This window comes from Bos taurus, chromosome 25 (genome assembly GCF_002263795.3).
Source record: "Bos taurus isolate L1 Dominette 01449 registration number 42190680 breed Hereford chromosome 25, ARS-UCD2.0, whole genome shotgun sequence".
In the NCBI taxonomy this organism is placed as follows: Eukaryota; Metazoa; Chordata; class Mammalia; order Artiodactyla; family Bovidae; genus Bos; species Bos taurus.
Genome location: NC_037352.1, coordinates 36,576,664 through 36,806,806, shown reverse-complemented (window position 1 = coordinate 36,806,806; position 230,143 = coordinate 36,576,664). Strand labels below are relative to the sequence as shown.

At 41.7% G+C, this 230,143-nt stretch overlaps 3 protein-coding genes, 1 long non-coding RNA gene and 1 pseudogene across 6 annotated transcripts; 3 read left to right on the top strand and 2 right to left on the bottom strand.

The window, feature by feature from the left end:
• OR1F15P (olfactory receptor family 1 subfamily F member 15, pseudogene) lies at positions 15,810-16,752 on the bottom strand (annotated as a pseudogene).
• CYP3A24 (cytochrome P450 family 3 subfamily A member 24) lies at positions 18,424-97,429 on the top strand. 2 transcript variants are annotated; one of them, XM_059881703.1, is made up of 13 exons: positions 18,424-18,498; positions 51,185-51,278; positions 60,071-60,123; positions 62,434-62,533; positions 71,925-72,038; positions 72,289-72,377; positions 75,972-76,120; positions 82,823-82,950; positions 84,036-84,102; positions 87,638-87,798; positions 91,041-91,267; positions 93,532-93,694; positions 95,971-97,429. In XM_059881703.1, exons 3-13 carry the CDS (start codon positions 60,116-60,118, stop codon positions 96,064-96,066), a joined length of 1,302 nt encoding a protein of 433 aa, XP_059737686.1. In that variant the 5' UTR covers positions 18,424-18,498; positions 51,185-51,278; positions 60,071-60,115; the 3' UTR covers positions 96,067-97,429. The 2 variants fall into 2 exon arrangements, with proteins under 2 accessions (XP_059737686.1, XP_024840865.1); XM_024985097.2 differs by lacking the exon at positions 18,424-18,498 and adding an exon at positions 46,789-46,957.
• Positions 97,430-98,298: 869 nt separating this feature from the next.
• LOC132343904 (uncharacterized) lies at positions 98,299-118,510 on the bottom strand. The gene is made up of 3 exons (XR_009492934.1): positions 118,262-118,510; positions 117,150-117,362; positions 98,299-98,594 (listed from the first exon to the last, which is right to left on the bottom strand). It is a non-coding gene; the product is annotated as an uncharacterized lncRNA (long non-coding RNA).
• CYP3A76 (cytochrome P450 family 3 subfamily A member 76) lies at positions 115,232-158,759 on the top strand. Of its 2 annotated transcripts, NM_001075888.2 has the most exon segments (13): positions 115,232-115,401; positions 119,614-119,707; positions 121,552-121,604; positions 125,227-125,326; positions 128,919-129,032; positions 129,275-129,363; positions 132,388-132,536; positions 146,219-146,346; positions 147,391-147,457; positions 150,800-150,960; positions 153,627-153,853; positions 156,094-156,256; positions 158,548-158,759. In NM_001075888.2, coding segments are annotated over 13 exon segments (1,512 nt in total). In that variant the 5' UTR covers positions 115,232-115,330; the 3' UTR covers positions 158,644-158,759.
• Positions 158,760-173,162: 14,403 nt separating this feature from the next.
• CYP3A74 (cytochrome P450 family 3 subfamily A member 74) lies at positions 173,163-222,395 on the top strand. Its single transcript, NM_001099367.1, is given in 13 exon segments — positions 173,163-173,320; positions 179,397-179,490; positions 181,700-181,752; positions 190,674-190,773; positions 194,020-194,133; positions 194,381-194,469; positions 197,559-197,707; positions 205,345-205,472; positions 206,566-206,632; positions 213,158-213,318; positions 216,892-217,118; positions 219,629-219,791; positions 222,182-222,395. Coding segments are annotated over 13 exon segments (1,512 nt in total). The 5' UTR covers positions 173,163-173,249; the 3' UTR covers positions 222,278-222,395.
• Positions 222,396-230,143: the final 7,748 nt, after the last annotated feature.

Genomic DNA, 230,143 nt, shown 5'->3' with positions numbered 1-230,143 from the left:
CATGGAATTTTCCAGACAAGACTACTGAATACTGGAGTGGGTTGCCACACCCTCCTCCAGGGGATCTTCCCAACCCAGGGATCGAACTCACGTCTCCTGCATTGGCAGGCAGATTCTTTACCTCTCAGCCACAAGGGAAGCCCAGTTGTGAGGAGGAAGCCATTATTGGTGGAAACCCCACAGGCATGATTTAGGCTGTGGTGGGCGGCCAGGAGATCAGTAGCCCTCTGTGGATAGCTTTTATGGATCTGTCTGTGGCTGCTCTTCCTGTGGACCCCTTCCTCCCCACCGAGTCAGCAGGAGTGTTGCTGACTCAGAGGTGGGGGTGCCCAGCAGTGCCAAGTGGAATGGTCTCTCTGGCCCCTCCAAAGGCTGCACCAGGAGTTTTGGCCTTGTTAGCACTTCTTAGCCTGCCACAGATGGGGGTCCCTAGAGCACAGGTGGGCAGTCCTGTCATGGTGTGAGTGTCTCCCATGGCATGCCCAGTGTTCCCAGGGAGGTGGGGGGTTTCTAGTGTGACAGCTTTCTGAAAGGGACATCAAGTCTTAAAGTGAAGAGTTCCTTGTAGAAGGAAAGTTATCATTTGGCAGAAAAAAAAGAAGTGACTCAAGTTTGATCTCATTAAAGCAGTATTTAGGCAAGGTTTGGTGCCTGTGCTGTTTCCTGCTTCTGTTGACCAAGGACATTTAGGGGAGAGGAAGAAAGACATCAGCACTTTTTTTTTCAGTTAAGTTAGACTCTCTCCTCCTGCCACAAATGTTCTTTACTGTGTCATGACAGCAGCACATTCATTTTAACGTGGCCCTGTTCTTAAGACAGGGCCTGCCCAAGTGTTTGCTTATCTCTGAGGGAAAATTGATTCTACATGAGGGGATAAATAGCAGCCCCCATCTCCCTCCAATATGAGGATGTAGTGGAGGTGATTGAGTAGTGGAAGTTGGAGGCTGTGGTTATTGGGTACCAGCAAAGTCGCTGCAGCAAAGACTCAAAACAGTGCCTCCTACAAGTCCATCACTTCTCTGTCATTAAACTGTCTAGAGGGAGGCACTTCCAGTCCCCTTTTGGAGCCATCTGGGACCCTGGTTCCTGTGCTGTTTCCTGCTTCTGTTTTCCAAGGACATTTAGAGTAGAGGAAGAAAGACATCAGCATTTTTTTTTTTTTTCAATTAAGTTAGACTCTCTCCTCCTGCCACAAGTGTTCTTCTTTGGGGAGAAGTGATCTTCTCTCTCTGTTCTCCCCTGGAGTGTGGCTCCCTGTGTGTCTGCTCTTTAGCTGTTCCTGCCTTGGGATTATTTCTTTATCCTTAGCCATCTCCTGTGCTGTTTCAGGGGTTGGGCCCATTTAAAGACATGGCCCTGGCTTTCCCTGAGGAGGAGTGGAGGCACGTAACCCCAGCCCAGATAGACTGCTTTGGGGAGTATGTGGAACCCCAGGACTGCGGGGTCTCACCTCCAGGTAAGACATCAGAAATGCTGGCTGTCTCCTCTGTATTTTGTCAAATCAGGAAGCATTAAGTGTCCTTTTTCCTTTTCTCTTTTAATGGCCTTGCCTGAAAGGACTTTCCCGTTGAAGCGTGACTTGTCATTTTCCTCTTTTCTTGGCTTCTTTGCTCCCTAGTATCTCTCTCCTCTCTTCTTTTCCTTTTCTTCTTGATCTTATGTAACCAATTATTCTGTTAATTTAGAGAGAGTAAAAGAGGAAACAAAGGAAGGACCTGTGGAAGAGCGTTTCATTCCTAATAAATGTGCTGATGTCGAGGTGGCTTGGTACAGACAGCTGCGTTCACTGGCCCATCCAGGAGTCATGAAGCATCTGTCCTGAGTCAGTCCCTGTGCCAGGCTCCCAGAGACCCAGGGCAATAAACCAGGCTGAGGTGGAGGGCACAGTGTGAGCAGGGACAGTGACCTGAGGGAGGATGTGGAAACATTGCTGGAACAGGTTCATGATCCTAGGGAAGCTGAACATCTCGACGACTGTAGAATAGCATGTGTAACAAGGTCATGTGTAAGTAAGTGTGGAATAAACAGTGCTAATTGAATGCATGTGCTGTAGAGACCCACAGCGGGGGAGAAATCAAGGTGTGTTCCTTAGAGGATGGCATTGAGTCAGATTTTGAAGGAAAGCACAGGGTGACTTAGTAGGAAATTAAGAGGGAAGGCATTGTAATTTAGCAGATGGTTCCGTGAGAAGGCAGGAAGATGGTCTGAGCTTGGGCTGCTGTCACAAAATACCACCAAGTGGGTGGCTTTAACAACAGACACTTAATATCTCCCAGTTCCGGAGGCTGGGAAGTCCCGGATCCAGTTGCTGGCACATTTGTTGTCTGGTGAGGGCCTCTCTTCCTGGTTCACGGGCAGTTGCCTTCTTGCCAGTCCTCATGTGGCAGAGGGAGGGAGAGAGAGATCTCATGTTTCTTCCTCCTTTTTTGTAAGGCCGTTAATCCATCACGAGGGCTCCCACTCACATGACCCCTGTGTGCAGAGAGCCAGCCCTGGCTTCTGCTCTTCTGGGACGTGGTCCCATCCTGGGGGCTCCACCCCCAGACCCTCACCTAATTAGGGTCCAAAGGCCCCACCTCCTAACAGCAGCCCCAGGGGCCTGAGAGCTTCAGCCTGTGAATTTTGGAGGGAACCCAAACATTCAGTCCATAACAGGTGGAAAGAAGTAAAGGAATGTCTGGTTTTAGAGTCAGAGCAAGTGAAATGCACAGAGGTCATTGGTAGTTGTTAATGGGACACGTTAGAAGCCAGGTTCTGGCTAGAAGTTTCCCTTCAGATCTCTTCAGCGTTGGTCTGTATCTCCTTTGTCCTGTAGGCCTGGGGAGCAAGGACAAGGAGGCAAAGACCCAGCTGGCAGACCCCAAGGGGCAGCTCGCTTGCGGGCGGGCAGAGAGGTGTGGGGAGGCCGCTCTCCAGGGCCCGGAGTCGGGAAGACCAAGCGAGCAGCAGGCCGGGAGCTCGGTGGGAAACGCGCCCGGGCCGCTCCTGCCCCAGCACAGCGTTGCCCCGCTGCCCGATGACCTCCAGACCCACAGCTCCTTCTGGAAGCCTTTCCAGTGCCCTGAGTGTGGGAAAGGCTTCAGTCGGAGCTCCAACCTGGTCCGACACCAGCGGACGCACGAGGAGGAGAAGTCGTACAGCTGCGGGGAGTGCGGCAAGGGCTTTGCGCTGCGCGAGTACCTGCTGAAGCACCAGCGGACGCACCTGGGCCGGCGGCCGCACGTGTGCAGTGAGTGCTGGAAGACCTTCAGCCAGCGCCACCACCTCGCGGTCCACCAGCGCAGCCACACAGGCGAGAAGCCCTTCCAGTGCGCGGACTGCTGGAGGAGCTTCAGCCGCCGGCAGCACCTGCAGGTGCACCGCCGGACACACACCGGCGAGAAGCCGTACACCTGCGAGTGTGGCAAGCGCTTCAGCAGGAACGCCAACCTGGCGGTGCACCGGCGGACCCACACGGGCGAGAAGCCCTATGGCTGCCAGGTGTGCGGGAAGCGCTTCAGCAAGGGGGAGCGGCTGGTCCGGCACCAGAGGATCCACACCGGGGAGAAGCCGTATCGCTGCCCGGCCTGCGGCCGCAGCTTCAACCAGCGCTCCATCCTCAACCGGCACCAGAAGACGCAGCACCGCCAGGAGCCCCCGGGTCAGTGAGGGTGCCTGGCCTGGATGCACCTGTTTGGCTCACGGGACCTTCCGGGAGCACCAGTGGAGGGAGACCTCGTGGGAGGAAGTACCTACTGTTACTTCCTGAAGGGCTGCCGGTGTCAGGAGTGTTGTGTGTGGAGAGGCGCTTTGACCCCTTTTATTTCCCCTCGTTTCAGACGCTGGGTAAGGGAGAGGCCTGCTTTAGTTGAGGTGCCACGTCTCTCACCCAACTGGTGCTAGCACTTCATAACCTTTCCAGGAATTGATGGTCCAAGGTTTCAGTTCATGTCAACATTTTTCTCCTTCCATGTATGTTCACATCCACCTCCTGAGCAAATCTGGGCCTCCTAGTGAAATCTTCTCACCTGTCAGCAGTTGGAACCTCATTTTCCTGAGGGCTGTGTCCCTGCAAGATCATTAGCTCAGACTCTGATTCCCTCTCTCTCCCCAGTTCTCTTCCATTTAACAAATATTTATTGAACACCTACTGCCCCAGTGACCAGACAGCTGAGACCTCATTGCCCCAGAGTGTGGGATCAGGCTCTGGAAGCAGATTTGTTAATAAAGCAGAGCGTCCTGAGTTACATTCCTGGTGAGTGCTGAGTGAGAGGAAGTTCTTTGCTCCAACTGCCCAGTTCCTGATCTTTCCCTCCCCAGCTGGGTCGCTTAGGCATCCGCCTTGATTTTACTCTCCCTATGGCCCCTTCCTCTCTGTGACCTACTCTCAGTAGTAGTTTCTCCCATTCCATTGTTCCTTGAACAAAAACAGCTGTCCACACATCTGTTAGGAAATTAATATTTTGCTTTTGGTCACTGTCTAAACATGAGAGTATTTTTTTTTAAAAATCCAGTTTGGAATGAAGTTCTAATTAAATGAGTCTGAAAGATGAACTGGTATTAATACATTTGATGGCACTTTACAGCATATAAAATGCACTTCCCTGTTTTCTCACTTGACTCATTCCACAAATATTTATTGAGGCCTGACAGTGTGCCAGGGACTCTTCTGGGTGCTTGAGGTAGGTTAGTAAATAAAATGGGGGGAGTCCCTGTCCTTGGGGAGCTTACCTGTTAGTGAATGTGTTTGATCTTCAGAATCACCCGAGGTGGAACCTGTGGATACTCCCAGATACTGTCCGGACCTGGGCATCTGGGCCTGTGCCTCCGTCCTGTCTGCTCTGGCCCCGCAGTGCATTCGCGACCACCTGCCTCTTGTTTCTGAATCATCTCTGTCCTCGGTGCATCTCGGTCCTTGTCATCTGAGAGGTGCTTGGAATCCTCAGGCCACCTGGAGATGATGAGACGGTAGCTGGCTGTTTTTATATGAATGCTAATTTAGGAAAAACAAAGATGTTTTTAGGAATTAAATACATTTTTTTAAAAATGAGAAGATGCATTATCTGTAACTGTGTTTAAGCTCTCATATTATTTTGCCATCATTAAAGGGTTTCCTTTTTCTTGGACTTTCTGGAAACTGCCTAACTAGCCCAGACCATGCTGCAGTGCCTTTGGATGCCGCTGCTGAGTGAGTTAGTCTTCTGATGGGACTGTAAGTTAGTTGTCTTTGGACTGTGTCCTGTGTTTGCAAGATGTGATTTGTTTCATGGTGCCTCTTAATACTATCTTCTTTCACTGGGGTTTCCCCCCCCCGCCATTTTCCATTGTAAATGGGATATTGATAAATGGTAATGACTTTAATACAGAGAGTTGCATTACTCACTCCGATTTGAAACACATTATTTTATCACTTATTTGGCAGGTAACCATGGTGTTTACATTTGACTCAGCAGAAGACGTCCTGGCCCTTCAGTTGTCCCCGTGAGGCTGTGAGTACTGTGAGACGTCCACTTTCTGAGATGCTGGACTGCCATTTCCCAGCACTGTTGAGTCCAGGTGCAGAGTCAGCTCTTTTCTGCCTCACGCCTCAGACAAGCCAGGCAAGGCTCATAGCCACCTGAAGTCCAAACCCAATGACAGGCTTCCCTCAGCCTCTGGCTCTAGTCTGTAGGACATAGGGGCTGACCTGACCCGAGTTTGGTCTTTTCTGAGAGGTGTGTAGGGGGCATGGGCCAGCATGGGTTTGGCGTTGCTCATCAGTGGCCTTCTGTTTACCTGAATTAAATGGCAGATTCTCTGAGCATACACTGGGTTTTCAGCCAGTTGGGATCTCAGAAGGGAGCTTCTGTAAGAGTAAGAACTTGCTGTCTTCCCGTGTGGACTCCCTTATTTGCTTTGAGACCAAAGCTTACTGACGGTTCCTCCAAAGAGTCCCAAAAGGAACATTTTCCCATAGAGCTGTAGTAACCTTATTTTTGATAGCTATTCAAATGTCAAATATTGTTTTCTGTATTTTTCTATTTAGGAATTTTTTTAGAATAGAGAATTTCAAACATACATAAATGAATCCTCATGTATTCATCATTTAGCTTTAACCATTTGTTTATGCATAGCCAATCTTGTTTCATTTCTGCCCCGTCCTCCTCTTCATCTTCCTCCCCAGCTGAAGTATTTTGAAGCAAATCTCAAATGTTTATAGATATTTCAGTGTATACTGCTAAATGTTAAGGATTCTTAAAAAAATTATAATAATAACTACATTGCTATTATCATACCTAAAAAATTAAATAGTTCCTTAATTCCCAATTAATGTACTTAAAAAAGAAACCACATGATTTTTAAAAAGCTCCTTTAAGATCAAAGTAAGATCCATAAATTGTAATTTGTTGCTTGTCTTCTAAGTCTGATATATCTTTTCCCCCTTGATATATGCTTTTCTTTTTTATTTGGCCATGCTGCATGGCTTGTGCGATCTTAATTCCCCAACTAGAGATTGAACCCATGCCCCCTACAGTGGAAGCACAGAGCCCTCACCACTGGACCACCAGGGAAGTCCCTTCCCTTGAAAATTTATTTGTTAAAACAACTGGATTATTTTTCCTGTGGACTTTCTCACATTCTGAATTTTATTGCTTGCATACTCATGGCATAGTTAAATATAGTTCTCTGCCATCTGATTAACTAAAAACTGCAGGTGTAGAGGGCTAGTCAGGTTCATGTTTCACATTTTGGCAAGAACATACTACAGATGGTGGCTTGTCTGGGTTGTTTCTCATTATATAATGTTAAGAGCCTAAATGTGAAGTCAAGTGGGCCTTAGGAAGCATCACTATGAACAAAGCTAGTGGAGGTAATAGAATTTCAGTTAAGCTATTTCAAATCCTAAAACACGATGCTGTGAAAGTGCAACACTCAGTATGCCAGCAAATTTGGAAAAAGCAGCAGTGGCCATAGGACTGGAAAAGGTCAGTTTTCATTCCAATCCCAAAGAAAGGCAATGCCAAAGAATGCTCAAACTACCGCACAGTTGCACTCATCTCACATGCTGGTAAAGTAATATTCAAAATTCTCCAAGCCAGGCTTCAGCAATACGTGAACCGTGAACTTCCAGATGTTCAAGCTGGTTTTAGAAAAGGCAGAGGAACCAGAGATCAAATTGCCAACATCCACTGGACCATGGAAGAAGCAAGAGAGTCCCAGAAAAACATCTATTTCTGCTTTATTAACTATGCCAAAGCCTTTGACTGTGTGGATCACCATGAACTGTGGAAAATTCTGAAAGAGATGGGAATACAAGACCACCTGACCTGCCTCTTGATAAAATTGTATGCAGGTCAGGAAGCAACAGTTAGAACTGGACATGGAACAACAGACTGGTTCCAAATAGGAAAAGGAGTATGTCAAGGCTGTATATTGTCACCCTGCTTATTTAACTTCTATGCAGAGTACATCATGAGAAACGCTGGGCTGGAGGAAGCACAAGCTGGAATCAAGATTGCCAGGAGAAATATCAATAACCTCAGATATGCAGATGATATCACCCTTATGGCAGAAAGTGAAAGAAGAACTAAAGAGCCTCTTGATGAAAGTGACAGAGGAGAGTGAAAAAGTTGGCTTAAAGCTCAACATTCAGAAAACTAAAATCAAGGCATCTGGTTCCATCACTTCATGGCAAATAGATGGAGAAACAGTGGCTGACTTTATTTTTTTGGGCTCCAAAATCACTGCAGATGGTGACTGCAGCCATGAAATTAAAAGACGCTTACTCCTTGGAAGAAAAGTTATGACCAACCTAGACAGCCTATTAAAAAGCAGAGACATTACCAACAAAGGTCCGTCTAGTCAAGGCTATGGTTTTTCCAGTAGTCTTGTATGGATGTGAGAGTTGGACTATAAAGAAAGCTGAGCGCCGAAGAATTGATGCTTTTGAACTGTGGTGTTGGAGAAGATTCTTGAGAGTCCCTTGGAGAGCAGAGAGATCCAACCAGTCAATCCTAAAGGAAATCAGTCCTGAATATTCATTGGAAGGACTGATGTTGAAGTTGAAACTCCAATACTTTGGCCACCTGATTCGAAGAGCTGACTCATTTGCAAAGACCCTGATGCTGGGAAATATTAAAGGCAGGAGGAGAAGGGGAGGATGAGGTGGTTGGATGGCGTCACCAACTCAATGGACATGGGTTTGGGTAAACTCCGGGAGTTGGTGATGGACAGGGAGGCCTGGTGTGCTGCAGTCCATGGAGTCACAAAGAGTTGGACATGGCTGACTGACTGAACTGAACTGAAGAGCCTAAATGCATTTATTTCACTAATTCTATAAAAGAATCTTCATTTATTAGCTGGGATGCCTCACAGCTGTATCTGTGCACTCATACAGTTCACAGAGGAAAGGAAATACTGGATTCTTCGTTCCCTTATTTACCCATCTTCACAATAATGATCTCGTGGCTTTTCTCCTAAACTAATCACCATGAAAGTGGTCAGTGATTATTATTTTTTAATAAAAAATGGATTCTTGAATTTAACCAATCCATCACAGTTGTTGATGCTCAAATAATTTCAGTTCTGACCAGTGGGAGCCTCTTCACATTGGCTCCTGATTCTGTATAACCCTAATCACCTTTGATGGCTTCTTTGCTCTCATGTGACAGGGTATTATAAGCTCATCTTGTTCATTTCAAGCCCCCCTTGAGAGTAAAGGGAAGTGCTGTTATGTTAGGACAGTGGTGTAAACTGGGACTCCAGGGCAAACAGGGACAGTTGGTCACTTTATATTTAGCCCTCACTGTGTGTGACAGGGTGTCTGCAGTTCCCTCACGCTGGGCTAAGGCTGTGCACTTTCAGGGCCTAGCTGTGTGTGCCATGCCGGCTGTGGTGGTGAGAAAGGCTGCTGCTCCCAAGGGGTATGACCTTTGGAAGAGAAACCCCTTTTTATTTCTTGGGCATTAACAGACCAGATAACTTTCTGCCTAAGGTCTGTCCTGGGGAGCAAATGGATTAAAAAAAATGCTTCTCAAAATGTATGCCAGGGTGAATGTTGTCTGCAGACTGATTAAGTATGCTAGGGAGAAGTAGGAATACCTTTGTTGCTTAAAAAATAAGCTGGTTTCTTATCCCATCACCTTCACCCTGCAACACAAGTTGTCTGGATCCACTTTTGAGATGGGGAAAGGAGCTGTCAAAACATGTCTCCTTGCTCTTGTAAACTTTGCCTGAGTTTCTCAACCTTGACACTGTTCTCACTGTGTGCCAGGCACTTCTTTGTCTTGGAGGCTGCCCTGGCTTTTTTGTGGGTCATAGGCTGTTGAGCAGGATCCTTGTTCTCAGTCTATTTGATGACAGTTGTGACAACTAAAGTTGTTTCCAGGCCTTCCCAAATGTCCCCTGGGGCAAAATTGATCTTGGCTGAGAACCTCTGCCCTTAGGGTTCAGGGTAAGTGCTGGGGCGAATTAGATAGCTTAGCTATTAGAAGAAAAGACTGGGTTTCTAAGGCCTGGACCTTAAAGACCCCTGGCCTAATTTCTAGAAAACAAAGGAGCTACTAGAGCTCATGGGTGTTAAGTGCAGTGTTGCCAGGCAGAGCCAAGAGCTACTGAAGCTGAGTCTCAGGGTGGGTGCTGGGATCTGTCACAGGCAGCCTGGCATGTGGCTTTGGGTTCTCTTCAGGCAGGCACTTGCTGTGAAGCCTCCACACAGCAGTGAGCTGGGCCTGGACTCACCATCCCCAGTGAAAGCAGGTGCATGTTGGGGGCCATGCAAGCATGGTGCAGCCACTGCCAACATTTTTGCCTCCATAATAAGGTCTTCAGGGCCCACAGTAGACATAAATATTTGAATGGATGAAAGCCCTGGATTTCTACCTTTTTCATGGCTAGAAGTCTCTCAAGTGTGCCTTAGGAAGGAAGAGCACTGAAGCACGGTGCCCCTTGGTGGCCCCCCAACCTGGCAGTCATCTGTAACTGCTGCACGCCATCTGCAGGGACATCAGTTCACTTAGCAGTTCTACAAGTCAGAGCAGCTCACTTGGGCTTCTTAAAATTTCATATCCCTTTCTTGCCTTTTTTTTTTTTTCTTTATTGTCTCAGTGAAGGGCATATTTCTAGAGACTGGTCTTGTGCAACCCATTCCCAGGGTTGATACCTTTCAATAAAAAACTACATAAACATTTGTAATGAAGTGGGGAGGGTAGGCTGTCATCTTCTTTGTGTTTGTCTCCGGGAACTTAAACTGCTGGGAGAGTGAGGGTGGAAGGGGTGGGTGATGCTGGTGTTGCACCCTGAGAAGCAGAGGGACTGAGGAGATGGAAGAGCACAGAGGGGCCAGTAAAAGGGCTGTCTTCACTGCTGTGTGCACTAGTCACAGCTCATGGTTTCCATGGCCAGAGACCAGGAAACACAGCAAATGCAAGAGCTGGCTTCATATTTCCCCTTCCTACTTAAAAAATGTATTTATTGAGAAGGTGGTGTATGAGCTTTTAGACAAAGACTGGGAAAAGGGATGGTAGAAGTCTATATTTGTCTTCTTGAGTCCCACCCCTGGGAGCTATTTGAGTCTTAGACCATCTCCATGTCTGTGAAAAATTTGAGAAAACCCAATCTCTATCATCTGGATGTATCATGGACTTCTGTGGAAGGGCTTAGCAGATTCTCTGAACAGGAAGAAGTAGAATGGATGATGAACAGTTAATTGTTGAGAACCAGTCTTCCTGTAGGTTTTCCCAGCTTTCAGTTTTAGGAATTCCAGCCACCTGGACTAAGGTGCTGATGAAAAGAATGGAAAATAAGAGATGGAAAAACCAAGAGTTAAAACAGTGTGGTGGTAGCACAGATACACCAATGGAGTGGAATACAGGTTCAGAAACAGACCCATCTTTGTATGGAAATCTAGCATATAATAAAGATGATATTGCATGGAAAAATTAACAAATTTGAATTCACAAAAAAGATAAAAGTGACTCTTGAACATATGAAAAGATGTTCACCTTCACTCATGAAATAAATGCCAAGTAAAGCTACACTGAGATATTATTTCTTATCCTATAGATTGGTCATACTTCAAAAGCCTGACTACATGTGTTTGATGGGTTTGTGGGGAAAAAAGGAATTCTTAGGCACCTCTGACAGAACGCAAAATGGTACAACTTTATGTGAGGGGAATTTAGCAGTGCTATATCTAACAAAATTACATGTGAATTTATTCTAAAGACACGCCTCTAACAATAAGAAGAGACATGCACAAGACAATTCATTGCAGCGTTCTTTGTAGCTCCCTGGTAAATCCCACCGGGTACTGGTCACATCTCTGTTGAAGTGCTTTATATTTCAGGAAGTTCCTGGAGCAGTGGGGCAGGTAACTTGATCATGTGGTATTTGACTGTAGAAGATCACTTTCTCATGGAATAATGGCATCTGATTAAAAAAATTCAATGTAGGGGATCTAGAGGTGACCAGGTCCACTGTCTTAGAACATCCCTTGCCTTCCATGGTTCCACAGGGGATACTGCTCCCCTAGGAGGCACTCAGCTCTCAATCAGATTAGCTTGCTCAGCTTGCTATTTTCAGCTTGGGTAGTGGAAGGGTGGGCATGTTCCTGCCACACTCAGTGCTCAAGGTGAAAGCTATCCTAGGATATTCAGGATAGAGATTTTTATCCTTCATGGTCTTAAACTAGTTAAACAAGGAGGCAGTTAGAGGTAATTCTAATGCCTTGGCAGCTTATATGAGCAAACCCAAACCTTGAGCCTGTGAATGCCTCAAGGTTAAAAGAAATTGAAAAGGATGACCAATCACAAACAGCCAGATTGACTTCCTGTATAAGGCAGCCTTAAACTACAGCCTTTCAGTTTATTCACTTCTTTTCCTTCTCTGTAGACGTCTTGCTCCTGCCTCCTGTGTGCAGAATGAGTTTTGCTCAAATAAACTGAAAACTTTTACTATGCCTCCTTTTTTATTGTTTAACAATGCTTTTCAGCAGAGACTCTCCAAATGTCCTCTGAAAATCCCTGACATCAAAGACACCAGGGAACTTGTTTGAAATGTACTTGGGGATGGAGGAATTTTCCACTGGTACCTTCCTTTTACCCGACTCCTCAGGTGGTAACATGCATGTCTTTTGAGAGCGCTTGCTCCATCATCATGTGGGACACGGTCGCACCAGAGCACTTGTTGAAACATTTGAATAAATCCCAAAGTTTCCCCCCACCAGCCCAAAGCAGATACAAGATGGTCATACAAATGAACAGTAAGTCATGATCTTAGCAAAGTGCTGTTATGACTCTCAGCTCGTAGCCATAATGCAGGAACCTCTTAAACAACAAGGATAGTTACATCCTAATTTCACACTAGAAGATTTTGGTGGGGAGGAGGGAATCAGAAATTCATTTATTGCTATGTCTCAGCACAGTGCCCAGCTTAATAAAAGTGCTTCACAAAGATGTCTTCAATGCATCCATTTCTCTTGGTGCAGTCACCTAGTATCTGCTTCTCTGCCTGCTGCTGCTTCTCTCGTTTTCTCAGTTGCCATCACTCTCCTTCACTTTCACCTCCCACGATGGGGGAGGCAGGTGAAGCACTTTGCATAGGGCATCTTGGGAGCGCAGCTCTACAGGAAATGCTTGAGTTCTGTTATAACAGAAGGAGGTTGTGCTCATCTGTAACCACGTGCCGGGTTGGGTGTGGAGAGTCCAGCAAAGCCGGTGTGGTTCTGGGAGAGGTGAGTGTTGCAGAGGATCCACCAGGAACTCTGACAAAACCCTATCTGTACATTATTCTGAGGGCCCAGTCACCACCAGAAATATGAGAGAACAAATAAATGAGTATTTTAAGCCACTGAATTGGAGTTGTTGGTTATGAAACAACAGTAACTGAAGCACAGCCTGCCCACAGGAGCACTCCTAGTTAACGTCTGGTGCCTGAACCGCGTTTATTTTTCTTACAGCGCTCACAACTCTGGCATGTTGAATGCTTTTTTTCTTAATTTTTTTTCTGCCTCCCTAATCCCTGGAACATCAGCTGCTGCAAGAAAGAGGAAACTTTGTTTTGTTTGCTGATACCTCTCTGGGATAAGGTATCTGGGACATAATTTCCCTTGAGCTCAAATTACCTTTGTTGAACAGATGCAGTACCTGTGGCCCCTGGTGTGGGGAAGGCACCCACTGTGAGCAGAGGGAGTGTTGTATGACTTGGAAAATGATGTAAGAGATATTTTTTATTCTAATTATTCTTGGAGATGCTTCCACTTTCCCTCATAACACTTTTAAAAATGTAGATAACAACTCTTTTTTTTTTTCCCCTTAAATATTTTATTTTAAAAATATAAACGGACATTCTGGTATCTTCACAGGATTGGGTTTATGCTACCAAGTCTGTAAGGGTGGCTGAGCTTCTGAACATCTTATAGTTGACCTGTGTGCAGGTGGTTCCTTCCCATTTCCCCCTCAGCAAGCAGTCTCCTGGCCAGGACGTGAGCCAGGCTGACAAGGTGACAAGGAGAGGCCTCAGGGCAGGAAGCATCCTCACGGCCCACTGATGAGCAAGGTCAGTTTAAGCTCTTTCAAAGGTATTCACTGCCTGCCCCCTTTTAAAATCTTTTTCTTGTTCCTTTTTTTTTTTTTTTTAACTTTGAGACCAAACCGTTGTATTATTCACCATTATAGCAATGCACACGAAGACCTCTTCTCCATGCTGACGTCAGCTTTTCATGACGTCACAAAGTGATGGTGAGATTTTGTTGCTGTTATTGTGGTTCTATGATCAGAGACCCAGGAAAGCTGAAATCCAATCATCCCAACTCCTAAGGCTCAGGATCCCATGGAAACTATGTTCAAGGAACAATAGCAAACTTTGAGCCAAAGTTCAACTGTTGGTATGTGAGTTATACCCAGTAACCTCTGTCGTGGGCTCAGTGGTTAAAGGTGAGCTGGGAAGTAGCTTTGGCCTACTTTGCTTTCCCACTCAGCCCCAGATCAGAATTAAGGACCTATGTGCTCAGTCATGGTGTTGGGGGCAGGGAGAGGGAGGGAGGGAGGAAGAGGTGACTGGACCCAAGTGAGGACTCCAGCCAGACACGGATAGAAGAGGACTAATCAAGGGGCCAGGCTGGGAGGAAGGGAGCTTCACCCCTAAATGATGACCCATAAGGGCACACTGCCCCTCATAAAATATGCACCAGTGAACTTCTTGGACTCTGGCCAACCAGGTTGCTAACTTTTTCCTTGTCTGGGGTTGGGGAAATGTATTGGTTAAGGCAAAATCATGGGGAGAAAGGCCATAAGTGTTCTTTCTGCATATCTGCTGTCAATTTAAAATGTTGAGATTTAAGAAAATAAGACTTCAACAATTCTGTTTGTAGTAGAGTTGAGGTGAGCCCTGAGAAGTTGAAGTATGCAAAACAGAGCATGAAAGAAGCTGTAGTAGAATTCAAATTATATTGCGATTCAGAGGAGAAAAAAGTTTCCTTTTGACTGGGGAGACTTGAGGTGGCTTCATGAAGGGCATGGTATTTTATCTGAACCTTGAGGGACAACTGGAATTTTGATGGATAGAAATGGGCAAATGGCAGCTGGAGAAGAATGAGGAGGGACAAAAAGAGCATGGTGTGTTGGCTGGAATGATGCTTGTCAGATGAACCAGAGTCAAATAGCTGGTAATCAGAGGGCCCAGGACCAGATGTCAGTTGTGATTACTTGCCGTGTAATGCTCTCCCCAGCTCTGCCACACCCATCGCAGCCTAGGATATTATCCTACTGGACAGAAAGCCATATACACCTTCTTCAGCCATGAACTAATTACATGAGGCTTTTTCCCTTTGTCTCTTTGTCCAGTTCAGCTTGTAGAGAAGCATCTTCAGCAGGATTATCTTGGCCCCTTCCTTTTACATGCTTCACACCCAGAGAACCAACTCTAAGTCCAGCCTCCTCTCTTTCCTAAGAGACAAGAAAGCACATAAGTAGGACAGTATAGGGCCTTCATAGGTGTTCAGCTGAGACAGTCACTCTAGGCATTCCCAATACAAGTAGGTAGAGCTATGGAGCTCCAGCCAGCAGGACCTAGCCTGAGAGTGGACAGACTGAAGCCTGTCTCCAAAGCCAGGTTCAGCCCAGAGTGTGGGGGTGGTTGTTGGGAAGTGGGGGGTCCAGCAGAGGAGTTTGGAAGCTGGGATGGTTGAGGATTAAAGATCTGAGCCTCTGTAGGGGTGCATGGGGGCTCTCAAAGGGCATCTCCTTGGCACAGGCTGTCGGCACAGGCTGTCAGCACATGTTGTGTGTGGTGTGTGTGTGTGTGTGTGTGTGAGTGAGTGAGTCACTCAGTTGTGTCCGATTCTTTGCGACCCCATGGACTGTAACCCTCCAGCAGAGGAGGGTTATAGTCTATGAGATTCTCCAGACAAGAAAACTGGGAGTGGGTTGCCATTCCCTTCTTCAGGGGATCTTCCCAACCCAGGGATTGAACCTGGATTTTCCACATCACTGGCAGATTCCTTACTGACTGAGCCATGAGGGAAGCCCACCAGCACAGGTCATAGACTCCTATGAACTCACCGTTCTCACATGAACCCTCTCCAGAAGGTCTGCAGATAGAGCTACTTTATACCTGTTTATATGGTTTTGTCTTTATGGGAGAGTTTATTCCCCTCTTGGTAGTCTAGGCAGTCAGCACAGGGGTCAAGATATTTTGGACCTGCAGATTACTTATGGAGCAATGAAAGGCTTTGCTGGCCACAGTGACAACACAGGACAGTGAGGTCTGCTCCTCCCGCCTTCTGTGTGTTGAGCCTGTCCCTGGGGTTCATCCTCTTTCCAGCACAGAGGCCCCGAAGGGGAGCTCTGCTATCATAGCCCATGGAATGCAACCTTCACACCGACCAGTTTCCACAGAGCTCCCTGCATGTCCTTATTCCTCAGGCAGTAGATAAAGGGATTCAGCGTGGGGGTGACCACCATGTACATTACTGAAGCTAGTGAATCCTTGTCAGCTGAGTGGGAGGGTGAGGGACTCAGGTAGACCCCTGTGATGGTCCCATAGAAGAGGATGACCACAGCAAGGTGGGAGCCACAGGTAGAGAAGGCCTTCTGTTTTCCCCGGGCAGATGGGACCTTGAGCACAGCAGACACAATGTGGACGTAGGAGATGAGGATGCTGAGGAAGGGGATGAGGACGATCAGGCCCCCCACCAGCAGAATCATGAGTTGATTGGGTAGGGTGTTGGAGCAAGAGAGCTGAAGCAGGGGAATGAGGTCACAGAAGAAGTAAGGGATGACGTTGCTGGCACAGAAGTCCAGCCAGGCCATGAGGAGGGTGTGCAGCAGGGAGTGGAGGTTGGCAAGGAGCCAGGCGCTCCCAAGCATCAGGGCACAGGCTGCTAAACTCATCGTTGTGGAGTAGTGCAGGGGCCGGCAGATCGCCACGTAGCGGTCGTAAGCCATGGCCATCAGGAGGAAGTTGTCCATGTTCGCAAGCAAAATGCAGAAGTAGATCTGGGCTAGGCAGCCACTGTAGGAAATGGACCGGCTGTGTCTGGATGTTCGTGAGCATCTTGGGGACTGTGGTGGAGATGAAGCAGAAATCCACCAGGGAGAGGTTGCTGAGAAAGAAGTACATGGGAGTGTGGAGATGGGAGTCTGAGCCAATAGCCAGAATGATGAGCAGGTTCCCAGCTGCCCCAACCAGGTACATGAGAAGGAAGAGCCCAAAGATCAGCTCCTGCTTCTCGGGTTGGCTGGAGAGACTGAGGAGGATGAACTGGGAGGTGCTCGTGCGGTTTCCCGTCTCCATGGTCGACTGGTCCTGCTGGGAGATCCAGACCAGGCGTGGGCTTTAGAGGATGGTGGTGTCTCCCTCCTTCCCCCACACACCCCCTCAGCTCACATCTTTGTGTTCATCTGGTAGAAACCTAAAAGAAGGCGGTCTACCCATCAAAGGAGAAGCTTCAACCAGGAAGTCCTATGGCCCCGGCAGATCACAAAGTCAGGGTTTTAATTATTTTGCCACCAAAATGCTACTGACCTTGGGCCCCACAAAGCTCCATATGCCATCTCTCCAAGAAGAAGCCTTGTGTGGTGGCAACAACAATGGGGATACTTTAGGTGTGTTAGCCCCCCAAATTTCCATCATACTCTAGTTCTTTGTTGTGATGATGTCTCAGTATTAAGTAAAGAGCTATAGAAATGTAATTTCCTCCTAATCCCAATAGGATTGCCACCTGAAGGCCCTTTCTATGCAGAATTCTAGAACCGCAATGGCACATACATGGAACTTCAGGATATTTGTAAACATTCTCCTTCCCCATAAACCTTCTTCCCCACCAGTAGTTTATCTTCCCTTGCTCCTCCACCCACATGGAGCCCAGGACTCGGGTGCCCTGGCTGCCACTCATCACTGGCTCTGGGCCACCTTGGTCCTGGTGATGATGCTGGGGATGGAGTTGGCCAGGGCACGCCTGGACAGAAGAGCCTGCTGACTGAGACAGCTCAGCCCGCCCTTCTGTCAGGGCTGACCCAGGAAGGGCCTTGCCTCTGGAGGGTGAGAGCCGCCCCTGCAGATAACAAAGAGGAACTGCGAGTGTGATGTTGCCCAAAGTAACAGAGTGGGCAGCAGGGCAGCAACTCAGAGTTGGAGTTCTTTGCAAGCATAGCTGAAGTTTCATTAGTTACAAATGAATTTTCAGTGCTTCACAATACATAGTTGGGATTTGTGTCCTATAGAAGGTACGGCCTAAAGAGGGAGGGTGGGAAAGAAGCAACCGAAGTTACTGCGCTGCTTGGGGATGAATAGCCGACAGGGGAAATCAGTCTGGAAAAGCTATGGGAATGGGTATGGCCCACCTGGGACCTGGGCAGGGAATGAAAAGGGGCTCACGGTCTTGGGAGGCTTTTTCTGTGCCACCATTTTGTTGGAGCAAAGGGGCTTCCCCGCTCCACTGGGCAGCATCCAGCGAGGATGGAGATTTCAGCTCACGCAGGACCCAGCCCACAGATTCTTGGCCTGTGTTGAGAGCTATGCCTTAGTATAGAAAAGAAATGGCTCCTTTGGAAGTAATATTTTACTGATGCATTTTTTTTTTAAGGATTCAAGTATTTGACAACCCACAGGCAAGAATCTTTGGTAAAGGACAGCCATAAGATAGAGGCCTAAGAGGCTAAGAGAAAAATCTGTTCAGTGAAAAGTAAAAATGAAAGGAAGCATGTATTTCATATGGTTTAGATCTTCATTTGACCAGTGCTGATTAAAACAGCTCTTTACTGGGCAATGTGAACAATGTGAAAACAATGAAGGACATTGTTCTTGCTCCCAAGAAGCTTCTAGTCAAATGGAAAGGTGACAGCCCTTAGACTAGGGAGCTGACACTTATTGAGCACCTACTGTGTGTCATACACAGGACTAGGCATGTATGTAGGTGCATGTATTTAATCCTCACAATGTGTATAAAGGAGGCATTATTATTCTTATTTTACAGATGAGTAAACTGAGACTGAGAGGGCTTGAGTAATTTCCCCCAAAGACATCAGGATTTGATTCCAGGTCAGTCTGATTTCAAATTAGTGCTTTGATTTTCTCAAAAAGACTGAAGAAGTGCTACCGGGTAACCTTAAACTTGGAGCATTCTCGTCAGTGGATCAGGGAATCCTGCAGTGGCCAGCCCGGGGACAGGAGAAGGGAGTGTGGGGCAGGATGGACAGAATAGGGACATGGGAAAGAAGGTCGTCTGTACTGGGAAGAGGCGGCTTGTTCATATAGCTGCAACAGAGGTGCCAAGACACGCTTGAGTGTGAACGGGAGCTGTGGCGCAGGGACCAATGCTCTGTCCTTTCCTGACTAACATTCTTTTCAAACCAAGGAGTCTCCATCCTGTCTTTTCCTTCCCATCCTCCCACTGCCCAAGAGATATGGGAGAAGAACATTTTCCTGTTACTGTTTCCCACTGGTTGGGAACATGGTCTTTCCAAGTGCTCCTATTTTAAGAATTGTTTTCGCTGTTTAGTCGCTAAGTGTGTCCGACTCTTCTGTGACCCTGTGGACTGTGTAGTCCACTAGACTCCTCAGTCCATGAGACTTTTCCAGAGTACTGGAAAAGACTACTGGAGTGGGTTGCCATTTCCTGCTCCAGGGGATCTTCCCAACCCAGGGACCAAACCCACATCCCCTGCATTGGCAGGCGGGTTCTTTACCACTGGGCCACCAGGGGAGTCATTTTAAGAATACCAAAACTCAAAAAGTCTAACTCAAAACAGAAAAGATTCCTCCCTTCCCCTCGTTGCTTCTGGACTATTCCTGCAGACATCCCCCAGTTTGAAAATCCACGCTGACCTCACATTCCCCCCCAGCCATCAACTCATTTCTCTATCCATCCTTTTCCACAAAAGTTCTCAGAATGTGATCAGTACTCATTCTCCAGTTCCCCCTTCCCGTTCTCTAGCAAAGCCCCCATCCAAGGCCTCCCCACCAATCCCTGAAGTGTCTCTTGTCAAGGCCGCCATCGCTCCGTCTGTGGTTAGCTCTCAGGCTCTGTCTCCTGAGACCCAACAAGCTGGAGCTGGCACTGTTGGTCACGTCCTCCTCTGGGAAGCACGTTTTTCACTTGGCTTTGAAGCGGTTTCATCTGGGCATCCCTCCTCCCTCACTGGCTGCGCACTTGCTCCTCCTTTTCTGACCTCCAGCTGGCCTCCTTCAATCTGTGGTCTCATTAGCCCCAAAGCTTTACATACCAGCCAGATTTCTCTCCAGTTTGGGATTTTCCTCTTGAACTTACTTAGGTTCAACTTCTTGCATTCCATATTCATTTAGATCTGTCAGGTGTCTCAGACTTGACTTGTCTAAAACCGTGTTGCTGATCTTCTCCTCAAAACTGCTGCTTCCTCGGTTGCATCTTATTCTTCTAACTGCTCAAGCCAAAACCTTAGTACCATCCTTAACTCCTCTTATTAAGTAATCAGTTACTGTCCTCATCCCGTAGAGTATATTGTCATCTCTACCTTTGAACTGTAACCAGGTGGGACCACTTTTTTTCTGTGACCACTGCTGCCTCTGTGGCCCAAACTGTCTTTTTTTTCAATCCAGTTTATTCCCAAACTATCTTTTTTTTCAATCCAGTTTATTCAGTAGTCTCTTAACCAGGCTCACTGTTTCTATCCTCATCCGATCCTCAGCAGTCTGTTTCTACATGGCATCGGGGGTGAATGGTAAGAAATATAAGTCAGATGTTACTCCTCTGCTCAAAGTCCTCCAGTGGCTCTGCATCTCGTTTAAAACTCAAAGTTCTTGCCACGTCCTTTTCAACTGTGGGCTAATACATCTTGTATAGAAGGCTACTTACATATGTTTGAAATATCCCCAAAGGTGCAAAATGAATTAGAGAACATGAATATGAGGCTAATAGAGAAAGAAACATAAAGTTATTAAATAGTTTCTAAGGGGGCACCTGATTCCAGTGTCTTCAAAATCTTCTAAGCACCAATAATTAATGCAGTAGTAAAAAATTTAAAAATAGAGAAAATTGTAGCATGTTAATAATCTGAAATATTTGCTAAAAGAGGTTATTGTGAGGATTAAATGAGAAAATACCTATAATTTGTTGAGAATAGTGCACTGTACATGTAAGCAGTTAACCTGGCTATTACTATTATCGTTATTATTATTCAGTTCACTTTTAGAGGCAAGTATTTTAAATTCAAGATAAATAATGACAATGAAAGAAATATTTTAGACCAATTTTGTTCATGTGTTAGTTGCTCAGTCGTGTCCGATTCTTTGCGACCCCATGGATTGTAGCCCACCAGGCTCCTCTGTCCATGGGATTCTCCAGGCAAGAATACTAGAGTGGATTGCCATTCCCTTCTCCAGAGGATCTTCCCAACTCGGGGATCGAACCCTGATCTCCTTCATTGCAGGCAGATTCTTTACCATTTGAGCTACAGGGAAGTCCTTAATTTTTTGTTCATAGATATAAATACCCCAAATAAAATATCTGAGAATTACGAAAATGACACATTGAGTTAACTGTTAAACTCAAGGAAATCCATTAACCTAATTCATCATGAACCAAATATCAAAATAATGTAATTAGACTTCAATAAAGTATTTATCATTATCATTGCTTTATAGATTAAAACTCTGAAAACATTAGGAGTGTTTGTCTTAATATGTAAACTGCCTGTTCAACATCTTGTTTATGGAAGACTTAAACCTTTTCCCTCAAAAGAACAAGATATGAATGTTCTCTGTTATCATTCCTTATGTAATATTTCACTAGAAATGCTGGTATTGGTTATTTTAGAAGAAAAAAAGATTAAAAACATAACTTTTTTGCATATCGTCTCATAACTAAAGTCTTAAAAATAAAACACACCAAAAAAAAAAAAAAAACACAATGAAAAAGGTGATTTCATTCCCACCAATGATAAAATTGATATTTTAGGTTTTTAATTCAACTTGAAAAATAAAATATTTGCTCAAAGAAAGTTGTAATGGATAAAGTAAAGATATATATATGATACAAATAGGTTTTAATGGAAAAGTTTAGGTATATTTAGGTGATCATGCTTTCCAAGTAAGTATATAGATATATTATTATTAGTAATAAATTAATAATAAATATATACTATAGAGCAGGCACTGTACTAACTACTTAAATTTTAGCTTTTAAATTGTACCCCAAACTATAGATTGGTACTATTATCTGTCTTATAGAGGTTTACACAAACTAAGTAAATGTAGTAAATGTAGGCATTTTACATTTGGAACTATATAGCAGGAAACAAATCCTATGGAAAAAGAAGGTAATTTGCTCAGATATTTGTTGAAACATTCCTATATTTAAAAAAAAAGGTTAAGACAATCAAATCCCAATAAGAGAATAGCTTTGCAGCTATGATTTATCAATGCAGTGGAATATTATACAGATATTAAAAGTGGAAGCATGTGTTCATTTCTGGATATTTGTCTATGATATAGACTTTGAAAGCAGAACATAAGATAGCATGTACATACAGATAACATCTGTGTCAGAATATTTGTACATCTGCCAGCAAAAATAAGATGTTAATTTAGAGGGTTATAGGAATGGTTTGAGATTTAATTTCTACTAGTTTCTTCCTTGCTAAGTTGCCTACATTCAATGTGATGTGAAATAGGTTATCCTGCTCTGCTCCTGAGCCTGTCTTAACGCCTGCAAATGTTTTCAGATGTCTCTGTCAAGGATAAGCTTTAGAAACAGATGGAATTAATAGACAGGCCTCCACAATCGGGAATCAGGGAAGGTGCTGAGTGAGGATGTCTAGGAATCGAATCCTGTGTGGTTTTAGAAATTCTGTACTCTGATTGCTTCTCTGTAAAGTGATGGGGTTGGATTCCTAGATGGTTTCCAAGGCATCCTACAGGTCTCCTGTCCTGCTTATCTTTGAGAAGTGGAAGAGATGTCTTTGGGCTTATACATTTTGGAGCACTGAGAGAGGAGTTTCTCCTCTTGTGCCCACATTGGCACTGACCTGTCCAGTTGTTCTAATTTCTGCCAACCCAACCTGAGGAATGAGCCTCTTCCTGACTTGCTTCTCTTCCTTAAGGAGGGACAGACAGCTCAGAAGCAACCTAAAGCCAGAGACACAACCCTGAGCCCCATGGAAAGCAGGGTGAGGAGTACATCTGTGCCTGGAAGGCACGGTGAGCAAGGAGGCTTCATTCCCTGATTCTTGGGCTTCAAAGAGATGTGTGGGCCTCACACTCAGATTATTTGCCGAGCTACTCTTGGCCTCCAGAGAGCAGTACCCAGTGGGCATTGTTAAAGACAAATGTGCAGTAATTACCTTGGGTCTGGCTGGGCCCAGTTCTCCTGGGCTCCACATCATCTCCTTAGGGCTTTTCTACTGGAAAGTTATTGCTTTAAGTGGTTTAATTTGTAACTTTTGTCTACAGGGGATATCTTAATATTTTCTTACTTTTTGTGTTTAACCCAGGAAATTGATCTTCAGTCAGATCAGAACTCCAGTGTTCATGTAATGGTCAATTTTTTAAAAACTATGATTTAAAAAAATTGAAGTATAGTTAATTGACAATGCTGTTAGTTTCAGGTATACAGTTGTGTTAGTTTCAGGAGTATATAAATTTATATGTATAAACATAATGCTATTGCATACTTCATAGATAATAGTTTAATATAAAATCACTTTTATGTGCACTGGAAAATAAAAAAATTCATGTGACTTGCTTTGTTGTGGTGATCTGATACTGAACACGCAATATTTCTGAGGTATACTTGTGTCTGTGTGTGTGTGTATTTAACAATAGCCATCCTAATGAATGTGAGGTGGCATCTCATTATGGTTTTTATTTGCACTTCCTTAATGATTAGTGCTGTTGAGCATTTTTTTTTCATATTTGAATAAACAAATGGTTTGTTGGCCATTTGTATATCTTTGGAGAAATGCCTATCCAAATCCTTTGCCAATTTTTAAATAAAAAATATATATTTTAATTGTTAAGTTGTAGGAGTTCTTTATGTATTCTGGATATTAACCCCTTATAAGATATGATGTGTAAGTATTTTCTCCCATTTCATATGTTGCTTTTTCTCTCTGTTGATTGTGTCCTCTGATGCATAGACATTTTTAATTTTGATGATCAGATTATCTAGTTTTTGTTTTGTTTCCTGTGCTTTTGGTGTCATATCCAAGAAATTATTCCCGAATCCAGTGTTTGAGGTTTTCCTTCTATTTTTTCTTCTAAGTGTTTTATAGTTTTAGGTCTTACATTTTTAGGGCTTACACTTCATGCATTTTTAGGTAATTTTTGTATGTGGTGTAAGATAAGGGCCCCACTCCATTCTTTTGCATGCAGCTATTCACATTTCCCAGCACAGTCCGTTGAAAAGACTGTTCTTTCCCCATTGAATGGTCTTGGCACTCTTGTCAGAAATCACCTACCTCTCTTTATGAGAGTGTGCCTCTGGGCTGTCTATGCTGCTCCATTAGTGCCTATGTCTGTCTTTATGCCAGTGGCACACTGTCTTGATTACTGTAGCTGTGTGATGTTTCAAAATCAGGAAGTGTGAGACCTTCAGCTGTGTTCTTCAAGATTGTCTTGGCTACTCAGAGTCCTCCGGATTCCATGTAAATTTAAGGATGGATTTTTCTATTTCTAGGAAAAAAAAACATGCTGTTTGGAATTTGACAGAAATTGCATTAAATCTATAGATTCCTTTGAGTAGTATTGACATCTTAACAATATTAATTCTTCCAATCATGACCACGGGGTACCTTTACATTATTGGTATCTTTAATTTCTTTCAGCAAATTGTTATAGCTTTCAGGCCACAAGTCTTTTGCCTCCTTGGTTCAATTTATTTCTAGATATTTTATTATTTTTGATGCTATTGTAAATTGAATTGTTTTAAAGATTTCCTTTTCATACTCTTCCTTGTTAATTTATAGAAACACAGCTAATTCTCGTATGTTGATTTTTATATCCTTCAACTTTGCTGAATTTTATTAAACATTTTTGGGTTTGGAATCTTTAGGATTTACAACATATAAAATCCTTTTATCTGTGAACAGAGATAATTTTACTTTGTTCTTTTCAATTTAAATGCCTTTTTTTTTTTCTTGACTAATTTTCTGGCTTGGACTTCTAGTATTATGTTGAACAGAAGTGGTGAAGGCCCTTGTCTTGTTTCTGATCTTAGAGGTAAAGCATTTAGCTTTTGATCATTAAGTATAATGTTAGCTGTGGGCTTTTCATATGTGGCCTTTATTACGTTGAGTTAGTTTCCTTCTATTTCTACTTTGTTAAGTTTTTTTTTTTTAATATCATGAATAGGTGTTGAATTTTGTAAAAATAATTCTTCTGCATCAATTGAGATGATCAAGTCGTTTTTTCCCTTTTCATCCTGTTTGTGTTTATTGCATCGATTGATGTTTGTATGTTGAACTAGACTTGCATTCCAGGAATAAATCCTACTTGGTCATAGTATATGATCCTTATAATGTTCTTTTGAATTCTGTTTATAAGTATTTTGTTGAGAGTTTTTGCATCATTGTTCATTAGGTACATTGATCTATAGTTTTCTTTTTGTAGTGTCTTTGTCTGGTTTTGGTATCAGGATAATGCTGACATCATAAAAATGAATTTGAAAGTCTTCTTTCTTCTTTGATTTTTTGGACGAGTTTGAAGACGATTGCCGTTAATTTCTTTAAATGCTCACCAGTGAAGCCATCTGGCTCTGGAGTTATCATTTCTGAGAGATTTTTGATTACTGATTCAATCTCTTTACTAGTTATAGATATATGTTCAGATTTTCAACTTCTTCATGATTCAGGCTTGTTGTATGTTGTACTACTTGTACCTTCAGTAGGTTGTATGTTTCCAGGATTTAAGTCGCCATCCCTATTTTCTTTTGTTTATAATTTACATTGAATATCTTTTTCTAACCTTTCACTTTCAGCCCATGCATGTCATCAGATCTAAAACAAATCTCTTATAGATACAATATCATTGGATTCTATTTGTTTTACCCATTCTGACAATATTTGTCCTTTGATTGGGTAGTTAATCCATTTATATTCATATTTAAAGTAATTACTAATAGGGAAGGACTTGTTATTACCATTTTGTTATTTGTCTTCTGTATGTCTTATATCTGTTTTGCTCCTCATTTCCTCCCTTACTGCCTGCCTTTGTGTTTCATTGATTTTTTTTTTTTTTTGTAGTGACATGTTTTGATTTCCTTCCCATTTCCTATTGTGTGTATACTGTAGATATTTTCTTTGTGTTTACCATGGGGATTACATAAAGCATCCTAAAGTTATAATGACCTATTTTAAACTTAATTTTACTTGCATAGAAACTCTACTTCTTTACAACTCTACACTCTCCCACTTTGTGTTATAATTGTCATAAATTACGTCTTTATGTACTGTGTACCCATTAATATAGAGGTATAGTTATTTTTATGCATTTGTCTTTTATTATTACTTTTTTATTTTTTTAAATTTATTTTAATTGGAGGCTAATTACTTTACAATATTAAGAAAAACACCAATACAGTATACTAATGTGTTTGTCTTTTAAATTCTATAGTAGAATAAAAAGTGAAGTTAGAAACTGGTTATAGCAATGCAGGTTTTTATATTTGTATATTTACCTTTACTATAGAACTATTTATTTTTGTCTGGTTTTGTATTACTGTATAGGGGAAAAAAAGCGAATTTCCATTTCTACTAACCTATCAGAGACTCAGAGTTCTAGCCTCTCTGCTTTCTCAGTATACATGTTTTCTGCTTTATTTTACTAACTCTGCAGTGTGCCTGTGTGTGTGTGATTGAAAGCCTATGGATGAAGCGTATGGACCAAACTTTCCTTCCTCAGTCAGCTTTTCCTGGTCTCTATGACCATTCCATAACTGCTTGGGGAATTAGAATTACTAACCTAATCTGTCGGATCATAGACTTTAGAGGGACTTGTGATCTACCCACCAGGCTTCCCTGGTGTCTCAGAAGGTAAAGTGTTTGCCTGCAATGTGGGAGACCTGGGTTCGATCCCTGGGTCAGGAAGATCCCCTAGAAGAGGAAATGGCAATCCACTCCAGTATTCTTGCCTGGAGAGTCCCATGGACGGAGGAGCCTGGCAGGGCTACAGTCCATGGGGTTGCAAAGAGTCGGACACGACTGAGCAACTAACACTATCAGAGACTAAGGGTCTCCTTTTCGAGAGGTACTTTAAAATCTCTGGCTTCTGTTACTTCTAAAGTAACTTCATAAGCCCTAAATTGTTGATTAAAGTCCCCCAAATAAATTAATAAGTATGAGCCTATTACATTTTAGTCAATATACAGATTTTTTGTGTGTGTGAATATACTTTCTGGGCAGGCAGGTAACAAACTTTTAGATTGTCTTTCAATGTATATATTCTGAGAGAATTGAAACTATAAAAGAAGTCTTGACTTCTAGTGTCAGGTACTAGAGTTGTCCCATAATGGTGTGTTCCTGGGGTAAGCTGAGTTCATATTCTCATTTTCCTGAACTGGTCTGATTATCATCTGAACTTTATAAGGTTCATGTGCCACACTGAGTTTGTTGTTTAATATTCAACAAGGATTATGCCATCAAAGTAGTGCTGTAGGGAAATAACAGTTGTCTGTTGTCATTGGTGTGACTTAATTGGTGTTGCAACACATTCCATCTGCCTTACTGATCTCGTCCCCACTCCTGCCTTCTATCTTGGTCTTCTAGATCTGCAACCTTGAAAGTTTTGAAATTTAGCTCATGGAACCCTATTACCTGGACACTGAGAGTGTATAGTACCACCTCCATATGTTACAGGAAGTGGATTACAGATTGGAGTGGGACCTTGGGGTCTGGACTCTCATGATGACTTCCTCCCAGCAACACGTTCTAATCATTCCTTCATTTCTTCTGTAATCTCATGTCTGGTCAGATTCAGCTGATTCCTGTTTTCCACTTGTTGCCTTCTCCAGTTCTCCCTTCCATAGGTCACCCTATGCTTCAGAGACCCTCTGTGGCCCTTGACTACATTCTTAGAAGGAATGCTTAGCTTCAGTTTACAAAGTTGTTCTTGGTGAAGCTGATGGAAGGCCTGGGTCTTGTCCACTTGGTATCATCATCCTCTGACATCTGTTTTCCATCTTTATAGGCGGTCCTTGCTTGAAAAGAGCTGATCCAGAAGGTCAGATGATCTTGCAATGCTTACTAAGCTGCTGGCCTGGTTCTTTTCTGCTCCATTTTTTTAATCCCTAAGACATGTCCTCAGTCCCAACCCAGCAATCCTATGTCTTGTCTCCATGCAGAGAATTTGTCTTCCAGGGCTGTGCTGAACTCCATAATGGAAGCTGCAGGCACTTGAGAGTGGCTCGTGGAAGGCTCAAGCAGGCGGTGAGGCCAGCATCAGTGTTTGGAGGGTAGGAGGGAATGGCTGAGCATTAGAAGGCCCTCATTATTGTTCAGTTGGATCAGCATGTCTTCCTAAGGTCTCTTGTCAGGCATGGCACTTGATGATGAAGAAATAAAAACAGACTTACTTCCGTGTGTGGAGCAAATCTGTCAGCACCATTTTTCCAACAGCATTTGCTCACTGTGTGTCTCTGTGTGTCACATCTCGGTAATTCTTGCAATATTTCAAACCCTCCAACAGCAAAAAGATTATAACATGCCAAGAGCTCAGATGGTGGTTAGCAATTTTAGTAATAAAATGTTTAAAAATTAAGGTATGCATACTGTTTTTTAAAGATATAATGCTATTACACACTTAGCTGATTACAGAAGAGTGTAAGCATAACTTATATGCCCTGGGAAGCCAAACCATTTGTGTGACTTGCTTTATTGCAATACCTACTTATGGCAGTGGTCAGACACTGAACCTGTAGTATCTCCGAAGTATGACTATTTTATACTTGCATTCCTACTTTTCTTGAGTCATTCCTTTATCCTCTCAAAATGCTTCTTGGGATCACCCTTTAAATTAACTATTTACATCCAAATATTTACCCCAGGTATCTTTTTTGGGGGGGGGGGAATTAAAACTAAGAGCCTTATTATGTCCCTGAGGTTTTTACATCCATTTGCTTAAAACCTTTCTTACTTTTCACACAAGCTGTGGAATATGCATCGAATCCTTTTTAGAGATGAGGATGCTGAGCAGCTCCCAGCCAGCCCCCCATTCCACTCATTCCATTCCACTCCCTGCATGTTCCAAAGAAAGATCTGATCCTGTCCAGTTCCAGGGGGATAACCTGGTTAAATATGCAAATAAGATTTAGACCAATAAGAATTCTATTGGCCTAGATTCTCCAGGCCCACATAGTTAATAAGGGTAGAACCAGGGTTTGAAACTATGTCTGTGTGACTCCAAAGCCTGTCTCATTGTTACCATTTCTGCTGCTTCAGGGGAACACCCCTGCATCAGGGTCAACAGACCTAAAGACCCAACAGACCTGGGTTCAGTTCTTCCTCCACGTCAGTGTGTGATCTTGGGCAGACCCCTAGATTCTTATTGGTCTAAATCTTATTTGCATATTTAACCAGGTTATCCCCCTGGAATTGGACAGGATCAGACCTTTCTTTGGAATATGCAGCAAGTGGGCAGAGTGGAATAGGGGGCTGGCTGGGAGCTGCCCAAGTATTCAGGCAAAAGATTCAGAAAGTGGAGGTGGTTCAGAGCAGACACAGCACAAATGTATTTTGTGGGAGGATTGGACAGGCCTTGAGGATGGACTGGAGTGGAGATGAGTGAGAGAGAAACCTCAGGTCCTGGCCTGAGCAGCCTGTCTTCACACAGTGGCTTTCCTCCTGGCCTGTGCCGCACATACTTGCTGTATGTTCAGGGACTCAGGTCTGACCTCTTTGGGGCTCCATTTTGAGAGGTAAAAGCTCAGAAAAGCTGAACTAGAGGCTAGCAATGGAAACTGAATTGGCTGCTTCATGCCTTGAAGTGCTTAGTCAGTGGCTTCTCAGTCTTGGTCAGGTGTCTCAAGGTCTTTAAGTTCGGTCTTGGTGATTTTGTCACCCTTTCCAGGATCCTCCAAGATGATATGTGGTGTATAGGGAGTGGTTGGGATTAATAAGAATAAGAAAGTGGGCCTTGCAGGCCTCTGTGGTCAGGGGTGAGGTTTACTCAAGCTCTGCCCTGTGGCTTCCATCCTGGTTGGAGAGCCCTACAGGGAAGGCGGGACATCTCAGTAGGGGAGAAGGCTGCTGTGCAGTGTGAGCCCCAGCTGCATCCAGATGTCTGGAGTGTGACCCTGCACACACAGCCTAATCTGCAGAAAACCCAGGGGACTCCCTCCCTTGCTTGCCACCAGGAACCTTTTGCTCCAAGTGGGTGACAGGGGCCCAGAAATCCTCCTGTGAGGGAAGGAGAAGGGACTGTGTTAGCTCCCCAGGGCTGCCACAATGATTCACGGCAGACTGGGCAGCTTAAACCACTGAAATGTATCCTGTCACAATTCTGGAGGCTGGAAGTGCAAGACTAAGGGGTCAGCAGGGTTGGTTCCTTCAGTCTTCTCGCTGTGTCTTCACATGGTCTCCCCTTTGTGCTCATCTGTCCTGGTTTTCTCATCTTGTAAAGACACCAGTCATATCGAGTTAGTACTCACCTGTATGAGCTGGTTAAGCCTTAATTTCCTCTTTAAAGCTTCCCAGTTCTGAGGTTCTGGGGTTAGAACCTCAACCTATACATTTGTAGGAGACAGTCAGCCCATAACAGGATCCCAGGAGATATCCCGTAAGCCTGCACATGGCTGTCTCAGGAGGGTGAAGGGGACCTGCAGCAGTGGACAGGCACTGTCATGAAGGCTGAGTGGGTGGAACATGGAGTTGGGATGCAGGTGCCAGTGGAAAGGGCCCAGAGGTCAGCAGACGTGACTCCCAGACCTGACAGAACCAGACCTGTGACCTTAATCATTAAGCTGTGCTGGTTCCAAGCAACCTCAGTAGGCTCCCTGCTGGGATGGGCCACCCCAGGTCAGGGGGGCTTGGAGGCTAATGTCGGCCCCATTTATGTCCTCTTAGCGCCCAGCTCACTGCTGAACATGTTGCGGGCCCTCTGCTGAAACATCTCCTGGTTGTTTGTGAAACACCCAGTGGGTGCCCATGGGCACTGCTTTGGGGATTTCCCAATGTCTCCTATCAGGAGGTTCATCTGAACCTCAAATATGCCTGGGAGGTCAGCAGAGGGCTCTTGACTCGGCTTGTTTGGATTTACAAAGATTTCCTGGGCCTGCTCTGGGTCAGACATGAGATGCTCCCAGTCTGGTGGGGAAACCTCAGACCCATAGACAGACTGAATTAATATGGTGGGAGGTTGGACTTGGTGCTGTGGGAGCAAGAGACGAGGTGCTTAGTCCCCAAGGCGTTTGGAAGGAGGTGACACCTGAGCTGAAGCTTTTAAAATTTATTTATTTTTTATTGAAGGATAATTGCTTTACAGAATTTTGCTGTTTTTTGCCAAACCTCAACATGAATCAGCCATAGGTATACCTATATCATCTCCTTTTTGAAACTCCCTCCCATCTCCCTCCCCATCCCACCCCTCTAGGTTGATACAGAGCCCCTGTTTGAGTTTCCTGAGCCATACAGCAAATTCCCGTTGGCTATAGTGGAAACAGTGTCAGACTTTATTTTTCTGGGCTTCAAAATCACTACAGATGGTGACTGCAGCCATGAAATTAAAAGATGCTTACTCCTTGGAAGGAAAGTTATGACCAACCTAGATAGCATATTCAAAAGCAGAGACATTACTTTGCCAACAAAGGTCCGTCTAGTCAAGGCTATGGTTTTTCCTGTGGTCATGTATGGATGTGAGAGTTGGACTGTGAAGAAGGCTGAGCGCCGAAGAATTGATGCTTTTGAACTGTGGTGTTGGAGAAGACTCTTGAGAGTCCCTTGGACTGCAAGGAGATCCAACCAGTCCATTCTGAAGGAGATCAGCCCTGGGATTTCTTTGGAAGGAATGATGCTAAAGCTGAAACTCCAGTACTTTGGCCACCTGATGCGAAGAGTTGACTCATTGGAAAAGACTCTGATGCTGGGAGGGATTGGAGGCAGGAGGAGAAGGGGATGACAGAGGATGAGATGGCTGGATGGCATCGCTGACTCTATGGACGTGAGTCTGAGTGAACTCCGGGAGTTGGTGATGGACAGGGAGGCCTGGCGTGCTGCGATTCATGGGGTCGCAAAGAGTCGGACACGACTGAGTGACTGATCTGATCTGATCTATTTTACAGATGGTAATGTAAGTTTCCATGTTACTCTTTCCATACATCTCACCCTCTCCTCCCCTCTCCCCATGTCCATAAGTCTATTCTCTATGTCTGTTTCTCCACTGTTGCCCTGTAAATAAATTTTTCAGTACCATTTTTCTAGATTCCGTATATATGTGTTAGAATACGGTATTTCTCTTTCTGACTCACTTCACTCTGTATAATAGGTTCTAGGTTCATCCACCTCATTAGAACTGACTCAAATGCGAACGCTTTTAATGGCTGAGTAATATTCCATTGTGTATATGTATCACAGCTTCTTTATCCATTCATCGGTCCATGGATGTCTAGGTTGCTTCCATGTTCTAGCTATTGTTAATAGTGCTTCAATGAACAATGGGATACATGTTTCTCTTTCACTTTTGGTTTCCTCAGGGTATATGTCTAGGAGTGGGATTGCTGGGTCATATGGTGGTTTTATTTCTAGTTTTTTAAGGAATCTCCGTACTGTCTTCCATAGTGGCTGTATCAATTTACATTCCCACCAACAGTGCAAAAGCATTCCCTTTTCTCCACACCCTCTCCAGCATTTATTGTTTGTAGACTTTTTGATGAGGGCCATTCTGACTGGTGTGAGGTGATATCTCATTGTAGTTTTGATTTGCATTTCTGTAATAATGAGTGATGTTGAGCATCTTTTCATGTATTTGTTAGCCATCTGTATGTCTTCTTTGGAGGAATGTCTGTTTAGGTCTTTTCCCCACTTTTTTTTTTTTTAATTAGGTAGCTATTGTTTTTTTTTTAATTTATTTTAATTGGAGGCTAATTACTTTATAATATTGTATTGGTTTTGCCATACATGAACATGAATCCGCCACAGGTGTACATGTGTTCCCCATCCTGATCCCCCCTCCCACCTCCTTCCCTGTACCATCCCTCTGGGTCATCCAGTGCACCAGCCCCAAGCATCCTGTATCCTGCATCGAACCTGGACTGGCAATTTGTTTCTTATATGATATTATACATGTTTCAATGCCATTCTCCCAAATCATCCCACCCTCTCCCTCTCCCACAGAGTCCAAAAGACTGTTCTATACATCTGTGTCTCTCTTGCTGTCTCATATACAGGGTTATTGTTACTGTCTTTCTAAATTCCATATGTATGCGTTAGTATTCTGTATTGGTGTTTTTCTTTCTGGCTTACTTCACTCTGTATAATAGGCTCCAGTTTCATCCACCTCATTGGAACTGATTCAAATGTATTCTTTTTAATGGCTGAGTAATACTCCTTTCCCCCACTTTTTGATTGGGTTGTTTATTTTTCTGGTATTGAGTTGTATGAGCTGCTTGTATATTTTGGAAATTAATCCTCTGACAGTTGTTTCATTTGCTATTATATTCTCCCATTCTGAGGGTTGTCTTTTCACCTTGCTTATAGTTTCCTTTGTTGTGCAAAAGCTTTTAAGTTTAATCAGGTCTCACTTGTTTACTTTTGTTTTTATTTCTGTTACTCTAAGAGGTGGGTCATAGAGGATCTTGCTTTGATTTATGTCATCGAGTGTTCTGCCTATGTTTTCCTCTAAAAGTTTTGTAGTTTCTGGTCTTACATTTAGGTCTTTAATCCATTTTGAGTTTATCTTTGTGTATGGTGTTGGAAAGTATACTAATTTCTTTCTTTTACATGTAGCTGTTGAGTTTTCCCAGCACCATTTATTGAAGAGGCTGTCTTTGCCCCATTGTATATTCTTGCCTCCTTTGTCAAAAATAAGGTATCCATAGGTGCATGGGTTTATTTCTGTGCTTTCTATCTTGTTCCATTGGTCTGTATTTCTGTTTTTGTGCTGGTACCATGCTGTCAGTACCATACATGACTGTAGCTTTGTAGTACAATCTGAAGTCAGAAAGGTTGATTCCTCCAGCTCCATTTTTCTTTCTCAAGACTGCTTTGGCTATTCGGGGTCTTTTGTGTTTCCATATGAACTGTGAAATTTTTTGTTCTAGTTCTGTGAAAAATCCCATTGGTAATTTGATAGGGATCACATTAAATCTGTAGATTGCATTTGGTAGTATAGTCATTTTCACAGTATTGATTCTTCCTACCCAGGAGCATGGAATATCTCTCCATCTGTTTATGTCGTTTTTTGTTTCTTTCATTAGTGTATTATAATTTTCGGTGTACAGTTCTTTTGCCTCCTTCAGTTCAGTTCAGTTCAGTCGCTCAGTCATGTCTGACTCTTTGCAACCCCATGAACCACAGCAAGCCAGGCCTCCCTGTCCATCACCAACTGCTGGAGTTCACTCAAACTCACATCCATCGAGTTGGTGATGCCATCCAGCCATCTCATCCTCTGTCATCCCCTTCTCCTCCTGCCCCCAATCCCTCCCAGCATCAGGGTCTTTTCCAATGAGTCAACTCTTCGCATCAGGTGGCCAAAGTACTGGAGTTTCAGCTTTAGTATCATTCCTTCCAAAGAAATCCCAGGGCTGATCTCCTTCAGAATGGACTGGTTGGATCTCCTTGCAGTCCAAGGGACTCCTAAGAGTCTTCTCCAACACCACAGTTCAAAGGCATCAATTCTTTGGTGCTCAGCTTTCTTTATAGTCCAACTCTCACATCTATACATGACTACTGGAAAAACCATGGCCTTGACTAGATGGACCTTTGTTGGCAAAATAATGTCTCTGCTTTTGAATATGCTATCTAGGTTGGTCATAACTTTCCTTCCAAGGAGTAAGTGTCTTTTAATTCCATGGCTGCAGTCACCATCTGCAGTGATTTTGGAGCCCCAAAAAATAAAGTCAGCCACTGTTTCCACTGTTTCCCCATCTGTTTGCCATGAAGTGGTGGGACCAGATGCCATAATCTTTGTTTTCTGAATGTTGAGCTTTAAGCCAAACTTTTCACTCTCCTCTTTCACTTTCACCAGGAGGCTCTTTAGCTCTTCTTCACTTTCTGCCATAAGGGTGGTGTCATCTTCATATCTGAGGTTATTGATATTTCTCCCGGCAGTCTTGATTCCAGCTTGTGTTTCTTCCAGCCCAGCATTTCTCATGATGTACTCTGCATAGAAGTTAAATAAGCAGGGTGACAATATACTGCCTTGATGTACTCCTTTTCCTATTTGGAACCAGTCTGTTGTTCCATGTCCAGTTCTAACTGTTGCTTCCTGACCTGCATACAGATTTCTCAAGAGGCAGATCAGGTGGTCTGGTATTCCCATCTCTTTCAGAATTTTCCACAGTTTATTGTGATCCACACAGTCAAAGGCTTTGCCATAGTCAACAAAGCAGAAATAGATGTTTTTCTGGAAGTCTCTTGTTTTTTCAATGATCCAGCAGATGTTGGCAGTTTGATCTCTGGTTCCTCTGCCTTTTCTAAAACCAGCTTGAACATCTGGAAGTTCATGGTTCATGTATTGCTGAAGCCTGGCTTGGAGAATTTTGAGCATTACTTTACTAGCATGTGAGATGAGTGCAATTGTGCGGTAGTTTGAGCATTCTTTGGCATTGCCTTTCTTTGGGATTGGAATGAAAACTGACCTTTTCCAGTCCTGTGGCCACTGCTGAGTTTTCCAAATTTTCTGGTATATTGAGTGCAGCACTTTCACAGCATCATCTTTTAGTATTTGAAATAGCTCAACTGAAATTTCATCACCTCCACTAGCTTTGTTCATAGTGATGCTTTCTAAGGCCCACTTGACTTCACATTCCAGGATGTCTGGCTCTAGGTGAGTGTGAGTGATCACACCATCGTGATTATCTGAAGATAATTACGTGATATCATGAAGATCTTTTTTGTACAGTTCTTCTGTATATTCTTTTTTTTTTTCTTCTGTATATTCTTGCCACCTCTTCTTAATATCTTCTGCTTCTGTTAGGTCCATACTATTTCCGTCCTTTATTGAGCCCATCTTTGCATGAAATGTTCCTTGGTATGTCTAATTTTCTTGGAGAGATCTCTAGTATTTCCCATTCTGTTGTTTTCCTCTATTTCTTTGCATTGATTGCTGAGGAAGGCTTTCTTATCTCTCCTGGCTATTCTTTGGAACTCTGCATTCAAATGGGTATATCTTTCCTTTTCTCCTTTGCTTTTCACTTCTCTTCTTTTCATAGCTATTTGTAAAGCCTCGTCCAACAGCCATTTTGTTTTTTTGCATTTCTTTTTCATGGGGATGGTCTTGATTCCTGTCTCCTGTACAATGTCACAAACCTCCGTCATAGTTCATCAGGCACTCTGTCTATCAGAGTGCAATGGTGAATGAGATTGATTCCTAAATTTCTCTTTTTGATTTTTCATTGTTAGTATGTGGAAGTGCAAGTGATTTCTGTGTATTGATTTTGTATCCTGCAACTTTGCTAAGTTTACTAATTAGCTCTAATAATTTTCTGATACTATCTTTAGGGTTTTCTGTGTATAGTATCATGTCATCTGCAAACAGTGAGCGCTTACTTATTCTTTTCTAATCTGGATTCCTTTTATTTCTTTTTCATCTCTGATTGCTGTAGCTTGGACTTCCAGAACTATGTTGAATAATAGTGGTGAAAGTGGACACCCTTGTCTTGTTCGTGATCTTTGGGGGAATGCTTTCAGTTTTTCACCATCAAGAATAATGTTTGCTGAAGGCTTGTCATATATGGCCTTTACTATGCTGAGGTAGGTTCCTTCTATGTCCATTTTTAAAAGAGTTTTAATCATAAATCGGTGCTGAATTTTGTCAAAGGCTTTTTCTGTATCTATTGAGATTGTCATATGGTTTTTATCTTTCTATTTATTAATATGGTGTATCACATTGATTATTTTCCATATATTGTAGAATCCTTGGATCCCTGGAATAAACCCAAGTTGATCATGGTGTATGAACTTCTTGATGTGTTGCTGAATTCTGTTTGCTAAAATTTTGTTGAAGGTTTTTGCATCTATGTTCATCAGTGATATTGGCCTGTAGTTTTCTTCTTGTGTGTTGTCTTTGTCTGGTTTTGGTATCAGGGTGATTGTGGCCTCATAGAATGAATTTGGAAGTGTTCCTTCCTCTGCAATTTTTTGAAAGAGTTTTAGAGGGATAGGAATTAGCCCTTCTCTACATGATTGATAGAATTCTCCTGGGAAGCCATCTGGTCCTGGGCTTTTGTATTTGAGGAGATTTTTGATCACAGCTTCAATTTCAGTGCTTGTAATTGGGTTTCTATTTCTATCTTCATAATTTCTATTTCTTCCTGGTTCAGTCTTGGAAGACTGAACTTTTCTAAGAATCTGTCCATTTCTTCCAGGGTATCTATTTTATTGCCATATAGTTGTTCATAATAGTCTCATAATCCTTTGTATTTCTGCATTGTTTGTTGTAACCTCTCCTTTTTGATTTCTAATTTTGTTGATTTGATTCTTCTCTCTTTTTTAAAAATTTATTTATTTAAATTAGAAGCTAATTACTTTACAATATTGTATTGGTTTTGCCATACATCAACATGAATCTTGATGAATCTGGCTAAGGGTTTGTCAATTTTATCTTCTCAAAGAATCAGCTTTTAGTTTTATTAATCTTTACTATTGTTTCTTTCACTTTTTCATTTATTTCTGCTCATATCTTTATGATTTCTTTCCTTCTACTAATTTTTTTTTCTTCTTTTTCCAGTTGTTTTAGGTATAAAGTTAGGTTGTCTATTTGATGTTTTTCTTGTTTCTTGAGGTAGGATTGTATTGCTATAAACTTCCCTCTTAGAACTGCTTTTGGTGCATCCCATAGGTTTTGAGTTGTCATGTTTTCATTGTCATTTGTTTCTAGAAATTTTTTGATTTCCCTTTTGATTTCTTCAGTAACCTGTTGGTTATTTAGAAACGTGTTGTTTAATCTCCACATGTTTGTGTTTCTTACAGTTTTTTTCTTGTAATTGATATCTAGTCTTATAGCATTGTGGTCAGAGAAGATGGCTTCTTCACAAAGCTAGTGGAGGTGATAAAATTCCAGTTGAGCTATTTCAAATCCTGAAAGATGATGCTGTGAAAGTGCTGCACTCAACATGCCAGCAAATTTGGAAAACTCAGCAGTGGCCACAGGACTGGAAAAGGTCAGTTTTCATTCCAGTCCCAAAGAAAGGCAATGCCAAAGAATGCTCAAACTACCGCATAATTGCACTCATCTCAAACGCTAGTAGAGTAATGCTCAAAATTCTCCAAGCCAGGCTTCAGCAATACGTGAACCGTGAACTTCCGGTTCATGTTCAAGCTGGTTTTAGAAAAGACAGAGGAACCAGAGACCAAATTGCCCACATCTGCTGGATCATGGAAAAAGCAAGAGAGTTCCAGAAAAACATCTATTTCTGCTTTATTGACTATGCCAAAGCCTTTGACTGTGTGGATCACAATAAACTGTGGAAAATCTTGAAAGAGATGGGAATACCAGACCACCTGACCTACCTCTTGAGAAATCTGTATGCAGGTCAGGAAGCAACAGTTAGAACTGGACATGGAACAACAGACTGGTTCCAAATAGGAAAAGGAATACATCAAGGCTGTATATTGTCATCGTGCTTATTTAACTTATATGCCGAATACATCATGAGAAACGCTAGGCTGGAGGAAGCACAAGCTGGAATCAAGATTGCTGGGAGAAATATCAATAACCTCAGATATGCAGATGACACCACTCTTATGGCAGAAAGTGAAGAGGAACTAAAAAGCCTCTTGATGAAAGTGAAAGAGGAGAGTGAAAAAATTGGCTTAAAACTCAACATTCATTAGAACTGATTCAAATGTATTCTTTTTAATGGCTGAGTAATACTCCATTGTGTATATGTACCACAGCTTTCTTATCCATTCATCTGCTGATGGGCATCTAGGTTGCGGCTGGTGCACTGGGACGACCCAGAGGGAGGGTATGGGGAGGGAGGAGGGAGGAGGGTTCAGGATGGGGAACACAGGTATACCTGTGGTGGATTCATTTCGATATTTGGCAAAACTAATACAATATTGTAAAGTTAAAAAAAAAAACAAACTCAACATTCAGAAAACTAAGATCATGGCATCTGGTCCCATCACTTCATGGGAAAAGATGGGGAAACAGTGGAAACAGTGTCAGACTTTATTTTGGGGGGCTCCAAAATCACTGCAGATTGTGACTGCAACCATGAAATTAAAAGACGCTTACCCCTTGAAGAAAAGTTATGACCAACCTAGATAGCATATTCAAAAGCAGAGACATTACTTTGCCAACAAAGGTCCGTCTAGTCAAGGCTATGGTTTTTCCTGTGGTCATGTATGGATGTGAGAGTTGGACTGTGAAGAAGGCTGAGCGCCAAAGAATTGATGCTTTTGAACTGTGGTGTTGGAGAAGACTCTTGAGAGTCCCTTGGACTGCAAGGAGATCCAACCAGTCCATTCTGAAGGAGATCAGCCCTGGGATTTCTTTGGAAGGAATGATGCTAAAGCTGAAACTCCAGTACTTTGGCCACCTCATGCGAAGGAAGAGTTGACTCATTGGAAAAGACTCTGCTGCTGGGAGGGATTGGGGGCAGGAGGAGAAGGGGACGACAGAGGATGAGATGGCTGGATGGCATCACTGGCTCGATGAATGTAAGTCTGAGTGAACTCCGGGAGTTGGTGATGGACAGGGAGGCCTGGGGTGCTGCGATTCATGGGGTCACAAGGAGTCGGACACGACTGAGCGACTGAACTGACTGAACTGAATACTCCATTGTGTATATTTACCACAGCTTTCTTACGCATTCATCTGCTGATGGATATCTAGGTTGCTTCCATGTTCTGGCTATTATAAACAGTGCTGTGATGAACACTGGGGTACATGTGTCTCTTTCATTTCTGGTTTCCTTGGTGTGTATGCCCAGCAGTGGGATTGCTGGGTCATATGGCAGTTCTATTTCCAGTTTTTTAAGGAATCTCCACACTGTTCTTCATAGTCGCTGTACTAGTTTGCATTCCCACCAACAGTGTAAGAGGATTCCCTTTTCTCCACACTCTCTCCAGCATGTATTGGTTGTAGACTTTTGGATAGCAGCCATTCTGACTGGCATGAGATGATATCTCATTCTGGGTTTGATTTGCATTTATCTAATAATGAGTGATGTTGAGCATCTTTTCATGTGTTTTTTAGCCATCTGTATGTCTTCTTTGGAGAAATGTCTGTTTAGTTCTTTGGCCCATTTTTTGATTGGGTCATTTATTTTTCTGGAATTGAGCTTCAGGTGCTGCTTGTATATTTTTGAAATTAATTCTTTGTCAGTTGCTTCATTTGCTATTATTTTATCCCATTCTGAAGGCTTTTTCACCTTGCTTACAGTTTCCTTAGTTGTGCAAAAGCTTTTAAGTTTAATTAGGTCCCATTTGTTTATTTTTGCTTTTAGTTCCATTACTCTGGGAGGTGGGTCATAGAGGGTCCTGTTATGATTTACATCGGAGAGTGTTTTGCCTGTGTTTTCCTCTAGGAATTTTATAGTTTCTGGTCTTACATTTAGATCTCTAATCCATTTTGAGTTTATTTTTGTGTATGGTGTTAGAAAGTGTTCTAATTTCATTCTTTTACAAGGGGTTGACCAGTTTTCCAAGCACCACTTGTTAAAGAGATTGTATTTTCTCCCTTGTATATTCTTGCCTCCTTTGTCAAAGGTAAGGTGTCCATAGGTGTGTGGATTTATCTTTGTGCTTTCTATTTTGCTCCATTGATCTATATTTCTGTCTTTGTGCCAGCACCATACTGTCTTGATGACTGTATCTTTGTAGTATAGTCTGAGGTCAGGCAGGTTGATTCCTCCAGTTCCATTCTTCTTCCTAAGATTGCTTTGGCTATTCAAAGTTTTCTGTATTTCCATACAGATTGTGAAATTATTTGTTCTAGTTCTCTGAAAAATACCATTGGTAGATTTATAGGGGGAGAAGGCAATGGCAACCCACTCCAGTACTCTTGCCTGGGAAATCTCATGGATGGAGGACCCTGGTAGGCTGCAGTCCGTGGGGTTGCAAAGAGTTGGACATGACTGAACGACTTCACTTTCACTTTTCACTTTCATGCACTGGAGAAGGAAATGGCAACCCACTCCAGTGTTCTTGCCTGGAGAATCCAAGGGACAGAGGAGCCTGGTGGGCTGCCGTCTATGGGGTCGCACAGAGTCGGACATGACTGACACAGTTTAGCAGCAGCAGCAGCTTTATAGGGATTGCATTAAATCTATAGATCACTTTGGGTAGTATACTCCTTTTTCACTATATTGATTCTTCCGATCCAGGAACATGGTATATTTCTCCATCTATTTGTGTCATCTTTGATTTCTTTCATTAGTGTTTTATAGTTATCTATATCGAAGAAGGCAATGGCACCCCACTCCAGTACTCTTGCCTGGAAAATTCCATGGACTGAGGAGCCTGGTGGGCTGCAGTCCATGGGGTCGCTAAGAGTAGGACACGACTGAGCAACTTCACTTTCACTTTTCACTTTCATGCATTGGAGAAGGCAGTGGCAACCCACTCCAGTGTTCTTGCTTGGAGAATTCCACGGATGGTGGAGCCTGGTGGGCTTCCGTCTATGGGGTCACACAGAGTTGGACACGACTGAGGTGACTTAGCAGCAGCAGTTATCTATATATAGGTCTTTTGTTTCTTTAGTTAGATTTATTCCTAAATATTTTATTCTTTTTGTTGCAATGGTGAATGGAATTGTTTCCTTAATTTCTCTTTCTGTTTTCTCATTGTTAGTGTATAGGAATGCAAAGGATTTCTCTGTGTTAATTTTATATCCTGCAACTTTACTATAGTCATTGATTAGCTCTAGTAATTTTCTGGTGGAGTCTTTAGCGTTTTCTATGTAGAGGATCATGTCATCTGCAAACAGTGAGAGTTTTACTTCTTTCCAATCTGGATTCCTTTTATTTCTTTTTCTGCTCTGATTGCTGTGGCCAAAACTTCCAAAATTATGTTGAATAGTAGTGGTGAGAGTGGGCACCCTTGTCTTGTTCCTGATTTTAGGGGAAATGCTTTCAATTTTTCACCATTGAGGATAATGTTTGTTGTGAGTTTATCATATATGGCCTTTATTATGTTGAGGTATGTTCCTTCTATGCCTGCTTTCTGGAGGGTTTTTTTTTTTTTTATCATAAATGGATGTTGAATTTTGTCAACGGCTTTCTCTGCATCTATTGAGATAGTCATATGGTTTTTATCTTTCAATTTGTTAATGTGGTGTATCACATTGTTTGATTTGCAAATATTGAAGAATCCTTGCACCCCTGGGATAAAGCCCACTTGGTCATGATGTATGATCTAGCCAGGTTATTCCAGGAAGCCTCTTGGAATCCAGCCAAGCATGACACTGGCACAATTTAGAATTATGAGATCTAGCTCCATGCCCTGCATTCATGGTTTAATGTTTGGGCAAGATTCTTCCCCACTCTAAGCTTCTGTTTTTACATCTGTAAAGTGGGAATCAAACAACACCAGCACTGCTTATCTCACAGAATTTTCAGGGAAATCAGTTAAGAGAGACATGAAAGAACTTTCTTGGCTTCCCTGGTGGCTCAGACCGTAAAGAGACTGCCTACAATGTGGGAGACCTGAGTTTGGTCCCTGGGTTGGGAAGAAACCCTGGAGAAGGACATGGTAACCCACTCCAGTATTCTTGCCTGGAAAATCTCATGAATGGAGGAGCCTGGGAGGCTACAGTTCATGGGGTCTCAGAGTTGGACACAACAGAGCAACTTCACTTTTCTTTTCCTGAAAGAACTTTCTAAGGTGTACTGTGCAGTAGAGATATTAGTGATTCATTTATCAAGAAAGAGAAACTCAGGAATGGAGTCGAAAGTGAGCAGCCATGAGGTCCTTCTCATCCCTTTGCTGTGAAGTCCACGGAAGTGCACCTGCTTAAGGGCACGTGTGTGTTTCTTCATGGTGGGATATGTGTGGGTCAGAAAGAACATCCCTGTACCTCACCCCAGCCCCTACTGACTGGCTTGCTAGGGGCCTCACCTTGTCTCTGTTGGGGCAGTGCTCTGGTCACAGACCCGTGATCTGTGAAATTGGAATCTAGCACACACATCATTCCAGAGAAACACAGCCTTCCCATACTGTGAGCAGTTCTCTCAGCCAGTGGACAAGCTTCCCAGAAGAGGAGTCACCTCTAAAAGGAGAGGAATAGCAGACTGACAGGGCCTCTTACATCACTGAGTCCCTGGCACCCTGCTCACCTCTCCTGATATCTGAGCCTAATGCCCAATTCCATGAGTGTTCTTTGATTTCCATCTCTGACTGATTGCTGAAGTCTGAAAAGAGAAGCCACGTATTGTTGATGAGGACACTGTGTTTCTAAAACATGTATAATTAGTTTACCTTGGCAGTACTATAATTGTCTATTTCTATCTTCCACCTGAGTAATATCAGGATCTTAGTCACATCTGCATGTGAAGCACTTGGAATAGAGCTTTGACCATGCCAGGCCGTCAGTACACAAATGACCAGATGAGAGACGTGAGGTGTGGGGTGCTCTTCAGGCACACACGTCTTCCTTCACGGTCTTCGTAAGTGAGACTTTTCAAGTCAGGTGTGTCTGGCTGTGGAACGAAGAGCACAAAGACCATGCCTTCTGTTATTTCCCCTTGCAGAGCAAGCCATTTGCCTTTGCTAGGACGTGGCTCTGGCTACACATTTTTCCAGGACTTGACTAGACTATTGACACTAGACAGATTCCAACCAGCTGGACCAGGCCCTGAGGTGAATTGGGAAGGTGATGGCATGTAAGTGTTGGTGAGAAAACCATCATATTAGCATATGTTTTGGAGGAAGATGAAAGTATGTAGTTTCCACAAGGGTTTTGTTTTCAAGAAGAATAAGAAAGGCTGTGGGTTTAGCTGAGTGAATTAAGTTGTCAGTAGTTATCAGATGACACTGTAATCTCTTCATGGGGATGTATTTTGTGTTCCTCTCAGTGGAGAATACAGACAGGTGGGTCCTCATGACAAGCACCTGTCCTTGTTCCTGCTGAGGTGACATGAAGTCTGGGTTCTGCAGACCCATGGGGGAGCCCCTGGGCAGGGGTAGACATGGAGACAGAGCCAGAATTGTGACCAATGTGCTGCTTCAGCCTTGGGTCTCACTATTTCACACAGTGACTCTCATCATGAATCAGCAAATGTTGAATATCGGCATTTCAGAGCAGAAGACTTGCCATCTTTCTTCATATTACTTATAACATGTTTTGATCAATAGCTGTTGGGAAGCCACTTGCAGTCACTAAGGCTCACTTTCTATCTGTAAATGGAGGATTGTAGCATGACCCTCTTTAAAACTATGCCATGTGTGCGTGTGCTTAATCATTCAATCATGTCCCACTCTTTGCAACACCATGGTAGTAGTCCATCAGGCTCCTCTGGCCATGGGATTCTCCAGGCAGGAATGCTGGAGTGGGTAGCCATTCCCTTCTCCAGGGGGACCTTCCTGACCCAGGGATCGAGCCTGGGTCTCCTGCATTGCAGGCAGATTGTTTACAGTTGAGCCACCAGGGAAGCCCCAACAGTACCCAGGGAAGGTACCAAAAGGGGGCAGAAATGTATCAAAATTCCTTGGACTTTCTGACTTTCCCTGGGGATCATCGTCCAGTTTCCCAGGTCTGTGCTTTGTTGGTACTCAAGCTTCCGTTCATTTCTCTCCTTTGCTGCCTCTCTCTAGGGCTCCATTTCCCCAAGGATTCCAGAGGTATGCCCCATACTGAGCTTGGTTGTGTGTCTCACTCCCTCCACCGGAGGCTGCTCCCCAGGGAGGGGACTGGATGGCTTCTAGCCCACAGTCCAGCACAATACCAGCGCTGAATTAACCAGCTGAATTAACTCACTTGGATGACGCAATGGACAGATAAATGTGTTCAGACAATACAATTCTCATTGGATGTGGATTTTAACAGAGGCCTCCTGGAAGAAGTGAACCCTAAGATGACAAACTCTGATGGTAGAAATATCATGCTCCATGAGAAGCTCCCAAGGAAATAAAAAAGTGCAGGAGACATAGTTCAGACTTGCTGCATTTTACTAATGAGACTTCCACTCAGGCCAGTATGGAACAGCCCTGGGAACTCTCAGGCCAGAGTGAGGGAAAGAGTTACCAAGAGATGAGTATCACTTTCTGTAGGAGTAAAAGTGAGAAAGGATAAAGGGAGAAGGAAGTGCACAAACACAGCTTACATGTCTTATGTTTCTATCAAGTTTTGGGAACCTTTGAGGTTTTGTTTTTCATGTAATCCATGGTCATTCAGGCCTGGCAGATGCAGGACATGGTTCAAAGTACTGATAATGAGCCAGTGTAAATTCTCGATGCTCAGCCTTCATACTGCTCCCATCAGGAATTCAGCATGGATAGAAGGTGGCTCTAGTGGTAAAGAACTCGTCTGCCATTGCAGGAGACATAAGAGATGCTGATTCAATCCCTGGGTTAGGAAGATCCCCTGGAGGAGGGCATGGCAACCCATTCCAGTATCCTTGCCTAGAGAATCCCATGGACAGAGGAGCCTGGTGGGCTACAGCCCATGGGACACAGAGTCAGATATGACTGAAGCGAATTAACTGCACAGGGGAAGGCCTACCAGCTGGTAATACCAACGGCTACTCTAGGCCTCCTCAGTATCAGCTCCTTGTTACCCAGTAAACACTCCCTGTTTTGTGCATGCTAATTCGCTACAGTAGTGTCCAACTCTGTGTAACCCTGTGGACTGTAGCCCTCCAGGATCCTCTGCCATGGGATTCTCCAGGCAAGAATACTGGAGATGGTTGCCATTTCCTCCTCCAGGGGATCTTCCCATCCCAGGGATCTAACCTGTGTATCTTAGGTCTCCTGCATTAGCAAGTGGGTTTTTTTTTTTCTTTTACAACTGGTGCCACCTGGGAAGCCCCAAATGCCCTACGTGTCCACAAGTGGGAACCTGTCTGCTCTGACCCACCCACACCTCACATTCCCCAGAGATAACATGCCCTCGTGTGATCTTTTTGGAGTCCTGTTGCTGTACATGCCACATTACTGGTGGCTAAGGACGTTGGGGTCCTCTTGGCCATTGGGCTGCTTTTTTCTCTCTCTTTACACCCTTTGATTTTGGATTGCAGCCTTTCCAGAGAGAGGAGACCATTCTTTGATCTAGAATCTGACTTGCAGGATACTCTGAGGGTGGGACAGGAATGAGCCTGAATTGATACCATTGGTGCAGCCATCACCCTCTCCTCCATGTCCTGCCTTTCCTTCTGGGGCCCTCTTGTCAACAGGATTCTGATGGATTCTCCTGAAAATACAGAGACAGTGACCAAGGCCCAGCCAGGCCCTCTTGGTGTGTCAACAATTCAGGAAAGCACTTCTGAAAGCACTGTGCTAGGTACCTGGGACATGACTGTGGCTAGTATCCAGCATGTGCCCAAGCTCTTGATCCACTGAGGGGACTAGAAGTGGAAACTGACTGTGGTGTGGGAGATAGTAGGATTGTGTGCAAGGGACAGAAGTCCCCAGAGGATGAAATTGTTATATCTGCTCAAGGAGGTTTGTTTGGGAAATCTCTAACACAGATGTTCTGTCTGAACTTCATTTTGAAGCATAATTAAGAGCCTACAAGGGAAACAGGGGCATTCCTGGGCAGAAAAAAAAAATCATATAAGTAACAGTAACAATCAGTACAGCCATCTTGTTTGACCCCCTAGAGAAGGAGATAACACCTGACTCCAGTATTCTTGCCTGGGAAATCCCATGGACAGAGGAGCCTGTCGGGCCGCTGTGCATGGGGTCACAAAGAGTGGGACACGACTTGGCAACTACACTGCCACCATCATCTTGTTTGAACAATTTCAAACATTTTGGACTGCAGGCAACCCTAGAGACAGGGCAGTCGAGAGGAGAATTAAAGCCAGTGGCTTTATTTGAGTTTCTGTAACCTTTGGGCTTACTGTTAACACTGATTGAGTTGTTTATTGATTTCCTACAGAATATGAACTCAAGGGAGGTCAAACTGTAATGTGCATGATGCTCAGCCAACTACCAAGGCCGAGAGGGCTCCTACAGGTGGAGCCCAGGTGGCTCTTCTATTGGTTGCAGCTCCAGCTCCAACTCCTTTCTAAGCACATAAATCTCCCAACCACACTGAATCTCCACCTAATGTGAACAGAAGCTTCACACTGAGAGGTAGGCAGAGAGCAGCACACACAGCTGAAAGGAAACTCAGAGGAGGGAATCACCAAGAAAGTGGCCATGGAGCTAATCCCAAGCTTTTCCATGGAAACCTGGGTTCTCCTGTCTATCAGCCTGGTGCTCCTTTATCTGTGAGTAACTGTTAGGCTCATCTCTTCTAAAACCTAGGTCTTGGGGTGCTAATCAGGAAAGGGGGTTCCCTTAGTTTTTTAAAGTTCAAAGTAAATGGAGGGGAAGTTGCTCAAGCATCATGTGCTATGGGCACCAAATGGGTTATTATCATCGATCTTACCCACATCTGTTGAAGGAGTTAACTTTACTCCTGAGTTGCTGTTAGCATAGTTAGGAGGGTTTGTGACATTATTTGCTCCTGAGAATGACCCTCTGATTGACTGCCAGTTTGCGTGGACCTAGAGTAGTCAACCAGAGTCCATCAAGGGCAAATTAAAAACAACTGGCCCATGTACAGCATAGTCCTTACTGATTCCCATGGCTGGGAATCCTGGAGGCAAGGATCAACGTGGATTTTTGTTTCAGTCTCTCTGACTGTACCTGCTGCAAGAGACATGAGGAAGTATCGGCCCCTTTGTCACTCAGGAGTTCCTGCTCCGGACCCTTCTTCCAGGTGTTATTTACACAAGGCATGGGGTGCACCCCGACTTTGTTGGGAGGCCTGAGACTGAGCACCCTTTTTTTCATGGTCAGACCTTCCCCTTTTCTGTGCCCCTCCTCAGGGCATCCCTTCCTAAGACTCAATTCCCGCACCCTGTACTCTGCAGAAATTATCTAGTTTCCAAATGAGAAAGCTTAAGATCTGAGGAGACTTGGTAAAAATCTTGAAATTATATTCATTTCTTTCACCTTTTCTCTCAATCTCTGGAAGGGTTAGAATCAATGTACATATTTATTTTCCCTGTGATATGACATCTGCTAAGCCTACAAGAGGCACAAGCCCCAGAGTCCAATTTGGATTTTATTTTCCCTGTATAAGTGTGGCACAGGAGGTCGAATCAAAACCATCTAGCAGAAAAATTCCTTTCAATGTTGAGATTCTGGTATCATGGATTGGATTGGGAGAGGAGTTATTTCTAATGAGTGATTAGAGAGATACCCCTACAAATCACATTTAGGTTCTGTGTCAATTTCATTTTCACTAAGTGTAGTAAATCATGATGACATGTATATGGGTAATATTAACCTCATTTTAATTACTTGAAAGAAGTATTAGGAATTTAAGTTATTTCAGCAACATATTTTCTGTCTATTATTATAAAATTAATTGGTACAGTTTAATTTCATTCTATTTAGTACTGCTGCTGCTGCTGCTAAGTCGCGTCAGTCGTGTCTGACTCTTTGTGACCCCACAGAAGGCAGCCCAACAGGCTCCTCTGTCCCTGGGATTTTCCAGGCAAGAACACTGGAGTGGGTTGCCATTTCCTTCTCCAATGCATGAAAGTGAAAAGTGAAAGTGAAGTCGCTCAGTCGTGCCTGACTCTTAGCGACCCCATGGACTGTAGCCTACCAGGCTCCTCTGTCCATGGGATTCAAAATCAATATGAGTATTTCCAGCATGTGGTTTTTCCCTGAAGGACAAAAGAGGACTGTTTCTAGGTGTTCCAGCACCTAGAAAGGTATGTAAATAAATTCGCCCTCTAGAATAATGCCTGGAATATGAATCTAGTGTAGTAAAATATTCCTGTGATATACCCTTTTAAATATGCATGTCCAGCAAGCTATTTTAGTCTTCAGGGAAGATGAGTATACATGCCTGGGAGCTGGTGATGATATGAGAGGCATCCAGAGAGAGATCGGGATGGAGGGGAGAATATTCCTCTTTCCTCAGAGCAGACCCCCTAGAGTTATTCCTCAGACCTGGTCCCACAGAAGGTCAACAGGGTTGGCATCTCATCTGCTGGAAGCCTGGGGACAAGACACAACCTCAGTCACACTGTGTGTGGTCCGTCTGACAGTGGGGCTGGTACCAGCTAGTGTCCCACCAGGCAAACATCCCTGTAGCCTGAGAAGGTGCTGGTGCAGCCAGGAATCGGCCGCTGCAGGCAATGCTCTTGTTAGGCTGACAGGATGTAAAGACTATAAAAATGTTGGCTTTATCTTTAGCCCCTTCCTTTTTACCCAAAATAGCATTACTGTACCAACCAAAAAGTGAAGAGCTAGAAAGAAGCCAAATAATTCACTCAGTCCACCTGCTGCCTTGGTGGAACCATGTGAATTTAGACACTATACCAGAGCTCTCTGTGGGACCAGTGTTGCCAACATGTTCACTCAATTGCTTGGCATCACTTTTGAGTTTATGTAGCAACCCACTCCAGTATTCTTGCTTGGAGAATCCCAGTGATAGTGGAGCCTGTTGGGCTGCCATCTATGGCGTCGCACAGAGTCGGACACGACTAAAGCGACTTAGCAGCAGCAGCAGCAGCAGCAGCACACTGAAGGTTCAGAAGCAGACATTGACTTGCCCTGTTTGTGAAGACAGAGGAAGCAACTGGGGTTTGAATAGCCCAGGCCATCTCTTTTGTGGTGATTGGTGCCCACACCTCCTCCACTTGCTTTGGAGGAAAGAGAGATATAGCCGACTGCACTTGGCCAAGGTACCTCTGTGTGCACTTCCAACATAGGTACTTTCCTGAAATTTTTTGGGTTTCTCTTATCACATACTTTAAGACCGCTAGATTTCTACAGAGATTTGAACCTGTGCTACCTTAAAGGCTACCTTCCAAAGAAGGAGAGAGAGGAGCTTAGTCCAGTATTCTGGAGTTTTTTATGGTCACTCATTTTTGGTCACACAAAGTCTGTTGCTCTACACGGAAAGGTAACTGAAGACTGGGAACCGTGATATCTCTTTGTTGAAAGTGCCCATAGGGCATGATGAACCATTTACACATAGCATGCTTTTCAACCATACCTTACTAATTTGCCTCTAGAGAGTTAGCCTTGGAGGCCTAGCAAGTTCATGTTTAAACCATCGATGGCAGTTTCTTCCTTCAGCCTCTCTTTTCCTGCACTCTGTCATCTCTCAGGAACACCAGAGTGAGCAGGCTTGCAAAGATCCACAACTCGGAACTGTGAGCTTGCACACATAATACATGAAGAATAACCTGCAGGTAGGCCTGGCATAGGGAGCACCAGCTTGATTGGTTTTTAAGATAGTTGAAGTGCAGAGGAAGTAATCTAGCTGCTTTATGATTGAGAATCTTCAGAAAAATGAGTGTATTTCAGGCCCTGGGCTTAGCAGGTGGTTGGAGGACCAGATGCCATGAGGTGGGGAATGGTCTGGAGATGGATCCTTTAGTCATTGATTCATTTATACAGTTTCAGGGAACAAAAGGGTCAACCACCCTTTTTTGTAGTTCAAGTCAACCAAATTGCCTGGTGACAGAGTCATGGGTGTAGCTGAAAGGTACTCAATTTCTATGATGGCAGTGGAAGTCTTGAACACAGTTTTCATTATACAGACAAGAACACTGTGCTTGTTTTAATGCCAGCTTGTGAAGACAGAGTTAAGAAGAATCAGATCCAGTGTTCTTGCCTGGAGAATCCCAGGGACGGGGGGAGCCTGGTGGGCTGCTGTCTATGGGGTCGCACAGAGTCGGACATGACTGAAGAGACTTAGCAGCAGCATGGAGGGAGGTCTGATGGGAGGAGCTTACTCACTGGAGAAGACCCTGATGCTGGGAGTGATTGAAGGCAGGAAGAGAAGAGGGAGACAGAGGATAAGATGGTTGGATAGTATCACTGACTCAATGAACATGAGTTTGAGCAAACTCCAGGAGATAGTGAAGGACAGGGAAGCCTGGCATGTTGCAGTCCATAGAGTGACAAAGAATCAGACATGACTGAGTGACTAAACAACAAAACAATATAGAGGAAAGGAGAAAGATAAGAACAATGCCAAGGTAGACTCTAGTAACTCTGTCATTGGGCAGATGCAGTTAACCAAAGTCTCATGTTTGATACAGAAAAGAAAAGTTTCCCCTTTGTATCTAGAATGAGAATCTCTAAATCATGGAAGAGTTAACTTGCTGAATACATATGAATGAATTTTTTGGAGGAATTATAGCCTACACCTCTCAGGAGCTCTCAAATTTAAATATTTATCAAGCATCCAATCTAGGATTAGGACCTTCAAGATTTCACTTGATGGTGAAAGTGATATTATCTCACTGTGCAAGAGGGAAAGAAGATGATGAATGAAAGTAATTATTGCTTTTGGAATTGCTGTTATTATTTATCGCCTACATGTTACCTCTCTAGGCTGACAGTTCCAGTTCCAAGTCTGTGACTGGCCAGCTCCACACATTCCACAATCCCTGACCTGGATTTTCTCTTTCACTTTATAGATATGGAACTTATTCACACGGACTATTTAAGAAGCTGGGAGTTCCTGGGCCAAGACCTCTGCCTTATTTTGGAAATGTTCTGTCCTACCGAAAGGTGTGTGTTGTTTGATGTCCCTTTTTTGCTTCTTATTGCAAATCCCAGATGAGTTGCATAGTAAAAATTCTCCTCCTCAGGAGATAGTGGAGAGTTTTCTTACTTCCCAGAAATGGCATTGTAGGCCCCACCCACACATGCCCTCTTTACCCGAGGCCTCTGTTGTCAGCTGTCAGGAGCCTCAGGTTTGCCTCCTCAGACAGCTGAACTCTCTGGCTGAGTCAGCACAGGATTTGAAGTTCCATCTTGTAAGCTTTGTGAAGAGGGTCTTATCTCTGCCAGGTGCAGATTCCCAGCAAAGCACAGCCCTACTAATTGTCAGGAGAGAAGCATGAAGGGATGCCTGGTCGTGGCTCTTAAGCAGCGTACAGTACAGTCAGATGTATCCTGTTGGTAGCATAAGCTCTGGGTACCCTTTTTTCTCCTTTCTCCTGAATTGCTTGGATGCTTCACTTTTAATGTATCAGGTAATTTGCACATACTTGGATTCTCTCAAGAACTGCTAGTGCCTGCAGGTTGTTTTTTTTTTCCTCGCTTTTTCTGCTCTACCTCTTGCTACACATGACATCTTTTGGGATATGAAAAATGGAACAAAAGCTTTCTGCTTTTCTTCTGTGCTTTCAAAGTGGGCACCTCATGGATGAGTTTGAGCAGGGAATTAGTGTAACTGAGACAACATGGTGGTTGTCTATTTGCTTCAGATACTTAACTGCTAAATAAATTGTGGAGTTTTTAAAAATAAGGCAGAATTACATATACAAAAATCACTAGAAATGATATGATTTGACAAAATTATTAGAAGTTTAATTTAACTGAAAGGAATGTAGAAGGTGGCAGATGGACTGTGAATTCTGATATTCATTCAGCTCTGATGCCTCCCCAGGGCCTGGCCCCTGAACTGAAGGTCATGAACTGCATTCAGATGTGCAGAGGCAGAGCCCCGTGTGCAGGCTGCTCTCTGGCTTAGATTTCCTGTCCTGCAGACATGAGGCTTGTTTCTCAGATCCTGATTCTCCCAACTGAGGTCTTCACTGTCTTGTTACTGCCTCAGAGTTTCCTGAACATTTTTCCATCTGAAGAAGCAGTAATTTTCTCTCCACCTTTCCTAGGTGAACTCTTTAGTAGATGCACCCCAATTCACATTTCTGAGACTTTCATTTACTTGTTAAAGCATTAAATATCATGATAGAAACTTAGGGACAGGCTTTTTTTTAAGTTATAGAAGTAAAAACTCAGGCCAGGTCTTTTTGTCCTGTGTGTATGTGTGTGTAGCAGAGTTTTATTAAAGTATAAAAAGGGACAGAGAAAGCTTCTGAGACAGACATCAGAAGGGTGATGGAGAGTGCCCCCCTCACTAGTCTTAGCAAGGGAGCTGTATACTTTTTAAATTGGTTATTACAATACATCAAAAGAATGTCTCAAGTTTGTAAAGGTCCTACCAGACCCACTCCCACAATTTACAAGTTTCAAGATAACAAGATTAGTCAGAAGGTTCTTGCTAAGGAGAAACATGTCCTCAAGCAAGATACATTGTCATATTCACTAAGACAAAGTAATATAGAAAAAAATATTTGTCCTTTTCTCCTTGAGAGCCTCAGACCCCTTTCTCCTCCTTGGGGAATCTGGTCTTTTTATCAGCCTGCCTAGGAACTGACTCTCTCATCCCCCCCTCCCCAACCTTTTCTTTTAGGAGAATTATGTTGCAAGGGAAAGGGGCATCATTTTCATCCCATAACTACTTCCTGCTGTTGAGGGGCATAGTCCCTAAATTGTTGAGGCAACATATTCTCCTAACCCTCATGTTGAGGGTGTCTGATTCAGGGACCCCAAGTAATAGTTTGAGGAGCCTGTGGCATTCATAGGAGCTTGAACAACCATTTGTAACTTAAGAGGTTTCAGCCAGTTAGAAAAAAATCCAGTTACATAGTTATAGATATAAGGCAAAATGGTCATTAAACCAAGTTAAAACATAATCAAAATTAAAAGTTACATTATGTCCATAGTTACACCAGTCCATTTTAGGATTGTTAGATGTCATCAGATCAAGAAGAGGCATCACATACGATTGTTGTTCATGAAGATATTTGCAGAGTTGAAGAAAGTCCTTTCCTTGAAGTGGAGAAACCCACCATGGGAAGCCTTCAATTGATTAGGAGGGGGAGTGCTCCACAGACCCAGAAATTAGACCAATGTGGAGGCTGGGTCAGGGGTCACCTCCCAGAGTTCTAGTAATGTCTGTTGAAAAGCTGAGTCACATAGTTAGTTAATTCTAAGGCTTTAGGATCTATGACAGTATCTGTATGCAAAAACAGTCTGTCATAGAGAGAGTCCCTTTTTTGGGGGGCAGTTTGAGCCCTCATTAAAAGCTGGGCAAGTCCCCCATAACCCAGAATCCAAATTTGGCAATAGCCTGTAATGCCCAAGAATCCTCTCAATTGTCTTAAAATCATAGGTAGAGGATGATTTAATATAGGTTTAATGTTAGAAAGCATCATCCTTCAAATCAGTCACTGAAAATTATATGGCTTGTTTAGGAATTTCAGACAATAAAGTATAAGAATTAGGCACTTATTATTCATATATCTAGAACAAGTCTCCACTTATCATTTGAGCCTTTTCACACCCAAAATAGAAGTGTTACGTGGACTATTGTAGGGAATTAATAGCCCTTGTTACTTTAAATTTTCAATGATAGGCTTTAACCCTTTCTTAACCTCAGGTTTTAATGGATATTGCTTTTGATATGAAAATAGGTGAGGGTCATTGAGCTTGATAAGGAGAGGAACAACATTTTGTGCTCGACCACAGTTTTTCCATCAGTCCACACTTTAGGATTTACATTTTTTTCAGTTAAAAGAACGGGTTCCATATTCATGAAAACAGAGGCCTGGACTTTGTTCAGTATATCCCTCCCCAGAAGGGGTGAGGGAGACTCTGGCACGATTAGAAACTCATGAGAAAAACAGCTCAGAGTCCCAGTTGCAGCTTAAAGGATGACTGAAATAATAACGTTTGGCTCGTTCTGACAGAAGCAGACCAGGGGCTTCAGTGAGCAAAGAGAAAGCTGCCCCAGGGTCCAAAATAAAATCGACTGGTTGGCCCCCCACAGTTATTAATGCCCAGGGTTCCTCAGGTGTAATTAGGGTGGAAGCTTGTGTGGGCACCTTTGGTCCTGATTGTCCTGAGAGTCCGACCCCTGGGGCCTACACCTTAGAGGGCAGTCTCTTCTCCAGTATGGTCCTTTTCAGACCAGACATGGAGCTGGGGGTGGCATAGATGCCTGAGGGCAATCCCACTTGAGATGCCCCTTCTTTCCACAGTAATAACAAGCCCATCCCTTTTCACCTGGGTCCATCTGGGCATTTTTCTCAGGCTGTTTCAGAGCAGGTCTAACAGCCATTTTTGGGGCTTCAGTCTTTTGCCTGGTTCTTTTTTCCCCTCTTATTTTCTTTCTCATATTCTTTACCATAATATACTGTCTGAGCCAGCTGTAACAGTTTTTCTAAAGACTGATTTGGTCCAAATGCCAGTTTTTATAACTTATGGCAGATATCTGGAGCCGACTGAGTGAGAAATCTTTTTTTTATTTTTATTTTATTTTATTTAACTTTACAATATTGTATTGGTTTTGCCATATATCAAAATGAATCTGCCACAGGTATACATGTGTTCCCCATCCTGAACCCTCCTCCCTCCTCCCTCCCCATACCATCCCTCTGGGTCGTCCCAGTGCACCAGCCCCAACCATCCAGCATCGTGCATTGAACCTGGACTGGCGACTCATTTCATATATGATATTATACACGTTTCAATGCCATTCTCTCAAATCATCCCACCCTTGCCCTCTCCCACAGAGTCCAAAAGACTGTTCTATACATCAGTGTCTCTTTTGCTGTCTCGTATACAGGGTTATTGTTACCATCTTTCTAAATTCCATATATATGCATTAGTATACTGTATTGGTGTTTTTCTTTCTGGCATACTTCACTCTGTATAATAGGCTCCAGTTTCATCCACCTCATTAGAACTGATCCAAATGTATTCTTTTTAATGGCTGAGTAATACTCCATTGTGTATATGTACCACAGCTTTCTTATCCATTCATCTGCTGATGGACATCTAGGTTGCTTCCATGTCCTGGCTATTATAAACAGTCCTGCGATGGATATTGGGGTACACGTGTCTCTTTCCCTTCTGGTTTCCTCAGTGTGTATGCCCAGCAGTGGGATTGCTGCATCATAAGGCAGTTCTATTTCCAGTTTTTTAAGGAATCTCCACACTGTTCTCCATAGTGGCTGTACTAGTTTGCATTCCCACCAACAGTGTAAGAGGGTTCCCTTTTCTCCACACCCTCTCCAGCATTTATTGCTTGTAGACTTTTGGATCACAGCCATTCTGACTGGCGTGAAATGGTACCTCCTAGTGGTTTTGATTTGCATTTCTCTGATAATGAGTGACAAATTGAAAAATAAAAACATTTGATTATCTCAATAGATGCAGAGAAAGCCTTTGACAAAATTCAACATCCATTTATGATAAAAAACTCTCCAGAAAGCAGGAATAGAAGGAACATACCTCAACATAATAAAAGCTATATATGACAAACCCACAGCAAACATTATCCTCAATGGTGAAAAATTGAAAGCATTTCCTCTAAAGTCAGGAACAAGACAAGGGTGCCCACTTTCACCATTACTATTCAACATAGTTTTGGAAGTTTTGGCCACAGCAATCAGAGCAGAAAAAGAAATAAAAGGAATCCAAACTGGAAAAGAAGAAGTAAAACTCTCACTGTTTGCAGATGACAGGATCCTCTACATATAAAACCCTAAAGACTCCACCAGAAAATTACTAGAACTAATCAATGAATATAGTAAAGTTGCAGGATATAAAATCAACACACAGAAATCCCTTGCATTCCTATACACTAATAATGAGAAAACAGAAAGAGAAATTAAGGAAACAATTCCATTCACCATTGCAACGGAAAGAATAAAATACTTAGGAATATATCTACCTAAAGAAACTAAAGACCTATATATAGAAAACTATAAAACACTGGTGAAAGAAATCAAAGAGGACACTAATAGATGGAGAAATATACCATGTTCATGGATTGGAAGAATCAATATAGTGAAAATGAGTATACTACCCAAAGCAATTTATAGATTCAATGCAATCCCTATCAAGCTACCAACGGTATTCTTCACAGAGCCAGAACAAACAATTTCACAATTTGTATGGAGATACAAAAACCTCGAATAGCCAAAGCTATCTTGAGAAAGAAGAATGGAACTGGAGGAATCAACCTGCCTGACTTCAGGCTCTACTACAAAGCCACAGTCATCAAGACAGTATGGTACTGGCACAAAGACAGAAATATAGATCAATGGAACAAAATAGAAAGCCCAGAGATAAATCCATGCACATATGGACACCTTATCTTTGACAAAGGAGGCAAGAATATACAATGGATTAAAGACAATCTCTTTAACAAGTGGTGCTGGGAAAACTGGTCAACCATTTGTAAAAGAATGAAACTAGAGCACTTTCTAACACATACACAGAAATAAACTCATGGATTAAAGATCTAAACGTAAGACCAGAAACTATAAAACTCCTAGAGGAGAACATAGGCAAAACACTCTCCGAAATCTATCTTTTTTTTTTTTTTTATAAAGTTTTATTAAAGTATAAAGGAGATAGAGAAAGCATCTGACATAGGCATCAGAAGGGGGTAGAAAGAGTATCCCTGAAATCTATCTTTTAAGATCATTTCTCCCTCTGTAATTTCAGGATCAATGTCAGTAAACATGTGGAGAGCCTCCCATAATCTTTGTTAAGAGTTTACCAGGAGTTTCCTTCTCTCCCTATTCTATGTTAGTTAACTTAGCATAGTTTAAAGTCTTAGCATATGCTCTCTTGAGTCCTTCAAGAATACATCTGGCAAAGTGGCTTTGTTATGGGAACGACTTGGCTCCCAGTAGGGAGGAAGGCTATTTTGTGATCCCTCTTTCCCCTTGCCTCCAAGCCATTCATCTCCAAAAGTAATGGCTTCCCCCAAAACTCGAGCTCTCAAGTCAGGAATCAGCATCTGTCCCAAGACATATCCTCTAAATAGTCTACTGAGACTGAGGTAAGCTCTCCTGGAAGGGTGCCTTGATTCTCAGCCTGTTCAGTTGGCAGCCCCAGATACAGGGGCAAAGTAAGAGAACAGGAGGGAGCTGAAGGTTTCACACTCAAGTCTGTACCCTTAGGACACAAGTCTGGCATGTCTCACAGAGAGATAAAGAGCAACATATATGGCACTTCCACCCATTTCTTTGTTTTCTACAGAACTGATCTAATTGTAAACAATATTGTAATTAAGAGACTCTTCAACAGGCTAGTGTTCCCTGTCTTCCAAAGGATACTATGGCCATTTGGTATCACAGAAGAAGATCAGGCATGTCTTTTTAAACTCTAGGGATCAAACTTGTCCTAGTTTTTTGTTTTTGTTTTTTTTTTAATAGATTTTAAAGGAGTGGTTTTGGAAATGTTAGTTCCCATCTATAAGAGAGAAAAAAGAAGCATCCACAGCCATGGTTTCTTTCCACCGAAGGCGTCCCTCTCTGCTCTAGATGGGAGTGTAGACAGACTTTCCACCGAAGTTTTCCTTCCCTGGTCGGACTTAGTCTGTCCCTTACCAATGCAGAAGCCTGATTCACCTCTTCCGGTTCTACCACTGAGATGGGGTGGAGATGCACCAGGGGTAGATCTGATGGCATCCCAAATTGATTTCTAGTTCTATACCACCACAACCTTTGATTTGTCAGAGTAGTTTCCCAAAATGTTTACCAAGCTAGGACTACTAGGGGAAGCATCCGTCTTCCCTGTGCCTATGCACATTCCTGAGTACAGTCCTGACTGCAGTAGAAATGGTGAGTCATAAAGGGATAAACAACAACCAAGATGTCCTTTCTGAGTGTCACCACGCCAGTATATGTGATAGCAAAAGGGTCGGCCAGCGAGGAAAAAGTGATTTTTGTCCTCAAGCTACTAGAACCAATCCTTCCAGTCCATTTCCACAGATTCCACAGAAAGAATATCTAAGGAGTTGAGACAGAAGCCACCCGAGAGCCTCTTCTGGTCCACTACTAAAGGAAGAAACCCTTTGCATTTCCAATCTGACCAGATCCTGCAATTCCCAATCTGTGTCCTCAAAAACCTCATGGTCAGCAGCAGTGCTTCTCTCCACATAGATCAGAGGCACAGCCATGACAAAGACTCACTTTCAGATCGCTGGTCCCTGAGGCAGCCAAGAGAGTGACCTTTAGCCTGAGAGACATTCCTGGAGTTAAAGTTCTGTCTTGCTCCCAAATCTGCTCTTGTAGCTTTTGGCTCCTAGCAAGACCAGGCACTTCCATGACTACCAAGCTTGGGGTCTAAGTGAAAGTACATAGTAACGGCATGAATCTTAAGTCTACTCAAAGTCTATGACCCAACAGATTAGGTTAGTAGTTCTGATTCCCCATGCAATTACAAAGTGGTCAAAGGGACCAGGAAAAATGACCAAGAAAGGAAAGTTCTGTCCACACACTTTGCCATCCTCTGGCCACTCCCTTCACAGGGACATTGGGTGTCTCTTGGCATTGACAGGTGGTATAAACCCCTGACAAGGCTCCCCTTTTTGGATCTGCCTTCAGTCATTACGAGGCACCGTGAAACTGCAGAGCAGGGCTCATCACTTGCTTTGTGCAGGGCATGTCATTCATTCACACAAGCAAACCATAGAGTTAGTAAAAGTAAAGCAGAAAATATGTATACTGAGAAAGCAGAGAGACTAGAGCTCTTGAATGTTCTTACCCTGTCCTGAAGATCCTGGGCAAGCCCCAAGATGATAGCTTAATGTGAACAATGCAGATTCATGATCTCCGAAGAAGACTTAGCTTCTGGACCAGGGACCAAGCTTGATCACTCAAGAGCTTTTGCATAGCAGAGATTTATTTAAAGTACAGAAAGGGACAGAGTAAGCTTCTGACATAGACATCAGAAGGGGGATGGAGAGTGTCCCCCTCGCTAGTCTTAGCAAGGGAGCTATATCCTTTTTTTAATTGGTTATTCCTATCAAGCCAGGTGTTTAAAATGCACTGTTCCTTGTATAGTTGTGGCATCTCCCCATTTTTTTCTGTGTTGAGCTGGAAGACTAGGAGGTATGTCCAATTTGTCATTCATTCAGTCACTCACTCACTTTCTCATTGAACACACACCCCTTAGACTTCTTTAAATCTGTGAGATTAAAAGATGTTACTAGTGCTTTAACTTGCTTATTCTGCTAGAATTCTAGAAAGAGCCCATGAGATAAATGAAAAGGCTGCTTAACTAGGAGATGAAAGTGTGTGTAGGAATCTGTTACTTCCCTCAGCTTCAGTTTTGTCACATGTCCATGGAGGATTAGAGATGAAGAGATTTTAGACAACGCATGCACAAGGAAAAGCCTTCAGGAAGACAAAGAGTAATTAGTATTCACTGACAGGGTAAGTGTTTAGTGTCTATAATATTCAAAGAATATTCAAGAGTGATTTTAAATTGTCGGTTTCAAATATCTCCTCTATTTTCCCTCCTTCCCCTTAAGACATTTGTGAATAAGAACAAATACAATATTGTAAAGTAATTAGCCTCCAATTAAAATAAATAAATTTATATTAAAAAAAGAACTTCCCTCCAACTGCCAGTGAAAAATAGTAGTTTTGTGAATTAGAGATAGGGTTCAATACAGGATATTAATAATGTAATATTGTTTTTCCTTATAGGGTGTTTGTGAGTTTGATGAAGAATGTTTTAAAAAGTATGGGAAAATGTGGGGGTGAGTATTCTGAAAACTCCCATCGGACACACTTGTTATAATAATCCTGCCCTCCCCTGGTGGTGTGGAGGGCACTCTCAGTCCAGAGCTTCTTGGAATGAAGTCATTTGCTGTAAAGCTTGCAGGTTTTTTCTACCAGAGATCATGAAGGCCACCAGGTATCCAGGTCCACAGTCTGAATCAGGCCTGGAGGACCACAGGTCGTCACTTTTCTCCAGACTTTGAGGCCCAGAGACTCCTAGCATCACTTTCTCTCCAGGATCTCACTCTTCCTCCCCTTTTTCATTTTTCTCTCCTTAGGTTACCTTTAATTGCATAAAATGCATTATCCCAGAACATTCTAATATGTGCTCATAAATGTATCTTATGACCCTTTCCCACATGATTACCTTTTAATTTAAACCCAATATCCTTTATTTAAACTCTGGATTTAATATGTCCTTTTGGAAAAAGAGATGAGGGTTATAGATTAACATAATGGGAAATCATTTCTGCTCAGCTTTTTACTTTCTCTACATGTATGGAATTTGTTTAATTTTCAGGTAAGATTTTCCAATAGAATTGTATTCAATGATTGTTTTATCTACTGTTTTTCTCTGACCTTGAGGAGATGTAGGGTATATATATCTAACCCAGTCTGTCAGGTGGGCTTTAGGAGCTGTTGGAGGTTTGGTGAGAGCAGAGGGAGAGGTGTCTTGTGGTGCTTCTTTGCCAACAGCAAGTGGCAGAGGCTCTACCTGTCCGGACCTCTTCATCTTCTCTCATGAGGCCCTCAGAAACCATGGGAACCTGTGAGTTGCCATGGCCCCACATGTCAACCTGCTTGAGTGGAAAGAATACATAGCACTGGGACACTACTGGCCCAGCTTCAGCTGCCCCTCCAACGCTTAGTACCTGTGAGCTCGGGCTGGAGTCCGTTTTTCATGGTGGATCCCAGTTCTCTTTTAGAAAATGGTTCTCATGCATGGATGTATGAGGAGCACCTGGGAGAGCTTGTTATAAATACAGACTTTGACCCCACTCATCAGTACACTGAATCACTATGATCTGAGGTGGGTTCAAAGACCTGATTGTAACTGTTAGTGAGAGAAATTATTAAGGCTGGAGTGACATCATGAATATAAAGCAAACCACTATCTCTTCTCTACCCAAGTGTTGTTGCAAAACCATGGTGGGAAGAAGGGAATCATACAAATAATAACTCAGTCAGGTGGAAGAGCAGATTAAGTGCCTCCTCAATCCCTCCTGTCACTGCTTCAGCACTAAATGCTCTTGACACCCAATTACACCCTCTGAGTTTTAGAACAGCTTTTGGAAATGGGCAGAAGTAAGTGCAGTGTTTCTCTGCAATTTTTATATGTGATCATGAAACCATATGAGATTCATCTGTGAAATTAAAGGAGGAATAGGGAACATGTGGAAAATCTTCCAATTTGTTCTAGCCATTGCAAGTGATTGATAATGAAACCAAAATGTCAGAAGACAGTAAATAACCCAGAGTAAACCTCACTCCAGTGGCCAATTCCCATGAATGGGCATCCTGATAGTCAGGAGATCAGGTCAAACAGTGACATGTCACATCTGAGGAGTCAGCTTTGTGTGATAGGTGGGTCAAACGTGGGCCTGCCCTGCTGGTGATGGATGTCACCGACATGGAGCCTGAGGCCCACGGGACCCATGTAATGAAAAGAAAATATTTAAAAGATGAGTTATACATACTTCTCTGATCTTTTTCATTCTCTTTTTCCTTTTGTTCAAATTCTCCTGAACTTGATGCTACCAAAGATATCTCACTATTTAAAATATTTGCTTAAAAAATATTAACTAGTAAGCAAATTTTAGAAAATAGGACAAAAAAATCTTTCATATCCCACTGTCAGTTGTGGAGCATTCCAAATCTTCTTCCATTTGCAGATATATTGTTACATATTTATGATAGCTGTATCTACAGTTTTCATCTAATATTATATGCATTTTCATGCTTTGGGTATATCTTAAAAAATGACTGAGTAGATGGACTCCCCTTAATTATTTTTTAATTTTCAGATAATTTACTTCCTTCAATTATTTACTAACCTAACTTCCTTCTTGATAATGAAATATATTAAACCTATAAAAATTGTGGAAAATGATACAGGAAATACCCATATACTTACCACCTAGAATTAGCAGTGTTTTCATGGTATTTTTAATGATAACTTTAGAAGGATGGGTTATGTAATGTTAAGATAAACATCTGGACTTCCAGGTATGGCTCCAGCTGCAGAAAATGGCTTATTAAGTTTAATCAGCTTTGTTTTCCCCACACAGGATTTTTGAAGGTAAACATCCTCTGTTGGTTATCACAGATCCAGATGTGATCAAAACAGTACTAGTGAAAGAATGTTATTCTGTCTTCACAAACCGGAAGGTAGGCATCCATTTTTTTAATTTAAAATTTGTTTATTAGATATGCATTTTGAAATATATTACAGATTCACAGGATATTGTCAAAAGAGAAAAATACAGAAAGGCTGGATGTCAGGTACCTTTCATCCTGATTCCTCCAACGGCAATAAATTGATTAATTAGTCTACAATTTCAAAGCAGAAAGCTGACATTCATACTATCCACAGAGCATATTGTGGTTTCTTCAGTTTCATGCTCACTCATTGTGTATGTTTTGTTCTGTGAAATGTGTCCTAGATGTAGATTTGTGTAGCTACCACTACAATCAATGTACAGAACTATTCCATCCCTACAAGTCTCCTCCTTACTATTCTTATATAGTTGTAGCAGGTAGCTTGTTTTTTCCTCTTATCAGGGTCTTTAGCATAGCAAACACTGCTCTTTAAATTTTGATGAATGATTTATCAATTTTCCATTTTATGGATTTTGCCTTTGTTGTCAAGTCCAAAATATCTTGACCTAGCCCTAGGCCTTGAAGATTTTCTCCTATTTTGTCCCTAAACATTAAATCATTTTATGTTTTACATTTACGCCTATAACCCATTTTATGTTAGTTTCTCTGTAACGTGTGAGGTTAAGTTTTTTTTTTTTTTAATTTGGCTTCTAAATGTCTGAATTGCCCTAGCACCATTTATGGAAAGACTATCCATTTAAAATAATGTGTTTATTTAATATTTATTCATTTTTAGCTGTGCTGGGTCTTCACTGCTGTGCTCAGGCTTGAGCCTGGCTGTGTGCAGGTTTGTGGCTGTGGAGGTTAACTGCGGACAGGTGTGTCAGTGCAGTCGAGTGACAGTAGTGAGGACTGGCTTTAGGCATCTGAGCATCTGCAGGGGCCTGTCATAATGTTTTGCACATGCCCACCCAAAAAGATTGACTGCTGTTATCAATCCTGGGTCTTATAGCATCAACAGTGGCACTAGCTGGGCAGCTCTAGTGGGGTTGGAGGCAGTAGGGTAGGATTCATGAAACTCCCTGAACACCATGAACATGGAATAAAAGACGGCTGATTGTTCAGTTGACTGGGGAGAAAGGCTACACACACTGGTCAGTTTCCATTGGTATCAGAAGCTGCACATGGCTCTTCATTTCTCTTTTTTGCCCCTTCCTTCCCCTCTCCTTCCCTTGCCTGTCATGTCTTCTTGGACTATCCAGTCCTAAACCCATAGGTGGGCCACAGAATGTGGGCAGCCTCACACATCAGGGTGGGGCCAGAGAAGGAGGACAGTGGCTCCAAATCAGAGACTGAGTAGGGAGGGGATGGTGTTCACAGGGATGGCAGCTGGGCACTGGTAAAGTGAAAGTGAAAGTCACGAGAGGGGGAGGAGCCAAGATGGCGGAGGAGTAGGACGGGGAGAACACTTTCTCCCCCACAAATTCATCAAAAGAGCATTTAAACGTCGAGTAAATTCCACAAAACAACTTCTGAATGCCGGCAGAGGACATCAGGCACCCAGAAAAGCAATCCAACTCTTCGAAAGGAGCACGACTGAACAAAGAGAAGAAATACAGCTCCACCCATCAGAACACCGACACAAGCTTCCCTAACCAGGAAACCTTGACAAACCACCTGTACAAACCCACACACAGTGAGGAAAAGCCACAATAAAGAGAACTCCACAAACTGCCAGAATACAGAAAGGACACCCCAAACTCAGCAATTTAAACAAGATGAAGAGACAGAGGAATAGCCAGCAGATAAAGGAACAGGATAAATGCCCACCAAACCAAACAAAAGAGGAAGAGATAGGGAATCTACCTGATAAAGAATTCCGAATAATGATAGTGAAATTGATCCAAAATCTTGAAATTAAAATGGAATCACAGATAAATAGCGTGGAGACAAGGATTGAGAAGATGCAAGAAAGGTTTAACAAGGACCTAGAAGAAATAAAAAAGAGTCAATATATAATGAATAATGCAATAAATGAAATTAAAAACACTCTGGAGGCAACAAATAGTAGAATAACAGAGGCAGAAGATAGGATTAGTGAATTAGAAGATAGAATGGTAGAAATAAATGAATCAGAGAGAATAAAAGAAAAACGAATTAAAAGAAATGAGGAGAATCTCAGAGACCTCCAGGACAATATTAAACGCTACAACATTCGAATCATAGGGGTTCCAGAAGAAGAAGACAAAAAGAAAGACCATGAGAAAATACTGGAGGAGATAATAGTTGAAAACTTCCCTAAACTGGGGAAGGAAATAATCACCCAAGTCCAAGAAACCCAGAGAATCCCAAACAGGATAAACCCAAGGCGAAACACCCCAAGACACATATTAATCAAATTAACAAAGATCAAACACAAAGAACAAATATTAAAAGCAGCAAGGGAAAAACAACAAATAACACACAAGGGAATTCCCATAAGGATAACAGCTGATCTTTCAATAGAAACTCTTCAAGCCAGGAGGGAATGGCAAGACATACTTAAAATGATGAAAGAAAATAACCTACAGCCCAGATTATTGTACCCAGCAAGGATTTCATTCAAGTATGAAGGAGAAATCAAAAGCTTCTCAGACAAGCAAAAGCTGAGAGAATTCTGCACCACCAAACCAGCTCTCCAACAAATACTAAAGGATATTCTCTAGACAGGAAACACAAAAATGGTGTATAAATTCGAACCCAAAACAATAAAGTAAATGGCAACGGGATCATACTTATCAGTAATTACCTTAAACGTAAATGGGTTGAATGCCCCAACCAAAAGACAAAGACTGGCTGAATGGATACAAAAACAAGACCCCTACATATGTTGTCTACAAGAGACCCACCTCAAAACAGGGGACACATACAGACTGAAAGTGAAGGGCTGGAAAAAGATTTTCCATGCAAATAGGGACCAAAAGAAAGCAGGAGTAGCAATACTCATATCAGATAAAATAGACTTTAAAACAAAGGCTGTGAAAAGAGACAAAGAAGGTCACTACATAATGATCAAAGGATCAATCCAAGAAGAAGATATAACAATTATAAATATATATGCACCCAACACAGGAGCACCGCAGTATGTAAGACAAATGCTAACAAGTATGAAAGGAGAAATTAACAATAACACAATAATAGTGGGAGACTTTAATACCCCACTCACACCTATGGATAGATCAACTAAACAGAAAATTAACAAGGAAACACAAACTTTAAATGATACAATAGACCAGTTAGACCTAATTGATATCTATAGGACATTTCATCCCAAAACAATGAATTTCACCTTTTTCTCAAGCGCACATGGAACCTTCTCCAGGATAGATCACATCCTGGGCCATAAAGCTAGCCTTGGTAAATTCAAAAAAATAGAAATCATTCCAAGCATCTTTTCTGACCACAATGCAGTAAGATTAGATCTCAATTACAGGAGAAAAACTATTAAAAATTCCAACATATGGAGGCTGAACAACATGCTGCTGAATAACCAACAAATCACAGAAGAAATCAAAAAAGAAATCAAAATTTGCATAGAAACGAATGAAAATGAAAACACAACAACCCAAAACCTGTGGGACACAGTAAAAGCAGTCGTAAGGGGAAAGTTCATAGCAATACAGGCACACCTCAAGAAACAAGAAAAAAGTCAAATAAATAACCTAACTCTACACCTAAAGCAACTAGAAAAGGAAGAAATGAAGAACCCCAGGGTTAGTAGAAGGAAAGAAATCTTAAAAATTAGAGCAGAAATAAATGCAAAAGAAACAAAAGAGACCATAGCAAAAATCAACAAAGCCAAAAGCTGGTTCTTTGAAAGGATAAATAAAATCGACAAACCATTAGCCAGACTCATCAAGAAACAAAGGGAGAAAAATCAAATCAATAAAATTAGAAACGAAAATGGAGAGATCACAACAGACAACACAGAAATACAAAGGATCATAAGAGACTATTATCAACAATTATATGCCAATAAAATGGACAACGAGGAAGAAATGGACAAATTCTTAGAAAAGTACAACTTTCCAAAACTCGACCAGGAAGAAATAGAAAACCTTAACAGACCCATCACAAGCACGAAAATTGAAACTGTAATCAAAAATCTTCCAGCAAACAAAAGCCCAGGTCCAGATGGCTTCACAGCTGAATTCTACCAAAAATTTAGAGAAGAGCTAACACCTATCCTGCTCAAACTCTTCCAGAAAATTGCAGAGGAAGGTAAACTTCCAAACTCATTCTATGAGGCCACCATCACCCTAATACCAAAACCTGACAAAGATCCCACAAAAAAAGAAAACTACAGGCCAATATCACTAATGAACATAGATGCAAAAATCCTAAACAAAATTCTAGCAATCAGAATCCAACAACACATTAAAAAGATCATACACCATGACCAAGTGGGCTTTATCCCAGGGATGCAAGGATTCTTCAATATCCGCAAATCAATCAATGTAATACACCATATTAACAAACTGAAAAATAAAAACCATATGATTATTTCAATAGATGCAGAGAAAGCCTTTGACAAAATTCAACACCCATTTATGATAAAAACTCTCCAGAAAGCAGGAATAGAAGGAACATACCTCAACATAATAAAAGCTATATATGACAAACCCACAGCGAACATTATCCTCAATGGTGAAAAATTGAAAGCATTTCCTCTAAAGTCAGGAACAAGACAAGGGTGCCCACTTTCACCATTACTATTCAACATAGTTTTGGAAGTTTTGGCCACAGCAATCAGAGCAGAAAAAGAAATAAAAGGAATCCAAACTGGAAAAGAAGAAGTAAAACTCTCACTATTTGCAGATGACATGATCCTCTACATAGAAAACCCTAAAGACTCCACCAGAAAATTACTAGAACTAATCAATGATTATAGTAAAGTTGCAGGATATAAAATCAACACACAGAAATCCCTTGCATTCCTATACACTAATAATGAGAAAACAGAAAGAGAAATTAAGGAAACAATTCCATTCACCATTGCAACGAAAAGAATAAAATACTTAGGAATATATCTACCTAAAGAAACTAAAGACCTATATATAGAAAACTATAAAACACTGGTGAAAGAAATCAAAGAGGACACTAATAGATGGAGAAATATACCATGTTCATGGATTGGAAGAATCAATATAGTGAAAATGAGTATACTACCCAAAGCAATTTATAGATTCAACGCAATCCCTATCAAGCTACCAACAGTATTCTTCACAGAGCTAGAACAAATAATTTCACAATTTGTATGGAAATACAAAAAACCTTGAATAGCCAAAGCGATCTTGAGAAAGAAAAATGGAACTGGAGGAATCAACCTACCTGACTTCAGGCTCTACTACAAAGCCACAGTTATCAAGACAGTATGGTACTGGCACAAAGACAGAAATATAGATCAATGGAACAAAATAGAAAGCCCAGAGATAAATCCACGCACATATGGACACCTTATCTTTGACAAAGGAGGCAAGAATATACAATGGATTAAAGACAATCTCTTTAACAAGTGGTGCTGGGAAATCTGGTCAACCACTTGTAAAAGAATGAAACTAGAATACTTTCTAACACCATATACAAAAATAAACTCAAAATGGATTAAAGATCTCAACGTAAGACCAGAAACTATAAAACTCCTAGAGGAGAACATAGGCAAAACTCTCTCTGACATACATCACAGCAGGATCCTCTATGACCCACCTCCCAGAATATTGGAAATAAAAGCAAAAATAAACAAATGGGACCTAATTAAACTTAAAAGCTTCTGCACATCAAAGGAAACTATTAGCAAGGTGAAAAGACAGCCTTCAGAATGGGAGAAAATAATAGCAAATGAAGCAACCGACAAACAACTAATCTCAAAAATATACAAGCAACTCCTACAGCTCAACTCCAGAAAAATAAATGACCCAATCAAAAAATGGGCCAAAGATCTAAATAGACATTTCTCCAAAGAAGACATACAGATGGCTAACAAACACATGAAAAGATGCTCAACATCACTCATTATCAGAGAAATGCAAATCAAAACCACTAGGAGGTACCATTTCACACCAGTCAGAATGGCTGCAATCCAAAAGTCTACAAATAATAAATGCTGGAGAGGGTGTGGAGAAAAGGGAACCCTCTTACACTGTTGGTGGGAATGCAAACTAGTACAGCCACTATGGAGAACAGTGTGGAGATTCCTTAAAAAACTGGGAATAGAACTGCCTTATGATCCAGCAATCCCACTGCTGGGCATACACACTGAGGAAACCAGAAGGGAAAGAGACACGTGTACCCCAATGTTCATCGCAGCACTGTTTATAATAGCCAGGACATGGAAGCAACCTAGATGTCCATCAGCAGATGAATGGATAAGAAAGCTGTGGTACATATACACAATGGAGTATTACTCAGCCATTAAAAAGAATACATTTGAATCAGTTCTAATGAGGTGGATGAAACTGGAGCCTATTATACAGAGTGAAGTAAGCCAGAAGGAAAAACACCAATACAGTATACTAACGCATATATATGGAATTTAGAAAGATGGTAACGATAACCCTGTATACGAGACAGCAAAAGAGACACTGACGTATAAAACAGTCTTATGGACTTTGTGGGAGAGGGAGAGGGTGGGAAGAATTGGGAGAATGGCATTGAAACATGTAAAATATCATGTATGAAACGAGATGCCAGTCCAGGTTCAATGCACGATACTGGATGCTTGGGGCTAGTGCACTGGGACGACCCAGAGGGATGGTATGGGGAGGGAGGAGGGAGGAGGGAGGAGGGTTCAGGATGGGGAACACATGTATACCTGTGGTGGACTCATTTTGATGTTTGGCAAAGCTAATACAATTATGTGGAGTTTGAAAATAAAATAAAATTAATTAAAATTAAAAAAAAAAAGAAAGTGAAAGTCACTCAGTCATGTTCCCATGGACTATACAGTCCATGGAATTCTCGAGGCCAGAATACTGGAGTGGGTAGCCTTTCCCTTCTCCAGGGTATCTTCCCAACCCATGGATTGAACCCAGGTCTCCCACATTGCAGGAGGATTCTTTACCAGATGAGCCACAAGGGAAGCCCAAGAATCCTGGAGTGGGTAGCCTTTTCCTTCTCCAGGGGAATCTTCCTGATACAAAAATTGGACTGAGGTCTACTCCACTGCAGGTGGATTCTTTACCAACTAGCTATCAGGGGAGCCCCTTTCACTTTCCCTGGTAAGGTAACCCAGAATACTCACTTGTGGGGTTGGCCCATAAGGCGAGGGGGCATTGTGAGTGGAAAGGGATGCATTGTGGATTGGGTCCATAAAGGAAGATTGATCAAGTAATAATATAGAAAGGATGATGGAAGCTGGCATTCTCACTGTTGGAGAAGAAGTCACAGGTTCAAAGACTGAGAAACTAGTCTGTGGAGTCACCACCTGTATTATCAATGCAAATCCATGCTTTTCTGTGTAGATAGATGATAGCAGGCCAGATGATATAGACAGATGACAGATAAATACAGATAAAGACAGATAGGTGTGTGTGTGTGTGTGTTTGTGTAGCTACAAAAGCACATTATACCTACTGCTTTCTACTGATATAGTATAGACACCTGAGCAGCTGCAGGGGTCTGGGATGGGGTTTTACACATGCCCAGCCAAAAAGATTGGGGCTGGCAGCTGATATGGATTTTGGGTCTCACGGCATCACTGGCTGGAGCAGCTCTCTTGGGGTTGAGGGGGAAGACAGGACGCAAGAAATTGGAATCTGCCCATCACTGACTCGATGGACATGAGTTTGGGTAAACTCCGGGAGTTGGTGATGGACAGGGAGGCCTGGCATGCTGCGATTCATGGGGTCGCTAAGAGTCGGACACGACTGAGTGACTGAACTGAACTGAACTGAACTGAATATAGAACCCTGGGAGTGATCAGCACCAAAATTTTCAGAGGTTGCTCAATGACTATGCTGGCAGTTGGCTTCATCATAGCAAAGTTTCTGGGGTTTTCTGCAGAGCAGGATACAGAGAACCATAGTCACTCCTGCTGCGTGGTTGACACTGATAGTCCCTGCCCTTCTTCTTTGTTCCTAGTTGTCTCTAGTTGTCTCAGCTCTGCTCTTCTCTGGGAAGGGTGAAAGCAAAGCAGGTCATTTGTGCAATGTTCTGAAAGGCTGGAGAAACTGGTCACTGATCCTGTTGTCTCTTTTAGTCATTTTTAATGTTTCCAGCAAGGGAAAATGTCTCAGGCTGGGGAAATCCCTTTTGATGCTGAGCAGTTCAGGCCTAGAGGAAGGGATGATGCAAACATCAGCTATTCTCCTCTTTTTGTGAGTTATTTTCAAGTGTGCTCTGTTGTATTGCTGAGGCTTCTTAGACCTATTTTCATTTACTGTGAGCTACCTAATTATGAGACAACAAAGGCTGGAGTCTCCACTCTGGTGATGAGTCTCCTATCTTGAAGATGTCACTTTAGTATTTCATCATTAAAGTGCTATTAGCTGTAGGTCTTTTTGTAGATGCTCTTTATCAAGTTGAGGAAATTTTTTTGTCTTCCTGTTTTGTGAGTTTTATCATGAATGAGTGTTGGAGCAATCTATTTTAAAACAAAATATAAATTTGAAAGATTGAGGAGATTTTCAAACAAGTTTGCTTCATACACCTGTCCCAAGCTGAGAAGTAGAATTGTCTTCTTTCCCCTTCTATTCCTGGGGAAAATGAAGGGGGAAATGTTTTCCATATCATTGCATAATTTTTTTCAGAAGATCAGGTAGATTCATAATCTTTCGCGTAGTTAGTACTACTTAAAAAGTCCCCACCATGTCAACACATTCCTTTTTCCAGTTGGTCAGGCTGTAAAATATATGTAAAGACTGAAGTAACCTGAGGCAAAATGCAGTCGGCCAAGGCTATCTGGCTGGCTGTCACCAATGCCTTCTCTGCATGGCCCAGGAACATGAACTAGATCTTATTCCCTTCTATCCCCCTGGAAGAACCCTTTCCATACTACATGGGTCATTTGTGTTTAAAAGGAGATTGGAATATGAATGCTGGAAACCACATCAAGTGGCTGAATGTCTCTTCCACATTCACAGGAACCTAGACATTCAGGATAAATGTTTATTGTTCATCTAGCATAGGGCCTGGTACTACATAGATAGTCATTAAACATGAAGGGGACGACAGAGGATAGATGGCTGGATGGCATCACTGACTCAATGGACGTGAGTCTGAGTGAACTCCGGGAGTTGGTGATGGACAGGGAGGCCTGGCGTGCTGCGGTTCATGGGGTTGCAGAGTCGGACATGACTGAGCGACTGAACTGAACTGAAAGATTTGTTGGATACATTGTTCCCAAATTATTAACAAATTTTCCCCAACTGTTGAGACTTCCAACACTTAGGTAGGGTAAAATGTGTTTTGCTTTCAACTCTAGGTTTTTGGTCCAAGGGGAATTATGAAAAATGCTGTTTCTGTGGCTGAGGATGAACAATGGAAGAGAATACGGACATTGCTCTCTCCAGCCTTCACCAGTGGGAAGCTCAAGGAGGTAAGAAAAGAATACGGTTTTCCATGAGCAACTTAAAGAATAAGGTAGAAAATAAATTCATATCCCTGTCTAAGGCGTGTGCCAAATTTGAGTTTCCTAAAATGGTTTTTATCTTCACATCCTAAAAGAGACATCATCAGATTCATAATAAAATGTCATTTACGGCTCCATGCCCCTGAAAACCAGGTTCTTCTAAAACTTGAAAACTTCTCCACATTTAACTTCCTGTGCTGTTGTGTTTTGTGTCTAGATGTTCCCTATCATTGGGAAGTATGGAGATGTGTTGGTGAGGAACCTGAGGAAGGAAGCAGAAAAAGGCAAGTCCGTCAACATGAAAGAGTAAGTAGGAGTGGAGCTTCTGGTCCTCTGAGCTCCAGGGAGACCCTTGTGTTTCGTGCCTTGGAGCCAAATTCCTACTGCTGAGTTACTCTAGTGACCAAACAGAAGCAGGTGTATGGTTTACAATGCCAGCTGGCCGGCCACCCAAGAATGAGTGGTGGCTCATGAAAATATCAGAAGTTATCTTCTGTGTACATGAGCCAGGATTAACTTCTCTGCTTAAGTGTCACCTTGGATATTCTGGGAGACAAAAATACAGTTTGGTCTTAAGTCAGGGAGCGTGATGCCTCCATCTCTGTTGGTTTTCTCAAGATTGCTTTGGCTATTTATGGTCTTGTATGGTATTTTTTTGGGCTGCAAAATGGCTGCAGATGGTGATTGCAGCCATGAAATTAAAAGATGCTTACTCCTTGGAAGGAAAGTTATGGCCAACCTAGACAGCATATTCAGAAGCAGAGACATTACTTTGCCAACAAAGTCCATCTAGTCAAGGCTATGGTTTTTCCAGTGGTCATGTATGGATGTGAGAGTTGGACTGTGAAGAAAGCTGAGCGCTGAAGAATTGATGTTTTTGAACTGCGGTGTTGGAGAAGACTCTTGAGAGTCCCTTAGACTGCAAGGAGATCCAACCAGTCCATCCTAAAGGAGATCAGTTCTGGGTGTTCATTGGAAGGACTGATGCTGAAACTGAAACTACAATACTTTGGCCACTTCATGTGAAGAGTTGACTCATTGGAAGAGACTCTAATGCTGGGAGGGATTGGGGGCAGGAAGAGAAGGGGACGACAGAGGATGAGATGGCTGGATGGCATCACCGACTCGATGGACATGAGTTTGAGTGAACTCTGGGAGTTGGTGATGGACAGGGAGGCCTGGCATGCTGCGATTCATGGGGTTGCAAAGAGTCGGACATGACTGAGCGACTGAACTGAACTGATGGTTCCATATAAACTTGAGGATTATTTGTTCTAGTTCTGTGAAAAGTACCACAAGTATTTTGATAGGGATTGCGCTAGATCTACTTGGGTTGCTTTGGGTTGTATGGACATTTTGGAAACGTTAATTGTAGCTATCCATGTACATGCAGCATCTTTCTGTTTGTTTGGATTTCCTTCATCATTTTATCGTTTACATAGTATAGGTCTTTCACTTCCCTGATTAAGTTTATTCCTAAGTGTTTTATTCTTTTAATGTGATTTTAAACAGGATTGTTTTATTATTTTCTCTTTCTTATAGTTCTTTATTACTGTATAGAAAAGCACCAGATTTCTGCATATTAATCACCTATCTGCCACTTTACTGAATTAATTTATTCTAGTTTTTTGGTGGAACTTCAGGGTTGCCTATATAAAGTATTATTTCATCTGCAAATAGTGATAGTTTTACATGTACCCTTCCAATTTGGATGCATTTTACTTCTTTTTCTTGTATTATTATGGCTAGGACTTCTAATTCTATATTGAGTAGAAAGGGCAAGCATGGGCATCCTTGTCTTGTTCCTGATTCTAGAGACTACTTACTGGTACAAAACAGACACATATCAATTGAATAAATTTGAGAGCTCCAAAATAAACCCTTATACTTAGAGTCAATTAATCTATGATAAAGGAGGTAGGAATATACAGTGGAGAAAAGACAGTCTCTTCAATAAGTATGCTGGGAAAACTGGACAGCTACATGTAAAAGAATGAAATTAGAACATTTTCCTATACCCTATAGAAAAACAAAACTCAAAATGGATTAAAGATCTAAATGTAAGACTGGAAAATCATTAAAACATAGAAGAAACAATAGGCAGAATGCTCTTTGCCATAAATATCATAACAATATGTTTTTGGATTTAACTCTTAAGAAAACAAGAGTAAAAATAAGCAAATGACCTAATTTTTTATTTTTGCTTAATTGAACTTAAAAATCTTTTGCACAGTGAAGTAAAATATTGATAAAATGAAAAGACCACCTAGTTAATGGATGGGAGAATAATTTGCAAATGATATGATGATAAGAGGTTAGTATCCAAAAATATATAAATGTCTCATACAACCCAAAATCTAAATAACAAACAACCCAATGAAAAATGAGCAGAAGATCTTAATAGACATTTTTTTCAAGCGAAGATATACAATTGAAAAGATGTTCAACATTGCAAATCATCAGAGAAATGCAAATCAAAATCACAAAACCAGCCAACACCTGTAAGTTTGGGTGAGGATGTGGAGAAAAGGAAACCCTGGTACAAGGTTGGTGGACTGTAAACTGATGCAGACGCTGTGAGAAACCATATGGAGGTTTCTCCAAAAGCTTAAAGAGAACTATTGTCTGTGTTCCGTCATGTCCCACTCTCTGTGACCCCACAGACTGTAGCCCCCAGGCTCCTCTGTCCATGGGATTTCCCAGGCAAGAATACTGGATTGGGTAGCCATTTCCTTCTGCAGGGGATCTTCCTGACCCAGCGATCGAACCCAAATCTCCTGCCTTGCAGCCTGAGGACTGTGATATGATTCAGGAATTCCACCCTGAGTATACACCCAGTGAAAATGAATATACTAATTTGAAAAGATACATGCACCCCATTTCTTTTATCAGCTTTATTTACAGTAGCCAAGATATGGAAGAATGTAAGTATCTGTCAGTAGATGAATGTTGAAAGAAGATGTATCACATGTGTGTACACACACACACACACACACACACTCCACACAAGAAATATTACCAAGCCATATAAAAGAATGAAACTGTTCCATTTACAACAGCATGTATGGACGTAGAGGGTATCATGCTTAGTGAAATAAGTTAGAGAACGACAAACATTGCATGTTATCATTTGTATGTGGAATCTGAAAATAAAATGAATAAATATCAATATAACAAAACAGAAACAGACTCACAGTGTAGAAAACAAAGTGGTGGTTACCAGTGAGAAGTAGGAAGGGGAGTGCAAGATAGGACAGATGATTAAAAGGTACAAATTGCAATGTATAATGTAATTGTGCTACAGGGATAGACTGTACCTAACAAGGAATGTAGTCAATATTTAATAATAACTTTAAATGGAGTATTTAAAATCGTCCTTCTACACCTGAAACTAATGTGATATTGTATATCAACTCTGCTTTTGCGCTAAAGGGGCATCAGCTCTGAGCACAATTCTGTGGTAAGGTGAGACCCAGATCAATGTCCCCTTTCTTGACTCCCCAGGAAGAGTGAATTTGCTCCCTTTGCTCTGCTCAGACACAGTCCTTATACACCTTTTATTGCCATAGTCAAAGCACACTACTGTCCTCTGTCTGATTATGGGTTCTATCCTTCTGTGACTGAGCTCCTTGAGTTTGGGGGGTGGGGTCTAACTTGCCTTAGTGTCCCCATCCCCCCAGCACGGGGACAGTTGCATCATTCACACTCATACACACCTCAGGAGTGAGTGATAGTAGCAGACAGTCTTCCATGATCCAGCAGGTGGTTCTGAGAGAGTGTGGCTCTTGACCTGTCTTGCCTGGGCATCTGATTATATATGATTTTCTTGTTGACTCTGTTGGATATGGATAGTCAGCTGGTCCTGATTTTAACTGTCTGTGTCTGTCTTTCTCTACTCAGGGTCTTTGGGGCCTACAGCATGGATGTGATTACTAGCACATCATTTGGAGTGAATATTGATTCCCTTGGCAACCCGCAAGATCCCTTTGTGGAGAATGCCAAGAAGCTCTTAAGATTTGATATCCTCAATCCATTTCTTCTCTCAGTAGGTAAGTATCCTACTACATTTCTTTTTCTGTATTCTTCCTCCTGTCCCTCCTTCCCTCTCATTCTTTTTTCCTCTCTTCCTCCTTCCCTCCCTCCCTTTCTTCTTTTTCATAGGTTTATTGAGATATAATTCACCAATTTAAAATATACAATTCAATGGTTTTTATAACCTAAGTGCCCATTGATGGATAAATGGATAGGAAAAATGTGGTATTTATACACACAGACACAAACACAACAGAATACTCTTCAGCCATAAAAAGGAAGGAAATTCTTTCATTTGCAGCAATGTGGCTGGACCTCATGCTAAGTGAGATAAGTCAGACAGAAAGACAAATACTATATGTTGAATCAAAGGAAGAAATCCAAACTCATAGAAAAATGATGTCAGATTTTTGGTTACTAGAGACAGGGTTTGGGAGATAGAATTGGATGATGGTGGTCAAAAGGTACAAATTTCAGTTATTACTTAAATCAATAGTCCTGGTGCAATTTGCTTATAGGTATCCAGTTGTCTGAGCACCACTTACTGAAAAGCCTGTTTTGTCTCCATTGAATGGTCTTGGAAACATTTCCATTATTCAGTTGGCCATAGACACATGGGTTTATTTCTAGACTCAAAATTTTATTCCATGGATATATGTCCATCTTTAGGCCAGTGCCACATTGCCTTGATTAATGTAGCTTTATGGTAAGTCTTAAAATCAGGAAAGGTGAGTCTTATAACTTTATTATTTTTTTCAGTAATATTTTGTCTTCTCTGAGCCCCTTCCAATTTCATATGAATTTATGCTAAGTTAGTCAGTTTATTCAAAGAGCTCAGCTAGAGTTCTGATAGGGAATATCTTCTATCTGTCAACGTGCCATCTTGACAATGTGAATGTTCTGATTCATGATCATGGCATGTTTTTCATTTATTTACATCTTCTTTAATTTAGTTCAACAAGGTTTTGTGGTTTTCAGAGTGTAAATTTTACATCTTTTATTTTATTCCTACTTATTCTATTCTTTTTGATGTTATTGTAAGTGGAGTTATTTTCTTAATGTCACTTTATATTATTTATTGCAATATAGAAATACAATTGATTTTGTGTTGTGATCTTGTATCTTTTTTTTCTTTTTATTTTAGTTGGAGGCTAATTACTTTACAATATCATAGTGGTTTTTGCCTTGATCTTGTATCTTGAAACCCTGCTGAACTTATTTATTTTTTCTAATAGGTTTTTAGTGGTTTTCTTAGGATTCCCTGTATAAAATATCATGTTGTCTGATAGCAGAGGTTTAGTCTTCATTTCCTATATGGATATATTTTATTTAATTTTCTTGACTAATTCTTCTGGTTAGAATGTCAGGTACAGTTTTGGGTAGAAGTGGTGAAAAAGGCTTCCTTGTCTTATTCTTAATCTTAGAGAAAATCATCCAGTTTTTCACTATTAGGTATTAGTGTTAACTATGGGTTTACATAAGTTGTTAAATATGTGCTTTTCATAGATTCCTTTTATCAGGTTGATGAAAGTCCCTTCTGTTTCTGTTTGCTGAGAGTTGTTTTTTTTTTTTTTAATCACAAGCACGTATTGGATTTTTGTTACATGCTTCTTATGCATCTATTAGATAATTGTGTGGTCATTGTTTATTACTCTATTGAAATGGCATATTATACAACCTTGCCTTCCTGGGATAAAGCACACTTATACATGATGTATACATCTTTTTATATGTTAGTAGATTCAGTTTGCTAGTATTTTGTTGAGGATCTGTGTATCCATGGTCATAGATACATTGATCTATAGTTTTTTTCTTCCTCTACTATCTTATTGTTTCTCACACCAGGTTAATACTGATTCTGAAGAGTGACTTTCAGAGTATTCTGTCATCTTCTATTTGTTTGATGAATTAGTGGAAAATTGGCATTAATTCTTTAATTATTTGAGTAGTGTTCAGCATGGAAACCATCTGGACCTGAGCTTTTCATTTTCAAGTTGTGGGTGGTGTCTTGATTATCAAATCAAACTGTATTTCTTATAGGTCTATTCACATTGTTTCTTTCTTTTTGAGTAGTTTCTGTTTAATAATTTTTTACAGTATATTAATTTATTTTAATTGGAAGATAATTACATTACAATATTATGAGGTCTTTTGTCATCCATCAACATGAATCAGTCACAAGTATACATGTGTCTCCCCGTCCTGAAATCCCCTTCTCACCCCTCTCCACACCCTATCCCTCTGGGTTATCCCAGAGCACCAGCTTTGGTGCCCTGCTTCATATATCAAACTTCCACTGGTCATCTATTTTACATATGGTAATGTACATGTTTCAGTGCTATTCTCTCAAATCACCCCACCCTTGCCTTCTCCCACTGAGTCCAAAAGTCTGTTCTTTACATCTGTGTCTCTTTTACTGCCCTGCATGTAGGATTGTCAGTACCTTCTTTCCAAATTCCATATATGTGCATTAATATACAGTATTTTTTTCCTCTTTCTGACTTATTTCACTCTGTATAATAAGCCCCAGGTTCATCCACCTCATTAGAACTGACTCATAAGTGTTCCTTTTTATAGTGAGTAATATTCCATTATGTATATGTACCACAATTTCCATATCTATTCATGTGCTGAGGGACATCTAGGTTGCTTCCATGTCCTAGCTATTGTAAATAGTGCTGCCATGAACACTGGGGTACATGTGTCTCTTTCAGTTCTGGTTTTCTTGGGGTGTATGCCTAGCAGTGGGCTTGCTGGGTCATATGGCAGTTCTATTCCCAGTTTTTTAAGGAATCTCCACACTGTTCTTCATGTGGCTGGGTTGGTTTGCTTTCCCACCAACAGTGTAAGAGAGTTTCCTTTTCTCCAAACCCTCTCCAGCATTTATTGTTTGTAGACTTTTTGATCAGAGAAGGCAGTGGCACCCCACTCCAGTACTCTTGCCTGGAAAATCCCATGGGCGGAGGAGCCTGGTAGGCTGCAGTCCATGGGGTCACTAAAAGTCGGACACGACTGAGCGATTTCACTTTCACTTTTCACTTTCCTGCATTGGAGAAGGAAATGGCAACCCACTCCAGTGTTCTTGCCTGGAGAATCCCAGGGATGGGGGAGCCTGGTGGGCTGCCATCTATGGGGTCGCACAGAGTCGGACACGACTGAAGTGACTTAGCAGCAGAAGTAGCAGCAGACTTTTTGATAATGGCCATTCTGACTCATGTGAGATGATACCTCATTGTGGTTTTGATTTGCAGTTCTCTAATAATGAGTGAGATAGCATATTCAAAAGCACAGACATTACTTTGCCAACAAAAGTCTGTCTAGTCAAGGCTGTGGTTTTTCCAATAGTCATGTATGGATGTGAAAATTGGACTGTGAAGAAAGCTGAGCGCCGAAGACTTGATGCTTTTGAACTGTGGTGTTGGAGAAGACTCTTGAGAGTCCCTTGGACTGCAAGGAGATCCAACCAGTCCATCCTAAAGTCCTGGGTGTTCTTTGGAAGGACTGATGCTAAAGCTGAAACTCCAGTACTTTGGCCACCTCATGCAAAGGTTCGACTTATTGGAAAAGACTCTGATGCTGGGAGGGATTGAGGGCAGTAGGAGAAGGGGACAACAGAGGATGAGATGGCTGGATGGTATCACTGACTCGATGGACATGAGTCTGAATGAACTCCGGGAGTTGGTGATGGACAGGGAGGCCTGGTGTGCTGCAATTCATGGGGTTGCAAAGAGTCAGACATGACTGAGCGACTGAACTGAACTGAATAATGAGTGAAGTTGAACATCTTTTCACGTGTTTATTAGCCATCTTTATGTCTTCTTTGGAGAAATGTCTGTTTAGGTCTTTTGCCCAGTTTTTGACTGGGTTGTTCATTTTTCTGGTATCGAACTATATGAGGAGCTGCTTGTATATTTTGGAGATTAATTCTTTGTCAGTTTCTTCATTTGCTACTATATTCTCCCAGTCTGAGGGCTATCTTTTCACCTTGCTTATGGTTTCCTTCATTGTGGGAAAGCTTTTAAGTCCCATTTGTTTATTTTTGTTTTTATTTCCATTACTCTGGGAGGTCGGTCCTAGAGCATCTTGCTGTGATTTATGTCAGAGAGTGTTCTGCCTTTGTTTTCTTCTTTTTATAGTTTTTGGCCTTTCATCTATTTTGAGTTTATTTTTGTGTATGGTGTTAGAAGATATTCTAATTTCATTCTTTTACACATATTTGACCAGTTTTCCCAGCACAACATTTTGAAGAGACTGTCTTTTCTCTATTGTATATTTTTGCCTCCTTTGTCATAGATAAGGCATCTTTGGTGTGGGGATTTACCTCTGGACTTGCTATTTGTCCCATTGATCTATATTGATTTCTGTCTTTGTGCCATTACCATTCTGTCTTGATGACTGTAGCTTTGTAGTATACTCTTCTCTGGTGGCTTAGACAGTAAAGAATCTGGCTACAATGCAGGAGACCTGGGTTCAATTCCTGCGTTGGAAAGATCCCCTGGAGAAAGAAATGGAAACCTACTCCAGTACTCTTGCCTGGAGGATCCCATGGACAGAGGCACCTGGAGGACTATAGACCATGGGGTCACAAAAAGTCAGACAGGGCTGAGTGACTAACACTGTCACTTTCTTTCAGTATAGTCTGAAGTCAGGAAGATTGATTCCTCCAGTTCCATTCTTTCTCAATATTGCTTTGAAAGCATTCCCTCTAAAATCAGGAGCAAGACAAGGGTTCCCACTCTCACCACTACTATTCAACATAGTTTTGGAAGTTCTAGCCACAGCAATCAGAGATGAAAAGAAATAAAAGGAGTCCAGACTGAAAAGAATAAGTTAAACTCACAGTGTTTACAGATAACATCATCCTCTACATAGAAAACCCTAAAGATGCCATGAGAAAATTACTAGAGCTAATCAATGAATATAGTAAAGTTGCAGGATATAAAATTAATACACAGAAATCCCTTGCATTCCTATATAATAACAATGAAAAATCAGAAGGAGAAATTAAGGAAATAATGCCATTCATCATTGCACCAAAAAGAATAAAATAGTTAGGAACAAATTTACCTAAAGAAACAAAAGACCTCTATACAGGAAACTATAAAACACTGATGAAAGAAATCAGAGATAACACAAATAGATGGAGAAATATACCGTGTTCTTGGATTCAAAGAATCAATATAATGAAAATGAGTATACTACCCAAAGCAATCTATAGATTCAATGCAATCCCTATCAAACTACCAACGATATTTTTCACAGAACTAAAACAAATAATTTCACAATTTGTATGGAAACATAAAAGACCCTGAATAGCCAAAGCAGTCTTGAGAAAGAAGAATGAAGCTGGAGGAATCAACCTTCCTGTTTAATAATTTTTAATAGAAAAATTCAGATTGTCTCTTTCTTTTTGAGTTAGCTTCTGTACTTCATGTCTTTTAAGGAATTTGTCCACTTTGTCTAAGTTATCTAATTTATTGGTGAACCTTGTTCCTGGTATTCTTTTAATGTCAACAGTAATCACTCCTCTTTCATTGGGATGCTACATATTTGAGCTCTCTCTCTCTCTCTCTCTTTTTGGTCTATCTAGCTTCAAAGTGCTTCCCTGATAGCTCAGTTGGTAAAGAATCCACTTACAATGAAGGAGATCCCGAGTCAATTCCTGCATTGGGAAGATCTGCTGGAGAAGGAATAGGCTACCCACTCCTGTATTCTTGGGCTTCCCTTGTGGCTCAACTGGTAAATAATCCACCCGCAGTGCAGGAGACCTGGGATCGATCCCTGGGTTGGGAAGATCCCCTGGAGAAGGGGAAGATACCCAGTCCAGTATTCTGGCCTGGAGAATTCCATGAACTGTATAGTCCATGGGATCAAAAAGAGTTAGACAAAACTGAGTGACTTTCACTTTACTAGCTTAAAAGTTCTTTTCAAAGAATTAGCTTTTGGTTTTATTGATTTTCTCGATTGTTTTTATTCTATTTCATTAGTTTCTGCTCTTGTCTTTATTAATTTCTTCTTCTAGATTTAGGTTGAGTTTGCTCTTCTTTTTTCATTGAGTTAGGGTGGAAAGTTAGGTTCATGCCTTGAGGTATTTGTTCTTTTTAAAAGTAGATATTTATAGCCTTAAACTTTTCCATGAGCACTGTTTTTTCTATATCCCATTCGTTTTGGTAAGTAATAGTTTCATTTTTATTTATTTCAAAGTAATTCCTGGTCGTATATTTGATATAGTATACAGATCATTGTTTATTTAGGAGTGTATTGTTTAATTTCCATGTATTTGTGAATTTCCCAATTTTGGTTATTGATTTTTAATTTAATTCCATTGTAGTTAAAAGATATATACTGTTTTATTTCTATCTTGAATGGTTTTTTGCAGAAAATGGTTAATTAGAGTAGCATACTATAGTGTGATTTATCCAAAGAAATCCGAATCCAATAGATAAAAAACTAGGAAGTTAAGGAATATAATCCTGTTTTGTTTTTTTTTTAATCATTCCAAAAGGCCAAAACGACCACTGATTTCACTACTATAGTGACGGCCCCTATAAGTGGACTTGGCCTTGCTCAGTCATTGACTTGGAGGTCTGAGCAAAGGTCGTACAGGGAGTGATTCTGGTTGAGAAACCTGGTATCTTTCTCTGATAGATAGAGCAAATTATACTTGCTGTGTAAATTTTGAATTTTCACTGTGCTTTTCTGTTATCTCTTCTCTATAGTACTCTTTCCATTCCTTGTCCCAATCTTTGAAGTATTAAATATCACCATGTTTCCAAAAAGTGCTGTGAATTTTTTGGCAAAATCTGTAAAAAGAATAAAAGAAAGTCGCCTCAAAGATAATCAAAAGGTAAAATCTGGTGGTGGTTACATGAGGGTGTTCACGTTTTGAAAATTTGTTAACCTGTACACATATGATTTGTGAACTTCTCTGTATTTTTTAAAAGATATGTTGAGAAGTATAGATTTTAGAACTGGGGGATTATTAATATATCATTGTGAAGGGATGAGAAAGGTGGAGATTGGGGAAGAAATAAGAAAATGGGCCAGAGAGTGATGTTTTAATAGTAGGCATGCACATTAGTATGTCATTGCATAAATATTGTTGAGATGAAAGCTTTACCACTTCCATTCAATAAACTGTTAAAGGATAAGAATTACTGTTTAAAAATGATTTTACTGATATTATAGATGCCCGAGATGTTATACTGGTAAAGAATCACTTTGATTCCAAGACTCTTATATTATAGATTGTGTAGTGAAAAGCCCCATCAGGCAGCTGGTGGAGTGAATTCTGTGTTAAATTGGAGCTGTCTCCTAGTCTGGCATGGGCAGGAGTCTTCTCTGGGCCATGAGGCTGCAAGCTGGTTAACCCACCTTTACCTTCATGAAGCCTGGAGGCCAGCACAAGCATGTCTGCAGGTCAGGGGGACTGAGGGTTTTGTACCCAGGATGCCACTGAAGACTGTATAGAGTTCTGAAAGGGTCAAGGCCTTGAAGATGCTTCTATACAAGTTGCCAAAGTACTTTGCAAATGTGAGGGGATTAATTTGTGTGGTAATTCATTAAGAATTAAAATTGGAAGGAAAAAAAGGATCGAAGTCATGGATTTTCTCCTGAGCAAACAGGTGTGACAGGAGAGACAGCAGGCAACTCTTTGGCAAAGAAGCTGTTTCAAAAGCCAGAGAAACCAAAGATCAGAGAGAGTGAGGACCAGAAAGCAGTTGACATAATGGCAGGTTTCTCTCTGGGAAACGTCATGTTCTCCAAGGTCTGTAGGTGAATGTTAGTTCACTGAGGACTCAGGCAATACTAGTCAGACTTCTGCTCTATAAGGGGCCATACTCTCAGGAAAGAGGTTAAATACTGCACTCCTGATTTGTCTATGACTTCACAAGTAACTTTCTTTCATAGAAATTTTTTTTCTGCTTACAGCCACGTGTGGATTTTCTTCAGCTGATGATTAACTCCCAGAATTCCAAAGAAACAGACAATCATAAAGGTAACCAAGGAGAGCTTCAGAGGGGCCACAGTGGGGAGATGCAGAGGTAGGGGGCAGTTCTGAAAATGAGCAGAAAGTTTTCTAGGTAGATGAGAATTTCTGCCAAATTGAAGAAAGACACTTGTGCAGAAAGAGTAGACTGTGGTACTTCCTGGGAGTTTGCAGGCACAACTTTGTTCAGAGCTCGAAGGACAAGGATAACAAGGAAGTCATGCCCAGAAGCCAGTTATGATGTGGATTACTTACAGCTGAACCTCTGGGGAGCTTGGTTCCAATATCAGTTCTCAGGATCCTCCAGACCCACCAAGTCAGAACCTCTGCCTGGAAATTTGCATCAAGGCTTCATCCCTTCATTCATCAGGGGGCACATTGCCCCATTGTTGGTGACCTCCAGTTGGAACACTTTTTAACTTGTGTTCACCAGCTTACTCTACTGTAAAGTGTATTTTTCCCCCCTTTGTTATTAACACATAACTTCTGGGAGAAGCCTTAAATATTCTGTTCCTCCTCAAATTGTCACCCACTGGTTTTATCATTCATGGATAGTTTTTGACTGAAACCGTTGTTACTATGATGATTACAACATGATGCCTTTCTTTTTTTTTTTTCCTAAACCTGAGGCAGACTTTTTTAAAATTTAAATTTATTTATTTTAGTTGGAGGCTAATTACTTTACAATATTGTATTGGTTTTGCCATACATCAACACATGATGCCTTTCAAAACCCATCATTCTTCTGTGTTTATGAGCTGACATTCTTTCATAGGGAGAGCTCTCCATTCTCCCCCAATCATTTATTTATTTATATCAGTATAATCTCATGTATAACTAACTTACTCTCTCACATCACTCTTCAATTTAATTTTCAAATTGTCAGGTTTGTCTACTGGAGCCCTTTCAAGTGGGCTCCTATATATATTTTACTTTTTTTCTCCTTAGACATTTCTTTCAATAGTCTATTTTTTAGCAGAAATTAAAAAAGCATAATTGAGTGAAGAATAGTTTACCAAAATACATTTTGCCCCCACCTACATATAGCCTTCCTCAATATCAGAAGTCCATACTGGAGTGATACACTTGTTATAATCAATGAACCTCCACTGATACAGTATTATCACCCAAAGACAATAGTTCCCACCTGGGTTCAATCTTGATATTGTACATTCTATGGCTTTTGATAAATGTATAATGATGTGTGTCCACCACTGTGGTACACAAAGTATCCTGTGTCCTTTTCATTTATCATTTTCCAAGAACCTCACTTCCTAATGCAAGGCATTCCAGCTTTCTCTTCTATTTCCCCTGGAATAAGCCATTTCTCTAAGAAGTTCTGCTTCCATTTAGTGAAAAATGGTATTTAGAACCCAAAATTTGGGTTCTAGGAATGCTCATTGCTTCTAGGGTTTCTTTGCTTCCAGATCCTCTCAGTGGACAACTGTCAGAACATCAAATATTTTTACACTTATGTTAAATAAAAAAAGATTTCTGTATCTACCACAAATCACTGATATAAACATGCTCTCTCTCTCAAACAAAAAGACCCTGGTGTGTTTTAATTCTATGACATGAATACTCCTATAGGATTAATCTGAAGCTACAAATGGATTGATAACCATCTCACAAAATAATGAATTTTGTAAAATTGGGTCTTGAAAGCAGGGATAAACTGCATCCCATTCTCAATATGTCTATACCTGTTTATATACATACTTATATCTATCTTGGAGAAGGCAATGGCAACCCACTCCAGCACTCTTGCCTGGAAAATCCCATGGACGGAGGAGCCTGGTAGGCTGCAGTCCATGCGGTCACGAAGAGTCAGACACGACTGAGCGACTTCACTTTCACTTTTCACTTTCATGCATTGGAGAAGGAAATGGCAACCCGCTCCAGTGTTCTTGCCTGGAGAATCCCAGGGACGTTGGAGCCTGGTGGGCTGCCGTCTATGGGGTCGCGCTTGGTTGGACATGACTGAAGCAACTTAGCAGCAATAGCAGTAGCATATCTATCTATCTATTATTATCATCTAATATTTTTCTAAGTACATGATTCAATACAACTTTCTCTGATGAAGGAAATATTCTGTATCTGCTCTGTTCAATATAGTAATCACTAGGCATAAATGTCTGTTGAGGACTTGACATGTGACTAGTGCCACTGAAACCTGAATACTAAATTGTATTTAATTTTAATCAATTAAAATTTGAAGAATCATATATTAGCACAACTCTAAACTTTGAGTATTATGCAGTTTATGCTAACTGGAGAAAGAATTTGATGGTTGAATTTATTGACAATAGCATCACAGATATCATCACTAGGGAATTAGAACTTCATAGATCTTTATTGCACTCATTTTATATTGCTTTTTTTTGCTAATCGCTTGTTTGGGGCAGGTACTATGTTGAGTTGAGTGCTCTAAGTAACAAAGATCCTACTTCAGTCCCATCAAATAGCTGAGAGCCTGAGCATGTTTGGTCTCTCAGGAGAAAATAAAAATGGAGACTGGTGTATAATCACAGGACTGTTTGATAAGAATAAAGAAGAGCAGAAAGAGGAGGTGTATACTGAAAGGATGACCTTCAGGCCAGACTTGAATCAGCATTGCTAATTGTACTCCCTGGACCTAATTTTTCTATATTTCACGCTGGCCTAAGTCCTTATGTGCACACATTCTTTCTTCTGCTATTTTAATGTCACTGATTAGACTAGGATCATCACAACTCTTCAAGTTTTTTATTGATTTCTGCAGCTTCTATACATATCTCGATCCTCCCCTTGAAGACTTTATGTCCCAGGTCTTGTATTACCTGGTGCCTCTCAAGGGCATAATCCATGCTTCTCAGGCTACATTGTGCACATACATCTCCACATCTCATGAAAGTTCATGTGGGTTGTTTCCATAGTTCAGGGTTTTTGGGATTTGAGACACTGAATTTGTATTAGGCTTCTAGATCCTGCTCATGCTGCTGGTCCATGGACCACTCTTTGAGTAGCAAGAGTTTAACTGTAGCCCAATATTGTACTCTTATGTTCCTGGAAACAAGTTTTGATAAAATATAATTTAATTTCCCCTACCATATAGCCTTAGTACTGTAAATCTCTCAAAAAAAACAAAATCAAACTATACCTTAAGTGGAATAATTTAAAATATTCTAGAAGGGAATGCTACTCCATTTTACTTGGATCTAAAGTTCTTTTACAGTTCTCTAAGGGACACATTGATAACACTGTAGATTTTAGACACAAATGCCATCTCTTGAAATTACCCAGCTGTGTTGGTGGGGCTATGGTATTGCCAGGAACAGAGGGCCAAGAATAGTATAGACCTGGGAAAAACTCAATTAAAACAGTTCTTGGCTTTTTCTTGGCTCTGTGAGGCAGACACAGAGTGGAAATCGATCTCATTTTGATTCTGAATTACTTTTCCATGATTCCCCTAGGGCTTTGGGAATTACACTGGAATGTCTCATCATCTAAACTGTGATTTTTACATTGCCATGCTTTACCTAAAATATCTTGACTTTCTTTTTAGCTCTCTCTGACCAAGAACTCATGGCCCAAAGTGTTATCTTTATTTTTGCTGGCTATGAGACCACTAGCAATACTCTTTCCTTCCTTTTGTATATTTTGGCCACTCACCCTGATGTCCAGCAGAAGCTGCAGGAGGAAATTGATGTGACTTTCCCCAATAAGGTGAGTGATGATACCTGGAGAGAGAGGGAGAAGGTGAAGCCTTAGCATGATTGTCTTCTCTCTACTTCTTACAAGGTTTTTGCCCAAAGCATAAGCATCAAATCATTTACTTCCATTCCCAGATGGTGCAGTGGAGAAGAATCCAATCCTCCTGCCAGTGCAGGAGATGCAGGTTCAATAGGTGCGTTGGGAAGATCCCCTGGAGTAGGAAATGGCAGCCCACTCCAGTATTCTTGCCTGGGAAATCCATGGACAGAGGAGCCTGGTAGGCTACAGTTCATGGGATTGCAAAGAGTTGGAGAAGACTAAGCAGTTGAGCACTGCACATTTAGGAAGGATGTATAGCATACAAAACAAAGGAAGAAAACTTAAGTACTTCCTGCTACTCACAGCAATGTAAGTATTTTGAAAAAAGTGCTGGTCCAGCGGTATCAGTTATCAGAATAATCCCAACTAAATTCACTGAACTTCAGTGGCATCACTTATTACTCTGGTGTCTGCATTTGTTTTTGTTCAGTTGCTAAGTCATTTTGGACTCTTTGTGACTCCATGGACTGCAGCACACCAGGCCTCCCTGTCCGTCACTATCTCCTAGAGTCTGCCCAAGTTTATGGTGTCTGCACAGTTACCTATTGATGTTGGCTGGATTTGCTGTGGTCTGTGCATTGGCTGATCTTGGCTGCCCTTAGCTAAGTGTTTGGACTGACTCAACTCCACACATGCTCCTCACATGTCTCAATCTCCACATGTCTGCTTCTCAAGGCAGTTGTAGATGTCATGAGCAAGAGGCCTAATCCCATGGATGACTTTCACAACTCTGCTAGCATTACACTTAGTGAATATTCCACTGGTCAGGTTGAGCCACCTGACCAACCTGAGTCAGAATGGGAGGGCATCGCAGAGTTAGTGGCGAAGGGAATGGACAGAGGAAATGGTGGAGAATTGGGACCATTCATTTAGTCTACTGCCTGCTGTAAACTTTAGACTAGGTGAAGCCCGGTGTACAAGAAAGGATATATGGTAAGAAACAGAGGACATGAGTATGAGACCTGACTGGTTTTGGACAAGTCTTATGACCTTTCAAATCCTAGGTCCTTCAAATACTTTGTAGGGCCTGCATAAATTAGAGATGATATTTCTTCTCTGGTAAACCCCATATTGGGATTCTCTTGATAACAAGAAGATTGAATGGTCACTAACTGAGGTTACCTAAGGCATTACATTCTCTCCTTTTTATAAGAATACTTACAGTAACACTACTACTGGCTAATATGTACTTCTTACTATATATGTCTGTTCTAAATACTTTCTATTTATGAATGCATTTAGTTTTTGAGAAATTATTAGTCAGGAGAGGTAGGTTATTCCTCAGTAACGGACGAGCCCTGAAATCTCAGGGGCTTTTATAGTAGAGGTTTACTTCAATCTATGTCTACAGATTCAACATGGATTGTTAGTGGAGGATGGAGCGGACAGCTCTGCTTCACAGAGTCACTCAGGAAAACCGACTCAGAGCTTCCACCATCTTGTAGCTGCCTTATCTGGAACATGAGACCTTCTTGTCATCTGTGGAATATGGAACTCGAGAGTTGCTTTCCAGGGTTCAAATGATTTGTCTCTGAACTGACATAATCATCTCACAGCCTGTTGGCTGATTTGGCCTTAACTTCAAGTGGGATGGGGAAAATGGGGCTGACATGGATGCTGGGTGAGCAGTGAGTGTCTCTGCCACACAATCCTATGGAGGGTCAGCTCCATCTGTCTCCATGTAACATATGAGAAACCTGAGCTACAGGGAGATGAAATACTTCCAGACACTAGTCGTGTATGTGGTGGTGATCTAGTCAAGCTGTGATCCAGGGTGTTGGCTCCTGAGGCACTCTTACCCTCTACAAGGTTGCTCCTTAAATATAACCCCACTTGACAGCCATGTATCACCCCCAGTTCAGTTCAGTTCAGTCGCTCAGTCGTGTCCGACTCTTTACGACCCCATGAGTCGCAGCACGCCAGGCCTCCCTGTCCATCACCAACTCCCAGAGTTCACTCAGACTCACATCCATCGAGTCAGTGATGCCATCCAGCCATCTCATCCTCTGTCGTCCCCTTCTCCTCCTGCCCCCAATCCCTCCCCGCATCAAAGTCTTTTCCAATGAGTCAACTCTTCGCATGAGGTGGCCAAAGTACTGGACTTTCAGCTTTAGCATCATTCCTTCCAAAGAAATCCCAGGGCTGATCTCCTTCAGAATGGACTGGTTGGATCTCCTTGTAGTCCAAGGGACTCTCAAGAGTCTTCTCCAACACCACAGTTCAAAAGCATCAATTCTTCGACACTCAGCCTTCTTCACAATCCAACTCTCACATCCATATGTGACCACAGGAAAAACCATAGCCTTGACTAGATGGACCTTTGTTGGCAAAGTAATGTCTCTGCTTTTGACTATGCCATCTAGGTTGGTCATAACTTTCCTTCCAAGGAGTAAGTGTCTTTTAATTTCATGGCTGCAGTCTCACCCCCAGTGGTCTCAAATCTCAGCCAAAACTGGAGTTCTTTGTGGTGTGAGGAGAGCTGGCCCCTGGGGCTGGAGTGGCTTGTTTAGACCTTCAGACCTTAGGGTCACACCCACAGGGACAACAGGAGACCCTTCTAGCAGCAGAGGGTGGGGTTCTGATCCTCTTGTAACTTCCCTGCATCTGAAATTGTATTCTCATTCATTTGCGGATTTGGTTTAGAAAGGAACTCATTTCTCCCCAAGTTATTTATAGAGTTTTCATATATTATTTCTGGACTGTACATGTATAATAAAGAGAATGAGCAGTCAACAGTATTCATCTAAGAACCTTCATGTTGAATAGGGTATTTGCTCTGTTACACGTCTTTCCTTTGAACAGATGTATGGCCTCATTTCAAAAAGAAATGGTGACTTGGCCTTTTTCACTTAAAAGTAAGGGTCCTAGTCTGTTGGTCATGTTTGTTCTCATGAGAGAGAAAATACGTTCCCTGATCACCTCTGGTGTTTCACAGTTTAGATGATTGTCCCCATTTTCTTCTTTTGTTATAACTACTGTACAGTCAATGGGCATTGAGAGCTCAAAGGACATGATAGTAATGTCCATAAATACTAAGGTCCTTTACCAATTTAAATTATTCCCCAGAGCTCCTAACATTTCAATAGGACTATATAGATGGCGTTGAAGGGTGATCCAAATTCTTAATTTATCAAAATCTGTATTTCTCTTCCCAGGCCCCTCCGACCTATGATGTCCTGGCACAGATGGAGTATCTTGACATGGTGGTGAATGAGACTCTCAGAATGTTCCCAATTACTGTTAGACTTGATAGGCTCTGTAAGAAGGATGTGAAAATCCATGGAGTGTCCATTCCCAAAGGGACAACAGTGACGGTGCCAATCTCTGTGCTTCACAGAGACCCACAGCTCTGGCCAGAGCCTGAGGAGTTCCGTCCTGAAAGGTACAAGAGCCCAGGGAAGGGGACCCTCCTGATCCAGTTGCTCAGAGCGTATTCTGATGACTCTCATTATGGGTGACAAATATGTGACTATACAATCATTTTATTTTACATCTTTTTATTGTTAAATGTATTTCCTATTCCAAGAATGATATTATTTGATTAAAAGCTTTACCAACCATAAACAAAAAAAAAAAAAAAGAAAGAAAAATTTAGTTGTTCATTTCTAAAACATTAAGCTTTGTTGTTTAGTCACTAAGTCATTTCCGACTCTTTGTGACCTCATGAACTGTAGCCCACCAGTCTCCTCTGTCCATAGGATTTTCCAGGCAAGGAGACTGGAGTGGGTTGCTATTTTCTTCTCCAGGGGATATTCCCAACCCGGGGATCGAACCCACATCTCCTGCATTGGCAGGTGGATACTTGATCACTGAGCCACCAGGGAAGCCCAATACCTTAAGATAGGCCTCATTAATAGTGCAATGTAAGTCCTGAGGACATTTTTCTATGCATATACAGATTGTTAAAGCTTAGAATGGCATTACATATAGTGTGATTTTTTTCAGTTGCTTACTATATGTAACAGTAAACTATAAATGGCATTCTGTGTTTTTAATATATATATATATATATATATATATAATTGTTGCATCTGCTATAATTTATTTAACAGCTATATTATTTTAGGTGTATTGGTTTTTTTCCTTAAGTCTTTCTGTCTGTTCTCCTTAGCTCTTTGAATTCGTCACTAACGTTCCCACATTTCCATTTCTTTAAACACTGGCTGCTGTTTCCTCCATTATTATTGTGGGATGTAGGCTGAGGACCTAGCAGTCTCATCCCAGGTGGTTCCAGCAGCCTCAGTGAGGATGGAGGAGACACAGGTGGCCTGGTTCTGTCTGTGGCTGTAGACCTGGGCCAGCTCCCTTTTGCCTCCATGTTTTTTGACCTTCCAAAGAGAAGTCCTCTGCTCTCTAGACATCTAGACACCCCAGTTGGAGAGGTTAAGCATTGTCTTCTGGGAATTCAGAACCAGGTTCTGCTTTGGGCACAGATGGGATTCTGGAAATAATTGATGCTCTCCCTATATGGTGAACAAAATTTGGATTGAACATTTTAGGGCACTATCTGGGATCTAGACTTTTATGAGCTCCTGACTATAAGCTCCCTGGTGGCAGGGACTGTGTCTCGTTCACCTTTTTGCCCCTAGTACTAGCATAACCTGTACACGTAGCATTGTTGAAAGAAGAGTCAGAGTCCACCAAGTCCTCTGTTCTGGACCGGGGAAACTCTGTGTCACCCTCAAGCTCAGCAACTTCAGCTTCCCCTCCTGCAGCGTCAGGAACATAAAACCAGAGACCACTCACTGTACTTCCCTTTGATTCACTCAGCCCTCAAGCAGAGAGTTAGTGCTCACCTGTGTGTGTCAGGGTCTGGGCCAGCCGATTATAGAGTTTTTGACATATACACAGTACAGTTTATAGTTACAGGTTATATGAATCATTTTTAATGTATCAGTATGTGTCCATTCCCTGCTCAACAGCCTTTGACCCAGGTCTGCAGCACTCAGATGCTGCCCTTTGACTAATTTCCCATGTAGCTACAGTGACATTATCTGTATTCTTCCAGAATATTTTCCATAATAGGACTGTTTATAATATACACAACCGTAATGCCATTATCACTTCTCCAAATCCAAATTTGAGGAGTCAAATTTGAATAAAGCAGAGATCTAGCCATCATGGACTTTATCAGTTTGTGGAACAGATAGACAAAAAAATCAGTGATTGAACCAGAGTATAGTAGAGTCATATGCCCTCATGAATCTACTGACCTCAGCAACCTCTGAGTGTGGGAGAAAGAGACGTATCCACACAAGAGGAAGCCAAGGGAAAACAAAATAGAAAACTAACAACTTAAATATTCAAAGATGTTTCTACTGCTTCCTTCATCTCTGAGCACATGACCAATGTAAGTGTTCATGGAGGCAGGAACCCACTCTTCCTGCAATCAGTCTCATTTCCTAACTGCCTTTCAGAGCATGAGCATCTCACCACCCTGAATGTAAATTTCATATTTAAAGATACATTTTCTTTAAACAGCCTTCATCTTATTTTCTCACCCAGACTGAAACCTCCTGTAGGATCCAGGGAATGGGAGTCTCTCCCTTATGCTACTGGTTGAGGGTTTAAGTTAAAACTTCAGACCTGAAGCTTCTGTGATTTTTCTGTTTCATTCACTTGTTTCATCTACTGTTGTGGATTCAGGTTCAGTAAGAAGAACAAGGACACCATAAGTCCTTATGTATACCTGCCTTTTGGAACTGGACCCCGAAATTGCATTGGCATGAGGTTTGCCATCATGAATATGAAACTTGCTGTTGTCAGAGTCCTGCAGAACTTCTCCTTCAAATCTTGTAAAGAAACACAGGTTAGCAGTTAACTATCTGCATAAATAATGTTTTATTGGGAATTTTTTAACCAAGATGTATTTCTCTGTGTCTATAAGATTGTATCTATAAGACTTATCCCTGGAGGGCTAAGTCTGTGGCTTCATAAAGACCCAACTATAAAGGTCATCTAGAGTCAAGGCGTTAGCACGACATGATTACACAAAGTCAGTGAACTTGAGCAACTTATAAAATTTGGTTTCATGTTCACTAGAAGGAAGGAAAATGTTGTACAAAGTCGTGAGAGCAGTGATGACCATGTCATGACTTTTCAGTGATGCCCTTCTCCACGGGAACTTACAGAAACTCTCCTGACAGTGATTCTCAGCCACTATTTGTATAAAGAAATTACTGGGGAGCATTATCCCGATGCTGAGGTCACCTCAGACTCTCTAAAATAATTCCCCCATAGTGTGGTGTCGAGAGCACCCCCACTGATCCTCCTGTGCAGCCACAGTGATCCCTGAGTGAAAGCATTTCTGCTGGATGGGAAGGGCTCCCACAGCCCCTCACCTGCCAGGAATCCTGCTGCCATCTAGCTGGGCTCCCTTTACATTCTCAGAATGACTGTGTGTCCTTCCTGTCTACCCTTCCTGTCCTGTCCTTCCTGTCTACAGTCCATTCTCCCCCATAGAGTTCCAGTTCAGTCCCGAGCCCCTCCATGCAGCCTCCCCATCCAGGCCAGAGCCCACTCTCCCCTCTGCTGTGTTTACAGGTACCACAGGCTGGCATCAGTGGTCCTACCACCTAACAATACTTTGTCCCTGAACCAGCCAGTTTGATTCTTGTTTCCTTTGTACTTAAGAAGGTCTTTAACTCTGTCCCCTCATTTTATTCCTTCCATAAACTCCCAGTGGTGCCTTGACCTCATCGGGCAAATGTTTAAGGAGTGACTTGCAGTTGATTAGAGCTCTTGGACACAAATACGGAACAATTTGAACTTTAAAAATTTAACAGATGTCATCTGTGTGCTTGCTTGTTTTGTGTGTGTCTGTGTGTCTATCTGCAGGGAAAATGCTTACCATTTGAAAAAAAACAATTTGTTGCAGTTATAGAAAGACCTGGAATCACTCTCTGAGGAGCACACAGAACAGTTGGCATTGATTCATCTCAAGCATGGCCCTAAAATAAGGCTTATTTCTAGGAGTCATGCATTTAGTAAGCAGCTGCTCCCTTTGAGTAGCTTTCTCAGGGAAGAGGAGGATAGAGATGTTTCCATTTTACTTGCAGGCATCTGTGTGGGCGTCCTGTAAGTGTGCACACACAGCGGACTCAGCCCTGAGAGAAAGGGGGCCTCGGGCACGCCTGGGAAGGGCAGATGCCGCTGCAAGCTCCACCCAGTACCCCATGGGCTGGGGCTTCTCCCTCCACAGCTCCTTGCTTGTCCTTCAGTCAACTGAGGTTAGAAGGTCACTCTGTTGGTTCCCCCAACCCAGAAGGAGTGACTGGGTGAGAAAGGGGCTAAAAATCTCAGACAAACCACTGTAGGTCTTCAGAAGTTCACCATTTGCCCTGCACTTGGAACCAGGGCATGTTTAAAAAAACAGGCAAAATGCTTCATATAGGCATAGTGTTCAAATAATATTTTGTGCAAGAATGATGGGTGAATGCTTTCACTATCCAGTCTTGACAGAACTTACAGAATAAGTACAGAGAATCAAAGATAAAGAAAAGAAACTGGATGCAAGTGATCGAAAGGTACAAACTTCTGGTTATAGATAAATAAGTATTAGAACTATTGTGTAAAACATGATGATTATAGTTGACATTTTTATATAGTAGAAGAGAGTAGATCCTAAGAATTCTCATGAGAGGAAAACAGTATTTTTTCTTTTTCTATCTCTTATGAGTTGATGGATGTTAACTAAACTTATTGTGGTAGTAATTTCACATATATGTAAGTCAAGTGTTTATACTGTTGATCATTTATATCTCAGTAAAAGAGGAATTAAAACAATTTTTTTTAAGGTGAATAGTAAGGGGGTACTAGAAATGACTTTATGCCCATGTATTTTATAGCAAGTTAAATAGACCAATTTTCTGAAAGTCATGAAGTGTTAAAGTTTAATCAAGGAAATATTGACAGCCTGTCCATCCCTATAGCTATTAAACACATTGAATTTTAGTTAAAAAAATCAAAGACACACGATGTGTAGCTTGTATACGGTTGTAAAGCATTATTGTCTGTAATGTATCTTGTCTACTTTGCTTCTATTGTTGGCGGTGCCTCATTCATTGGTTCTCTTAACTGTTGCAGATCCCCTTGAAGATAAACAGTCAAGGACTTATAAGACCAGAAAAACCCATTTTTCTGAAGGTTGTGCTCAGAGATGAGACCATAAGTGGAGCTTGACTTCCCTTAAGGACCTGGGCTTTGTTCTTCAAGGAGCTGTGTCCCACAGTTTCAGGGGACTTGATTTACTTTGTGATAAAACTCAGAAATAAAGACGGGCTGCATCTATTGTACTTGCTGGATGACTAGGGTATCCACACATTTGTTTAGCTTTCTCAGTGTCTGTGTGGTGTTATATATTGTGTAATATGAAAGAGGTGACTAATGAGGGCCAGATACGTACATTCAGCTTATCTGATTCTCAAAGGACCATCTCCACCTACCCCCAGTTAGTAGCATCTACTCCTCCAGAGCAACGATCAAGAAAGAAAGTGTCTCAACAGTTTTATCAGCAAATTAATGAAAACAAGAATTATTGTGGTGACTAAAGTTCTGACATATTTTAATAAATCACTGGTTTTATTTTATATATTTCAAATCTAATATTCTATTGAGGAACTCTGTAAACCTCTCTTTACAAAAGTATTGTCTGATACCAACCTGCACTTTAGGGTAATATGTACATCTGAATCAGGGATAAGCAGTGACTAAATACTTGGCCATCACAATTCCTGGTGGGTGGGGCCTCTTTCAAAACTGCTGTTTGTTACATTACACAGGTAAGAATTAATCCACAGTGTTTTGCGCATTTCTTAGAAAGTATAAAAATGAAAGTCGCTCAGTCATATCCCACTCTTCGTGACCCCATGGACTATACAGTTCATGGAATTCTCCAGGCCAGAACACTGAAGTGGGTAGCCTTTCCCTTCTCTAGGGAATCTGCCCAAGCCAGGGATCAATCCCAGGTCTCCTGCATTGTAGGTGGAATCTTAACCAGCTGAGCCACAAGGAAGCCCAAGAATACTGGATTGGGTAGCCTATCTGTTCTCTAGTGGATCTTCCAGACTCAGGAATTGAACTGGGCTTCCCTCATAGCTCAGTCGGTAAAGAATCTGCCTGCAATGCAGGAGACCTGGGTTAGATTCCTGGGTTTGAAGATCCCCTGGAGAAGGAAATGGCAACCCACTCCAGTATTCTTGCCTGGAAAATCCCATGGACAGAGGAGGCTGGCAGGCTACAGACCATGGGATCACAAGATTTGGACACGACTCAATGACTAAACCACCACCTCCTGCATTGCAGTGGATTCTTTACCAACTGAACTATCTTTCATGGTTTAAATCTACTTTTTGGGGGTACACATTTTATATAACAGACACACATATAATTATGTTATTAGTTTTGATTAAAATTTTTCATCTCATCTCCTCTGATATTTCTTGAAGACAGGAAACAGGTTTTCTTGAAGTGTCTTTGTATTCCACCCTCAATTCCCAACTGTCTTAACATAATGAATATGGAATAAAAGATGGTTGATTGGTCAGTTGATTGGGAAGAAAGGCTACAACCACTGGTCAGTTTCAGTTGATATCAGAAGCTGCACACAGCCCTTCCTTTCCCTTTTCTGCCCCTCCCATCCACAACCCCTTCCTTGCTAGGCTTTTCCTAGATAGTCCAGTCCTAAAGCCATTGGGGGTGCACAGAAGGCGGACAGCCTTACCCTCCAGGGTGTGGGCAGAGAAGCGGGGCTCAGTGGCTCCAAGTTGGAGATTGAAGTGGGACAGTGTCCACAGGAACAGCAGCCCGGCATGGCTGTGGGTGTCCAGGCAGGGAGCAAGAGTGTCTGCTCAGAAGGGTGGCCTGGCCAGGGCATCCAGAGCCTAAATAGGGTGTGGAGAACCATGGAGGGTGAGGGGGATATCAGGAGTGGAAAAAGGCTGAGTGGTAGTAGCTACACAAAGGGAGATTGATTAAGCAAGTAAACATATTATGGATAATGGAAGATATGTTTTTTCCCTGTTAGAGAAGGGAGTCCCTGGTCCAGGAAAGGGGAAACTAGAAGAAACCCCATGGAGTCAGAGATTGGAACTGCATGTATCTGTGAACATCCTTGCTTTTCTTTGTAGACAGATGACAGCTAGTTAGTTGGATGATACACTACAGATAGATAGCTGATATAGAGAGATAGATGACAGATATAGATAGATAACGTGTGCCTGTATGGTGATTGGGGAATCTGCAGCTGGAGTCCTACTCAGGGCCCCAAGCTCATACAGCTGGAAAGACCCCTGCCCCAATTAGAATCCATGAAATAATGTCTTGAACATTTAAACTCAGTGGCTCCTCACATAATAAGTGGAAAAGGAGACATTTAAACATAATTAGAAGGAAAAAGGTAAAGATTCAAAGTTAGCAAACTCCCAGCCTTTTATTTATTTTTCAATGACAACTTGAACTCATGCCTCCTCTTGGTAACAAACAACACAGTCTATAACTTATGGTTTTTCTATTATACTTGCCCTTTTTGGCGACTACTTGAACTCATATGAGCTCACGTGAGTGAACATTTCTAGAGAGTTTCCTGAGGGTCAGGTGTGTGATGGGCAAGGTCACATGTTTTCTTTCCCCAGTGACACCAGGACTCTGATCGCAGGTTCAGGCCCCAAGAGCCTCAGGTCATGGATCAGGGTCTGGTCTGATCCAGGCTCCTATAGGAAGGGAAAGACATAATTATTATTTTTTAATTTATTTATTTTAATTGGAGGCTAATTACTTTACAATATTGTAGTGGTTTTTGCCATACATTGACATGAATCAGCCATGGGTGTACATGTGTTCCCCATCCTGAACCCTCCTCCCACCTGCCTCCCCATCCCATCCCTCAGGGTCATCCCAGTGCACCAGCCCTGAGCACCCTGCCTCATGCATCAAACCTGGACTGGTGATCTATTTCTCATATGATAATATACATGTTTCAATGCTATTCTCTCAAATCATCCTACCCTGCCTTCTCCCAGAGTCCAACAGTCTGTTCTTTACATCTGTCACTCTTTTGCTATCTTGCATATAGGGTCATCATTACCATCTTTCTAAATTCCGTATATATGTGTTAATATACTGTATTGGTGTTTTTCCTTTCTGACTTATTTCACTCTGTATAATAGGCTCCAGTTTCATCCACCTCATTAGAACTGATTCAAATACATTCTTTTTATTTTTTTTAAATTTTATTTTATTTTTAAACTTTACATAATTGTATTAGTTTTGCCAAATATCAAAATGAATCCACCACAGGTATACATGTGTTCCCCATCCTGAACCCTCCTCCCTCCTCCCTCCCCATACCATCCCTCTGGGTCATCCCAGTGCACTAGCCCCAAGCATCCAGTATCGTGCATCAAACCTGGACTGGCAACTCGTTTCATACATGATATTTTACATGTTTCAATGCCATTCTCCCAAATCTTCCCACCCTCTCCCTCTCCCACAGAGTCCATAAGACTGTCTATACATCAGTGTCTCTTTTGCTGTCTCGTACACAGGGTTATTGTTACCATCTTTCTAAATTCCATATATATGCATTAGTATACTGTATTGCTGTTTTTCTTTCTGGCTTACTTCACTCTGTATAATAGGCTCCAGTTTCATCTACCTCATTAGAACTGATTCAAATACATTCTTTTTAATAGCTGAGTAATATTCCATTCTGTATATGTACCACAGCTTGCTTTATCCATTCGTCTGCTGATGGGCATCTAGGTTGTTTCCATGTCCTGGCTATTGTAAGCAGTGCTGCGATGAACATTGGGGTACACGTGTCTCTTTCAATTCTGGTTCCCTTGGTGTCTATGCCCAGCAGTGGGATTGCTGGGTCATATGGCAGTTCTATTCCAGTTTTTAAAGGAATCTCCACACTGTTCTCCATAGTGGCTGTACTAGTTTGCATTCCCACCAACAGTATAAGAGGGTTCCCTTTTCTTTGCATCCTCTCCAGCACTTACTGTTTGTAGACTTTGTGATAGCAGACACTCTGACTAGCATGAATAGGTACCTCATTGTGGTTTTGATTTGCATTTCTCTAATAATGAGTGATGTTGAGTATCTGTTCATGTGTTTGTTAGCCATCTGTATGTCTTCTTTGGAGAAATGTCTGTTTAGGTCTTTGACCCATTTTTTGATTGGATCATTTATTTTTCTGGAATTGAGCTGCAGGAGCTGCTTGTATATTTTTGAGATTAATTCTTTGTCAGTTGCTTCATTTGCCATTATTTCCTCCCATTCTGTAGGCTATCTTTCACCTTGCCTATAGCTTCCTTTATTGTCCAAAAGCTTTTAAGTTTAAGTACGTCCCATTTGTTTGTTTTTCCTTTTATTACCATTACTCTGGGAGGTGGGTCATAGAGGATCCTGCTGTGATTTATGTCAGAGAGTGTTTTGCCTATGTTTTCCTCTAGGAGTTTTATAGTTTCTGGTCTTACTTTTAGATCTTTAATCCATTTTGAGTTTATTTTTGTGTATGGTGTTAGAAAATGTTCTAGTTTCATTCTTTTACAAGTGTTGACCAGTTTTCCCAGCACCACTTGTTAAAGAGATTGTCTTTCCTCCCTTGTATATTCTTGCCTCCTTTCGAAAGATAAGGTGTCCATAGGTGTGTGGATTTATCTCTGGGCTTTCTATTTTGTTCCATTGATCTATTTTTCTGTCTTTGCACCAGTACCATACTCTCTTGATGACTGTAGCTTTGTAGTATAGTCTGAAGTCAGGCAGGTTGATTCCTCCAGTTCCATTCTTCTTTCTCAAGATTGCTTTGTCTATTTGAGATTTTCTGAATTTCCATACAAATTGTGAAATTATTTATTCTAGTTCTCTGAAAAATACTGTTGGTAGCTTGATAGGGATTGCCTTGAATCTATAGATTGCTTTGGGTTTTTCACTATATTAATTCTTTTGATCCATGAACATGGTATATTTATCCATCTATTTGTGTCATCTTTGATTTCTTTCATCAGTGTTTTATAGTTTTCTATATATATCTTTTGTTTATTTTGGTAGATTTATTCCTAAGTATTTTATTCTTTTTGTTGCAATGGTTAATGAAATTGTTTCCTTAATTTCTCTTTCTGTTCTCTCATTGTTAGTGTATGCAAGGTATTTCTCTGTGTTAATTTTATATCCTGCAACTTTACTATATTCATTGACTAGCTCTAGTAATTTTCTGGTGGAGTCTTTAGGGTTTTCTATGTAGGGGATCATGTCATCTGCAAATAGTGAGAGTTCTACTTCCTCTTTTCCAATCTGGGTTCCTTTTATTTCTTTTTCTTTTCTGATTGCTGTGGCCAAAACTTCCAAAACTATGTTGAATAGTAGTGGTGAGAATGGGCACCTTTGTCTTGTTCCTGATTTTAGGGGAAATGCTTTCAATTTTTCACCATTGAGGATAATGTTTGCTGTTGGTTTATCATATATGGCTTTTATTATGTTGCGGTATGTTCCTTCTTTGCCTGCTTTCTGGAGGGTTGGTTTTTTTTTTTTTATCATAAGTGGATGTTGAATTTTGTCAAAGGCTTTCTCTGCATCTATTGAGAAAATCATATGGTTTTTATCTTTCAATTTGTTAATGTGGTGTATCACATTGATTGATTTGCAAATGTTGAAGAATACCTGCATCCCTGGGATAAAGCCTACTTGGTCATGATGTATGATCTTTTAAATATGTTGTTGGATTCTGTTTGCTAGAATTTTGTTAAGGATTTTTGCATCTATGTTCATCAGTGATATTGGCCTGTAGTTTTCTTTTTTTGTGGCATCTTTGTATGGTTTTGGTATTAGGTTGATGGTGGCCTCACAGAATGAGTTTGGAAGTTTACCTTCCTCTCTAACTTTCTGAAGAGTTTGAGTAGGATAGGTGTTGCTGCTGCTGCTAAGTCACTTCAGTCGTGTCCAACTCTGTGCGACCCCATAGACGGCAGCCCACCAGGCTCCCACGTCCCTGGGATTCTCCAGGCAAGAACACTGGAGTGGGTTGCCATTTCTTTCTCTAATGCATGAAAGTGAAAAGTGAAAGTGAAGTCGCTCAGTCGTGTCCAACTCTTCGCAGCCCCATGGACTGCAGCCTACCAGGCTCCTCCGTCCATGGGATTTTCCAGGCAAGAGTACTGGAGTGGGGTGCCATTGCCTTCTCTGAGGATAGGTGTTAGCTCTTCTCTAAATTTCTTGTAGAATTCAGCTGTGAAGCCATCTGGTCCTGGGCTTTTGTTTGTTGGAAGATTTCTGATTACAGTTTTGATTTCCATGCTTGTGATTGATCTGTTAAATTTTTCTATTTCTTCCTGGTTCAGTTTTGGAAAGTTATACTTTTCCAAGAATTTGTCCATTTCTTCCAAATTGGAAAGACATAATTAACCCTCATTCTACATATCAGGCAACTGAGGCTGAGCAGGTTTAAATAATCCACCTAGGGCCTGCACATCAGTCACATACTATGGATGCCTTCTAGGCAGCTGTGTACACACTGGAGAGAATAGGTATCCTGGAGCCCAGAGAAGCCTCCAGGACCTGGTGGACCAGGTTCCCAACCATACACTTTGCTTGCCCTCTCTGCTTCTGGCAAATTCTCACAGATTATTAACTAACAGTGGTAGCACAAAGTCAAAATCCCAGAAATGTTACTACATCACAACCACTGGGATGGTTATTTTTTAATAAAGTAAAACAAAAGAGGATGTAGAGGAACAGTTTGGCAGCTCTTCAGGTCATTGAGCATAGAATTACAAGTAATTGCACCCCTGGGTAGATGCCTAAGAGAACTGAACACAATTTGTCAAGCAAAGACATACACCTGCATGTTCATAACACCAGTATTCACAATAGCTAAAAGGTAGAAGTAAGACAAGCCATGGTTGAATGGATAAACAGATCGTGATGTATCCATAGAATAGTCGTTTCTTCAGTCATCAAAGATGTGAAATACTAATACATGGTACAAGAGAGATTAACTTTAAAAATGCATAAATGAAAGAATTCACACACAAGAGACCACACGTTACATGATTCCATTTATATGAAGCATTTGGAAGAGGCAAATCCATGAAGTCAGATGTACATGAGTGGTGGCCAGGGGCTGGGAGAGGACAGAGTGGGGAGGAGGGCTTATGGACTCAGGAGTGCACTCTGGTGGAATGGGAGTGTGCTGGAACTAGAGGAGGTGGTGGCACGACCCTGTGAATGTGCTAAATGGCCCTGAATGGTTGATGTTATGCTGTGTCAGTGTGACCTCAGTAAATGTTTTTAATCTCAGGACTGTACCCTAACAAATTCAAGACAGGTCACTGTAATACCACAAAGCCTTGTGGCTTTTTTTCCCAGATGTCCTGCACATCCTTCAGCTTCCTGCTGAGCTGTCCAGGGTGGAACATTGATCCTAGAATTACAGGATCCCTAACTTGGCCTGTGATCTGATCACTTCATTATTAGCAGTAATAAAATTTGGTTGATTTAGACACTGTGTTTTGCAACCAAAAAATAAACGTACTCAGCAATGATAATGATAAGATGAACCATTCTCACAGCCTAGAATGCCCTCTCTCCTTCTCTCCTTAGGCAAATTTTGCTCTGTCCCTGGTACTTCAAGCAATGTCACCTCCTCTGGGAAGCCCACCCATCCCTACAGAGGCTCTGGATCCCACTCCTCTCCACCTTTTCCATTCTCCTGATGCCTTTGGAGGTGTCTGCATGCATGGAGCACCCCACTTAGGTAAGTGCCCTTTGTGACAATCTTGTTCACACTTTGTCCCCATGGTGCATCATAGCTCCAGACACAGCAAAGACCAGTTCAGACTGACCCACAGGGCGTATGACCATGCAGATAACTGTGTGTCCAATCAGAATAGGATATCTTGTGTTGGAGTCCAGGGCTTGAATTGGCTGGGCCAGGCCCCTGGAAGAAGTCACTTGACTTGGCAGGCACATGGTGACATATCTACTTAGAAATCTCTTGGAAGTGCATGCAGTAATGAGGATTTGTTTATTTTCTGGGGATTTGGTTTATTTTTTCCATCTGATTATCACAGGAGCTGATGTTGTAACTAAAGGTGAAGAACTCAGCATTTGAACCTAGTTGATCTCAGTTGAATGAACCCACTGAATGAACCCATGTTGGTCAGTTCAAACAGCCTCAAATGGTCAAAGATATTTAATTTATTCAGTGATGTTTTCAATTCTTCACCTGGGATCCACAAGCTGGGTTTCTGACAAAAACAAGTAATGACATTCTTTTTGTTTCCAGCATAAAATTAATTGATGGGAGTTTACATACTTAAAGAGTGTTACAACTTTTGAAAAGGCTGTATGTGCATGTGGTAAAATAGCATAAGCAGACAGTGCTTTTATACTATGAATTATATTTGGTTAGGTGATTTTGGTAGATCCTTTTATCACATTAAGGAAATTCCTTGCTATTAGTAGTTTACACTCTTCTTCTATCATAAATGATATATTGAATATTAACAAATGCATTTTCTGAAGCTATTGGGATGCTAATACTTTTTTCTTTTAATTAATTAACCTGATAACTAATATTTATATTAATTCTCTGTTAACCACCCTTGAGTTCCAGGGTAAAATCCAACTTGGATATGGTGTATCATTGTTGCTGGATTTGACTGGCTTTATTTTGCTCAGGTGAGTGAATGAGACTGTCTCATAAGTGAGAGTGAAATGGAGTCTTTCTTTCTTGTCCCATTTTTATCCTATTTGGATCAAGTTCATACTGTCCTCATAGAGTGAGCTAGGCATGATTGAATTAATTTTATGTGACAACTCAGAATCTTAGCTTCACCTCTGTGATGGCATCCTCTCAGTTGGCCGCCAATGGCTCTGCCTGCTAGCACTTATGCCCCATTTAACCCCCTGCCACTGGTGCGGCTGGGATAGGTGACTTGCTTCTAATGAGTAGAATATTAATTGGGTGCCCCCTCTCACTCCCTCACTCTGGGGGAAGCGACTGCCATGTTGTGAGCTGCTCTGTGGAGAGACCCTGGTGGCAGAGATCTGAGGGGCTTCTGGGCCATAGCCAGTGAGGAACTGAATCCTCGAGCTTGTGAGGATCTGAACCCTGCCAGACCACCTGGAGGACCTGAAAGGGGGTCCTTCCCCAGTGAGACTTTGGATGAGAGGCAGCCCAGCCTGACAGCAGGAGAGAGCTTGAGCCAGAGATACCCAAGTAAGCCACGCCTGGACTCCCAGCCCAAGGAGTGTGACACAGTCAATGCTTGTTTCAAGGGGCTGTATTTGGGGATAATCTGCTGGACAGCATAGAGAACTAGTGTACCTGCCATGGTCTCTGTTCCCGCCACACTACAGGGACCATCTTCGCCCGGATTCCAACTGAATTCGTGCAGTGAAGCCTGACTGTGCCTCTCAGACTAGCAATTCTTCTGTAATACAGAAGTTTTAGAGAATTACTTTTCTGTGGGAGGAACATTTTCCCAAAGGGAGAGGGAAACCAGTGAGTACGCTCTTCCCCCTTCCTTTCCTTGGATGGGCTGCATCTTCTGAGTGGTTGTAAAGCCTCTCAGATGGTCAGTTGAGCAAAGATTTGGTTACTTTTGACACAAAGTGTTGACCAGGTTTGTTAATGAATCTGGTATTGATTCTCCTTCATTGCTTTGTTCCTGTTTTCCTTCATTCTTCCTCCCCTGGATCAAATTCCCCAGGAGATAGTAGCATGGAAGCCTGCATTTCAGGCTCTCCTTTCTTGGGAAAGCAGGCTAAGATATATGTGTTCCTTGAAGGTTACCGTAAAACTATCTGGATGTGATTTTTCTTTGTGGGAAGGTAACTTCCCCTTATTTTTAAAGGCGTTTTGGGACTATTTAACTTTATATTTCTGTTTGGCTGGTGTTGGTCAATTATGTTTCCCTAGGAGCCAGCCTATTGCTTTTAATGTTTCAACTAATGTGTTTTTTTTTTTTTTTTTACAATTCTTAGCAACAATTGAATTAATAGATAAGATTTTTCTTGAGTTTTACTTCAACCTGTCAATTTCAGGTATTCAGGTGGGCCCAGGCATATGTAGTTTTTAACAGTCCCCCTGCACTTGAATTATAATGAATGTCATGGTCTGAGAGTCACTAAGTTTCTACATGAGAACTGGGATCATGTAGAAGTGGTACCCTCCCCACCACCTACGTGTTAAGGACAAGGGTCAGTGGGGAAGATGGCACCCTGGCTAACTCCCAGAGGGAGTCCAGGAATTAACCAGATGGAAAATAGATTGGATCCATTCCAGATGGAAGAACAGTAGTGCAGACTCAAAAAATCCCAGTTGTCTGAGGAGCTTGGGTATGGCACATCATACCATTTTCTTAAAACATCATGTTTACACTGGATGTGGACTGAGACAAGACTGTAGAAGTCAGCTGTGGCCAGATGCACACGGGTCTTTTTTCACCTTTTATTTATTAATTTATTTTTAAATTATTTTAAGAAATTGAGTTCTAATTAACATTGTTCAGTCGCTCAGTCACATCTGACTCTTTACAACCTCATGAACTGCTGAACGCCAGACTTCCCTGTTCATCATGAACTCCCGGAGCTTGCTCAAACTCATGTCCATTTAGCCGGTGATGCCATTGAAACATCTCATCCTCTGTCACCCCCTTCTCCTACTGCCTCCAATCTTTCCCAGCATTAGGGTATTTTCTAATGAGTCAACTCTTCTTATCAGGTGGCCAAAGTATTGGGGCTTCAATTTCAGTGTCAGTCCTTCCAATGAATATTGAGGGTTGATTTCCTTTATTATTGACTGGTTTGATCTCCTTACAGTCCAAGGGACTCTCAGGAGTCTTCTCTAGCACCACAGTTGAAAAGGATCAATTCTTTGGTGCTCAGCCTTCTTCATGGTCCAACTCTCACAGTCACACATGATTACTGGAAAAACCATAGCTTTGATTATATGGACCTTTGTTGGCAAAGTAATGTCTATGCTTTTTAATACACTGTCTAGGTTTATCATAGCTCTTCTTCCAAGGAGCAAGCATCTTTTAATTTCATATCTGCAGTCACCATCGACAGTGATTTTGGAGCCCAAGAAAATAAAGTCTGTCACTATTTCCATTGTTTCCCTGTCTATTAACATATAATGTTGTGTTTGTTTCAGGCATACAGAAAACAAATAGGTGGTTGCCAAAGAAAATAGGGACAAAGAAAATAGGTGAAGGGAATTAAGAGGTACAAACTTCCATATATGTTATATTAGTTTCAGGTATACAACACAGTGATTCCATATTGTAATACATTACAATTTCATCACCTCAGTAAGACCAGCAAGCATCTGTCCCCATGTACATTTGTGACTGTATTATTGTCTATATTCCCTATGTGAACATTACATCCCAGTGACTTATGTATTTTTGATCTGGAAGTTTGTACCTCTAATTCTCTTTATATATTTGGTTTGTGAATATTCATTAGAAGGATTGATGCTGAAGCTGAAGCTCCAATAGTTTGTCCACCTGATTCAATGAGCCGACTCATTAGATAAGACCCTGATGCTGAGAAAGACTGTAGACAGGAGGAGATGGGGATGACAGAGGAGGAGATGGGGATGACAGAGGACGAGATGGTTGTACGGCATCACTGACTCAGTGGATATGAGTTTGACAAGCTCCAGGAGATGGTGAAGGACAGGGGAGCCTGGCGTGACACAGTCCCTGGGGTTGCAAAGCATCGGACATGACTGAGCGGCTTAATTAGTTAATTAATTCCCTTCCTTGTGGTCTTCTGAAACAATAAATAAATGATATTATACAGTAATTTTTTTTTCAATCGGACTTATTTCACTTAGCATAATGCCCCAGGTCAATGTTTAAAAACCAAACACTTGATTAAAAAGTGGGCAGAAAACCCGAATAGACATTTTAAAGATGGCATACAGATTGCAACAGGCACATGAAAATATGTTCAGAGTCACTCATCATCAAGAAATGCCAGTCAAACCCTTAATGAGATACCACCTCACACCCATCCAAGTGACAAATTATCAAGGAGACAAGAAACAACAAATGTGGGTGATGATGTGGAGAAAGGGGAACTTTCTTGCACTATTGCTGGGAATGTAACTTGGTGCAGCCACAGCAGAAGACAGCATGGAGATTCCTCAAAAAGCTGAAAGAGAGCTACCATAAAACCCAGCAGTTCTACCTCTGGCCGTTTATCTCAAGCAAGGGCTACTTTGAATATAGGCCCCTATGCTCAATGCAGCAATGTTTATAATAACCAAGAAATGAAAGTAACCTACATGTCCAACATGGGTCTTGAATTGCTGTCCCATGGCATTTGGGTTTAATTCTGTGGATGATGGAAGTTGTTGGAGAGATTTGAGCAACAGAGGAATGATGCATGACTCGTGTTTTACCAGGCTCTGTCCGGTGGCAGAGTAGGGAATTTCCTGGGTGAGGCCAGTCTAGGGTTGGATAAAACTCCTTAGCAGGTTGCTGCACTGATTAGGAGAGACAGCCAACACTTTGCTCCTCTTTTGCAGCTAATCTGTGATGCTCATCTATTCCCTAATTTTACACCTCCTGTGTCATTAATTCCCTCATTGTGGTCTTCTGAAACTTGTCCCCCTCCTCTGATTCCTCTTTCACTCCTTGGTTTCACTCATTGTTTACTTCCTACTTTCTTGGAAACCCAAATGATTCTGATTGTGACATGTCAGAACTATTTGCAGCATCCTTTATCTGCTGACACCATGAGTTCATGAATACATAAAATTTAGTCTGGTGCTCTATTTTTTGTGGCCACTAACAGCTTTAGCACTTACTACAAGAATAGTAGCATGATGGATAGTGTGGAAGGAGATATTTATCCCATAAGAGGTTGACACAACCTGCCAGGTTATTTCAGGAGGCCTCTTGGAATCCAGGCAAGCATGTCTCTGGCACAATTTAGAATTATGAAATCTAGCTCCATGCCCTGCATTCTTGGTTTAATGTTTGGGCAAGATTCTTCCCCACCCTGAGCTTCTGTTTTTACATTTGTAAAGTGGGAATCAAACAACCCCAGCACTGCTTATCTCAGAGTTTTAGGGAAATCAGTTCAGAGAGACATGAAAGAACTTTCTTGGCTTCCCTGGTGGCTCAGACCATAAAGAGTCTGCTTGCAGTGTGGGAGACCAGGGTTCAATTCCTGGTTTGGGAGGATCCCCTGGAGAAGGACATGGCACCCACTCCAGTATTCTTGCCTGGAAAATCCCATGGATGGAGGAGCCTGGCAGGCTACAGTCCATGAGGTCTCAAAGAGTCGAACACAACAGAGTGACTTCACTTTTCTCTTCCTGAAAGAACTTTCTAAGGTGTACTGTGCAGTAGAGATGTTAGTGATTCATTTATCGAGAAAGAGAAACTCAGGAATGGAGTCAAAAGTGAGCAGCCATGAGGTCCTTCTCATCCCTTTGCTGTGAAGTCCATGGAAGTGCACCTGCTTAAGGGCACATGTGTGTGTGTTTCTTCATGATGGGATGTGTATGGGTCAGAAAGAACATCCCCGTACCTCACCCCAGCCCCTACTGACTGGCTTGCTAGGGGCCCTCACCTTGTCTCTGTGTTGGGGCAGTGCTCTGGTCACAGACCTGTGATCAGTGAAATTGAAATCTAACACACACGTCATTCCAGAGCAACATGGCCTCCCCATACTGTGAGCAATTCTCTCAGCCAGTGGATAAGCTTCTCAGAAGAGGAGTCACCTCTAAAAGGAGAGGAATATCAGACTGACGGGGCCTCTTGCATCACTGAGTCCCTGACACCCTGCTCACCTCTCCTGATATCTGAGCCTAATGCCCAATTCCATGAGTGTTCTTTGATTGCAATCTCTGACTGATTGCTACAGTCTGAAAAGATAAGCCGTGTATCGTTGATGAGAACACTGTGTTTTCAAAACATGTATAATTAGTTTACTTTGGCTGTACTATAACTATTTCTCTCTATCTTCAACCTGAGTAATATCAGGATCTTAGTCACAACTGCACATGAAGCACTTGGAATAGAGCTTTGACCATGCCAGGCTGTTGGTACACAAATGACCAGATGAGAGACATGAGGTGTGGGGTGCTCTTCAGGCACACACGTCTTCCTTCATGGTCTTTGTATATGAGATTTTTCAAGTCAGGTGTGTCTGGGTGTGGAATGAAGGGTACAAAGATCATGCCTTTTGTTATTTCCCCTTGCAGAGCAGGCCATTTGCCTTTGCTAGGATGTGGCTCTGGAGAAGGAAATGGCAACCTGCTGGGAGCCGGTGAGGCATTCCACTCGTGACAAAGGTCATGAGGAAGGAGGCTCGGCATACGCAAAGGCGGGATCGAGCCTCAGGAGTCCCCCCGGATATTCTCGAGCATCTACCCCCAAAAAACCAGAGTCTGCCTACTTTATTGCTTTGTGCTCTCACCTCTGACTTTACTGAGGGCTGTCCCCCACCACCATCTCGCTCTCTCTGTCAGAGTTAACTTACAGCTCCAATTAATAAAGTTCCTGGGCAACTAGGAGTGTTTAAATCCAAACCCCTCAGATGGCTCTCTAACTCGCCTGACAAGTTTACCCGGACTCCTACAGCTATGCATACGATTGTTTACAGTCTCCCAGCCTCCAGAGGCATGGGAAGCTTAAGATATTCAAATAGCTTAGAGCCTCTCAGAGAGTTAGAAACTGTCAGAATAAAACTAGTAAAAGATTTCATTGATGAGCCAATGCTTGTTGCCAAGTTTTCACATCCCCTGTATTGTATCCTTGAATGTGTATTAATTAATATAGTTGGTATGTAGAAAAAATAAGTAGTGGCCTTGGTGTTAGTAACTTTAGACCCTTAAGGTAATAAATTCTTTCCTTTGTTGTAAACCCATTACACATCTGCCCTACAGGAATGCAATTTTATCTTCGGAAGATGGTGCCAAACCTTAAGATAATTACTCTTAGAGAAAATAAGTCTTTGTTGATAAGTCTTTGTCAAGAGTCATAAAATGTTAATAAGCCTTCTGGCCAGAAGATGATGTAAATCACCTAAACCATTTGTATACGATAAATTTGCAGGAAAGAAACCCTGGTTTTTGATAAGGATCAAAGACTGCTGACTTTGCATCCCCTATTATCCTCTATGTGTAACTTAGGGTATATAAGCCCCTGTTGAAAATAAAGCTACAGGCCTTGCTCGCCAAAGCTTGGTCTCCCCATGTCATTCTTCCCCTTAACTTCCAGCTGAGTCTCCATCTGGAGCGCGGATATCCTCTGTGACCATTTATATTTGCCTGGGCTTCTAAGACCCACTCGAGAAGGTGTCTAAGTGGGGCACCTTCCGCTATTCGAGAGGGCGCCTGCGGCCTCCGTGGTCAGAGCTAACCTGGTGTCACGGGTTATATTGATTTTCCACGTAAACCAAGCTACTCAGCTTCTTTTCTCCACTGAATTTTCCGACTGAGCTATCCTCATTCTATTACTCTTTATATCTTTGATAAATAAATAAATAGGTTGCCTAAGCCATCTCTCCTTCGAATACCCTGGATCAGCCGGAGCTGGACCCCTGCAGCAACCCACTCCAGTGTTCTTGCCTGGAGAATCCCAGGGATGGGGGAGCCTGATGGGCTGCCGTCTATGGGGTCGCACAGAGTCGGACACGACTGAAGCAACTTAGCAGCAGCAGCAGCAGCAGCAGCAGCAGGATGTGGCTCTGGCTACACATTTTTCCCAGGACTTGACTAGATTATTGACACTAGACAGATTCCAACCAGCTGGACCGGGCCCTGAGGTGAATTGGGAAGGTGATGGCGTGTAAGGCTTAGTGAGAAAACGATCATATTGGCATGTTTTGGAGGAAGGTAAAAGTATGTAGTTTCCACAAGGGTTTTGTTTTCAAGAAGAATAAGAAAGGCTGTGGGTTTAGCTGAGTGAATTAAGTTGTCAGTAGTTATCAGATGACACTGTAATCTCTTCATGGGGATGTATTTTGTGTTCCTCTCAGTGGAGAATACAGACAGGTGGGTCCTCATGACAAGCACCTGTCCTTGTTCCTGCTGAGGTGACATGAAGTCCGGGTTCTGCAGACCCATGGGGGAGCCTCTGGGCAGGGGTAGACATGGAGACAGAGCCAGAATTGTGACCAATGTGCTGCTTCAGCCTTGGGTCTCACTATTTCACACAGTGACTCTCATCATGAATCGGCAAATGTTGAATATCAGCATTTCAGAGCAGAATACTTGCCATCTTTCTTCATATTATTTATAACATGTTTTGATCAATAGCTGTTGGGAAGCCACTTGCAGTCACTAAGGCTCACTTTCTATATCTGTAAATGGAGGATTGTAGCATGACCCTCTTTAAAACTATGCCATGTGTGCGTGTGCTTAATCATTCAAATATGTCCCACTCTTTGCAACACCATGGTAGTAGTCCATCAGGCTCCTCTGGCCATGGGATTCTCCAGGCAGGAATGCTGGAGTGGGTAGCCATTCCCTTCTCCAGGGGGACCTTCCTGACCCAGGGATTGAGCCTGGGTCTCCTGCATTGCAGGCAGATTGTTTACAGTTGAGCCACCAGGGAAGCCCCAGCAGTACCCAGGGAAGATACCAAAAGGGGACAGAAATGTATCAAAATTCCTTGGACTTTCTGACTTTCCCTGAGGATTCTCTTCCAGCTTCCCAGGTCTGTCCTTTGTTGGTACTCAAGCTTCCGTTCATTTCTCTCCTTTGCTGCCTCTCTCTAGGGCTCCATTTCCCCAAGGATTCCAGAGGTATGCCCCATACTAAGCTTGGTTGTGTGTCTCACTCCCTCCACCGGAGGCTGCTCCCCAGGGAGGGGACTGGATGGCTTCTAGCCCACAGTCCAGCACAATACCAGCGCCTGAATTAACTCACTTGGATTGAAGCAATGGACAGATAAATGTGTTCAGACATTTCAATTCTCATTGGATGTGGATTTTAACAGAGGCCTCCTGGAAGAAGTGAACCCTAAGATGACAAACTCTGATGGTAGAAATATCATGCTCCATGAGAAGCTCCCAAGGAAATAAAAGAGTGCAGGAGAGATAGTTCGGACTTGCTGCATTTTACTAATGAGACTTCCACCCACTCTGGCCAGTATGGGACAGACAAGGAACTCTCAGGCCAGAGTGAGGGACATGTCTGTGTGTTTCTTCACGGTGAGATGTGTGTGGGTCAGAAACATCCCCCTACCTCACCCTAGAGATTGCAAGAGATGAGTATCACTTTCTGCAAAGGAGTGAAAGTGAGAAAGGATAAAGGGAGAAGGAAGTGCACAAACACATGTCTTATGTTTCTATTAAGTTTTAAGAACCTTTGAGGTTTTGTTTTTCACGTAATCCATGGTTATTCAGGTCTCGCAGACATAGGACATGGTTTAAAGTATTGATAATGAGCCAGTGTAATTTCCTGATGCTCAGCCCTCATCCTGCTCCCATCAGGAATTCAGCGAGGGTAGAGGGAGACCTGGGCTTCCCAGGTGGCCCTAGTAGTTAAGAACTTGTCTGTCATTGCAGAGACATAAGAGACGCTGGTTTGATCCCTGCATTGGGAAAATTCCCTGGAGGAGGGCATGGCAACCCACTCCAGTATCTTTGCCTGGAGAATCCCATGGACAGAGGAGCCTGGAAGGCTACAGCCCATGGGTCACAGAGGCAGATATGATTGAAGTGATTAAAGTGCACAGGGTTGGCCTACCAGCAGGTGATACCAACTGCTACTCTAGGCCTCCTCAGTATCAGCTCCTTGTTACCCAATAAAAATTCCCTGTCTGTGCATGCTAAATTCCCTCAGTAGTGTCCAACTCTTTGTGATGCTGTGGACTGTAGCCATCCAGGTTCCTCTGGCATGGATTTCTCCAGGCAAGAATACTGGAGTTGGTTGCCATTACCACCTCCAGGGGATCTTCCCATTCTAGGGATTGAACCTGTGTCTCTTAGGTATTCTACATTGGCAAGTGGGTTTTTTTTTTTTTCTTTTTCTTTTACCACTAGTGCCACTGGGGAAGCTCCCAAATTCTCTTTGTGTCCAGAAGTGGGAACCCATCTACTCTGACCCATCAACACCCCATGTACCCTAGATATAACATCCCCTTATGTGATCTGTTTGGAGTCCTGTTGCGGTACATGCCACATCACTGGTGGCTAAGCACGTTGGGGTCCTCTTGGCCATCAGGCTGCTTTTTTCTCTCTCTTTACACCCTTTGATCTTGGATTGCAGCCTTTCTAGAGAGAGGGGACCATTCTTTGATCTAGAATCTGACTTGCAGAATGCTCTGAGGGTGGGACAGGAATGAGCCTGAATTGATACCATTGGTGCAGCCATCACCCTCTCCTCCATGTTCTGCCTCTCCTTCTGGGGCCCTCTTGTCAACAGGATCCTGGTGGATTCTCCTGAAAATACAGAGACAGTGACCAAGGCCCAGCCAGGCCCTCTTGGTGTGTCAACAATTCAGGAAGATGGCATGGTCACCAAAGAGCCACAGGGAGAGGGCACACAGGTGCCCAGTGGTCTTACCTCTACCAATTCAGTCCATCTACCATTTGGGATGCACACTCTGCAGAACAGTCTGCTAGGTACCTGGGACATGACTGTGGCTAGTATCCAGCAGGTGCCCAAGCTCTTGATCCACTGAGGGAACTAGGTATGGAAACTGACTGTGGTGTGGGAGATAGTAGGATTGTGTGCAGGGGACAGTTCCTCAGAGGAGGAAATTGTTATATCTGTTGGAGGAGGTTGGTTTGGGAAATTTCTAACACAGATGTTCTGTCTGAGCTTTATCTGGAAAAGTTTAAGAGCCTACAAGGGACACAGGAGCATTTCTAGGCAGAAAAAAGAATTGTATGAGTAACAATCAGCACAGCTATCTTGTTTGACCCTGTGGAGGAGGAGATGGCACCTGACTCCAGTATTCTTGCCTGGAAATCCCATGGACAGAGGAGCCTGTTGGGCTGTTTCCATGGGGTCACAAAGAGTGGGACATGACTTAGCAACTAAACTACCACCACCATCTTGTTTGAAGGATTTCAAACATTTTGGACTGCAGGCAACAATAGACATGGGGCAGTTTAGAGGAAAATTAAAGCCAGTGGCTTTATTTGAGTTTCTACAACCTTTGGGCTTACTGATAACATTGAGTTGTTTATTGATTTCCTACAGAATATGAACTCAAGGGAGGTCAAACTGAAGTGTGTGTGATGCTCGGCCAACTACCAAGGCAGAGAGGGCTCCTGCAGGTGGAGACCAGGTGGCCCTTCTGTTGGTTGCAGCTCCAGCTCCACCTCCTTTCTAAGCACATAAATCTCCCAACCGCACTGAATCTCCACCTGAAGTGAACAGAAGCTTCACACTGAGAGGCAGGCAGAGAACATCACACACAGCTGAAAGGAAACTCAGAGGAGGGAATCGCCAAGAAAAGTGGCCATGGAGCTAATCCCAAACTTTTCCGTGGAAACCTGGGTTCTCCTGGCTATCAGCCTGGTGCTCCTCTATCTGTGAGTAACTGTTAGGCTCATCTTCTCTGTAACCTGGATCTTGGGGTGCTAAGCAGAAAAGGGGGTTCCCTTAGTTTTTTAAAGTTCAAAGTAAATGGAGGGGAAGTTGCTCAAGCATCATGTGCTATGGGCACCAAATGGGTTATTATCGATCTTACCCACTTCTGTTGAAGGAGTTAACTTTACTCCCAAGTTGCTGTTAGCATTGTTAGGAGGATTTGTGACATTATTTGCTCCTGAGAATGACCCTCTGATTGACTACCAGTTTGCATGGACCTAGAGTAGTCAACCAGAGTCCATCAAGGGAAAATTAAAAACAACTGGCCTGTGTACACTGATTCCCATGCTGGGAATCCTGGAGGCAAGCAGTAACCTGGGTTTTGTTTCATTCTCTGACTTCTGGATTCTGTACCTGCTGCAGGAATCCTGAGGAATGTTTGGCCCCTTTGTCACTTAGGAGCTCCTGCTCTGGACCCTCTTTCCAGGTGTCATTTACACAAGGCACCGGGTGCACCCCGACTTTGTTTGGAGGCCTGAGAACAAGCACCCTTTTTTTCATACTCATCCCTCCCCCTTTTCTGCACCCCTCCTCCTTTTCTGCACCCCTCCTCAGGGCATCCATTCCTAAAACTCAATTCCCCCACCCTGTACTCTGCAGAAATTATCTAGTTCCAAATGAGAAATCTTAAGATTTGAGGAGACTTTGTAGAAACTTTAAAATTATATTCATTTTTTTCACCTTTTCTTTCAATCTCTGGATGAGTTAGAATCAGTGTACAAATTTATTTTCCCTGTGATTTGAAATCTACTAAATCTACAAGAGGCACAAGCCCCAGAGTTCAGTTTGGATTTTAAGTGATTTTTCCCTAATAAGTATGGCACAGGAGGTTGAAGTAAGCCAGAAAGAAAAACACCAATACAGTATACTAACGCATATATAAGGAATTTAGAAAGATGGTAACAATAACCCTGTATACGAGACAGCAAAATAGAGACTGCTGTATAGAACAGTCTTTTGGACTCTGTAGGAGAGGGAGAGGGTGGGATGATTTGGGAGAATGGCATTGAAACATGTATAATATCATATACGAAACGAGTCACCAGTCCAGGTTCGATGCACGATACTGGATGGTTGGGGCTGGTGCACTGGGATGACCCAGAGGGATGGTATGGGGAGGGAGGAGGGAGGAGGGTTCAGGATGGGGAACACATGTATACCTGTGGCAGATTCATGTTGATATATGGCAAAACCAATACAATATTGTAAAGTTAAAAAATAAAATAATAATGAAAAAAACCATCTAGCAGAAAAATTCCTTTCAATGTTGAGATTCTGTTATCATGCATTAGGTTGGGACAGGAATTACTTCCAATGAGTGATTAGAGATACCCCTACGAATCACATTTGGGTTCTGTCAATTTCATTTTCACTAAGTGTAGGAAATCATGATGACACGTACGTGGGTAATATTAACCTCATTTTAATTACTTGAAAGAAATATTAGGAAATTAAGGTATTGCAGCAACATATTTTCTGTCTGATATTATAAAATTATGTGGTACAGTTTAACTTCATTCTATTTAGGACTAGATTTAAAAAATTGATGAGTATTTCCAGCATGTGGTTTTTCCCTGAAGGATAAAAGAGGACTGCTGTCCAGTACCTAGAAAGGTATGTAAATAAATTCGCCCTCTAGAATACTGCCTGGAATATGAATCTAGTGTAGTAAAATATTCCTGTGATATACCTTTTTAAATATACATGTCCAGCAAGCTATTTTAATCTTCAGGGCAGATGAGTATACATGCCTGGGAGCTGGTGATGATATGAGAGGCATCCAGAGAGAGATCGGGATGGAGGGGAGAATATTCCTCTTTCCTCAGAGCAGACCCCCTAGAGTTATTCCTCAGACCTGGTCCCACAGAAGGTCAACAGGGTTGGCATCTCATTTGCTGGAAGCCTGGGGACAAGACACAACCTCAGTCACACTGTGTGTGGTCCGTCTGACAGTGGGGCTGGGGCTAGCTAGTGTCCCCACCAGGCAAACATCCCTGTAGCCTGAGAAGGCGCTGGTGCAGCCAGGAATCAGCCGCTGCAGGCAATGCTCTTGTTAGGCCGACAGGATGTAAAGACTATAAAAATGTTGGCTTTATCTTTAGCCCCTTCCTTTTTACCCAAAATAGCATTACTGCACGAACCAAAAAGTGAAGAGCTAGAAAGAAGCCAAATAATTCACTCAGTCCACCTGCTGCCTTGGTGGAACCATGTGAGTTCAGACACTATACCAGAGCTCTCTGTGGGACCTGTGTTGCCAACATGGTTACTCAATTGCTTGGCCTCACTTTTTGAGTTCATGTAGCACACTGAAGGTTCAGAAGCAGAAACTGACTTGCCCTGTTTGTGAAGAGAAACAGGAAAGGAAGACAAACAAAAGGGGAAGCAACTGGGGTGGGAATAGCCCAGGCCACCCCTTTTGTGGCAGTTGGTGCCCACACCTCCACCACTTGCTCTGGAGGAGAGAGAGATATAGCCAGCTGCGCTTGGCCAAGGTACCTCTGTGCACTTCCAGCATAGGTCCGTCTGTGAAATTTTTTGGGTTTCTCTTATCACATATTGTAAGATTGTTGGATTTGTACAGAAATTTGAACCTGTGCCACCTTAAAGGCTCCCTTCCAAAAAGGAGAGACAATATCTTAATTTAATATTCTGAAGTTTTTTATGGTCACTCATTTTTTGTCACACAAAGTGTCTTTTGCTCTACATGGGAAGGTAACTGAAGACTGGGAACCCCGATATCTCTTTGTTGAAAGTGCCTGTAGGGCATTATGAACCATTTACACACAGCATGCTCAACCATACCTTACTAATTTAACTCTACAGAGTTAGCCTTGGAGGCCTAGCAAGTTCACATTTAAACCATTGATGGCAGTCTCTTCCTTCAGCCTCTCTTTTCCTGCACTCTGTCGTTTCTCAGCAACACCAGAATGAGCAGGCTTGCAAAGATCTAGAACCTGGAGTTGTGGGCTTGCACATGTAATACATGAAAGATAAGCTGCAGGCAGGCCTGCCATAGGGAGCACCTATGCCATAGGGAGCACCAGCTTGATTGTTTTTTAAGATAGTTGAAGTGCAGTGGCTTTGTGATTGAGCGTCTTTAGAAAAATGAATGTAAATCAGGCAGTGGGCTTAGCGCGTAGTTGGTGGACCTGATGCCATGAGGTTGGGAATGGTCTGGAGATGGATCCTTTAGTCATTGATTCATTTATACAGTTTCAGGGAACAAAAGAGTCAATCACTACAACTTATTTGTAGTTCAAGTCAATCAAATTGCTTGAACACAGAGCCATGGGTGTAGCTGAAAGGTGCTCAATTTCTATGATGGCAATGGAAGTCTTGAATCAGTTTTCATTCTGCAGATAAGAACACTCTGCTTGCTTTAAGTCCTGCTCTTGAAGACAGAATTAAGAAGAATCAGATCTTAAAATGAGGTCAGATCATGGAGGGAGCTCTGATGCATTGGCCACTTGATGGGAAGAACTTACTCATTGGAAAAGAACCTGACGCTCGAAAAGATTGGCACGGAGGATGAGATGGTTGGGTAGAATCACTGACTCAATGAACATGGGTTTGAGCAAACTCTAGGAGATAGTGAAGGACAGTGAAGCCTGGCATGTTGCAGTCCATAGGGTCACAATGAGTTGGAAATGACTGAGTGACTAAACAACAAAACATCAGAGGAAAAGAAAAGGATAAGAACAGGCCAAGGTAGAGTCTAGTAACTCTGTCATTGGGTGGACGCAGATAACCAAAATCTCATGTTTGAGACAGGAAAATTTCCCCTTTGTATCTAGAATGAGAATCTCTAAACCACTTTAGTGGAACCACTAAGAATCCACTTACTAAATACATATGAATGATATTTTTGGAGGAATTATAGCATAAACCTCTCAGAAGCTCTGAAATTATAAACATTTATCAAGCATCCACTCTATAGGATTGGGACATCAAGATTTCAGCTGCTATTTATGGTCTCACTGTGGAGGAGGGAAAGAACATGATCAACAAAAGTAATTACTGCTTTTGGAATTGCTGGTATTTATCACCTACATGTTGCTTCTGTAGGCTGATGGTTCCAGTTCTGAATCAGTGACTAGCCAGCTCCAGCACTTATTCCACAATCCCTGACCTGGATTTTCTCTTTCACTTTATAGATATGGAACTTATTCACATGGACTGTTTAAGAAGCTGGGGGTTCCTGGCCCAAGACCTCTGCCTCTTTTTGGAAACGTTCTATCCTACCGAAAGGTGCATATTGCTTGATGTCCCTTTTTGGCTTCCTATGGTTGCAAATCCCAGCTGACTTCCATAGTAAAATTCTCCTCCTCAGTAGGCAGTTGTCAGTTTTGATATTTCCCAGAAATCACATCATAGGCCCCACCCACACATGCCTTCTATACCCCAGGCCTCTATTGTCGGCTGTTAAGAGCCTCAGGTTTGCCTCCTCAGACAGTTGAGCTCTCTTGACTGAGTCAGCACAGGACTTGAAGTTCCATCTTATAAGCTTTGTGAAGAAGATCTTCTCTCTGCCAGGTGCAGATTCCCAGCAAGGCAAAGTCCTACTAATTATCAGGAGAAAAGCATGAAGGGATGCCTGGTTGTGGCTCATTAAGCAGTGTACAGTATAGTTAGACGAGTCCTGTTGGTAGCATAAGCTCTGGGTACCCTTTTTTCTCCTTTCTCCTGAATTGCTTGGATGCTTCAATTCTAATGTATCAGGTAATTTGTACATACTTGGATTCTCTCAGGAACTGCTAATGCCTGTGGGTCCCCCCCCCCCCCCATTTTATGCTCTACCTCTTGCTACACATGACATCTTTTGGGATATAAAAAATGGACCAAAAACTTTCTGCTTTTTCTGTGCCTTCAAAGCAGGCAACTCATGGATGAGTTTGAGCAGGGAATGAGTGTAACTGAGGCAAGGTTGTCTATTTATCAGATATTTAACCACTAAATAAGTTGTGAAGTTTTTTACAAAATAAGGCAGAATCACATATACAAAAATCACTAGAACGGATATGATTTGACAAAATTATTAGAAGTTTAATTTAACTGAAAGGAATGTACCAGGTGGCAGATGGACTGTGAATTCTGATATTCATTCAGCTCTGATGCCTCCCCCAGGGCCTGGCCCCTGAACTGAAGGTCGTGAGCTGCATTATGATGTGCAGGGGCAGAGCCCTGTATGCGGGCTGCTCTCTGGCTTAGATTTCCTGTCCTGCAGACATGAGGCTTGTTTCTCAGATCCTGATTCTCCCAACTGAGGTCTTCACTGTCTCGTTACTGCCTCAGAATTTCCTGAACATTTTTCCATCTGAAGAAGCAGTAATTTCCTCTCCACCTTTCCCAGGTGAACTCCATAGTAGATGCACCCCAACTCACATTTCTGGGACCTTCATTTACTTGGTAAAGCATTAAATATCATGATAGAAACTTAGGGACAGGCTTTTTTTAAGTTATAGAAGTAAAAACTCAGGCCAGGTGTTTAAAACGCACTGTTCTTTGTATATTTGTGGCATCGCCCCATCTTTTCTGCGTTGAGCTGGAAAACTAGAAGGCGAGTCCACTTTGTCATTCATTCAATCACTCATTCACTTTCTCATGGAACACACACCCCTTAGACGTCTTTAAATCTGCGAGATTAGAAGACATTACTGGTGCTTTAGCTTCCTTATTCTGCTGAAATTCTAGGAAGAGCTCATGAGAGAAATGAAAAGGCTGTTACACTAGGAGAGGAAAGTGTGTGCAGGAAACACTTACTTCCCTCATTTCCAGTTTTCTCAAATGTCCATGGTGGATTAGAGATTAAGAGATTTTAGACAACACATGCACAATAAAAAGCCTTCAGAAGACGAGGAGTAATTAGTATTCACTGACAGGGGTAAGTGTTTAGTGTCTATAATATTCAAAGAATATTCAAGAGTGATTTTAAATTGTCAGTTACAAATATCTCCTCTGTTTTCTCTCCTTTCCCTTAAGACATTTGTGAATAAGATCTTCCCTCCAACTGCCAGTGAAAAATAGTAGTTTTGTGAATTAGAGATAGGGTTCAATACAGGATATTAATAATGTAATATTGTTTTTCCTTATAGGGTGTTTGTGAGTTTGATGAAGAATGTTTTAAAAAGTATGGGAAAATGTGGGGGTGAGTATTCTGAAAATTCCAATCGGACACACTTCTTATAATAATCCTGCCCTCCCCCTGGTGGTGTGGAGGGCACTCTCAGTCCAGAGCTTCTTGGAATGAAGTCATTTGCTGTAAAGCTTCCGAGAAGGCAATGGCACCCCACTCCAGTACTCTTGCCTGGAAAACCCCATGGACAGAGGAGCCTGGTAGGCTGCAGTACATAGGGTTGCGAAGAGTCAGACACAACTGAGCGACTTCACTTTCACTTTTCACTTTCATGCATTGGAGAAGGAAATGGCAACCCACTCCAGTGTTCTTGCCTGGAGAATCCCAGGGACGGGGGAGCCTGGTGGGCTGCCGTCTATGGGGTCGCACAGAGTTGGACACAACTGAAGCGACTTAGCAGTTTGGAAAAATAGATGAGGGTTATAGGTTAACATAATGGGAAATCATATCTGCTCAGCTTTTTACTTTCTCTGCATGTATGGAGTTTGTTTGTTTGTTTTTTAATTGTTTCAGGTAAGATTTTCCAGTAGAATTGTATTCAATGATTGTTTTATCCACTGTTTTTCTCCGATTTTGAGGAGATGTAGGGTATATATATCTAACCCAGAGTCTGTCAGGTGGGCTTTAGGAGCTGTTGGAGGTTTGGTGAGAGCAGAGGGAGAGGTGTCTTGTGGTGCTTCTTTGCCAACAGCAAGTGGCAGAGGCTCTACCTGTCCGGACCTCTTCATCTTCTCTCATGAGGCCCTCAGAAACCATGGGAACCTGTGAGTTGCCATGGCCCCAAATGTCGACCTGCTTGAGTGGGAAGAATACATAGCACTGGGACACTACTGGCCCAGCTTCAGCTGCCCCTCCAATGCTTAGTACCTGTGAGCTCGGGCTGGAGTCCGTTTTTCATGGTGGATCCCAGTTCTCTTTTAGAAAATGGTTCTCATGCATGGATGTATGAGGAGCACCTGGGAAAACCTGTTATAAATATAGAGTTTGACCCCACTCACCAGTACACAGAATCACTATGATCTGAGGTGAGTTCAAATACCTGAATTGTGACTGTTAGTGAGAGAAATTATTAAGACGGGAGTGACATCATGAATATAAAGGGTCACCTGAAACCACTATCTCTTATCCACCCAAGTGTTGTTGCAAAACCATGAGGGGAAGAAGAGAATCGTCCAAGTAATATGGTCAGTCAGGTGGAAGAGCAGATTAAGTGCCTCCTCAATCCCTCCTGTCACTGCTTCAGCACTAAATGCTCTTGACACCCACTTACACCCTCTGAGTTTTATAACAGCCTTTGCAAATGGGCAGAAGTAAGCGCAGTGTTTCTCCGTAATTTTTATGTGTGATCACAAAACGATTTGAAATTCTTCTGTGGAATTAAAGGAGGAATAGGGAACATGTAGAAGTGAAGTGAAGTCGTTCAGTCGTGTCCGACTCTTTGCGACCCTATGGACTGTAGCCTACAAGGCTCCTCTGTCCATGGACTTTTCCAGGCAAGAGTACAGGAGTGGGTTGCCATTTCCTTCTCCAGGGGATCTTCCTGACCCAGGGACCCGGGTCTCCAGCATTGCAGGCAGACGCTTTACCATCTGAGCCACCAGGGAAGCCCCAAACTTAGTCCTAACTGTCAGGCGAGTGTACGCTCCTCGGTTCTGTCTCATCCACAACAAAGATTTGGAGCGACGGACATTAAAGCCCTCGGTGCGTCACAGCTCTCGGGTCTTGGACAAACCATGTTATAGCTCTTAGGCAAATCAGTGTTATGGCTCTATTTTATTTAGAAGATAGCAGGAGAATCCATCCTCAAAGCGTGAGGGCATGCCAACCCAAAGACACGAAGAGAAGAGAAGAGAAGAGAGTGGAGGAGCGCGCCAGCGTGCGGGAGAGAGAGAGAGAGAGCAGGCGCTTTGGCTCCTCTTTTTATGTTTCTTCCTCCCCCTGGGCCTGCCCTATGCAAACTGGGCTTAGCCAGGAGTGCTGTTTGTTCTACTTGAGGTCTTCATCCTGGTCCTCGGACCTTCCTTTGTTCTATTTTCACAGGCTTTTCCCTTCCTTGTCTTTTAGCCACTGCCATTTTGGACTCTTTTTCCCTACTCTAACTACCTAGCATAACCATATACAAAACTTTTCCTCAGGGTTGGCTTTTCACAAACCTTATCCCTTTCTGTACCCATTACTGTCGACGTCCATCTAAAAAGCCACCTGTAAGTTAGGCTTACTTCCTTTTCCCTTCACAAAATGCAATTTCATTCCTCATACCCTTTTTACCAAAAACACACTTCCTACTTCCCTTAAGCAACCAAAAACTGACTTTTATATTAGCATTTTATAGATTGGTGAGCATAAATACCAGTGATAATTTCTAAAACCTTTGTTTTCTTAGAACATTTTAGGATGGCACCAAACATCATTTATTTTTAATCCTAAATCTCTTTAATTAAGGGAACATGTAGAAAATCTTCCAATTAGTTCTAGCCATTGTAAGTGATTGATAATGAAACCAAAATATCGGAAGACAGTAAATAACTCAGAGTAAATGTCATTCCAGTGGCCCATTCCCATGAAGGGACATCCTGACAGTCAGGAGATCAGGTCAAACAGTGACGTGTCACATCTGAGGAGTCAGCTTTGTGTGATAGGTGGGTCAAATGTGGGCCTGCCAAGCTGGTGATGGATGTCACTGACATGGAGCCTGAGGCCCATGGGACCCATGTAATGAAAAGAAAATATTTAAAAGATGAGTTATACATGCTTTTCTGATTTTTTTTCATTCTCTTTTTCCTTTTGTTCAGATTATCCTGAACTTGATGCTACCAAGGAGATCTCACTATTTAAAATTTTTCCTTAAAAAATATTAACTAATAAGCAAATTTTAGAAAATAGGACAAAAGAGAAAATCTTTCATAATCCCACTGTCAGTTGTGAAGCATTCCAAATCTTCTTCCATTTGCAGATATATTGTTACATATTTATGATAGATGTGTCTACAGTTTTCATCTAATATAATATGTATTTTCATGCTTTGGGTACATCTCCAAAAATGACTGAGTAGATGGTCTCCCCTTAATTATTTTTTAATTTTCAGATAATTTGCTTTCTTCAGTTATTTACTAACCTAACTTTTTTCTTGATAATGAAATACATTGCTGCTGCTGCTAAGTCGCTCCAGTCGTGTCCGACTCTGTGCGACCCCAGAGACGGCAGCCCATCAGGCTCCCCCGTCCCTGGGATTCTCCAGGCAAGAACACTGGAGTGGGTTGCCATTTCCTTCTCCAATGCATGAAAGTGAAAAGTGAAAGTGAAGCCACTCAGTCGTGTCTGAGTCTTAGCGACCCCATGGACTGCAACCCACCAGGCTCTTCCATCCATGGGATTTTCCAGGCAAGAGTACTGGAGTGGGGTGCCATTGCCTTCTCCAATGAAATACATTAAACCTATAAAAATTATGGAAAATGATATAGGAAATACCCATATACCCATGACCTAGAATTAGTAGTGTTTTCATGGTATTTTTAATGATGACCTTAGAAGGATGGATTATGTAATGTTAAGATAAACATCTGGACTTCCAGGTATGGCTCCAGCTGCAGAAAATGGCTCCTTAAGTTTAATCAGCTCTGTTTTCCCTACACAGGATTTTTGAAGGTAAACATCCTCTGTTGGTTATCACGGATCCAGACATGATCAAAACAGTACTAGTGAAAGAATGTTATTCTGTCTTCACAAACCGGAGGGTAGGCATCCATTTTTTTTAATTTGCAATTTGTTTGTTAGATATGCATTTTGAAATATATTATAAATTCACAGGATGTTGTTAAAAGAGAAAAACACAGAGAGGCTGGATGTCATGTACATTTCATTCTGATCCCTCCAATGGCAATACATTGATTAATTAGACTACAGTTTCAAAGCAGAAAATTGACATTCATACCATCCACAGAGCATATTGTCATTTCTTCAGTTTCATGCTCACTCATTTTGTATGTTTTGCTCTGTGAAAATGAGTCCTAGATGTAGATTTTGTAGCTACCATGACAATCAATGTACAGAACTATTCCATCCCTACAAGGCTCCTTCTTACTATTTTTTTTATATTTGTGGCAAGTAGCTTGTTTTTTCCTCTTATCAGGATCTTTAGCATAGCAAATATTGCTCTTTAAATTTTGATGAGTGATTTATCAGTTTTCCCTTTTATGGATTTTGCCTTTGTTGTCAAGTCCAAAATATCTTAGGCATTGCAGATTTTCTCCTATTTTGTCCCTAAACATTAAATCATTTTATGTTTTACCTTTAAGTCTATAATCCATTTTGTGTTTCTGTGTAACATGTGAGGTTAAGCTTGCTTTTTTTTGTTTTTGCATCTAAATGTATGATTTGCTCCAGCACCGTTTATGGAAAGACTATCTATTAAAAGTAATTTATTTATTTTATTTTTTGCTCCCCTGGGTCTTCATTGCTGTGCTCGGGCTTGAGCCTGGCAGTGGGCAGGTGTGTGGCTGCAGAAGTTAGCTGTGGGCAGGTGTCAGTACAGTTGAGTGACAGTAGTAAGGACTGGCTTTAGGCATCTGAGCATCTGCAGGGCCCTCCGATGGTGTTTTGCACATGCGCATTGAAAAAGATTGGCTGCTGGTGTGGATCCTGGGTCCACATAGCATCAGCAGTGGCACTAACTGGGCAGCTCTAGTGCGGTTGGAGGCAGTAGGGTAGGACTCCTGCAACTGCCTTAACACCATGAATGTTGAATTAAAGGTGGCTGATTGATCAGTTGATTGGGAGAAAGGCTACACGCACTGGTCAGTTTCAGTGGGGTCAGAAGCTGCACATGGCTCTTCCTTTCCCTTTCCTGCCCCTTCCCTCGCCTCTCCTTCCCCTGCCTGCCATCTCTTCCCTTTCCTGTCCCTTCCCTCCCCTCTCCTTCCCCTGCTTGCTGTCTCTTCCTGGACATTCCAGTCCTAAACCCGAAGGTGGGCCACAGAAGGTGGGCAGCCTCACACGTCAGGGTGGGGCCAGAGAAGGAGGACAGTGGCTCCAAGTCAGAGACTGAGTAGGGAGGGGAGGGTTTCCACAGGGTTGGCAGCCGGGCACTGGTAAAGTGAAAGTGAAAGTAGCTCAGTCATGTCCGACTCTCTGAGACCCCATGGACTATAGAGTCCATAGAATTCTTCAGGCCAGAGTACTGGACTGGGTAGCTTTTCCCTTCTCAAGATCTTCCCAACCCATGGATTGAACCCAGGTCTCCTGCATTGCAGGCAGATTCTTTACCAGCTGAGCCACAAGGGAAGCCCAAGAATCCTGGAGTGGGTAGCCTTTCCCTTCTCCAGGGGATCTTCCTGACCCAGAAATCGAACCAAGGTCTACTGCACTGCAGGCAGATTCTTTACCAACTGAGCTATCAGGGAAGCCCCTTTCACTTTCACTGGTAAGGGAAACCAAAATACTCACTTGTGGTGGTGGCTAGTAGGGTGAGAGGGCATTGTGAGTGGAAAGGGATGCATTGTGGATTGGGTACATAAAGGAGGATTGATCAAGTAATAATATAGAAAGGATGATGGAAGCTGGCATTCTCACCATTGGAGAAGAAGTCACAGGTTCAGAGACTGAGAAACTAGACTAAACCCTGCGGAGTCACCAACTAAATTATCAGTGTAAATCCACACTTTGGTATGTAGATAGATGATAACAGGTCAGATGATATAGGCAGATGACAGATAAATACAGATAAAGACAGATAGCTGTGTGTGTATGTTTGTGTAGCTACAAAAGCACATTATACCTACCGCTTTCCACTGATGTAGTATAGAGCAGCTGCAGGGGTCTGGGATGGGGTTTTGCACATGCCCAGCCAAAAAGATCGGGGCTGGCAGCCAGTGTGAATCCTGGGTCTCAGGGCATCACTGGCTGGAGCAGCTCTTTTGGGGGTTGAGGGGGAAGATAGGACTTAGGGCACTGGAGTCTGCTAATGTAGAACCCTGGGGAGTGATCAGCACCAAAATTTTCAGAGGTTGCTCAATGACTATGCTGGCACTTGGTTTCGTCATAGCAAAGTTTCTGGGGTTTTCTGCAGAGGAGGATACAGAGAACCATAGTCACTCCTGCTGCGTGGTTGACACTGGTAGTCCCTGCCCTTCTTCTTTGTTCCTAGTTGTCTCTAGATGTCTCGGCTCTGCTCTTCTCTGGGAAGGGTGAAAGCAAAGCAGGTCATTTGTGCAATGTTCTGAAAGGCTGGAGAAACTGGTCACTGATCCTGTTGTCTCTTTTAGTCATTTTTTCTCTTTTTTCCAGCAAGGGAAAATGTCTCAAGCTGGGGAATTTCCTCTTGCTGCTGAGAGGTGCTGGCCTAAGGGAAGGGATGATGCAAACAATATGCAACTCTTCTCCTTACTTTTTTTGTGAGCTGTTTTCAAGTGTGCTCTGTTGTATTGTTGACCTTTTTAAACCTATTTTCATTTACTGTGGGCTGTCTAATTGTGAGACAACAAAATCTGGAGTCTCCTACTCTGGTGACGAGTCTCCTATCTTGGAGATGTCACTTTGGTATTTCATCATAAAGTGATATTAGCTGTAGGTCTTTTTGTAGATGCTCTTTATCAAGTTGAGGAAATTTTTTTGTCTTCCTGTTTTGTGAGTTTTATCATGAATGAGTGTTGGAGCAATCTATTTTAAAACAAAATATAAATTTGAAAGATTGAGGGGATTTTCAAACAGGCTGGCTTCATACGCCTGTCCCAAGCTGAGAAATAGAGTTGTCTTCTTCCCCCTTCTATTCCTGGGGGAAAATGTAGGGGAAAATGTTTTCCATGTCATTGCACAATTATTTTCAGAATTTGAAATAGTTTCATAAACTTTTGTGTAATTAGTACTACTTAAAAAGCCCCATCAGTTCAGCACATTCCTTTTTCCAGTTGATCAGGCTGTAAATATATGTAAAGACAGAAGTAATCTGAGGCAAAATGCAGTCTGTCAAGGCTATCTGGCTGGCTGTCACAAATCCCTTTCTTCTCTGCATAGCCCAAGAAGATGAACAAGATCTTATTCCCTTCTATCCCCCTGGAAGAACCCTTTCTGTACTACATGGGTCATTTGCGTTTAAAAGGAGATTGGAATATGAAGGCTGGAAACCACGTGAAGTGGCTGAATGTCTCTTCCACATTCACAGAACCTAGATATTCAGGATAAAGTTTATTGTTCATCTAGCATAGGGCCTGGTACTACGTAGATAGTCACTAAAGATTTGTTGAATACATTGTTCCCAAATTATTAAGAAATTTTCCACAACTGTTGAGACTTCCAACACTTAGGTAGGGTTAAATTTGCTTTCAACTCTAGGTTTTTGGTCCAATGGGAGTTATGAAAAATGCTGTTTCTGTGGCTGAGGATGAACAATGGAAGAGAATACGGACATTGCTGTCTCCAACCTTCACCAGTGGGAAGCTCAAGGAGGTAAAAGAAGAGGGTTTTCCATGAGCAACTTAAAGAATAAGGTAGAAAATAAATTCATATCCCTGTCCAAGGAGTGGTGTGCCAAATTTGAGTTTCCTAAAATGGTTTTTATCTTCCCATCCTAGAAGAGACCTCATCAGATTCATAATAAAATGTCACTTAAACCTCCATGCCCTTGAAAAGTTCTTCTAAAACTTGAGTCTCCACATTTAACTTCCAGTGCTGTTGTGTTTTGTGTCTAGATGTTCCCTATCATTGGGAAGTATGGAGATGTGTTGGTGAGGAACCTGAGGAAGGAAGCAGAGAAAGGCACGTCCGTCGACATGAAAGAGTAAGTAGGGGTGAAGCTGCTGGTCCTCTGAGCTCCACTGAGACCCTTGTGTTTCCTGCCTTGGAGCCAAACTCCTATTTCTGAGTTACTCTAGTGACCAGACAGAAGTAGGTGTATGGTGTTACAACTCCGACTGGCCGGCCACTTAAAAATGAGTGTTGGCTCATCAAAATATCAGAAGGTATCTTCTGTGTACATGAGCCAGGATTAACTTATCTGCTTAAGTGTCACCTTGGATATTCTGGGAGACAAAAATACACAGTTTGGTCTTAAGTCAGGAAGCATGATACCTCCATCTCTGTTGGTTTTCTCAAGATTGCTTTGGCTATTTATGGTCTTGTATGGTTCCATATAAACTTGAGGATAATTTGTTCTAGTTCTGTGTAAAGTAACACAGGTATTTTGATAGGGATCATGCTAGATCTATAGATTGCTTTGGGTAATATGGACATTTAGGCAATATTAATTGTTCCTATCCATGTACATGTAACATCTTTCCATTTCGTGTATCACCTTCAGTTTCCTTCATTGTTTTATAGTTTTCATAGTATAGGTCTTTCACCTCCCTGGTTAAGTTTATTCCTCGGTGTCTTATTCTTTTTAATATGATTTTAAACAGGATTGTTTTATTATTTTCCCTTTCTGATTGTTCTTTATTACTGTATAGAAAAGAACCCAGATTTCTACAAATTAATCATGTACCTGCCACTTTACTGAATTTATTTATAGTAGAGTTTTGGTGGAACTTCAGAGTTGCCTATATAAAATATTGTTTCATCTGCGAATAGTAATAGTTTTACATGTTCCCTTCCAATTAGGATGCCCTTTATTTCTTTTTGTTGTCTGATTCCTGTGGCTAGGACTTCCCATAGTATATTGAATAGAAGGTGGAAGAGTGGGCATCCTTGTCTTTTCCTGATTTTAGAGAGTACTGGCACAAAAGAGACACATATCAATTGAATAAAATTGATAGGCCCAAAATAAACTCATATACTTAGAGTCAATTAATCTATGATAAAGAAAGCAAGACTATACAATGGAGAAAAGACAGTCTCTTCAATAAGTATACTGGGAAAACTGGACAACTACATGTAAAAGAATGAAAATAGAACATTTTCTCATACCCTATAGAAAAGCTAACTCAAAATAGATTAAAGATCTAAATGTAAGTCTGGAAACCATAAAAACATAGAAGAAACAATAGGCAGAATGCTCTTTGACATAAAGCATAACAATATGTTTTTGGATTTAACTCTTAAGGCAAAGAAAACAAGAGCAAAAGTAAACAAATGACCTAATTTTTTACTTTTATCTAATTGAACTTATAAGTCTTTTACACAGTGAAGTAAAATATTGATAAGATGAAAAGACAGCCTAATAAATAGATGGGAGAAATAATTTGCAAATGATGTGATGATAAGAGATTAGTACCCAAAATATGTAAATGTCTCATACAACTCAATATCTAAATAACAAACAACCCAGTGAAAAATGAGCAGAAGATCTTAATAGACATTTTTTTCAAGCGAAGATATACAGTTGAAAAGATGTTCAACATTGCAAATCATCAGAGAAATGCATATCAAAATCACAAAATCAGCCAACACCTGTAAGTTTGGGTGAGGATGTGGAGAAAAGGAAACCCTGGTACAAGGTTGGTGGACTGTAAACTGATGCAGACGCTGTGGGAAACGGTATGGAGGTTTCTCCAAAAGCTTAAAGAGAACTATTGTCTGTGTTCCATCATGTCCCACTCTCTGTGACCCCACAGACTGTAGCCCCCAGGCTCCTCTGCCCATGGGATTTCCCAGGCAAGAATACTGGATTGGGTAGCCATTCCCTTCTGCAGGGAATCTTCCTGACCCAGCGATCGAACCCAAATCTCCTGCATTGCAGGCAGTTTCTTTACCACTGAGCCACCCAGGAAGCTAAGAACTGTCATATGATCCAGCAATTCCACCCTGAGTATACATCCAGTGAAAATGAATATACTAATTTGAAAAGATACATGCACCCCAATGTTTGTATCAGCTTTATTTACAAAGCCAAGATACGGAAGCAGCATAAGTATCTGTCAGTAGATGAATGCTTAAAGAAGATGCAGCACATGTGTGTACACAGGCACCCCCACAAGAAATACTACTGAACCATAAAAAAGAATGACACTGTGCCATTTACCGCATGTATGGACCTAGAGGGTATTATGCTTAGTGAAATAAGTTAGACAGAGAATGACAAAGTTGCATGTTATCATTTGTACGTGGAATCTAAAAATAAAATGAATAAATATCAATATAACAAAACAGAAACAGACTCACAGTGTAGAAAACAAAGTGGTGGTTACCAGTGGGAAGTAGGAAGGGGAGTGCAAGATAGGACAGATGATTAAAAGGTACAAATTGCAATGTATAACGTAATTGTGCTACAGGGATAGACTGTACATAACAAGGAATGTATTCAGTATTTAATAATAACTTTAAATGGAGTATTTAAAATCGTCCTTCTACACCTGAAACTATGTGATATTGTATACCAACTCTGCTTTTGCACTAAAGGGGCATCAGCTCTGAGCACAATTCTGTGGTGAGGTGAGACCCAGATCAATGTCCCCTTTCTTGACTCCCCAGGAAGAGTGAATTTGCTCCCTTTGCTCTGCTCAGACACAGTCCATATACACCTTTTATTGCCCATAGTCAAAGCACACTATGTACTTTGTCAGATTATGGGTTCTGTCCTTCTGTGACTGAGCTCCTTGAGTTTGAGGGGGGGGGGTCTAACTTGCCTTAGTGTCCCCGTCCCCCCAGCATGGGGGCAGTTGCATCATTCACACTCATACACACCTCAGGAGTGAGTGATAGTAGCAGACAGTCTTCCATGATCCAGCAGGTGGTTCTGAGAGAGTGTGGCTCTTGACCTGTCTTGCCTGGGCATCTGATTTTATATGATTTTCTTGTTAACTGTGTTGGATATGGATAGTCAACTGGTCCCGATTGTAATTGTCTGTGTTTATCTTTCTCTACTCAGGGTCTTTGGGGCCTACAGCATGGATGTGATTACTAGCACATCATTTGGAGTGAATATTGATTCCCTTGGCAACCCACAAGATCCCTTTGTGGAGAATGCCAAGAAGCTCTTAAGATTTGATATCCTTGATCCATTTCTACTTTCAGTAGGTAAGTGTCCTACTACATTTCTTTTTCTGTATTTCTCCCTCCATCCCTTCTTCCCTCTTGTTCTTTCTTCCCCTCTTCCTCCTTCCCTCCCTTCCTTCCTTCTTTTTCACAAGGTTATTGAGATATAATTCAATACCATCAATTCACTGATTTAAAATATACAATACAATGGTTTTTACAAGCTAAGTGTCCATGGATGGATAAATATAGAGGGAAAATGTGGTGTATATACCCCCCCACCCCCACCACACACACACACACACCAGAATACTATTCAGCCATGAAAAGGAAGGAAATCCTGCCATTTGCAGCAATGTGTCTGGACCTCAATGGAGGGTATTATGTGCCGGGGTCCAGCCCGGGTTGGATCCAGGGATTCCCTCAGGATGACCGCGTTGGCGATTAAGGGATAGCAAAGGCTGAGAGATTTATTAGATGCTCAATAATAACTGGTTTACGCGGGGAATCAATAAAGTTCATGACACCAAACTTGCTCTGACCACGGAGGCCGCAGGCGCCCTCTCGAATAGCGGAAGGTGCCCCACCTTAGGCACCTTCTCGAGTAGGTCTTAGAAGCCCAGGCAAATAAGTGGTCGCAGAGGACCCCCTTGCTCCAAATTATTTTGGCATGAAGGAAGAACAGAAGAGAAAAGGAGGAAAAGGAAACAAGAAAGAATGACACGGGGAGACCAAGCTTCAGTGAGCAAGGCCCGTAGCTTTATTTTCAACAGGGGCTTTTATACCCTAAGTTCCACATAGAGGATAATAGGAGATGTGAAATCATGCAAAATCAGCAGTCTTTGATCCTTATTGAGACCAGGCTTTCTTTTCTGTAAATTTATCGTATACAAATGGTTTAGGTGATTTACATCATCCTCTGGCCAGAAGGCCTGTTAACATTTTATGACTCTGACAAAGGTTTGTCAACCATAAGACTTATTTTCTCTAAGAGTAATTATTTTAAAGTTGGCGCCATCCTCTGAAGGTGTTAGATAAAGTTGCATTCCTATAGGGCAAAGGTGCAATGGATTTACAACAAAGGAAAGAATTTATTACCTTAAGGGTCTAAAGTTGTTAACACCAAGGCCACTACTTATTTTTTCTACATACCAACTATATTAATTAATACACTTCCAAGGATACAATACAGGGGATGTGGAAACTTGGCAGCAAGCATTGGCTCAACAATAAAATCTTCTACTAGTTCTATTCTGACAATTTCTAACTTTCCAAGAGGCTCTATACTATTTGAATATCTTAAGCTTCCCGTGCCTCTCGAGGCTGGGAGACTGTAAACAATTGTATGCATAGCTGTAGGAGTCTGGGTAAACCCGTCAGGCAAGTTAGAGAGCCATCTGAGGGGTTTGTGAACTAAAACACTCTTGTCACACCCAGGAACTTTATTAACTGGAGCTGTAAGTTAACTCTTTTTCAGAGAGAGAGATGGTGGTGGGGGACAGCCCCCCGTAAAGTCAGAGGTGTAGGTGAGAGCACAAAGCAGTAAAGCAGGCAGACTCTGGTTTTAGGGTAGATGCTCAGGCAGGCCCAGAGGGGCACCCCTCAAGTTCTGGCTTGCCTTGCCCTCCAGAACTCTCCCACATAACCTTGTTATGGGTGGGGACTCCCGTGCTGGCTCCTGGCAATTATGCTTAGTGAGATAAGTCAGACAGAGAAAAACACTTACATGTTGAATCAAAGGAAGAAATCCGAACTCATAGAAAAATGATGTCAGATTTTTGACTACCAAAGATAGGGTTTGGGAGATAGAATTGGACGATGGTGGTCAAAAGGTACAAATTTCAGTTATTACTTAAATCAATACTCCTGGTGTAATTTGCCTATAGCTATCCTGTTGTCTCAGCACCACTTATTGAAAAGACTGTTTTGTCTCCATTGAGTGGTCTTGGAAACAGTTTCAGTGTTCAGTTGACCATAGGCATGTGGGCATATTTCTGCACTCAAAACTCTGTTCCATGAATCTGTATATCCATCCTTAGGCCAGAGCCACTTTGCCTTGATTAATGTCACTTTATGATAAGTCTTAAAATCAGGAAATGTGAGTCTTTATAACTTTATTATTTTTTTCAGGAATGTTTTGTCTTCTCTGAGCCCCTTGCAATTTCATATGAATTTAATCTAAGATAGTCAATTTCTTCAAAGAGGTCAGCTAGAGTCCTGAAAGGAAATGCCTTATATCAGTCAATTTGCCATCTTGACAGTGTAAATGTTCTGATTCACGATCATGGCATGTTTTTCATTTACTTATGTCTTCTTTAATTTAGTTCAACAAGGTTTTGTGCTCTTTAGAGTGTAAATTTTACATCTTTTATTTAATTCCTACTTATTCTATTCTTTTTGATGTTATTATAAATTGAGTGTTTTTTCAATGTGACTTTCAGATTATTTTTTGCAATGTAAAGAAATACAATTGATTTTGTATTTTGATCTTGTATCTTGAAACCTGACTGAACTTGTTTATTAGTTCTAATAGGTTTTTAGTGACTTCCTTAGGATTCACTGTGTACAAGATCATGTTATCTGATGATAGAATTTTAGTCTTCATTTCCTATATGGATATGTTTCTTTAATTTTCTTGATTAATTCTTTTGGTTAGAATGTCAGGTACAGTTCTGAGTAGAAGTGGTGAAAAAGGCTTCCTTGTCTTATTCTTAATGTTAGAGAAATCATCCAGTTTTTCACTGTTAAGTATTAGTGTTATCTATGGGTTTACGTTGGAGAAGGCAATGGCACTCCACTCCAGTACTCTCTCGTGGAAAATCCCATGGACGGAGGAGCCTGGTGGGCTGCAGTCCATGGGGTCGCTAAGAGTCAGACACGACTGAGCAACTTCACTTTCAATTTTCACTTTCATGCATTGGAGAAGGAAATGGCAACCCACTCTGGTGTTCTTGCCTTGAGAATCCCAGGGACAGGGGAGCCTGGTGGGCTGCCGGCTGTGGGGTCGCACAGAGTCGGACACGACTGAAGTGACTTAGCAGTAGCATGGGTTTACGTAAGTTGTTAACTATGGGTTTTTCATAGATTCCTTTTATCAGGTTGATGAAAGACCCTTCTGTTCCTGTTTTCTGAGAGTTTTTAAAATCACAAGTGTGTATTGGATTTTTGTCACATGGTTCTTATGCACATATTAGATAATTGTGTGGTCATTGTTTTTTTTCTCTGTTGAAATGGCATATTATATAACCTTGCATTCCTGGGATAAAGTGTACTTATATATGATGTATACATCTTTGTATATATTAGTAGATTCAGTTTGCTAGTATTCCCTTGAGGATTTGTGTATCCATGGTCATAAGACACATTGATCTGTAGTTTTTTTTTTTCCTCTACTATCTTACTCTGTTTCTCACACCAAGTTAATACTGATTCTGAAGAATGACCTTCAAAGTATTCTGTCATCTTCTATTTGTTGGATGAGTTAGTGAAAAATTGGTATTAATTCTTTAATTATTTGAGTAGTATTCAGCATTGAAACCATCTGCGCCTGAGCTTTTCATTGTCAAATTGTGGGTAGTTTCTTGATTATCAGATGAAACTTTGTATTTCTTATAGGTCTATTCACATTGTCTATTTCTTTTTGAGTAGTTTCTGTTTAATATTTTTTCCAATTAATTAATTAATTTTAATTGGAGGATAATTACTTTACAGTATTGTGAGGTTTTTGTCATCCATCAACATGAATTGGCCATGGGTATACATGTGTCCACCCCATACTGAATCCTCCTTCTACACCTCTCTGCACCCTATCCTTTTGGGTTATACCAGAGCACCAGCTTTGGGTGCCCCGATTCATGCATCGAACTTGCACTGGTCATCTGTTTTACATATGATAATACACATGTTTCAGTGCTATTCTCTCAAATCATCCCACCCTTGCCTTCTCCCACTTGGTCCAAAAGTCTCTTCTTTATATCTGTCTCCTTTGCTGCCCTGCATGTAGAACTGTCAGTACCTTCTTTCTAAATTCCATATATATGCATTAGTATACAGTATTTTTCTTTCTCTTTCTGACTTATTTCACTTTGTATAATAGGTTCCAGGATCATCCACCTCATTATAACTGACTCAAATGCATTTATTTTTATAGTAAGTAATATTCAATTGTGTATATGTACCATAATTTCCTTATCCATTCTCTGCTGACAGACATCTAGGTTGTTTCCCTGTCCTAGCTATTATAAATAGTGCTGCCATGAACATTGGGGTACATGTGTCTCTTTCAGTTCTGGTTTCCTCAGGGTGTATGCCCAGCAGTGGGACTGCTGGGTGGTATGGCAATTCTATTTTCAGTTTTTAAAGGAATCTCCACACTGTTCTCCATAGTGGCTGTACCAGTTTGCATTCACATCAACAGTTTATGAGAGTTTCCTTTTCTCCACACCCTCTCCAGCTTTATTGTTTGTAGACTTTTTGATAATGGATATTCTGACTGGTGTGAGATGATACCTCATTGTGGTTTTGATTTACAGTTCTCTAATAATGAGTGAAGTTCAACATCCTTTCATGTTTTATTAGCCATCTGTATGTCTTCTTTGGAGAAATGTCTGTTTAGGTCTTTTGCCCAGTTTTTGATTGGGTTCTTCGTTTTCCTGATATTGAGCTGCATGAGCTGCTTATATATTTTGGAGATTAATTATTTGTCAGTTGCTTCATTTGTTTTTATTATATTCTCCCATTCTGAGGGCTGTCTTTTCACCTTCATTATAGTTTCCTTCATTTTGCAAAAGTTTTTAAGTTTAATTAAGTTCTATTTGTTAATTTTTGTTTTTATTTCCATTACTCTTAGAGGCCAGTCATAGAGGATCTTGGAGTGATTTATGTCAGAGAGTGTTCTGCCTTTGTTTTCCTCTACTTATAGCTTCTGGTCTTATATTTAGGCCTTTCATACATTTTGAGTTTATTTTTGTGTATGGTGTCAGAAAGTGCTCTAGTTTCATTCTTTTACACATAGTGAACCAGTTTTCCCACCACCAGTTGTTGAAGAGATTGTCTTTTTTCCATGGTATATTTTTGCCTCCTTTGTCAAAGATAAGTTGTCCATAGGTACATGGATGTTCCTCTGGACTTTCTAATTTGTTCCATTGACCTACATTGATTTCTGTCTTTGTGCCAGTACCATACTGTCTTGATGACTATAGCTTTGTAGTATAGTCTTCTCTGGTGGCTTAGACAGGAAAGACTCTGCATACAGTGCAGGAGACCTGGGTTCAGTTCCTGGGTTTGGAAGATCCCCTGGTGAAAGAAATGGTAACCCACTCCAGTATTCTTGCCTGGAGAATCCCATGGACAGAGAAGCCTAGAAAAACTATACACCATGGGGCCACAAAAAGTTGGACAGGACTCAGCAACTAATACTCTCACCTTCTTTCAGTATAGTCTGAAGTCAGGAAGGTTGATTCCTCCAGTTCCATTCTTCTTCCTCAAGATTCCTTTGAAAGCATTTCCTCTAAAATCAGGAACAAGACAAGGGTCTCTATTTTCACCACCACTATTCAACACAGTTTTGGAAGTCCTAGCCATAGCAATCAGAGAAGAAAAAGAAATAAAAGGAATCCAGGTGGGAAAAGAAGAAGTAAAATTCACACTGTTTGCAGATGACATGATCCTCTACATACAAAACCCTAAAGATGCCACCAGAAATGAATATAGTAAAGTCTCAGGATATAAAATTAATTCACAGAAATCCCTTGCATTCCTATATATTAACAGTGAAAAATCAGAAAGGGAAATTAAGGAAACAATCCCATTCATCTTGCATCAAAAAGAATAAAATAGTTAGGAATAAATTTACCTAAAGAAACAAAAGTCCTGTATACAGAAAACTATAAAACACTGATGATGTTGAAAAGATGCTCAACATCACTCATTATCAGAGAAATGCAAATCAAAACCACTATGAGGTACCATTTCACACCAGTCAGAATGGCTGCGATCCAAAAGTCAACAAGCAATAAATTCTGGAGAGGAAGTGGAGAAAAGGGAACCCTCTTATACTGTTGGTGGGAATGCAAACTAGTACAGCCACTATGGAGAACAATGTGGAGATTCCTTTAAAAAGTGGAAATAGAACTGCCATATGGCCCAGCAATCCCACTGCTAGGCATACACACTGAGGAAACCAGAAATGAAAGAGACACATGTACCCCAATGTTCACTGCAGCACTGTTTATAATAGCCAGGACATGGAAGCAACCTAGATGTCCATCAGCAGATGAATGGATAAGAAAGCTGTGGTACATATACACAATGGAGTATTACTCAGCCATTAAAAAGAATACATTTGAATTAGTTCTAATAAGGTGGATGAAACTGGAGCCTATTATACAGAGTGAAGTAAGTCAGAAAGAAAAACACCAATACAGTATAATAATGCATATATATGGAATTTAGAAAGATGGTAACAATAACCCTGTATGTGAGGCAGCAAAAGAGACACAGATGTATAGAACAGTCTTTTGGACTCTGTGGGAGAGGGCAAGGGTAGGATGATTTGGGAGAATGGCATGGAAACATGTATATTATCATATGTGAAATGAATCGCCAGTCCAGGTTCGATGTATGATACAGGATGCTTGGAGCTGGTGCACTGGGATGACCCAGAGGGATGGGATGGGGAGGGAGGTGGGAGGGGAGTTCAGGATGGGAACACATGTACACCCGTGGTGGATTCATGTCAATGTATGGCAAAACAATACAATATTGTAAAGTAATTAGCCTCCAATTAAAATATATATTTATATTAAAAAAATAAAATCAGAGACAGCTGAAGTAAAAAAAAATTTTTTTAAACACTGATGAAAGAAATCCAAGATGACACAAATAGAGGGAGAAATATACCGTGTTCTTGGATTACAAGAATCAGTATAGTAAAAATGAGTATACTACCTAAAGAATGCTCAAACTACCGCACAATTGCACTCATCTCACACGCTAGTAAAGTAATGCTCAAAATTCTCCAAGCCGTTTCTATTTCCAGTTTTTTAAGGAATCTCCACACTGTTCTCCATAGTGGCTGTACTAGTTTGCATTCCCACCAACAGTGTAAGAGGGTTCCCTTTTCTCCACACCCTCTCCAGCATTTATTGCTTGTAGACTTTTGGATCACAGCCATTCTGACTGGTGTGAAATGGTACCTCATAGTGGTTTTGATTTGCATTTCTCTGATAATAAGTGATGTTGAGCATCTTTTCATGTGTTTGTTAGCCATCTGTATGTCTTCTTTGGAGAAATGTCTATTTAGTTCTTTGGCCCATTTTTTTTTTCTAATTTTATTTTATTTTTAAACTTTACATAATTGTATTAGTTTTGCCAAATATCAAAATGAATCCGCCACAGGTATACATGTGTTCCCCATCCCGAACCCTCCTCCCTCCTCCCTCCCCATACCATCCCTCTGGGTCGTCCCAGTGCACCAGCCCCAAGCATCCAGCATCGTGCATCGAACCTGGACTGGCAACTCGTTTCCTATATGATATTTTACATGTTTCATTGCCATTCTCCCAAATCTTCCCACCCTCTCCCTCTCCCACAGAGTCCATAAGACTGTTCTATACATCAGTGTCTCTTTTGCTGTCTCATACACCGGGTTATTGTTACCATCTTTCTAAATTCCATATATATGCGTTAGTATACTGTATTTATGTTTTTCCTTCTGGCTTACTTCACTCTGTATAATAGGCTCCAGTTTCATCCACCTCATTAGAACTGATTAAAATGTATTCTTTTTCATGGCTGAGTAATACTCCATTGTGTATATGTACCACAGCTTTCTTATCCATTCATCTGCTGATGGACATCTAGGTTGCTTCCATGTCTTGGCTATTATAAACAGTGCTGCGATGAACATTGGGGTACACGTGTCTCTTTCCCTTCTGGTTTCCTCAGTGTGTATGCCCAGCAGTGGGGTTGCTGGATCATAAGGCAGTTCTATTTCCAGTTTTTTAAGGAATCTCCACACTGTTCTCCATAGTGGCTGTACTAGTTTGCATTCCCACCAACAGTGTAAGAGGGTTCCCTTTTCTCCACGCCCTCTCCAGCATTTATTGCTTGTAGACTTTTGGATCACAGCCATTCTGACTGGTGTGAAATGGTACCTCATAGTGGTTTTGATTTGCATTTCTCTGATAATAAGTGATGTTGAGCATCTTTTCATGTGTTTGTTAGCCATCTGTATGTCTTCTTTGGAGAAATGTCTATTTAGTTCTTTGGCCCATTTTTTGATTGGGTCATTTATTTTTCTGGGCATACACACTGAGGAAACCAGAAGGGAAAGAGACACATGTACCCCAGTGTTCATCGCAGCACTGTTTATAATAGCCAGGACATGGAAGCAACCTAGATATCCATCAGCTGATGAATGGATAAGAAAGCTATGGTACATATACACAATGGAGTATTACTCAGCCATTAAAAAGAAAACATTTGAATCAGTTCTAATGAGGTGGATGAAACTGGAGCCTATTATACAGAGTGAAGTAAGCCAGAAGGAAAAACACCAATACAGTATAATAATGCATATATAAGGAATTTAGAAAGATGGTAACAATAACCCTGTGTACAAGACAGCAAAAGAGACACTGATGTATAGAACAGTCTTATGGACTCTGTGGGAGAGGGAGAGGGTGGGAAGATTTGGGAGAATGGCATTGAAACATGTAAAATATCATGTATGAAACGAGACGCCAGTCCAGGTTCGATGCACGATACTGGAAGCTTGGGGCTAGTGCACTGGGACGACCCAGAGGGATGGTATGGGGAGGGAGGAGGGAGGAGGGTTCAGGATGGGGAACACATGTATACCTGTGGCGGATTCATTTTGATATTTGGCAAAACTAATACAATTATGTAAAGTTTAAAAATAAAATAAAATAAAAAATTCTCCAAGCCAGGCTTCAGCAATACGTGAACCGTGAACTTCCTGATGTTCAAGCTGGTTTTAGAAAAGGCAGAGGAACCAGAGATCAAACTGCCCACATCCACTGGATCATGGAAAAAGCGAGGGAGTTCCGGTAAAACATCTATTTCTGCTCTATTGACTATGCAAAGCCTTTGACTGTGTGGATCACAATAAACTGTGGAAAATTCTGAAAGAGATGGGAATACCAGACCACCTGACCTGCCTCTTGAGAAACCTATATGTAGGTCAGGAAGCAACAGTTAGAATTGGACATAGAACAACAGACTGGTTCCAAATAGGAAAAGGAGTACGTCAAGGCTGTATATTGTCACCCTGCTTATTTAACTTCTATGCAGAGTACATCATGAGAAACGCTGGGCTGGAAGAAGCACAAGCTGGAATCAAGGTTGCGGGGAGAAATATCAATAACCTCAGATATGCAGATGACACCACCCTTATGGCAGAAGTGAAGAGGAACTAAAAAGCCTCTTGATGAAAGTGAAAGGAGAGAGTGAAAAAGTTGGCTTAAAGCTCAACATTCAGAAAACGAAGATCATGGCATCTGGTCCCATCACTTCATGGGAAATAGATTGGGAAACAGTGGAAACAGTGTCAGACTTGATTTTGGGGGCCTCCAAAATCCCTGAAGATGGTGATTGCAGCCATGAAATTAAAAGACACTTACTCCTGGGAAGGAAAGTTATGACAAACCTAGACAGCATATTAAAAAGCAGAGATATTACTTTGCCAACAAAGGTCCATCTAGTCAAGGCTATGGTTTTTCCATTGGTTATGGATGGATGTGAGAGTTGGACTGTGAAGAAAGCTGAGCTCCAAAGAATTGATGCTTTTTAACTGTGGTGTTGGAGAAGACTCTTGCAAGTCCCTTGGACTGCAAGGAGATCCAACCAGTGCATCCCTAAAGGAGATCAGTCCTGGGTGTTCATTGCAAGGACTGATGCTAAAGCTGAAACTCCAATACTTTGGCCACCTCATGAGAAGGAAGAGTTGACTCATTGGAAAAGACCCTGATGCTGGGAGGGATTGGGGGCAGGAGGAGAAGGGGACGACAGAGGATGAGATGGCTGGATGGCATCACTGACTCAATGGACAAGAGTTTGAGTGAACTCCGGGAGTTGGTGATGGACAGGGAGGCCTGGCATGCTGCAATTCATGGGGTCGCAGAGTTGGACACGACTGAGCAACTGAACTGAACTGAACTGAACCCAAAGAAATCTATAGATTCAATGCAATCCCTATCAAACTACCAATGATATTTTTCACAGAACTAGAACAAAAAATTTCACAATTTTTATGGAAACACAAAAGACCCTGAATAGTCAAAGCAATCTTGAGAAAGAAGAATGGATGTGGAGGAATCAATCTTCCTATTTAATAATTTTTAACCTGTGGTGGATTCATTTTGATATTTGGCAAAACTAATACAATTATGTAAAGTTTAAAAATAAAATAAAATTTTAAAAAAAGAGACCAAAAAAAAAAAAAAAAAAGAAAAATTCAGATTGTCTCTTTCTTTTTGAATTAGTTTGTACTTCACATCTTTTAAGGAATTTGTGCACTTCCTCTAAGTTATCTAATTTATTGGTGAACCTTGTTCCTAATATTCCTTTATATCTTTCTCACTTTTAATGTCACCAGTAATCTCTCCTCTTCCATTTTATTGCTACAAATTTGAGTTTTCTCTCTCTCTCTTTTTATTTTATTTTTTTGTCAATCTAGCTTAAAAGGGCTTCCCTGAGAGCTCAGATGGTATAGAATCAGCCCGCAATGCAGGAAATCCTGGTTCAATTCCTGAGTTGGGAAGATCCACTGGAGAATGGGTTGGGCTACCCAGTCCAGTATTCTTGGGCTTTCCTTGTGGCTCAGCTGGTAAAGAATCTGCCTGCAATGCGGGAGACCTGGGATCGATCCCTAAGTTGGGAAAATCCCTTGGAGAAGGGAAAGGCTACCCATTCCAGTATTCTGGCCTGGAGAATTCCATGAACTGTATAGTCCATTGGGTTGCAAAGAGTCAGACACGACAGAGCAACTTTCACTTCACTAGCTTAAAAGTTCTTTTCAAATAATCAGCTTTTGGTTTCATTGATTTTCTCTATTGTTCTTCAGTTCAGTCCCTCGGTTGTGCCTGACTGCGACCACATGAATCCCAGCACACCAGGCCTCCCTGTCCATCACCAACTCCCGGAGTTCACTCAGATTCACATCCGTCGAGTCAGTGATGCCATCCAGCCATCTCATCCTCTGTCGTCCCTTTCTCCTCCTGCCCCCAATCCCTCCCAGCATCAGGGTCTTTTCCAATGAGTCAACTCTTCCTTCTCATGAGGTGGCCAAAGTATTGGAGTTTCAGCTTTAGCATCAGTCCTTGCAATGAACACCCAGGACTGATCTCCTTTAGGGATGCACTGGTTGGATCTCCTTGCAGTCCAAGGGACTTGCAAGAGTCTTCTCCAACACCACAGTTAAAAAGCATCAATTCTTTGGAGCTCAGCTTTCTTCACAGTCCAACTCTCACATCCATCCATAACCAATGGAAAAACCATAGCCTTGACTAGATGGACCTTTGTTGGCAAAGTAATATCTCTGCTTTTTAATATGCTGTCTAGGTTTGTCATAACTTTCCTTCCCAGGAGTAAGTGTCTTTTAATTTCATGGCTGCAATCACCATCTTCAGGGATTTTGGAGGCCCCCAAAATCAAGTCTGACACTGTTTCCACTGTTTCCCAATCTATTTCCCATGAAGTGATGGGACCAGATGCCATGATCTTCGTTTTCTGAATGTTGAGCTTTAAGCCAACTTTTTCACTCTCTCCTTTCACTTTCATCAAGAGGCTTTTTAGTTCCTCTTCACTTCTGCCATAAGGGTGGTGTCATCTGCATATCTGAGGTTATTGATATTTCTCCCCGCAACCTTGATTCCAGCTTGTGCTTCTTCCAGCCCAGCGTTTCTCATGATGTACTCTGCATAGAAGTTAAATAAGCAGGGTGACAATATACAGCCTTGACGTACTCCTTTTCCTATTTGGAACCAGTCTGTTGTTCTATGTCCAATTCTAACTGTTGCTTCCTGACCTACATATAGGTTTCTCAAGAGGCAGGTCAGGTGGTCTGGTATTCCCATCTCTTTCAGAATTTTCCACAGTTTATTGTGATCCACACAGTCAAAGGCTTTGCATAGTCAATAGAGCAGAAATAGATGTTTTACCGGAACTCTCTCGCTTTTTCCATGATCCAGTGGATGTGGGCAGTTTGATCTCTGGTTCCTCTGCCTTTTCTAAAACCAGCTTGAACATCAGGAAGTTCACGGTTCACGTATTGCTGAAGCCTGGCTTGGAGAATTTTGAGCATTACTTTACTAGCGTGTGAGATGAGTGCAATTGTGTGGTAGTTTGAGCATTCTTTGGCATTGCCTTTCTTTGGGATTGGGATGAAAACTGACCTTTTCCAGTCCTGTGGGCACTGCTGAGTTTTCCAAATTTGCTTATTGTCTCTATTTCATTAGTTTATGCTCTTGTCTTTTTTTTTTTTTTTTTTACTTTACAATATTGTATTGGTTTTGCCATACATCAACATGCATCCGCCACGGGTATACATGTGTTCCCCATCCTGAACCCCCCCCACCTCCCTCCCCATACCATCCCTCTGGGTCATCCCAGTGCACCAGCCCCAAGCCTCCGGTATCCTGCATCGAACCTGGACTGGCAATTCATTTCTTATATGGTATTATACATGTTTCCATGCCATTCTCCCAAATCATCCCCCCCTCCTCTCCCACAGAGTCCAAAAGACTGTTCTGTACATCTGTGTCTCTTTTGCTGTCTTGCATACAGGGTTGTCGTTACCATCTTTCTAAATTCCATATATATGTGTTAGTATACTGTATTGGTGTTTTTCTTTCTGGCTTACTTCACTCTGTATAATAGGCTCCAGTTTCATCCACCTCATTAGAACTGATTCAAATGTGTTCTCTTTAATGGCTGGGTAATACTCCATTGTGTATATGTACCACAGCTTTCTTATCCATTTATCTTCTTGTCTTTATTACTTTCTTCTTTAGTCTAGATTTAGGTTGAGTTTGCTCTTCTTTTTTCAGTGAGTTAGGGTGGAAAGTTAAGTTCATGATTTGAGATCTTTGTTCTTTATAAAAGTATACATTTATAGCCTTAAACTTTTCCATGACCAATGTTTTTCCTATATTCCATTCATTTTGGTAAGTAATAGTTTCATTTTTCTTTATTTCAAAGTAATTCCTGGTTTCATTTTTGATATAGTATACAGCTCATTGGTTATTTAGGAGTGTATTGTTTAATTTCCATTATTTGTGAATTTCCCAATTTTTGTTATTGATTTTTAATTTAATTCCATTATGGTTGAAAGGCACATACTGTTTTATTTCTATCTTGAATTGTTGTTTGAATGAAATGGTTAATTAGAGTAGCAGACTATTGTGGTTTATCCAAAGAGACTCTGATCAAATAGATAAAAAACTACCAAGTTAAGGAATATAATTCTGTTTCCTTGATCATTCCAAAAGGCAGCAGGGACTACTGATTTCACTACCATAGTGAAGACTCCATACGTGGACTTGGCTTTGCTCAGTCACTGGCTTGGAAGTCTGAGCAAAGGTCACAGTGGGAATGATTCTGATATCTTTCTCTGATAGAGCAAATTATACTTCCTGTGTAATTATACTTCCTGTGTAAATTTTGATTTTTTACTGTGCTTTTCTTTTATGTTTTCTCTTCAGTACTCTTTCCATTCCTTATCCCAATCTTTGAAGTATTAAATATCAGCATATTTCCAAAAAGTGCTGTGAATTTTTTGACAACATCCGTAAAAAAGATAAAAGAAAGTCGCCTCAAAGATACTCAAAAGGTAAAATCTGGTGGTGGTTACATGAGGGTGTTCACTTTTTGAAAATGTATTTACCTCCACACATATGATTTGTGTACTTCTCTGCAGTTTTAAAAAGATAGGTAGAGAAGTATAGATTTTAGAACTGGGGAGTTATTAATATATCATTGTGGAGGTTGGGAAAGAAATAAGAAAATGAGCCAGAGAGTGATGTTTAAATTTAATAGTAGGAATGCATACTCATATGTCATTGCATAAGCATTGTTGAGATAAAAGCTTTATCACTTCCATTCAATAAACTGTTAAAGGATAAGAATTAGTTTAAAAATGATTTTACTGATATTATAATTTCCTCAATGTTATACTGGTAAAGAATCCACTTTGTTTCCAAGACTCCTATTTTATAGATTGTGCAATGAAAGCCTCATCAGTCAGTTGGTGGAGTGACTTCTGTGTTAAATTGCAGCCCTCTCCTAGTCTGGCATGGGCAGGGGTCTTTTCTGGGCCATGAGGCTGCAAGCTGGTTAACCCACCTTCGCTTCCATGAGGCCTGAGACACAAGCTTGTCTGCAGGTCAGGGGAGCAGAGGGTTTTGTACCCAGGATGTCACTGAAAAGGGTCAAGGCCTTGAAGATGCTTCAATAACAGCTGCCAATGTACTTTGCACCTGTGAGGAGATTAATTTGTGTGGTAATTCATTAGGAATTAAAATTGGAAGGAAAAAAAGGATCCAAGTTATGGACTTTCTCCTGAACAAACAGGTGTGACAGGAGAGACAGCAGGCAACTCTTTGGCAAGGAAGCTGTTTCAAAAGCCAGAGAAAAAAAAGATCAGAAAGAGTGAGGACCAAAAAGCGCTGACATGATGGCAGGTTTCTCTCTGGGAAACGTCATGTTCTCCAAGGTCTGTAGGTGAATGTTAGTTCACTGAGGACTCAGGCAATACTAGTCAGACTTCTGCTCTGTAAGGGGCCATACTCTCAGGAAAGAGGTTAAATACTGCACTGCTGATTTGTCTATGACTTCACAAGTAACTTTCTTTCATAGAAATTCTTTCTGCTTACAGCCGCGTGTGGACTTTCTTCAGCTGATGATTAACTCCCAGAATTCCAAAGAAACAGACAATCATAAAGGTAACCAAGGAGAGCTTCAGAGGGGCCACAGTGGGGAGATGCAGAGGTAGGGGGCAGTTCTGAAAATGTGCAGTAAGTTCTCCAGGCAGATGGGAATTTAGGTCAAGTTGAAGAAAGACACGTGCAGAAAGAAAGAATAGACCGTGGTACTTCCTAGAAGTTTGCAGGCACAACTTTGTTCAGAGCTCGAAGGACAAGGATAACAAGAATGTCATGCCCAGAAGTCAGTTATGATGTGGATCACTACAGCTGAACCTCTGGGGAGCTTGGTTCCAATATCAGTTCTCAGGCTCCTCTAGACCCACCAAGTCAGAACCTCTGTCTGAATATTTGCATCAAGGCTTCATCCCTTCATTCATCAGGGGGCACATTGCCCCAGTGTTGGTGACCTTAACTTGGAACACTTTTAAACCTGTTTTCACCAGCTTAGTCTACTGTAAAGTATAATTTTTTCCCCTTTGTTATTAACACGTAATTTCTGGGAAAAGACTTTGAAACTGTAAATATTCTATTCCTCTTCAAGTTGTCACCCACGGGACATTCATGGATGTCACCCATTCATGGATGGCTTTTGGTTGAAACCATTGTTACTATGATGATTAAAACATGCCCTTCTAAACCCATCATTCTTCTGTATTTATGAGCTGATGTTCTTTCATAGGGAGAGCTCTCCATTCTCCCCCAGTCATTTATTTATTTATATCAGTATATCTCATGAATAGCTAACTTACTGTGTCACATCACTCTTCATTTTGATTCTCAAATTCTCTCAGGTTTGTACACTGGAGCCCTTTCAAGTGGGCTCCTATATATGTATTACTTTTTTCTCCTGAAAAAATGTTTTCAATAGGCCATTTTTTGGGCAGAAATTAAAAATCTTAATTGAAGAGTACAGGGTTTCTCAATATGCATTCTGCCCCCACCTACATATAGCCTTCCTCAATATCTCAAGTCCATACTGGAGTGATACACTTGTTATAATCAATGAACCTACACTGATACATTATTATCACCCAAAGACAATAGTTCACACCTGGGTCCAATCTTGGTATTGTACATTCTATGGGTTTTGATAAATGTATAATGATGTGTGTCACCACTGTGGTATACAGAGTATCCTGTATCCTTTTCACTTATCATTTTCCAAGAACTTCCTCACTTCCCAATGCAAGGCATCCTAGCTTTCTCTTCTATTTCCCCTGGAATCAGCCATTTCTCTAAGAAGTTCTGGTTCCATTTAGTGAGAAATGGTATTTAGAACCCAAAATTTGGGCTTTCGAAATGCTCATTGCTACTAGGGTTTCTTTGCTTCTAGATCATCAGTGGACAACTTTCAGAACATTAACTACTTTTACCCAGGTGTAAAAATAAAAAAGATTTCTGTATCTACCTCAAATCACTGATATAAACATGCTCTCTCTCAAACAAAAAGACCCTGGTGTGTTTTAATTCCATGACATGAATACTCATATATGATTAATTTGAAGCTACCAATGGATTGATAACTTCACAAAATTTGTGATAACTTGTGATAACCTCACAAAATTATTAATTTTATAAAGTTGGTTCTTGAAAGCAGGGATAAACTGATTCCAGCCCATTCTCAATATGTCTATTCCTGTGTGTACACTACTTCTATCTATCTATTATTATCATTTATCATTTTTCCAAGTACATTATTCAATACAATGTTCTGTGATGAAGGAAATATTTGATATCTGCTCTGTTCAATATAGTAATCACTAGACATAAGTCTCTGACATGACACTGAGTGAGTGAATGTGAAGTCACTCAGTTGTGTCCGATTCTTTGTGACCCATGGACTGTAGCCTACCAGGATCCTCCATCCATGGGATTTTCCAGGCAAGAATACTGGATTGGGTTGCCATTTCCTTCCCCAGGAGATCCTCCCAACCCGGGGACTGAACCTGCGTCTCCCGCATTGTAGGCAGACGCTTTACTATCTGAGCCACCAGGGAAGTCCCATGACATGTGACTAGTGCTACTGTAACCTGAATGATAAGTTGTATTTAATTTTAATTAATTAAAACTTGAAGACTCATATGTTAGACAGCACAACTCTAAACTTTGAGTATTTTGTGGTTTATGCTAACTGGGGAATGAATTTGATGGTTGAATTTATCCACGATAACATCACACATAACATCATTGGGGAACTAGAACTGTCTAAATCTTTATTACACTCATTTTATATTGCTTTTATTGTTAGTCAGTTGGTTGGGGTAGGTACCACGTTGAGTTGAGTGCTCTAAGTAACAAAGATCCTACTTCAGTCCCATCAAATAGCTGAGAGCCTGAGCATGCTTGATCTCTTGGGAGAAAATAAAAATGGAGACCAGTGTATAATCACAGGGCTGTTTGGTAAGAATAAAGAAGAGCAGAAAGGGGGGATGTATACTGAGAGGATGACCTTCAGGCCAGAGTTGAATCAGCATTGCTAATTCTACTCCCTGGACCTAATTTTTCTATATTTCACACTGGCCTATGTCCTTATATGCACACATTCTTTCTTCTGCTATTTTAATGTCACTGATTAGACTAGGATCATCACAACTCTTTAAGCTTTTTGTTGATTTCTGTAGCTTCTATACATATCTCGATCACCCCTTGAAGGCTTGTGCCCCAGGTCTTGTATTACCTGATGCCTCTCAAGGGCATAATCCATGCTTCTCAGGCTACATTGTTCACATACATCTCCACATCTCACGAAAGTTCATGTGTTGTTTCCATAGTTTTGAATTTGTATTAGGCTTCTGGATCCTGCTCATGCTGCTGGTCCATGGACCACTCTTTTAGTAGCAAGAGTTTAACTGTAGCCCAGTATTGTACTCTCATGTTCCTGGAAATGTTTTGATAAAATATAATTCAATTTCCCCTATCATATAGCCTTAGTATCATAAATCTCTTAAATCAAGCTGCACCTTAACTAGAATAATTTAAAATATTCTAGAAGGGAATGCTGCTCCATTTTACTTGGAGCTAAAGTTCTTTTACAGCTCTCTAAGGGACATGCTGATAACACTGTAAAGTTAGAAGTGCTATCTCTTGAAATACCCAGCTGTGTTGGTGGGGGCGTGAAATTGCCAGGAACAGAGGGCCAAGAATAGTATAGACCTGGGAAAAACTCAATTAAGACAGTTCTTGGCTTTTTCTTGGCTCTGTGAGGCAGACACAGAGTGGAAATCGCTCTCAGTTTGACTCTAAATTACTTTTACCTGATTTCCCCTAGGGGTTTGGGAGTTTCACTGGAATGTCTCATCATCTAAACTGTGATTTTTACATTGCCATGCTTTACCTAAAATGTCTTGACTTTCTTTTTAGCTCTCTCTGACCAAGAACTCATGGCCCAGAGTATTATCTTTATTTTTGGTGGCTATGAGACCACTAGCACTTCTCTTTCCTTCATTATATATGAATTGGCCACTCACCCTGATGTCCAGCAGAAGCTGCAGGAGGAGATTGATGCGACTTTCCCCAATAAGGTGAGTGAGGATACCTGGAGAGAGGGGGGAAGGTGAAGCCTTCGCATGATTGTCTTCTCTCCTCTTCTCAGGAGGTTTTGCCCAAAGCATAAGCATCAAATCATTTACCTCCATTCCCAGGTGGTGCAGTGGAAAAGAATCCAAACTAACAGTAAGCACTTATTTCTCTGGTGTCTGCATTTGTTGTTGTTCTGTCGCTAAGTCATTTTGGACTCTTTGCGACTCCGTGGACTGTAGCACACCAGGCCTCCCTGTGCCTCACTATCTCCTAGAGTTTGCCCAAGTTCACGGTGTCTGCATATTTATCTATTGATATTGGCTGGACTTGCTGTGGTCTGGGTGTTGGCTGATCTAGGCTGGCCTTAGATAAGCGGTTGGACTGACTCAGCTCCACACATGCTCCTCACGTGTCTCAATCTCCACATGTCTGCTTCTCGAGGCAGTGGTAGATGTCATGAGCAAGAGGCCTAATCCCATGGGTGACTTTCAAAACTCTGGTAGCATTACATTTGGTGAATATTCCAGAGGTTCAAAGTGAGCCACCTGACCAACCTGAGTCAGAATGGGAGGGCACCACAGAGTTAATGGCGAAGGGAATGGACAGAGGAAATGGTGGAGAATTGGGACCATTAATTCATTCTACTGCCCTGTGTAAACTTTAGACTAGGTGAAGCCTGATGTACAAGAAAGGATATATGGTAGGAAACAGAGGACATGAGTATGAGACCTGACTGGTTTCGGACAAGTCTTATGACCTTTCAAATCCTAGGTCCTTCAAATACTTTGTAGGGCCTGCAGAAATTAGAGATAATATTTCTTCTCTGGTAAACCCCATATTGGGAATCTTTTGATTACAAGAAGATTGAAAGGTCACTAACAGACCAAGGCTAGCTAAGGCATTGCATTCTCTCCTTTACACCCATGGCTGATTCATGTGAATATATGGCAAAAACCACCACAATATTGTAAAGTAATTAGCCTCCAATTAAAATTAAAAAATTTTTAAAAAGAATACTTATAATACTAGTACTATTGGCTGATATGTGCTTCTTACTTTATATGTCTGTTCTAAATACTTTCTACTTATAAATGCATTTAGTTTTCAAGAAATTCTTTATGAGTCAGGAGAGGCTAGCTTATGCCTCGGTAACAGACAAGCCTGGGATCTCAGGGGCTTTCCTAGCACAGTTTTCCATCACCCATGTGTACACGCTGAACATGGACTGCTAGTGGGGGATGGAGTGGACAGCTCTGCTTCAGAGTCACTCAGGAAAACTGACTCAGAGCCTCCACCATGTTGTAATTGCCTCGTCAGGAACATGAGGCCTTCTTGTCTTCTGTGGAATAAGGAAATCGAGAGTTATTTACTGGGTTTTCAACTGATTTGTCTCTGAACTGATATAATCACCTCAGTTCACAGCCTGTTGGCAAGGATGATTTGGCCATAACCTCAAGTGGGATGGGATTCATGGGGCCGACATGGATGCTGGGTGAGCAGTGAGTGTCTCTGCCACACAACCCTCTGGAGGGTCAGCTCCATCTGTCTCCATGTAACATATGAGAAACCTGAGCTACAGGGAGATGAAATACTTCCAGACACTACTCGTGTACATGGTGGTGATCTAGTCAAGCTGTGATCCAGGGTGTTGGCTCCTGAGCCACTCTTACCCTCTATAATGTTGCTCCTTAAATATAACCCCACGTGACAGCCATGTATCACCCCCAGTGGTTTCAAATCTCAGCACAAACTGGAGTTCTTTGTGGTGTGTGGAGACCTGGACCCTGGGGCTGCAATGGCTTGTTTAGACCTTCAGGCCTTAGGGTCACACCTGCAGGGAAAATAAGAGACCCTTCTAGCAGCACACGGTGGGGTTCTGATCCTCTTGTAACCTCCCTGCATCTGAAATTGTGTTCCCAATCTTACTCTTCATTTGCAGATTTGGTTTAGAAAGGAACTTGTTTCTCCCCAAATTATTTATAGAGTTTTCATATATTGTTTCCAGACTGTATATGTGTGATGAAGAGAATGCGCAGTCAGGAGTCTTCAGCTGAGAATCGGGGATTTGCTCTTTTACACGCTCTTGCCTTGGTGCGGTTGTGTGGCCTCAGTGGGTGATGGACAGGGAAGCCTGGCAGGCTGCAGTCCGTGGGGTCGCGAAGACTCAGGCACGACTGAGCAACTGAACTGTAGCAACTATATTTCAATTAAAAGAATAAAAAAACTAAGTTCTATGGTTCCCTGTCAAGCAATCCCTGACCAGCTCATGTCTCCTGACCCTCTGAACTGAACCTTGTTTTCAGATTCTTTGTAAACAAAATTCCATCTATTCTTTTAAAAAAATAAAATAAAATCTTGTGAGACTGTCGTAAAAAAATAAAAAGAAAAAGAAACACTGACTTTGGACTTTTTCACTTAAGAGTAAGAGTCCTAGTCTGTCGGTCATGTTTTCATAAGAGAGAAAATACACTCCTTGATAACCTGTGGTGTTTCATCTCAATGGGCACTGAGAGGTCAAAGGACATGATAGTAATGTATACAAATGCTAGGATCCTTTACCAATTCAAATTATTCCCTGGAGCTCCTAACATTTCAGTAGGTCTACATAGATGGAGTTGAAGGTTGATCTGATATCTTAATTTATCAAAATCTATTTCTTTCTTCCCAGGCGCCTCCGACCTATGATGTCCTGGCACAGATGGAGTATCTTGACATGGTGGTGAATGAGACTCTCAGAATGTTTCCTATTGCTGTTAGACTTGAGAGGTTCTGTAAGAAGGATGTGGAAATCCATGGGGTGTCCATTCCCAAAGGGACAACGGTGACGGTGCCAATCTCTGTGCTTCACAGAGACCCACAGCTCTGGCCAGAGCCTGAGGAGTTCCGTCCTGAAAGGTACAAGAGCCCAGGGAAGGGGCCCCTTCTCATCCTGTTGCTCAGAGCGTATTCTGATGACTCTCATTGTGGGTGACAAATATGTGACTATAAAATCATTTTATTTTACATCTTTTTATTGTTAAATGTCTTTGCTTTTTCCAAGAATGATATTATTTGATTAAAAATTTTACCAACCATAAACTAAAAAAAAAAAAAAAACAACCAGAAAATTTTAGTTGTGTGCATTCCTAAAACCTTAAGCTTTTTTGTTGTTTAGTCACTAAGTCATTTCCGACTCTTTGTGACCTCATGAACTGTAGCCCACCAGTCTCCTCTGTCCATGGGATTTTCCATGCAAGAAGACTGGAGTGGATTGCTATTTTCTTCTCCAGGGGATGTTCCCAACCCAGGGATCAAACCCATGTCTCCTGCATTGCCAGGTGGATACTTTACCCCTGAGCCATCAGGGAAGTCCAATAGCCTAAGATAGGCCTCATTAATAGTGCAATGTAAGTCCTGAGGACGTTTTTCTATGCATATACAGATTGTTCAAACTTAGAATGACATTATATATAGTTTTATTTTTCAATTGCTTACTATATTTAACAGTAAAGTATAAATGGAATTCTGTGTTTTTAATATATATATATATGATTGTTACACCTGCTATAATTTACTTAACAGCTGTGTTATTTTAGGTGTATTGGTTTTTATTTCCTTTAAGTCTTTCTGTCTGTTCTCTTTAGCTCTTTGAATTCGTCACTAACGTTCCCACATTTCCATTTCTTTAAACACTGGCTGCTGTTTCCTCCATTATTATTGTGGGATGTAGGCTGAGGACCTAGCGGTCTCATCCCAGGTGGTTCCAGCAGCCTCAGTGAGGATGGAGGAGACACAGGTGGCCTGGTTCTGTCTGTGGCTGTAGACCTGGGCCAGCTCCCTTTCGCCTCCATGTTTTTTGACCTTCCAAAGAGAAGTCCTCTGCTCTCTAGACATCTAGATACCCCAGTTGGAGAGGTTAACCATTGTCTTCTGGGAATTCAGAGACAGGTTCTGCTTTGAGCACAGATGGGATTCTGGAAATAATTGATGCTCTCCCATTTATTTTATGGTGAACAAAATTTGGATTGAATATTTTAGGGCACTATCTGGGATCTAGCATTTTATGAGCTCCTGACCATAAGCTCCCTGACAGCAGGGACTGTGTCTCGTTCACCTTTTGTCCCTAGTACTAGCATAACCTGTACCCGTAGCATTGTTGAAGGAAGAGTCAGAGTCCACCAAGTCCTCTGTTCTGGACTGGGGAACTTCTGTGTCTGCCTCAAGCTCAGCAACTTCCCCTCCTGCAGCATCAGAAACCTAAAACCAGAGACCACTCACTGTACTTCCCTTTGATTCACTCAGCCGTCAACCAGAGAGTTAGTGCTCACCTGTGTGTGTCAGGGTCTGGTCGAGGGAGTGAGAAATCCAAATGTTAAAGCCAATTATAAAGAGTTTTGACATATACACAGTATAGTTTATAGGCACAAGTTTTATGAATCATGTTTAGTGTATTCTTCCAGAATATTTTGTATAATAGGGACTCTTTAAAATATATACAACCACAGTGTCATTATCACTTGTCCAAATCCAAATTTGAGGAGTCAAATTTGAATAAAGCAGAGGTCTAGCCATCAAGGACTTTATCAGTTTGTGGAACAGACAAGGAAATCCGTGATTGACCCAGAGTAGAGTTGAGTCACATGCCCTCATCAGTCTACTGACCTCAGCAACCTCTGTGTGTGGGAGAGAGACATACCCACACAAGAGGAAGCAAAGAGAAAACAATAGAAAACTAACAACTGAAATATTTAGAGACATTTTCCCTGCTTCCTTTGTCTCTGAACACATGACCAATGTAAGTGTTCATGGAGGCAGGAACCCACTCTTCCTGCAATCAGTCTCATTTCCTAACTGCCTTTCAGAGCGTGAGCATCTCACCACCCTGAGTGTAAATTTCATATTTAAAGATACATTTTCTTTAAACAGCCTTCATCTCATCTGCTCACCAGGACTGAAAGCTCCTGTGGGGTCCGGGGAATGGGAAGGCCCTGGGGCTTACCTTTCTCACAGCAAAATCACCACAGCAGGATTCAGTCACCCACCCACAGGAGTCTCCCTTATGCTACTGGTTGAGGATTTAAGTTAAAACTTCAGACCTAGAATTCCTGTGACTTTTCTGTTTCATTCACTTGTTTCATCTACTGTTGTGGATTCAGGTTCAGTAAGAAGAACAAGGACAGCATAAATCCTTACGTCTACCTGCCTTTTGGAACTGGACCCCGAAATTGCATTGGCATGAGGTTTGCTATCATGAACATGAAACTTGCTGTTGTCAGAGTCCTGCAGAACTTCTCCTTCAAACCTTGTAAAGAAACACAGGTTAGCAGTTCATTATTTGCATAAGTAATGTTTTATTGTGAATTTTTTAACTGAGGTTTATCTCTGTGTTTATAAGGTTGTGATCTATTCAAATAATAATTTAGCTTACTAGAAAGAGAATCTGTCTGAATCCATCTGTGACCTTTAACTGTCTTTCATCCCTGGAGGGCTAAGTCTGTGGCTTCATAAAGACCCAACTGTAAAGTCATCTAGAGTCAAGGCAGTTAGCACGACATGACTACACAAAGTCCAGTGAATTTGAGCAACTTTTAAATTTGGTGTCACATCCACTAGAAGGAAGAAAAATGTTGTACAAAGTCGTGAGAGCAGTGATGACCATGTCATGACTTTTCAGTGATGCCCTTCTCCACGGGAACTTACAGAAGCTCTCCTGACAGTGATTCTCAGCCACTATTTATATAAAGAAATTACTGGGGAGAAATATCCCGATGCCGAGGTCATCTCAGACTCTCTAAAATAATTTCCCCAGAGTGTGGTGTCGAGAGCACCCCCACTGATTCTCCTGTGCAGCCACAGTGATCCCTGAGTGAAAACATTTCTGCCGGATGGGAAGGGCTCCGACAGCCCCTCACCTGCCAGGAATCCTGCTGCCATCCAGCTGGGCTCCCTTTACATTCTCAGAATGACTGTATGTCCTTCCTGTCCACCCTACAGTCCATTCTCCCCCTTCAAGTTCCAGTTCAGTCCTGAGCCCCTCCATGCAGCCTCCCCATCCAGGCCAGAGCCCACTCTCCCCTCTGCTGTGTTTACAGGTACCACAGGCTGGCGTCACGGGTCCTACCACCTGACAATACTTTGTCACTGAACCAACCAGTTTGGTTTCTTTGTTTCCTTGTACCTTAAAAGGTCTTTAACTCTATCCCCTCATTTATTCCTTCCATAAACGCCCAGTGGTGTCTTGACGTCATCGGGCAAATGTTTAAGGAGTGACTCGCAAATTTGGAACAGTTTGAATTTTAAAAATTTATCAAATGTCATCTGTGTTCTTGCTTGTTTTATGTGTGTCTACCTGCAGGGGAAATACATACCACTTGAAAGTTTAAAAAAACAATTTGTTGCAGTTATAGAAAGACCCGGAATCACTCTCTGAGGAGCACACAGAACAGTTGGCATTGATTCATCTCAAGCATGGCCCTAAAATAAGGCTTATTTCTAGGAGTCATACATTTAATAAGCAGCTCCTCCCTTTGAGTAGTTTTCTCAGGGAAGAGGAGGATAGAGATGTTTCCATTTTACTTGCAGGCATCTGTGTGGGCGTCCTGTAAGTGTGCACACACAGCGGACTCAGCCCTGAGAGAAAGGGGGCCTCGGGCACACCTGGGAAGGGCAGATGCCGCTGCAAGCTCCACCCAGTACCCCATGGGCTGGGGCTTCTCCCTCCACAGCTCCTTGCTTGTCCTTCAGTCAACTGAGGTTAGAAGGTCACTCTGTTGGTTCCCCCAACCCAGAAGGAGTGACTGGGTGAGAAAGGGGCTAAAAATCTCAGACAAACCACTGTAGGTCTTCAGAAGTTCACCATTTGCCCTGCACTTGGAACCAGGGCATGTTTAAAAAAACAGGCAAAATGCTTCATAGGCATAGTGCTCAAATAATATTTTGTGCAAGAATGATGGGTGAATGCTTTCACTATCCAGTCTTGACAGAACTTACAGAATAAGTACAGAGAATCAAAGATAAAGAAGGGAAACTGGATGCAAGTGATCGAAAGGTACAAACTTCTGATTATAGATAAATAAGTACAGGGATATCATGTAAAACTTGATGCTTATAGTTGACATTTTTATATAGTAGAAGAGAGTAAATCCTAAAAATGCTCAAAAGAGGAAAACAGTATTTTTTCCTTTTCTATCTCTTATGAGTGGTGGATGTTAACTAAACTTATTGTGGTAGTAATTTCACATATATGTAAGTCAAATGTTTTTTACCATTAATCATTTATATCTCAGTAAAAGAGGAATTAAAACAACTTTTAAAAGTGAATAGTGAGTAATAGAAATGACTTTATGCCCATATATTTTATAACAATAGTTAAATAGACCAATTTTCTGAAAGCCATAAACTGTTACAGTTTAATCAAGGAAACATTGACCGCCTGTCCATCCCTATAGCTTTTAAACACATTGAATTGGTAGTTTAAAAAAAAACAAAGATACACGATGCTAAAAGTAGCTTGTATATGGTTGTAAAGCATTATTGTCTGTAATGTGTCTTGCCTATTTTGCTTCTCTTGGTGGTGGTGCTTCATTCATTGGTTCTCTTAACTGTTGCAGATCCCCTTGAAAATAAAAAGTCAAGGACTTTTAAGACCGGAAAAACCCATTGTTCTGAAGGTTGTGCTCAGAGATGAGACCATAAGTGGAGCTTGACTTCCCCTAAGGACCTGGGCTTTGTTCTTCAAGGAGCTGTGTCCCACAGTTTCAGGGGACTTGATTTACTTTGTGATAAAACTCAGAAATAAAGACGGCCTTCATCTATTTCACTTGCTGGATGACTAGGGTATCTGCACATTTGTTTCACTTTCTCAGTGTCTGTGTGGTGTTATATATTGTGTAACATGAAAGAGGTGACTAATGAGGGCCAGATACGTACACTCAGCTTATCTGATTCTCAAAGGACCATCTCCACCCACCCCCAGTTAGTAACATCTACTCCTTCAGAGCAACAATCAAGAAAGAAAGTGTCTCAACAGTTTTATCAGCGAATTAACGAAAACAAGAATTATTGTGGTGACTAAAGTTCTGACGTGTTTTAATATATCACAGGTTTTATTTTATATATTTCAAATCTAATATTCTATTGAGGAACTCCGTAAACATCTCTTTACAAAAGTGTTAGGATACCATCCTACACTTTAGGGGGAATGTGTACAACTGAATCAGAGAGAGCCAGTGACTAAACACGGCCGTCACAATTCCTGGTGGGTGGGGCCTTTTTCAAAACTGCTGTTTGTTATATTACATAGGTAAGAATTATTCCAGTGTTTTGCCCATTTCTTAGAAAGTATGAAAGTGAAAGTTGCTCAGTCGTGTCCAACTCTTTGTGACCCCATGGACTACACAGTTCATGGAATTCTCCAGGCCAGAACACTGGAGTGGGTAGCCTTTCCCTTCTCCAGGGGATCTTCCCAACCCAGAGATCGAACCCAGGTCTCCCACGTTGCAGGCAGATTCTTTACCAGCTGAGCCACAAGGGAAGTCCAAGAGTATTGGAATGGGTAGCCTATCTCTTCTCGAGAGGATCTTCCCAAACCAGTTATTGAACCAGGGTCTCCTTCATTGCAGGTGGATTCTTTACCAACTGAGCTATCTTTCATGGTTTAAATCTACTTTTTTTGAGCACATATTTTTTATAACAACAAATGCACATATAATTATGTTATTAGTTTTGATGACAAGTTTTCAGCTCATCTCCCCTGGTATTTCTGAAAGTCAGGAAACAGGTTTTCTTGAAGTGTCTTTGTTTTCTATCCTCAATTCCCAACTGTCTTAACATAATGAATGTGGAATAAAAGATGGTCGATTGGTGAGCTGATTGAGGAGAAAGGCTACAGTCACTGGTCAGTTTCAGTTGATATCAGAAGCTGCACACAGCCCTTCCTTTCCCTTTTCTGCCCCTCCCATCCACAACCCCTTCCTGGCTAGGGTTTTCCTGGATAGTCCAGTCCTAAAGCCATTGGGGGAGCACAGAAGGCTGACAGCCTTACCCTCCAGGGTGTGGGCAGAGAAGGGGGGCTCAGTGGCTCCAAGTTGAAGATTGAGGGGGGACAGTGTCCACAGGAACAGCTGCGCAGCCTGGGTATGGGTGTCCAGGCAAGGAGCAAAGAGTGTCTTCCCAGAAGAGTGACCTGGCTAGGGTATCCAGAGCCTAAATAGGGTGTGGAGAACCACGGAGGGTGAGGGGGATATCAGGGGTAGAAAAAGGCTGAGTGGCAGTAGCTATACAAAGGGAGATTGATTAAGCAAGTAAACATATTATGGATAATGGAAGACACGTTTTCCCTGTTAGAAAAGGGAGTCCCTGGTCCAGGAAAGGAGAAACCAGAAGAAACCCGTTAGAGTCAGAGATTGGAACTGCATGTATCAGTGAACATCCTGCTTTTCTTTGTAGACAGATGACAGCTAGTTAGTTGGATGATGCACTACAGATAGATAGCTGATATAGATAGATAGATGACAGATATATATAGGTAACATGCATCTGTGTGGTGGGTGGGCAAGGTAGGGTTGGAGGTCCTGCTCAGGGCCCTGAGCTCGTACAGCTGGACAGATCCCCCACCCCAGCCCCAGTTAGAATCCAGGACATAACGTCCTGAACATTTATGATTCAGTGGCTCCTCACACAGCAGGTGGAAAAGGGGGCATTTAAACATAATTAGAAGGAAAAGGTCAGAGAAGGCAATGGCACCCTACTCCAGTACTCTTGCCTGGAAAATCCCATGGATGGAGGAGCCCGGTAGGCTGCAGTCCATGGGGTCTCACAGAGTCAGACACGACTCAAGTGACTTAGCAGCAGCAGAAGGAAAAGGTAAAGATTCAGAGTCAGCAAACTCCCAACCTTTTATTTATTTTTCAACTACAACTTGAACTCATGTCTCCTTTTGCTAACAAACAACACAGTTCATAACTTGTGCTTACTCTATAATGCTTGCCCTTTTTGGCTACTACTTGAACTCATATGAGCTCTTGTGAGTGAACATTTCTAGAGGATTTGCTAAGGATCAGGTGTGTGACGGGCAAGGTCACATGTTCTCTTCCCCCAGTGACACCAGGACTCTGATAGCAGGTTCAGACCCTAAGCCCCTCAGGTCACAGATCAGGGTCTGGTCTGATCTGGGCTCCTATAAGAAGGGGAAGACATAATTATTTACCCTGTTTCTAAAGATCAGGCAACTGAGGCTGAGCAGGTTTAAATAACCCACCTAGGGCCCACACATCAGTCACATTCTATGGATGCCTTCTAGGCAGCTGTGTACACAGTAGAGAGAATAGGTGTCCCAGGAGCCCAGAGAAGCCTCTGGGACCTGGTGGACCAGGTTCCCAACCACACCCTTCACTTGCCCTCTCTGCCTCTGGTTGAATTCTCACAGATTATTAACTAACATTGGTAGGACAAAGTCAAAATCCCAGAAATTTTACTACATCACAACCACCAGGATGGTTATTTTGTAAAAAGGGAAAATGAAAGTGTTGGTAAGGATGTAGAGGAAATGTGGAAACCTCAGCTGTTGCTGGCTAGTGAGGATGTAATGAAGCTGTCACTGTGTGGAACAGTTTGGCAGCTCCTCAGGTCACTGATCATAGAATTACCAGCAACTGCACACCAGCGTAGATGCCTAAGAGAACTGAACACAATTTCTCAAACAAAGACATGTGCCTTCATGTTCATAACACCACTCTCCGCAATAGCTAAAGGGTAGACACAAGGCAAACCAGTGGATGAATGGATAAACCGATCGTGATGTATCCATACAATAGTTGCTTCTTCCGTTATCACAGATGTGAAATCCTAATACATGGTGCAAGAGAAATTAACTTTAAAAATGCATAAATGAAAGAATTCAGAGACAAGAGACCACACATTACATGATTCCATTCATATGAAGCATTTGGAAGAGGCAAATCCATGGAGTCAGAATGTACACGAGTGGTGGCCTGGGGCTGGGAGAGGACAGAGTGGGAGGAGCTGCTTATGGACTCAGGAGTGCACTCTGGTGGAACGGGAGTGTGCTGGAACTAGAGGAGGTGGTGGCACGACCCTGTGAATGTGCTAAATGGCACCGAATGGTTGATTTGTGCCGAGTCAGTGTCACCTTGGTAAATGTTTTTAATCTCAGGACTGTACCCTAACAAATTCAAGACAGGTCACTGTAATACCAGAAAGCCCTGTGGCTTTTCCCAGACATCCTGCACAGCCTTCAGCTTCCTGTTGAGCTGTCCAGGGTGGAACCTTGGCCCTAGAATTACAGGATCTCTAACTTGGCCTGTGACCTCATCACTTCCTTATTAGCAGTAATAAAAATTGGTTGATTTAGACATTGTGCATGTAACCAAGAAATAACAAACATACTCAGCAATGATAATTTTGATAAGATGAACCATTCTCACAGCCTGAATGCCCTCTTTCTCTCCTTAGGCAAATTCTGCTCTGTCTGTGGCACTGCATCAGTGTCACCTCCTCTAGGAAGCCCACCCATCCCTACAGAGGCTCTGGATCCCATCTGCCTTTCCCAGCCTTCCAATGCCTTTGGAGGTGTCTGCGTGCATGGAGCACCCCACCTCGGTAAGCGCCCTTTGTGACGGTCTTGTTCACACTTTGTCCCCATGTTGTGTCATAGTACCAGGCATAGCTCAGACTGATACCCAGGGCACATGACCACGGAGGTAACTGTGTGGCCAATCAGAATAGGGCATCTTGTGTTGAATTCAAGGTGTGGGCTGGAACTGGCTGGGCAGGGCCCCTGGAAAAAATCACTGGGCTTGGCAGGCATGTGCTGACATGTCTACTTAGAAAACTCTTGGTGCTGTATGCACTAATGAGGAGGATTTGTTTATTCTCTGGGGAGGTGGTTTATTTTTTCTATCTGATTATCATAAGAGCCTATGTTCTAACTAAAGGTGAAGAACTCAGCTTTTGAACCCAGCTGATCTCAGTTGAATGAACCCACTGAATGAACCCATGGTGGTCAGTTCTCAAAGGGTAAAAAAATATTTAATTTATTCAGTGACTTTTTGGAATTGTTCACCTGGGATCTACAAACTGGGTTTCTGACAAAAACAAGTAATGACATTCTTTTTGTTTCCAGCATAAAATTAATTGATGGGATTTTAGGTACTTAAAGAGGTTACAGTTTTTGAAAAGGCTGTATGTGCATGTGGTAAAATGGCGTAAACAGATAATGCTTTTATACTATGAAGAATGATGTTTTGTTAGGTGGTTTTGGTAGATACTTTTATCACATTAAGGAAATTCCTGCTACTAGTAGTGCAGTCTTCTATCGTAAATGATATATTGAATATTAATAAATGTGTTTTCTGAGGCTATTGGGATGATAAGACCTTTCTCTTTTAATCAATTAACCTGATAACTAATACTAATACTTATTCTTTGTTAGTCACCCCTGAGTTTCAGGGTAAAATCCAACTCAGTTCGGTTGCTCAGTCATGTCCAACTCTTTGCAACCCCGTGGACTGCAGCACACCAGGCTCCCCTGTCCATCACCAACTCCTGGAGCCTACTCAAACTCATGTCCATAGCATCAGTGATGCCATCCAACCATCTCGTTCTCTGTTGTCCTCTTCTCCTCCAGTCTTCAATCTTTCCCAGGACCAGAGTCTTTCTTTTTCCAATGAGTTGGTTCTTCACATCAGGTGGTCAAAGTATTGGAGTTTCAGCTTCAGCATCAGTCCTTCCAATTAATATTCAGGGCTGATTCCCTTTAGGATTGAATGGTTGGATCTCCTTGCAATCCAAGGGACTCTCAAGAGTCTTCTCCAGCACCACAGTTCAAAAGTATCAATTCTTCGGCGCTCAGCTTTCTTTATAGTCCAACTCTCACATCCATATATGACTACTGGAAAAAAACATAGCTTTGACTAGATGGACCTTTTTTGGTAAAGTAATGTCTCTGATTTTTAATATGCTGTCTAGGTTGGTCATAGCTTTTCTTCCAAGGAGCAAGTGTCTTTTAATTTCATGGCTGCAGTCACCATCTGCAGTGATTTTGGAGCCAAAGAAAATAAAGTCTCTCACTGTTTCCATTGTTTCTCTATTTGCCATGAAGTGATGGCACTGGATGCCATGATCTTGGTTTTCTGAATGTTGAGTTTTAATCCACCTTTTTCACTCTCCTCTTTCACTTTCATCAAGAGGCTCTTTAGTTCTTCACTTTCTGCCGTAAGGGTGGTGTCATCTGTGGCAATCTTGATGCCGGTTTGTGCTTCGTCCAGCCCAGCATTTTGCATGATGTACTCTGCAATATGTTAAGTAAGCAGGATGACAATATACAGCCTTGACGTACTCCTTTCCTGGTCTGGAACCAGTCTGTAGTTCCATGTCCGGTTCTAACTGTTGCTTCTTGACCTGCATACACATTTCTCATCATGTGGTCTGGTATTCCCATCCCTTAAAGATCCAACTTAGTCATGGTGTATCATTGTTGCTGGATTTGACTGGCTTTATTTTGCTCAGAAGTTTTGTGTTGAAGCCTGTGTGTAAGAGCGAAATGTAGTCTTTCTTTCTTGTCTCACTTTTGTCCTATTTGGGTCAAGTTCATACTGTCCTCATAGAGTGAGCTAGGCATGATTGAATTAATTTTATGTGACAACTCAGAATCTTAGCTTCACCTCTACGATGGCATCCTCTCAGTTGGCTGCCAATGGCTCTGCCTGCTAGCACTTATGCCCCCTTTAACCCCCTCCCACTGGTGAGGCTGGGATAGGTGACTTGCTTCTAATGAGTAGAATATTAATTGGGTGCCCCCTCTCACTCCCTCACTCTGGGGGAAGCGACTGCCATGTTGTGAGCTGTTCTGTGGAGAGACCCCGGTTGCAGAGATCTGAGGGGCTTCTGGGCCACAGCAAGTGAGGAACTGAATCCTCGAGCTTGTGACGATCTGAATCCTGCCAGACCACCTGGAGGACCTGAAAGGGGGTCCTTCCCCAGTGAGACTTTGGATGAGAGGCAGCCCAGCCTGACAGCAGGGGAGAGCTTGAGCCAGAGGCTCCCAGGTAAGCCACGCCTGGACTCCCAGCCCAAGGAGTGTGACACAGTCAATGCTTGTTTCAAGGGGCTGTATTTGGGGATAATCTGCTGGACAGCATAGAGAACTAGTGTACCTGCCATGGTCTCTGTTCCCGCCACACTACAGGGACCATCTTTGCCCGGATTCCAACTGAATTCGTGCAGTGAAGCCTGACTGTGCCTCTCAGACTAGCAATTCTTCTGTAATACAGAAGTTTTAGAGAATTACTTTTCTGTGGGAGGAACATTTTCCCAAAGGGAGAGGGAAACCAGTGAGTACCCTCTTCCCTCTTCCCCTGGATGGGCTGCATCTTCTGAGTGGTCGTATGGCCTCTCAGAAGATGGTCAGTTGATCAAAGAGTTGGTTGCTTTTGATACCAAATGTTGGCCAGATTGGTAATGAATCTGGTATAGATGTTTCTTCCATGCTATATTCCTATTTTCCTTCACTCTTTCTCCCCTGGATCAAATTCCCCAGAAGATAGTACCACGAAAGCCTGTATTTCAAGCTCTCCTTTCTTGGGAAAGCAGGCTAAGACATATGTGTTTCTTGAAGATTACCATAAAACTCTCTGAATGTGATGTTTCCTTGAAGAAGATTTGACTTCCACTTACTTTTTAAAGGAATTTTGAGACTGTTTAGCTTTCTATTTTTTGGCTGGTTTTGCTCAATTATGTTCCCTAGGATCTAGGCTATTGCTTTTAATATTTCAACTAATATTTTTCACAGTTCTCAGCAACAATTAAAGTAATAGATGCAATTTTCTTGTATTTGACTTCATCCCATGAATTTCAGATATTCGGGTGCACCCAGGCTTGTGTAGTTTTGACATTCCCCCTGCACATGGATTACAATGGATATCGTGGTCTGAGAGTTAGTATGTTTCCACGTGATAACTGTGAGAACTGTGATCGTGCAGAAGTGGGACCCTCCCCACCACCTACATGTTCAGGACAAGGGGCACTGGGGAAGATGGTGCCCTGGCTGACTCCCAGAGGAAGTCTAGGAATTCACGATGGAAAATGGATTGGACCCATTTCAGATAGAAGAATGGTTGTGTAGACACAAGAAGACCAGTCGTCTAGGGGGCTTGGGAACAGCACATCATACCATTTTCTTAAAACATCATGTTTGCGCTAGAAGTGAGCTGAGACAAGCCTGAAGAAGTCAGCAGTGGCCAGATGCACACAGATCTTTTTTCACCATTTATTTATTAATTTATTTTAAGAAATTGAGTTCTTATTAACATAAAATGTTACATTAGTTTCAGGCATGCAATATAATGATTCTGTATTTTAATACATTGCAATTTGCTCACCTTAGTAAGACCAGCAAGCATCTGTCACCGTATAAATTTGTGACAATATTATTGACTCTATTCCCTGTGTGAACATTATATCCCAGTGACATATATTTTCTATGTGGAAGTTTTACCTCTTCATTCCCTCCACCCATTTTGTTTGTCCCTCAACCCGCCTCCCCTGTGGCGACTACCTGTTTGTTCTCTGGATCTGTGAATCTCTTTCTGTATTTTTTGTATTTTTGTAATACAGTCTTTTTCTGTATTCTACTTTGTTTTTTAGATTCCATATATAAGTGAAATCATACAGTATTTGTTTCTTTTTTTTCCTTCTGACTTATTTCACATAGTGTAATACCCCAGGTCAATATTAAAAAACCAAACAACTTGATTAAAAAGTGAGCAGAAAACCTGAATAGACATTTTGAAGACGACATACAGATGACAACAGACACATGAAAATGTGCTCAGCATCACTCATCATCAGGAAATGCAAGTCAAACCCATAAGAGAAAGCACCTCTCACCTGTCCAATGACAAATTGTCAAAGAGACAAGAAGCAAATGTGGGCCATGATGTGAAGGGAGGGGAACTTTCCTGCACTGTTGCTGGGAATGTAACTCGGTGCAGCCACAGTAGAAGGCAACATGGGGATTCCTCAAAAAGCCGAAAGAGAGCTACCGTAAAATCCAGCAGTTCTACCTCTGGCCATTTATCTCAAGAAAGGGCTACTTTGAAGCCCTTTGCTCATTGCAGCACTGTTTGCAATAACCAAGATATGAAAGTGACCTAAACATCCAACATGGGTCTTTTATTTATTTATTTATTATTTTATTTTATTTTTTTTTACTTTACAATATTGTATTGGTTTTGCCATACATCAACATGCATCTGCCACAGGTGTACACGTGTTCCCCATCCTGAACCCCCCTCCCACCTCCTTCTCCATACCATCCTTCTGAGTCATCCCAGTGCACCAGTCCCAAGCTTCCTGTATCCTGCATTGAACCTGGACTGACGATTCGTTTCTTGTATGATAATATACATGTTTTAATGCCATTCTCCCACATCATGCCCCCCTCCCTATCCCACAGAGTCCAAAAGACTGTTCTATATATCTGTGTCTCTTTTGCTGTCTCGCATACAGGGTTGTCGTTACCATCTTGAATAGCTGCCCCATGGCATTTGGGTTTAATTCTGTGGATGATGCAAGTGGTTGGAGAGATTTGAGTAATAGAGGAATGATGCATGACTCATGTTTTACCAGGCCCTGTCTCATGGCAGAGTAGGGAATTTCCTGGGTGAGGCCAGTCTAGGGTCAGATAAAACTCCTTAGAAGGTTACTGTACTGATTAGGAGAGATGGCCAACACTTTGCTCCTCTTTTGCAGCTAAACTGTGATGCTGATCTTTTCTTTCATTTTACACCTCCTGTGTCATTAATTCCCTTCCTTGTGGTCTTCTGAAACTTGCCTGCCTCCTCTGATTCCTCTTTCACTCCTTGGTTTCATTCATCTTTCATTTCCTGCTTTCTTGGAAACCCAGATGATTCTGATTGTGACGTGTCAGGACTATTTGCAACATCCCTTATCTGCTGACACCGTGAGTTCATGAATACATAAAATTTAGTCATCTGCTCTCTCTTTTGTGGCTACAAACAGCTCTAGCATTTATAACAACAGTAGAAGCATGATGGAGATATTTATCCCATAAGAGGTTGACACCATCTGCCAAGTTATTTCAGGAGGCCTCTTGGAATCCAGGCAAGCATGTCACTGGCACAATTTAGAATTATGAGATCTAGCTCCACATCCTACATTTATTGTTGAATATTTGGGCAAGATTCTTCCCCACCCTGATTTTCTGTTTTTACATCTGTAAAGTGGGAATCAAATAACCCCAACACTGCTTACCTCACATAGTTTTCAAGGTAATCAATTGAGAGATGTGAAAGAACTTTCTAAGGTATACAGTGTCGTAGAGATATTAGTGATTCATTTATCAAGAAAGAGAAATTCAGGAATGGAGTAGAAAGTGAGCAGCCATGTTGAGGTCTTTCTCTTCTCTTTGCTGTGAAGTCCATGGAAGTGCTTCTGCTTAAGGGCATATGTGTGTGTGTTTCTTCATGATGGGATGTGTGTGGGTCAGAAAGAACATCCCACTACCTCATCCCAGCCCCTACTGACTGGCTTGCTAGGGGCCCTCACCTTGTCTGTGTTGGGGCAGAGCTCTGGTTACAGACCCGTGATCTGTGAAATTGGAAACTAACACACACATCAATCCAGAGAAATATGGCCTCCTCATACCCTGAGCAATTCTCTCAGCCAGTGGAAGTCAGGACAGGCTTCCCAGAAGAGGAGTCATCTCTAAAAGGAGAGGAATAGCAGACTGACAGGGCCTCTTGCGTCACTGAATCCCTGACACCCTGCTCACCTCTCCTGATATCTGAGCCTAATGCCCAATTCCATGAGTGTTCTTTGATTTCCATCTCTGACTGATTGCTGAGGTCTGAAAAGATAAGCCATGTATTGTTGATGAGGACACTGTTTCTAAAACATGTATAATTAGTTTACCTTGGCAGTACTATACTTGTCTATTTCTATCTTCCACCTGAGTAATATCAGGATCTTGGTCACATCTGCACATGAAGCACTTGGAATAGAGCTCTGACCATGCCAGGCCGTCACTACACAAATGACCAGATGAGAGACGTGAGGTGTGGGGTGCTCTTCAGGCACACGTCTTCCTTCACGGTCTTCGTAAGTGAGACTTTTCAAGTCAGGTGTGTCTGGCTGTGGAACGAAGGGCACAAAGACCATGCCTTCTGTTATTTCCCCTTGCCGAGCAGGCCATTTGCCTTTGCTAGGATGTGGCTCTGGCTACACATTTTTCTCAGGACTTGACTAGACTATTGCCCCTGGGATAGATTCCAACCAGCTGGACCAGGCCCTGAGGTGAATTGGGAAGGTGATGGTATGTAAGGCTTAATGAGAAAACCATCATATTGGCATATGCATTTTGGAGGAAGGTGAAAGTATATAGTTTCCACAAGGAATTTGTTTCCAAGAAGAATAAGAAAGGCTGTGGGTTTAGCTGAGTGAATCAAGTTGTCAGTAGTTATCAGATAACACTAATCTCTTCCTGGGGATGTATTTTGTGTTCCTCTTAGTGGGGAGTATAGACAGGTGACAAGCACCTGTCATGACAAACATCTGTCCTTGTTTCTCCTGAGGTGAGATGAAGTCCTTGATTCTGGAGACCCATGGAAGGAGCCCCTGGGCAGGGTTAGACATGGAGATAGGAGCCGAACTTTTAACCAAATTGCTGCTTCAGCCTTGAGTCTCACTATTTCACAGTGACCCTCATCATGAAACTGCAAACTTTGAATATTGGCATTTCAGAGCAGAACACTTGCCATCTTTCTTCATATTATTTATAACATGTTTTGATCAATAGCTGTTGGGAAGCCATTTACAGTCACTGAGTCTCACTTTCTATATATGTACATGGGGGATTTTAGCATGACCCTCCTTAAAGGTACCCAGTGTGTGTATGTGCTTAGTTGCTCAATTGTGTCCCACTCTCTGCAACACCATGGACAGGAGTCCTTCAATCTCTGTCCATGGGATTCTCCAGGCAGGAATACTGGAGTGGGTAGCCATTCCCTTCTCTAGGGGATCTTCCTAACCCGGGGATCAAACCTGGATCTCCTGCATTGCTGGCAGATTGTTTACAGTTGAGCCACCAGGGAAACCCCAAAGGTACCCAGAGAAGGCACCAAAAGGGGGCAGAAATGTATCAAAATCCCTCAGACTTTCTATCTGACTTGCTTCCTTGATAGCTCAGTTGGTAAAGAATCCGCCTGCAATGTGGCAGATCCTGGTTCGATTCCTGGGTTGGGAAGATCCCCTGGAGAAGGGATAGGCTACCCACTCCAGTATTCTTGGGCTTCCCTTCTGGCTCAGCTGGTGAAGAATTCACCTGCAATGCGGGAGACCAGGGTTCGATCCCTGGGTTGGGAAGGTCCCCTGGAGAAGGGAAAGGCTACCCACTCCAGTATTCTGGCCTGGAGAATTTCATGGACTGTGTATAATCCATGGGGTGGCAAAGAGACACGACTGAGCGACTTTCACTTTCTCTTCACTTTCCCTGGGGATCATCTCCCAGCTTCCCAGGTCTGTCCTTTGTTGGTACTGAAGCTGCCATCCATTTCTCTCCTTTGCTGCCTCTCTCTAGGGCTCCATTTCCCCCAAAGACTCCAAAAGGTATGCCCCATACTGAGCTTGGTTGTGTGTCTCACTTCCTCCACTGAGAGGCTGCCCCAAGGGACAGGACTGTATAGCTTCTAGCCCACAGCACAGTACCGGCACCTGCCAGTCACCCACTTGAACTGAAGCAATGGACAGATAAATAGATGTGTTCAAACATTATAATTCTCAGTGGAAGCTGTGGATTTTAACAGGGGCCTCCTGGAGGAAGCCTGAAACCAAAGATGAAAAACTATGATGATAGAAATTTCATGCTCATGCCAAGCTTCCAAGGAACGTAAAATAGGGCAGGAGGCATAGTTGGGACTTACTAGACAGGGTCGCACAGAGTTGGCCACGACTGAAGCGACTTAGCAGCAGCAGCAGCAGCAGCACTTTACTAATAAGACTTCCACCCACTCGGGCCAGTATAGGAGAGCCCTGGGGACTCTTAGGCCAGAGTGAGGGGAAAAGTTAGCAAGAGATGAGTACCACTTTCTGCAGAAGGAGTGAAAGTGAGACAGGATAAAGGGAGAAGGAAGTGCAGAAACACAGCTTACATACCTTGTGTTTCTATTAAGTTTTAAGAACCTTTGAGGTTTTGTTTTTCACATAATCCATGGTTACCTAGGCCAAGCAGACGCAGGACTTGGTCCAGAGTACTGATAATGAGCCATTGTAATTTCTCGATGCTCAGCCCTCATTCTGCTCCCATCAGGAATTCAGCAGGGTTACGTGGATGCCTGGGCTTCCCAGGTGGCCCTAGTGGTAAAGAACTAGCTTGCCAATGCAGGAGACATAAGAGACGCTGGTTTGATGCCTGGGTTGGGAAGATCCCCTGGAGAAGGGCATGGCAACCCACTCCAGTATCGTTGCCTGGAGAATCCCATGGACAGAGGAGCCTGGCGGGCTACAGCCCATGGTTCACAGAGTCAGATATGATTAAGGCGACTTAAGTGCAGCAGGGGGAGGCCTCCAGCAGGTGATACCAACTGCTTCTCTAGGCCTCCTCTGTATCAGCTCCTTGTTACCTAATAAAATTTCCCTGTGCTCTGCTTGCTAAGTTTCTTCAGTAGTGTCCGACTCTTTGTGACCCTGTGGACTGTAGCCCTCCAGGCTCCTCTGCCATGGGATTCTCCAGGAAAGAATACTGGGGTTGGTTGCCATTTCTTCCTCCAGGGGATCTTCCCATCCCAGGGATCAAATCTGTGTCTCTTAGGTCTCCTATATTGGCAAGTGGGTTCTTTACCACTAGCAACACTTGGGAAGCCCCCAAATTCCCTAGGTGTCCACAAGTGGGAACCCCTCTGCTCTGACCCACCCACACCCCACATTCCTCAGAGATAACATGCCCTCATGTGATCTTTTTGGAGTCCTGTTGCTGTACATGCCACATTGCTGGTGGCTAATGATGTTGGAGTCCTCTTGGCCATTGGACCACTTTTTCCTCTCACTCTCTTTACACCCTTTGATCTTGTATTGTGGCCTTTCCAGAGAGAGGTGACCACTTTTTGATCTAGAATCTGACTTACAGGAGCTTTTGAGGTGGGTCCAGAATCAGCTGAATTGATACCATTGGTGCAGCCATCACCCTCTCCTCCATGTCCTACCTCTCCTTCTGAGGCCCTCTTGTCAACAGGATCCTGATGGATCCTCCTGAAAGTACAGAGACAGTGGCCAAGACCCAGCCAGGCCCTCTTGTTGTGTTAACAATTCAGGAAGATGGCGTGGTCACCAAAGAGCCACAGGGAGAGGGCACACAGGTGCCCAGTGCCCTTACCTCTACCAACTGAATTCCATCTACATTTCTGGATACCCACTCTGCAGAAAACACTCTGCTAGGTACCTGGACATGACCCTGGCTAGAACCCAGTATGTGCCCAGGTCTCCATCCACTGAAGAGACTAGGTATGAAAACCGAACATGGTGCAGGAGATAGAATTGTTTTCAGGGGACAGAAATCCCCAGAGGAGGAAATGGTTATATCTGCTCAAGGAGGTTGGTTAGGGAAGAGTCTAACACAGATGTTCTGTCTGAGCTTCATTCTGAAGGATAATTAAGAACCTAAAAGGGACACAGGGGCATTTCCAGGCAGGAAAAATGTCATATGAGTAACAATCAGCACAGCTATCTTGTTTGACCCCATGGAGGAGGAGATGGCACCCAACTCCAATATTCTTGCCTGGGAATTGCCATGGACAGAGGAACCTGGTGGGCTGCAGTCCATGGGGTCCCAAAAGAGTTGGACACAACTTAGCAACTAAACCACCACCATCTTGTTTGAAGAGTTTCAAATATTTTGGACTACAGGCAGCCATAGAGACAGAGAGGTTTAGAGGAGAATTAAAGCCAGTGGCTTTATTTTATTTTCTGTAACCTTTGGGCTTACTGATAACACTGATTGTTTATTGATTTCCTACAGAATATGAACTCAAGGGAGGTCAAACTGAAGTGCATGTTATGCTCGGCCAACTACCAAGGCAGAGAGGGCTCCTGTAGGTGGAGCCCAGGTGGCGCTTCTGTTGGCTGCAGCTCCAGCTCCACCTCCTTTCTCACCACATAAATCTCCCAACCGCACTGAATCTCCGCCTAATGTGAACAGAAGCTCCACACTCAGAGGCAGGCAGAGGGCAGCACACACAGCTGAAAGGAAACTCAGAAGAAGGAATCGCCAAGAAAAGTGGCCATGGAGTTAATCCTGAGCTTTTCCACGGAAACCTGGGTTCTCCTGGCTACCGGTCTGGTGCTCCTCTATCTGTGAGTAACCATCAGGCTCATCTCCTTTGTAACCTGGGTCTTGGGGTGCTAAGCAGGAAAGGGGGTTCCCTTAGTTTTTTAAAGTTCAAAGTAAATGGAGGGGAAGTTGCTCAAGCATCATGTGCTATGGGCACCAAATGGGTTATTATTGATCTTACCCACATGTGTTGAAGGAGTTAACTTTACTCCCAAGTTGCTGTTAGCATTGTTAGGAGGGTTTGTGACATTCTTTGCTCCTGAGAATGACCCTCTGATTGACTACCAGTTTGCATGGACCTAGACTAGTCAACCAGAGTCCATCAAGGGCAAATTAAAAACAATGGCCCATGTGCAGTGTAGTCCTCACTGATTCCCATGCTGGGAATCCTGGAGGCAAGCAGTAACCTGGGTTTTGTTTCATTCTCTGACTTCTGGATTCTGTACCTGCTACAGGAATCCTGAGGAATGTTTGGCCCCTTTGTCACTCAGGAGCTCCTGCTCTGGACCCTCTTTCCAGGTGTCATTTACACAAGGCACCGGGTGCACCCCGACTTTGTTTGGAGGCCTGAGAACAAGCACCCTTTTTTCATACTCATCCCTCCCCCTTTTCTGCACCCCTCCTCCTTTTCTGCACCCCTCCTCCGGGCATCCATTCCTAAGACTCAATTCCCCTACGCTGTACTCTGCAGAACTATGGAGCCCCAAATGAGAAATCTTAAGATCTAGGGAGACTTGGCAGAAATCTTGAGGTTATATTCATTTCTTTCACCTTTTCTTTTAATCTCTGGAAGGGTTAGCATCAGTGTACAAATTTATTTTCCCTGTGATAAAAATCTGCTAAGCCTACGTTGCCACAAGCCCCAGAGTCCAATTTGGATTTTAAGCACTTTTTCCTTTTTAAGTATGACACAGGAGGATAAATCAAAACCATCTAGTAGAAGAATTCCTTTAAGTGGTGGGCTACCTGGTATCATGGATTAAGTTGGGAGAGGAGTTATTTTCAACAAGTGCTTAGAGATACCCCTCCAAATCACATATGAGCCCTATGTCAATTTCACTTTCCTTTAGTATAGGAAATCATGATGACATGCACATGAATAATATTAACCTCATTTTAATTCTTTGAAAGAAATATTAGGAATTCAAAGTATTGCAGCAACATATTTTCTGTCTGATATTATAAAGTTAATTGGTAGAGTTTAATTTCATTTTATATAGTTGAATCTAGTACTAAATAGAATGAAATTAAACTCTGCCAAAATTGGGGCTTCCCTGATAGCTCAGTTGGTAAAGAAGCCGCCTGCAATGTGAGAAACTGGGGTTCAGTCCCTGGGTTGGGAAGATCCCCTGGAGAAGGGAACAGCTGTACAGTCCAGTACTCTGGCCTGGAGAATTCCATGGACTGTCTAGCTGGGGATCCCAAAGAGTTGGACACGATTGAACAACTTTCACTTCACTTAAAAAATTGATATGAGTATTTCCAGCATGTGTTTTTTTCCCCTGAAGGATAAAAGAGGACTGTTGTCCAGCACCTAGAAAGGTATGTAAATAAACTCACCCTCCAGAATAATGCCTGGAATATGAATCTAGTGTATAAATATATTCCTGTGATATATCTTTTTAAATATACATGTCCAGCAAGCTATTTTAGTCTTCAGGGCAGATGAGTATACATGGCTGGGAGCCAGTGATGATGTGAGAGGCATCCAGAAAGAGGTTGGGATGGAGGGGAGAATATTCCTCATTCTTCAGAGCAGACCTCGCAGGGATACTTCTCAGACCTGATCCCACACAAGGTCCATAAGGTTGGCATCTCATCTGCTGGAAGCTTGGGGACACGGAACAACCTCAGTCACACTGTGTCTGGTCCGTCTGACAGTGGGGCTGGTGCTGGCTAGTGTCCCACCAGGCAAACATCCCTGTAGCCTGAGAAGGCGCTGGTGCAGCCAGGAATCAGCCGCTGCAGACGAGGCTGTCGTTATGCTGATGCAGTGTAAAAACTATGAAAATGTTGGCTTTATCTTTAGCCTCTTCCTTTTTACCCAAAGAAGCATCAATGTACCAAAAAGTGGGGAGCTAGAATAATAACTCACTCAGTCCACCTGCTGCCTTGGTGGAACCATGTGAGTTTAGACACTACACCAGATCTCTCTGTGGGACCAGTGTTGCCAACATGCTCACTCGATGGCTTGGCATCACTTTTGAGTTCATGTAGCACACTGAAGGTTCAGAAGCAGAAACCAGTTTTGCCTGGTTGTGAAGACAGAGAGAGGAACTGGGGTGGGAGTTGCACAGGCCACCCCTTGGTTGTGCCAGCTGGTGCCCACACCTCCACCACTTGCTCTGGAGGAAAGAGAGAGATCGCCAACATGGCTTGGCCAAGGTACATCCATGGGCACTTCCAACATAGGTCTTCCACAAAATTTTTTGCGTTTCTCTTATCACATATTGTAAGATTGCTGGATTTATACAGAAATTTGAACCTGTGCTACCTTAAACGCTAGCTTCCAAAGAAGGAGAGACAGGAGCTTAATCCAATATTCTGGAACATTCTATGGCCACTCATTTTTGGTCATACAAAGTGTCTTTTGCCTCCACAGGAAGGTTACTGAAGACTGGTGAAAGTGCCTGTAGGGCATTTTGAACCATTTATACACAGCCTGCTTTTCAGCCATACCTTACTAATTTGCCTCTGCGGAGTTAGCATTAGAGGTCTAGCAAGTTCATGTTTAAACCATTGATGGCAGCCTCTTCCCTCAGGCTCTCTTTTCCCACACTCTGTCATCTCTCAGTAACACTAGAGTGAGCAGACTTGTAAAGATCCAGAACCCTGAGTCATGGGCTTGCACACATAACACCCGAAGGATAACCTACAGGCAGGCCTGCTATAGGGAGCACCAGCCTCCATTGGTTTTTAAGGTAGTTGAAGTCAGAGGCAGTAATCTAGCTGCTTTGTGATTGAGCATCTTCAGGAAAATGAGTGCACCTGGGGCATTGTGCTTAGCAGGTGAGTATCACTGGTTGGAGGACCAGATGCCATGAGGGGGGGAATGGTCTGGAAATGGATCCTTTAGTCATTGGGTCATTTCTACAGTTTCAGGGAACATAAGGGTCAGTCATCCTTCTTTGTAGTCCAAATCAACCAAATTGCCTGACAACAGAGACATGGGTGTAGCTGAAATGTGCTCAATTTCTGTGATGGCAATGGAAGACTTGAGCACAGTTTTCATTCTACAGATAAGAACACTGTGCTTCAAGAATTCAACCGTTACAACATAAGAGTTGAACACAAGCACTGTGATACCATGACAGTTGATCTGATGATTAAGTCAGCTCCTAAATGACTAACAGGCATGATGAACTGAAGAAAGGGATGGTTCGCATTTTGTCAGATGGAGCAAAATTTCATCACGCTGCTCAGAACAATGCACAATTTAAAACTTATAAATTATTTCTGGAATTTTCCACTTAATATTTTTAGACCAATATGTTAACCACATAGACCATGGGTAACAAATCATAGACTGCAAAACTTTACCTGGGTGTGTGTGTGTGTGTTGGGTTACTGTATAGTTTTTAAAGATGTCTCCATTGGGTGGAACTGGGTTAAGAGTAAATGAGATCTTTCTGTACTATTTCTTATAAATTCTTATGAATGTACTATTATCTCAAAATTAAAAAAATATTAAAGAGACAATTCCCTGGTGGTACAAAGGTTAGGACTTTTTACTCTCACTGCCAAGAGCCCAAGTTTGATCCCTTGGTCTGGGAACAAAGATAATGCACGTCCTGCATACTGGTCCATGCAGTCAAAAAAAAAAAATGGTAGAGAGTAAATAAAACCATCTGCACATGAGGCATGATTATATGTTTTCTAAGAACATATACAGAAAATAGACACTGAGCATATTAAGCTGATGACTTACTGATAGGAAAGATGATAAGAATGGAGTGAAAAATGAGTATAAAGGATGTATTTTGTTAACAGGTGAAAAAGTTTTAAATTTTAAAAAAATACTCTTAATTCAGTTGGTTCACACTTGGCTTGTGCGTCCTTGTCTGACTGTTGGCAACCCTATGGACTGTAGCCCACCAGGCTTCTCTGTCCATGGGATTCTCCAGGCAAGAGTACTGGCGTGGGCTGCCATTTTCTCCTCCAGGGACCTTCCCATCCCAGGGATCAAACCAGTATCTCCCAAGTCTCCTGCATTGGTAGGCAGAGTATTTGTGACTGAGCTGCCTGGGAAGCCCAGAGATACCCATAGATATCATATAATTGACTCAGGTAGGTAGGCAAAATATAGTTCCATTTTTATCTCCAGGTGTTAAGCATTTACACAACCACTGATGTAATTCAAGTCATTGTGCCACTATAGTAACCATTAAGTTTGCACTTGCCATGTTTGGGGCAGTTATGCTAACTGGCTCATTTTAATTGTTTAGATAATTAATTTGTAAAGATAGATTGCCACCCTTATGACACCACCTTTATGGCAGAAAGCAAAGAAGAACAAAAGAGCCTCTTGATGAAAGTGAAAGAGAAGAGTGAAAAAACTGGCTTAAAACTCAACATTCAGAAAACTAAGATCATGACATCTGGTCCCATCACTTCATGGTAAATAGATGGGGAAACAATGGAAACAGTGAGAAACTTTCTCTCTTTGGCCTCCAAAATCCCTGCAGATGGTGACTGCAGCCATGAAATTAAAAGACGCTTGTTCCTTGGAAGAAAAGCTATGACCAACCTAGACAGCATATTATAAAGCAGAGACATTACTTTACCAACAAAGGTCCATCTAGTCAAAGCTATGGCTTTTCCAGTAGTCATGTATGGATGTGAGAGTTGGACTATAAAGAAAGCTGAGCACCGAAGAATTGATGCTTTTAAACTGTGGTGTTGGAGAAGACTCTTGAGAGTCCCTTGGACTTCAAGGAGATCCAACCAGACAATCCTAAAGGAAATCAGTCCTGAATATTCATTGGAAGGACTGATGCTGAAGCTGAAATTCCAATACTTTGGCCACCTGATGCAAAGAACTGACTCATTGGAAAAGACCCTGATGCTGGGAAAGATTGAAGGCGAGAGAAGAAGGGGACAACAGAGGATGAGATGGTTGGATGGCATCACCGACTCAATGCATATGAGTTTGAGTAAACTCCGGGAGTTGGTGATGGACAGGGTGGTGTGCTGCAGTCCATAGGGTTACAAAGAGTCGGACAGGACTAAGTGGCTGAACTGAACTGAATTGCCATTAAATAATAAAGCAAATTAACTAATATTACTTTAATTAAAACAAAAAGCTGTGCTTGTTTTAACACCTGCTTGTGAAGACAGAGTTAAGAAGAATCAGATCTTAAAATGAGGTCAGATCATGGTGGGAGCTCCAATGCAAAGAACTGGCTCCTTGGAAAAGACCCTGATGCTGGGAAAGATTGAGGGCAGGAAGAGAAGGGGGTGACAAAGAATGAGATGGTTGGATGGCATCACTGACTCAATGGACATGAATTTGAGCAAATTCCAGGAGATGGTGAAGGACAGGGAAGCCTGGTGTGCTTCAGTCCACGGGATCACAAAGAGTCAGACATGACTGAGCAACTAAACAGCAACAACAGCATAAAGGGAAGGAAAAGGATAAGTATAAGAACAATGCCATGTTATCTCTAGTAACTCTGTCATTGGGTGGATGCAGTTATCCAAAATCTCATGTTTGAGACAGAAAAAAAAAAATTCCCCTGTGTTCTTAGAATGAGAATCTCTAAATCATGGGAGAGTCAACTTACTAAATACATATGAATGCATTTTTTTGGAGGAATTATAGCCTAAACCTCCTGGGAGCTCTCAAATTTTGTAAATATTTATCAAGCATCCACTCTAGGATTGGGACCATCAAAATTTCAGCTGCTATTTGTGGTCTCACTATGGAGGAGGGAAAGGAGTTGATGAGTGAAAGTAATTATTGCGTTTGGAATTGCTGTTATTATTTATCGCCTACATATTATCTTTCTAGGCTGATGGTTCCAATTTCAAGTTAGTGACTGGACAGCTCCAGCATTTATTCCACAATCCGTGACCTGGATTTTCTCTCTCAATTCATAGATATGGAACATATTCCTATGGGCTTTTTAAGAAGTTGGGAGTTCCTGGACCAAGACCTCTACCTTATTTTGGAAACATTCTGTCCTACCGAAAGGTGCGTGTTGCTTGATGTCCCTTTTTTGCTTCTTATGGTTGCAAATCCCAGCTGAGTTCCATAGTAAAAATTCTCCTCCTCAGGGGGCAGTTGAGAGTTTTCTTACTTCCCAGAAATGGCATCATAGACCCCACCACACATGACCTCTTTACCCGAGGCTTCTATTGTCAGCTGTCAGGAGCCTCAGGTTTGCCTCCTCAGACAGTCAAGGTCTCTTGGCTGAGTCAGCACACGACTTGAAGTTCCATCTTGTAAGCTTTGTGAAGAGGATCTTCTCTCTGCCAGGTGCAGATTCCCAGCAAGGCACAGCCCTACTAATTGTCAGGAGAAAAGCATGAAGGGATGCCTGGTTGCGGCTCATTGTGCTGCGTTCACTAGTGTCAGATGTGCCTTGATGGTAGCATAAGCTCTGGGTACCCTTTTGTCCCTTTCCTCCTGAATTGTTTGGACACTTTAGTTTTTAACGTATCAGGTAATTTGCACATACTTGGATTCTCTCAAGAACTGCTAATTCCTGCAGTTGTTGTTGTTTTTTTTTTTTTTTTTTCTTTTTTCCACTTTCTGCTCTACCTCTTGCTATACATGACATCTTTTGGGACTTGAGAGATGGAACAAAAGCTTTCTGCTTTTCTTCTGTGCCTTCAGAGCAGGCACCTCACGGGTGAGTTTGAGCAGGGAATGAGTGTAACTGAGACACGTTGGTGGTTGTCTATTTGCTTCAGATATTTAATGACCAAACAAGTTGTGGAGTTTTTAAAAATAAGACAGAATCACATATGCAAATTCACTAGAAAGGATATGATTTGACAAAATTATTAAAAATTTAATTTAATGTTTAATTTAACTGGAGGGAATGTACCAGATGGCAGATGGATTGTGAATTCTGGCTGAACCTTAATATCCATCATGCTCTGATGATTCCCCCAGGGCCCAGTCCCTCAACTGAAGGTCGTGAGCTATGTCCATGTCCACGGGCAGAGCCCTGTGTGCCAGCTGCTCTCTGACTCAGATTTCCTTTCCAGCAGACAGGATTGTTTCTTAGATCCCAATTCTCCCAACTGAGATTGTCATTATCTCATTACTGCCTAATAACTTTCTGAATATTTTTCCATCTGAAGAAGCAGTAATTGCCTATCAACCTTTCCCAGACGAACTTCTTAGTAGATGCACCTAAAAAACCCTCATTTCTGAGAACTTCATTTGCTTTGCTGTTTGTTGTTCAGTTGCTCAGCTGTGTCCCCATGGACTGCAGCACACCAGGGTTCCCTGTCCTTCACCATCTCCTGGAGTTTGCTCAAACTGATGTATTGAGTCAGTGGTGCCATCCAACCATCTCATCCTCTGTCGCCCACTTCTCCAGTATCAGGTTCTTTTCCAATGAGTCAGCTTGTTGCATCAGATGGCCAAAGTATTGGAGCTTCAACTTCAGCATCAGTTCCTTCCAATGAATATTCATGGTTGATTTCCTTTAGGATTGACTGATTTGATCTCCTTGCAGTCCAAGGGACTCTCAACAGTCCTCTCCAACACCACAGTTTGAATATCACAATAGAAACTTAGCAAAAGGCTTTTTTTTTTAAGTTATAGAAGTAAAAACTCAGGCCAGGCATGTAAACTGCACTGTCCTTTGTGTACTTGTGGCATCTTCCCGTTTTTTCTGCGTTGAGCTGGAAAACTAGAAGGCAAGTCCACTTTGTCATTCATTCAATCACTCACTCACTTTCTCATTCAGCACACACTCCTTAGACTTATTTAAATCTGTGAGATTAAAATACATCACTGGTGCTTTAACATCCTTATTCTGTTAGAATTTGCATGGGATAAATGAAAAGGCTGCTTAACTAGGAGATGAAAGGGTGTGTAGGAAACGCTTACTTCTCTCAGCTTCAGTTTTCTCACATGTCCATGGGGGATTAGAGATTAAAGGATTTTAGACAACACATGCACAAGGAAAAGGCTTCAGAAAGACAAGGAGTAAGAAGTATTCATTGACAGGGGTAAGCGTTTTAGTATCTACAATATTCAAAGAAAATTAAAGAGTGATTTTAAATGGTCAGTTTCACATATCTCCTCTATTTTCTCTCCTTTCCTTTAAGACATTTGTGAATAAGAACTTCCCTCCAACTGCCGGTGAAAAATGATGGCTTTGTGAATTAGAGGCAGGGTTCAATACAGTATATTAATAATATAATTTTGTTTCTCCTTGCAGGGTGTATGTGAGTTTAATGAAGAATGTTTTAAAAAGTATGGGAAAATTTGGGGGTGAGTATTCTGGAAACTTCTGTTGGATACACTTGTTATAATTAGCCACTCTCCCTCCCCCCTTAGTATGGAGGGGGGTATCCAGAGCTTCTAGGAGTGAAGTCATTTGTTGTAAAGCTTTGGAGACTTATTTGACCAGAGATCCTAGAAGCCACCAGGTATGCAGGTCCACAGTCTGAATCAGGCCTGGAGAGTCACAGGTCATCATTTTTCTCCAGACTTTGACACCCAGGGACTCCTAGCCTCACGTTCTGTCAATGTCTCACTCTTTCTCCCCTTTTCCATTTTTTCTCTCCTTAGGTTGCCTTTAATTGCATAAATGCATTATTCTAGAACATTCTAATATGGGCCTATAAATGCATTTTATTACCCTTTCCCACATGTTTCTCTCTGTTTTTAAAATATATATATTTTATTGAAGTAGAGTTGACTTACAATGTTTCAGGTGCGCACGGGTGATTTGGTTATACAAATACACATATATTACTTTCAGAATTATTTCCCATCGTAGGTTATTATAAGATATTGACTATAGTTCCCTATTCTATACCATAAACCTTTGTTACTTGTTGCATATCTATTTTTTAATTAGAAATCTAGCATTCTATTCATACTAAGTCAAACAAGTAAAATTGAAATGTTGTAATTTTTTTAGTTAGGCAAAAATTCATGTTTTCTAAAATATATATATTATACATATTTATATATAGTATACAAATGCTTTTCTACTGCACTTGATAAAGGTTCAAGAAAGAACATCAAAGAAAAAAAAGGAGATGGAGAAACTGGAGAACATAAACTAAATGAAATGGGAGCACTGAATATGAAATAGAAAAAGTGAAATAAACTAGATAAAAGTAAAAGATCATCATATAGTCCAGTTGTTTTTAAACATGACTGTTCATTAGAAACGTGGAGCTCTGGAGGAAAAAAAGCAATACCTGAGCATTTGTATTTTTCAAAAAGTTTCAAGATAATTCTGATATGCATCTGGATTTTAAAAAGTGATTACAGGTTTTTCTATTAGGTCCTAGTTTTGGTGATATAGACTTCTATTATTTTTCTGTTGACCAGTCATGATATAGTGTTATTAAGTGAGTAACAGTATCATAATCACAATAGTAAAAGATGTTTATCAGTTTTCACAATCAGTCAGACAAAAATAAAAGATAATTACAATTGCAAGCCATAATGGGAACATGATTAAATAAACAATATAAAACAATTACATACAATTTGGGGGGGGGGTTGTCAAGCAGAGTGATGCGGTAAGTGGACGTGTATACAGGCATATGTTTTCATCCACCCGGCCAGTCTATGTATTTTGGTTGGTCCCTTTAATTCATTTACGTTTAAGGTAATTCATTACATTTAAGATAATGATTGATATGAATGATTCTATTACCGTTTTCTTAATTGTTTTGGGGTTATTTTCTGCAGGTCTTTTTCTTCTCTTGTGTTTCCTGCCTAGAGAACTTCATTTAGCATTTGTTGTAAAGCTGGTTTGGTGGTGCTGAATTCTCTTAACTTTTGCTTAACTGGAAAGCTTTTGATTTCTCCATAAAGTCTGAAGGAGAGTCTTTCTGGGTAGAGTATTCTTGGTTGTAATTTCTTCCCTTTCATCACTTTAAATATATCATGCCATTCCCTTTGGCTTGTAGAGTTTCTGTTGAGAAACCTACTCAGAGCCTGATAAGAGTTCACTTGTGTGTTAGCTGTCACTTTCCCCTTGTTCTTTTAATGTTTTATCTCTGTCTTCAATTTTTGTCAGTTTGATTACTGTGTGTCTTGGAGTGTTGCTCCTTGGGTTTATCCTGACCAGGACTCTCTGTGATTCCTGGACTTGGTTGACTATTTCCTTTCCCATGTTAGGGAAGTTTTCAGGTGTTTTCTCTTCATATATTTGCTCAGGCCCTTTCTTTCTCTCTTCTCTTTCTGGGACCCCTATAATATGAATGTCGATGTGTTTAATGTTGTCCCAGAGGTCTCTTAGGCTGTCTTCATTGCTTTCCATTCTTTTTTCTATGTTCTATTCTGCAGTAGAGATTTCCACCATTCTGTCCTCCAGGTCATTTATCCGTTCTTCTGCCTCAGTCATTCTGCTATTAATTCCTTCAATGGCACCCCACTCCAGTACTCTTGCCTGGAAAATCCCATTGACGGAGGAGCCTGGTAGGCTGCAGTCCATGGGGTTGCTAAGAGTCACACACGACTGAGCGACTTCACTTTCACTTTTCACTTTCATGCATTGGAGAAGGAAATGGCAACCCACTCCAGTGTTCTTGCCTGGAGAATCCCAGGGACAGGGGAGCCTGGTGGGCTGCCGTCTCTGGGGTTGCACAGAGTTGGACACGACTGAAGCGACTTAGCAGCAGTGTGTTATTCCGGAGAAGGCGATGGCACCCCACTCCAGTACTCTTGCCTGGAAAATCCCATGGACGGAGGAGCCTGCTAGGCTACAGTCCATGAGGCCGCTAAGAGTCGGACACGACTGAGCGACTTCACTTTCACTTTTCACTTCCATGCGTTGGAGAAGGAAATGGCAACCCACTCCAGTATTCTTACCTGGAGAATCCCAGGAACAGAGGAGCCTGGTGGGCTTCCGTCTATGGGGTCGCACAGAGTCGGACACGACTGACGCGACTTAGCAGCAGCAGCAGCAGTGTGTTATTCACCTCTGTTTGTTTGTTCTTCAATTCTTCCAGGTCTTTAGTAAGTATTTCTTGCATCTTCTCAATCTTTGCCTCCATTCTTTTCCCAAGATCCTGGATCATTTTCACTATCACTGTTCTGAATTCTTTTTCTGGAAGGTTGCCTATCTCCATTTAGTTGTTTTTCTGGGGTTGTCGGGGACCAGCCCCGGCTGATCCAGGGTATTCAAAGGGGAAACGGCGTCGGCGACTATTTATTTATTTATTTATCAAAGATATAAAGAATAATAGAATGAGGATAGCTCAGTAGGAAAATTCAGTGGAGAAAAGAAGCTGAGTAGCTTGGTTTACGCGGAAAATCAATATAACCTGTGACACCAGGTTAGCTCTGACCATGGAGGCCGCAGGCGCCCTCTCGAATAGCGGAAGGTGCCCCACCTTAGACACCTTCTCGAGTGGGTCTTAGAAGCCCAGGCAAATAAATGGTCACAGAGGATATCCACGCTCCAGATGGAGACTCAGCTGGAAATTGAGGGGAAGAATGACATGGGGAGACCAAGCGTTGGTGAGCAAGGCCCGTAGCTTTATTTTCAACAGGGGCTTATATACTCTAAGTTACACATAGAGGATAATAGGGGATGCAAATCAGCAGTCTTTGATCCTTATCAAAAACTAGGGTTTCTATCCTGCAAATTTATCGTATACAAATGGTTTAGGTGATTTACATCATCTTCTGGCCAAAAGGCCTATTAACATTTTATGACTCTTGACAAAGACTTATCAACAAAGACTTATTTTATCTAGGAGTAATTATTTTAAGGTTTGGCACCATCTTCCAAAGATAAAATTGCATTCCTATAGGGCGGATGTGTAATGGATTTACAACAAAGGAAAGAATTTATTACCTTAAGGGTCTAAAGTTACTAACACCAAGGCCACTACTTATTTTTTCTACATACCAACTATATTAATTAATACACATTCAAGGATACAATTCAGGGGATGTGGAAACTTGGCAGCAAGCATTGGCTCATCAATGAAATCCTTTACTAGTTTATTCTGACAGTTACTAACTCTCTGAGAGGTTCTAAACTATTTGAATATCTTAAGCTTCCCGTGTCTCTCGAGGCTGGGAGACTGTAAACAATCATATGCATAGCTGTAGGAGTCCGGGTAAACTTGTCAGGTGAGTTAGGGAGCTATCTGAGGGGTTTGGATTTAAACACTCCTAATTGCCCAGGAACTTTATTAATTGGAGCTGTAAGTTAACTCTTTGACAGAAAGAGTGAGATGATGGTGGGGGACAGCCCCCAGTAAAGTCAGAGGTGAGAGCACAAAGCAATAAAGTAGGCAGACTCTGGTTTTTTGGGGGTAGATGCTCGAGAATATCCGGGGGGACTCCTGAGGCTCGATCCCGCCTTTGCGTATGCCGAGCCTCCTTCCTCATGACCTTTGTCACGAGTGGAATGTCTCTCGCCGGCTCCTGGCATGGGGTTTTATCTTGTCCCTTCATCTGGGACCTAAGTTTCTGCTTTTCCATCATGATTGTCTTTCTTTCTTTCTTTCTTTTTTTTTTTTTGAAGAAAGGGAGAATCACTTTTTATTTGCTCCTGGTAGAGTCTCGGGAACAATAATTGAGATAGACAAGCAGAGACAACTGGCTGGCTGTTGAGGCAGCACTAGTACAGGAAATCATGGCGTCAGTCACTCCAACAGCTTCCCAGCAGCTCATCGCAGACGCAGACAGTCACTGTGCACACAGCAGCTGTGAGCATGCTCTCAGTCTCCATGGCAAGATGTCAGAGGCTCTGGCTCTGTCCTGAGTAGCAATATGGATGGACTTCTGCAGTTCCAGAGGTTATTTAGCATTTTGGCTTCCCTTGTAGCATCCTTGGTGGTGGTTCCTCAGGCAAGTTCAGTAGCATAGCTGTCCTGGACTCCCAGTTAAATCAATTTTTTAAATTTTTTTTTTCTATTGAAGGATAATTGCTTTACAGAATTTTGTTGTTTTCTGTCAAACCTCAACATGAATCAGCCATAAGTATAGGGTTGCGAAGAGTCAGACACGACTGAGCAACTTCACTTTCACTTTTCACTTTCATGCATTGGAGAAGGAAATGGCAACCCACTCCAGTGTTATTGCCTGGAGAATCCCAGAGAGGGCAGAGCCTGGTGGGCTGCCGTCTATGGGATCACACAGAGTCGGACACAACTGAAGCGACTTAGCAGCGGCAGCAGCAGCAGCAGCATATATATATCCCCTCCCTCCTGAACCCCCTCCCATTTGCCTCCCCATCCCAGCCCTTTAGATTGATACAGAGCCCCTATTTGAGTTTCCTGAGCCATATAGAAAATTCCTGTTGGCCATCAATTTTACACATGGTATGTAAGTTTCCATGTTACTCTTTCCATACATCTCACCCTCTCTACTCTCCCCATGTCCATAAGTCTATTCTCTATGTCTGTTTCTCCATTGCTGCCCTGTGAATAAATTCTTCAGTACCATTTTTCTAGATTCTGTGTATATGCATTAGTGTATGATATTTATCTTTCCCTTTCTGACTTACTTCACTCTGTATGATAAATTCTAGTTCAACCACCTCATTAGAACTGACTCAAAGGCATTCCTTTTTATGGCCGAGTAATATTCCATTGTGTATATGTACCACAACTTCTTTATCCAATCATCTGTCGAGGGACATCTAGGTTGCTTCCATGTTCTAGCTATTGTAAATAGTGCTGCAATGAACAATGGGGTACATGTGTCTTTTTCAATTTTGGTTTCCTCAGGGTATATGCCTAAGAGTGGGATTGCTGGGTCATATTTTATTCCTAGTTTTTCAAGGAATCTTCATACCGTCTTTCATAGTGGCTATATCAATTTACATTCCCACCAACAGTGCAAGAGCGTTCCCCTTTCTCCACACCCTCTTCAGCATTTGTTGTTTGAAGACTTTTTGATGAGGCCCATTGTGACCTGTGTGAGGTGATATCTCGTAGTTTCGATTGGTGTTTCTCTAATAATGAGTGATATTGAGCATCTTTTCACATCATGATTAACTTTCTGTAATATGGTTTGTGTTTTAGCTGTTGGAAGACTGTGCTTCTTCTTGCTTCTGTCTTCGCTCTGATGGCTGAGGCCAAGAGGCTTGTATAAGCTTCTTGATGGGAGGGACTGGCAGTGGGAAAAACTGGATCTTTCTCTGGTGGGCAAGGCCTTGCTCAGGTGGTTGTTTGGCTTGAGGCGACCCAGCCCTGGGTCTACAGGCTCTATGGTAGGGTTAATGGTGACTTCTAAGAGGGTTTATGCCAAAGGGGAACTTCCAGTGCCCCCGTCCCTGTGGTGAGCCCCTGCCAACCCTCTCCTCCACAGGAGGCCCTCCAATACTAGCAGATACTTTTGGTTCAGTCTCCTGTGGGGCCACTGCTTCTCTCTGGGTCTTGGTGTGCACAAAATTTTGTTTGTGCCCTCCAAAACTGGAGTCTCTGCATCCCCTGGTCCTCTGGAAGTCCTATAATCAAATCTCACTGGCACTCAAGGCCAGATTCCCTGGGGATACCCAGTCCCTTTGTCAGATCCCCAGGCTGGGAAGCCTGATGTTGAGTTCAGAACCTTGGCAACAGTGTGAGAACTTCTTTGGTATTGTTCTCCTGTCTGTGGGTCACCCACCTGGCAGGTATAGGATTTGATTTTATTGTAATTGTGTCCCTCCTACCTTCTCGCTGTGGCTTTTTTGTCTTTGGATGTGGGTATCTTTTTTTGGTGGGTCCTAGTATCCTCCTGTCAATGGTTTTCCAACAGCTAATTGCAAATTTGGTGCTCTCGCAGGAGGAGATGAGCACATGTCCTTCTACTCCACCATCCTGAAGTGGAAGCCTGCACTTCTCTTTTGACCTAGTTATTCCATTGCTGAGAATTTATTTCAGGGATATACTTGCACACATGCATAAGTAAATCTGTATAAGGACATTTATTCCTGCTCCAGAAGAATGAGGCAGCTCTATGAGTACTCCTATGGGTTTGTAAAATAAAGGCTAAACACCTCCCCCCATATGATCACATGATTCTCTTTTAGTTAAAACCCAAAGTCCTTTATTTAAATTTTGGCTTTCATATGTCCTTTGGGAAAAGATATGGGAGTTATAGGTAAACATAATGGGAAATCGTTTCTGCTCAGCTTTTTACTTTCTCTACAAGTGCAGAGTTTTTGGTTTTTTTTTTAATTTTCAGGTAAAGTTTTCTGATAGAATTGTATTCAATGATTGTTTTATCTACTGTTTTTCTGACTTTGAGGAGATGTGGGGTATATATATCTAACCCGAGTGTGTCAGGTGGGCTTTAGGAGCTGTTGGAGGTTTAATGAGAACAGAGGGAGAGGTGTCATGTGGTGCTTCTTTGCCAAAAGCAAATGGCAGAGGCTCTGCCTGTCCAGACCTCTTTATCTTCTCTTATCAAGTTTTCAGAAACCATGGGACCTTGCTAAGTCGTTATGGCCCCAAAACTCAGCCTGCTTGAGTGGAAAGAATACATAGCACTGGGACACCACTGGCCCAGCTCCAGCTGCCCCTCCAGCGTTTAGTACCTGTGAGCTCAGGCTGGAGTCCCTTTTTCATGGTGGATCCCAGTTCTCTCTTTAGAAAATGATTCTCAGGTTGGATGTGAATGAGGAGCACCTGGGAGAGCTTGTTATAAATTCGGACTTTGACCCCACTCATCAGTACACCAAATCAGTATGATCTGAGGTGGGTTCAAAAATCTGAATTGGAACGGGTAGGGAGAGAAAGTATTAAGGCTGGAGTGACACCATGGATATAAAGGGTCACCCCAAACCACTGTCTCTTCTCCACCCAAGTGTTGTTGCAAAACCATGATGGGAAGAAGGGAATCATCCAAGTAACATGGTCAGTCAGGTGGAAGAGCAGATTAAGTGCCTCCTCAATCCTTCCTAATACTGCTTCAGCACTAAGTGCTCTTGACACCCACTTACACCCTCTGAGTTTTTTTTTTTAATATAAATTTACTTATTTTAATTGAAGGTTAATCACTTTACAATATTGTATTGGTTTTGCCATACATCAACATGAATCCACCACGGGTGTACACATGTTCCCCATCCTGAACCCCCTTCCCACCTCCCTCCCGGTACCATCCCTCTGGGTCATCCCAGTGCACCAGCCCCAAGCATCCTGTATTCCTGTATCCTGCATCAAACCTGGCCTGGCGATTCATTTCATATGGGTGGGATGATTTGGGAGAATGGCACCCTCTGAGTTTTAGAACAGATTTTGGAAATGGGCAGAAGTAAGTGCAGTGTTTCTCTGCAGTCTTTACATGTAATCACAAAGCCATTTGAAATTCTTCTGTGGAGTTAAAGGAGGAATAGGGAACATGGAGAAAACCTTCCAATTCATTCTAGCCATTGCAAGTGATTGACAGTGAAACCAAAATGTCAGAAGACAGTGTAAATAACTCAGAGTAAACCGCATGCCAGTGGCCATTCCCATGAACGGGCATCCTGACAGGAGATGAGGTCAAATGGTGACGTGTCACATCTGAGGAGTCAGCTTTGTGTGATAAGTGGGTCAAACGTGGGCCTGCCTAGCTGGTGATGGATGTCACCTACGTGGAGCCCGAGGCCCACGGGACCCATGTAATGAAAGAAAATATTTAGAAAATGAATTAAGTAGGCTCCTCTGAAAGTTTTTTCTCTTTTTCCTTTTGTTCAAATTATCCTAAACTTGATGCTACCAAGGATATCTCATTATTTAAAATATTTCCTTAAAATTATAAACTAGCAAGAAAATTTTAGACAATAAGGCAAAAAAACTTTCATAATCCCACTGTCACTGGTAGAGCATTCCAAATCTCCCTCCATTTGCAGATACTTTGTTACATGTTTATAATCAATGTGTCTACAGTTTTCATCTAATATTATATGCATTTTCATACTTTGGGTATATCTTCAAAAATGACTGAGTAGATTGACTCTCCTTAATTATTTTTTAATTTTCAAATAATTTACTTCAACTATTTACTAAGATAACTTCCTTTTTGACAATGAAATATATTAAACCTATAAATATTATGGAGAATGGTATAGGAAATACCCATGTCCCTACCGCCTACAATTAACAATGTTTTCATGGTAGTTTTAACTATGATCTTAGAAGGATAGATGATGTAATAGTAGGATGAACATCTGGACTTCCAGGTGTGGTTTCACCTGCAAAATGGCTCATTAAATTTAATCAACTGTTTTCCCTACACAGGATTTTTGAAGGTAAACAACCTCTGTTGGTTATCACAGATCCAGACATGATCAAAACAGTACTAGTGAAAGAATGTTATTCTGTCTTCACAAACCGGAGGGTAGGCATCCATTTTTTTTAATTTAAAATTTATTTGTTTCTAAGATATGCATTTTGAAATATATTATAAATTCATAGGATGTTGTCAAAAGAGAAAAATACAAAGAGACTGCACGTCATGTACCTTTTGTCCTGGTTTTTCCAATGGCAATACATCGATTAATCAGAATACAATTTCAAAGCAGAAAATTGACACTCATACTATTCATGGAGCTTATTCTGATTTCATCAGTTTCACGTTCACTCATTTGTGTATGTTTTGCTCTATGAAAATGTGTCCTAGATGTAGATTTGTGTAGTTACCATGACAATCAATGTATAGAACTGTCCCATCCCTACACGACTCCCTCTTACTATTCTTTTACAGTCATGGCTTGTACAGCTTGCTTTTTCCTCTTATCAAGGTCTTTAGCAAACATTGTTCTTTAAATTTTGATGAATGATTTATCAATTTTCTCTTTTATGGATTTTGCCTTTGTTGTCAAGTCTAAAATATCTTGACCTAGCCCTAGGCCCTGAAGATTATCTCCTATTTTTTCCTAAACATTAAATCACTTTATGTTTTACATTTAAGTCCATGATCCATTTTATGTTAGGTTTTGTGTAATGTATGAGGTTGTCTTTTTTTTTTCTTTTGCATCTAAATGTCTGATTTGCTCCAGCACCATTTATGGAAAGACTATCCATTAAAAGTAATTTATTTATTTTATTTTTTGCTCCCCTGGGTCTTCATTGCTGTGCTCAGGCTTGAGCCTGGCAGTGGGCAGGCATGTGGCTGCAGAGGTTAGCTGTGGGCAGGTGTCAGTACAGTTGAGTGACAGTAGTAAGGACTGGCTTAGGCATCTGAGCATCTGCAGGGCCCTCCGATGGTGTTTTGCACATGTGCATTGAAAAAGATTGGCTGCTGGTGTGGATCCTGGGTCCACATAGCATCAGCAGTGGCACTAACTGGGCAGCTCTAGTGTGGTTGGAGGCAGTAGGGTAGGACTCCTGCAACTGCCTTAACACCATGAATGTTGAATTAAAGGTGGCTGATTGATCAGTTGATTGGGAGAAAGGCTACACGCACTGGTCAGTTTCAGTGGGGTCAGAAGCTGCACATGGCTTTTCCTTTCCCTTTCCTGTCCCTTCCCTCGCCTCTCCTTCCCCTGCCTGCCATCTCTTCCCTTTCCTGCCCCTTCCCTCCCCTCTCCTTCCCCTGCCTGCCATCTCTTCCTGGACAATCCAGTCCTAAACCCGAAGGTGGGCCACAGAAGGTGGGCAGCCTCACACATCAGGGTGGGGCCAGAGAAGGAGGACAGTGGCTCCAAGTCAGAGACCGAGTAGGGAGGGGAGGGTGTCCACAGGGATGGCAGCTGGGCACGGGTGAGGGAACCCAAAATACTCACTTGTGGGTGTAGCCTGTAGGGTGAGGGGGCATCATGAGTGGAAAGGGATGGATCATGGATTGGGTCCATAAAGGAGGATTGATCAAGTAATACAGAAAGGATGATGGGAGCCAGCATTCTCACTGTTGGAGAAGAAGTCATAGTTCAGAGACTGAGAAACTAGACTAAACCCTGTGAAGTCACTGACTGAACTATCCATGTAAGTCCATGCTTTTCTGTGTAATAGATGATAGCAGGCCAGATGATATAGACAGATGACAGATAGATGCAGATATAGACAGACAGGTGTGTGTGTGTGTGTAGCTACAAAAGCACATAATATACTGCTTTCCACTGATGTAGTATAGACACCTGAGCAGCTGCAGGGGTCTGGGATGGGGTTTTGCACATGCCCAGCCTAAAATATTGGGGCTGGCAGCCGGTGTGGGTCCTGGGTCTCAGGGTGTCATTGGCTGGAGCATCTCTGTTGGAGCTGAGGGGGAAGACAGGACTCAGGAAATTGGAGTCTGCTAATGTAGTACCCTGGGGAGTGATCAGCACCAAAATTTTCAGAGGTTGTTCAATGAATATGCTGGCAGTTGGTTTCATCATAGCAAAGTTTCTGGGGTTTTCTACAGAGCAGGATACAGAGAACCGTAGTCACTCCTGCTGCGTGGTTGACACTGGTAGTCCCTGCCCTTCTTCTTTGTTCCTAGTTGTCTCTGGTTGTCTCGGCTCGGCTCGTCTCTGGGTGGGGTGAAAGCAAAGCAGGTCATTTGTGCAATGTTCTGAAAGGCTGGAGAAACTCGTCACTCTTCCTGTTGTCTCTTTTAGTTTTTTTTTTTTTTTTTCCCAGCAAGGGGAAATGTCTCAAGCTGTGGAATTTCCTGTTGATGCTGAGCAGTGCTGGCTTAGGGGAAGGGATGATGCAAACAAAATTAACTATTCTCCTTACTCTCTCTGCGAGTTGTTTTCAAGTGTGGTCTGTTATATTGGTGACGCTTTTTAGACCTACTTTCATTTGCTGTGAGCTGTCCAATTGTGAGACAACAAAGGCTGGAGTCTCCTACTCTGCCATCTTGGTGATGTCACCTTAGTATTTCATCATTAAAGTGATGTTAGCTGTAGGTTTTTTTGTAGATGCTCTTTATCAAGCTAAGGAAATTTGTCTTTCTTGTTTGTGAGCTTTGTCAAAAATGAGTGTTGGAGGTATCCATTTTAAAACAAAATATAAATTTGAAAGATTGAGGAAATTTTAAAACAGGTTGGCTTCATAATCCTGTCCCAAGATGAGAAATAGAGTTATCTTCTTTACCCTTCTATTCCTGGGGGAAAATGTAGGGGGAAATATTTTCCATATCACTGAGTAATTTTTTCAGAATAGCAAGTAGATTCCTAATCTTTTGTGTAGGTAGTACTAAAAAATCCCCACCATATCAGCACATTCCTTTTCAAGTTGGTCAGCCTGTAAATATATGTAAATACAGAAGTAATCTGAGGCAAAATGCAGTCTGCCAAGGCTATCTGGCTGGCTGTCACCAATCCCTTCTCTGCATAGCCCCGGAAGATGAACTAGACCTTATTCCCTTCTATTCCCCTGGAAGAACCTTTCTGTACTACATGGGTCATTTGCGTTTAAAAGGAGATTGGAATATGAAGGCTGGAAACCACGTGAAGTGGCCAAATGTCCACCACCTTCGCAGGAACCTAGACATTCAGGATAAATGTTTATTGTTCATCTAGCATAGGGCCTGGTACTGTGTAGATAGTCACTAAAGATTTGTTGAATACACTGTTCCCAAATTATTAGCAAATTTTCCACAACTGTTGAGACTTCTAAAACTTAAGTAGGGTAAAATGTGTTTTGCTTTCAACTCTAGGTTTTTGGTCCATCGGGAGTTATGAAAAATGCTATTTCTGTGGCTGAGGATGAACAATGGAAGAGAATACGGACATTGCTGTCTCCAACCTTCACCAGTGGGAAGCTCAAGGAGGTAAAAGAAAAGGGTTTTCCATGAGCAACTTAAAGAATAAGGTAGAAAATAAATTCATAGTCCCTGTCCAAGGAGTGGTGTGCCAAATTTGAGTTTCCTAAAATGGTTTTCATCTTCATATCCTAAAAGAGACCTCATCAGATTCATAATAAAATGTCACTTATGCCTCCATGCCCGTGAAAACCAGGTTCTTCTAAAACTTGAGTCTCCACATTTAACTTCCAGTGCTGTTGTGTTTTGTGTCTAGATGTTCCCTATCATTGGGAAGTATGGAGATGTGTTGGTGAGGAACCTGAGGAAGGAAGCAGAGAAAGGCACGTCTGTCGACATTAAAGAGTAAGTAGGGGTGAAGCTGCTGGTCCTCTGAGCTCCACTGAGACCCTTGTGTTTCCTGCCTTGGAGCCTAATTCCTACTGCTGACTTACTCTAGTGACCAAACAGAAGTAAGTATATGGTTTACAACTCTGACCGGCCACCCGAGAATGAGTGGTGGCTCATGAAAGTATCAGAAGGTATCTTCTGTGTACATGAGCCAGGGTTAAATTATCTGCTTAACTGTCACCTTGAATATTCTGGGAAACAAAAATACACAGTTTGGTCTCAAGTCAGGGAGCATGATGCCTCCATCTCTGTTGGTTTTCTCAAGATTGCTTTGGCTATTTGTGGTCTTATATGGTTCCATATAAATTTGAGGATTATTTGTTCTAGTTCTGTGAAAAGTAACACAGGTGTTTTGATAGGGACTGCATTAGATCTATAGATTGCTTTGGGTAATATGGGCATTTTAGCAACATTAATTATTTCTTTCCATGTACATGCGGTATCTTTCCATTTCTTTGTGTCATCTTCAATTTCCTTCATTGTTTCGTAGTTTTCATAGTATAGGCCTTTCACCTCCCTGATTAAGTTTATCCTAGGTATTTTATTCTTTTTGATGTGATTTTAACAGGATTGTTTTATCATTTTCTCTTTCTGGTAGTTCTTTATTATTGTATAGAAAGGCAACAGATTTCTGCATATTAATCATGTACCTGCCACTTTACTAAATTCATTTATTCTAGTTTTTTGGTAGAACTTTAGGGTTACCTATGTAAAGTATTATTTCATCTGCAAATAGTGATAGTTTTACATGTTCCCTTCCAATTTGGATGCCTTTTATTTCTTTTTCTTGTCTGATTAGTGTGGCTAGGACTTCCAATACTACATTGAATAGAAGGGGTGAGAGTGGGCATCCTTGTCTTGTTCCTGATTTTAAAGAGTATGGGCACAAAAACAGACACATAGATCAACTGAATAAAATTGAGAGCCCCAAAATAAACCTGTACACTTAGAGCCAATTAATCTATGATAAAGGGGGCAAGAATAAACAATGGATTAAAGACAGGAAAACTGGACAGCTACACGCAAAAGAATGAAATTAGAACATTTTCTCACACCCTATACAAAAACAAACTCAAAATGGATTAAAAACCTGATTGTAAGACTGGAAACCATAAAAACATAGAAGAAACAATAGGCAGAATGAATGTTCTTTGACATAAATCATAACTGTACATTTTTGGATTTGACTCTTAAGGCAAAGAAAACAAGAGCAAAAATAAACAAATGGTACCCAGTTAAACTGAAAAATCTTTTGCACAACAAAGTAAATTATTAATAAGATGAAAAGACAACCTGGTGAATGGATGGGAGAAAATATTTGCAAATAATATGATAAGAGGTTAATATCAAAAATATATAAATGTCTCATACAACTAAAAATCTGAAAAACAAACAACCCAATGAAAAATGGGCAGAAAATCTTAATAGACAATATTGTAAAGTAAAAAATAAATAAATAAAAATATAACAGTTGTTCAAAAAAAAAAGAAAAAAAAATAGACATTTCTTCCATGGAAGATATACGTTGAAATGATGCTCAACATTGCATATTATCAAAGAAATGCAAATCAAAATCACAAAATCACCCACCACCTGTAAGAATTACTATCATCAGAAAGTTTACAAATAGCAAATATTGGTGAGGATGTGGAGAAAAGGAAACCCTGGTATAAGGCAGTAGACATGTAAATTGATGTAGGGGAAACCATATGGAGGTTTCTCCAAAAACTAAAAAGAGAACTGTTTTGTGTGTGCTCAGTTGCTCAGTCGTGTCCAACTCTTCACAACCCCGTGGACTGTAGCCCACCAGGCTCCTCTGTCCATGAGATTTCCCAGGCAAGAGTACTAGAGTGAGTAGCCATTTCCTTCTCCAGGGGATCTTCCTGATCCAGGGATCAAACCCAAATCTCCTGCATTGCAGGCAGATTCCTTACTACTGAGAGACCTGGGAAACCCGAGAACTTTGATATGATGCAGCAATTCCACCCTGGGTATATATCCAATGAATATGAATACACTAATTTGTAATCATACATGTTTTACATCAGCATTGTTTACAATAGCTAAGATATGGAAGTAACCTAAGTATCCACTGACAGATGAATAGATGAAGAAGATGTGGCACGTGTGCATGTATACACGTGTGTGCACGCACACACACACAAGAAATATTACTGAGTCATAAAAAAGAATGAAATTCTACTTTTACAATAACATGCATGGACCTAGAGGGTATCATGCTAAGTGAAATAAGTTAGACAGAGAATGAAAGTATTGCATGTTATTATGTGTATGTGGAATCTAAACATAAGATGAATAAATATCAATATATAAAACCAAACAGACTCACAGTGTAGAAAACAAACTGATGGTCATCAGTGGGGAGTAGGAAGGGGCGTGCAAGATAGGATAGAGGATTAAAAGGTACAAATTGCAATGTATAACATAATTGTGCCACAGGGGTAGATTGTACATAACAGGAATGTAGTCAATATTTAATAATAACTTTAAATGAAGTATTTAAAATAGCTCTTCTACCCCTGAAACTAATGTGATATTCTGCTTTTGCGCTAAAGGGGAATCAGCTCTGAACACAGGTTCTGCGGTGAGCTGAGACCCAGATCAATGTCCCCTTTCTTGACTCCCCAGGAAGAGTGAATTTGCTCCCTTTGCTCTGCTCAGACACAGTCCATATACACCTTTTATTGCCCATAGTCAAAGCACACTATGTACTTTGTCAGATTATGGGTTCTGTTCTTCTGTGATTGAGCTCCTTGAGTTTGGGGTGGGCGTCTAACTTGCCTTAGTGTCCCCATCCCCCCAGCACGGGGGCAGTTGCAGCATTCACACTCATACACACCTCAGGAGTGAGTGATAGTAGCAGACAGTCTTCCATGATCCAGCAGGTGGTTCTGAGAGAGTGTGGCTCTTGACCTGTCTTGCCTGGGCATCTGATTTTATATGATTTTCTTGTTGACTGTGTTGGATATGGATAGTCAGCTGGTCCTGATTTTAACTGTCTGTGTCTGTCTTTCTCTACTCAGCATCTTTGGAGCCTACAGCATGGATGTGATTACTAGCACATCATTTGGAGTGAATATTGATTCGCTCGGCAACCCACAAGATCCCTTTGTGGAGAATGTCAAGAAGCTCTTAAGATTTAGTATCCTCGATCCCTTTCTTCTCGCAGTAGGTAAGTATCCTACTACATTTCTTTTTCTGTATTCCTCCCTCCATCCCTCCTTCCCTCTCATTCTTTCTTTCTCCCTTCCTTCCTTCTTTTTCACAGGTTTATTGAGATATAATTCACATACCATCAATTCACCCACTTAAAATGTACAGTTCAATGGTTTTACAACTAAGTGTCATCGATGGATAAATGGATTCGGAAAACGTGGTGTACACACACACACACACCAGAATACTATTCAGCCATTAAAAGGAAGGAAATCCTGCCATTCGCAGCAATGTGGCTGGATCTCAGTGGAGGGCATTATGCTCAGTGAGATACGTCAGACAGAGAAAGGCAAATACTTACACGATGAATCCATAAAAAGAATCCAAATTCATTGAAAAACAATGTCAGATTTTTGGTTTCCAGAGACAGGGTTTGGGAGATAGGAGAATTGGATGATGGTGGTCAAAAGGTACAAATTTCAGTTATTACTTAAATAAATACCCCTAGTGTAATATGCTTATAGCTATCCAGTTGTCTCAGCACCACTTGTTGAAAAGCCTATTTTGTCTCCATTAAATGGTCTTGGAAACATTTTCAGTGTTCAGTTGACCATAGGCATGTGGGTTTATTTCTGGACTCAAAATTTCTATTCCATGAATCTGTATGTCCATCCTTAGGCCAGTGCCACATTGCCTTGATTAATGTAGCTTTATGGTAAGTCTTAAAATCAGGAAAGGTGAGTCTTTTAACTTTATTATCTTTTTCAGGAATATTTTGTCTTCTATGAGCCCCTTGCAATTTCACATGAATTTAATCTAAGATAGTTTCTTCAAAGAGGCCAGCTAAGGTTCTGATAGGGAATGTCTTATATCTGTTGATGTGCCATCTTGACAATGTGAATGTTCTGATTCATGAACATGGCATGTTTTTCACTTATTTACATCGTCTTTAATTTAGTTCAACAAGGTTTTGTGGTTTTCAGAGAGTAAATTTTACATATCTTTTATTTTATTCCTACTTATTCTATTCTTTTTGGTGTTACCATTAAGTGGAATTGTTTTCTTAATGTCATTTTCATTTTATTTATTGCAATGTATAGAAATACAATTGATTTTGTATTTTGATCTTGTATCTTGAAACCCTGCTGTACTTCTTTATTTTTTCTAATAGGTTTTTAGTGGCTTCCTTAGGATTCCCTGTATACAAGATCATGTTATCTGATGAGTTTTAGTCTTCATTTCCTATATGGATATATTTTGTTTAATTTTCTTGACTAATTACTTCTTGTTAGAATGTCAGGTACAGTTTTGGATAGAAGTGGTGAAAACGGCTTCCTTGTCTTAATTTTAGAGAAAAGCATCCAGTTTTTCACTATTAAATATTAGTGTTAACTATGTTTTTTTCATAAGTTCCTTTTATCAGGTTGATGAAAGTCCCTCTGTTCCTGTTTGCTGAGAGCTTTTATCACAAGGGGGTTTTGGATTTTGTCACATGGTTCTTATGCATCTATCAGATCATCATGTGGTCATTGTTTATTACTCTATTGAAATGGCATATTATACAACCTTGCCTTCCTGGGATAAAGTGCACTTATACATGATGTATACATCTTTTTATATGTTAGTGGACTCAGTGTGCTAGTATTTTGTTGAGGATTTGTGTATCCATGGTCATAGGATGTATTGGTCTATAGTTTTCTTTTCCTGTTATATCTTAGTCTTTTTTCTCACTCTGGGTTAATACTGGCCCTCCAGAATGATTTTCAAAGTGTTCTATCATTTTCTATTTGCTGGATGAGTTAGTGAAAATTTGGTGTTAATTCTGTAATTATTTGAGTAGTATTCAGCATTAAAGCCATCTGGACCTAAGCTTTTCATTGTCAAATTGTGGGTTGTTTCTTGATTATCAAATCAAACTTTGTAATTCTTTTTTTTTTTTTTTTAAACTTTACAATGTTATATTCGTTTTGCCAAATATCGAAATGAATCCGCCACAGGTATACATGTGTTCCCCATCCTGAACCCTCCTCCCTCCTCCCTCCCCATACCCTCCCTCTGGGTCGTCCCAGTGCACCAGCCCCAACCACCCAGTACCGTGCATCGAACCTGGACTGGCGACTCATTTCATATATGATATTATGCATGTTTCAATGCCATTCTCCCAAATCTCCCCACCCTCTCCCTCTCCCACAGAGTCCATAAGACTGATCTATACATCAGTGTTTCTTTTGCTGTCTCGTACACAGGGTTATTGTTACCATCTTTCTAAATTCCATATATATGCGTTAGTATACTATATTGGTGTTTTTCTTTCTGGCGTACTTCACTCTGTATAATAGGTTCCAGTTTCATCCATCTCATTAGAACTGATTCAAATGTATTCTTTTTAATGGCTGAGTAATACTCCATTGTGTATATGTACCACAGCTTTCTTATCCATTCATCTACTGATGGGCATCTAGGTTGCTTCCATGTCCTGGCTATTATAAACAGTGCTGCGATGAACACTGGGGTACACGTGTCTCTTTCCCTTCTGGTTTCCTCAGTGTGTATGCCCAGCAGTGGGATTGCTGGATCATAAGGCAGTTCTATTCCCAGTTTTTTAAGGAATCTCCACACTGTTCTCCATAGTGGCTGTACTAGTTTGCATTCCCACCAACAGTGTAAGAGGGTTCCCTTTTCTCCACACCCTCTCCAGCATTTATTGCTTGTAGACTTTTGGATCGCAGCCATTCTGACTGGTGTGAAATGGTACCTCTTATAAGTCTATTCACATTGTCTCTTTCTTTTTAAGTAGTTTCTTTTTAATAATTTTTCCAATTAATTTATTTATTTTAATTGGAAGATAAATCCTTTACAATACTGTGATGGTTTTTGCCATACATCAACTTGAATCGGCCACAGGTATACATGTGTCCCCTCCATCCTGAACCCCCTCCCACCTCCTTCCCCCTATGTCTCTCTGGATTATCCCCAAGTACTGGCTTTGGGTTCCCCACTTCATGCGTTGAACTCGCACTGGTCATCTATTTTACATATGGTAATGTACATGTTTCAATGCTATTCTCTCAAATCATCCCACCCTCGCCTTTTCCCACTGAGTCCAAAAGTCTTCACTTTAGATCTGTGTCTTTTTGCTGTGCTGCAGTAGGATCATTGGTACCATCTTTCTAAATTCAATATATATGTGTTAATATACAGTATTTGTCTTTTCTTTCTGACTTACTTCATGTTGTATAATAGACTCCAGGTTCATCCATCTCACTAGAACTGACTCACATGTATTCCTTTTTTATAACTGAGTAATATTCCATTGTATATATGTACCTCGACTTGCTTATCTGTTCATCTGCCAATGGACATCTAGGCTGTTTCCATGTCCTAGCTATTGTAAATAGTGCAGCAGTACATTGGGTACAGGTGTCTCTTTCAGTTCTGGATTCCTTGGAGTGTATGCCCAGCAGTGGGTTTTCTGGCTTTTATTCCCAGGTTTTTAAGGAATCTCCACACTTTTCTCCATAGTGGCTGTACCAGTTTGCATTCTCACCAACCATGTAGGAGGTTTCCCTTTTCTCACCCTCTCCAGCATTTATTGTTTGTAAACATTTTGATGATGGCCATTCTGACTAGTATGAGATGATACACTAGTGTGAGTGTGGTTTTGATTTGCATTTCTCTAATAATATGTGAAATTGAACATCTTTTTATGTGTTTATTAGCATCTGTGTATCTTCTTTGGATAAAAGTCTGTTCAGGTCTATTCTTTACTTTTTGATTGGGTGTTTATCTTTCTGGTATTGAACTGCATGAGCTGCTTATATATTTTGGAAATTAATTCTTTGTCAGTTGTTTTGTTTGCTATTATTTTCTCCCATTCTAAGGGCTGTCTTTTCACCTTGTTTGTAGTTTCCTTCATTGTGCAAAAGCTTTTACATTTAATTATATCTCATTCCTTTATTTTAGTTTTTATTTCCATTACTCTGGGAGGTGGATCACAGAGGATCTTGATGTGATTTAAGTCAGAGTGTGTTCTGCCTGAGTTTTCTTCTAGGAGTTTTATAGTTTCTGGTCTAGGCTTAATCCATCTTATTTTTATGTATGGTATTAGAAAGTGTTCTAGTTTCATTCTTTTACATGTAGTTGACCAGTTTTCCCAGCACCACTTGTTGAAGAGACTGACTTTTCTCCATTGTATATTTTTGTCTCCTTTGTCAAAGATAATGTGTCTATAGGTGCATGGATTTTGTCTCTGGACTTTCTATTTTGTTCAATTCATCTATATTTCTGTCTTTGTGCCAGGACCATACTGTCTTGATGACTATAGCTTTGTAGTATAGTCTGAAGTCAGGAATGTTGATTCCTCCAGTTCCATTCTTTTTTCTCAAGATTGTTTTGAAAGTATTTCCTCTAAAATCAGGAACAAGACAAGGGTTCCCCCTCTTACCACTACTATTCAACATAGTTTTGAAAGTCCTAGCAACAGCAATCAGAGGAAAAGAGATAAAAGAAATTCAGACTGGAAAAGAAAAAGTACAACTCTCACTGTTGGCAGATAACATGATCCTCTACATAGAAAACCCTAAAGATACGATCAGAAAAGTACTAGAGCTGATCAATGAATATAGTAAAGTTGCAGGATATAAAATTAATACACAGAAATCCCTTGCATTCCTTTTACTCAGCTATTAAAAAGAATGTATTTGAATCAGTTCTAATGAGGTAGATGAAACTGGAGCCTATTATACAGAGTGAAGTAAGTCAGAAAGAAAAACACCAATACAGTATATTAATGCATATATATATGGAATTTAGAAAGATGGTGACAGTGACCCTATATGCGAGACAGCAAAAGAGACACAAATGTATAGAACAGACTTTTGGACTTTGTGGGAGAAGGCGAGGGTGGGATGATGTGAGAGAATAGTATTGAAACATGTATATTATCGTATATGAAATAGATCGCCAGTCCAGGTTCGATGCATGAGACAGGGTGCTCAAGGCTAATCCACTGGGATGACCCTGAGGGGTGGGATGGGGAGGGAGGTGGGAGGGGAGTTCAGGATGGGGAACACATGTACACCCATGGCTGATTCATGTCAATGTATGGCAAAAATCCCTATAATATTGTAAAGTAATTAATCTCTAATTAAAATAATTAATTAATTTTTTTAGAAAAGAAAAAAAAGATATAACCACCTGGAATATTTTCACATTTCCACCTTTATTATAGCTAAACAATAATAAAACTCAACACAGTGAAGTACTTTTCAAATGTTAATTTTCTTAGTTTGCCACACATATAACAATGCTCCACCTTTAATGTTCCTACCATTTCATTTTACTTGTTCTAACAAGTACAGAGAATGATGAATTTAACTAAGAATGATTTCAGATTAACTTCTCTAACATAAAGCACTCAACTTTTATAATATATGTAGAGCAAGTATAATAAGCACTGAAATATGTAATTGCTTTTTAGGAAATATTTGTTTCCAATTTAGGTTTCAAAGTAATGTGGAAGACTAAATTATATCATTTTTAATGGCTTTCAGGTAAAGCTCTCAGGATCAGTAGTAGATTAAGAAATAGAAGCACAATTATAGAAAAAAGAAAAATAAACTTCAAAAGGACCGGACCTTAGGCTGTACCATTATTCCATAAACTACAAGAAGACCACACCATTATTACTGAAGTAACATTATTAGTCATGCTTTATAATATTCCTGTATACAGCTAGTTATTCTCTGTTATAACATTTGTAAGTGTAGATTTTAATTCCAGGTTTTTGTTTTTATAATCAACAAATAAATGCATATATGTTCATGTTGGGGGAAAAAAAAGAAATCCCTTGCATTCCTATACACTAACAATGAAAGATCAGAAAGAGAAATTAAGGAAACAATCCCATTCACCATTGCAATGAAATAATAAAATACTTAGGAATAAATTTATCAAAAGAAACAAGAGATATACAGAAAACTATAAAACACTGATGAAAGAAATCAGAGATGACACAAATAGAGGGAGAAATATACCACGTTCTTGGATTGGAAGAATCAATATAATAAAAATGAGTATACTACCCAAAGCAATCTGTAGATTCAACACAATCCCTATCAAAGTACCAACAGTATTTTTCACAGAACTAGAACAAATAATTTCACAATTTGTATGGAAACACAAAAGACCCTGAATAGCCAAAGCAATGTTGAGAAAGAAGTATGGAATCAGAGGACTCAACCTTCCTGTTCAACCATTTTTAATAGAGAAATGCAGATTGTCTGTTTCTTTTTGAGTTAGTTTCTGTACTTCATGTCTTTTAAGGAATTTGTGTACTTCCTCTAACTTATCTAATTTATTGGTGAACATTGTTCCTTGTATTCCATTATGCTCTTTCTCATTTTAATGTCAATAGTAATCTCTCCTCTGTTGCTGTGATGCTAGATATTTGAGCTTTTCTCTCTCTTTTTGGTCAATCCAGCTTAAAAGATGATAACAATAACCCTGTGTACGAGACAGCAAAAGTGACGCTGATGTATGGAACAGTCTTATGGACTCTGTGGGAGAGGGAGAGGGTGGGAAGATTTGGGAGAATGGCATTGAAACATGTAAAATATCATGTATGAAATGAGATGCCAGTCCAAGTTCAATGCACGATACTGGATGCTTGGGGCTGGTGCACTGGAATGACCTGGAGGGATGGTAAGGGGAGGGAGGAGGGAGGAGGGAGGAGGGTTCAGGAGGGGGAGCACATGTATACCTGTGATGGATTCATTTTGATGTTTGGCAAAACTAATACAATTATGTAAAGTTTTAAAATAAAATAAAATTTTTAAAAAAAAGTTCTTTTCAAAGAATCAGCTTTTGGTTTCATTGAATTTCTGTGTTGTTTTGATTCCCTATTTCATTAGTTTCTGTCCTTGTCTTTATTATTTTCTTCTTTGTTGTAGCTTTAGGTTTAGTTTGCTCTTCTTTCAGTGAGTTAGGGTGGAAAGTTAGGTTCATGACTTGAGATTTTTGTTCTTTTTAAAAGTAGACATTTATAGCCTTAAACTTTTCCATGAGCACTGTTTTTCCTACATCCCATTCATTTTGGTAAGTAATGGCTTCATTTTTATTTATCTCAAAGTAATTTCTGGTTGTAGTTTTGATATAGTATACAACTCATCGGTTATTTAGGAGTGTATTGTTTAATTTCCATGTATTGTTTAATTTCCGTGTATTTGTGAGTTTCCCAATTTTTGTTATTGATTTTTAATATAATTCCATTGTGGTTGAAAGACATACACTGTTTTATTTATATCTTGAATTGTTTTTTGCAGAAAACAGTTAATTAGAGTAGCAGACTTTAGTGTGGTTTATCCAAAGAGACTCTAATCCAATGATAAAAGACTATGAAGTTCAGGAATGTAATTCTGTTTCCTTGATCATTCCAAAAGTCAGAAGGGACCACTGATCTCACTGCCATAGTGATGGCCCCTTGTAAGTGGACTTGGCCTTGCTCAGTCGTTGGCTAGGAAGTCTGAGCAAAGGTCATAGAGGGAGTGATTCTGGTATCTGACCCTGGTATCTTTCCTGATTGATAGAGCAAATTATACTTGCTGTGTAATTTTTGAATTTTCACTGTGCTTTTCTTTTATCTTCTCTCTACAGTACTCTTTCCATTCCTTGTCCCAATCCTTGATGTATTAAATATCACCATATTTCCAAAAAGTGCTGTGAATTTTTTTACAAAATCTGTAAAAAGGATAAAAGAAAGTCGCCTCAAAGATAATCAAAAGGTAAGGTCTAGTGGTGGTTACATGAGGGTGTTCACGTTTTGAAAATTTGTTAACCTGTACACATATGATTTGTGTACTTCTCTGCATTTTTTAAAAAATTAGGTAGAGAAATATAGATTTTAGAACTGGGAAGTTACTAATATATCATTTTGGAGGGATGAGGAAGGTGGAGGTTGGGGAAGAAATAAGAAAATGAGCCAGAGAGTGATGTTTAAATTTAATAGTAGGCATGCATATTAGTATGTCATAGCATAAATATTGTTGAGATAAAAGTTTTACCACTTCCATTCAATAAACTGTTAAAGGATAACAATTACTATTTGAAAATGATTTTACCAATATCATAATTTTCCCATATGTTATACTGGTAAAGAATCACTTTGATTCTAAGACTCCTATTTTATAGATTGTGCAATGAATAGAAAGCCCCATCAGGCAGCTGGTGGAGTGAATTCTGTGTTAAATTGGAGCCCTCTCCTAGTCTGGCATGGCCAGGGGTCTTCTCTGGGCCATGAGGCTGCAAGCTCATTAACCCAGGTTTGCCTCCATTAAGCCTGGAGGCCAGCACAAGGATGTCTGCAGGTCAGGGGGACAAGAGTTTTGTACCCAGAATGTCACTGAAGATTGTATAAGGTTTTGAGAGGGTCAAGGCATTGAAGATGCTTCCAAAAACACTACCAATGAACTTTGCAAATGTGAGGGGATTAATTTGTGTGATCATTCATTAAGATTTAAAATTGGAAGGAGAAAAAGGAATAAAATCATGGACTTTTCCTGAGCAAACAAGTGTGACAGGAGAGACAACAGGCAACTCTTTGGCAAAATAAAGCTGTTTCAAAAGACAGAGAAACCAAAGATCAAAGAGAGTGAGGACCAGAAAGCAGTTGGATTGATGGCTGGGTTTCTCTCTGGGAAACATCATGTTCTCCAAGGTCTGTAGGTGAATGTTAGTTCACTATCTCCGGCAAGAGTAGTCAGACTTCTAATTTTTAAGGGGCCATATTCTCAGGAAAGAGGTTAAATACCGCACTCCTGATTTGTCTATGACTTCACAAGTAACTTTCTATCATAGAAAATTTCTTTCTGCTTACAGCCACGTGTGGACTTTCTTCAGCTGATGATTAACTCCCAGAATTCCAAAGAAACAGACAATCATAAAGGTAACCAAGGAGAGCTTCAGAGGGGCCACAGTAGGGAGACGCAGAGGTAGGGGGCAGTTCTGAAAATGCACAGAAAACTTTCCAGGCAGATGGGAATTTAGGCCAAATTGAAGACAGACACTTGTGCAGAAAGAAAGAGTAGGCCGTGGTACTTCCTAGAAGTTTGCAGGCACAACTTTGTTCAGAGCTCGAAGGGCAAGTATAACAAGGAAGTCATGCCCAGAAGTCAGTTATGAAATGGATCGCTACAGCTGAACCTTTGGGGAGCTTGGTTCTGATATCAGTTCTCAGGCTCCTCCAGAACCACCAAGTCAGAACCTCTGTCTGAATATTTGCATCAAGGCTTCATCCCTTCATTCATGAGGGGGCACATTGCCCCATTGTTGGTGACCTTAATTTGGAACACTTTTAAACTTGTGTTCACCAGCTTATTCCACTGTAAAGTGTAATTTTCCACCCCTTTGTTATTAACACATAACTTCTGGGAGAAGCCGTTGAGACTGTAAACATTCTGTTCCTCTTCAAATTTTCACCCATTGGTTTTATCATTCATGGATGGTTTTTGACTGAAACCATTGTTGTTATTATGATTACAACATGATGTCTTTCTAAACCCATCATTCTTCTGTATTTATGAGCTGATGTTCTTTCACAAGGAGAGCTCTCCATTCTCCCCCAGTCATCTATTTATATCAGTATATCTCATGTACAGCTAACTTACTCTCTCATATCACTCTTCATTTTGATTTTCAAATTCTCTCAGGTTTGTCCACTGGAGCCCTTTCAAGTGGGCTCCTCTATATATATTACTTTTTTCTCCTGAAAAATTTTTTCAATAGGCTATTTTTTAGCAGAAATTAAAAAGCAAAACTGAGTGAAGAATAAAGAGTTTCCCAATATACATTCTGCCCCCACCCCCACCTACATATAGCCTTCCTCAAATCAGAAGTCCATACTGGAGTGATACACTTGTTAAAATCAATGAACCTACACTGATACATTATTATCACCCAAAGACAATAGTTCACACCTGGGTCCATCTTGGCCTTGTGCATTCAATGGCTTTTGATAAATGTATAATGATATGTGTCCACCACTGTTGTATACAGAGTATCCTGTATCCTTTTCACTTATCATTTTCCAAGAACTTCCTCACTTCCTAATGCAAGGCATTCCAGCTTTCTCTTCTATTTCCTCTAGAATAAGCCATTTCTCTAAGAAATTCAGGTTCCGTTTAGTGAGAAATGGTGTTTAGAATCCAAAATCTGGGTTCTAGGAATGCTCATTGCTACCAGGGTTTGTTTTTTTTGTTTGTTTGTTTGGTTTTTTTGCTTCCAGATCCTCTCAGTGGACAATTTTCAGAACATCAACTATTTTTACACAGGAATGTAAAAATTAAAAAAAAAAAAAAGATGTCTGTATCTACTCCAAAACACTGATGCAAACCAGCTCTCTCTCACACACAAAAAGACCCTGGTGTGTTTTAATTCCATTACATGAATACTCCTAAATGGTTAATTTGAAGCCACCAATGAATTGATAACCATCTCACAAAAGTCTGGAATTTTATAAAATTGGTTCTTGAAAGCAGGTATAAACCTACTTCAGTTCAGTTCATTTCGGTTCAGTCGCTCAGTCGTGTCCAACTCTTTGCGACACCATGAATCGCAGCACACAAGGCCTCCCTGTCCATCACCAACTCCTGGAGTTCACTCAGACTCACATCCATCGAGTCAGTGATGCCATCCAGCCATCTCATCCGCTGTCGTCCCCTTCTCCTCCTACCCCCAGTCTCTCCCAGCATCAGTTCAGCACACTCTAAATATATCTATAACTGTGTGGATACTTACTTTTATCATTCTATCTATCTATCTAATATCATCTATCATTTCTTTAAGTACATGATTCAGTACAACTTTCTGTGATGAAGGAAATAATCTGTATCTGTTCAGTTCAATATAGTAATCACTAGACATAAATATCTCCTGAGGACATGACATGAGGCCAGTGTCCCTGGAACCTGAATGCTAAATTGTATTTAATTTTAATCAATTAAAATTTGAATAGTCACATATTAGCACAGCTCTAGACTTTGAGTATTATGGAGTTTATGTTAACTGGGGAAAGACTTTGATGGCATCACAGACATCATCATTGGAGATATCATCATCTACAATCTTGTAGACCTTTATTACACTCATTTTATATTACTTTTATTATTGATTTCTTGGTTGGAGCAGGTACCACATAGAGTTGAGTGCTCTAAGTAACAAATGTCCTACTACACCCATCAAATAGCCAAGAGCCTAAGCATGCTTTGTCTCTTTGGAGAAAATAAAATTGGAGACTAGTGTATAATCACAGGGCTGTTTGATAAGTATAAAGAAGAGCAGAGAGAGGGGATGTGTACCTAGAGGATGACCTTCAGACTCTACTCTCTGGATCTTATTTTTCTAATTTTCACATCGGGCTATATCCTTCCATGGATGCATTCTTTCTTTTGCTATTTTAATGCGAATGATTAGCCTAGGATCATCACAACTCTTCAAGATTTTTGTTGATTTCTGTAGCTTCTATACATATCTCGATCATCCCCTTGAAGGCTTGTGCCCCAGGTCTTGTATTACCTGGTGCCTCTCAAGGGCATAATCCATGCTTCTCAGGCTACATTGTGCACATACATCTCCACATCTCATGAAAGTTCAGATGTTGTATCCATAGTTCTAGGATGGGATTTGAGAATCTGAATTTGTATTAGGCTTCCAAATCCTGCTCATGCTGCTGGTCCATGGACCACACTTTGAGTTGCAAGAGTTTGTCTGTAGCCCATATTGTACTCTTCTGTTCCTGTAAACAAGTTTTGATAAAATATAATTTAATTTCCCCTACCATATGGTATCCCAAAGAAAGGCAATGCCAAAGAATGCTCAAACTACTGCACAATTGCACTCATCTCACACACTAGTAAAGTAATGCTCAAAATTCTCCAGGCCAGGCTTCAGCAATACATGAACCGTGAACTTCCTGATGTTCAAGCTGGTTTTAGAAAAGGCAGATGAACCAGAGATCAAATTGCCAACATCTGCTGGATCATGGAAAAAGCAAGAGAGTTCCAGAAAAACATCCATTTCTGCTTTATTGACTATGCCAAAGCCTTTGACTGTGTGGATCACAATAAACTGTGGAAAATTCTGAAAGAGATGGGAATACCAGACCACCTGACCTGCCTCTTGAGAAACTGTTGCAGGTCAGGAAGCAACAGTTAGAACTGGGCATGGAACAACAGACTGGTTCCAAATAGGAAAAGAAGTACATCAAGGCTGTATATTGTCACCCTGCTTATTTAACTTCTATGCAGAGTACATCATGAGAAACGCTGAGCTGGAAGAAGCACAAGCTGGAATCAAGGTTGCCGGGAGAAATATCAATAACCTCAGATATGCAGATGACACCATCTTTATGACAGAAAATGAAGAGGAACTAAAAAGCCTCTTGATGAAAGTGAAAGAGGAGAGTGAAAAAGTTGGCTTAAAGCTCAACATTCAGAAAATGAAGATCATGGCATCCGGTCCCATCACTTCATGGGAAATAGATGGGGAAACAGTGGAAACAGTGTCAGACTTTATTTTTCTGGGCTCCAAAATCACTGCAGATGGTGACTGCAGCCATGAAATTAAAAGACACTCCTTGGAAGGAAAGTTATGACCAACCTAGATAGCATATTCAAAAGCAGAGACATTACTTTGCCAACAAAGGTCCATCTAGTCAAGGCTATGGTTTTTCCAGTGGTCATGTATGGATGTAAGAGTTGGACTGTGAAGAAAGCTTAGCGCTGAAGAATTGATGCTTTTGAACTGTGGTGTTGGAGAAGACTCTTGAGAATCCCTCGGACTGCAAGGAGATCCAACCAATCCATCCTAAAGGAAATCGGTCCTGGGTGTTCTTTGGAAGGACTGATGCTGAAGCTGAAACTCCAGTACTTTGGCCACCTCATGCGAAGAGTTGACTCATTGGAAGAGACTCTGATGCTGGGAGGGATTGGGGGCAGGAGGGAAAGGGGACGACAGAGGATGAGATGGCTGGATGGCATCACTGACTCGATGGACATGAGTTTGAACTCCGAGAGTTGGTGATGGACAAGGAGGCCTGGCATGCTGCAATTCATGGGATCGCAGAGTCAGACACAGCTGAGCGACTGAACTGAACTGAACTGACCATATAGTCTGACTGAAAAAGGGAATGGCAAACCACTTGAGTATTCTTGCCTTGAGAACTCCATTAACAGTATGAAAAAGCAAAAAGATATGACACTGAAATAGAGGAAAGCAATAGAATGGGAAAGGTTAGAGATCTCTTCAAGAAAATTAGGGATATCAGGGAATATTTCATGCAAAGATGGGCACAATAAAGGGCAGAAATGGCATGGACCTAACAGAAAAAAAAAAAAAAAGATATTAAGAAGAGGTGGCAAGAATACACCAAAGAACTATACAAAAAAGATTTTCTAGACCCAGATAACCATGATGGTGAGATCACTCACCAGGAACCAGACATCCTGGAGTGTGATATCAAGTGGGCCTTAGGAAGCATCACTATGAACAAAGCTAGTGGAAGTGATGGAATTCCAGTTGAGCTATTTCAAATCCTCAAAGATTACACTATGAAAATGCTGCAGTCAATATGCCAGCAAATTTGGAAAACTCAGCAGTGGCCACAGGACTGGAAAAGGTCAGTTTTCATTCCAATCCCAAAGAAAGGAAATGCCAAAGAATGCTCAAACTACTGCACAATTGCACTCATCTCACACACTAGTAAAGTAATGCTCAAAATTCTCCAAGTTGAGGCTTCAACAGTATGTGAACTGTGAACTTCCAGATGTTCAAGCTGGATTTAGAAAGGGCAGAGGAACCAAAAAATCAAATTGCCATCATCCGTTGGATCATAGAAAAAGCTAGAGAGTTCCAGAAAAACATCTGCTTTATTGACTGCACCAAAGCCTTTGACTGTGTGGATCACAACAAACTGTGGAAAATTCTTAAAGAGATTGGAATACCAGACCACCTGACCTGTCTCCTGAGAAATCTGTATGCAGGTCAAGAAGCAACAGTTAGAACCAGACATGGAACAATGGACTGGTTCCAAATTGGGAAAGGAATATGTCACAGCTGTATATTGTCATCCTGCTTATTTAACTTTTATGCAGAGTACATCATGTGAAATGACGGGCTGGATAAAGCATAAGCTGAAATCAGGATTGCTGGTAGGAATCTCAGTAACCTCAGATATGCAGATGACACCACCCTTATGGCAGAAAGTGAAGAGAAACTAAAGAACCTCTTGAAAAAAGTAAAAGAGGAGTGAGAAAGCTGGCTTAAAACTCAACATTCAAAAAATGAAGATCACAACATTCAGTCCCATCACTTCATGGCAAATAGATGGGGAAACAATGGGAACAGTGAGAGACTTTATTTTCTTTGGCTCCAGAATCACTGCAGATGGTGACTGCAGCCAAGAAATTATAAGACGCTTGCACCTTGGAAGAAAAGCTATGACCAACCTAGAGCATATTAAAAAGCAGAGACATTACTTTGCCAACAAAGGTCCATCTAGTCAAAGCTATGGTTTTTCCAGTAGTCATGTATGGATGTGAGAGTTGGACCGTAAAGAAAGCTGAGCACCAGAGAACTGATGCTTTTGAACTGTGGTGTTGGAGAAGACTCTTGAGAGTCCCTTGGACTACAAGGAGATCAAACCAGTCCATCCTAAAGGAAATCAGTCCTGAATATTCATTGGAAGGACTGATGCTGAAGCTGAAGCTCCAATATATTGGCCACCTGATGCAAAGAACTGACTCTTTAGAAAAGACCCTGATGCTGGGAAAGATTGAAGGCAGGAAAAGGGGACAACAGAGGATGAGTGGTTGGATGGATCACCAACTCAATGGGCATGAGTTTGAGCAAGCTCCAGGAGTTGGTGATAGACAGGGAGGCCTGGCGTGCTGCAGTCCATGGAGTTGCAAAGAGTCGGACATGACTGAGTGATTGAACTAAACTGACCATGTAGCTTTATTATTGTATCCTTCAAAAAAAAAAAAAAATCAAGCTGTGCCTTAACTAAAATAATTTAAAATATTCTAGAAGGAAATGCTGCTCCATTTTACTTGGAGCTAAAGTTCTTTTACAGTTCTCTAAAGGACACAGTGATAACACTGTAGATGTTAGACAGAAGTGCTGTCTCTTGGAATTACCCAGCTGTGTTGGTAGGGGGTGGCATTGCCAGGAACAGAGAGCCAAGAATAGAATAGACTTGGGAAAAACTGGATCAAGACAGTTCTTGGCTTTTTCTTGGCTCTGTGAGGCAGACACAGGGTGGAAATCACTCTCAGTTTGATTCTGAATTACTTTTACATGATTTCCCCTAGGGGTTTGGGAGTTTCACTGGAATGGCTCATCATTTAAGCTATGGTTTTTACAATGCCATGCTTTACCTAAAATGTCTTTACTTGTTTTTTTTTTTTTTTTTTAGCTCTCTCTGACCAAGAACTCATAGCCCAGAGTATTATCTTTATTTTTGCTGGCTATGAGACCACTAGCAGTACTCTTTCCTTCCTTCTGTATATTTTGGCCACTCACCCTGATGTCCAGCAGAAGCTGCAGGAGGAGATTGATGCAACTTTCCCCAATAAGGTGAGTGATGATACCCAGAGATAGAGGGGGAAGGTGAAGCCTTAGCATGATTGTCTTCTCACCACTTCTTAGGAGATTTCTGCCCAAAACATAAGCATCAAATCATTTACCTCCTTTCCCAGGTGGTGCAATGGGAAAAAAACCCAATCCTTCTTCCAATGTAGGAGGTGCAGGTTTGATATGTGGGTTGAGAAGATCCCCTGGAGTCAGAAATGGCAACCCACTCCAGTATTCTTGCCTTGGAAATCCCATGGACAGAGGAGCCTGGTGGGCTACAGTTCATGGGATTGCAAAGAGTCAGAGAAGACTAAGTGATTGAGCACAGCACATTTAGGAAAGATCTAAAGGATACGAAGCAAAGGGAGAAAACATAAGTACTTCGTGCTACTCACAGCAATATAAGTACTTTGAAAAAAGTGCTGGTCCTGCAGTATCAGTTGTCAGAATAATGCCAAGTAACATTCACAGAACTTCAGTGGCATCTGAAAGTGAAAGTGAAGTCACTCAGTCGTGCTGACTCTTTGTGACCCCACGGACTGTAGCCCACCAGGCTCCTCCCTCCATGGGATTCTCCAGGCAAGACTACTGGAGTGGGTTGCCATTTCCTTCTCCAGGGGATCTTCCCGACCCAGGGATCGAACCCGGGTCTCCTGATTTCCAGGCAGACGCTTTAACCTCTGAGCCACCATTTATTTCTCTGGTGTCTGCATTTGTTGTTCAGGCACTACATTGTGTCAGACTCTGTGACCCCATGGACTGCAGCACGCCAGGCTTCCCTGTCCCTCACTATCTCCCAGAGTTTGCCCAAGTTCATGGGGTCTGCATAGTTATCTGTTGATATTGGCTGGACTTGCTGTGGTCTGGGCTGTGGTCTGTGGTGGATCTAGGCTGGCCTTGGCTAAGTGGTTGTGTTGCAGGAAAGGGGACCCCTTCCAGGGCCCGAAACTGGGCTCTTGTCCAACACTCAGAAATGAATTGTCCAAGGAGACACATGTGCTGACACAGCAAGAGATTTTATTGGGAAAGGGCACCCGGGTGGAAAGCAGTAGGGTGAGGGAAACCAGGAGAACTGCTCTGCCAGTCTTGCAGGTTTTATGGTGATGGGATTAGTTCCCCGGGTTGTTTTTAGCCAATCATTCTGACTCAGAGTCCTTCCTGGTGGTACATGCCTTATTCAGCCAAGATGAATGCCAGAGAGGATTCTGGAGGTGGTTGGACATGTGGTGTCTCCTTTTGACCTTTCCTGAACTCTTCCGGTTGGTGGTGGCTTATTAGTTCTGTGTTCCTAACCAGGACCTTCTGTCATAAAACAACTCATGCAAACGGTTACTATGGCACCTGGCCAGGCTGGGCAGCTTCAGTCAGTGTGCTTTCCCTAACAGTTAGACTGACTCAGCTCCACACATGCTCCTCACGTGTCTCAATCTCCACATGTTTGCTTCTCAGGGCAGCAGTAGATGTCATGAGCAAGAGGCCTAATCCCATGGGTGACTTTCAAAACTCTGCTAGCATCACACATAGCCAATATTCCACTGGCTCAAAGTGAGCCACCTGACCAACCTGAGTCAGAATGGGAGGGCATCGCAGAGTTAATGGTGAAGGGAATGGACAGAGGAAATGGTGGAGAATTGGGACCATTAATTCACTCTACTGCCCTGTGTAAACTTTAGACTAGGTGAAGCCTGGTGTACAAGAAAGGATATACGGTAGGAAACAGAGAACACAAGCCTGAGACCTGGCTGGTTTTGGACAAGTCTTATGACCTTTCAGAATCCTAGGTCCTTCAGATACTTTGTAGGGCCTGCATAAATTAGAGATGATTTTCTTCTCTGGTAAACTCCATATTGGGATTCTTTTAATTACAAGAAGATCGAAAGGCTGCTAACAGACCAAGGCTAGCTGAGACATTGCATTCTCTCCTTTTTATAAAAATACTAATAATACTAGTACTATTGGCTTATATGTGCTTACTTTATATGTCTGTTCTAAATACTTTCTTTTTTTAATTTCAATGTATTTATTTTAATTGGAGGCTAATTAGTTTACAATATTGTATTGGTTTTGCCATACATCAACATGAATCCGCCACAGGTGTACACGTGTTCCCCATCCTGAACCCCCCTCCCACCTCCCTCCCTGTACCATCCCTCTGGGGGAGAGGGAGAGGGTGGGATGATTTGGGAGAATACTTTCTATTTAAAAATGTGTTTAATTTTCAAGAAATTCTTTATGAGTCAGGAGAGACTAGCCTATGCCTGAGTAACAGACAAGCCTGGGATCTCAGGGCTTTCATAGCACAGTTTTCCATCAGCCATGTGTACACGCTGAACGTGGACTGTTTGTGGGGGATGGAGTGGACAGCTCTGCTTCACAGAGTCACTCAGGAAAACTGACTCAGAGCCTTCACCACCTTATAATTGCCTTAACTGAAACATGAGGCCTTCTTGTCATCTGTGGAATAAGGAACTTGAGAGTTGCTTACTGGGTTTTCAACTGATTTGTCTCTGAACTGATATAATCACCTCAGTTCACAGCCTGTTGGCAAAGCTGGTTTCCCATAACTTCAAGTGGGCTGGGAAACATGGGGACTACATGGATGCTGGGTGAGCAGTGAGTGTCTCTGCCATACTACCCTGTGGAGGGTCAGCTCCATCTGTCTCCATGTAACATATGAGATACCTGAGCTACCGGGAGATGAAATACTTCCAGACACTACTCGTGTACGTGCTGGTGATCTAGTCAAGCTGTGATCCAGGGTGTTGGCTCCTGAGGCACTCTTACCCTCTATAATGTTTCCCCTTAACTATAACCCCATGTGACAGCCATTTATCACCCACAGTGGTCTCAGATCTCAGCCAAAACTGGAGTTCTTTGTGGCATGCAGATAGCTGGACCCTGGGGCTGGAGTTGCTTGTTTAGACCTTCAGACCTTAGGGTCACACCTGCAGGGATAATAAGAGACCCTTCTAGCAGCAGACGGTGGGGTTCTGATCCTCTTGTAACCTCCCTGCATCTGAAATTGTGTTCTCATTCATACTCTTCATTTGCAGATTTGGTTTAGAAAGAAACTTGTTTCTCCCCAATTATTTATAGAGTTTTCATATATTGTTTCCAGACTGCATGTGTATAATGAAGAGCATAAGCAGTCAAGAGTCTTCAATTAAGAACCTTCATGTTGAATAGGGGATTTGCTCCTTTATACGTTCTTTCCTTGGTACAGATGTGTGGCCTCACTTTCAAAAAGAAACTGACTGTGGCCTATTTCACTTAAGCGTAAGGGTCCTGGTCTTGGTCACATTTGTTCTCATGAGAGAAAAGATACACTCCATGACAACCTGTGGTGTTTCACAAACTATTTAGAGAATTGTTCTGGTGTTCTTCCATTGTCGTGACTACTGCCCATCTCAATGGGCATTGAGAGGTCAAATGACGTGTAAAATGTCTATAAATGCTAACGTCCTTTCCAATTTAAATTATTCCCTGGAGCTCCTAACATTTCAGTAGGCCTACATAGATGGAGTTGAAGGTTGATCTGATATCTTAATTTATCAAAATCTATTTCTTTCTTCCCAGGCCCCTCCGACCTATGATGTCCTGGCACAGATGGAGTACCTTGACATGGTGGTGAATGAGACTCTCAGAATGTTTCCTATTGCTATTAGACTTGAGAGGCTCTGTAAGAAGGATGTGGAAATCCATGGGGTGTCCATTCCCAAAGGGACAACAGTGATGGTGCCAATCTCCGTGCTGCACAAAGACCCACAGCTCTGGCCAGAGCCTGAGGAGTTCCGTCCTGAAAGGTACAAGAGCCCAGGGAAGGGGCCCCTCCTGATCCAGTTGCTCAGAGCGTATGCTGACAACCCTCATTATGGATAACAAATGTGTGACTACGTAATTGCTTTATTTTACACCTTTTTATTGTTAAATGTCTTTTCTTATTCCAAGAACATTATTTGATTAAATAACAATTAAAATTAAAATAAATAATAATTAAAATTTAAAATTTTACCAACCGTGAACTAGAGAAAAAAAATTTAGCTCTGTACATTCTCAATACCTTAAGCTTTGCTATTGTTTAGACACCAAGTTGTGTCCAACTCTTTGCAACCTCATGGGCTGTGTCCCACCAGTCTCCTCTGTCCGTGGGATTTTCCAGGCAAGAATACTGGAGTGGGTTGCCATTTTCTTCTCTAGGAGGTATTCCTGACCCAGGGATTGAACCCATATCTTGTGCATTAGCAAGTGGATTTTTTACCATTGAGCCACCGTGGAAGCCCAATAACTTAAGATAGGTCTCATTAATAGTGAAATGTAAATCCTGTGGACATTTTTCTATGCATATACCCATTGTTAAAACTTGGAATGGCATTATATATAGTCTGATTTTCAATTGCTTTCTTTATTTAACAGTAAACTATAAACAACATTCTGTGTTTTTTAAATATATTTATATATCTTGCATCTGCTATAATTTACTTAACAGCTATATTATTTTAGGTGTATTGGTTTTTATTCCTTAAAGTCTGTCTGTCTGTTCTTGTTAGTTCTTTGAATTCATCACTAACATTCCCATATTTCCATTGCTTTAAACACTGGCTGCTGTTTCCTCCATTATTATTTTGGGACTGTAGGCTGAGGCTAGCAGTCTCATCCCAGGAGGTTCCAGGAGCCTCAGTGAGGATGGACACACAGGTGCCCTCATTCAGTCTGTGGCTGCAGACCTGAGCAGCTCCCTTCTGCCTCAGTGTTTGGTGACCTTTCGGAGAGAAGTCCTCTGGTCTCTAGATGTCTAGACTTTCTCCTTGTAGGGGTTAATATTGTCTTCTGGGAATTCAGAGTCAGGGTCTGGTTTGGGCACAGATTGGACTCTGGAAAGAGCTGATGCTCTTCCATTTATTTTATGGTGAGCAAAATTTGGATTGAAGATTTTAGCACCCTAGCTGGGATCTAGCCCTTTATGCTGCTGCTGCTGCTAAGTCGCTTCAGTCGTGTCCGACTCTGTGCGACCCCATAGACGGCAGCCTGCCGGGCTTTGCTGTCCCTGGGATTCTCCAGGCAAGAACACTGGAGTGGGTTGCCATTTCTTCTCCATGAGTCCCTGACTACAAGCTCCCTGATGGCAGGGATGTGTCTTGTTCACCCTGGTGTCCCTAGTGCTAGCATAACTTGTACCTGTAACATTGTTGAAAGAAGAGTCAGAGTCCACCAAGTCCTCCGTCCTGGACCAGAAAACCTCAGTGTTTCTCTCAAGTTCAGCAGCTCCCCCTCCTGCAACCTCAGGAACCTGAAACCAGAGACCACTCACTGTAGTTCCCTTTGATTCATTCAGCAGTCAAGCAGAGAGGTAGTGCTCACCCGTGGGTGGCAGGGACTGGGCCAGGGAGTGGGAAATCCAAACGTTAAAGCCATTATTAAGAGTTTTGGACATATACACTGTATATTCTATAGGCAAATGTCTATGAATCATGTTTAATGTATCTGTTTGTGTCCATTCCCTGCTCAACAGCCATCAACCAGGTCTGCACCACTCACATGCTGCCCTTCGACTAATTCTCCATGCATCTGAAATCACATTGTCTGTAAATATTCCAGAATAGTCTCCAAAATAGGGACTCTTTAAAATGCACAGAACCACAATGCCATTATTACCCCAAATCCACATATTTTCTTAATATATTCAAATATTGAAGAGTCAAATTTGAATTGAACAGAGGTCTAACTATCAAGGACTTTATAGATTTGTGGAAATGATAGACACAGAAATCAGTGATTGAACCAGAGTAGAGTTGAGTCATATGCCCACATAAATCTACTGACCTCAACATTCTCTGTATGTGAGAGGAAGAGACACACATACACAAGAGGAGGGGAAGGGAAAACAATTGAAAACTAACAATTAAAATATTCAGAGACGTTTCTCCTGCTTCCTTCATCTCTGAGCACATGACCAATGTCAGTGTTTACAGAGGCAGGAACCCACTCTTCCTTCAACCAGTCTCATTTCCTAACTGCCTTTCAGAGCCTGAGCATCTCACCAATCTGAATGTAATTTCATATTTAAAGATGCATTTTCTTTAAACATCCTTCATCTCATCTTCTCACCAGGACTGAAAGCTCCTGTGGGGTCTGGGGGATGAGAAGGCCCTGGGGCTTACCTTTCTCACAGCAAATCAGCACAGCAGGATTCAGTCACCCGCCCACAGGAGTCTCCCTTATGCTACTGGTTGAGGGTTTAAGTTAAAACCTCAGACCTGGAATTCCAGTGACTTTTCTGTTTGATTCACTTTTTCCTCTATGGTTGTGGATCCAGGTTCAGTAAGAAGAACAAGGACAGCATAAATCCTTACGTCTACCTGCCTTTTGGAACTGGACCCCGAAATTGCATTGGCATGAGGTTTGCTATCATGAACATGAAACTTGCTATCGTCAGAGTCCTGCAGAACTTCTCCTTCAAACCTTGTAAAGAAACACAGGTCAGCAGTTCACTCTGCATAGTGTTTTACTGAGATTTTTTTTAAGTGAGATGTATCTCTCTGTGTCTATAAGACTGTGATCTATTCAAATAACAATTTAGTTTACTAGACAGAGAATCTGTTTGAATCCATCTATGACCTTTAACTGTCTTTCATCCCTGGAGGGCTAAGTCTGTGGCTTCATAAAGACCCAACTGTAGAGGTCATCTAGAGTCAAGGCAGTTAGCACGACACGACTACACAAAGTCCAGTGAATTTGAGCAACTTTTAAAAATTTGGTGTCACATCCACTAGAAGGAAGGAAAACGTCGTACAAAGTTGTGAGAGCAGTGATGACCATGTCATGACTTTTCAGTGATGCCCTTCTCCATGGGAACTTACAGAAGCTCTCCTGACAGTGATTCTCAGCCACTATTTGTATAAAGAAATTACTAGGGAGAAATATCCCGATTTTAAGGTCATCTCAGACTCTCCAAAATAATTTCCCCGGAGTGTGGCATTGAGAGCACCCCCACTGATCCTCCTGTGCAGCCACAGTGATCCCTGAGTGAAAGCATTTCTACTGGATGGGAAGGGCTCCCACAGCCCCTCACATGCCAGGGATCCTGCTGCCATCCAGCTGGGCTCCCTTTACATTCTCAGAATGACTGTATGTCCTCCCTGTCCACCCTACAGTCCATTCTCCCCCTTCGAGTTCCAGTTCAGTCCCGAGCCCCTCCATGCAGCCTCCCCATCCAGGCCAGAGCCCACTCTCCCCTCTGCTGTGTTTACATGTACCACAGGCTGGCGTCATGGGTCCTACCACCTGACAATACTTTGACCCTGAACCAGCTAGTTTGGTTCCTTTGTTTCCTTTATACCTAAGAAGGTCATTAACTCTGTCCCCTTATTTTATTCCTTCCATAAATGCTCAGTGGTGCCTTGATGTCATCGGGCAAACGTTTAAGGAGTGACTTGCAGTTGATTACAGCTCTTGAACACAAATATGGGACAGTTTGAATTTTAAAAATTTATCAAATGTCATTTGTGTTCTTGCTTGTTTTATGTGTGTCTGTGTGTCTATCTGCAGGGAAAATGCTTACCGTTTGAAAGTTTAAAATAACAATTTGTTGCAGTTATAGCAAGACCTGGAATCACTCTCTGAGGAGCACACAGAACAGTTGGCATTGATTCATCTCAAGCATGGCCCTAAAATAAGGCTTTTTTCTAGGAGTCATACATTTAATAAGCAGCTGCTCCCTTTGAGTAGTTTTCTCAGGGAAGAGGAGGATAGAGATGTTTCCATTTTACTTGCAGGCATCTGTGTGGGCGTCCTGTAAATGTGCACACACAGCGGACTCAGCCCTGAGAGAAAGGGGGCCTCGGGCACGCCTGGGAAGGGCAGATGCCGCTGCAAGCTCCACCCAGTACCCCATGGGCTGGAGCTTCTCCCTCCACAGCTCCTTGCTTGTCCTTCAGTCAACTGAGGTTAGAAGGTCACTCTGTTGGTTCCCCCAACCCAGAAGGAGTGACTGGGTGAGAAAGGGGCTAAAAATCTCAGACAAACCACTGTAGGTCTTCAGAAGTTCACCATTTGCCCTGCACTTGGAACCAGGGCATGTTTTTAAAAAAATAGGCATAATGCTTCATAGGCATAGTGCTCAGTAGATATTTTTGTGCAATGAATGATGAATGAATGCTTTCACTATCCAGTCTTGATATAACTTACAGAGTAAGTACAGAGAATCAAAGATAAAGAAGGGAAACTGGATGCAAGTGATCAAAGGTACAAACTTCTGATTATAGATAAATAAGTACAGGGATATCACATAAAACGTGATGATTATAGTTTGTGGACATTTTTAATATAATTAAAAGTATAAAATTTTAGACATAAATTTTAACATAAAATTATAGACATTTTTATGTAGTAGAAGGGAATAGATCCTAAAAGTGCTCATGAGAGAAAAACAGAATTTTTTATTTTTCTATCTCTATGAGTTGATGGATGTTAACTAAACTTATTGTGGCTGTAATTTCATGATATATATAAGTTAAATATTTATACCATAAATCATTTATATCTCAATAAATTAGAATTTTAAAAAATTTAAGTGAATAATAAGGGACTACTAGAAATGATTTTGTGCCCATATATCTTATAACACGTTAAATAGACCAATTTTCTGAAAGTCATAATCTATTAAAATTGAATCAAGGAAATATTGGCAGCCTGCCCCTCCCTATAGCTGTTGAACACATTGAATTGGTAGTTTAAAAAAAAATCAAAAATACACGATGCTAAAGTAGCTTGTATATTGTTGTAAGGCATTATTGTCTGAAATGTATCTTGTCTACTTTGCTTCTCTTGTTGGTGGTGCTTCATTCACTGGTTCTCTTAACTATTGCAGATCCCCTTGAAAATAAGCAGTCAAGGAGTTTTAAGACCGGAAAAACCTGTTGTCCTAAAGGTTGTGCTCAGAGATGGAACCATAAGTGGAGCCTGACTTTCTCTAAAGACCTGGGCTTTGTTCTTCAAGGAGCTGTGTCCCAGAATTTCAGGGGGCTTGATTTACTTTGTGGTAAAACTCAGAAATAAAGACAGCCTTCATCTATTGCACTTGCTGGATGACTAGGGTATCCACACATTTGTTTCGCTTTCTCAGTGTCTGTGTTTTTATATATTGCGTAATATGAAAGAGGTGACTAATGAGGGCCAGATATGTACACTCAGCTTAGCTGATTCTCAAAGGACCATCTCCACCCACCCCCAGTTAGTAACATCTACTCATTCAGAGCAATGATCAACAAAGAAAGTGTCTCAACAGTTTTATCAGCAAATTAATGAAAACAAGAATTATTGTGGTGACTGAAGTTCTGACATTTATTTGTATATCACAGGTTTTATTTTATATATTCTAAATCAAATATTCTATTGAGCAGCTCTATAGACAACTCTTTACAAAAGTATTATTTGATACTTTTAATACATCTTGCACTTTAGGGGGAATGTGTACAACAGAATCAGGGAGAGCCAGTCACTAAACACTTTTGACCATCACAATCCCTGGTGGGTGGGACCTTTTCAAAACTGCTATTTGATATATTACATAGGTAAGAATTAATCCACAGTGATTTTGCCCATTTCTTAGAGAGTATGTTCATAGCTTAAATCTATGTTTTTTGAGCACATATTTTATATAACAACAGACACATATACTATTAGCTTTGATTAAAAATGTTCATCCCATCGCCCCTGATATTTCTGGAAGGCAGGAAACAGGTTTTCTTGAAGTGTCTTTGTTTTCCACCCTCAACCCCCAACTGTCTTAATACAATAAATGTGGAATAAAAGATGGTTGATTGGTCAGTTGATTGGGGAGAAAGGCTACAGTCACTGGTCAGTTTCAGTTGATATTAGAAGCTGCACACAGCCCTTCCTTTCCCTTTTCTGCCCCTCCCATCCACAACCCCTTCCTTGCTAGGGTTTTCCTAGATAGTCCAGTCCTAAAGCCATTGGGAGAGCACAGAAGATGGGCAGCCTTACATTCAGGGTGTGGGGGGCTCAGTGGCTCCGAGTTGGAGACTGTGTAGAGAGGGGAAGTATCCACAGAAACAGCAGCCAGGCATGGGTGTGGGAACATAGGCTAGGAGAAAGGAGTGTCCACCCTGAAGCGTGGCCTGGCCAGGGCAGCCAGAGCCTAAATAGGGTGTGGAGGTCCGAGGAGGATGAGGAGGGCACCATGAGTAGACAGGGGTTTGAGTGGCAACAGCTACATAACGGGGGATTGATTGAGTAAATAAATATATTATGGATAATGCTACTGTAGAAGAGCAGAGAAATAGCTCCAGAAGGAATGAAGAGGCTGAGCCAAAGTGGAAATAACACCCAGTTGTGGATGTGTTTGGTGATGGAAGTAAAGTCCGATGCTGTGAAGAACAATATTGCATAGGAACCTGGAATGTTAGATCCATGAATCAAGGTACATTGAAAGTGGTCAAACAGGAGATGGCAAGAGTGAACGTCGACATTTTAGGAATCAGTGAACTAAAATGTACAGGAATGGGCAAGTTTAATTCATATGATCATTGTATCTAATACTGTGGGCAAGAATCCCTTAGAAGAAATGGAATAGCCATCATAGTCAACAGAAGAGTCCAAAATGCAGTACAAGGCAAACTATTCAGTACCACAGTAATCCAAGTCTCTGACCCAACCACTAATGCCAAAGAATCTGAAGTTGAATGTTTCTATGAAGACCTATAAGACCTTCTAGAACTAACTCCAAAACACCAGTCCTTTTCATCATAGCAGACTGGAATGCAAAATTAGAAGGTCAGGAGATATCTGGAGTAACAGGCAAGTTTGGCCTTGGAGTACAAAATGAAGCAGGACAAAGTTTAACAAAGTTTTACCAAGAGAACCTGCTGTTCATAGCAAACACCCTCTTCCGACAACAGGAGACTCTACACATAGACACCACCAGATGGTCAATATTAAAATCATATCAACTATATTCTTTGTAGCCAAAGATGGAGAAGCTCTATACAGTCAGCAAAAACAAGACTGGAAGCTGGTTGTGGCTCAGATCATGAGCTCCTTATTGCCAAATTCAGACTTAAATTGAAGAATGTAGGGAAAACCACTAGGCCATTCAGGTATGACCTAAATCAAATCCCTTTTGATTATACAATGGAAGTGACAAGTAGATTCAAGGGATTAGATCTGATATTGTGCCTGAAGAACTATGGACCAAGGTTTGTAACACTGTACAGGAGGCAGTGATCAAAACCATCCCCAAGAAATAGAAATGCAAAAAGGCAAAATGGTTATCTGAGGAGGCTTTACAAATAGCTGAGAAAAAAAGAGAAGCAAAAGGCAAAGGAGAAAAAGAAAGATATACCCAATACCATCTTAATGCAGATTTCCAGAAAATAACAAGGAGAGAAAAGAAACACTTTTTAAGTGGCAAAATACACGGAAGAACTATACAAAAAAGATCTTCGTGACCCAAATAAGCACTATGGTTTTATCACTCACATAAACCAGACATCCTGAGGTGTGAAGTCCCAAGTAGGCCTTAGGAAACATCACTACAAACAAAGCTAGTGGAGGTGGTGGAATTCCAGCTGAGTTATTTCAAATCTTAAAAGATGATTCTGTGAAAGTGCTGCACTCAATATGCCAGCAAATTTGGAAAACTCAGCAGTGGCAACAAGGCTGGAAAAAGTCAGTTTCATTCCAACCCCAAAGAAGAGCAATGCCAAAGAATGCTCAAATGCACAATTGCACTCATTTCACATGCTAGCAAATAATGCTCAAAATTCTTCAAGCTAGACTTCAACAGTATGTGAACCAAGTACTTCCAGATATAAAATCTGGGTTTAGAAAAGGCAGAGGAACCAGAGATCAAATTGCCAACATCTGTTGGATCACAGAAAAAGCATGAGAATCCCAGAAAAACATCTATTTTGGCTTCATTTACTACACTAAAGCCTTTGACTGTGTAGACATAAGGAACTGTGGAAAATTCTTCAAGAGATGGAAATACCAGACCACATTACCTGCTCCCTGAGAAATCTGTATGCAGGTCAAGAAGCAACAGTTAGAACCATACATGGAACAATGGGCTGGTTCAAAATTGGGAAAGGAGTATGTCAGGGCTGTGTATTGTCACCCTGCTTATTTAACTTATATGCAGAATACATCATATGCAATGCCAGGCTAGAAGAAACACAAGCTGAAATCAAGATTGTGGGGAGAAATATCAATAACCTCAGATATGCAAATAACACCACCCTTATGGCAGAAAGCAAAGAGGAACTAAAAAGCCTCTTGATGAAGGTGAAAGTGGAGAGTGAAAAAGTTGGCTTAAAACTCAACATTCAAAAAGCCAAGATCATGGCATCTGTCCCATCACCTCATGGCAAATAGATACGGAAACAATGAGAATAGTGAATACTTTATTTTTTTTCGCTCCAGAATCACTGCAGATGATGACTGCAGCCATGAAATTAAAAGACATTTTCTCCTTGGAAGAAAAGCTACAAACAAGCATTTTTAAAAGCAGAGGCATTGCTTTGCCAACAAAGGTTCATCTAGTCAAAGCTATGATTTTCCCAGTAGTCATGTATGGATGTGAGAGCTGGAGAATAAAAAAAAGGCTGAGTGCCGAAGAATTGATGGCTTTGCACTGTGGTGCCAGAGAAGACTCTTGAGAGTCCCTTGCACAGCAAGAAGATCAAACCAGTAAATCCTAAAGGAAATAAACCCTGAATATTTAGTGGAAGGACTGATGCTGAAGCTGAAGCCCCAATACTTTGGCCACCTGATGCCCAGAGCCCATTCACTGGAAAAGACCCTGATGCTGGGAAAGATTGAAGGCACGAGGAGAAGGGGACGACAGAGGATGAGATGGTTGAATGGTATCACTATCTCAATGGACATGAGTTTGAGCAAACTCCCAAAGATGGTAAATGACATGGAAGTCTGGTATGCTGCAGTCCATGTGGTCAAAAAGAGTCAGACACAACTGAGCTACTGAACAGCAGCAAGGGACAATGGAAAACAGGTGTCTCCTGTTAAAGAAGGGAGTCCCTGGTCCAGGAAAGGGGAAAACAGCAGAAACCCTGTGGAGTCAGAGATTGGAACTGCATGTATCAGTGTACATCCTTGCTTTTCTTTGTAGACAGATGATAGCTAGTTAGTTGGATGATGCACTACAGATAGATAGGTGATATTGATAGAGAAATGACAGATAGATATAGATAGATAACATGTGTCTGTGTGGTGGGTGGAGAATCTGCAGCTGGAGTCCTGCTCAGGGACCTGAGCTCGTACAGCTGGACAGACCTGCCCAGCCCCAATTAGAATCCAGGAAATAATATCCTGAACATTTATGACTCAGTGGCTCCTCACACAGCAGAGGGGAAAGGAAACATTTAAACATAATAAGAATGAAAAAGGTAAAGATTCAGAGTCAGCAAACTCCCAGCCTTTTTTAAAAATTTATTTTTCAACTACAACTTGAACTCATGTCTCCTTTTGCTAACAAACAACACAGTTCCTAACTTGTGCTTACTTTATAATGCTTGCCCTTTTTGGCTACTACTTGAACTCCTATGAGCTCTTGTGAGTGAACATTTCTAGAGGGTTTGCTAAGGATCAGAAGTGTGATGGGCAAGGTCACATGTTCTCTTCCCCAAGTGACACCAGGACTCTGACCTGCAGGTTCAGGCCCCAAGCCCCTCAGATCACAGATTAGGGTCTGGTCTGATCTGGGCTCCTATAGGAAGCGAAAGACATAATTATTAACCCTTATTCTACAGGTCAGGCAACTGAGCAGGTTTAAATAATCCACCCACGGCCTGCACATCAGTCACGTTCTGTGGATGCCTTCTAGGCAGCTGTGTACACAGTACAGAGGATAGGTGTCCCAGAGCTCAGAGAAGCCTCTGGGACCTGGTGGACCAGTTCCCAACCACACTCTTCACTTGCCGTCTCTGCCTCTGGCAAATTCTCGGATTATTAACTAAGATTGTTACAAAAAGTCAAAATCCCAGAAATTTTACTATGTCACAACCACTAAGATGCTTATGTTTAAAAAAAAGGGGAAAACAAAAGTGTTGGTGACAATGTAGAGGAAACGTGGAACCCTCATCTATTGCCAGTGGGGATGTAAAGGTGCAGCAACTCTGTGGAACAGTTTGGCAGCTCCTCAGGTATTTAAGCATAGAATTATGGACTGTGCTATTCGTTAGTTGTATGACTGTACAACTGCATTCCTGGCTAGATGCCTAAGAGAGCTGAACACAACTTCTCAAACAAATACATACACCTGCATGTTCATAACACCACTCTCCACAATAGCTAAAGGGCAGAAAAAGGTAAACCAGTGGATGAATGGATAAACCAATCGTGATGTATCCATACCATAGTTGCTTCTTCCGTTATCACAGATGTGAAATCCTAATACATGATGCAAGAGAGTTTAACTTTAAAGATGCATAAATGAAAGAATTCAGAGACAAGAGACCACGCATTACATGGTTCCATTCATATGAAGCATTTGGAAGAGGCAAATCCATGGAGTCAGAATGTACACGAGTGGTGGCCTGGGGCTGGGAGAGGACAGAGTGGGAGGAGCTGCTTATGGACCAGGAGTGCACTCTGGTGGAACGGGAGTGTGCTAGAACTAGAGGAGGTGGTGGCACGACCCTGTGAATGTGCTAAATGGCACCAAATGGTTGATTTATGCCAAGTCAGTGTCACCTTGGTAAACATTTTTAATCTCAGGACTGTACCCTAACATTCAAGACAGGTCACTGTAATACCAGAAAGCCCTGTGGCTTTTCCCAGACGTCCTGCACAGCCTTCAGCTTCCTGTTGAGATGTCCAGGGTGGAACCTTGGCCCTAGAATTACAGGATCTCTAACTTGGCCTGTGATCTGATTAGCAGTAATAAAAATTGGTTGATTTAGGCTTTGTGCTTTGCAACCAAAAAATGACAAACACACTCAGCAACGGTAATGATGATAAGATGGACCATTCTCACAGCCTGAATACCCTCTCTGCTTCTCCTCTTAGGCAAATTCTGCTCTGTCCCTGGTACTACAATCAGTGTCACCTCCTCTGGGAAGCCCACCCATCCCTACAGTGGCTCCAGATCCCACTTATCTCCGCCTTTCCCATCCTCCTGATGCCTTTGGAGGTGTCTGCGTGCATGGTGCACCCCACCTAGGTAAGTGTCCTTTGTAGTAGCTATGCACCTGTTTAACCCCCTCTCACTCGTGAGGCTGGGACAGGTGGCTTGGTTCGAACAAATAGAATATGGCCAAAGGGATGGGATGCCACTCCTGGGATTAGGTTATAAAAAGACTGCGACTTCCATCTTGGGCACCCCCCCTCAGTCCTCACTCTGGGGAAAGTGGCTGCCATGTTTTGAGCTGTCCTATGGAGAGACCCCAGTGGCCAAGGTCTGAGGGGGCTTCTGGGCCACAGTCAGCGACGAACTGAGTCCTTGAACTGAGGATCTGACCCCTGCCAGATCACCTGGAGGACCTGAAAGTGGGGCCTTCCCTGGTTGAGACTTTGGATGAGACACATCCCAGCCTGACAGCAGGACGGTAACCTCATGAGAGAGCTTGAGCCAGAGGTTCCCAGTGTAGCCACACTTGGCCTCCCAACCTAAGGAGCTGTGACATAGTAAATGCTCATTGTCTCAAGGGGTTATGTTTGGGGATAATCTGCTAGACAGTGTAGACAGGTAGTGTACCTGCTCTGGTCTCTGTTCTTGCAACAACCACAGGGACCATCTTTGCATGAATCCAACTGAGCTTGTCCAGTGAAGCCTGACTGTGCCTCTCAACCTAGCAATTCATCTGTATTACAGAAGTTTTAGAGAATTACTTCCCTGTGGGAGGAACATTTTCCCAAAGGGAAAGGGAAACCAGTGGACACCCTCTTCTCCCTTCCTTCCCTTGGATGGTCTGCTCTCTAGGTAGTAGTCATATGGCCTGTCAGAAAATGGTCTGTTGATCAAAAAGTTGATTGCCTTTGATACCAAGTGTTGGCCAGGTTGGTTAATGAATTGTATAGACTCTCCTTCCATGCTTTGTTCCTATTCTCCTCCACCACCCACCCCTGGATCAAAGTTCTCATAAGATAGTCTGTATCTCAGGCTCCCCTTTTATGGGAAAGCAAGTTAAAGCACATGTGTTCCTTGACAGTTACTATAAAACTCTGAATGTGATGTTTCCTTGTGGGAAGAACTTGACTTCCACGTAATTTTATTTTATGATTTTTTTTTCACTATTTAACTTTCTATTGTTCTCGGATTGATTTTGATCAGTTATGTTTTCCTAGGAACTAGCCTATTTCTTGTGATATTTGAACTAATGTTTTTCACAGCTCTTGAAAGTGAAAGAAAGTGAAAGTCGCTAAGTTGTGTCCAACTCTTTGCGACCCCATGGACTCTATAGTCCTTGGAATTATCCAGGCCAGAAAACTGGAGTGGGTAGCCATTCCCTTCTTCAGGGGATCTTCCCAACCCAGGATTGAACAGGGGTCTCCTGCATTTCAGGTGGATTTTTTACCAGCTTAGCTACCAGGGAAGCCCACAGTTCTTAGCAACAATTAAATTAATAGTTGTGAATAGATTACCATGGAGTGTGGCGTGTTCTTCAGGCACATGTCTCTTCCTTAACAATCTTAGTATACGAGAATTTTAAAGTTAGATGTTCCCTGCTGTGGAATGAAGGGGCACAAATATGCCCTGTGTTATTCCTGCTTACAGATCAACGTCATTTGCATTGATTTGAACATTGTTGTTGCTGCTCAGTCGCTCAGTCAGGTCTGACTCTTTGTGACTCCA

Bases quoted from the DNA above. Each gene is read 5' to 3' on its own strand.
- CYP3A24 (XM_024985097.2), top strand. From the start codon at position 46,887: ATGGAGCTAATCCCAAGCTTTTCCATGGAAACCTGGGTTCTCCTGTCT. The intron at 46,958-51,184 runs GTGAGTAACTGT...TTCACTTTATAG, and splicing joins AGCCTGGTGCTCCTTTATCT to ATATGGAACTTATTCACACG. The intron at 91,268-93,531 runs GTACAAGAGCCC...TTGTGGATTCAG, and splicing joins GAGGAGTTCCGTCCTGAAAG to GTTCAGTAAGAAGAACAAGG.
- CYP3A76 (XM_059881333.1), top strand. The intron at 132,537-146,218 runs GTAAGTGTCCTA...TTTTCTCTTCAG, and splicing joins TCCATTTCTACTTTCAGTAG to TACTCTTTCCATTCCTTATC. The intron at 146,347-147,390 runs GTAAAATCTGGT...TTCTGCTTACAG, and splicing joins GCCTCAAAGATACTCAAAAG to CCGCGTGTGGACTTTCTTCA.